Raw genomic sequence first — 281,557 nt, 5'->3', positions numbered from 1 at the left:
CCTGTAGATACGCTGTTGGCCATCCTAGAGTCATTCTCACGTGGAGGCAGCATTCAGACACAGGCATAGTAGGAAGGCCTCCCTCATCCTCAGACTGTTCTGAACCCAAATCAGGCTCTGTCACCACCAGTCCCACGGTAGATGTGGACCCCATTATCCCCTGATTTCTCTGATGCGGATGGGTCCTGCCTCTGTCACTGCACAGGAAAAGGCATTAGTCACCACTCTCATTAATTTTGTGCGGCAGGTGCTTAAAATTGAGGTCTCCACGGGGGTGCCTGATGTGGTGCCCGTCCCCTTGGGTATGCACAAGCTGGCTCGAGCTGCTACGGTTTTTCCTTACCCCGGATATTTTGGCAAATTTGTCATTACCTCTTTGAGGAGGCACTTCTGAAGAAGTGGACCTCTCCTCCTGTGGTGGATACAGATGGATATGTTGGCCACGGACCAAATGGGCCAAGCTTCTGCGACAAGCCTTGACTTCAAGCCAGATGCTTCAAGCGTATGTGGCCAGTTGGTCCAGGGACTAAAATACTCCTATGACGCGTCTCTCCACATTTTCTTTTGGATGTGGTGCTACGACGGGTCTTTTGCCTCAAGTGTTGGTCAGCTGTTTGGGGATTTGCTGGATGATATTATCAAGAATCTTATAGGTGGCATGAGTACCTAGCTCCCTCAAACTAAGAAGGAAAAGGAACCGTTCCCCTGGGTCCTCGTCTAAGTGCTCCAAGCCACTTCAAGTCCCCATGGGCGTTGCCAAGCAACCGTGGCCCCAGAATCCCTCCAAGCCCATGGATAAGTCCTACTCAGCATGAAGACTTGTCCCCACCCATTTCCAGGGTGGGGGGGAGGGGGTGTCACCTATGTTGGTTTCTGGGCCCGTGGACTTCCCTCATTCCCAACAAGTGGGTCTGCAAAACCATTCTCTTGGGCTACGAAATAGAATTTCACTCCTTTCTGCCAGACAAGTTTTTTTTCCCTCCAATCTGCTGCTCTCGTCTGCGGGCTCTGTATGGGGCCATGTAGGATCTGCTCCTCCGAAAAAGTGACTGTCCCAGTGCCCACATCAAAGTGGTTCTGGGGATTTTACTTCAACCTGTTCACAGTTACCACGACAGACAGGGTTCACCCAATCCTGAACCTCAAGGCCCTAAATGCCTTCATGTGTGGTCACAAGTTTAAAATGTAATCCATTCACTCAGTGGTGGCCTCCCTTCATCAGGGAGATTTCCTTTCATCCATAGACATCAAGGATGCTTACCTGCACATTCCCATCTGTAAGGGAGATCAGCACTTCCTACACTTTGATATCAGGAACAGGCATTTGTCAATTTGTAGCGCTGCCCTTCAGCCTGGCATCTGCTCCCCTGCTATTTACTAAGGTCTTGGCCGCAATCCTGGCCTTGTTGAGGGACTGCTGTGGTTGATTACATTGGCGAGTTGCTTCTGCGGGCTGTGACTTGCTTGTCGCTGCTGTACAGTGTAGAGATCACCATGCGTTCCCTAAAGGACTTCAGGTCAATACTGAACCTCAGGAAGTCTGTGTTGACCCCATCCAAGCGCTTGGAGATTCTGGGGATGATACTCGATTCAGAGCAGGCCAAGGTGTTCCTCCCATCAGACAAACTCTTGAAGCTCCAGTCAGCTGTCCAGCAGCTCTTGGTTTACAGGTGGCCCTCCCTGCATTTTTGCATGCAGGTTTTAGGCCTTATATTGGCTACCTTCAAAGCAGTTCCATATGTCCAGTTCTATATGAGAACACAGTAGAAGGAAATCTTATCCAAATGGAACAGGTTCCGCTTCCTTGGATAATTGGAAGCTTCCATTTTCTTGGACATTTGGATTCACCTGGATCGATCGACAAGGGCCTTCTTTCCCATTTGCTGGATTGTGGTCAACATGGGTTCCAGCATGTCGAGCTGGGAAGGAGTCCTGGGATCAAACTTGGCTCAGAGTCACTGGACTCCCTAGGAAGCTCAACTGCCCATCAATGTCCTGGAGCTTTGGGCGATCAGGTTGCTGCTGACACTTTGAACAGATTGCCTAAAGGGTCTGCCGATCAGGATCCAGTCAGGCAATGCCACCACTGTGGTGTATGTCAATCATCAGAGAGGCACAAGAAGTGTCTCTCATTCTGCGCTGGACAGAAAGGTTTGTTCCAGCTCTGTACGCCATAAACATTACAGGTGTCAAAAATTAGCAAGCAGGATCATCTCGGCTATCAGAGCTATCAGAACTGTATCAGGGCGGCTGGAGGTGTTCCATTAGCTCTGCCTTTGCTATTGAACGCCTGACGTGGATCTTCTGGTGTTTCGCCTCAACCAGAAGGTTCCAAGATTCGTGGCTAGATTGTTGGATCCTCTGGCGGACACGACAGATGCGCTTGTGGTTGAATCCAAAGAACAAAGGTATACCACTCAGGCAAACAATCCAGATCAACCCACAACAGGTGCAGGCTGTGGCTAGCCACCACACACGATGCAATAGGAAGAAGGGTCAGCCACACACCGGAGGATAGATGAATATAATGTGTATTTATTGATCCATAGGACACAAAACACCAGGGCATGAATACAGGACCTGTTAACGCATTTCACACAATCTCGTGCTTAATCATAAACATGTTATGATTAAGCAGGAGATCATGTGAAACGCATTAACAGGTCCTGTATTCATGTCCTGGTGTTTTGTGTGTCCTATGGATCAATAAATACACACAATATTCATCTATCCTCCGGTGTGTGGCTGACCCTTTTTCCAGATGCGCTTGTGATGCCGTGAACGCAATACAATCTCATCGACTCCTTTCCCTCCCTCCAACTGATTTTTTGTCTGTTGCGCAGGATAGAAGCTGAAAGGATCCCAGTCATCCTGGTGGCTCTGGATTGGCCTCGCCATCCTTAGTATGCCAGTGTGGTGCGGTTGGTAGCAGACGCTCCCTGGCGACGGCCTCTTTGAGATGATCTTCTGTCCTAGGGACCGGTGTTCCATCCTGCTTTACCGTCGCTGGCTTTGATAGCGTGGCAACTGAAAGCCAGGTTCTGTAAGACAGGGGGTTGTCTGGATTGGTGGTTCCGACTATGTTCACGGCTCAGAGGTCTACTTCCCGGAAGATTTATCATCGCACCTGAAGAGCTTATATCATTTGGTGCAAAGCCTTGGGGTTCCATCCTAGATCTAATTTCAGTGGCTCGGGTGTTGACCTTCCTTTAACTTGACGTGGATCAAAAGCTGGCTTTGAGCACAATCAAGGGTCTCTGCTCTGGCTGTTCTTTCATCTTCCCTTGGCCATGCACTCCTTGGTTTGCACTTTCATACAGAGGGTTTTTTCATGTAGTTCCCCCTGTGCGTTCCCTGTTGCCACCATGGGACTTGAATTTGATGCTCTTCAGAAACCTCCCTTTGTGAGCATTTGCTATATCCCCTTACTTTTGTTTTCAGAGAAAGTTGCCTTCCTGGTCGCTATCACTTTGGCTCAAAGGTTGTCGAAGTTGGTGGCTTTGAACTGTGAGCCAGCTTACCTGGCTTTACACAAGGTCAAGGTGGTGCTTCTGCCCCTTCCTTTCTGCCTAAGGTGGTGTTGGATTTTCACTTCAATGAGAACACTGTGCTTCCTTCTCTGTGTCCTCTGCCATTGCACCCTAAGGAGGTGACTCTGCACTCCCTGGACATGGTTTGCGTGATTCGCATGTATCTTTCTGTGACAGTGGCTTTTCAAAGGTCCAATTCTCTCTTTGTGCTCACAGATGATATGAAGAAAAGACTTGGCGGTTTCTTCTGCCACTATTTCCAGTTGGATTTGACAGATGATTGTACAGACGTATGGCATTAAGGGGCGGGAACCTTTCTTCACTGTTACGACCTGGTCATCTATGCACACGTTTACTAATTTCTATAAAGTTAATGTGTTGGCATTTTCCAATTCTAGTTACGGCCCCAAAGTTTTGCAGGCGGCTGTTAAGGATTCTTGAGCACCCCTTGGGGTGCTGTGGAGTGCTTGCATGTTGCCCTGGGCTTTTTCCCCATTAGTTGGTTTGCCCACCCCTCATTATGGCAGTGTTTTGGGACATCCTTTTGGTCATGGATAAAGAAGAAGAAGCTGTGTCTGTCAATGAATGTAAGAGAAAACTGAATTTTTTGTTACTCACTGTAAAATTCCTTTCTCTGAGTTAATTGAAGGACAAAGCATCCACCCCTCTATGGAGCCTTTTCCTTTTACACTGCTTGTGACTGACTGGAGACCTATAGCAGGAGGGTGTTTTATGCCCAGAGATGACTGCCCATAGGAAGTGCTGAGTTTTTTTCTGCCTAGTGTCCTACTCCTGTAGGTGGGGCTTTAAAACCCTGTTTGGTCATGGATAAAGAAGAAGCTGTGTTTTTTAATGAACTCAAAGAAAGGTATTTTACGATGAGTAACAAAAAGTCCCGTTTTGATGTTACATTTGGGTCCGACGTGTTTCAATTTCTAAAGAATCTTCATCAGGGAGAGATAGGTGGTCAGTCAGTCTGTAATATAGATACAAATATCAAAGGCATGTATATAAATATGCATAACAACAATACTTGTACCTAGATCATAATAACAACTTACAGTTTCAACTACAAAAGTATAGATAATCAGCCCCGAACAAAAACTGTAGTATCCATAGACTGCCAGAGACCCACACAGCGGACGCATAAAGGGGACACAAGAAACACCAGGAATCCTCCCTGCTACCATGAATACCTATAGCGCAAAAATTCAAACATCAAACTGGAACTGATATTAACCACTTGCCTACCAGGCACTTATACCCCCTTATTTACCAGGCCAATTTTCAGCTTTCAGCACTGCCGCACTTTGATTGACAATTGCACGGTCATGCAACATTGTACCCATATCAAATTTTGATCATTTTTTTCTCACAAATAGAGCTTTCTTTTGGTGGTATTTAATCGCCACTGGGCGCTTTACTTTTTGCGCTATAAATAAAAAAGTGCAAAAATGTAAAAAAAAAAAAAAAAAGTTTCTTTGTTTCTATTATAAAATTTTTGAAACAGACATTTTTTCTCCTTCACTGATGTGCGTTGATGAGGCAGCACTGATGGGCACTGATAGGCGGCACTGATGGGCACTGATAGGCAGTACTAATGAGGTGGCACGGATAGGCGGCACTGATAGGCAGCACTAATGAGGTGTCACGGATAGGCGGCACTAATATGCAGCACTGATAGGCGGCACTGATAGGTGACACTGATGATGGGTACTGATAGACGGCACTGACTGGCATCACTGCTGGGCACTGACTGGCGGCACTGACTGGCACAACCCCTGGGCACTGACTGGTGGCACTGACTGGCAGCACTGCTGGGCTGCACTGGTGGGTGGCACTGGTGGGCAGCACTGGTGGGTGGGCACAGGTGGGTGGCACTGGTGGGCACAGGTGGGTGGGCACAGGTGGGTGGCACTGCTGGGCACATGTAGGTGGCACTTCTGGGCACAGGTAGGTGGCACTGCAGAGTGGCACAGGTGGGTGCACTGCTGGGCACAGGTGGGTGATCTGCTGGGCACAGGTGGGCGGAGCTAGTGGGCGCACTGCTGGGCACAGGTGGGCGGAACTTGCGGGTGGCACTGCTGGGCACCGATCATCAGGGCACTGATCATCAGTGCCCTGATGATCGGTGCCGATCCCCGCTCTGACAACTGCCGGTTCTCGGCAGTACTTTCATCACGATCTGACAGCGTGAGGAAAGTGCAGCCGAGAACCGGCACTTGCATTTCCCTCTGATCAGCGTGTCATTGGACACCGCTGATCAGGTGGTAAAAGGCCGCTGTGATTGGCCTTTTACCACATCACGTGATCAGCTGTGTCCGTAGGACACAGCGATCACGGAGATCGCCGGGTGCGCGCCCCCTGGGGCGCGCAGGAGAGCGCGTTCTGGGGGGACGTCATATGACGTCCACTCAGAACTGGCCGGCCGCAGTGAAGCCGTCATTCGGCTATCTGCGGTCGGCAGGTAGTTAATAATGAAAATATATATATCTTAGAAGTCATACCCCCATCTATAAAATGGGGAAGACTAAAAAGAAAAGAACACTGAAGCTTTACCTGGTGCAACCAGGGCTTTTTTTTCAGCAGGAATTGCAGTTCTGGCACCTCCAGCACTGAAAGTATGTAATTGCAAGGAGTGCTGGGTTGTGCTGGAGAGTCTATTGATGCTGGCTGCTGGGGGATCTATTACTGTTGAGGGGATCTCTTGATGAGGGAAGAGTCTATTGCTGCTGAAGGGTTATTTGTTGCTGGGAGGGATCTGCTGTTGGAGGGGTCTGTTGTTGCTGGCTGCCAAGATATTCATTGTTGCTGGCTGGGGTCTACTGTTGCTGGAGTGGGTCTATTGTTGCTGGGGGTACTTTTGTTGCTGGCAGCAGAGGATCTTTTTATACTGCTTTCTGTTTTATTTAGTAAATTCTATACAAATGACTTAGTACCACAAAATGATGCTTGGTTCTGTATTCACTAAAAAGGGGTGGTACTGGTAGGTGGGTAGGCAGTGGGACCAAAGCATGGTGCTTGTAGGTGGGTAGGGGGTGGAGACCAGGGGTGACTCGGAAAGGGGGAGTTCCTGCACCTATTCTCTGAGAAAAAAAGCCCTGGGTGCAACAATTAGTTTTCATGGTGAAAAAGCAGACAATCAAACACCAAGGGAACTACAAAAAGTAACAACATACAATAATAAATCTCTTGGTGAGACAGAATAATTCTCCAGCCAAAAAAGGGGCAAAGAAAGAGGCAACTATTTCAAAGCCACAAAAAGACTTGTGGGTCTTTCTCCTGATTCCCTGTGGTTGGCAGTATCCTAACTGCTTAAATTTCCTAAATCTGAGAAAATAGAATGGAATAGAATGCAATCCCTCCTTCCTGTTAGTCACGTAGAGGGCGTGCATAGACTGGCTGTGTGGGATTACAGGATGTTTTCGGATCTGCTGACATATAATGGTAGCTGTGTTGTTTATTTCTGTATTTGGTATCTCCCACTGTTCCTCCCTTTTATTTCAGTGCTAGCTGGTTCAAGCCTAGATAGATTTCCCCTCAACGTGTTCCCTCAATTAGTCTTAAAGCATATCTATTGTACAGGACACCGGGAGTTTGTCCTGGATGGTAGATATACTTCCCCGATATTTGTGGTGTGGTCTCTTTAAGGGAGACCATTGCAGCGACTACCAGGACTTTGGTCCCAAGAGGGTTAAATCCCAGGTGAGGGAGGCTTAAATGTCAGCAGAGGGAAATTGGATGGTGTGTCAGGGAAGTGGAGAGAGGGAGAGACTTATGCAGGCCATAGATGGGGAGAAAAACGGCAGATTTTTCTTTTAAAAAACGAAAATTCGGTCGTTCAAGCGGCCGACGTTACCATCAATGGTAAAAAAAAATCGGCCGATTTTCATCCCTTCTACAGCCGGCAAAAAGTGTCCCTGCAGAGAGCTCCGCTATTTCTGACAGTTCTCTGACAGTTCCTTCACATTTACAGCGGTTGAAACATTGTATCTATTTGTTTCCATTTAGGATACAGATGTTTTTACTCGGAAACAAATAGATACATTGTTGCAACCGCTGTAAATGTGAAGGAACTGTCAGAGAACTGTCAGAAATAGCGGAGCTCTCTGCAGAGACACTTTGTGCTGGACTGGAATTCTTCTTATTTTCATCCTACTTCTTCTTCTTCTTCTTCATCCTCATCCTCTTCTTCTTCATCCTCATCCTCTTCTTCTTCTTCTTCTTCATCATCCTCATCCTCTTCTTCTTCTTCTTCATCCTCATCCTCTTCTTCTTCATCCTCATCCTCTTCTTCTTCATCCTCATCTTCTTCATCCTCATCCTCTTCTTCTTCTTCATCCTCATCCTCCTCCTCCTCTTCTTCTTCTTCCTCATCCTCATCCTCTTCTTCTTCATCCTCATCCTCATCATCCTCATCCTCCTCCATCATCCTCATCCTCCTCCTCCTCTTCTTCTTCTTCTTCTTCTTCTTCCTCATCCTCTTCTTCTTCATCATCCTCATCCTCTTCTTCATCCTCATCCTCCTTCTCTTCTTCTTCTTCTTCTTCCTCATCCTCTTCTTCATCCTCATCCTCTTCTTCTTCTTCTACATCCTCATCCTCTTCTTCTTCATCATCCTCATCCTCTTCTTCTTCTTCTTCTTCCTCATCCTCTTCTTCTTCATCCTCATCCTCTTCTTCTTCATCCTCATCCTCCTCTTCTTCATCCTCATCTTCTTCTTCTTCTTCTTCATCCTCATCCTCTTCCTCTTCTTCTTCTTCATCCTCATCCTCTTCTTCTTTTTCCTCCTCTTCTTCATCCTCTTCCTCTTCTTCTTTTTCTTCTTTATGTCTTCCTCTTGCAGGTCACTGCTCATGCGCAGATTTTTTATCGGCAAAAAATCGGGCGATTTGCCCACTAATTGCCGCGAAACTCGGCCGATTTTTTTCCAACTTTACAGAAAAAAAAAAAACGGCCAAAATACAGAAAAACGGCCGACCAAATAGCCCACTAACGATCCGAAAATCGGCCGATTTTATTTTCGGACAAAAAATCGGCCGATTTTCGACCCATCTATGGCCTGCATTACAGGCTGTGAGGCAAGTGGAAGCTCTCGGACAAACTGAGACACGGGCTGTAGATCCCCCAATGTGGCCTGCGTGGCACCCTTGTTATGGAGGAGCCTAACCCCCCCCCCCCCCCGTATGGGACTGAAGATTGTGGTGAGCTTTTAATTTAGCTTCTGAAACCAGCTTCTGGGACTGTTTATAGACTTTTGCTGAAGTAAGCTGTATTTTGTTTTTCATGAACCAAATAAATGAACTGTTTTTGCTTTCACCAAACTGGCTGGCAGTCATTCCCGAGCTACCCCATATCACACTATGGTCAAAGTTTAAAATCTTATATTAATTTCCACATTGTATTCCAATTACTTCTAATGTACTCTTATTAATCCTGATGGTGTTGAAGCTTGAAAACTTACTTTGTGAAGATCCTCACACATTTACCTCACTGAATTCCATAACATGTATTCACTGTACACTGTGAGGAGGCACTTATGTGTCACACATTTCACAGAGCCTGCCTTCTAAACTACAGAGGTGCTGAGAGAAGGAGTTTCAGAAGGTGGAGTCAGTACTGGAATCACTACTTACAGATAGCAAGGTACCATGGGATATATAGTCCTTAGAAATGGAAGGTAAAGAGCCGAGGAGAAGCTGCAATCCAAGACATTGTGGAAAGAGATGACCAGCAGACAGGCAGCAATTGCAAAATGAAAGAAGATTTTTCAAGTTATCTTATATAGGCTTGTCAAATATAACTATTGTTTGCATTGTTATTACAATGCTGATGTTATAAAATAACGTGTATGCTGTGACTATAGATTTTGTGATATTAAGAACGCTTCCACACCTTCATTGGTCGTGCCCTGTCATGCTTCTTAGACTCCGCGCTCCCATCAGCAGACCTGGGACCTGCAAGGTGGGTGCCACTGGTAGAAGTGAGAGAGATCAGAGGACTCCACACGGAGCTAACATTGGCAAGGAATTGAGAAATCATCCCTGCACAGGCTAAACATTTCTTTTTTTGGGAGAGGCTGGGTTCAAGTAACTGGTCTTGCCCAGGACGCACAATAGTCTTACACCGGCCCTGGAGACAGGCTTCAGTTCACCTTGAAGACCACCCCTTTATGAAACATATTTCATTCCAAATGTTTTATTCAGACACACCACAAGTAAATAAGTTACACTTTACATTTCACTAAATTCAGTTTTGCCAAAAATACTGTTTTAAAATAAGACTTGTTATTTTTTATTATTATTATACAGGATTTATATAGCGCCAACAGTTTACGCAGCACTTTTCAACATAAAGACAGACAGTACAATTAGAATACAAATGTATACAGGAGGATTCAGAGGGCCCTGCTTGTTAGAGCTTACTATCTAAGAGTGAAATCATGCAAACCTCTAACTCACATTTAAGTTTTGTGGTCTTAGGGATGGATTCAACCTTCTAAGAAAACGTGAAGTCAAATAAAATCCTTGCTTTCACTAAATCACTCTGAATAGGATAAAGTGTTTAGGATACATTTCAAGTGCCTGTTGCTCGGATCTGTTACAAATACCGCAGGTAATCCTCTGCTTTCTTAAGCTATTGAAAGGATGTTAAGTTCAAGTTCACAATGTTTATGTGTTTAAGCAGAGCAGACAAAAGTTACTCTCATAAAACCACACTTAACAAAGGTGTAAAGTAGACGCAGGAGAATTTACAATTCCTAATTGCTTGTAAAACACAGAATTTCTTCACTTGTTTTTAAAATAAATGTGAGTTAGTGATTTACTGGAGACCTGAGACATATTTGTGAACAAAAGTGAAAAAAGACCAAAGAAGAAAAACTGTGTAGCTAGCGCTAGAAAACCGAAGGAAAGGGACATGAAGGTGACAGGAAGACTGCAGGAAAAGTATGTGGAGGGGACAGCAAAACTGAACCAAATGGACATGATGGTGACAGGAAGACTGCAGGAAAAGTATGTGGAGGGGACAGCAAAACTCAACCAAACGGACTTGGAGGGGACAGCAAAACTGAACCAAACGGACTTGGAGGGGACAGCAAAACTGAACCAAACGGACTTGGAGGGGACAGCAAAACTGAACCAAACGGACTTGGAGGGGACAGGAAAACTGAAGCAAAAGGACATGATGGTGACAGGAAGACTGCAGGAAAAGTATGTGGAGGGGACAGCAAAACTGAACCAAATGGACATGATGGTGACAGGAAGACTGCAGGAAAAGTATGTGGAGGGGACAGCAAAACTCAACCAAACGGACTTGGAGGGGACAGGAAAACTGAACCAAAAGGACATGATGGTGACAGGAAGACTGCAGGAAAAGTATGTGGAGGGGACAGCAAAACTCAACCAAACGGACTTGGAGGGGACAGGAAAACTGAACCAAAAGGACATGATGGTGACAGGAAGACTGCAGGAAAAGTATGTGGAGGGGACAGCAAAGCTGAACTAAAAGGACACGGAGGGGACAGGAAAACTGGACCAAAGGGTCATGGAGGTGATAGGGAAACTGCAGGAAAAGACTGGAGGTGACAGGAAAACTGAACCAAAGTGACACAAAGGTGGCAGGAAAACTGGAAAAACGGGAAATGACAGGAAAACTGGAGCAATGGGAAATGGAGGTGACAGAAAAATGGGAGCAAAAGAACATAGAAGTGATAGGAAAACTGAAGCAAAGAGAGATGGAGGTCAGGGGAAATCTACAGCAAAAGGATATGAGGTAATGGTTAAACTGGAACAAAGGGATATCGTGATGATGAGAAATGTTCAACAAAAGGATAAGGGGGTGACAGGAAAATTGGACCATATTGACATGAAGATGACAGGAAGACTTTAGCAAAAATATATGGAGGTGATAGGAAAACTGTAGGAAAAACACGTGGAGGTGACAGGAAAACTAGACCAAAGGGACATGGAGGTGACAAAAATGGGAGAAAAATAACATAGAAGTGATAGAACTGAACCAAAGTGACATGGAGGTGACCAACTGGACCAAAAGGTCATGGAGATGGCAGGAAATCTGGAGAAAAGGGACATGGAGGTGAAAGGAAAACTGGAGCAAAAGCTCATGGAGATGAGAGAAAAACTGGAGCAAAAGGGATATAGAGGTGAAAGGAACACTGGAGCAAGCAGACATGGAGGTGGCACAAAATCAAAGCAATATCTGAATGCCAGAATCCTATTTACAGTAACATTCACATACTGTAGCTAAGTCACAAAGCCGTGTAGCCATTGTGTGCCAGGGTACAGATATACAGTGAACATGTCCAGAATAGCAACAGATTCTTCAACAAGACACTGTTCTGACCTTGACTATTACTGACATGGCTTGTATGACTTCTCATTCTTGGAGTCTTAGAGCCAATTCACACATTTGCGGTGCAGATTGAAGCTCAGGTTTCACAGCTAATTGATACAGTGGTTGCTCACAGGTTCATGTCAGGTTTACATCAGGTTCAGGACAGGATTAATTTAGGATTGTATCCTGTTCACACATACGCGGTTTAGAAACGGCTTCCATAGAAGTCAATAGCCTGTAATCCGCATCTGAACCTGAAGGCACTGCTCAGAAATTGGACATGACTCTTTTTCAAATCGCACTGAATCCTCACTGCCAGTGCACCAGACATATGTGACCAGGCACCATAGGAAGTTATGTTTTTTTTACATGTCATGCAGACTGGATGTGGTTCATATATGTGAACTGGCACTTAGCCTGGGAGGTGTGGGACACTGCATGTAATTTGCACAGGAATCACACCACATTCCTGTGTGAATAACATGAAAATGTCTGTACGGTGCGATTTGATCCATACATTTTGTATGGCTTAAATCTCATCCTATCCATACCAAAAAGGTGCAGGACCCTTTTTTAAATCGGCACCTGAATCGCATGAGTGTTCTCACCAATTGCGTTTTGCAGTCTATTTCGTAGAGTTATTAACTAATTTATTTTTATAGCGCTGTCAATTTATGCAGTGTTTGAGATATATATTGTATATTCACATCAGTCCCTAACCCTCAAGGGGCTTACAATCTAAAGTCCCTAACTCACATTCATACATACACGCACACATACTAGAGCCAATTTAGACAGGACCCAATTAACATACCAGCATGTCTTTGGAGTGTGGGAGGAAACCCACGCAGGCACAGGGAGAATATACAAACTTCAGGCAGATGGTGCTGTGGTTGGGATTCGAACCAACGACCCTAGTACTGCCAGGCAGAAGTGCTAACCATTTAGCCACTGTTTATCATAGACACCCACACCAGACCGCTTGAACGTGATGCGATTGCAATGAAGTGTGGGAAACGCACAAGATTCACAGTGTTTCCCGCACCGCATAGGTGTGAACCCGGGCTTTGTGACAACCTGGCTTGTACCCGACCCAGACATATCCTAATAGGCCTCATGCTGACCTCAGGCCTGTTCTGTTTTTCTAATATTTCTAAGCTGTGCCTCTGGTCACTGATCCTGGCCTGCTTTCTGATCACAGTACTTGTCCCCTGTCTTATCCTGCAATACATCATACATTCAGAACTGGCCCGCTTTGACAGTCATATAATTGACCATCTTTCACCTCATATTTGCACTTATTAAGGCTAGGTTCACACATAACTGTATGATGGTGGTTGCGGGTATGGCAGTTGTTCCTGCACCCACGATCACTCACAGCCAATACGCATTCATTCTTAATGGCACCCCTCCACATCTGAAACTGCAGTGGATCTGTGGGTTTGGGAACCGAAGGGGAATTGCATGGTGCAAAAGTACTACATGATTTTCTGGGAGCTGCGGTTTTAAAATTGTGCAGGAACAATTTTCCTTCGTGAATTTCAGGCACAGCAGTCCATTCAAATGGGTTGAAATGAATGGGCTGCCATGCCCGAGCTAATGTGGTCTGCAAAGCAGCATATGTGTGAACCAAGCCTAAATATGATTCCTCTGCCTGCATGTATCTTCTTTCAGGGGAATCAACTAGTGGGAGACACAAACCCCCTGGGGTGACAGATTCAAGGGCTACAGTAAGTAATTTTGCTTTTTTAGATACACTTAACAGTTTTGAGGTCATAACAAACCAACATATGTATATTGATATTTTTTTAACCATCTCTTCTATGGCCCAAAAAGTATATTGATATTTACCAAGCATAAGTGTCTTATTAGTCATTTTACACACTTGACTTGTGTATTTTAATGTGCACGCTTTTTTCATGCCAGTCTTTTTTGTCCTTTTTTCCTATTTCCACTGTCATAAATCCACTGCACCAAACCTATTAAATGTCATAATGAAACAGACCTTATTCACAGTGAAGATTACCTTTCTTTACCAACACCCTGCCATTTAGTTGTTAAAGGACAGAGTTTAGGGCAGCTTTACAATTCTCTATTTTCACCAGCTTGATGTGGTCAGTGATGATGATGGTTAAAAATCAACAGATACCATATTACAATAATGTGATTATAAAAGTCTAGCACTAACCCCTGCAGAAGCTGCTGCCACTGGAAATATATTGGGTCCCCCTTAACTGTTCAAAGACTGTCCGCCCTGTGTCCAGTCCCAGAAGCACAAGGACAATCCCGGGCTCAGATTAGAGGTGTATTTTGAGGATTTATTGCAGATTTTGAATAAATGCAGGTAGGAGGGTTGAGGGTTGCAGGATACTCAAGGCACAAAATCTTAAAGGACAGTTTCCCTGAAAATTCTGTTCCAGCAGTATTATGGCTGTATAGGAGCAGCCCCAAAAATAATGCTGCAGAAAATGAGGACAGCTAGTACATCCGAGACCCTAAGAGAGCAGTCAGTCTTCAAACAACAACCTCTGGCTTCTTTTCCTCAGTGGGCAATTCTGTACCTGGAGCTTCAGGCGAAAGGCACCCATCTCTCCAGTCAAGATTCCTTCAGCAATTTCCCTTAAGTCCAGCTTCCTTTAGGCCCTCCGCTATAAAACCATAGGCATAGCTGCAGTAACATTTCTGGAACACACACATACATATTCCTCCTCCCAGGGGGAAAGGCCCCAGGGGAAGATGGCTCTGATAAGGTCCTCCCAAACATTTATCTTCTCCCCAGCCACACCTTCTGGGTCAGCCTCCCAGGGATTGGCTATGTTCAGATAACTATTCATAACCCAGGGACTGATCCCCCCACTCTATTTCTAGAACATTCTTCCAGAGGCAGGCAGAAGCAATCAACCACCAGGCTTAGGGAAAGCCTGAACAGACCAAAAAGTGATTTGCATCTCAGCTGGGTACAGCAGAGCCATACACTAAATGTATCCAGCTAAGGGCAGGGACATTAGGGCTTGTTCACACTTGACTACATTTATAATTCTTACCAAATGCTCCTATAGCTTTAGTATGGGCGTTACACTAGGCATTAATGAGCTTTAGTATGGGCGATACACAGGCGTTAATGAGCTTTAGTATGGACTTTCCACAGGTGTTAATGAGCTTTAGTATGGGCGTTACAAAGGCGTTAATGAGCTTTAGTATGGGCGTTACACAGGCGTTAATAAGCTTTAGTATGGGCGGTACACTAGGCGTTAATGAGCTTTACTATGGGTGATACACAGGCGTTAATGAGCTTTAGTATGGGCGATACACAGGCGTTAATGAGCTTTAGTATGGGCGATACACAGGCGTTAATGAGCTTTAGTATGGGCGTTACACAGGCGTTAATGAGCTTTAGTAAGGGCGTTGAACAGGCATTAATGAGCTTTAGTATGGGCGGTACACTAGGCGTTAATGAGCTTTAGTATGGGCCTTACACAGGCGTTAATGAGCTTTAGTATGGGCGTTACACGGGCATTAATGAGCTTTAGTATGGGCGATACACAGGCGTTACTGAGCTTTAGTATGGGCGATACATAGGCGTTAATGAGCTTTAGTATGGGCGTTACACAGGCGTTAATGAGCTTTAGTATGGGAGGTACACTAGGCATTAATGAGCTTTAGTATGGGCCTTACACAGGCGTTAATGAGCTTTAGTATGGGCGTTACACGGGCGTTAATGAGCTTTAGTATGGGCGTTACACGGGCATTAATGAGCTTTAGTATGGGCGTTACACAGGCGTTAATGAGCTTTAGTATGGGCCTTACACAGGCGTTAATGTGCTTTAGTATGGGCGGTACACGGGTGTTAATGAGCTTTAGTATGGGCTTTAAACAGGCGTTAATGAGCTTTAGTATGGGCGTTACACAGGCGTTAATGAGCTTTAGTATGGGTGGTACACTAGGCGTTAATGAGCTTTAGTATGGGCATTACACAGGCGTTAATGAGCTTTAGTAAGGGCGTTACTCAGGTGTTAATGAGCTTTAGTATGGGCGTTACACTAGGTGTTAATGAGCTTTAGTATGGGCGTTACACTAGGTGTTAATGAGCTTTAGTATGGGCCTTACACGGGCGTTAATGAGCTTTAGTATGGGCGTTACACGGGCGTTAATGAGCTTTAGTATGGGCGTTACACGGGCGTTAATGAGCTTTAGTATGGGCGTTACACTGGTTTTTTACAAGCATTAAAAATGCTCCCAAATGTGCAGCTTTGAAGCATTTTACAATCATTAAACCCACACCAGAAATGTCTATAATAAACTAGAATGTTATTATTGTGCCACAAACACCTGGCAGCGCGTTTGTGGAGTGTCACCATAGATGTGAATGGTAGGCATTGAAAGGCTTCAAACTCTTCCTGACTTGACATGATGCTTCAATTTTGAAGTGATGTGATGCTAACACTTCATGTTTTGATAATGTGAACAGCACTGTGTGCTGCCCATAGTATCGTTTGCATAGGCATTTGAGGAGTATTATAAATGCCCCTCAAATGCTTGCTTTCAATGCCAGTGTGAGCTAGGTCTAAACAAGCTTGCATACACAAACTAATGCGGCCCAACTATCTGCCATCCTATCCATTTGATAACCAATCAGCTTTAAAAGTAGAGGACAGCCAGCATATGCAAGGGTCTAAAATTACTTTCTCCATGAAGACATCAAAAATATGGAAAAGCAAAACAGAATTTACATCTTGCATTTTGATGAAACGCATTGGAGTCAATAAAGAAATTAAAATCAATATGTTTTTTGTTGGTGTTAAGAGTGCAATTGGCTTTAATTATCCACTCCAGCTGTTTTCATCTAAACCAAAATAATGGCCTCTCATGAAAATGGAACTAAACCCTCCCATCCTTTAGTGCCAAGGAAGCCGTCATCAACCACCTCTTCTGGATATGCAGTTGCCATGGTGCTGCACATGCGAGTCCATATGACACTAGCAATTTGATGACTTCATGGTTTGGTTTAGAGTACAAGCAACTGTGCCAATTATAATTTATAGCATGCCTTAGGGAATGTGATGGTTTTGGGAAAGTTAAATCAATGGGTTAATTTACACTTTATTTGTAAATGTTTTCCCCAGAAAGCTCCCCCAGCTTCCCTTCCACCATCACCACCACCACCACCCCTCTCCCATTTCTGACACACACTGAAAAAGAAAAAAAAATGTAGGGTAGAAATTTTTACCAACAAGTTTCTCTAAGCATCTCAATACGTGTAACAATGGAAATTGAGAATTTAAACACACAAATCAATTTTGCCCAAATCACTCCACTCTTCCCTGAACAAGAGCCACTTTGGCAGCTGAAGGACTTGAAGTGCTCTAGGTCACATATCTGCTTCCAATGTAGATAATCAAAAGATAAAATAGTATCAAAATGAAACCACCTCCAACTGTTTTGGAATGGATGTAGTTGATATTTATATGTGATGGTGGGATATGGAAGTGCTGGCACACAATCCAGATTTCAGGTATTCAGTTTAGCTCTATGTTTTGTTTTTTTTACTATAAAATCCCACCCTGCACTTCTAAATAAATAAAAATAAAGACTAAAATATTAATGACTCCAAATACAAAGATAAGCACATTAAAACATACATTCACATCAAAAACATCCTGGTTTCCAAATGTTAACGTTGCAGTAGTGGAGGGTTTGGTTAAAGATGTGGTATGGCGGCCTTGCTCCTATCAATCAGCTGTAATAGAACAGAACTGATACAACTAAAAGGCTCTGAATTTCATGTTTTGTGTGCACAATCCAGCTATACCTTTAAAAAGTGAACATGTCCATAAAAAACAGAATCCTTACCTTATAGGGGTATACATTTAATTTATGCTTCTGGTTTTGTACATTTTTTGGGGGGTCTTATATATATATATATATATATTTATACACATATATATATATATATATATACACACACAGCATTATATAAAGGAATGTCTTTTCTGCATTAAATACTTGCCCACCTGCTAACAGTCTTCAACTGAAGGCATGCGCAGCTCAGCGTGAATTCCTAGCACACTCCGGCTTTGCCAGAATGACAAACTTTCATGCGCGGAAGGATGTCATTCCTTGACTGGACAACCAAGAGGCCAAAAACCCGGCACCCAGAAGTAGCCAGGGAGAAGGTAACAGTGCCTGGCGAGGGATTTAACCAACATACCACTGTAATGAGGAGGTATTTCCAAGAGTTTGCTTCCCCTTAAACTTTGGACAGCGCTATCTGTTCTATGTGCATGCATGCTAAGGGATATGCATAGGTGTGAATGGGCTCATGTACTTTTCCCTTTTACACTGAACTGCAGAACATAGTTGTGAACCAGTCACATAGGAAAGAATGGGATTTCTACTTGAAATACATTTTATACACCAAAATGGACAAATGTGAAAAGACCCTTAGGGTGAATTTTGCAGAACACAAGGTACAGCCGTACCTCGGTTTACGAATTTAATTCGTTCTGCGGGACTTTTCGTATTGCAAAAAATTTGTAAACCGAAACACGGTTTCCCATAGGAATGCATTAAAAATCAATTAATCTGTTCCCGAGGTCAGAAAACAGTAAAAAAAAAAAAAAAAAAGTCTTTTATGTGTTCAAAACTCTTTATAAAGTGCACTTTAAAAGCATAAATACTGAACAGAGACATGATTAAAAATTAATTTGTAAATGCTTTGAAAACCAATGAATCCGTTCAGGAGGTCAGAAAAAAGTCAAAAAAAGTTTTATCTGTTCAAAACTCTTTATAAAGTGCACTATAAAGGCATAAAGGGACATGATTAAAAATAAATTCATAAATGCATTGAAAACCAATTAATCCATTCTGGAGGTAAAAAAAAAAAGTCTTATCTGTTCAAAACTTTAAAGGCATAGTACTGTACAGGGACATGATTAAAAAAAAAATTTGTAAATGCATTGAAAACCAATTAATCCAGTCGGATTGCGAAAAAAATTTGTAAACCAAGCCATTATTTTCAATGGATTTTCATTCGTAAACCGAAAATTACATTAACCGAGGCGTTCATAAACCGAGGCACGCCTGTAGTTTGGACCTTGTACAAGGTTTACCCATAACTGAAAAGTGTTATAGACTTGGAGACTTGAGTACCAGATGAAAGGATGTTGCTACTTAAAGTAAATAATAGTGGAAATTGTAAGACTATTACACTTTAACCCAAAAACATAGCTTTCCACCCCTCACTTGCCTACTTTTTATATTCGACTTAAGCACACTCTACTCCAGAATGTACCTCACTTTGGCTTTGCTGGCCCTTAATTTCTTCATAACCAATTCAATTCAGTCCTTGTGGACTTGTTAGGACAGGTAATCAGGAGACTGCTGAGCCTCCAACAAACGCATAAGATAAATTAGTAGACACAAAAGAAAATGTGTGTCACTGTTTTCCATGTGTATGTGAGGCCAACTCTCTTTGTACCACCTCATTACTCTTTTCTAAACATAGATGAAGCCAAATACAATTACACATACTCTGTCCTCAGCACTCTGTGGTTAGTATAAAGTGTATAGAAAACCCAGCCACACCTAAAAAACAACAGTACAATATTCATCACAGGACACATAGGTTGAAAATCTTCAGTTGGCTGGAGCATCTGGGTGGTTTTATCGCTGCTGAGTTTGAGGAGGTGTTGCTTTGACATAAGATTGAGGAACATACTGCTTAAGCCTAGGTTCACACTATTGCGGGCCCACGTTTGCTCTTTTGAATGGGCTGCTGTGCCCACGTTTCCCCACAGCAAAAAGGTGCGTGCACCTTCTTAAAAACGCAGCTGCAGGGAAATTGTAAGGTCTTTTTGACCATGCGGCTTCCCTGCAGTTCCTGCACTTGCAAACACACTGCAGGCTGAGATGCGTGGGGGTGCCAACCTCCATTCAGAATGAATAGCAGCTCTACGCGTCTAGTAAGAGCAGTGCAATTTGATGTGGGTGGTTCAGGGTGTGGGAACAGGTGCGACTCTTGCTCCCGCATACAGCCTGCAGGCATGTGTGAACCTAGCCTAAATATCAGTTTCTGGAAAGCACGACAATCACATTACACTACAAACACTATACTCATGTCAGTACCCCATACAGACTGCAACCCCATCCAATGTACTGAAGTCCAGCAAGAACTAAAGTAGAACCTGATTTCATCATTGTTAATGCTGTCAGCCATAAAAGTCTTAACATCTATGCATTTTTATAGACCTTTAGGGCTATTTTTTTTTTTATAGCGCAAAAAATTAAAAACGCACTTCACAAATAGCACCGAAAGCTCTATTTGTGGGGAAAAAAGATGTAAACTTGATTTGGGTGCAGCGCTGCATGACCGCGCAATTGTCAGTTAAAGTAATGCAGCACTATAATGCAAAAAATGGCCTGGTCTGGAAGGGGGATAAATCCTCTGGAGGGCAAGTGTACTCGGAGGATGTTTGACAGGTGGTAAGGAAGAGTTATGTCGCCTCCTCACTCATTTTACCCATAGAAGTCTGCACCACCGTGCCGCAACTACGTGCATTGCACTGGTACGCAGGGAGTTTGCAGTGGTACCCTATTCAGGACTGCCCACTGAATTTGACAGGTGGTTTAATTTAATTTTTGCCACTTTTTGAAATTTTCCACATTTTGTCATGTTACAACCAAAAACGTATATGTATTTTATTGGGATTTTATGTGATAGACCAGTGGTCTCCAAAGCGTGGGCCAGATGTTGCCCTTTCCTTGCTTATATCTGGCCCGTGAGGCATTATTCCTCCCACTGATACCAATGACGGGGCACTATTCCTTCCACTGATACCAATGATGGGGCACTATTCCTTCCACTGATACCAATGATGGGGCACTATTCCCCCCACTGATACCAATGATGGGGCACTATTCCTTCCACTGATACCAATGATGGGGCACTATTCCCCCCACTGATACCAATGACGGGGCACTATTCCTTCCACTGATACCAATGATGGGGCACTATTCCCCCCACTGATACCAATGATGGGGCACTATTCCTTCCACTGACACCAATGACGGGGCACTATTCCTTCCACTGACACCAATGATGGCACACTATTTTTCCCACTGATACCAATGATGGGGCACTATTCCTTCCACTGATACCAATGATGGGGCACTATTCCCCCCACTGATACCAATGATGGGGCACTATTCCTTCCACTGACACCAATGACGGGGCACTATTCCTTCCACTGACACCAATGATGGCACACTATTTTTCCCACTGATGACAATGATGGGGCACTATTCCTTTCACTGACACTAATAACGGGGCACTATTCTTCCCACTCACACCAATGATGGGGCACTATTCTTCCCACTCACACCAATGATGGGGCACTATTCTTCCCACTCACACCAATGACGGGGCACTATTCTTCCCACTCACACCAATGACGGGGCACTATTCTTCCCACTCACACCAATGATGGGGCACTATTCCTTGCACTGACACCAATGATAGTGCACTATTCCTCCCACTGATGGGGCATCATTCCCCCCACTTATACCATTGATGGGGCACCATGTCTTCCACTGATACCAATGATGGAGCACCATTCCTCCCAGTGATACCAATGATGGAGAACCATTCCTCCCAGTGATACCAATGATGGAGCACCATTCCTCCCAGTGATACCAATGATGGGGCATTATTTTTCCCACCAATGATGGGACATTTTATACTCCCATTGACACCTGAGTATTTTCTACTTTCTAATAATTTCCACTGGCCACAGTTTGGCCCCCTCAAAGTCTGAAGGACAGTAAACTGGCCCTTTGTTTAAAACGTTTGGAGATCCCTGTGATAGACCAACACAAAGTGGCACATAATTGTGAAGTGGAAGGAAAATGATAAATGGTTTTCAAACGTTTTAAAAATAAATATCTGAAAAGTGTGGTGTGCATTTGTATTCAGCCCCCTTTACTCTAATACCCCTAACTAAAATCTAGTGGAACCAATTGCCTTCAGAAGTCACCTAATTAGTAGAGTCTATCTGTGTGTAATGTGATCTCAGTATAAATACAGCTGTTCTTTGAAGCCCTCAGAAGTTTGTTAGAGAACATTAGTGAACAAACAGCATCATGAAGGCCAAGGAAGAGAAGTCATGGATAAAGCTGTGGAGAAGTTTAAAGCAGGGTGAGGTTATACAAAAATATCCCAAGCTTTGAACATCTCATGTAGCATTATTCAATCCATCATCTGAAAATGGAAAAAGAGTATGGCACAACTGTAAACCTACCAAGACATGGTCGTCCACCTAAACTGACAGGCCAGGCAAGGAGAGAATTAATCAGAAAAGCAGCCAAGAGGCTCATGGTATCTCTGGAGGAGCTGCAGAGATCCACAGCTCAGGTAGGAGAATCTGTCCACAGGACAACTATTAGTTGTGCACTCCACAAATCTGGCCTTTATGGAAGAGTGGCAAGAAGAAAGCCATTGTTGAAAGAAAGCCATAAGAAGTGCCATTTGTAGTTTGCAAGAAGCCATGTGGGGGACACAGCAAACATGTGGAAGAAGGTGCTCTGGTCAGATGAGACCAAAATTGAACTTTTTAGCCTAAATGGAAAAGCTATGTGTGGCGGAAAACTAACATTGCACATCACCCTGAACACACCATCCCACCGTGAAACATGATGGTTGCAGCATCATGTTGTGGGGATGCTTATCTTCAGCAGGGACAGGGAAGCTGGTCAGAGTTGATGGGAAGATGGATGGAGCCAAATACAGGGCAATCTAAGAAGAAAAGTCTGCAAAAGACTTGGGACTGGGGCGGAGGTTCACCTTCCAGCAGGACAATGACCCTAAACATACAGTTGCGTTCAAAATAATAGCAGTCAGACATCACAACCTGATCAATCACTGTTTTTGGTAGAAATTATATTTCTACATGGCAAATAATTTACTAGCAGGTGTAGTAGAGTAATAGAAATCCAACACACCCAACAGTCATGACATGCATGCTGCTGATTCTGTGTAATTGAATTACTAATTGAAAGGGGCATTTTCAAAATAATAGCAGTGTGGAGTTCTATTAGTGAGGTCATTCATTCTTTGAAAAACAGGTGGCAATTATTGCCCTTATTTAAGGAAGGAAGGCAGCAAATGTTGTACATGCTGGTTACAGTGCATTTCTCTCTGAAATTCTGAGGAAAATGGGTCGTTCCAGGCATTGTTCAGTAGAACAGCGTATCTTGATTAAAAAGTTGATTGGAGAGGGGAAAACATATAAAGAAGTGCAGAAAATGATAGGCTGCTCAGCTAAAATGATTGCAAATGCTTTAAAATGGCAACCAAAACCTGAAAGACGTGGAAGAAAGCGAAAAACTACCATTCGAATGGGTCTAAAATTACCTGTGAGTACTGTTACAATTAGAAGACGCCTATGTTAAGCCAAGCTATCTGCAAGAAGCCCCCGCAAAGTCCCACTGTTGAAAAAAAGACGTGCTGAAGAGGTTACAATTTGCCAAAGAGCACATTGACTGGCCTAAAGAGAAATGGCACAACATTTTGTGGACTGATGAAAGTAAGATTGTTCTTTTTGGGTCTAGTGGCCGGAGACAGTTTGTCAGATGACCCCCAAACACTGAATTCAAGCCACAGTACACTTTGAAGACAGTGAAGCATGGTTGCGCAAGCATCATGATATGGGGATGTTTCTCATACTACAGTGTTGGGCCTATTTATCGCATACCAGGGATCATGGATCAGTTTGAATACATCAGAATACTAGAAGAGGTCATGCTGCCTTATGCTGAAGAGGAAATGCCCTTGAAATGGGTGTTCCAACAAGACAACGACTCCAAACACACCAGTAAACGTGCAACATCTTGGTTCCAGACCAACAAGATTGACATGATGGAGTGGCCAGCCCAATCCCCGGATCTTAATCCAATAGAAAACTTGTGGGGTGACATCATAAATGCAGTTTCTGAGGCAAAACCAAGAAATAGAGAAGAACTGTGGAATGTAGTCCAATCATCCTGGGCTGGAATACCTGTTCACAGGTGGCAGAAGTTGGTTGACTCCATGCAACACAGATGTACAGCAGTTCTCAGAAACAGTGCTTATACAACTAAATATTAATTAAGTGATTCAAAGGAAAGCAAAATCTTCAAACATTTTTCAGTTTATATAGTGAATGTTTGAGTTTGTAAAGAAGAATACAAACACTGCTATTTTTTTGAACAGTCTAATATGCACTATTCTTCCACTTTTTTTTAGAGGAACAACACAAATTTGTTATATTTTTCTTCATGTTTTGATTTGGAACAGAATGTGTAGTGTTCCCAATGCATTTGTGTGTATGGAAATAAAAGCTAATAGAAGGATTTTGCTCTTTATTCACTTTTTTCAACACACTGCTATTATTTTGAACACAACTGTACAGCCAGAGCTACAATGGAATGGTTTAGATCAAAGCATAGTCATGTGTTAGAATGGCCTAGCAAAGTCCAGACCTAAATCCAATTGAGAATCTGTGGCAAGACTTGAAAATTGCTGTTCACAGATGCTCTCCATCCAATCTGACAGAGCTTGAGCTATTTTGCAAAGAAGAATGGGCAAAGATATCACTTTCTAGATGTGCAAAGCTGGTAGAGACATTCCAAAAAAGACTTGCAGCGAAAGGTGGTTCTACAGTGTATTGACTCGGGGGGCTGAATACAAATGCATGCCACACTTTTCAGATATTTATTTGTAAAAATTTTGAACACCATTTATAGTTTTCCTTCCACTTCACAATTATGAGCCATTTTGTGTTGGTCTACCACATAAAATCCCAATAAAATATATTTACGTTTTTGGTAGTAACAAGACAAAATGTGGAAAATTTCAAGGGGTATGAATACTGTTTCAAGGTACAGTACATATGCCGTGGCAAAAATTAAATTAAACCACCTGTCAAATTCAGTGAATAGAGTAGCACTGCAACCTCCCCGCATACGAGTGCAGGCTTTTATGGGTAAAATGAGTGAGGAAGCGACATAACTCTTCCTTACCACCTGTCAGACATCCTCTGAGTAAACTAGCCCTTAACCACTTGCCCTCCAGAGCATTTACCCCCCTTCCTGACCAGGTCATTTTTTGCATTATGGCGCTGCATTACTTTAACTGACAATTGCGCGGTCATGCAAAGCTGCACCCAAATTAAATTTGTCTTTTTCTTCCCATGAATAGAGCGTTCTTTTGGTGGTATTTCTGAAGTGCATTTTTAATTTTTTGTGCTATAAAGAAAAAAAATAGACAGACAATTTTGTAACAAAAAATATTTTTGACTTTTTGCTATTAAACATGTCCAGTAAAAAATGTAAAAAATCAAATTTCATCATAAATTTAAGCCAAAATGTATTCTGCTATGTCTTTTCTGAAAACAAAATTCCAAGACGTGTAAATTAATTGGTTTGCATGAAAGTTATAGCATTAAAAAAAAAATCACAGTATATATACTGCCATTTGTAAATTATTTTTTCTAGTAATGGCAGCGATCAGCGAGGACTGTGGCGGGCATGGACATCCCCAGTGACACCAATACAGTGATCAGTGCTAATAAAAAGCACTGACACTGTACTAATGGCACTGGGCAGGAAGGGGTTAACATGTGGGGCGATCAAAGGGTTAACTGTGTGCCGTTTTACTGTGGGCTGTGTGTGCGCTTTCAACACTCTGCTATGCAGAGCCATGCAAAGTAGTGTGCAGGAGCTGACAGGAGAGAGAACTGTATTGTTTACATACAGTTCTCTCCCTCCGTTAGTAATGCTCGGCGATCACCGGGTGCCAGTGAGTAATCAAAAGCCGGGACCCAGTGATTGACAGCGAGGCCGCGAATAGCGGCGCGGGTAGGGCTCATGCGTGTCCTCTACCCGGAAATGAAAAATATCATATATCACACACATATACACGTGATTTTGCGCACTCCTGCCACCCGGTCGTTTGTTTTGTGCATAATCACGCACTTTGCAAAATCCATTAGTAGTTATGCTCATATGTGTGTATCAGCGCAAAATACTGGCCAGATTTTTCTATTTTAATTTTTTTTACTCAAGAATACACAGCGCTTGTTTACTGTGTGAACAAGCACATTGTAAACAATGGGCTGCATTGTAGATCAGTAAAAAAAATGCTATACTGTGCTTTTTCAAGCTGCAGTGTGCAAGAGGACTAAATGTTGTTTTTTTCTATTTCAATATTTTTATTAAGGAAGTTTTTGTTTTAATAATACAACAAGCTCATGATACGCCCACGCAGGGGCAGAGCAGAACAATAACATACATAAGCAGATACAAGTCAGCAGGATGTATTAGCTAAAAAACGGAATGTCCAATGACATCAAGGAGGGATGGCAAAAAGCCGAACCAAATAGTAGCAGCAGCAATCCATCATATTACCAGAAAAAAACAAAAACAAAGGAAAAACCCATACCGAGAAATATCAACTCAGAACATACGAGAAAGAAAACAAAAAAAAAAACCCAAACTGATAGAAAAAAGAAAATATAAAAACATAGAAAGAAATAAGGAAGAAAGAAAGATTCAGAGAGTAAACATGAAAGAAAAGAAGCCTAGAAAAGTCACAGATCCAGGGCTAGAGCAGGCAACGACTATAAGAGGCCATAGCTAGTAGGAGGCAGGGAATAACGTATCCAAGGTTCCCAAACCTTAAGGAATCTCGGATGAGAATCTTGAAGAACACTAGACATCTGTTCATTGATTAGCATAGCATTCATCCAGGTCTTCACCCCCTGGAAGACAACCGAAGGGGTTCTCCAAGCTTGAGCTATAGCACGTTTGGACGAAATAAATAGGTAGGATGCCAATTTCTGCTGAGACCTAGACAGACCCAAAATTGGACAATGCAGGAGGGCCAACCTTGCATCCCTATGGACCGTAATATGAAATAACGTTTGCAGCAAACCAAAAACCCTAGACCAGAAGCAGATCAATCGCGGGCATGACCACCAAATGTGCAAGATGTCCCCACGTAGACCACAGTTTCGGAAACACCCATCTCCGCCAGTCGGATTAAAGTGAGCAGTCCGAGACGGGACCCAGTACCACCGCAGGAGAACTTTGTAGGCTGCCTCAAGAGTGACGGTATTGAAGGAACATTTCCCCACCATCCCCCAGGCCCTACGCCAATCCTCCGCCGCAATCGTGAAACACAGGTCTTGCTCCCATTGCGAGACATGAGATAGGTGGTGAGGAGGACCTACTGTTAAGAAAGGCATACATTACAAAAATGAGACCAGGGGACCTTGGGGAATGTTGACAGAAGTGTTCAAAGGGGCTTTGCGGTAAGGATGTGTAGAGGTACGATGGAGGGATAGGACCTAGTGGCGCAATTACAAATAACGAAAATATTCCCATGGTGGGACCCCCCCGTGATTCTCGAAGAGACTCCCATGATGAAAACGTACGAGCGCTCAGAAAATCATGTACAATAACAAAGCCATGGGAGGTCCACCAAGAGAAAGAAGGGGGATGTTCTAAGCCTGGTGGAAATAAAGGTTTATTCGTAATTGGCAAAAGAGGTAGAAATGACGAAATCAAATTACCCGAATATTTAACAGAATCCCAGGTTTGTAAACTGTGAAGCATGATAGGGCTCAAATCCAGAGGGCGCAACTTAGGCGGGAGCCAAAGCAATGTAGTTAAGGAAAGCAAAACACAGTAGGGTCATTCCAAGAGTACCCATAATGGGATATCTGTCGTGGCATGAAGCATAGACAACTGGGAAATCTGGGCCGCCAAGTAATATCTAGAAATGTGTGGGACTCCCAAACCTCCTTGTAATCTATGAGTATATAGAGTGGCTCTAGGTACTCTGGGGTGTTTATGAGTCCAAATAAAACTGAGAATCTGGCTTTGCAGTAGACGAAGAAAAAATGCAGGGTCCTGAATAGGGAGAATGCGAAAAAAATACAGGATCTTTGGCAAGATAGTCATCTTGACAGCATGTATCCGGCCAATCCATGATAAAGAAGGAAACTGCCAAGAATGAAGCAGGGAAGTAACAGAGTGCAGTAAGGGGTAATAATTAGACGAAAATAAGGCAGAGTAGGAGGAAGTAAGTGTAACGCCAAGATAAGTCAGGGAATGGGATGCCCAATGGTAGGGAAATTGTGCCTGCAACCGTTCAACCAGGTTGGCAGGGAACGTAATATTCAATGCCATGGTTTTAGACAAATGGATGCTAAGGCCAGATAGTCGAAAAAAGGTCCAATAAGATCTGGGGATTGAAGAGAGTGATGAGAGGATTGGTTAAAACCAAAAGAGCATCATCTGCATAAAAGTTGGCCTTGTATTGAGTGCCGCCATAGGGGACAACAGAAATAGGTGATAGTGGGCTTCCCTGTCTCGTGCCCCTGAAAATAGGGAAAGATGAGGGGAAAAAAACCCTGCATATTTGACAGAGGTTGAGGGAATCGAATATAAAGCCAAGATCCAAGCCAAAAATGCACCACTAAACCCTCATCTAGACAGCGTAAATGTCAAATACTCCCAAGAAAGCTAATCAAATGCTTTATAAATGTCCAGGGATAAAATAAAACCCGGTATCCTGCGGCGATGTAAGATATGAATGAGATGGATGACTTTACGTATGTTATCAACAGCTTGTCGCCCTGGAACAAAGTCAGCCTGATCTCTGTGGATAAGTGAGAGTAGATACTTATTAATTTGGGTGCTTAGAACCTTTCCCAGAATCTTCAAGTCCACATTTAGCAGTGAGATCGGTCTGAACGCTTGCGGTTCAAAGGCATCTTCAGACTTATTAGGGATCATAGTAGTATGTGCCTGAAGAGACTCCAAAGAAAGCCGGGAACCCTAAATATTAATTTTTTTACACTCTAAACCATGAACATACTTATATGTAAAAAGAAAGAGACTTTCTATTCTCCAAGAGAATTTTTTTTTATTCAGACTTTATTTACATACCATGAAATATAAAAAACAGCAATAGTCTAATTTACAGATAGCAAACAGTGACCTTAAAAACAAATCACATTGGCGTTGCACTTTACATGAATTTACAATACAAAAAGTATACAAAAAAAACGGTAAAAATGTAGAATTTGTATAAACATGTAGCACAGAATTCTGCTTGTCTTTGCACAAAGATTTAAGTGGTATGATGTAATAGAATGCACAGAAAGCTCCTCTGTCACACAGTGCCATAAAGGAGGATGTCACAATGGACTACTGAACCAACAATTGACAGATGAAATGATAGCCCCACCCATGAACAGCATTATCTCTTGCCTGTTCTGCTTGGGCTGTGTTTAATTGAAAAAAATGACCCTTTAGACTCAATCAAAAATACAAAAATCTAAAGTAGGAAACTTAAGGAATGGAACTGATGATATGTGTATACATGGATATCATAGTCATCGTTGAGAAGAGTTTTCTTCAAATGTGAATTACAGCAGAAATACAAGACCAATGGGTGTATTGTCACATCAGACAAATAATACTCTTACATTTAGTTTGTTCTCCTTTAATAAATGTATTTAGCAGGTTTGTTGACAGAAACTAAAATTTAGAGGAATAGTAGGTACTATTAGAAACTGGAACAATTAACCACTTTCCCGCCACCCTATAGCAGATATACAGCTACAGGGCAGCAGGGGTGCGCAAAATCACATATATACATGTGATTTTGCATTATGGGGTAGGGGGCCACTATTTGCAGCCTCAGCTGTCAATCAGTGAGGCCTGGCTGGTGATTACTCTCTGGCACTTGGTGATCGCCAAGCATTACCGATGGAGGGAGAGAACTGTATGTAAACAATACAGTTCTCTCTCCTGTCAGCTACTGCACACTGCTTTTTAAGGCTCTGCAGAGCCGTAAAAAGCAGTGTGCTTACAGTTAAAAGCACTAACACAGCGGACAGTAAAACAGCACACAGTTAACCCTTTGCTCGCCCCTTCCTGCCCAGTGCCATTAGTACAGTGTCAGTGCTTTTTATTAGTACTGATCGGTTCCCCCCCAGTGTCAGAATGCCCACCGCAGTCCCGCTATAAATCACTGATCGCTGCCATTACTAGTTAAAAATCCCAGTATATATACCGCTATAACTTTCATGTAAACCGATTGATTTACACGTATTGAGATTTCTTTTTTAACAAAGATGTAGCAGGATACATTTTGGCCAAAAATATATGATGAAATTTGATTTTTACACTTTTTACTGTACATTTTTAATAACAAAAAGTCAACAATATTGTATTTTCTCAAAATTATTTATTTTATTTTTTTTATAGCGCAAAAATCAAATACCACTGAAAGAAAGCTCTATTTAATGGGAAAAAAGGATGTAAATGTAATTTGGGAGCAGCGTTGCATGACCATGCAATTGTCAGCTAAAGTAACGCAGTACCGTAAAGCAAAAAATGGCCTGGTCAGGAAGGGGGGTAAATCCTCTGGAGGGCAAGTGGTTAAAGTAGTGTGCATTCTGTTTTTGTAAATAAGCTATACAGTTAAATATTATCCACAGAACTTTGTACTAATAAAAAGGCCTCTTCAAGAGCCTGATTATATTTGACAATGCAATCTAAGCCAGCGACCCAGAACAAGAATGTAGTAATGGAAGTCATACTCTTGCTTTACATACTTGTTCTTGGTTAATGACTCAGAACAGCATTGCAGCCAGGCAATTAGTGTTTTCAGGAAATGAGAGCTTGGTAGCCTACATATTCTTATCATGATAGGTTTCAATAAAGGATCTGTGGTTGTAAATTCACAATCCACCTGCTTGTGACACACAGGGGTCTAGTTATAAAACATTTGTTGGATGAATGTCACAAGCATTCGTTCAAGCCACATGAGTTTTCCCCATATTTTTTTTCTCAAATACTATGTCTTCCTATGATTGTCAGCTCCATCTCGTGGTCCAAATGCAGTATGTTTTTCTGAAATACCTCAATCAGAAATGCACTTTTTTCCCATAAATATTTGGTAATCACTTGCAATGTGCCTTTTAACTTGCTAGAAATGCTAATGACTAATTAAATATAGAGTCATTTCCCTAGCATAGCCCGTTAGTTCCTTTTATGTCCCCCCTCTTCTGGAAGTGTCTAAATAATACCTATGCTAGACCAGCTCCTCCATCCTCCTTTCACCTCTCTACATAACCATTTATACAGGAGTAGGGAAGAAGCGAAGGGAAATTATAGAGTGTCACTTTAATGACTCTCTGAGTCTGCTTGGGCTTCCAACATCATAATCAAGATAGCAAGGCTTTAGGATGTCTACACAAGGGTGGATTCTACAGGTAAGTATCATACACAATATACATTAAATGCACATACAGGGGGTTATTTATAAAAACTAAAGTGCAAAATCTGGTGCAACTCTACAAAGAAACCAATCAGCTTCCAGGTTTTACTCCCAAAGTTAATTGAACAAGGTGAAGTTTAAAGCTGATTGGCTACCATGCTCAGCTGCAGCAGATCCTGAGTTTTCCAGTTTATGAAATCTACCCTACTGGTTCATGGGAAGATTTTTGCTGAAATGAATGGCCTGGCAACAGGGTCTCACTAAAGGACCACTATGCTGCTGTCAAACAATTGCCTCCCCCAGCTCTTCGCAGCCAATTAAATTCAAACTTTAATTCTCCAAATGTCATATTCCAGTGCACAGATGAATCCAGTTGGTTGCTTTGATTTGTTGGACACAACTATACCATCTGACAGTTTTAACAATTTGACATTTGGTCAATTACTGTTATGAATATACTGGAAAGGACGTCTTCTGTTGGGAAATATCACCTACTACTCTGGGCCCCTTGATTAAATTATCTGTCACACTAAAGCCAGCTGTAGGCTGATTCTGCATCACAGGAGAGCAAAAAGTATATAAGCGCTCATGTGACGCACAACAGAAGTATGGCCAAAAAAAGCTTTGGCCCTACTTCTCTTTTAAATATGGACTCATTTAACAAATGCATTCAAAGTCTCAACCAGCCAAAATATTTATCCTAATATAAAAGATACTTTATTAATACCAATTGGTATCACCCCGACACAGGATGGAATACATACCTGTATCACATTGTGCTTTTTGACGTTTGTATTCCATCTTGTTTCTGAGTGATACCAATTGGTATTACCAAAGTATATTTTGTATTACGATACATAGTTGGCGGGTTCATTCTATAGTCCTTTTGAGTGCATTTGTTATTGGGGTGTCTTTAAAGTGACTATCACAAGGGAAGTAGGATGAATACCATTAATGGTTTCTGCCTAAAAAGACTAGCTACTTGGCTGTGTCTAATGCAGGCCATAGATGGGTCGAAAATCGGCCGATTTTTCGGCCGAAAATAAAATCGGCCGATTTTCGGATCGTTAGTGGGCGATTTGGTCGGCCGTTTTTCGATATTTTGGCCGTTTTTTTTTTTCGGTAAAGTTGGAAAAAAATCGGCCGATTTTGCCGATCGGCCGATTTTCGCGGCAATTAGTGGGCAAATCGGCCGATTTTTTACCGATAAAAAATCTGCGCATGAGCAGTGACCTGCAAGAGGAAGACAAAAAGAAGAAAAAGAAGAAGAGGAAGAAGAGGATGAAGAAGAAGAAGAGGATGAAGAAGAAGAGGATGAGGATGAAGAAGAAGAAGAAGAAGAGGATGAGGATGATGATGAAGAAGAAGAGGATGAGGATGAAGAAGAAGAAGAAGAGGAAGAAGAAGAGGATGAAGAAGAAGAGGATGAGGATGATGATGATGAAGAAGAAGAAGAAGAGGAGGAGGATGAGGATGAGGATGATGAAGAAGAAGAGGATGAGGATGATGAAGAAGAAGAGGATGAGGATGATGAAGAAGAAGAGGATGAGGATGAAGAAGAAGAGGATGAAGATGAAGAAGAGGATGAAGAAGATGAGGATGATGAAGAAGAAGAAGAAGAAGAAGAGGATGAGGAAGAAGAAGGAGGAGGAGGATGAGGAAGAAGAAGAAGAAGAAGAAGAAGAAGAAGAAGGAGGAGGATGAGGATGAAGAAGAAGAGGATGAAGAAGAAGAAGAGGAGGAGGAAGAAGAAGAAGAAGAAGAAGAAGAAGATGAGGATGATGAAGAAGAAGAAGAAGAGGATGAGGAAGAAGAGGAGGAGGAGGAGGATGAAGAAGAAGAAGAGGAGGAGGATGATGAAGAAGAGGATGAGGATGAAGAAGAAGAAGAGGATGAGGATGAAGAAGAAGAAGAGGATGAAGAAGAGGATGAAGAAGAAGAAGAAGAAGAAGAGGATGAGGATGAAGAAGAAGAGGATGAGGATGAAGAAGAAGAAGAAGAGGATGATGATGATGAAGAAGAAGAAGTAGGATGAAAATAAGAAGAATTCGAGTCCAGCAAAAAGTATCTCTGCAGAGAGCTCTGCTATTTCTAACAGTTCTCTGACAGTTCTTTGACATTTACAGCGGTTGAAACATTGTATCTATTTTTTTCCGAATAAAAACATCTGTATCCTAAATGGAAACAAATAGATACAATGTTTCAACCGCTGTAAATGTGAAGGAACTGTCAGAAATAGCGGAGCTCTCTGCAGGGACACTTTTTGCCAGCTGTAGAAGGGATGAAAATCGGCCGATTTTTTTTACCATTGATGGTAACGTCGGCCGCTTGAACGACCGAATTTTCGTTTTTTAAAAGAAAAATCTGCCGTTTTTTCTCCCCATCTATGGCCTGCATTAGGCTCTGTTCACATATGGGCGTTTTGAATCACGGACAGAATCATGGCGATTCAGGAACTTCTTTTGGGCGACAGGCATTGCACGAGGCGGTTTGCCGCAATTGCAGCGGGATTTATCGTGTGACAATTGTGGCAGAGTTGAACTGCGTTTTCAGGTCCCATTAAAATAAATGGCACCTTAACACTAGGTTCCACGATTTGTTATTTCAGCAGAGCGTTTTGAAATCGCAGGCAGAATTGCAAGGATTCTGTCCATGATTCAAAATGTCCTTGAGTGAATGGGACCTTAAAACGGAACAAAATCCAAAGATTTTGGAACTGTTACACTTAAGGCATGTCTTACCTTATGTTAGTATGCTTATATTCACTCCCAACCAACACGTAAAGCCATCAAATGGCTTGTCACAGCTGATCATATATCCAGCACCAAGGCAGCTGCTGATCGAACAGAAACTAAGATGGCAGCTTCCTTAGCTGTAGAGGACAGGAGGGTTTAGTTCTACTTTAAATACTTTAAATCACACATACAGAAAAGGCATACTATATAGAATGGAGAATCTAAGCTGCTCTTTGGTGTAACACCAAGGAGCCCAAAAGGTGTTAAAAATATATACTATGTATGATTTAAGTGTTTTAAAAATTCTGCTTTCAGTTTGTACTCCCTGTGTCTCAGATCAATGACCTTATCAAAGCATACAGGAACTTCAACTTGTGTAGTAGACATTAATTATTCATACGAACATCTAAATGGGCCAAGTTGGAATTTAAATTGGGTGTAAAAAAATAAAAAATGTATTACTGGACTACTAATAACTTTATCAAAAGTGCATTAGGTTAAGTCAAGTGTCACTTCCAATACACACACACACACACACACATATATACATATATTATATACATATATATATATAATACATATATATTATATATACATATATAATACATACATATATATATATATATATATATATATATATATTTATATTATACACACACATTATATATATATATATATATATATATATATATATACAGTCATGGCCGAAATTGTTGGCACCCTTGATATTTCTCCAGGAAATCATGTATTTCTCACGAAACGTATTGCATTAACACATGTTTTGCTATACACATGTTTATTCCCTTTGTGTGTATTGGGACAAAACAAAAAAAGGGAGGAAAGAAAGCAAATTCGACATAATGTCACACAAACCTCCAAAAATGGGCTGGACAAAAGTATTGGCACCCTTTCACAACTGCGGATAAATAAGAATGTTACAAGCATGTGATGCTCCTGTAAACTCACCTGGGGCAAGTAACAGGTGTGGGCAATATAGAAATCACACCTGAAAGCAGATAAAAAGGAGAGACGTTCACTTAACCTTTGCATTGTGTGTCTGTCTGTGCCACACTAAGCATGGACAACAGAAAGAGGAGACGAGAACTGTCTGAGGACCTGAGAACCAAAATTGTGGCAAAATATCAACAATCTCAAGGTTACAAGTCCATCTCCAGAGAACTAGATTTGCCTTTGTCCACAGTGCGCAACATTATCAAGAAGTTTGCAACCCATGGCACTGTAGCTAATCTCCCTGGTCGTGGACGGATGAGGAAAATTGATGAAAGATTGCAACGCAGAATAGTCCGGATGGTGGATAAGCAGCCCCAAACATGTTCCAAAGACATTCAAGCTGTCCTGCAGGCTCAGGGAGCATCAGTGTCAGCGCGAACTATCCGTCGACATTTAAATGAAATGAAACGCTATGGCAGGAGACCCAGGAGGACCCCACTGCTGACACAGAGACATAAAAAAGCAAGACTACAGTTTGCCAAAATGTACTTGAGTAAGCCAAAAGCCTTCTGGGAAAACGTCTTGTGGACAGATGAGACCAAGATAGAGCTTTTCGGTAAAGCACATCATTCTACTGTTTACCGAAAACGGAATGAGGCCTACAAAGAACAAAACACAGTACCTACGGTAAAATATGGTGGAGGTTCAATGATGTTTTGGGGTTGTTTTGCTGCCTCTGGCACTGGGTGCCTTGACTGTGTGCAAGGCATCATGAAATCTGAGGATTACCAAAGGATTTTGGGTCGCACTGTAGGGCCCAGTGTCAGAAAGCTGGGTTTGCGTCCAAGATCCTGGGTCTTCCAGCAGGACAATGACCCCAAACATACGTCAAAAAGCACTCAGAAATGGATGGCAAAGAAGCGCTGGAGAGTTCTGAAGTGGCCAGCAATGAGCCCAGATCTAAATCCCATTGAACACCTGTGGAGAGATCTTAAAATTGCTGTTGGGAAAAGGTGTCCTTCCAATAAGAGAGACCTGGAGCTGTTTGCAAAGGAAGAGTGGTCCAAAATTCCGGGTGAGAGGTGTCAGAAGCTTATTGATGGTTATAGGAAGCGACTGATTTCAGTTATGTTTTCCAAAGGGTGTGCAACCAAATATTAAGTTAAGGGTGCCAATACTTTTGTCCAGCCCATTTTTGGGGTTTTGTGTGACATTATGTCATATTTGCTTTTCTGCCTCTGTTTTATATTTGTTCCAATACATACAAAGGGAATAAACATGTGTATAGCAAAACATGTGTTAATGCAATACCTTTTTTGTGTGAAATACTTGATTTTCAGGAAAAATATCAAGGGTGCCAACAATTTCGGCCATGACTGTATATATATATATATACATACATACACACACACACACACACACACACATACATACACAGCATATACATACATGCACACATTATATATATATACACACACCTATATTACATTATATTTACAGGGTTTGCAAAGCTGAACCTCACATGGAACAAAACACACACAATTCTCCTTCCTGTTGGTTTCATCCATTAGGACTGCTGGCACTAATGTTTCCAGGAACCACAAAGCAAATTCTGATCTCTAATATACAGGCTGTAACCATTGCATTTGACTACTTAACATACTAATGAATGAATTGGGGAAACAGGAAACATACTGATGACAGGTCATACTGATGACAGGTCAGAGGACAGCAAACCCTGCAGACTGTACACACTCCATTTAACTCCGAACATCAAGAGTAACAACACGCCAACATGGTAGTTCTCAAATTAGCACCCAATAATGAGGGTGCTGGGTACAGTGATCAGGACATTTATTACTCAGATCCAACACTACAGACATGTAAGAAAATTCATAAACTGGGTCATTTAGGAGGTGTTAAGTAATCAGGTGGATGGCAGTTTATACACTTTCAGCATCTACAGTGGTAGGCAGCTTTCTGCACCCCAGGTAGAGCATAATGGAAGGTGCTGCGTTCTAGCACAAATAAGTTCCCACCATGTTTTCAGGCACCCGCGACTGTCAAAATACCCCATCAGTGCTTGCATCTGACTGAATGCAGGCTTTCTTCAGGTATTTTCCTGCTCAACGCTCCTCCAACAAAAACTAGATTGAAAAAACAACTTTCTTCAAGCCAGGTGATGCTGACAGGGCCACTCATGGAATACATTTTGACAGATTCAGCAGGGACTGGCTGAAATTCAACCCACGTACGGCCAAACTTTAGTTGTTGCTGCTGCAGAACCCTGGAATCAGGAAAATGCATTTTTACAAAGAGGAAGTAGAAACGCCGCTTCACACGTGCCTCAATATGAGGTGGCTCTCGGCCGCCAGGCCTCTTGTTCGGTTAGACAAAAGTGGTTTTTCATTACCAAGCCTATTATTCCTATTCATATTACTTCTTTGTGATTTAAATCTTCAATAATGCATTGTAAAAAAGTGAGTTAAAAACCATAAACTCACCAAGCCAACCTGTCATGTTGGCTTAACATTTTATCAATAATTTCTAAAATAAAAAGTCCTGGGTGTCTTCTGCCACAAGTATGTGCAGCCTTATGAAAAAAAGTTTTAGAATTTCTGCAGCATATAAATTACCTCACATATAAAAGTGCCCTAAATAACTTTGGTGAACTCAATAACAAATTCTATATTTATTATTCTAACCTGCCCTGACAACAAGGAAAGTAGGTGCTAATGAACATATACAGTATATGTCTAACAAAAACAGGTCCTTGCGGTCATCTGAAAAAAAAAAAAAAAAAAAAAAAAAAAAAAAAAAAATCACAAAAAAATGGCAGTTTTGTATTTATCTGGTTTTGGGCTTCCCTAAGCACCCCTCTTTTGCAGGCTTGTACAGAATGTCTGGAGCACCCTCTCCCCGAGGGTTATGTGGGGTTTCGATCATGCAAGACATCCAAATCCCATGTACTTAAACACTCTTTTGTATTGCCACGTATTCATGTTCTGGATGCACTGGTCACACATCAGCCTTTGTACTGCTTTTGTAACAGTAGGCCTATCGGCCCATTGCCATCTTTTCTTTGTCTCTCATTGCCTCATTGGCAACAGTTACCTTTGACAGCACTGTCTTTTGATGCCTGTTTGCAACTTTGTTATTTTGAAAATTTCAATAAACTCTTTGTAAAAGAAAAACTCACAACACACTTTCAGCTGCCCATTATATTAAATAGAAAATTAGAGGTCATTGTTAAACAGGGGATGGCCTCACTTCTGTGAGTTCCATCAGAGACCAGTTTGAACTGAACTTATTTTTCATGGATATTCTTTGTTTGACAAGAAATGCAATAAAATGTCTCCATTGTTTCATTGCCAGTGTTACATGAAAGGGATTAACAGATAATTCTGGAGACAGAGGAGGTCATATTTAATCTAGAGAAGTACCCACAGCTTCCAAACAAATAGTAAAAGTAGTGGTAAAGTAAAATACTTAAATGTTGTGCTACAATAAGTGGATCTAGAAGTTGTCCCCTATAAGTGGACTTAGACATTTTCCTAAATAGGTGGATCTAGTGTTCAGACTCCAAGAAGTGGATACAGGGCTCAGACACAACAAAGTAGATCTCCATAAAGTAGATCTAAGGTTTTGTCTGCATGACATGAGTCTATGGTTCAGTCTGTAATGAAATGGATCTCCATAAAGTGGCTCTATGGTTCAGTACCCATGAAGCGGACCTAGGGTTTGGTTGCCACAACGTAAAAATAATGTTCCAGGTACTGGACCTGAAAAAAAAAAAATTCCAGTGTTCCAGAAGTTGGTGGTTCACTTCTGTAAGGCGGATCTACAATACAATTCAGCCTCAACGAAGAGGATTTAGGGTCTAATCTCCATAATGTTGAGCATCCATGAAGTGAATGTAAACTTCATGCTCCAGGAAGAAGTTTAAATGTTAAGAGCTGAATGGCTGACCTCTGTGAGGTGGATATAGAATTTAATCCAATTTCTATGGAGAGGATCTAGACATTTATCTGCAAGAAGTGGATGCAGAATGCAATCTCAATCAGGTTCATCCACAACGTGACCTTCAGTACAGCAATCAAGATTAATGGTCTTGATGAAGAAATCCATCTTGAAGAAATGGGTCTATAGTTTTACCCCATTATATGACAAATCAAGTACTCTTCATAAAGTGGATCTAGAAATGGGACTCTCCAATACAATAGGTCTTGATTCACTTCGGCATTTTCAACACAGTATCCAAACACTGCAAAGGATCCTTCAACTCTCCTGCAAACAAAAGAAAACTTTTGTTATTCATTAATGATCAGAAATTACAGACACAAAGCATGGCAACACACCATCTACATGTTAGTGTGTTGCAATGCCATTCAAAATGCACTACGCAGCATACCACAATGCACAGTAATGTGTGTTGTAAATGCTTCCTTGATGTGTTTTGCCTTCCAGAAAAACATGACTTGCATTGTGTCTTTCAACTTGCTAACACATTTGACTACTTCAGGTAGAGTCAATACCCCAGAACACCCCCTCCTTCCTGCCATGTCATAGCCCCCTCCGGGAGTGTCTAATTATGGACTGTGCTGGCCATGCTCTTCCTACTTTCCATTCGTCTCCCTATATAACCTTTTTTGTAGTAGCTGGGGTGAGAAGTGAAGAAGAGTTTTACTTGAGTGACAGCTTTGAATCTTCTGCAGCTGCTAACATCACATCCAAGATGGTGGTGCCCAGATGCAGTCTCAAGGCTTTTGGATGTGTAGATAAGGGAGGCTTCTACAAATAAATACCACACATGAAATATGTTAAATGCACTTTATAGGGAGATTGTTGTTGAAATTAAAATTTTGGTGATAGGCTCTTTAATCCTCTTTCTACTGCCTCTAATACATTTCACCAAAATAACCAACTTCACTGATAAGTCCCAATTATCAACCACATTTCGATAAACTGAAAAATGTTAACTTTACTCATCCCTTTCACCAAATAAGAGGCTCCCAGTTGAAGTCGTTTTCTCCAAAGGGATGAGCCAGATCAAAGCTGAATTTCTAGTATGGACATGTTTGCACAGTTACATTGTTCCAGCTTGGACCAGTGTAAATATGCATGTGTCAAACCTGGCCACTCCCCATGGAAGCTGGAAATCACAATAATAGGCACCACTACTCCAGTGCTTGCCGCTAGGTTTTGGATCCAATGTCGAGCTGCTAATGGAGTTTTTTGCTTGCTCGGCATTGGTGCCATTTAGAGAACAAAAGCATTCTGTGACTTGACGAGGTGGAGAGGTGGGATGGCGATGTTGCGATCTCCACCTTGTCAAATCAGAGAACGCTGCACATTCAATGAGAAAATGCAAAGTGTTCTCTGAATGGTGTCCAAGCTGAGTAAGCAATCTCCTGTGCTCACTTAGCAGCAAGGCAATCACTTGGCATGGGACACAGAAGCTAGTGGCAATCACTGTAGTGGTGCCTACTACAGTGATTTTCAGCCTCCACTGGGATTGGTCAGGTATGACACATGCATATTTACATTGGTTTAAGATGGACCACAGTAAGTATGCAAACATAGCCATACTTGAAATTCAGCTTTTAAAGGAATGCTGATAGATAGCAGGCATGTATAGGAGGACAGACAAAGCAGGCTAGAATTTCTTCTAAAAACATTTAAAAAATGTATAGCATTTAAAAGAACTCTGAAAACATCTGTTTTTGTAAATATGTTAATATAACATGCATCAGACCAATGTAAATGTAAAATGGGACAGGTCCTCTTTAAAATGTCCTCATTTCAGATTTCTATACTTGAGAGGTGCTTATTTACCATTTCACTTAAAGAACTAAATGTACGTCGCTGAGATATAGTGTCCTAATCCTAAAGCATAAGAAAAGACCTCCTAGTACAGAAAACTGTAATTGGAGATTCCTGGAAGTGCTAAACGTAGATGCTTAGGATTCTTAAGTGCTTAGAACTTTCCTAACATCACTTTAAAGAGAAATGAAATGGCTAAACCTTCTTGTGCTATAAAAGTCACTGATACATTTTACACAGGATTAATAAAATCGTTATAGTTTTCCTTTCACTGAAGACACAACAGGTACCATTGTTGGTAATGCAGTAAAATGAGGCCGGAATCCAGCCTGCAGCATCAAGCAAGGTGCAGAATTTCAGCTTGGCAAAAGTTCAGCAATCATGAGTTATTTTACAGTTCATGTCTTCTAAAGTTTACCATTTCAATCATGTGAACACAGATGAGGCAACCAACATTAACCCCAGAAGTAACACTGATTACTGGATGTTGAAACCATCACAGGGTAAGCGTGCAGGCATGGTACTCTATGTATACTGCCATTTATTAAAGAGTGTAGAAAGCCTTACAATGAATTTCTCTTCTTTGCTCCATCTGGATTTGGTAAATACACCATTAAAAGTGTTTGTTATATCTGTTCAATAAGCAAAAAAATATCAGTTGATATTCTTAGACTTTAATTTACATTACAGACCCTTATTTTTGGACTCTCCTGAAGAAGCGGCCTATTTGGCCTGGGAAACGTGTAGAGAAGTTCTTCCATTAAACAGAGTTGGCTTTATGCATACTGCGTTGTACAGCTATAGGCTAACTTAGGCTGGCTATAGATAGATCAGCCAACAGACTCAGCAAAAAAAAAATCGAATGGATTCCCCCATCCACACATTAAAAGGTGGATGGATGGATCCTCCTCGCTGCGCTATTGTATTCTGACAACGAGGTTTCTTCCACAGAATACACTGATCAGTGCTGCAGCTGATTGATTGACTGCATGCACTCATTGAAAGAAAATATACGAACTGTCACATTCAAGTGGAGTCAGGATGGCTGGTGCAGTCTGTCACCTGTAATCTTCTCACAGGCATCACCAGTGCTCTATGACGATCCTGTTCCCAAGCCTCCCTCTCCTCCCTCCCCCTTCTACTCATTTATAATTATAAATGAGAAGAAGAAGAAATTTATATACTCTTCTTCCCGATGTGACCACAGAGAAGGAAAGGAGTGGTGGTGCTGGGAGAAGGGGAGCAGGTGTCCTCTGGTGATTGGAGGTGTGCGATTGCTTCCTCTTCCACTGTGCAGCCTAGCACTCAAGAGGCCACAGACCGGCACCAGTCCGTGGCCAGGGGTTTTGGGAGGTCTGCACTAGAGGACATGTGATGCACAAGCCTTATGAAAAAATGTACTGTTTTATATATACACATACACACACACCTCAAAAAAATTGAACACTTTGAAAACACATCAGATCTCAATGGGGAAAAATATCATGCTGTATATCTATACTGATATGGACTGGGTAATGTGTTCGGAACGTAAGGATGCCCCATCGTTTGAATTCAGTCCCCTGTAGGCTGCTAATTGTCATTTCCATCAAAGACATCCAAAAAATCAAAGTGAAAAATGAGGCAACAGGATAGTCCATTTTGCTGATATTTCATTGCAGCAACTCAAAATGGTACTCAGTAGTTTGTATGGCCCCACGTGCTTGTATGCATACCTGACAATGTTGAGGTATGCTCCTAATGAGACGACGGATGGTGTTCTGGGGTATTTCATCCCAGATCTGGACCAGGGCATCACTGAGCTCCTGGACAGTCTGAGGTGCAACCTGGCAGCGTTGGATGGACCGAAACATGATATCCCAGAGTTGTTCTATTGGCTTTAGGTCAGGAGAGCGTGGGGCCATTCAATGGTATCAATTCCTTCATCCTCCAGGGACTGCCTGCATACTTTCGCCACATAAAGCCGGGCATTGTCGTGCACCAGGAGGAACCCAGGACCCAATGCACCAGTGTAGGGTCCGACAATGGGTCCAAGGATTTCATCCCGATACCTAATGGCAGTCAGGGTGCCATTGTCTAGCCTGTAGAGGTCTCCAGACCATCAATGACCTAACACCTAAACGGTCATGCTGAATGATGTTACAGGCAGCATAACGTTCTCCACAGCTTCTCCAGACCCTTTCACGTCTGTCACATGTGCTCAGGGTGAGCCTGCTTTCATTTGTGAAAAGCACAGGGCGCCAGTGGCAGACCTGCCAATTCTGGTGTTCAATGGCAAATGCCAATCGAGCTCTATGGTGCCGGGCAGTGAACACAGGGCACCCTAAAGGACATCGAGCCCTCAGGCCACCCTCATGAAGTCTGTTTCTGATTGTTTGGTCAGAGACATTCACACCAGGGCTCTGGCAGTGCTCATCCTGTTCACCCTTGCACAAAGGAGCAGATACCGGTCTTGCTGATGAGTTATGGACCTTCTACAGACCTGTCCAGCTCTCTCCTAGAGTAACTAATAAAAAAGCATGAGCAAATGAATGCTGAAACTCCTGCACTGGACGATGAGCTCCACAATGTCAGTAACCCCACATGGAATACTTTTTGGGAATGCAAGCCTTGCTGCCCTCAACGGACAATTGACATTAAATGTTAACCACATCTCAGTAACAACCTGTGCAATACATACATACATACATACAAAAGAAACCAACCAAACAAAGTCAGAAATTAAGCTATGAGAAATAAAATAAAATGAAAAAAAAATTAGATGTATATATATATATATATATATATATATATATATATATATATATATACACACACACACACAGACATGCATACACCATAGTTTGTGGACACTATAACTCCACGCAAACCAGTCAATATACACTTAATGGGCTTTTCTTTTTTACCAAAGACATTTTGGCCAAAATGTATAAAGAAATGTTATTTTCTATTTTTTTTTATTGGATAGGTTTTAAAGTAGAAAGTAAAAAAAGTTTTTTTTTTCAAAAGTTTAGGTCTTCTTTCTTTTATATCGCACAAAAATAAACAAAAACACAGTGGTAATCAAATACCACCAAAACAAAGCTCTATTTGTGTGAAAAATATGATATAAATTTCATATGGGTACCGCATTGAATGACTGCACAATTACCAGTTAAAATAGCGCAGTGCTAAATAGAAAACAATGGCCAAGTCATGAACAGGACCCACAAGTGATTAAAACTCCCACAAAAAAAAAAAAAGCTCTTACTTTTGTGGTGTTTTTTTTAATCTTATTAAAATAAAGTGTGTGAATATTCACTTTAAATATTCAATCATATAAAAAGGCAAATTTCTGTTTACTTTGATTACCAATCATGTGCCGATGCTTTTTACATGATTGGACAACATACGCAAATATTCACACAATTTTTTGAATAAAGATTATTAACTCCTTCAGTAAATCAGTTCAATTATGCTTTCATTGAGCCTAGTTTTTAACATTTATTTGCTTTGTGTTCAGCAAGAAAGCTGGAGAAAAAAAAAATTGAGAAAGGTAACAGTTTTTCTTGCCTGGAATAAACAGAAATAGTATAATATCGGGAGCACAAACCACAAGGATTTACTGGAAGAAGAACATTGGGAAGACTGAGCTCCTTGGAGCGTGTTCAGACCAGAACCACTAAGATTAAGAACAGATACAAGAAAGTATCTTGTATTAAGGGAATGAAACCCTTGAAAAGACTAACCTAAATTTATATGGGTAGATGTCAAATGGTATTAGTGTCTCATGTTCTGTGATTAAATATGATCCTCCAATAAGGTTCATAGTTCATATATACACGTAAATAAAAAACAAAAGTTGTTCACATTCTCAGATTTGTTAAAATATTTTTTAGTACCCCATAATCATCTCCTTTTTTCATTATATGCGATATAATGTTTTGATCCAGCAGAATAAAGTGGAGTCAACACCATTGCTAAACTAAATCTGGCCATACAGGATTAGATTTTCATTTGCGCAAACTTTGAAAATTAATTTGTCAGAACATTCTTTTTTACCATCATTGATGGGCGGTTCACACAGTAATGCAGTCTGTGTTCCTGTAGATTCCCCGGCAATGCAATTTTTCAGCCCATTCATTTGAGTGGGCTGCAAATTGCACCGGAACACAGAAAAAGTAGTGCAAGCACTACTGTTTAAAAATGCACTGCACCAAATCACATGGTACTGCGAACAAACTGAGCAAATGTTTCAAAAACTTAAAAAGGAGAAGTATAACCAAAGTTATTATTTTGGCTATACTGCTCCTATGGATCACAGGAGTGCAGTTCGTCCTGCACTCCTGTGACCTGTTTACAGCAGACAGTGGGCTAAAGTCCGCTGTCGGCTGACATCACTCAGACAATGCAGGCTTGGGAAAGACCGCGACTTTATGGTCAAGATCCAACCAGAAGCCTGGACTGGCAGCTGACTCAGCCTCTGAGCATGCCGCTGGGAGTCTGAGCCAGCCCTTCCCACCCCCTCCACAGCCCAGTGCTACAGTGAGCACTGGAGGGGTATAGCAGAGAACCGGATACTGACAGTCATGGATCTCTGCTCAGAGCAGAGGAGAGAACTAAGCGATCAGCTTCGTTTGATTGCCCAGTTCTTGGGATACAGACAGGGGGGACAGCTGCAGCTGTCATTCAGAGACGTCATACAGACTAAATAGTATTCAAACTGATTACATATTGCTATTTAAATGTCTGTTTCAATCAGGCCAGTAGAGGACGTTCACACTGTACGCATGTAAATGCTAGAAAAAATATTTACATTTGTACAGCGTAAATACAGTCCATAGGCAGGACTATGGATGCAGATTTTAAAAAAAATGTAATTTACTTCATTGCATACTGATAAAAGCACAGCTGTGTGCAAACGCAGTTAATGGGGTCAGACCTTTAGATCAGTCATATCATTAATTCTGTACCTTCACCTTTCTCACCTGATCCTGGGTGCACAGCCAACAAAAACCACGCACAAATCCATAAGAAACAAATTGGCCAGCACACCAAAAAAAAAAAATCTCAAATATTTACTAAAATTCTCTTCGGTGTGCTGACCATTTTTTTTGCTCAGGTTACAGTGGTCTTGTGTCCTGTTCACTCCTCCTGTGTTATATCAAAGAGTCTAATTAATCCTCCCAGTTTGCATCTTAGACTACAAAACACTTCATTTCTATGTTGTGGAGAAGAGAGGGGCATGGATTAAGCAGTTTAGCAAGACAGCTGAGAAGGGCTTATACCCTCTTGCTATTTAAGTACACAAAAGGCACGGTTGTCCCCTCCAAAAGGATATTAGGAGCCGGATTATTTTTCAATCAAAACATACATTGCAGATATGTACAGTATATGTATATACAGTTAGGTCCATATATATTTGGACACACAAACAATTTTAGTTTTTTTTTCAGGTATTTACCAAAACATATTCAAGTTATAGTTATATAATAGATATGGGCTGAAAGTGCACACTCTCAGGTTTAATTTGAGGGTATGTACATCCAAATTGGAGGAAAGGTTTAGGAATTACAGTTCTTAAGAGTAGCCATCACCCTTTTTCAAATTTTGTTATTTCTTCATCAATTAAGCAGGTAAAAGGTCTGGAGTTGATTCTAAGTGTGGTATTTGTATTTGGAATCTATTGCTGTGAACCTACATCATGCGTTCAAAGAAGCTGTTCACGCAAATTAAACAGGCCATTGTAAGGGTTCATGAACACGGGGGTCAGGGAAACTCTTCTGACCGCTGGAAAACGTAGGTTAAAAAACGTCAGTTTAGCTGCGTTTGCATACCGCATTTATGCGCGTTTGCGTTTAGAAGCATTTTTAAAAGATAACCTCAGGAGACCTTCCCAAATGCCCAGAATGCACTGAAAAATAGTAAATAATTTACTATTTCAGAAATTTTGAGAGAAATAGAAAGAGCAGAAGCAGAGAGAGCAGTATGTGTTGATATCACCTGTCTTTTCTAGTTGTATTCACTATGGATCCCATCATGAGCATAATGCGGCACGTTCTACCATTGTTTCCTTTACACGAAATCTGGAGCTGACTGCACTGGTGTACTAGGTCCATTTGAATACATGGAAAACGCTTTGTATGCATTTTTGATGAAGACAAAAGGTTCTGGTTAGCATCTGGATATGGACCTGGCAAAAAACACGTCTAAATGCAAATGCTTGAAAACTCGGTTAACCGCGTTTACAAGTGTTTGGTGTTTGAAAAGCTGGTAAAATCTACTCCTGAATGCAATTTTGGTGCGTTCAAGAAAACAACTGTAAACTCAACTGCCTGTAAACTACTGTAAATGACTGCATGTACATGGACACATAGGAAAACATAAAGGAGAGTTCAGGGGTTACTGAGAAAAACGCTCAACAGCTCCTGAATGTCAGTTTAGCAGCTGCAATGTACATGAGCCCTTAGGCTTCAAAAACAAAACAAATCCATCAGAGAGATAGCAGCAACATTAGTGGTGGACAAATCAACAGTTTGGTACATTCTGAGGAAAGAAGAACGCACTGGTGAGTTCAGCAACATAAAAAGGCATGGACGTCCACAGAAGACAACAGTGGTGGATGATCACAGGATCCTCTCTATGGCAAAGAAAAACTCATTCACAACATCCAGACAAGTGAAGGAAGTGGGCGTATCATTGTCAAAGTCTACAATCAAGAGAAGACTTCACGAGAGCTAATACTGAGGGTTCACCACAAGGTACAAACCATTCATAAGCCTGAAGAATAGAGAAGCCAGATTAGACTTTGCCAAAAAAACATCTAAAAACGCCAGACCAGTTCTGGAAAAGCATTCTTTGGACGGATGAAACGAAGATTAATCTGTACCAGAATGACGGGAAGAAAAAAGCATGGAAAAGGCTTGGAATAGCTCATGATCCAAGCACACAACATCATCTGTAAAACATGGTGGAGGCAGTGTGATGGCATGGGCATGCATGGCTTCCAGTGGCACTGGGTCATTGGTGTTTATTGATGATGTGACAGAAGACCGAAGCAGCCGGATGAATTCTGCAGTGTTTAGAGATGTACTGTCAGCCCAGATTCAGCCAAATGCAGCAAAGTTGATTGGATGGCACTTCACAGTATTTATTTATTACTTATTTCAGGTACTTATATAGCGCTGTCAATTTACGCAGCGCTTTACATATACATATATATATATTGTACATTCACATCAGTCCCTAACCCTCAAGGGGTGTACAATCTAAGGTCCCTAACTCACATTCATACATACACATACTAGGGACAATTTAGACATTAGCCAATAAACCTACCAGCATGTCTTTGGAGTGTGGGAGGAAACCGGAGTATCCGGAGGAAACCCACGCAGGCACAGGGAGAACATGCAAACAGTACAGATGGACAATGATCTAAAAACACACTGAGCATGCATTTCACTTGCTGAAGGCAAAGCTAAAGGCAGAAAGACCCACAAACAAAGAACAACCGAAGAAGGCTGCAGTTAGAGCCTGGCAAAGCATCAGAAAGAAGAAAACCCAGTCTTTGGTAATGTCCATGGGTTCCAGACTTCAGGCAGTCATTGCCAGTAAAGGATTCTCAACAAAATTAAAAATGAACATTTTAATTATGATTATATTCATTTGTCCAATTACACTGAGCCCCTGAAAATAGAGGGACTGTGTATAAAAATGGTTCCTAAAATTTGTACTTGATATTTATGTTCAACCCCTTGAATTAAAGCTGAAAGTCTGAACTTCAAATTTGTTTGGATTGTTTTGTTTTAAACTTATTCTGGTGGCATACACAGCCAAAAGTTTGAAAATTGTGCCTGTGTCCAAATATATATGGAACACACACACATACACACACACTATTTTGCAGAAAGTATTCCCCCCTTTTAAATCATTGGAATCAGCTGTTCCAATCACCTCCATGGCCACAGGTATATAAAATCAAGCACCTAGGCACGCAGACTGCTTCTACAAACATTTGTGAAAGAATGGGTCGCTCTCAGGAGCTCAGTGAATTCAAGCGTGGTGCTGTGATAGGTTGCTACCTGTGCAATAAGTCCATCTGTGAAATTTCCTTGCTACTAAATATCCCACGGTCAGTTAGTGGTATTGTAACAAAGTGGAAGCAACTGGGAACAACAGCAACTCAGCCACAAAGTGGTAGGCCACGTAAAATGACAGAGCTGGGTCAGTGCATGCTGAAGCACACAGTGTGCAGAAGTTGCAAACTGTCTGCAGATTCAATAGCTAAAGACCTCCAAACTTTGTGTGGCCTTCAGATTAACACAACAGTGTGTAGAGAGCTTCATGGAATGGGTTTCCATGGCTGATCAGCTGCATCCAAGACTTACATCACCAAGTGCAATGCAAAGTGTCAGATGCAGTGGTGTAAAGCACGCCGCCACTGGACTCTGGAGCAGTGGAAACGTGTTCTCTGGAGTGACAAATCACGCTTCTCTGTCTGGCAATCCGATGGATGTGTCTGGGTTTGGTGGTTGCCAGGAGAACAGTACTTTCCTGACTGCACTGTGCCAAGTGTAAAGTTTGGTAGAGGGGGGATTATGGTGTGGGGTTGTTTTTCAGGGGTTGGGCTTGGTCCCTTAGTTCCAGTGAAGGGAACTCTTAAGGCATCAGCATAATAAGACATTTTGGACAATTTCATGGTCCCAACTTTGTGGGAACAGTTTGGGGATGGCCCCTTCCTGTTCCAACATGACTGCGCACCAGTGCACACAGCAAGGTCTATAAAGACATGGATGAGCAAGTTTGGGGTGGAGGAACCTGACTGTCTTGATCTCAACCTGACAGGACACCTTTGGGATGAATTAGAGCGGAGACTGCAAGCCAGGCCTTCTCATCTGACATCAGTGCCTGACCTCACAAATACACTTCTGGAAGAATGGTCAAACATTCTCATAGACACACTCCTAAACCTTGTGGACAGCCTTCCCAGAAGAGTTGAAGCTGTTATAGCTGCAAAGGGTGAGCCAACTCCATATTGAACCCTACAGACTACGACTGGGATGACTAATTACTTGTGTGCGTGTAAAGGCAGGCGTCCCATATATATTATATACACACACACACACATATACACATACATACACATACATACACTTTTCATGTGACAACACTGAAGAAATGACACTTGGCTACAATGTAAAGTAGTGAGTGTACAGCTTGTATAACAGTGTAAATTTGCTGTCCCCTCAAAACAACTCAACACATAGACATTAATGTCTATGTGTATGCCCATGTGGGCTTCTATATGTTGTGAGGACTAAAGGAACTTTAAAAGAAAGGATTAAAGAACATGTATATAAGGAACATCACCTAAAATATCCAATCATTTTAGGATAGCCCATAATAAAGATTACAGAAATCTTCAGTATTGGGGACTGGAAACATATAAAGAACATTGGAGAGGGGACAATATGATTAGGGAGTTAAGTAAAAAGGATTCATGGTGGATTTACGAGTTGGGGTCCCTTGTTCCCAATGGGTTGAATGCCGCATTTAATTTGACGTGTTTTTGAGTACTTTTTAGACACACCTGTTATATAAGCCGATAGAATAAAATAATTACAAAAACGTGAGGGGTGTACTCAGTACTTACTTCTGGGAGATTGTGTGTGTGTGTGTGTGTGTGTGTGTGTGTGTGTGTGTGTGTGTGTGTGTGTGTGTGTGTGTGTGTGTGTGTGTGTGTATATATATGTGTATATATATATATATATATATATATATATATATATATACACAGTTGCAAGAAAAAGTATGTGAACCCCTTGGGATTACATGGAGTTTTGCATGAATTGGGCATAAAATGTGCTCTGAACGTCATCTAAGTCACAACAATAGAAGAACACAGTCTGCTGAACATAATACTACACAAACATTAGATGTTGCCATGGTTTAATTGCACATAACATGTAAACATTCACAGTACAGGGAGGAAAAAGTATGTGAGGCCCTAGCTTAATGACTTCTCCCAGAGCTAATTGGAGCCAGGAGTGCGCCAACCTTGACTCCAATCAGTGTGATGATATTGGATGTGTTGCTGACAGCTGTCCTGCCCTTAAAAAACACACACATGTTTTGGGTTTACTGGTTTCAAGAAGCACTGTCTGATGTGAACCATGCCTCGCAGAAAAGAGCTCTCAGAAGTCCTACGATCAAGAATTGTTGACTTGCATGAAGCTGGAAAGGGTTACAAAAGTATCTCCAAAAGCCTTGATGTTCATGTGTCCATGGTAAGACAGACTGTCTACAAATGGAGAAAGTTTAGCACTGTTGCTACTCTCCCTAGACGTGGTCATCCTGTAAAAATGACTGCAAGAGCACACCGCAGAATGCTGCATGAGGTAAAGAAGAATCCCAGAGTGTCAGCTAAAGACCTACAGAAATCTCTGGCACATACTAACATTTTTGTTGACACATCTACAATAAGGAAAACATTAAACAAGAATGGAGTACATGGGAGGACACCACGGAGGAAGCCATTGCTGTCCAAAAAGAATATTGCAGCACGTTTCAAGTTTGCAGAAGAGCACCTGGATGTTCCACAGCACTACTGGCAAAATATACTGTGGACAGATGAAACCAAGATTGAGTTGTTTGGGAAGAACACACAACACTATGTGTGGAGAAAAAAGGCACAGCACACCAACATCAAAACCTCATCCCCACTGTAAAACATGGCGGAGGGAGCATCATGGTTTGGGGCTGCTTTGCTGCTTCAGGGCCTGGACGGATTGTTGTCATTGATGGGAAAATGAATTCCAGAGTTTATCAAGACATTTTGCAGGAAAACGTACGACCATCTGTCTGCCAACTGAAGCTCCGCAGAGGATGGGTGATGCACCAGGACAATGACCCAAAGCATACAAGTAATTCAACAAAACAATGGCTGCAACAGCACAGAATACGCCTTCTGGAGTGGCCCAGTGAGAGTCCTGACCTCAACCCGATTGAAATGCTGTGACATGACCTTAAGAAAGCGATTCACACCAGACATCCCAAGAATATTGCTACACTGAAACAGTTTTGTGAAGAGGAGGGGTCCAAAATGACTCCAGATCATTGTGCAGGTCTGATCTGCAACTACAGGAAACGTTTGGTTGAGGTTATTGCTGCCAAAGGAGGGTCAACCAGTTATTAAGTCCAAAGGTTCACATACTTTTTCCTCCCTGCACTGTGAATGTTTACATGTTATGTGCAATTAAACCATGGCAACATCTAATGTTTGTGTAGTATTATGTTCAGCAGACTGTGTTCTTCTATTGTTGTGACTTAGATGACGTTCAGAGCACATTTTATGCCCAATTCATGCAAAACTCCACGTAATCCCAAGGGGTTCACATACTTTTTCTTGCAACTGTATATATATATATATATATATATATATATATATATAATATATACACACACACACATATAAATATATATATAAATATACATACACACACACATATACACACACGTGGTTTATGAAGTGGGAAGGTACATGGTTGTAGCAAAATCAACAACAGCAAATAACTGGGCATCAAGTGCACTCTCAGGCCTAGCTTACACTTGCAGTTGGGGGGTGATAAAAAACAGGGGGTTGAGACAGTTTTACTGCCTCCTAGGCTTCAAAGATAGCCGTGTAGGGATATACACATGCCGCAATGCATTTAACAAAAATTATCCCCAATGTTGTTCAATGGGCAATCCATGGTGGTGGGGACTTTTAGGGCTGACAGCGGGCAGTGAGGAGGAGACATAATACCTCCTCACCGCCTGTCAAATTCCCTGTGAAACGTGATCCACCATAGATCACTCTTCAGAGGGATAATGCACATGTAAACTAGTCTTCAAAGTCCTAAACACTGCTGTTTACATATAGTTTGTTATTTACGATGTGCCATTAGGTAAGCAGCAGATGTCACTGTTTAAATGGTCTGCCAGGGCATCCTTTCTTGACTTGTTATAAATCTTATGGAAGGAGTTGATTAAGCTTGAAGATTACATCAGTTGATGAAGCCAAATCACCTGTTTATCCTCCAGGCTGCAGGCAGGCTGCTCTTTCTCTGTATGGCATTCTTCAGCTATTCGACAGGCATCAAGCTCTGGTAAATGAGGATGCTGTGAAGTCTGTGTCCCCAGAATCTCTCCATGGATGCTGTGCACACTGCTTGTATGGACGAGACTTGGCTCCTCGCTATCTCTATTCCAAGAGTCTGTTTCTCCTGCTATAGGCTCCGGATGTGGCTCACACACAGGACTGCTATCACTGCCAGGAGCTGTTTGCATAAGGGGCCAAGTTTCTGCAAGCTCTCCACAGGCCGAGTGTGAAGTAGATCCAAAAAATGCTGGGATCACGTCTGCTACAGAATCGGCATTCCTGAAAAATCAAAGATTACCAACAATGACTTTTATACTTGTGTAAGGTTCAAGAGTCTATCACATTACATATCAAACAGCCATCCCAAGGGGTACACTTCAATAAGTAGCACTTTTTGGTAGGTTTAAAATGCAAATGTACATTCCATTCTGCCACAGAAATCCCCTTACATCGTATTTAAACCCAAGAGCAAAAATGTAATATATTGCAGCTTACTAGTCCTCAGCTGTGGTGGCTGCATTAGTTTTCTTTTTTCATGACATTTCCTTCAGCATCACCTGGCAAACATGCTAGTAATACACTTGGGGGTCTATTTATAAATACTTTCTCAAAAGATTCACACAACTTTCACTGGGTGTTTACACATTTCCTAATTTTATCCAATTAAAATAAAAATGTGAGAAGCTTGGGTGAAAAGATAACTTGTTGCCCTGGAGCAACAATGCTTACACACTGAACTGTATCTATAGAGAAGCAGTGTTGTCACCCTAGGGTAGACTATAGATCACCTCCCCCTACCCTTTCTTCCAGAGCAAAGGTGGAGATGTTTTGTAGTATGTGTAGCTGGGAACAATAGTCACTGATAAAAATGCAGCAGAGGCAAACAGTATAGGCAGAGCACAAGATTTCTGGCAGAATCAACAGGTATTCTTATTACTATTAAACAGATAGGGTTTACATACCCTAAAAAAAGTTCAGTTCTCCAAAGATAAGTTTAGAAGGATACCATTATTAAAATCAGGAAAATCTATATTATTAAGGCCCCATTCACATTTTGCGATTTGGGATCTTGGGCAGAATCAATGCAATTTTAGACTCATCTCTTAGATTGTAAGCTCCCAGGATCAGGCCCTCCTAACCCTCTTGTATTGAACTGTATTGTTCTGTATTGTCTCCCGTTATATTGTAAAGAGCTGAGCAAACTGTTGGTGCTATATAAATCCTGTATAATAATCCCTATACATGTGTACATAATGGAATGTAAGCTGTCCTCAATGTCTATGGTCATCTTAGAATGTAAGCTCCAAGGAGCAGGGCCCTCCTATCCCTCTTGTATTGAACTGTATTGTTCTGTATTGTCTCCCGTTATATTGTAAAGCGCTGAGCAAACTGTTGGCGCTATATAAATCCTGTATAATAATAATAACGTGGCAATCGCAGTACAATGCGCTGCGCGTGTTTGGGTGCCTTTATCCTTCAAGGTCAACCCAAACGCAACATAATCACAGCAAACAGCACATTTCAAAATTGCATTAGACTTGTCACCCGAAAATGAGCAGGAGCTTCTCTTCGACCGACAAATGCTCATAGGACAGTCCAATCAAGTGAATGGGCTGCCTTATGAGACCCGTAAAATCGTGCAACAATTACCTTTCAAAATTGCGTTGCGGAAACGCTTGTTCCTGCTCTGCGAAAGTGTGCATGCAGCCTTCATTTATACACCGTAGAAGTTGCACAAAAGTCTGTTTTAAATCAAATTTCTACTTCAGAATATCAAATCAAATATGACCATTATCTTTCCAACAGCTCAAGCCCTGGATATAATAAATGTGCTACAGAGGGTTAGAGTGCATGTCCAGCCAAATATCTATTTTTTATTTATTTAGTTTAGGTTAGAGAAGGGAACCCATATATCTGTTTTTTTGCTTGGGGTTTAGTTTAGATGGGTTAGATCAGTGTTTCTCAACCTTTTTTCAGTCAAGGCACCCTTTAAAGTAATGGACAGTACCGAGGCACCCTTTAAAATTATGGACAGTCTTGAGGCACCCCATTCTAAAATGGGGTACCCCAAGACTGTCCATAATATTATAATGACACACCATTCTAAAATGTGAAAAACTTTTCTAATAGTTTTATATAATGCAGCAACATCCACACATGTAGGACACTCAATGTTAGAGATGATTTATTCTTCCAAAGCAAATCACTTTTGCACACTGGTCCTGACTAGTATTCCATTGTTTCTCTTCCCCTTCAGCTTTTCTCCATTACTGAGCTAATGTGATCCCAGCACGGATGGAGAGGGGCAGGGGAGGAGCAAACTAGGATGCTGTGCAGACAGCTGAGATCCTCCTTACCAACTGATGTCAATGGTTGTCAGGACGCTGGTGGCTAGAAGGTTGTAATGGCACACAATGAAAACCTGTGGCTTTGTGTAACTAAAAGGAAGGCTTGTTCCACCCGCTGGCTTTTATATAAGGTTTGGACAATTTTTAGGCATTTTGCCAAGGCAATTCTGAGGAAACCTCAAGGCACCCTGGTTGAGAAAGGCTGGGTTAGATATATTTATCAAAAATCCCTCCCTCAGTGGAGCCTGTGTCAATTGGGATACACATACTTAATATGCTTGGCTCTAGTAATATTCACAGTGCGGTCTACCAGCCCCACACAGCCTTCAAATATTCAAGCAATGGAAGGTCTAAGAGGCTATTGTCCCACAAACCCTAAAGACAGGCTAGAGGGTGTCTGCAGAGCTCTCCCCCCGGCCCTTAGGGCAGTAATACATCCGCAGACTGCACTTTTGATGTTCTAAAGGGAGAAGGTCAGGAGCACGTTTTAAGTGATATTACTGGTACCTACAAAGTCCTTTTGTGATAGAATTTACATGGGTATGTCCACACTGTTTGGGGCAATGATTCAAACCGTGATCTCTCATTTCCATATACAGTATGTACTTGCTATACAACTACATGCAAGTGTCATTGGAAAAAATATGTAACTTGTAATCAAAGTATTATTCTCCCGTTTGTATCACTTACTTTGTAAAGCGCTCTAGGGGGTTATGGAGCATAGAAATGTTGATGATAATAATAATATAATAAATCTTTACCCATCATAGAGTGTGCTGTGAGACCGAAATACACATCCATGCTCCATGCTGTATGTCTCATCACAACATAGTGATGGAATCAAATGAACGGGACCTAAAAACATATAAATAAGGAGATATCAAAACTGGTGACATACACAAACTAATATCACAGAAATCTCTACTGCGCTATAACTACAGGCTACCAAATAAGCAATTCAGTGTAATGAGCAGTGCTCTATAATTCCAGACTGTCTAATAAGCAGTGCTCTTTAAAGCTGGCCATATACATATAGGTTTTTTTTTCCAATCTACAGATTAATAGATTCTTCCATCCACCCTATACAGAGCGGATGGATGAATCTCCAGCCACAGCTATTGTACTTTGACAGCTGATAAAGCCAACTGGCTGGATACAGCTGCTGCTCAGTGGACAATTTTCTGCCCAGGTCCTTTGATTTTTCAAGTGAAGGATGCCTGCGGGGAGGGTACCGACAGGGACACCCACTGATCAAAATTCCTAAAGTGTATGGCTAGCTTAACACCAGGCTATGTAATAAATGGCAAAATACATTGTAACTACATAATAATTGTGATATAACTCCAGGTATTACAATACATGGTCTATAACTTCAGGATTCGGAATAAACGTGCTCCATAATTCTAGGCTGTGTAATACATAGTGCCCTATAACTCTAGGCTATGTAATACATAGTGCCCTATAAATCCACCCTATGTAATAAAATGTGCTCTATAACTGCAAGCTGTATAATACATGGTGCTCTATAATTCCAGGTAATGTAACAAAAACTCTTGGCCATGTAATAAATGGTGCTCTATAATTCTACCCTATGTAATAAAATGTGCTCTATAATTCCAGGCTATGTAATAAATGATGCTCTATAACTTTAGATTATGTACTACATAGTGCCCTATAATTCCAGGCTATGTAATAAATGATGCTCTGTAATTTTAGATTATGTACTACATAGTGCCCTATAATTTCAGGTTATTTAACCACACCACAGCAGTGCAGGGGGGATGGCCATTTATAAAAGTCCTCCCCGCTTCCCTGCTTGCGTGCGCTCCGTGGGAGCGTGCAGCACTGCGATCCGGACACAGCAAAACACAGATTGTTGTACGGGACCTCTGTGTGAGGTTCCGATCATGTGATCACTGATTGGCCAATCAGTGATCACATGAAGAGTAGTAAGCAAGATGTCACTTCCTGACATCATTGCTTACTAAGTGTGAAATCTGTGAATGATCACAGAGGTCACATGGTACAAGGCTATTCACAACAGCCTTGTACCATGTGACAAGCTGTGACCAATCACAGCTCACACAGTACTTCTAAATGGCTGCAAGAATGCAGCCAGAGAGAAGGAGAAATGATTGCTTTTACAGCCTGTATGGGTGTAAAAGCAATCAGTGTAAAAAAAAAAAAATCTTCATCACCCCACACAAGTAGTACTGCTAGGGTGACGGTATGTAAAAAAAAACCAAAATAAAAAACATAACAAAAACCATAAATATAAAAAAATAAAATAAAAATGTAAAAAAAAATTTTTTAAATGATAAAATTTTGGTTATAAACTAATTTGGGTTATTTTTTTTTTACCAAAAAGATAACTGAATGGACAATATTTATGAAGAAAGATTATTTGCAAAATTTTATAAAAAAAAAAAACTTTTTAACCTCCCTAGCGGTCTGATTATGTCCATATTTCTGTGCTCAAAGCGATACATTTTTTTGCATGGAGATATGTATTTATTTTATTGTAGGCCTGTAATTTTTAGGAATAACTCACTGAAATCTGTCCAAACAAGAGTCTAGTAAACATCCCGGGTAGGATAAAACTTACACCAAGAAATCATAAATTATAATTTAATAAATAATCATAAAATAATAATATAATAATAATAAATTTAATTCAATAATATAATCAAACCAAAAACACTAAAATTTTAAATATAGCGCCAAGTTCGCACATCACTGAGCAAAGTTTCAAAATCGTTTTCAGTGTCTGATGACGAATTTCCCCACGAATCATTATCACTCAATTCTGCAAGTAGTTTAAGTTACTATCGCTGTTCTCTAGTTGGTCTAAAACCGCTTTTGACCTAAAGGGACGCTTTTTGGACGCCATGGACTTTTCTCAGTTTCCAGGCAGAAAGAACAGTAAAAATACAGGCAGGGCACAGGACAAAGCACTAGGGACAAAATGTATGTGAAATGGTTTGATACAGTAATGTTTTACTATGTGATTTCAGTGAATGTCACTTTTTGTCATTTTCAAATTTCCCGCCGTTCCGTCCCCTGAACCCCAGATGACAGATGCCGGCATCCGCCACATTACATTGCCGGGGACACTGCAGGAGGGATATCGCAGGAGCGCAGGACAAGGTTAGTGACCGAGGGATCGCGGAGCAGCGCCGCATGGTAAGCCCGAGTGTAGCTCGGGGTTACTGCTTGTGGTACTGAAACTTTACCCCGAGTTACACTCGGGAATACCGCCAGGGAGGTAGAAAAATTTTTGGGACTTTTTCATTTATATAGCAAAAAAAAAAAAAAAAACCCCAGTGGTGAATAAATACCAACAAAATAAAGTTTTATCTGTCTCCAAAAAATGCTAAAAAATTAATATGGGTACAGTGTTGCATGACCGCGCAATTGTCCTTCACAGTGTGATAGCACTGAAAGCTGGCCTGGACAGAAAGGGGGTAAAAGTGTCCGGACTTGAAGTGGTTAATAAATGATGCTCTATAACAGGGGTCTCCAAACTTACTAAACAAAGGGCCAGTTTACGGTCCTTTAGACTTTAGGGGGGCCATTCTGTGGCCATTGGGAGCTGAAATTGTCCTGGTGTCAGTGGGAGTAAAAAATGCATCTTTGGTATTAGGGGGGAGAAAGAGTACCCCATTGCTGGTGTCAGTGGAAGGAATAGTGTCCTATCGCTGGTGTCAGTTTGAGTGCCTCACTATCGGTGTCAGTGGGAGGTATGGTGCCCTGTTGTTGGTGTCAGTGGGAGAAATAGGGCTTCATTGTCAGTGTCATTGGGCCCTATTGCTGATGTCAGTAGCAGGAATAATGCCCCATTGTTGGTGTCAGTGGGAAGAATAGTGTCTTGTATCAGTGGGAGGAAAGGTGCCTCAAGGGCCGGATAAAGGCAAGCACAGGGCCGCATCCGGCCCCCAGGCTGCAGTTTGGAGACCACTGATCTATAACTTTAGATTATGTACTATATAGTGCCCTATAATTGCAGGCTATGTAATAAATGATGCTCTATAACCACAGACTATGTAATAGGTGGCGCTCTATTTGCAGGCTAAGTAGTACTCTATTATTATTATACAGGATTTATATAGCGCCAACAATTTGCTCAGCGCGTTACAATATAAAGGGAGACAATACAACAACAATACAATTCAATACAAGAGGGATAGAGGGGCCCTGCTACTTGGAGCGTACAATCACCAATAAATATATAAGGAAAGGAAAAGGTTCTAACCTGCTGTTACAGTATCTTATGACGTCTGTGTTGAGTTGTATAATATGCAACATTAATGGAATAGTCAGCTCCTTTGTGTTCTGTATTGCCTCTCAATAGGTTAAACATACTAAGTACACACTTATCACCTACCACAAGCCTGTGCGGGCTCCTGCTGGCAATGACAGCACGTCCTGTGTGTGTGCTCAGTGAGCTGGGGTCTGTCCAGGCATGACAGCTCTGAGCCCGCGTACTGCACTTCCTGAGATCTGCTGGACCCTGTATCACACAAACACAATGAGACACTCATGTGGCATTACATGCTGTACTCTACCCTAGATCAATGTACAGTTGTGTTCAAAATAATAGCAGTCAGACATCACTAACCTGATCAATCACTGTTTTTGGTAGAAATGATATTTCTACATGGCAAATAATTTACTAGCAGGTGTAGTAGAGTAATAGAAATCCAACAGACCCAACAATCATGACATGCATGCTGCTGATTCTGTGTAATTGAATCACTAATTGAAAGGGGCATGTTCAAAATAATAGCAGTGTGGAGTTCTATTAGTGAGGTCATTCATTCTTTGAAAAACAAGTGGCAATTATTGCCCTTATTTAAGGAAGGAAGGCAGCAAATGTTGTACATGCTGGTTACAGTGCATTTCTCTCTGAAATTCTGAGGAAAATGGGTCATTCCAGACATTGTTCAGAAGAACAGCGTACCTTGATTAAAAAGTTGATTGGAGAGGGGAAAACATATAAAGAAGTGCAGAAAATGATAGGCTGCTCGGCTAAAATGATGCTTTAAAGTGGCAACCAAAACCTGAAAGATGTGGAAGAAAGCGAAAAACTACCATTCAAATGGATAGAAGAATAGCCAAAATGGCAAGGACTCAGCCAACAATCAGCTCCGGGAAGATCAAAGAAGGTGTAAAGTTACCTGTGAGTACTGTTACAATTAGAAGACACCTATGTGAAGCCAAGCTATCTGCAAGAAGCCCCCGCAAAGTCCCACTGTTGAAAAAAAAACATGCTGAAGAGGTTACAATTTGCCAAAGAGCACATTGACTGGCCTAAAGAGAAATGGACTGATGAAAGTAAGATTGTTCTTTTTGGGTCTAGTGGCCGCAGACAGTTTGTCAGACGACCCCCAAACACTGAATTCAAGCCACAGTACACTGTGAAGACAGTGAATCATGGTTGCGCAAGCATCATGATATGGGGATGTTTCTCATACTACAGTGTTGGGCCTATTTATCGCATACCAGGGATCATGGATCAGTTTGAATACATCAGAATACTTGAAGAGGTCATGCTACCTTATGCTGAAGAGGAAATCCCCTTGAAATGGGTGCTTCAACAAGACAACGACCCCAAACACACCAGTAAACGTGCAACATCTTGGTTCCAGACCAACAAGATTGACGTTATGGAGTGGCCAGCCCAATCCCCGGATCTTAATCCAATAGAAAACTTGTGGGGTGACATCAAAAATGCAGTTTCTGAAGCAAAACCAAGAAATAGAGAAGAACTGTGGAATGTAGTCCAATCATCCTGGGCTGGAATACCTGTTCACAGGTGCCAGAAGTTGGTTGACTCCATGCAACACAGATGTACAGCAGTTCTCAGAAACAGTGCTTATACAACTAAATATTAATTAAGTGATTCAAAGGAAAGCAAAATCTTCAAACGTTTTTCAGTTTATATAGTGAATGTTTGAGTTTGTAAAGAAGAATACAAAACACTGCTATTTTTTTGAACAGTCTAATATTCACTTTTCTTCCATTTTTTTAGAGGAACAACACAAATTTGATATATTTTTCCTCATGTTTTGATTTGGAATAGAATGTGTAGTGTTCCCAATGCATTTGTGTGTATGGAAATAAAAGCTATTAGAAGGATTTTGAGCTTTATTCACTTTTTTCAACACACTGCTATTATTTTGAACACAACTACACACACACACACTTTGTGCTATTCCTCTTCTAGAGAAAGTGATGTGATGAACCAAAATCACTCCATCTACCTTACCTCTGCAGACCTTACATCCCATGACTTTAGGTGGAAGGGGCAGGGGTACCAGTGGGATAGGAGAGAAAATACCAGAACAATTTATCAGGGGAATAAAAGTACATGGGACAAGTAACCAAGCCTACTTGATTGACTTTTCCCACAGTCAGCGAAGGCAAAAAGTTTTATTCCAAGATTAAAAATGGACAAATCTTTCCTTGATTAATCACATATGTTAACAACTCATTAAAAGTTTTTAGTATGCAGTATATAATACCACAACTGGATGCCTTAGGTCTAATGACTCCTTACAGGAATCTCTGGCTGGATCAGTCTAACCAAAGTAATGTAAACGCAAGAAAAGAAGTACTTATGTTTACTGGAGTGCTGAGGATGATGAGGACTCCATGTCACTCCACAACCAAGACCCAATCAAACAAGGAATTTCCTTTGTTCTTGGAGTACTTCAATACAATACGTATATGTGACATATCAATTTTTACACTATATACAGTAAATACACAATCTTTGCTTTGAAAATAAACATGTACTACATGACAAAGGATTACCAGAGCACGGTGTCTTTTCCAAAGAGAGCACAGCAGTTATTTCTTTTGAGGTACTCTCTGATTGCAATCTTGGATAACGCCATCCAATATAGGAGGAGTTACTCCTGACTGCCGAATACCAGAGGATCCCCAAAGAGTTTCAACAAGGACATGTATTCTTAATTTCTCCTCTTATGACCTAACCCCAACATGTTCTAGAAAAAACATAACTCTGAATACACTCTCGACCTGCTTTTTAGGATATGAATTTATCAGATTGTACTTGTTGTCACCAATATAACTACTATTTACCATAAACACATATGTAAGGACACAAGACTGATGTTTTCTTTTGTTTTTTTTTGTACCAAGTTGTTTTGTTTAACTCTTTTTTTATCTGACATCATTAACTGAAAAGAAAAGAATGCAGATTAAGTAAAACGGGCTGCGGGGACACACCGCGGGACTGAGGGACAGGTAAGTGGCTGTTTTTTTAAAAGTCAGCAGCTACAGTTTTTGTAGCTGCTGGCTTTTATTTTTTGACAGCGTAAGTTGAACTCCGCTTTAAGAAAAATATTTACAAAACTGTCCCATTTAAACAAGACAAAAAAACTAGAATTTTTGATACTCACAGTTTGGCTTTTTCTCCATGAACTGCCTCTTACAATAAATAACGGAGAGGATGAGCAGGGCTAATAGCACAGTTGACAAGGCACTGCATATAACAGCAGCCAGGGCAGTATCTCGAGGGCTGGATGCTGTGGTGGTTATTTTCACAAGATTCACTTTGCTGCCTGAAAAGAATTACAAATAATGTTACAAAAAAATAGTTGCCTCTGCATCCAAATTTTCTGATAAGTGGAACTGATCTTGGTTTTCTATCACGGCTAACTACAACCCATGTACAGGTGAAACTCGAAGAATTAGAATATCGTGCAAAAGTTTATTTATTTCAGTAATGCAACTTAAAAGGTGAAACTAATATATGAGATAGACTCATTACATGCAAAGCAAGATAGTTCAAGCCGTGATTTGTCATAATTGTGATGATTATGGCTTACAGCTCATGAAAACCCCAAATCCACAATCTCAGAAAATTAGAATATTACATGTAATCAATAAAACAAGGATTGTACATAGAACAATATCGGACCTCTGAAAAGTAGAAGCATGCATATGTACTCAGTACTTGGTTGGGCCCCTTTTGCAGCAATTACTGCCTCAATGCGGCGTGGCATGGGAGCTATCAGCCTGTGGCACTGCTGAGGTGTTATGGAAGACAAGGATGCTTCAATAGCAGATTTCAGCTCTTCTGCATTGTTCGGTCTCATGTCTCTCATCTTTCTCTTGGCAATGCCCCATAGATTCTCTATGGGGTTCAGGTCAGGCAAGTTTGCTGGCCAATCAAGCACAGTAATCCCACGGTCATTGAACCAGGTTTTGGTGCTTTTGACAGTGTGGGCAGGTGCCAGGTCCTGCTGAAAAATGAAGTCAGCATCCCCATAAAGCTCTTCTGTGGAAGGAAGCATAAAGTGCTCCAAAATCTCCTGGTAGATGGCTGCGTTGACCCTGGACCTAATGAAGCACAGTGGACCAACACCAGCAGATGACATGGCTCCCCAAATCAACACAGACTGTGGAAAGTTCACACTGGACTTCAAGCATCTTGCAGTGTGTGCCTCTCCATTCTTCCTCCATACTCTGGGTCCTTGGTTTCCAAATGAGATGCAAAAGTTGCTCTCATCAGAAAAAAAGAGGACTTTGGACCACTGAGCAACAGACCAGGTCTGTTTTTCTTTAGCCCAGGTAAGACACTTCTGACGTTGTTTGTTGTTCAGGAGCGGCTTGACAAGAGGAATACGACATTTGAAGCCCATGACCAGGATCCGTCTGTGTGTGGGGGCTCTTGATGCACTGACTCCAGCCTCAGTCCAGTCCATGTGAAAGTCCCCAACACTTTTGAATGGCCTTTTCCTGACAATCCTTTCCAGGCTGCGGTCATCCCTGCTGCTTGTGCACTTTTTTCTTCCACACTTTTCCCTTCCACATATCTTTCTATTAATGTGCTTTGATACAGCACTTTGGGAACATCCAACTTCTTTTGCAATTACCTTTTGAGGCTTTCCCTCCTTATGGAGGGTGTCAATGATGGTTTTCTGTACAACTGTCAGGTCAGCAGTCTTTCCCATGATTGTGATTATAACTGAACCAGACTGAGAGACCATTAAAAGGCTCAGGAACCCTTTGCAGGTGTTATGGATTAATTAGCTGATTAGAGTGGGACACTTTGAGCCTAGAATATTGCACCTTTTCACAATATTCTAATTTTCTGAGATTGTGGATTTGGGGTTTTCATGAGCTGTAAGCCATAATCATCACAATTATGACAAATCACGGCTTGAACTATCTTGCTTTGCATGTAATGACTCTATCTCATATATTAATTTCACCTTTTAAGTTGCATTACTGAAATGAATGAACTTTTGCACGATATTCTAATTTTTCGAGTTTCATCTGTATGTGGGCAAGGAAACATCTCTTCAAAGACTAATGTGCTAGACATGCAGGATGGTTCCCATAGAACTCTACGGTGAACATGTGCTGTCATGCACTTGCAGTGCAACAAAATTGTACAAAACAATGGCATGAACAACTGGAGCCTTACAGAAACTTGTGATTGCACATGACAACCTTAGATCGCTATAAATGGGAGTCCAGATGATGATATATATGATGTGTTTATGTATATCAGAGCAAAGCCATGAAGCTGAGGTCAAGCGGAGCCTCTTTAGTGCATTAGGGACATTATTCCATTCTGCTTATTGTAGAACTTCACTCTCTCAATCAACACGGACTATTTTTTCATCCTTATGCTGCTAGCATTATTATATAGATAGAAAAGTCTATTACAATTACTTATTTTAGGTTTTTGTTGTATTTCTACATTTCTTCAGTTACGTCTTGGTTTCTAAGCCTAAGCAAATGATGTCATACATCCCAGAAGTTTTCAGGAGGGTAGGAGGGGTTTTCTGAACTACACACAGCCTCCTGAGTGCATGTCAGGAGGCACAGGTGCAGAGTGCAGCCTGCTGTCAGCAACCTGTCAAAAGCATATGTCCCTAAATGCAGGTACCACTGGAAATCGTGTGCAGCAGCAGCATATTCCAGCTTGTCATTGATTTTCACAGGCTGCTGACAGCAGGCCGTACACTGCACCTGTGCCACCCTTGCTCCTGAAAAATGCCCATTTCTTTTTGTTGTACAAGCCATGCTGCCCATGTACATGAGTTCTAAAGCGTAACTTCCCTAATACCTAATATCATAAGGTAAGCATACTGCATAGTGGGTGATGTATTGAGGAACTGAAAGAATCTTAGCCAACACCAGACATTGAAATACTGCTTGGTGCAACCCTATACCACTATGTATATACACAAATAATTCACCTTTTACAATAAAATAGATTTAATAGCCACATTTCTAAATATAATATATATCCTTTGCCTATTTCATATTTTTCAAGGTCATCTCCAATACACTTAGAACGGCCTTACAAAATCCATAGAGAATAAAATGTGAGGAAGAGGTTATTTTCTTACACACACACACCACTGTCCCCAAGGAGCTTACAATCTAAGGTCCTTAACTCACATTCCTACATACTAGGGCCAATTTAGAGAGGAGCCAATTAACCTACCAGCATGTCTTTGGAGTGTGGGAGGAAACTAGAATACTTGGAGAAAACCCACACAGGTAAGGGGAAATATGAAAATTTCATGCAGGCAGTGCCGTGGTTGGGATTCTGAACCGATGACCCAAGTTGCTTCTGACTTCATTCATTAAGGAGAAAAGGAAGGAAGGGATGTTTCTTTTTCTCTGTGGGCAGTCAACCTGACCACTTGCAGCAGTCCCAGGCTCTCCAGTGGGACGAGAGAGCCGAAAACAGAGGTCGGAGGGGGTCCCTTCTGAACCCTGTAAAAGTGATCTGCTTTGGTCACTTTTACCTGAAAGCCTGTCGATGTCGAGGAAAAATAATAACAGGATCATGGCTGCCCTGATCTATGTGTAGTAGTTCAGATATGACCTTTAATAACAAATGTGCAAAGAAACTCACAAACGAAAGAAATAACTCACATAAAAGCCACCAGGGTGGCTAAGTAGACCACGGGACACGACACTTCCAGCGCTGCTCACCTCAACTGGATTACACTTCAGATGGAGGAGCCAATACCACCTTTTATGCGAGTCATTTCCTTCCTTTGTGAGTTGATTTGCACATTTGTTATTAAAGGTCATATCTTAACTACTACACCTAGATCAGTGCTGCTGTCCTCTCTTTTTTATTTCCAAACTGATAAGAGGCATGGAGGAGCTCAGCTACTAGGAAAGATTAGAGGAACTGAATGTATTCTCTCTTGAGAAGAGGAGATTAAGAGGGATATAATCAACATGTATAAATACATAAGTGGTTCATATAGTGAACTCGGCGTAGAGTTATTCACCCTGAGGTCATCACAGAGGACAAGGGGGAACTCTTTAGGTCTGGAGGAAAAGAAATGTAATCTCCAAACACGGAAAGGTTTCTTCACAGTGAGAGCTGTGAAAATGTGGAATAGACTCCCCCAAGAGTTGGCTCTGGCCAGCTCAGTGGATTGCTTCAAAAAAGGTCTGGATTGTTTCTTAGATACACAGAATATAACTGGATACTAACATTTATAGGTAAAGTTGATCCAGGGAATATCCAATTGCCTCTCGGGGGATCAGGAAGTAATTTTTGCTGGATCATGCTTTGCTGGGTATTTTGCCTTCCTCCAGATCAACAGTGGGTATAGGATAACTTTTTTTTTTTTAATGGTTGAACTGGATGGACTTTTGTATTTTTTCAGCCAGACTAACTACGTAACTATACAGAGAAGCTTCATTTCTGGCAGCCGGCAGCTATCAGGACTGTAGCCATTTATTTGTATATGGACATACCTGGACTTTTGGGTGATTTACTCGCACTAACTCCTGCATTATTTGTATTGCAAATTGATTGTATATTTCCTCCACTGAGTCTCCTAGCTCCACTACACTGTATTACCAGGACCATGGCTGCAGCTTTTTTTTACCACTTGCTCCCAGGGACATATGTATACATTATCTGGGCTGGAAGTGGTTAAATATAACTACACAAAAAATTAACATATATAAATATTAGGCATTGTTGACTTGTGCTGATTTTGCCCCATGATTAGGGCGCAGCAATGTTTTCTTAAAATACAGGTTTTATATTCAGATCCCTCCTAACTTTATGACATTTCAAAAAGTAGCTACAATACATATCAACATAACTGTTCCAACAATTGTCAGGCCTCACTGTAGGCCCAGGTGTAGGATGCCAGGACTTCTAGAAGAGTACATTACCTTTTCAGTCGACAATTTTCTGCCCGGTTCCTTTGATTTTTGTAAATCGAAGGATACCGATTGGGACAACTCTAAGCAAATTTCAGATGTTTTGTCGGGAATCAGATGAAAGTCAAGCAATGTATGGCCAGCTGAAGGTTCCATGATTGTCCCACCAAGCACTGTGAGAGACATGATCACACATGATGTCTTCAATCACTGTAGATATGATCACACAATCTCTAACATGAGGACACACACAAGCACAAATGCAGTTTCAACTAAGTATTCCCAGATCGGATTCCAAAAGATGCTGACGTTTTTCCCTGGACTACATAATTAACATTATAGAGAGATGCAAACACACAATCTCTAACATGAGCAATGAAAAACATATTTCCAGTCATGGATACAAACTAAACTGCTTATGGTCAAACCACAGTTATCAGAACGAGGGCCAAGAACAGGCTACAAAAATACTCTGCCACCCCACCACAAAGCACCACACCGTGTTCCCATAAACAGTGCACACGTCTCTGCTCTCTGTATTCCATAACTGACTGACCAGAACAAATTCATTAGAGATCCCGTGTCAGAATGCAGAGTAGCGGGAAGAAGGATTCTGAGGTATGAAATAGCAGAATTCAGCTTTGATCGCAGCCACACTTATCAAAGCCAGAAGCAATAATTTGAAAAGCGGTCTGACTAACGTGAAAGATTGTGTTTCTTTGCATAAACTCATTTATCAAGCATTTCTGCCAGTTTTTCCACATGAATTGTGCTCTAAATTGACTTAGTTTTGGTTGAATTAGAAGTAGAACATAACCCTGTCTCACCTTCTGCATGACAAACTTCAGAAAGCAAACACATTAAAGTGAGGGGATCAACGCCCGGCGCCAAGACACCATTCTGCTTTTAAGCAGGACAAAGAATATGCAAATATTCTATACTACACGACATCTTTCTAAACCATAATCAGACCATTTAAGGCACACAGAATTTATGGTTACAGCAACTGAAGCAGATATTGTAGAGGTGAAGAGAGTTTCATCTAAAGATAGATAGATGAGGCCATAGACGTCCCCATTTCAGTTATTCCATTTGTCAATTTGAGAATATAGGTCAGCCTTTCTCAACCTTTTCAACACAGAGGAACCCTTGCAATACCTTTTTGGTCTAAGGAACCCCTGTTAAAATTACTACATCTACAACTCATGATACATTAGTGTGATGGTAAGTGGGAAGAATGCTTCTTACATTTATAGTCAATGGGGAGAATTACCCCCTTACGGATAGCTAAAAAGATCAATGGTGTCAGTGGGAACTTATCTGAGAGGCAGGAATTGCTCATTGCTCAAGGAATCCCTAGCAGTCTCTGGGGGAACCCAAGGGTTCCATGGAAGCCTGGTTGAGAAACTCTGAATTAGTTAATTCAGTCCACATTCTTCACAAATTCTGTTAAGTCGCTTCTAGACTTGTAAAACACAGATGAAAGAACCATTCAAAATGGATTTCAGTTCATTTTCATCTGCTTTTTCAGAAATGTTCCTATAAAATACCTTATTGGCCTCTGACCTGCAAGGCCTCTGCATTCTGGGTCATATACACTATATTGCCAAAAGTATTGGAATGCCTGCCTTTACATACTCATGAACTTTAATGGCATCCCAGTCTTAGTCCTTAGGGTTCCATATTGAGGTGGCCCACCCTTTGCAGCTAGAACAGCTTCAACTCTTCTGGGAAGGCTGTCCACAAGGTTTAGGAGTGAGTCTATGGGAAGGTTTGACCATTCTTCCAAAAGCGCATTTGTGAGGTCAGGCACTGATGTGGGACGAGAAGGCCTGGCTCACAGTCTCTGCTCTAATTCATCCAAAGGTGTTCTATCAGGTTGAGGTCAGGACTCTGTGCAGCCAGTCAAGTTCCTCCACTCCAAACTCGCTCATCCATGTCTTTATGGACCTTGCTTTGTGCACTGGTGAGCAGTCATGTTGGAACAGGACGGGGCCATCCCCAAACTCTTCCCACAAAGTTGGGAGCATGAAATTGTCCAAAATGTCTTGGTATGCTGACGCCATAAGAGTTCTCTTCACTGGAAGTAAGGGGCCAAGCCCAACCCCTGAAAAACAACCCCACACCATAATACCCCCCTCCAAACTTTACACAAGCAGTCAGGAAAGTACCGTTCTCCTGGCAACCACCAAACTCAGACACATCCATCGGATTGCCAGAGAAGTGTAATTCATCACTCCATAGACTATCACGGACAGTACTCAATCACTCCATAGAAGATGTCTTCACTGCTCTAGAGTCCAGTGTTGGCGTGCTTTACACCACTGTATTCAGCGCTTTGCATTGCGCTTGGTGATGGAAGGCTTGGATGCAGCTGCTCGCCCATGGAAACCCCTTCCACGAAGCTCTCTATGCACCGTTGCACAGTACCATGCTTGAATTTACCGAGCTCCTGAGAGCGACCCTTTGTTTCACAAATGTTTGTAGAAGCAGTCTGCATGCCTAGGTGCTTGAATGTATAAATCTGTGGCAATGGAGGTGATTGGAACACCTGAATCCAATGATTTGGAACGGTGTCCAAATACTTCTGGCAATATACTGCATGTGGTATTGCTGCGATTGTCAGGAGCAGAAGAATTTATTTTGGGTTGTTTCTTGGTGGTAAGAAGCGCACAGTGCACAGGAGTCACTAACTGTCTGCACAGTCAATAGCTAAAGACCTCCAAATTTCATGTGGCCTTCAGATTAGCACAACCCCAGTGCATAGAGAGCTTAATGGAATGGGTTTCCATGGCTGAGCAGCTGCATCCAAGCCTTACAACACCAAGTGAAATGCAAAGTGTCGGATGCAGTGGTGTAAAGCAAGCCGCCACTGGACTCTAGGAGCAGTGGAGACGTGTTCTCTGGAGTGATAAATCACACTTCTCTGTCTGGCAATCTGATGGACATGTCTGGGTTTGGTGGTTGCCAGGAGAACTGTACTTGCCTGACTGCATTGTGCCAAGTGTAAATTTTGGTGGAGGGGGAATTATGGTGTGGGGTTGTTTTTCAGGGGTTGGGCTTGGCCCCTTAATCCCAGTGAAGGGAACTCTTAAGGTGTCAGCATACTAAGACATTTTGGACAATTTCATGCTCCCAACTTTGTGGGAACAGTTTGGGGATGACCCCTTCCTGTTCCAACATGACTGCACACCAGTGCAAAAAGCAAGGTCCATAAAGTTTCGAATGGAGGACCTCGACTGGCCTGTCAGAATATTTGCTTGGCCGCACATCCTGTACAGGCAAGCAGATATTCTTACAGGTTTGCAGGAGACCTACTTGGCATCAGCGATCTACTGATCGCTGGTGCAATGCTTTCTAGGCTCCTGTAGACAAAAATAATAAATGCACATTTTTTTACCTGCAAAAAAAATGTGCATTTATTATTTCTGACTAAAAGGTGAACTTATCCTTTAACCAGTACTCAGCGGGACACTGATAGAAGTCACAAGACAGCTCTAACTGCTGATGAGAAAAGGTATTTAGCAGTTTAAATTTACTAAAATAATTGTACTTTCATGTTGTGTGTACTGTGGGAGACCAGATATAGTGTATGCAGAGTCCTGGGTTTAGTAACACTTTAAGTAAACTGTTTAAACTCAGGGTATTCAATGCCCTCCCCCTTTTTTATTTTAGTTTTTTTTTTTAGCTTATGTAGAAGTTTAACTGTAATGTTTAGATATAGAATGGATTGGAGAGGATTTAAAATATGGGGTGGAGATTAGTGTTCCCTTGGCCATGTCCTTTGCCTGTATATGTTGTGCTAAACAGTGTCCTCATTTCATGACGTTTGCAAATGTGAAAATGTGATAAAATCTTTTCCTTCAACTGACTAATATGTATGGAGAAGGCACAGAAACATGCATTTGGTAAAAATGATCCTCATGCAGGTTTTCAGGATGATATATTGAGCCGGCCATGACAGAGTTTACTCTGGTTGGGGGATTCTGTGGCGTTCCCCAACCAGCAGAACCATAGCAGCTCTCCCAAGTCAGTCCATACAAACATCCTAAGGTAGAACAATCTTTGTAGAAGCAATACCAATAACAGTGTGAGCTGGTCTTTGAAAAACAAAACAAGAGGCCATAAAATGAAATACTGAAGATGTGTATGTAACATGCTAAAAGGTTAAGTGTTGTTAAGGGTACCAACTGAGTGAGTGGTTGTAATTTCTTCATGTCATCTAAGTGGAGGAACAAGTGACTCTTTTTTAAGTTGGTCTGTTCTTTCAACAAGCTGTCAACACATAGATGGACCAATCAATCATGTGTGGACAGTTCACAGTACATCACAGTACGTGGAAGAAAAACCAAACACCTTACATAGTTCTAGGAACAACTTGTTTGGTTACTTCTTAAGTGCTTTATGATTTTTTTCTTCTTTAACTCTTTCATCAGCCAATGAATCAGAGACTTGTCAAAAACCATCAGATCCTCAGCTCAGAAAAGTGAAGACTTGACAAACGTCGTATACCCTTAAAATCTGTGTTTTCATCAGTGTCCCCCATATGAAATGGCCACTTTAATGCATTCTCGTTCCCTCACCTCACCTTGTACTTACCTGATCCCCATCAAAATCCAGCACTGGGCATGAGAGCTGTGTCTCTCCTGGCTTGATCCTTCCTCAATGGGCAGATTGATAGCAGAGAGCCATTGGCTCCCGCTCCTGCCAATCAACTCCAGTGACGAGGGAGTGGGGGCTGAAACCCGTTGGTTGTGCCAATGGATGCAGCAGCTGGGCTCGAGAGAGAGCCCAAAAGAGTGCCCCCATGGAAATAGGCTTCCTATTGGGAGCACCAGCAAAAGGGGAGGAGCCAGGAGCACCAGAGTGGACTCGAGAAGAGGAGGATCAATGCTGCTTTCTTCAATTCTATTGCACAGAGTAGGTAAGTATATAGACATGTTTGTTAACAAAAAAAAAAAACACAGTTACAACCACTTTAAGATCAAGAACTCATTTCTGAAGCCTACATTTGTTTCTCAACAGGGTTTCAACTCCTACCAAAACATGCCTGAACTCTGTGTGCAGTCTAAACCCCTACCCACTTTAAGTGCTGGAAACTAAATATCTGAACTGCAGATAGGATTTTGTGTCAGGTACCACTGTTCTCAACCTGATTGTTCCACTCTTTATAAACATTTCCCTTTTCTGCCTCAAATTCCAGTTGGTGTGCAGGGACTGATAAGATTATATAAATAAGCATTTGATCGCTGTCCATTTTAGTTGCAAATGGAACCATTCAACTGCAATAACTGAAGGGAACTGCAACACACATAGGACTGTTCTTCCATCTTTAGAAATCCTTTTGTGCACCTATCAAGTGCACCTCTCATTTGTTGTAACATACAGTGGATATAAAAAGTCTACACACCCCTGTTAAAATGTCAGGTTTCTGTGATGTAAAAAAATTAGACAAAGATAAATCATTTCAGAATGTTTTCCACCTTTAGTGTAACCTATAAACTGGACAACTCAATTGAAAAACAAACTGATATCTTTTTTTTTGGGGGGGGGGGGGGCGGGGAAGGAAACACAAAAGACTAAAATAATGTGGTTGCATAAGTGTGCACACCCTCTTATAACTGGGACTGTAGCTTTGTTCAGAATTAAGCAATCACATTCAAAATCATGTTAAATAGGAGTCAGTACACACCTGCCATAATTTAAAGTGCCTCTGATTAACCCCAAATAAAGTTCAGCTGTTCTAGCAAGTCTTTCCTGACATTTTCTTAGTTGCATCCTACAGCAAAAGCCATGGTCAGCAGAGAGCTTCCAAAGCATCAGAGGGATCTCATTGTTAAAAGTTAACAGTCAGGAGAAGGGTACAAAAGAATTTCTAAGGCATTAGATATACCATGGAACACAGTGAAGACAGTCATCATCAAGTGGAGAAAATGTGGCGCAACAGTGACATTATCAAGAACTGGACGTCCCTCCAAAATTGATGAAAAGACAAGAAGAAGACTGGTCTGGGAGGCTGCCAAGAGGCCTACAGCAACATTAAAGGAGCTGCAGGAATATCTGGCAAGTACTGGCTGTGTGGTACATGTGACAACAATCTCCCATATTCTTCATATATCTGGGCTATGGGGTAGAGTGGTAAGACAGAAGCATTTTCTTACGAAGAAAAACATCCGAGCCTGGGTACATTTTGCAAAAACACATCTGAAGTCTCCCAAAAGCATGTGGGAAAATGTGTTACGGTGTGATGAAACCAAGGTTGAACTTTTTGGCCATACTTCCAAAAGATATGTTTGGCACAAAAACAACACTGCACATCACCAAAATAACACCAAACCCACAGTGAAGCATGGTGGCGGCAGCATCCTACTTTGGGGCTGTTTTTCTTCAGCTGGAACCTTAGTCAAGGTAGAGGGAATTATGAAGAGTTCCAAATATCAGTCAATATTGGCACAAAACCTTCAGGCTTCTGCTAGAAAGCTGAACACGAAGAGGAACTTCATCTTTCAGCATGACAACAACCCAAAGCATACATCCAAATCAACAAAGTAATGGCTTCACCAGAAGAAGATTAAAGTTTTGGAATGGCCCAGCCAGAGCCCAGACCTGAATTCCATCGAAAATCTGTGGGGTGATCTGAAGAGGGCTGTGCACAGGAGATGCCCTCGCGATCTGACAGATTTGGAGTGTTTTTGCAAGAAAGAGTGGACAAAGTATTCCCAAGTCAAGATGTGCCATACTGATAGACTCATACCCACAAAGACTGAGTGCTGGAATCACATCAACAGGTGCTTCAACAAAGTATTAGTTTAGGGGTGTGCACACTTATGCAACCATATTACTTAAGTTTTTTATGTTTATTTCCCTCCACCTAAAAGATTTCAGTATGTTGTTCAACTGAGTTGTACAGTTTATAGGTAAGATTAAAAGGTGGAAAAAAGTTCTAAAATTATTTATCTTTGTCTCATTTTTTTTTACATCACAGCAACCTGACATTTTAATAGGGGTGTGTAGACTTTTTATATCCACTGTAGCTCCCAACTGTCCCTCATTTGGAGGGACTCTCCCTCTTTCAGAGCCAAACCTCCCTCTATTCCTCCTTGACAACTGTCTTTTTGATCTAATGCATATAAAAATGTACTATTTGAAGTATATGTAAATCCTCACCTTGTAAACCAACAAATCCAGTTTAAAATAGAATTGAAAGCAAAACATTTGTGCATAAATATATAAAAACATTACAAGGCCTCATGCACACAGGACATTTTAAAAAAGCTCCTCCTCTTGGCTGCAGCATTTTGGCAGGAAAAAAATGCCTGACTCTTGTCAAAGTGTCTAATGCTTTCTCAAGTGTTTAGGCGCATTTACAGGTGTCAAGTGCTTGGGCGTTAATTCATTTAATTGGCCAGAATAACAATTTATTATAGCCATTGAAATGAATTAATGCTGAAGTACTAAATGCGCCTAGCATTAACAGGCGTTTAGACACGTTTAGAAGGATTTACACTAATGAAGCGTTTTCTGCCAAAACAAAACGCTGCTGCTCCTGGGCGCACTGACCCTGGGTGTTTTTCCTGTTGGTAAACGCTACTGCTACTAAAAGCTTCTAAAAATCTATGTGTACATTTATTTATTTATTTCAGGTACTTATATAGTGCTGTCAATTTACGCAGCACTTTACATATATATTGTACATTCGCATCAGTCCCTAACCCTCAAGGGACGTACAATCTAAGGTCCCTAATTCACATTCATATACAAGGGACAATTTAGACAGGATCCAATTAACCTACCAGCATGTCTTTGGAGTGTTGGAGGAAACCGGAGTACCCGGAGGAAACCCACGCCGGCACAGGGAGAACATGCGAAATCCAGGCAGGAGGTGCTGTGGCTGGGATTTGAACCAACGACCCTAGTACTGCCAGGCGGAAGTGCTAACCATTTAGCCACTGTGCTGCCCAGACATGAACACAAAGGATAACATTGAGGGCCATTTGGAAGCAGTAAAAAGAAAAGCCTGGACACCCCTAAGAGTGGCTCCAAAAATGCAGCCTAAATATCTTCTTTTTTTTTTTACCTTTTTTATAAGTGATCACATACTCTCTGATTTCAGCTTCATAAGATGCATAGAGCTGGTGGAGGAAAAAAGGCAGCTCTCTGGTCTTCCCAGTGAATGGCTGTGCTCAGGATAGGGGGGAGGTTCAACACAAGCATGATCATTGGAGGAGAGCAGGCCGAGTTACAAGCACAGCCAGAAAACTGACCACGATGTGCTCTTATGCCTAGTGTGGTCAGTTTTTAATAGGAAAGCAGAGGTACTGGCAGGAACACCAGGGATTTCACAGAAAGGAAGCAATGCAAAGAGAACAGGATACTTTTTCATCCAAGTACATGGTACAGCAGGAACATATTGCTTTCTGTGATCGTTATGATGTTAGCACATTCCCATTACAGCAGAGCCTGATTGTCTCCTGGTTTGCTTCCTCTTACAGGCTGTATGCTAGCAAAGTACTAACTGCAAAAGAGGTTGTATACTGTCCCACCACCAGGTCCTCAATCTTCCCTCTGTTCAAGAGCTAGGGCTACCTAAAGAATTGTCATGTTCGACACTAGGGATGTCTGATACCTGCTCCCCCACTGTCCACAGGGATGTCTGATACCTGCTCCCCCACTGTCTACAGGGATGTCTGATACCTTCTCCCCCACTGTCCACAGGGATGTCTGATACCTGCTCCCCCACTGTCCACAGGGATGTCTGATACCTGCTCCCCCACTGCTCCCCCACTGTCCACAGGGATGTCTGATACCTGCTCCCCCACTGTCCACAGGGATGTCTGATACCTGCTCCCCCACTGTCCACAGGGATGTCTGATACCTGCTCCCCACTGTCCACAGGGATGTCTGACACCTGCTCCCCCACTGTCCACAGGGATGTCTGATACCTGCTCCCCCACTGTCCACAGGGATGTCTGATACCTGCTCCCCCACTGTCCACAGGGATGTCTGATACCTGCTCCCCACTGTCCACAGGGATGTCTGATACCTGCTCCCCCACTGTCCACAGGGATGTCTGATACCTGCTCCCCCACTGCTCCCCCATTGTCCACAGGGATGTCTGATACCTGCTCCCCCACTGTCCACAGGGATGTCTGATACCTGCTCCCCACTGTCCACAGGGATGTCTGATACCTGCTCCGCCCACTGTCCACAGGGATGTCTGATACCTGCTCCCCCCACTGTCCACAGGGATGTCTGATACCTGCTCCCCACTGTCCACAGGGATGTCTGATACCTGCTCCGCCCACTGTCCACAGGGATGTCTGATACCTGCTCCTCCCACTGTCCACAGGGATGTCTGATACCTGCTCCCCCACTGTCCACAGGGATGTCTGATACCTGCTCCCCCACTGTCCACAGGGATGTCTGATACCTGCTCCCCCCACTGTCCACAGGGGTTCCTTCCTCTAACCATAACGGCACTAACGCTTGTAGTGACATAGTGGCTGGTAAGGAACCGCAGAGGGACCAGTAATCCATCAGACGTGTAGAGGTTATTGCAGGAGAGTGAGGATCAGGGTAACGGGGAGGGATGGGGGGGGGACTTTTATGGGTTGTATAATAATGGACCTCATGGTCCATGCAACTGGGGGAGAATGGAATGGGGTGTCTTTTGTCGATATGGTTTGTTCTGAAAGGAGTCACCTCTTTCATCTCAGCAAGCTGGAAGGTATGCTGTAACCTGGACCTAGGACAGGGCTTAAAATGTCAAGTCCTGAGCTACTAGCCAGGCCTTAGTGTTATTCACCACCAAAAAACACACACAAACAGAGACACCTGTACACACATACACACACATACATACAGAGACACCTGTACACACATACACACACACACACACGAACAGAGACACATGTACAAACTCACAGACATGTACACACACACACACACACACACACACAGAAACATGTACACACGCACACGCACACACACAGGCACGTACAGACATGCATACACACAGATACATGTACATACACAGAAATACACACGCACAGACACATGTACATACATACACACACACGTACAGGTACACACACACAGACATGTACACACACATACATACACACAGACACATGTACAATTGTACATGCATACACAGACACACACAAGTACACGTACCCCCCCCCATAAAACTTTGTTATTCACTCACAGATCCAGGTACTGCACTCCAGGGGGAGGCAGAGAGCACAGCACACACTCCTTCCTTTGCTTTCACTGTGCTCAGCAAGACGGCCCTGGGGGACACACTCTCCCCCCACCATAATTTCCACTCGCCATTGGCAAGCAGGCAAGTGGAAATTTCAAGCCCTGACCTAGGATATAAATGAATGTTGGATCCTGGGTGTGCATTTGTTAAAGCCAAACTCCATGTTCTAGTGAACATTAAATAGCTCATTTGGACCAAGCTTTCCTTCATTAACACATGCCGTGGCGGTCAGTGCTGTAGGAGCCTCAGCTACATTCAGTATACAGCACTGTGTTCTAATAGCGAGAGGAAAACTTCCCGTTCTGCTCCTTGACCAAAAACAAGTCAGGCTATGCACTGCTCAGCCAATCACAGGAAGCAGTGTATTTTATGAATTAACACATGGCTTCATCTGATAGGCTGAGGCGGAGATCATGACATCATCCCTCTGCCATTCAGAAGAAGCCTTACTCATTCGGAAAATAGCTTCCTGTGAATGGCTGAGCAGAGCTTAGCCCGACTCAGTTTTTTTTGTGGGGAGGACAGAAGTCCCTGTTCTGTTGCCAGCTTTCCAGGACCATAGAGATGGTCGGGGACCATGAGGTGGGGGCACCACCGGATCGGATACCAGGTTCCCTGATTGCATGGGAGAGAACGAAGAGGAGCCGGTGGCCAGCAACTATGATGCTGTATCCTACAAAAATATGTATACTAAACATGAGCTTTAAAATAATGCTTGGTGATCCTATCATGAAGAACACTTCCTCTTATAGGGTGACAACACTGTCCTCGTCTTCCAACTGTGCTCCTGTATTGTCACACAGATTTTCAATGAAGATTACAGGTGGGGGTTTCAACATACATTACACAATCAGGGTACAATGTTGTCACAATCAGCAAACCCACCCTGGATATAGGTCATGTAGTCACTGGAGTCCATGCATTTAGACAGGAAGTAGTTGCAAAGAGACTGCAGAGGATCAGCAGCACTGAGCCAAAGGATGAAACAAAGCTAAGAACAGTAATTTATAAAAAGAAATATAAAACAAAAGCACAATTTTGTGTGCATAATAAACTTGCTTAAACTGGGTTTTTCGAATGTGAATTTTCTGGCCTCAGGTGTAAAAATTAAAAGGATCACCCATTTTATACCTTGTACAATAAATAACAATGGAAATGTGATTTGTTACTATGGGCACCAGCTATGAAGTTCCCTCTCTAGGCATCCACAAGGTTCAGTGTTTGTGAGGTGTGCTGTCCACCTGCTGACTTCTAAGAATGACCATCCAATAACTGATGTATAATGCAGCAAAACTGCTTAATCAGTAAATGATACACAATAGGCTGAGATTAGCAGTTGTTGATTCTAGATTAGTGTTTTATAATAAGGTCAGAAGTGGATCAATGGTATGGCAAGCTTACAGACACTAGATAAGGGCTAGCTTTTACAAATATTGATTCTGGATGACGCATACAATATATTTTTATCCCACTCATTGTTTATGATGTTACACAATACAACAGCACCAACTACCTTTCACAGGTTATTAAATTGAACGTTGGTAAAGTTATTTTAGCATGCATGTACACTCACCGACCACTTTATTAGGTACACCTTGCTAGTGCCAAAAAAATATCCCCCACACCATTACACCCCCACCACCAGCCTGAACCTTTGAGACAATGCAGGATGGATTCATGCATTCAAGTTGTTTTTTGAGTTGAGTTACTGTTGCCTTTCTATCATCTCAACCCAGTCTGCCCATTCTCCTCTGACATCAACAAGGCATTTTCATCCACACAACTGCCCCTCACTGGATATTTTCTCTTTTTCAGACCATTCTCTGTAAACCCTAGAGATGGTTGTGCCTGAAAATCCCAGCAGGTCAGCAGTTTTTTAAATACTCAGACCAGCCTGTTCGGCACCAACAACCATGCCACGTTCAAAATCACTTAAATCCCTTTTCTTCCCCATTCTGATGCTCGGTTTGACCTTCAGTAAGTTGTCTTCACCACGTCTACATGCCTAAATGCATTGAGTTGCTGCCATGTGATTGGCTGACTAGCAATTTGTTTTACCAAGCAATTGAACAGGTGTAATAAAGTGGCCGGTGAGTGTATACTGGTCTTTAAAATTATTCTGAACCTTGAAGATCAATTTTAAAGGGACTGAACCTACCCAATGAAATCACATTTAGCCTTTAAAGTGACCCTGTCAGTATTTAAAAAAATGCAGGTCTATAATTTATTTTATAAATAAATGATGCTCTATAACAGGGGTCTCCAAACTTACTAAACAAAGGGCCAGTTTACAGTCCTTAAGACTTTATGGGGGCCGGATTTGGGCCAGTGGGGGTAGAAAAGGTCCCAGGCCCGGCATCAGTGAGGATAAACAATGTCTTAGATATGGTGTTCAGTTGCATAGTGCCTGTGGCAGTAGGAGGAGGAATAGTGCCCAGTCACTGGTGAAACTGGGAGTAATAGTGCCCCATCGTTGGTGTGCATGGAAAAAAATAGGGCCCGGTCATTGGTAAAACCGGGAGAAATAGTGCCCCATCATTAACATCCATGGGAGGAATAGTGCCACAGCATTGGTATTAGTGGGAGGAATAGTGCCCCATCATTAGTGTCAGTGGATGGAATAGTACCCCATCATTGATATTAGCGGGAAGAATAATTCCCTGTCTTGGTGTCAGTTTGGGGAATCATGCCCCACTGTTGGTGTCAGTGTTAGGAATATTGCCTCAAATCAGTGGTAGGAATAGTGCTCCAAGGGCCAGATATAGGATAGCAAAGGGCCACATCTGGCCCTCGAGCTGCAGTTTGGAGACCACTGATTTAAATGCTTACTTGCAGAATTTTTTTCCTTTCCAAAAATATTTTTTATTCACTTGTAATGAGTCTTTGAATGTGTTCACGAAGTATCAATCTCCTAGCTTAGCCCCCTCCCTACTGCTATGATGCCCTCTCTGTGGAGTGTCAGAGCTTTTATTAGAAGTGTACCTGGTGATACTGTCAGGCAGGTCCTTTGTCAGGCACATCCTATTATGGGGTGACAAAATGTCTCCTTCACCCCTTGTAGAGATTACAAGTGGCCATGCCAAAATGCATTGCACAGGCATAATCCATTGTCAATCATAAGTAGGTGATGGGTAGCTCGCGCCCCCTCCTCGCCGACCTCCAGAATCTAAGCAGGAGCGGAGGTGGCATTTACTGGAACAGATTCCCTATTTTTTCCTTTTGCAACAGAAAGCTGACTTCCCCCCCCCCTTTTGCTGCTTGGGCCTCCCTGTGTGCTCCCCTAGTTCCCCACCTCCACCCACTCCTCTCTAGCAGGCTGCTGCAGGGGATCTGGGATGGAGAGTTGGGGACAGAAAAAGGATGAAAAGAAGATGATAAAAAGGTATTTCCTTATTATACACAGAGCTTAGAAAAGCCAAATGTTATTTTTTAGGGTGTACAGCTAAAGTAAATCTTTCCCAAGGCCCCAGCACTGAAGTTAGAAGGGGGAGAATTTGTTAAAAAAAAAAAAAAAGGAAAAATCTGGTAAAATGATAAGAAGAATATAATTCCACTATCAACCTCTTACACAAATCTCAAAGTCTTTTGTATTTTTATTCTCTTCCAGTAAGATATTGTACTTTGTATCGTCTTTTCTGTACTTTAGGCAACCACCCCTACTGCCCTTCTGTAGTTGAACCTCGGGTGTAAATGGATGTGTAGGATCATTTAGAGAAATAAAGAGGGTTACTTTTTTAAAGCGGGCATTAAAACAAAATACACATCTAGTAGCTGTTCCCTAACATCTGTGCAGTAGGATAAGATGTGAAACGGCTTTTGTGCTTGAAACACAAGTTTCCACAAGGATTAAGAGGCAAAGCCGCCAGCTGGGAGTTAGAACAAAGATCACCATCGGAAGGGCACAGGCTCAAATTGCTCTGTTCGGTCTCCAAAATATTCTGCAGAACTATTTCTCTAAGCTGTCACTGTACATGATAAGAGATTCCTAGAAAATCACGAACAGGAGGAGGTGCCATTAAACTATGCAATTGCATTAAGGATGCCTGATGGAGAACTACAACAGCTTTACTATGGTAGAGCTGAAATGCAATTCTTCATGAGAAGAAAGCCGACATACTCATTGGGAATGCAGAGTGAGAACGTGGGGGGCGCAGTTATTAATCCAGCGTATTCAGTCAGGGTGGTCCAGGGAACAAGCTACAGCACAGCCCCAGGTAGGAGATCAGATTGAAACAAGCCTGGCAAACATTAGTCCTGCAGGCTATGCTGGCATTTATTCCGGCGTGCCTTTCCTGGCCTGTGCACTACATACGGCAGATACACTGCACACTCTCCTCCGATAACCAGACTACTACTGTACATACAGGCCTCTGGATTACAAGGAGGTTTGTGTATATCTTACAATGAAACTCTAATTTTAGTAAAATAATTCATTATTACTACTAATACCAATAAAATCCTCATCAACATCCCCACCAGTAGTTCATCTACACATGTTGGAAGGATTTCAACATTTTATTTCAGATCTTCAATAGCTCTGTTCTGTCATTTCTGAGACACACAATGCCAGTAATACTTACTGAAATCTTTCTAAATATGTAGCAATGCACCACCAACAAAAGAAGAGACTTGAGCTTCCATTCACACCTGAGCATTTTTCAGGGGATTTGAAAGACATGCGGTTTTTGTGGTTTGCAAGTAGTTCAGGCAATTGTGTTTTGGGAGAAGACAGTAGGAGAGCAGAGGAAAACTGCTGTTCAGATGCAAAAATTATTGTGTTTTTCACATTTACAGACATTTTCATCAAAGTCTAAGACATGCTGGTAGGTTAATTGGATTCTGTCTAAATTGGCCCTAATATGTGTATGTATGAATGTTAGGGACCTTAGATTGTACGCCCCTTGAGGGTTAGGGACTGATGTGAATATACAATATACAGTACAGTATATGTAAAGCGCTGCGTAAATTGACAGCACTATATAAGTACCTGAAATAAATAATAAATAAGTATGTTGCCAAAAACACTCAACAGAAAAACAAAAAAAAAAACAAAATACAAAACGGGATTTTTGATGTTGAGCATGGTCACATGAAGGGAAACATGCAAAATCCTGTGACAAAATGCTCAGGTGTGAACGGGAGTCGATACTTGTCCTGCTCTCACTCTCCTGCAATGATCTTCACACATCTGATGGATTACTGGTCCCTCTGCAGCACCCTGAAGTCCCTTACCAGCCGCTATGTCACTACAAGCGTTAGTGCCGTTACGGTTAGAGGAAGGAACAGTGGACAGTGGGGGAGCAGGTATCAGACATCCCTGTGGACAGTGGGGGAGCAGGTATCAGACATCCCTGTGGACAGCGGGGGAGCAGGTATCAGACATCCCTGTGGACAGCGGGGGAGCAGGTATCAGACATCCCTGTGGACAGTGGGGGAGCAGGTATCAGACATCCCTGTGGACAGTGTTCAGTGGGGGAGCAGGTATCAGACATCCCTGTGGACAGTGGGGGAGCAGGTATCAGACATCCCTGTGGACAGTGGGGGAGCAGGTATCAGACATCCCTGTGGACAGTGGGGGAGCAGGCATCAGACATCCCTGTGGACAGTGGGGGAGCAGGCATCGGACATCCCTGTGGACAGTGGGGGAGCAGGCATCGGACATCCCTGTGGACAGTGGGGGAGCAGGCATCGGACATCCCTGTGGACAGTGGGGGAGCAGGCATCGGACATCCCCGTGGACAGTGGGGGAGCAGGCATCAGACATCCCCGTGGACAGTGGGGGAGCAGGTATCAGACATCCCCGTGGACAGTGGGGGAGCAGGTATCAGACATCCCCGTGGACAGTGGGGGAGCAGGTATCAGACATCCCCGTGGACAGTGGGGGAGCAGGTATCAGACATCCCCGTGGACAGTGGGGGAGCAGGTATCAGACATCCCCGTGGACAGTGGGGGAGCAGGTATCAGACATCCCCGTGGACAGTGGGGGAGCAGGTATCAGACATCCCTGTGGACAGTGGGGGAGAAGGTATCAGACATCCCCGTGGACAGTGGGGGAGCAGGTATCAGACATCCCCGTGGACAGTGGGGGAGCAGGTATCAGACATCCCTAGTGTCGAACATGACAATTCTTTAGGTAGCCCTAGCTCTTGAACAGAGGGAAGATTGAGGATCTGGTGGTGGGACAGTATACAACCTCTTTTGTAGTTAGTGCTTTGCTAGCATACAGCCTGTAAGAGGAAGCAAACCAGGAGACAATCAGGCTCTGCTGTAATGGAAATGTGCTAACATCCTAACGATCACAGAAAGCAATATGTTCCTGCTGTACCATGTACTTGGATGAAAAAGTATCCTGTTCTCTTTGCATTACTTCCTTTCTGTGAAATCCCTGGTGTTCCTGCCAGTCCCTCTGCTTTCCTATTAAAAACTGACCACACTAGGCAGGAGAGCACAGCATGGTCAGTTTTCTGGTTCTGCTATGAACTCAGCCTGCTCTGCTCCAAAGCCATTCACTGGGAAGACCAGTGTGCTGTTGCTTCTCCTCCTTTGTAAGATCCTTATGCAGCTGAGAACAGAGGGTATGTGACCACCTTTAAAAAAAAGGGAACAAAAAGGTATGTATGTTTTTTTTTATAAGTATACACAAATGTTTTGCCTTTCATTTCTATTTTAAACTGAATGGGTTTTTTGGGGGTTTTCTTGACAAGATGAGGCTTTAACCGTCTCCTGCCCGCAGTATAGGGATATGGCGGACGGATGGGAGCTCTTTTCTTCTGGGAGGACGTCATATGATGTTTTCCTACTTTAGCTGTGCATGAGTGCTTACAGGGGCATGCGCCACGGCGATCAGTGGTGCGCGGTGTCCCTCAGACACAGCGGATCACCTATCTCAGTAAAGAGCCAATGACGTAGGCTCTACCATGTGATCAGCTGTGTCCAATCACAGCTGATCACATGTAAACAGGAAATGCTGGTTATCGTTAGTCGTCTCCTCTCGCTAACAGCATGTGAGGAGGGGAGAGCCGATAAGTGGCATTCCTCAGAAGGGACATTACACTGATAATCAGGGCACCGATCATCAGTGCTCTGGTTATCAGTGCTGCCTTTCAGTGCCCATCATTACCACATATAAGTGCCCACCAGAGCTGCCTTTCAGTACCCATTAGTGATGCCTGTCAATGCCCATCAGTGCCTCCTATCAGGGCCAGTCAGTGCCGCCTAGCAGTGCCACATATCAGTGCTGCCTTTCAGTGGCCATCAATGCTGCCTGTCATTATCTATCACTGCCACCTAATCAGTGCAGTCTATCAGTACCTCCTATCAGGACCAGTCAGTGCCACATATCAGTGCCCATCAGTGCTGCCTATCAGTTCCACATATCAGTGCTGCCTTTCAGTCCATTAGTGATGCATCTCAGTGCCACATATCAGGGCCTCCTCATCAGTGCCACCTATCAGTGCCATCTATCAGTGCAGCCTCATCAGTGCACATCAGTGAAGGAGAAAAATTACTTATTTACAAAATTTTATAACAAACCAAGAAAAACATTTTTTACAAAATGTTTTTTTTAATTTGTTTAGCAAAAAATAAAAAAACCTGTGGTGATTAAATGCCACCAAAAGACAGCTCTGTCTCAAAAAAATTATAAAAATTTAGTTTTGGTACACAGTTGCATGACCGCGCAATTGTCATTGAAAGTGCGACAGCTGTGAAAGCTGAAAATTGGCCTGGGAAGGAAGGGGATAAAAGTGCCCGGTAGGCAAGTGGTTAAATACACTTTAAAACCCTTTTCAGTTTACTTGTTGCTGTCTGAATTCCAAAGCTACAATAGGACATGATAGGAATCCTCTGCCCAGTGAGGGGAATGCCCATATTAGACAGTTGCCACTGGAACAGGTGTCCCCACTAAATGGTTTACCCCAATCTCATGTTCTGGTAACAATTGTAACATTGTGGACTTCCCATCACCTTCGGTCTCAGCCATCATTCATAGGGGTGCACTTATGCATACATCTATGCGAAGGGCCATCTTTGACCACACGGGATGCACAGGTGTTTCATGCATCCTTTGTACACACAGTCCCATTCTTGTCTACTGGGATGCAGTGGCTGCATGGACACAGACACTGGTCCCAATTTGACAGCCGTAAAAATACGTATCCCCAAACCCAGACAATGCGCAGCTAGAAGCTCGGTCATTTTTTTTTGTTCGTTTGTTTACCTGATGCTCCAGTGGAGGTGGCCATAGAGATGGTGCAGGTGGCAACAAAAACACTTTGTTAGTGGTAAGCGATTAGAACAGGGGCAGACTGACCATTTGAAAACTCGAGGGCCCGGGGTCAGTAGGGGGCCCCATGAGATGTCCCTGGTACCTTTTTTCATAGGTTTTTTTTGAGTTTGGGCAAGGACACAGGGGCTCCATGATCCTCTATTGCTAGGGGGCCCCATGAGTTGTCAGTCCGCCCCTGGATTAGAACCTTGGTAATGTTTTTAGTTGTCTGCATTCCCAGTAGGAAGAGTTCTCTTGTCACCAGGACAGGAACTGATGGGAAATCTTTCCAACGTAACCCCAGACAGCAACAAAAACCCAACAGATGTCCTAATGCTTCACCATACAATCCCAAACTAAAACTTGGTGCAATTCCAGCCCAAACTTTGGAAGCTAGATAATATTTTCAGATTGTTTTTTGTTAATGCGATTATAATGCAAGGTCGCCTTTAATTATGAGCAAGCACCAAAAAAGAAAAAACAGAAAGCCACCATTTGCCCTCATACCATGGAGCGGGTTATGAATGCTTGGCAAACACATTGTTTGGCTTTACATTACATTTATGCCTTTTGTAATTAGATAAATACACACAGCTGAACGGGTCACAGAGGCACAATGAACCTCTTTAAAACGTCCTCCCTTTCAACAAAGAATACAGCGATTGTTTCAGACTGCGATGAGGGAAGATCAGACATCCAGTGTAATGTGATTCCTCAAACACAAGATATTGTACAAGCTGAGAAGCTATTCATGAAGAAGGCAGCACAAGAGATAGTCTCATGCACCTCTGATGTGTCGGATGCACAATTGCTCAAGTGGCCAAGAGAGGTTTAGGAGAGAACAAAGCCATTTATTTCCAGTGCTCAGCAACTTGTGCAGAGGAATGCAGACAGGCCTTATTGCCGCTGGACTCCTCTAGTGAAAACAGCACAGCATGTATAAGGGGAAGAGGACTGGAGTGCTATGCTAGAAATCAGGCTTCTTAAGGGAAAAATTCACCTTTACACAAAAAATAATAAATGCACATTTTTTGCAGGTAAAAAAAAGTGCATTTATTATTTTTTGTTTTAGGAGCCTCTAAAACATTGCACCAGCGATCAACAGATCGCTGATGCCATGCCGGTCTCCTGCAGACTCTCAACGTATCTGCTTACTCGTACATCCCGTATGAGCAAGCCGATACTTCTGACAGGAAGAATCAATGAACTACCATAGCGCTCCACAGCGCCGTGGTAGATCATTAAAGATTACAAGCTGACAGCCGCTAAGGCTGTTGGGACCTGTAGTTCATTCATTCACAGAGGACTGTTTTTGAAAAGTGACAGCTGGTGTGGGGAACTTCTCCCCATACTTCTGTCATAGGGAGAGGGGGGCAGCAGTCGGCGGCTAAAGGATCGGGAACATGTTACGTAAAAACAGGTGGAACATGCAACATGTTCCCAAAGGTGAACTTATCCTTTAAATATGAAGGTGAATGACGATTCACAGCAGGTGTATTCTGACTGCAAAATATGCAGCAACATCATTATTTTATAGAAGTGATATTTATCAGAACTGTATTGTGAAAGATCACATACACAAGTCTGTATTATATTGAGGCATTTAACAGAATTTACCTGCTGCACATACATTGTTCCCAGGACCAATGAAAATAGAAGGCCTCATTATTATGAGATTTTACTCATCGATAATCAATAATGCATCAATAATCCTGCAGAATTTGGTGTTTGGATTCCCAAGTGGATGGGGATAGTTGTAGCCGCTGAGCCTATACAAAGCAAGGACAGGCTGACAGTGGCTGCAGCTGCATGCAGGTGTTCAGATCTAATCTGGAATGGAGAAGCTACCTGCTGTTACCTTTATGACCACCCACCTAATATTGAGCAGGTCCCCCTTTTGCCACCAAAAGAGCCCTGACCTGTCAAGTAATGGATACCACTAGACCTCTGAAGGTATGCTGTGGTATCTGGTACCAAGCAGTCTGTAGCAGATCTTTTAAGTCCTGTAAGTTACGAGGTGGGGCCTTCATGAATTGAACTTGTTTTTTCAGAACATCTCACAGATGCTTGATTGGATTGAGATCTAGTAGGGTGTGGTAGGGTGCATTATCCTGGTGAAAGAGGCCACTGCCATCAAGGAATAGTTTTCATGAAGGGGTGTAATTGGTTGGCAACAATGTTTAGGTAGTATGACAAAGTAACATTCACATGAATAGCAGCACTCATGGTTTCCCAGCAGAACATTACCCAAAGCATCATACTGCCTTTACCAGCATGCCTTCTTCCCATAATGCATCTTGGTGCCATCTCTTCCCCAAGGTAATCAATGCACATGCCCCCAGCCATCCATATGATGAAGAAGAAAATGTGAAGAAGGCCACCTTCTTCCATTGCTCTGTGGTCCAGTTCTGATGCTCATGTACCTGTTGTGGACACTTTTGGCTATGGACATGTGTCAGCATGGACATCCCGAGAGGTCAGCAACTACACAGCCTCATACACAACAAACTGCGATGCCCATTTTTTCTGCTTTCAACACATCAACAAGGGACAACATGTTTACTTGCAGACTAATATATCCCACAGACTTTCAGAGATCATTGTAGCGAGATAATCAATGTTATTCACTTAAATTTTCAGTGTTCATAAGAATTGGTTTGCATTTGTATGCGCTCTATAAAGCATAACACCGGTTAAAAATGTTATTTTGTCGTGTGGGGCTGTGCCCGGGACTGCATGGGTTAAGTGCTTGTTTTGTCTAGGGGCTCAGGGTAAAGCTATACTTACCCATTCCGATTCTCCGAAAAGCCATGCTCACCCACATCCAGCAGTGGACTGTTCCTCCCGTCCCTAGCTGGTCTATAGGCATGATGAGGTCAGGAACAGCCCATTCACAAGACCGCAAGCGTACGGGAGGGCAGAAGCATTGAGGACCGTTCTTGCACTTGGAGGGTCGGCGGATTAGGCAAGTATATCTTTACTTTCTGAGCCCCTAGACAAAAACAAGCATTTAACCCATGCACTGTGGGCACAGCCCCACTGTATGGGAAAATAAAAAATTTGCCCAGATTTCTTCTTTAAAGCACATCCTTGCTTGCTCTTTGCCCAATGACCCTCCCAACCTGTAAGGAAAAAATATAAATACTCGGAACCCAATGTTGTGTCACATGATGGTAAAAGGAGCTTTTAAAGAAGTTTTTTTTGGGGGACGGTGTTTTTATGCGGAAAATGCCAAGCTGGACCAAAGTGCTTACATGTTTTGGTGTTGATGTTTGATCAGTGACCTCTACAAATTCACTCAGCCTACAGCAGTGTGCATTTACAATTTGTAAATGTTCCAAAATAGATACCAATGTACTTAGAATTTATTATACCCCTTTATAAGGCGTAGGTCATACCATAGTATTATTTTTGCAAAAAGGGTTGCGGTTGTTCTAAAACATCCACTGTGAATCAATTCTGAATAATAATAAAACAGAGTTCTCTTGAATAAAAAAAAGGAAGAAAGAAATGAAAAGGTTGCTCAATCAGTAGTTACAGTATGTATTTAGAGTGGTCACTTATAAGCACTCAGGAGCTATTGTATGGTGGAATGTGGCACTACACTTCTTTGAGTTACAATTATTAATCATCCTGAGCACACACCCATTAGTTATTCAGCTAACATTCAAGACATTAAATCATTTGTGACACCGAGGGCTGCTGAAAACACCATCCAGATGGGGGACTGATGTGAGTGTTTAGCTTTCCACATATCTCAGCGTGATCAAAGTGCTCCTATATAATACCATACACTCAAGCCATCAGTTACAGAGTATTCATTTCTTATCCCCACATCACATACATGGGAACAGAACCTGTGCAGTACAGGCAGTTACAGGCAGCTTTGCTAGCCTGTCTCCTCACACCAGTGCTCAAGCAAATGTTTACCGAGAACTTAATGATCGGTAACAGAAATGTAATAGAAAAGGTCATTTACACAGTTGTAAACTTTCTGGCATCAAGATCGAATTTCCATGCTGCTGCACCCATTTGTTTGGGGAAGTTGGTGCTTAGAAGATGGCAGCGGCTGTGCATCATACCTTGATCTACTCTCCAGTGCAACATGAATATTTTGCATTTCAGGTTCTTTTTCACCTAGATGTTTTCCTCAATGTTTTACCTCTTTGGAAAAACCTGTTGCTTCCCATGTAACACTTCTGTGCAGCGTCAAAAGGGTGGGCTTTAACGCCAATATTTCTGTGCTGAAAGCGCACACCCAGTACAGAAACCAAGCTGTCAAAGACAGCTCTTGGTCCCCACTAGCCGGTGGGACCGGATTCCAATCAAGTGACAACTGTGACAACCAATCACAATGGTCACATGATCGGTGATCCTTCTTGGCTCCCAGGGCTTCAGAAGGCACATCGAGGCAGGCAGGAAGGGATTAAACAACTATGCTTTCTTTTTCTTTTTTTTTTTTACACTTCCGCAATTGGACTTTGCTTTCTTCCATACTGTGTTGCATCTATAAGTTTGTAGGGCAGCTTTTCCCAACCTTTTTACCACAGAGGAACCCCTAAAAAAATGTTCAGGTCTTGGGGAACCCTTAGTGGAGGTTTACATATTTCAGTTCTGTACAGGTTTTTATTACGAAGATGCAAGCCAGTTTCCAAGTAGTAAAGGTTCAATACTAGCACCTATGGATACCAGCACCTATGGATATACACGCAACCAACATTTAACCTCCCTACTTCCCTAACATTTTAACTGAACCCTAAAAATGAACTATTAACCTGCTTGCTAACATTTAAGGGCTCTTGCACATGGGTGCCCAGAGTTTTCCCCCCGCCCAGGCAGCCCAGGTTCTGCATACAGCTATTGATAGACATGAATAGGAGTACAACATAGGGGTGCATGGAAAAAAAAAACAAAAAAACAAACACACACACCTTTCTCTTTTGCATATCCTCCTATGTTAGACTTGTGTTTAAGTTAGTACCACTGTATACCCAATGCATATTAAAAGACCTTTCCCAGGCCCATCCTGGAGTTGTAGCTACATATCTCAGTAGAAGCCTAGTTCAGACTTTAGGTGGGGGGAAAAAAAGGCTTATTTTTCTTGACTGCAAACATGAGCAGCGATTACCTTATTGTATCAGCCATTCTTTATTTGAAATCGCAGCCAATCAAATACTGATTTTCCAGGTGATCTTTTTCACCATATAAAGCCCAGTTGGGCTTCACAATCTGCTCTGTATATTGGCATCTTTACGGCACTCCTAACTCCCCTTGGCAGGTGTTCAAGTTTTTTTCTTTGGAACCTTCCCTATTTAACTTGCCTGTAATAACGGTTTATATAAGGTGCTCCCTCCTTATCTTATCTTCATTGGCTTTTAGATGAGAATGATTTACAAGAGAAAGAATCCCCAGTTGACAAAGCATATTTTCTTTCCAGATGGGTTCAGAAAATGCTCATATGTTTTTCAACTCAAAAGGTGTTTTTCAACAAAAGGAAAAAGCTAAAGTTGGCCATAAACTAGCAGAATTTCTTTTGAAAGGTTTTGATTTAGGAACGTTTGTTTGATGTTCTGATGTTATTGGGGCCAAATTGACGTTAATTTTTGACCACAGTGATGATAACAATCGAAAGGAGCAGGATGGAAAATTTTTCTTGATTTCTTGACTGAAATAATTCTGAATTAAATTTTAAATGTATGTAATTTTCATTTCGGTAAAGCCCATTTGTTCTAAAATTTAATGTAAAATGCAAAAGAATCCCCCTCTTGCGGTTTCTCTTCCAAACTCCCCTCATTGCACTTCCACCATATTTCATCCACTTGGTACAAAAGAGAATTTATTTAATTTCTCAGGGCTAACTGCCTACCATGAATTAAAAACAGACCCCCTCAGTTTATCCAAACAATCAGGGGACCTAGGTTATCCAAACAATACAGGGGGACTAAGTTTCTGAAAGTATGTTCAACATCATCAGGCTGTCCACTTGATCAGGTTACTGGACAGGTGTAAACACACCACTACCAAGAGCAGGGTATCCCTGGAACAGACTATGTAACAGATAAACTTGCAGGATCTCCCTTGGCTGCGGAATGTTGGCTCAACCTCCATAAGGGATCATCCTATTCTGGGTACCACTTACAGATTTGCTTTTAAGACCTCTCCTATGATCATCAACTCTGGTACAGACTCCCTGATGTCACCGTGTTCGGAAACCTGGACCACTCATCAGGAGTTCCTTGATGCCAGGTTTTGTCTATTTATAACAACAAACATATTCAGATTTCAAGACTACCGGGAAAATGGAAGTTGTAAATCTGTCCTGGCCATCCAGACCAGACCTCTTCTCCCCTGCCGACCTGGCAGTCCTCCCAAATTAGACACTATCTACTTTCTATTTTGCTTCCCCACACCTCTTAGGCACAGTCTCTCCATTGCCTAAACTACATTGATTTCTCCGCTGGAGAATTATATTCCTGCTATCTTTGCCGAGTAGGAGAGAGATTTCGCTGTGCACTTGACCCCCCCCCCCCCCCAAAACAACGCAAGTTTATCATTTTTTTCAGACACAAATCCTCTATCTCATCAAGGCTACAGGAAACAGGTTATACACTACTCGCCAGGTGGTACAGAGTCCAGGTTAGGCTATGTTGCATGTCCCAAAACATTAGACTTACCTGCTGGTTATGCGGCATGGCCAAGGGCATGCTATTCCACATCTTCTGGTCATGTCTGCAGGTCCACCCCTTGTGGAGAGATGTCTGCACTTTAATGCAAGATCTTACCAATCTGTCCCTTAAGCAAGACCCAGCTGCATGTCTTCTACCTCTTAGTTTTCTCTCAATAAAAAATACCTCCTCCCACAGTGTCTCAGTGGATTAGATCAATGAACAATATGTGAATGGAGGAATTCCCTTCTTCCATGAGGAAACAAGAGGCCCGCTTCTACATGATGTGGTTTTATTGGACTCGGTTTACTTTCTCTGAGAAATACATAGTGCTCCTGGTGCCTAGCCCTGTGAAGGTAGGGATGTAGTAGCTCAGAGATGGAGACCATTTGTTGGCCTGCTAACCCTCCCCAATCCACTCCCCCTCCTTTTTCCCTCTTTATTTTTTCCATCCTCCTTTACTCTTTTCTTCTTGTTTTTTCAACAAATATAAAACTTTTTAGTGGGGTATTGGATTCCTTCCTCTACCCACCACATATGCTTTTGCCGGTTTTCAAATTTTCCATTCTCACTCATATAACTCCACTGGTGATCCTCATCTCAGCAGTTTCGCCAGCCTGGCTTTTCATCATCTTTTCTTTTTCTTTTTTTTTTTACTGCTTTTTCTGTGCTATTACTACTTTGGTAAACCATGCTCTGTTCTATGTTTTACCTGATGCTGTGAGACCAGAGATATATATACACACATACATATACACACACACAGTATCTCACAGAAGTGAGTACACCTCTCACATTTTTGTAAATATTTTATAATATCTTTTCATGTGACAACACTGAAGAAGTGGCACTTTGCTACAATGTAAAGTAGTGATTGTACAGCTTGTATAACAGTGTAAATTTGCTGTCCTCTCAAAATAACTCAACACACAGCCATTAATGTCTAAACCACTGGCAAAAAAGTGAGTACACCTCTAAGCCCATAAGAGTGGCTGTCTCCCCTCACTCAGCGTTCTTTTTTTCATCCTCACTCCGGACACCTTGGAAAAAAAAAATGAATATCTCTCTCTCTCTCTCTCTCCTATGGTGTTCCCAGGTTCAGCCTCTCCTGGGTTAGAAGACCCCTTGTTTGGGCTGTAAACCTCCCTGTGCAGTGGGTTCAGCTCGTTGATTATGCCACTCTACAGCAGTTATTTCCGTGGGCCAGTATAAAGTACTGCTGGGAAGGTGGGGTGACTTACTGTGCATAGATTGGCTGGCACTTGTAGTCCCATAACTCAGCATGTCTGTGGGCGGGCAGGCTGGCTGGCTGGCACTATCTATATATTTCTGAATTACTGTTGAAGCCCCCCCCCCCCCACACACACACACACATATACACATTTCCTTGCCGATAAATGGTTGTCATAAAAACAGGAAATGGGGGCAAATCTTGTTAATGGAGCCCCCAAGAACAGTAAAAACAAGGGTCCTAACTCTCCCCACTCCATCTAAAAAAAATCTATTTAGATTGACATACATTTTAAACTGCATTCTTTCTGCATAAGAACAAGTCTAAAAATATTTAAAAACTCTTAATAGAAAAGATAAATATCCAATTGCTAGGTGTCAGTATGTTACTAGATTCTTCCAGTCTCACCCTAGTGGTCTCCGACAAGACTCCCCAAGTGAAAGGGTAAATGTTTAAACCAGTTTCTGTTTAAAAATCTTTTAAAACCAGGCAGTGGATAAAAGGAAGGCTGGAGATTTATTGCCAGCTGGGTAATAATCAACTGCTACTAGTTCTTAGAATTTCTGATCAAAGTCTTAATAAACTTGCTACACTCCATAAGCCTTCAGCACAGGAAGTTCATGCCCCTTACAAGTGTTCACAGGCAAACAAAACACTTGCCAAACCATCTCAGTGTTACAAAAGACTTTGTTAATTTATGGGGGCCCCACAGGCATTAACACTTTCATACGCCACCACAGCACTTCAATAGAACCTACAAATATTTGTCTCTGCCTTTTAGCAGACTTAGGTCCGAGACTGAAATATTATCAGTATGCAATGTCCAGTAAAATATCCACACATCTGCTGGAGATAAGTAATGTTCAATCTTCTCTGTACGTTTTCTTAAAGGCCATTTCATGGCTAACATCTAAGCAGCCAACTACGCAGGAGAGCTAATTTATCAACCTGTTTTAGAGTCAACATGAAGAGGGACAAAAAAAATTGTTGGGCCACCCAAAATTTGCCATTTTGGTTTTGCTAGAGGATGGATAGTTTGCCCACGAGTTCCATCTTTGCCCACCTGCCACAGCTAATAGAAAGGTGTCAACTCTTACCATCCTTTAGGGTGGCTTTAAAAAAGTGTATACAAAATTAAATAAAAAATTAATTTGTTGTAGCACTCCAGTCCCAGCACCTTTAGCCTATGTAAACCCCAGAGTCCCAGGGCTTTTTCAGGTTTTGGACATGCGACAGGTTAACAATTGTGGCTTTGTCAAACTTCATTTGCAGTCAACATAGCCAAACTTGATATTGTTTTTAGATGGCAGATATTACTTTTCATACCATACTTTCAATTATTTACTTTATTTTATATTTAGAAATGAGAGAAGAAAAAAAAAATGGAGACAACTATGAAAAACTGGGCTTGCCACACCTAGAGCTACCAACTGCTTTCTGGATTGACTCCTAGATTGTAAGCTCCAAGGAGCAGGGCCCTCAAATCCCTCTTGTATTGAACTGTATTGTTACTGTATTGTCTCCCATTATACTGTAAAGTGCTGAGCAAACTGTTGGCGCTATATAAATCCTGTATAATAATAATTGTCTCTATTGCTCAAACCCTCCCGCTGTGAATTGCAGTGTCTGGGAGGGGGAACATGTGAGACACGAGTGAAACAAGATTTGGGTCAGTCTGGAAGGTACAGGAAGATTTCTGCTTGTGCACTTCATGTCAAATAGATATGGTACCTGTTTACGTGTCCTTTAGTCATAATATATGTTCCAGAAGGCTTTGTTACCACTACATATCAGCTTAGTGCATTTTATGTGCCACATACTGTAAATGCATACATGAAAGAAAGGTCAACCAGAAACATACCTTTCTATCTAACTATTTACTAATGCTAGCAGCAAGCAGCATAAAGACTGAAATAGTTTATATTGTTTGAGAGAGTTTAGTTCCACCTTAGGAATTGATCATTTAACTTACAAAGAGTATGTGAAAGCTGTAATAAAAAAAAAACAACAGCACTGCGGAACATGTTTCCACCAATATAATTATAATACACTATAAAATTACTCTGGGTGTTGTCATTTTTAATAATTACCTATAGTGGCCAGGCACACAACGTCAGTACCTTTTGAGCAACTTTTATCAAAGACATCAGAAAAAGCAAAAACAGGTGCACTTTATGGCATCTCTGACATCTAACAAGACATATTGAGAAAGACTGCACATGTATCCTACTGCTTTGTGAGAGCTATAATTGAACATCTCAGTGGCTACTGCCATTGTTAGTGTCCTGTCAAATGTTTGATAAGAGCATCAAATGAAGTTGTCAATTACAGAAGCTATTATATAAAAGAAAGCATCTTGGCATGCCAATAAGAATGCATTATTATTGTTCAGGTTTTATATAGTGCCAACAATTTGCGCAGAGCTTTACAACATGACGGCAGATAGTACAGTTACAATACAATAAGAATCAGTGGGCCCTGCTTGCTAGAGCTTACAATCTAAAAGTGAGTGTCAAGTGATACAATAACTGTGGGGGGTGAGCTTTTGGGGAAAATAAGAGTAGTCGTTAGAGGCAGGATACGTTTCTCTGAAAAGAAACGTTTTCAGGGATCATCTAAAAGTGGACAGAGTAGGAAATAGTCAGACAGATTGGGGTAGGTAATTCCATAGGATGGGAGAGACTCAGAGGAAGTCCTGGAGGCATGCATGGGAAGTGGTAACAAAGGAGCTAGAGAGCAGGAGGTCTTGGGAGGAACAAAGAGAACAATTTGGTTGGTATTTTGAGACTAGGATGATGATGTAGCTGGGGGCAGTGTTGTGGATGGCTTTGTAAGCTGTTGCTAGTATTTTGAATTTAAATTGTTGGGTGACTGGCCACCAGTGGAGGGGTAGCAGACACTAAACAGTTGGTAAGGTGTATGAGTCTGGCAGCAGCATTCATGACAGAGTGAAGGGGGAACAGCCTATGAAAAGGTAAGCCAATCAGAAGGGAGTTGCAGTAGTTGAGATGAGAGATAACCAGTGAGTGGATTAGGAGCTTTGTTGTGTAATTGGTTAGGAAGGGGTGTACTTTGGATATGTTGCAGAGGCTGAGGCGGCAAGCTATAGAAAGTGATTGAATTTGGGGCTGAAAGGAGAGTTCAGAGTCCAGGATTACACCTAGCTCCCTGGCATGTGTGGACGAATTAATAGCTGAGTCATTGATCTTGACAGAGAAGTCAGGGGAAGGGGCACGTGGGGGAGGAATTAATAGGAGCTCAGTTTTGGACAGGTTGAGTTTGAGGAAATAGTGTGACATCCAGACTGATATGTCAGTCAGTAAATTAGTGATGCATGAGGAGACTGATGTTGTGAGCAGAGGTGTACAGAGACAGATTTGGTGTCATTAGCGTAGAAATTATATTGAATGTCATGGGAGGCTGACCCAGGGAGGAAGTATAGATCAAGAATAGGAGAGGTCCAAGAACAGAACCTTGAGGGACCCTGATGGAAAAAGGAGGAGGAGAAGAGGAAACAGAATTGTAAATGATGCTGAAGGTGCGGCGGGATAGGTGGGATGAGAACCAACGAAGAGTACAGTCATGGAGACCAAAGAAGTAAAATTTTCTGAGGAGGAGGGGGTGGTCAACCGTAGTAAAGGCAGCTGAAAGGTCAAGAAGTAGAAATACAGAATAGTGTCCATTGGTCTTAGCTGTTAGTAAATTGTTTGTGAGTTTTAGGAGAGCAGATTTTGTGGAGTGTGAGGGCAAAATCCAGATTCAGGATCAAAGAGATTATTCTTAGTAAGGTGGTCACTCAGTCGGTTGTAGACCAGGCCTTCAAGAGGTTTGGAGGAAAAGGGGAGTAAGGAGATAGGAGCATAGGTTGTTAAGAATGGTGGAGTCCAAGGAAAGCTTTTAAGTATGGGCATGACTGGTGCATGTTTTAGAGGGTTGAGCAAGATGCCAAAAGAGAAGGAGAGATTGAAAATGTGAGTTAGAGAGTGTAGGATAGTTCCAGAGGTTGACTGCAGAATTTGAGAGGAAATGGGGTCCTGGGAGCAGTTGGTTAGGTGGGCATTAGATAAACGTTTAGCAACCTTGTCTACAGTAGTAGGGTTGAATAAGGGAAGTATTGAGTGAACCTGTGGTCATGGGGTGTTAGATGGGGGGGATATCTTTAGAATGGAGATTTCATCATGAATTGTATCGATATTATTTTTGAAGTGATTGTCGATCTCCTGGGCAGTGAGTGCATTAGTGAGTGGAGGCAGTGGAGGACAAAGAGCGTTAAAGGTAGAGAAGAGTTGACGGGGACTGGATAAGAAGGTGTTAATGAGAGTGATAAAATAGGTCAGCTTGGCAGTATGAAGGCAAGACTTGTATTTTTGGAGGGCAGATTTCTATTGAAGTCATTGTGAGACTTAGTCTTACGTCACAGACGCTCAAGAGTGCGGCTAAATTTTTTTAAACTTCTGGTGTCATCTGTTTGCCAGGGTTGTAGGGGTCAGGGCCCGGTTTTGTGTGTAGTGAGGGGGGTGAGATCGTATTGTGTGGAGGACAGGGATTTTTTGTAGATAGAAGTGGCTAGATTGGGTCAGGACAAGGATCAGATTTTGTCACAGAGAGGGTCAGCAGCCGAATAGAGGAGAGGAGGTGGAAGAGAGTGAAACTAATAAAGTGGTGATCAGAGAGAGGAAAAAGATTGTTGGAGAAGTTGCACAGAGTTCATAGATAGGAGAATACAAGGTCAAGGGTGCTACCATCGGAGTAGAAGTATGTATCAATTTCTCTAGGTCAAATGAGGAGGTTAAACTAAGACGTTTAAAAGTAGCATGAGTGTTAGTATTAATAGGGATGTTGAAGTCATCAAGGAAAGTTGATACCGATCTGGGGGCCGGTAGATCACAGCAATTCTTAAGGAAATTGGAGTGAGATTCAAATGATGAGAGGGACAGAATGGGAGGAGAGCGAAGAACCTGAAAGAGGCTGCGTGGGGATAGGAGGATTCCAACTCTCTTGTGTCCATTGAGTCTAGGGGAGTAATTCATGCTTCATTCTACCAAGTAATGTGATAGACTATTTGAAGCGTGTTTAAAGAATGCACTACTTTACAATATGGGGAGCTGTACAATGCTTCATCCTCGGGACGTATTTTTCTGTGAACCGCGGCTGCTTCTAGGGAACAGCTGGCCTACAATAATGATTTTTTTGGGGCTACAAGCTTCTGCAAATAGTTCATTCAATGAACATCAGTATAACAGTCCAAGAATTATAAAATTGAAAGTGTGTTCTTCAGTATTTCAGACCTCTCTTCAGTACTGTGATAAATTCACAAAAATACTAATTTTCCTCTTCAAATTATAATAAAGCTGGCACAGGCTACCTGCAGCACACCAATTACTGAACCAAAAGCTCTAGAATACCCTGTCAGTGAGTAGCCGACACAGTGGTACTTTCTCAACTACTGGAGATATGGTGTCTAATAGATGTAAAATTGGCCAAGTTCAAACCCTTTCTCAAACACACAATGCTTGTATAAAAGTGCTGAAGAACACCTTTTTCCAATTTCGAATACAGTTAACTTTTTTAATAACCAAGCCAGGATTCACAACTGGAAGAATATAGAATGACTGTATACTCACAGTGAGGCTCATAGGTAGGTGGGGGATCTCCACAGGGCACACACTCCATATCCTGAAACCCACCAAGCTTTGTCTTTCTATAGTAACTGCAAAACAAAGTGTTCTAATTAACGAAGGTTTCAGGTTCACAAGCTCATTGGTTGTTACAAATGCATTCAAGATTTTAAATTCAACATTCCCTTGATTCTGTGATGTGCAACCACCCTCTTATGCTCCAACTTGTGTAGTAAAGACTGTAGGCTCACAAAGTGGATGGTCATGGAACAAGCTTGGACATACTCACCTGCAGCTTTACAGGTTCATACTTTTAGCCATTCAGAAGTTGAGGATACCAACAGCTAAATCATTGTAGCTGGGAGAAAAGTCAAGTAGGCTTTATTGATTGTGTGAGCTTTAAAACCAAATTATTCAGGTTTGGCTGGACTGTACAGTATCTTTACCTTCTATATTACTAATCAAAATAACACTATGCAATCCATCAAACTAATACTATAAAGGCTAAAAATATCCTTTAGCATATAATTAATAATGTTATTGACATCTATGGCACAAAATGCTCCGGTAGTTAAGTGATACTGAAATGATAACACTGCAGAGCATACTCCCTCAATTAAGAACGACCACCTGTAAAACAGGAGACAACATTCTGCTAGAATAAACAGAAAGTTCTTAGATATATCTGGCCAGGTTTCTGCCATAATGTGATTATTCGGCAGCATATAAAAACAACTGCTGCATTCTTGACAAGATGGCTGGTATGAGTTACCGCTGTCGGCCATGCTGAGTGGAACTTTGGAATTACAACTGAGGTATTTGTGGACCTAAACAAGCAGAGTGGAACAAATACTTTGAAATGCATCATGAACAAAAATCATATGCAGAAAAGCTTATCGAGCGGTGAAAAGAAAAACAAAAACACACACGAAAAAAAACGAAAAAAACACATTGTGTGCAATCCTTTAGCAGGAGCCTGCATGCTACAAATATTGTAATATGAGCACATTAAACGGGCACTAAACAAGTCTTTTGTCATCTATAAAAGTTGGTTTACATAAAACAGTAGGTAAAAAAAAAATCTCGTTCATATTAAATTAATAAAAAGGCTGGAGTTAGCATTTGTGCATGAGGGCTTATATATAAATATGTGGGCTACAGCAACAGAAAACCAACAGGCCCAAACAAACTGCCTGAAATGCCTGCATATCTGAAAATGGCATAATATGAAAAGAAGACCAGGTGGCAGCCTGATACCGAAAAGCCCAAGAAGCACTCACAGACCTAGCAGAGTGTGTCTTGACATGAAGGGGTAGATTTACTAAAACTGGTGCACTCAGAATCTGATGCAGCTGTGCATGGTAGCCAATTAGCTTCTAACTTCAGCCTGTTCAATTAAGCTTTGGCAATAAAACCTGGAAGCTGATTGGTTTCTAGGCAGAGCTGCACCAGAGTTTGCACTCTCCAGCTTTAGTAAATCAACCCCGAAGTGTCTTGTCATGGAAAGGTGGAACACTATCGTTCGGACCATAAGCTTGGATGATGATCTGTCTAAGCCACCAAGAAATGGTGGAGTGTTACAGGAATCATTTTGAATGACAAACAGAGTCAGTCTTTTTTAATAGAAACGGTAGATGTGAGATAGACACAAACAGAACGCACCACATCCAGACAATGACTAATGCACTGCAGCCAGACAGAGACAGAGGAACAAGGTCCTGGCTAAGATGAAAAGCCAAAACCACATTAGGAAAGATGGATGCAGGCTCAATGCCTCAACACCACCCTGCCCTTATGCAAGATGAAAAAAAAAAAAATGGTACTTTACAGGACAAAACCACCATCTCAAGAACTTGTCTCACAGAGGGGGTGGCAACAAGGAAAGCAACCTTCGCAGTAAGAGTGGAAAGGAGAATATCTCTGATAGGTTCAAAACATATAAAGGCTAGAATGGGAAGCTAGTGATCTAGCCCTCTAGTGCAGTGATCTAGCCCTCATTAGTACTCAGGGCCAACTGTTGATTCAGGGCCAACTGCTGAAAAGGTGAGGATTTGCCTCATGGAGTATTTCCTGTGATTAAACTTTCTTTTGTCGCACAAAGCAAAATATGCATTCCATCTGTCATGGTATACCTTGCAGAAAATGGACTTCCTAGCTTTTATTTTATTGTGGGAATAAAAGTGGGAGTCAAAGCCACCACTGCCCTTTAAGACTAGGGTTTCAACAGCCATGCCAGTAATGCCAGTGTCTGTAAAGCAAGATGATAAAACTGGTCTTTGAGAACCTGAAAATCTGGAATAGCACAAGTAGCATCTACCTGCATTCTCATCAAGTTCCGCCACATCCGCCCAAGCCAATTTAGAGCTGAGGATCACCAGAATTTCTTCCATATCAATTCTACAGAACGGACAAGTTAGAAGTATCAGAGGCGCAAAGGCTTTGATTTGAAGTTGAACTAACCCCACTGAGCCACCAGAGCATCCACTGCTTCTGCCATAGTATCCCTGTACCTGGATACAAACCTGTCCTGTTTGTTGTTGAACAACAATTGAAGGTCCACATCTGGCACCCTTACCTGTGACACAAGTTCCTGAACACCTCTGGGTGTAAAGACCACTTTCTTGGGTCCAGGCACTGTAGACTGGGAATGTCTGCTTGCCAACTGTCCACGCTCAAAATGTAAATGACGGAGAAGGTTGGAACATGAAATTCTGCTAAAGACTGTATAATTTCTACTTCTATTGCCTTCACAGGACTACTGGTTCCTTTATTATAGTTGATGCAGGCTACCACTGTGACATTGTCCCACTGGAACCTGACTGGATGACCCTCTAACCAAGATGTCCAGTGTTGTAGGGATAACCAAATTGCTCAGAGCTCCAGACTATTGATTGCGAAACTTGGATTCCTCTGGTGTTTCAGTCTCTTACAATGACCAGGTGTATAGGACTCCACCCCTGCCTGTCAGGCAAGCATCCTATGTGGAGGATTTTCCAGGAAGTTTGAAAGGAATGATTTCTCCAACTCCAGAGGTGGACTCCTGAGTGTCTAGTATAAGATCCAGATACTCCAAGCTCAAGAACTTACTTCTAAAGGTTGAGAATCCAACTGAAACTTTCCAAGGACTGGTCCAAATTGTACTACACTGTCAGCCATACCAACCTGTGCCAAATGGTCTCTGAACACAAAGCTGTTCTGATATCCCACAATGGGATACCCAGGGAGTGTAGCAAGGCTAATACAGGACCATGGTGAACACTCAAGGCACAGAAGATAAGCTGAATTTCAGGGCAAAAAACTGGAAGTGCAAATTATTGCAACGTTCATTTGCTGGACAAAAGGGAACATGCAAGTTTGCACCCTTGATACCCACAAAGGCCAGAAACTCTCCCTGTTGAAGGAAGGCTATGACACACCTGGTGGTTTCCATGCATAATATTTGGATTTGGAGGATGCACCCTTTTGGTTTTGGGACTGTGAAAAAGTGTAATCCCTGAAACTTTTACAGTGTAGGAAATGGGGTGATAACTCCTTGACCTAGAAGGCTAGAAAAGACTATATGGAGATCTGCTAGGCTGTGCTGTGACACAAGCAGGTTGGAAGACATGAAATTAGGAGGGGACTAAGAACAAAACTGTAGCTGGCAGCCCCTGGAAACAAGCTCCTGTACCCAGGCATTTGAGATGGTGTATGTGTCCAAAAAGGATAACAACTGTCCCCCACTTTGCAAACTGGGGCCCCACTTGGTGCTCAAGAGGATTTGCCAGTGGGCTTGGGTTATTTAAAAGGTTTGCAGTTGTACAGGGTACTTAATTTTGGTAGACTTGTGAGGTTGAGGCATGGGAGTGAAACTCTTCTTGGTCTCAGGGGTGGGAGGTAAAAATTCCCTGCTGGAGATCCAAGCTTCTTCTGCTGGGGTAGATGAACCAAAAAAAGTTATCCACACGTTCAGTAACAAGAAAATCACAGTACTTTCACACTGATCTGCTGCAAAAACACAGCAAAAACACATAGGCATATCTACCGTGCTTTTAAAGCGCTTTCTGAGCGTTTTTAAAGAACACTTGACTTAAAAACTGCACCAAAAATACTTCTCAGAGGCACTTTGCAGGCATTTTTGAGGAGCTTTTCAGGCGTTTTTCATTGATTTACACCGCACCAACTCAGTGTGAAAACATACATAGATATACATTCACATACATAGGGAGGCATTTTTCTTGAGCTTTTCAGAAGTTTTTTTTTTTTTTAAACGCAAAAATACTTCAAAAACTCATCAGTGTGAAAGTGGCCCCATAGAGTATATTTGATGAGAGGCATCCACTAACTCGTCCACACAGTAACTTAGGGCTGCTGGCACCAGCTCAAAACATTTCACAAACAGGATCAGTTTGCATGCAATAATGATTGCATGTGCATCATTTGTTAGACATGCATTTCTTTTGAATTTTTTGTTGCTATTCTGTCTCTCAGTGTTACAATACACCTACCATTCGATTTTTAGACTGATCATTTCTTTGTGAGTGGGCAAACATTGAAAACCAGCAGGGGATCAAATATTTATTTCCTTCCCTGTATATGGTATCGCTGCAATTGTCAATAGCTGGAAAATTTATTTTGGGTTGTTCTTTGGTGGTAGGCTATGGTAGTAACAAGAAACACACAGCTAAATGTAAAAAAAGCCCAAATTTGTCCTAAAAAAAACAAGGTATAATTCACCTGGATGTACAAAGTAGTTGTGATGATATGTACAGTTTTACTAACACGTCAAAGTTGCAAGATTGTGCTTAGACATTGTCAGGGATCCTGCAGCGGTAGCCTCTAGCACTCCACAGACCGGAATCCCCCAAGGCGCGGAATCTAAGCTCCGACCTGCTTGTTCACCAGAGCCCCTGATGGTGGGGATGGACTTGGAGCAGGCCGAGACCAGGTCGCGGCCCCTGGGTTCACCCAGCTGTGGTAGAGGCACCGTTGAAGGTGTATAGCGGGTAAGAGTCTGATGTGAGGAGGTAACTGAAGCAGCGTCGGGCAGGCCGGGTTGGTAACAGTGGTGGCGGTGTAGTACAGAATCAGCAGGCAGAGGGATAAACAGGTCACAAGCCGGGTTCGTCAACAGGTCAGAACGTATGGGGTTAAGCAGGAGAATGGTCAGACAAAGCCAGGGATCAGAGCAGGAGACGGACAGCAAATCAGTATCAGGCAGGGTCGGCAACAAACAATCTACTCACAGGAACTCAGGAACACAGATAAGACCATACGGCACTTGAGCATTGCAAGAGCCAGGTTTAAATAGCCTGCCCAACTCCTGACAGGCGCTCCTGGGTCCTAGTGCTTGCCCAGCACCGTCATTTGTGACAGGCGCGCCTGGGTCCTAGTGCCCGCCTGCCTGTACGTTTTGTCAGGATTCTACGCATGTGCAGATTCGATCGCTGTGGCGATCTTCCAATTCCCTGACAGACATTAAGATTTGTTTTACCCTTAGGCATGAAGGGGTTAAAAAGGTACAAGACTAGGTTTTCAATACTCATGAACCAGCTGCTGGGAGCAGGAGAGGTTTAGATGGATGGAGGTGACCAGGTCACAATAAACAGACAGCAAAGACCAACTGATCATAATTCACTTGCAATAAGGAATAGTTGTGGAAATATGTTACTCCACGATGATTGGTGAGAAGAAGAGAGCAGGCATGCACGCTACACTCCGCCTGAAATTACATCAGCTACCAATCCCTCATCACCACTTTCAACAGTAAGGGAAAAAAAGGATAATATTGGCACCCAATAGTCTTAATCATGAGGCAGCTTCCAGTGCTCAACTTACATGACCTGCTCACAAAGTGAGTCTTCAGAGACTGGGTTACACCAGAGGCTGTGCCAAAGCTCTGGACCAAGAAAGTGCTCCTCTGAACTAATGCAGTATACTCAAGTCTGGAAAGAACCACAATACAGAGCCCAGTGCATGAAGGTCACATTCCAGGCTAGCCATGCAACTGACCCATCCAGTGGGGTCTGGGCATGGCCTCCAAAGTTATTCTGGAGGATACCCCAATCTGGATAGCTGTGCACAGAGACTAGCTTCAGCAGCTTCAGTAGGCGATGTTTAATCAAATCATAAATAATACTACTGAATGTAGGAAAAGATGGTTAGCAAAAAAAACTGTTGCGCTTTTTACAGAAAATATGTCCATCCTCATAGGACACTAGCAAAAAAACTGAGGTATGTTGGGAGTAAGAAGGTTATACAGGACCGATCACAGTTTTCTTGTTTGCTAGTGTCCAAATCCTGCTCTGTCAGTGGCAGTATAACCCAATTGTCTCTGAATTCTGTGCCCCAACGTTAATGAGAAAGAGATAAACATTTTATTCTTGGGTTTAGGTCAAGAACAATTGTGTGCCCACTGCAGTAAACCACAGCAACATGATTTTGAGTTCACTGTAGCCAGGCCAGTTACGGATTCATTTTGATTGGTTGCGATGGAATGCTTCCCTTTCCTCAATTGATGCATCATGAAATAGGCCTACTTGTATGGTCCTATTGAAGACTACCTATTCCATATTATGACAAGAAAGAAAGGATAATGTTCGAATATTGACACCTACTGTGTGCATACATTTACCATAATGATTCCCTGTGGCAGTGCAAGACCTGTTCCAAAAGAGGCCCAAACACAATTGTCACAGCTCAAAAGAAGCTGGAGTTAAGAATTCCAAATGAGTTTCTCACATTGAGATTTCCTCCCTCAAATCATTAGAAAAATACTGCGTTTCTCTCAATGGTAACAATTAGTATTTCCATACCAGGCAGAGAATTCATTAAATATGGAAGAACTGCTGCAATGGACCTTTGAAATGAAGGACCTAATGAGCTACAAGTGAGGCTGACTAAGCAGTATTTAATTTGATTGACTTGTCAAAATAAAAGTATTAGATTCAGTACAGAGATATCATCCTGAGCACATTCTGTAGAGAAAGAAACAGACAGGAAGGTCAAGCTCTGGATACACACTAGTCATCTCACATATTATGGTTCATTGTCAACAGCTGAGACACAGCTGAGACACCTCCTAATTAACCCGTATGTCCAAAAGTGCATGTATAGCCTCAGCGGGTCACACCGATGTATACAACTAGAACACAGTTTTTTAAATATAAACTGAACCCAAGTTTGCCTGAAAAACACTTAAAATGAGGTGCCTGAAAGGATCCCTTTATTCTTTCAATCAATCTCTACATCCATGTGGATTGCATCAGGTCTTAGGATCACGCGTTACATGTGGGGGTTTCAACTTCTTCAAAAGGAGATTAAGTCCAACCCATTTTATTCAACTATAAAATGCCAGAGCCTGTACAGTCCGCTGAGACTCTGTCACTTGGCAGCTGAATGGCAGTAGTGGGGCTAAATGCTGAATACCAGCAGATATAAATTACAAAGGTTAATGCAGCTTCCTATTCATTAGCACATCTGCAAAACCAGCAAATCTCTAGACTGACAGAAATAGGTGGACAGGTATACAAATCCTTTGTCAGGTAAACAGCTCCCTTGTATGTATTTCATCTGTGTATTTGTCTGTTTGTTTGGAATTCAGCGTTCATCTCAAATTTGAGAGTATAGGGTCTTGTGTACAAACTGAGCCAAGGAACCAAAGAACACCAAAAGGGACTGATCATAGCAGCCTTTTCTAAACCAGGGTTCCACCAGAGGTTGATGGGGGTTCCTTGAGCAATCAGCAATGTTTGCCGCTCAGATAACTTCCCACCGACACCACTGATCTTTTTAGCTATCTGTAAGGGAGAAATGTTCCTTATGACCAATAATGTAAGGAGTACTCTTTCCAGTGACCATCACACTAATGCAGTGTTTCTCAACTCCAGTCCTCATGGACCCCCAACAGGTCATGTTTTCAGGATTTCCTTCAGATGAAACAGCTGTGGTAATTACTAAGGCAGTGAAACTGATCAAATCACCTGTGCCAAATAATGGAAATCCTGAAAACATGACCTGTTGGGGGTCCATGAGGACTGGAGTTGAGAAACACTGCACTAATGTAAGGTGATCTGTAGATTTAGTTCCTGGTTCTTGAGACCAGAAAGTTATTCCAATAATTCTTCCACCTTAAAAAAGTTAGGAAAGGCCGGATAATATAATAACACTACAAATTGTACTTCAGGCACTATTTAGGCCAGGTCAATTTCCCTTTAACAAAGAATATATAGAGTTTTAGCATTTTAAAACACAGTATACAATTATGTTAAACTATTTTTACCTAAAAACATCATAATATTAAGATACAGTAAAAGGTATATAAACAATAAGGGAACTTCTATGGAACCTACATATATAATATTTACATATGAATGCCATATTTCAGCAGCCCTATAAGACTAAGGAAACGCTCACTGCTGGAATTTTATGCTGGACCCACCAGTAGAAGCACAGAACCTTACAAACAGAAAATATTTTAAGCCTCAGTCATACTACTGAGTCAGTCTTAGTGGAAAGTCAACTTACTCACCCCGGTAAACACTCTCCACACACGGCATTTGCAGCAGATGTACAGTTTGTTTTCTGGTACCGGTTAACAGTGGCACAGTCTAGGCAGGTCTTGCATTTTTGAAAGCCCCAGTCTTCCTTATACCTATTGGGTCTACAAGGCAGACACTGAGCATCCTCTCCATATCCAAAGCCACATTCCTGCAAGAGGAAAATACTTTTTGTGATTTATTGCACCAAACATAAAATAATAGGTATCACACTGATCAGCCATAACGTTAAGATCAATGACAGGTAAAATGAATAACATTGGATTATATCCTGACAATGGCATCTGAAAATGGGTGGAACCTATTAGGCAGGAAGGGAATATGTTGTCCTTTACGTTGAAAGCAGAAAAAAAAAATGAGCAAGAATAAGGACGAAATTGGTTAGACAACTGGGTCAGAGCAACTTCAAAACTGCAGATGTTGTGGGATGTTCCCTGTCACAGTGGTCATACCTGCCAAAAGTGGTCTAGGGAAGGAAAACTGGTGCACCGATGACAAGGTCATAGGTGGCCAGTGCTCACTGATGCACGTGGGGGACAAAGGCTGGTCTGTGTATTCTGATTCAATAAAAGAGCTACTGTAGCTCCAATTGCTGGAACGATTAATTCAGATTCTGATACAAAATGGTGTCAGGACACACAGTGCATCAGTTTGTGTGTATGGGGTTGCGTAGTTACAGACCTGTCAGGGTGCCCATGTTGACTTGTGTCCACAGCCAAAATTGCCCACAATGGACATGTGATCATCAGAACTGCACCACGGTGCAATGGAACATGATGGCCTGATCTGATGAATCACTTTTTTTTTTTACATCATGAGGATGGCCGGATGCATGTGCATTGCTCACCTGGGGAAGAGATGGCACCACATTATGGGAAGAAGGCATGCTGGCGGAGGCAGTGTGATGCTTTGGGCAATATTCTACTGGGAAATCTTGGGTCCTGCTATTCATGTGAATGTTACTTTGACACGTACCACATATCTAAACATTGTTGCTGACCAATTACACACCTTCATGGAAACGGTATTCCCTGATGGCAGTGGTCTCTTTCAGCAGGATAATGCACCATGGACTCCAAATTATTTAATATATTTTTAAAACCTTATTTTTATATAAAACGGTGTTCTGTCTTTTTTTAAGAAATGTTTTCTTTTCTAGATCCACTAAAGGAACTGGTAAAAGTGGACCTTCACTCCCCTAAGACATATAACCTCCACACACTCCCAATCACCTCCACAAACTAAATCACTGACTTTTTTTTTTGCATTGGTTTACAATTTTAAATTCATTTTTCTCTAGCCTCACCTGCAAGGGGAGAATGGCATTTCCCTGCTCCCATAGTCTAATGGGATATCCCCATGACATATCCCAGGAAGCTGAAGGAGTAGGGCACACATTGCTCAGGGAATAGAACTGGCACGCATAAACATTGGCCGGAAGAAGTAGCCAGCTTGTGATCACTCGGGAGAACCAAGCTGGCAGTGCAGGATTTGAGCTGTCACACCTGAGCAGCGGATTGCAGGAGGACAATGCTGGATCCACTGGGCAGGAGAGTATATGAAACCAGCATGCTGCATAAACATTAAGGGGGGCTTTAAAAAAAAAATAACAGCGGAGGAGAAGTGTATCTATAGTAAAAACGTTAAATCCTATTTCCTTGCGGTATTTTAATTATTTCTAGCCAACTGTTATTAAAAGGAGTTTAGCCAAAAGCTATTTTGGCCATACTTCTGTAGGTCACAGGAGCACAGTTCATTCAGCACTCCTATGACCCATTTTCAGGCGATAGGAGGCTTAAGTCCACTTTTGGCTGATGTCACTCAGCTGGTCCAGACGGGAGAGAGAGATCCCAACCATATGGGTGAATTCCACCCATATTTCTCTTTTGATCTCAACGATCTTGAACTTTAGTTTGTAGACTTACTTTGTGAAGATCCCCCACATTTACTTCCTTGAATTCTATGACACACATTCACTATGCCCTGTGAGCACTGCTGTGCCACACATTTCACAGAGCCTGCCTTCTGAACTACAGAGGAATGAGAGGAGGGGTTTCAGGAGGTGGAGTCAGTACAGGAATCACTGCTTGTAGGCAGCAAAGTACCATGGGATATGTAGTCCTTAGAAATGGAAAGTAAACAGAGAAACTGTAAAGCATGCAGGGAATCCAGGAGGTTGTAGAAAGAGATGGCCAGTAGACAGCCAGCACTCACAACATGAAATGATACATTTCAACTAAGCTTATACTGGATTGTCAAAAATAACTATTGTTTGTCTTGTTATTACAATGCTAATGTTCTAAAATTAAAATGTGTGCTGTGACCACAGAACTCCTTTGAAGAGACCCTGTCACCAATTTCAAAAATTGCAGGTAAAAGGCTTTTTTTCTGTAATCACTTTCTGAGTCCCTGAGAGTACATAAAAATACAAATTTAAAAAAATTGGAAATTCTATTTTTTCTACAAATGGCCTTTACTTCCTACCATTTGAGCTAGACCGATACAACATTATGAATGGATGTACTGTATGTGTAGTCTCAGATGTCTTTATTTATTATTGGGATTTAAATAAAAACAAGATCACATTTTACGAGCCATTCATGCAGAAATCTAAAATAAAGAATCCAAGAGTCCACAAGCTTTTTTTTTTCTTTACCAGAACATTATATTTATTTCTCCTGATTAAATGATGCATTGTAAGGTAGAACATAAAAATAAATAAAATAGGATTAACAGGCTTTCCTTACAGCACATTAATAAGTGCAGCTTTTTAATGATCACAGGACCTACTACAAACAAAGAGGCTCGGAGCAGCATGCAACGTGTTTTTCAGGGCTAATAATCTCCCTTTCCCCTATAGGCAACAGCTAGGCATCCACTTTATCTGAGAAAGCGCAGAGCATTTGAATGATAAAAGGTTTTCAAGGGCTCCCACTGCTGCATTATTACTAGCTTACAGCACAGCTCAGTGAGGTATCTGTTGTCTAATAAAGCTGCCTATGTGAATGTACAGGAGCTGTCTGGAGGTTCACACAGTCTTTCCACTTAACAGTCAATACAAACCACACCTTTCTGTGCGCCCTGCCAGAGACCGCTCACGCACAGCAGGCCCCTCGCAGCGTGCGTATCAAGCCGAGGGGGGATACTGTGCTTCGGGACAATGAGATGAATACAGGAGTGTTGTGTCATAAGGGGTAACCCGCTGAAGCCTGGAGCTGGAAGCTCACTAGAACCTTTAAAATACAAGCTTCTTTTTATAGGGGATCTGATGGGGCTGTTTTATGGTAGATCCTAGACTCCATGGAGTGTGTATCTACATGCATACTAAAAAGGTATAAAATTTAAATAAAAAGGTATAAAAAAGGTAAAATTCGAAACATTAATAACATATAAAGCCATTTATAACTCTGCCCCAAATTACATCACCGATCTTGTCTCTAAATATCACCCAAATCCGCTCCTTGCATGACCTCCTGCTCTCTAGCTCCCTTGTCACCTCCTCCCATGCTCGTCTCCAGGACTTCTCCAGAGCTTCCCCCATCCTCTGGAACTCTCTACCCCAATTTATCAGACTATCGCCTACTCTGCTCAATTTTAGGCGATCTCTGAAAACCTATCTCTTCAGGGAAGCCTTTCCTGCCCTCAGCTAATAATGGAATCTTCTACTCCTCCTACCAGTCCATCCCCCACAGTTACTACCTTTTTTACCACTAGCCCCTCCCTCCTAGATTGTAAGCTCCAAGGAGCAGGGCCCTCCTATCCCTCTTGTATTGAACTATATTGTTGCTGTATTGTCTCCCTTTATATTGTAAAGCACTGAGAAAACTATTGGCGCTATATAAATCCTGTATAATAATAAAAAAGGTGGAATACAGTATTTTTAGGAGTATTTAAAAAGTCAACGGTTTCCTTAAAATGTAAAATACACCCATAATAAGCATGTATTACCACTCTGTATAGAGCCGCCTTTCATGCACACAAGCACCTGGAGCCATACGATTATTATGAATATTATTATTTTATTATTATTATACAGTATTTATATACAGTTTACTCAGTGCTGTAAATTATAATGGGAGACAGTACACGAGACAGTACAGTAACAATACATGAGGGGTTTGAGGGCCCTGCTCCTTGGAGCTTACAATCTAGGAGGGAGCGGAGAGTGGTACAGGAGAAAATGGCTCTGGGGGATGGAGTGGTGTGAAGAGCAGAGGAGATCAGCAGTTAGGTGAGGGCAGGGTAGGCTTCTCTAAAGAGATGGGTTTTCAGGGTACGCCTAAAGGTGAGGAGGGAAGGTGACAGTCTGATGGATTGGGGTAGTGAGTTCCAGAGGATGGGGGAAGCCCTGGAGAAGTCCTGGAAACGGGCATGGGAGGAGGAGACCAGAGAACTGGAGAGTAGGAGGTCTTGTGAGAAGCAGAGAGTGTGTTTTGGGTGGTAGATGGATATCAGGTCGGTGATATAGTTTGGGGCAGTGTTATGAACAGCTCTGTACGTCAGTTATTATAATAATACAGGATTTATAGAACACCAACAGATGCTATGTACAGTTGTCCACACAATTCAAAGACTGTGTGCCACCACTTGCCTAAACAATCATGCGTATGGATGTATTATTATTATACAGGATTTTTATAGCGCCAACAGTTTGCTCATTGCTTTACAATATAAAAGGGAGACAATACAGCAACAATACAGTTCAATACAAGAGGGTTAGGAGGGCCCTGCTCCTTGGAGCTTACAATCTAAGAGGGAGGGGCTGGTAGTACAAAAAGGTGATAACTGTGGGGGATGGACTGATATGAGGAAAAGAATATTCCGTTATTCGCTGAAGGCGGGATAGGCTTCCCTGAAGAGATAGGTTTTCAGAGATCACCCAAAAGTGGGCAGAGTAGGCGATAGTCGGATAGATTGGGGTAGAGAGTTCCAGAGGATGGGGGGAGGCTCTGGAGAAGTCCTGTAGACAAGCATGGGAGGAGAAGAGAAGGGAGCTAGAGAGCAGGAGACCATGTGAGGAGCGGAGAGTATGGTTTGGGTGATATTTGGAGACAGGATTGGTGATGCAATTTGGGGCAGAGTTATAAATGGTTTTATATGTTATTATTAATGTTTTGAATTGTATTAATTGGGCAATGGGAAGCCAGTGGGATTGGCAGAGGGGTGGCAGATATGGAACGGTTAGTAAGGTGGATGAGTCTGGCAGCAGCATTCATGATAGACTGAAGAGAGGATAGCCTGCGATGAGGTAGGCCAATGAGGAGGGAGTTACAATAGTCAAGGCAAGAGATACCAAGAGAGTGAATAAGTTGCTTACTGGTTTCAGAGTTTAAGAATGTATGCCCTTGAACGCAGATTGCCTGCCCACTTAAGGGGCATATTTCCTTATGTATACGTGCCTTTACACAAGTATCAACCTATAATTGCGTACAGCCACTGAATTCTCTAAGCAGCTGTATGCAGCACTTGTGGCTCCCAGGCAGGGAAATACACCAGAGTTTTACGTCAGATGGCCCCTGGCACCCAGGTGCATAAGGCCTACAGCCAAAACTTTGGGATCATTAACATTGCCTCAATTTAGAGAAAAATTCTTTTAACCAAACATCAAAACGTAACATAGAATTTTCCATGCCAGGTCCAATTTTTAAATACGACCCCTGATGAAATGCTGAACAGAAAAAAAAAAAAAGGATAAAAAACACTTTTCCTCGTTTACATGGGGAAAGGAACAGAAGGACGTGCTAGCTTAAGTGAGTATTAAAAAACGCCAAATCACTACTCACAACTGTGGTAAGTATATGGGCATCCCTTTCTGTTCCTGTCCTTATTTCCACAGAGCCTTGCTTCACTCTATGGGGAGCTGCCACAATATAGTGCTCATCCTATGGACTCTACGGACTTTTAACTGAGGTTTATTGATATTGCATTTTAATGTTACGGTGCTCATTGTCACCTCTCAATGCCATTTATATTTCGTTGTTCCTCGTTTACATGGGCAGATGTCTCTACTAGCAGATATCTATATGACTTGCGAGCCAAGCTACTAAATAAACACCCTAAAATAAAAATCTGGACAGAATATGTCCTAAATATTACTGGATCGCAAACACCCAACACATAACTACCACTGTGTACATAAATTAATTCACCATAGTGTGTTGCGTTCCTATTAATTAATATCTCTTCAATACTTATAATCCCTTTTATATACCCAAAATTAATAATCATGTATAAACAAATAATGTTATTTGCAAAAATATTTAAATCCGTGTTCGTACCATTAGCCAAAAATTCATATATAATGTTGACTTAATATAAAAAATATATACACGAATAAAAACCTCAATAATTCATAATAATAATAATACGTATCGGTGATTATAAAATAAATTATTGTTAAACCAATTATACACCATTAATAGTAAAAAATATAAAAAAATATATAAATACTCATATATAATTATTTGATATAGTGCAAAAAATAGTGTCCCATTAATCATAAAAATAGTCACTATTTTTATGATTAATGGGACACTATTTTTTGCACTATATCAAATAATTATATATGAGTATTTATATATACTTCTGTGTGTGGAGCCACACACAGAAGCCAGTTGAGAGCTTAACTTTTTTTCCCCTCAATTTTTTATCAAAGTTTTATTTAATATTTTCCAACAGTGAGAGAGACAACATTTAAAAAGCAGACCTGGCTATTCAGGTGCAGGGTCCACTTTCATGTAAATTGCCTTTAAATCTGCACCTTTTTATTTTAATCTGTAATATCTGGTGTTTCTGCATCAATTTTACGGTTTCAGAAACTTTCTGTTGTGGGATGACAACTGTCTCCCAGCAGTGCTTTTGTGTTGTCACGCTGTCTCCTTGACAGAGATTACAAGCAGTCATGCAAAGAAACATTGCACAGGCACAGTTCACCACTGACTCTAATAAAGTTTGGTCCAGAGCATCGACATGCCTATGACACTGGATCAAACGCATGTAGAAAGGAAGCAGCCGAGAAGGCCTGGAGGTGATAAATGGCACCGAGATGCAAAGATACGTGAAAACTTGTAGTTTAAGGAGGAAAATTGCAATTGTTTTGGATACAGAGAGCTTTAGAAAACTAAATGTCATCCAGTTAGGGTTTACATCTACTTTAAAGACAGCTCTTTTTGTAGCTGGAATTGTTTGCTATCTGTATATACAGACAGGAGTCCCATTGTGCAATAACCAATGTTATGTATAGCCTCAAATCCCATATGTGTGTGTCTATGCATACAATCTCAGATGAAACCTCATTTGCCAAATCAGCACATGTGCATTTCTGCAACCTGTCCCAACCAAGAGTTAGATGCTTGGGCATTACCTGAATGGAAAGAACATGCATATCTACAGTCATATGCAGCTCTTGTATGATAGGGGCATTTGGCCTCCCCTTTCAGATGGCTTTTATGTGAAAAATGTATCATTCACCAATCTGAAACTAAGGAGAAGGAAATCTTGGGCAACTTAGTCTGCAAGTAAATTTGCAGAGACATAGCATACACTACATAGCTAAAGGTTATTCATCATATAACCTATATGAGCGAGTTGGACCTAGTTTCCACCCTTCCTAAAGGTTTTTCCACATGGTTTTGGAATGTTTTAGGGAACATTTGCCCATTAAGGGCCCATGAAGTCAAGTAATGATATTAGATGAGAAAACCTGACTCACAAATCAGTGTTTCAATTCATCTCAAAAGGCGTCCATTAGGGTTGAGGTCAGGACTTTGTGTAGGCCACCCAAGTTCCATCACACCAAGCTAGGTCGTTATGGACCTGGTTGGGGAACAGTCATGCTGGGACAAAAAAGGACTTTCTCAAAGCGCTGCCACAAGGTTGAAGATGCTTCTTTCACAAAAGAACTTTTTATTTACATTGTACCTGTCACTGGAAATGCTGGAAACACTTGTGGAAGGAGTTCATTACATGCAATTCTGGAAAAAATGTTCAATGTACCATACTTCAAAAGCAGTACCAGGACTGCAATGCAGAACTGCTCCCCTCCAAATGCATGCTCTAGAATGTCTATACCACCTAATTGCCCATTCTTTGCCCCCTTGCCTAGCTGTCCATGGTTGGCACAGAGTGAGCCCCGCCCATGCATGGCCAATTGCTTGCTTTCTTGTGGCTAGAAAGTAGTTGCACATGCAAGGCTTTTGTTTATGTCAACTGTGAGTGGATAGCATGGAGCAGCATGTTGGAGCACAGTGGGACTGCAGTAACTGTCATAAGGTTGCTGCCTGCTGGCTGCTAGCCACTGCTCTGTAAGCTTGCATGCTGCCAGAGGGGCACCTTCTCCTACTGCTGCGCCTGAGCAGCTGGCCCTTCTGCCCACCCCTTGTCCCCGTCCTGCTTCAGAGAACTCATTTCAGACTAGAATTATTCTTTCTACCTGTGCCTGACAAATTTAACTTTCTGAAACTGCATTGAAGCTATTAGTACATGTAACGGAACCGGACCCAGACTGCACTAGGGTATTTCCGTTATACTCCCGCTTGCCTGTCCAAACACAGATCCACGGACACCACCACTGGCCATACAAGACGAGACAGAACCAGACTTGTATGAAAGACAGGAAATGGACTGCTTTATTTTAACATAGATACAAGATATATACACAGGGCAGGGAAATACACACCCAGACAGGAAACATCAGCAGGCCATCCCATCAGGGAGAAGGGCTGCCTGAAACATTACATCCCATAATAGTTTGCTCCCAAGCAAGGCACACAGTAGAACAATGGGATGCACCACATGGCAGTGAACAATGACCAACCCCTACACCGATACACAAACATTACATCCCATAAGTTTGCTCCCAAGCAAGACACACAAAAGAACAATGGGATGCAGCCGCATGGTAGAGAACAATGAACAACCCCCACACCAATATTAGAACATTTCACCCTGTACCCCTAACAGGCACAGGGTGACTTACACATAATAGGGAGCTGACACAGGGGTCTCCCCACCCCTCAAAAGGGGGCTGTGTTCCATGGGCCTCCCACCCAAAGTCACTCCCGTCACAGTACAGTGTAGATGCAAATAATGCATAGCATATGTTTGTTTCTATATAAAGCTTTATAGTAAAGCACAGATGATTACTTACTAAAATGTACTAAAATGGGACAGTTTGAAAAAATTCACAGTATTGTATCTGACGGCCTTAGGTCAGCAGGAACATGACCTTGAAAATTACTTTAAAATGCTGGCATATATTTTAATAACCATGTATCCAATTAAATATATTGTTTCTAATGAAGCTGTCATTTTAATACAGGATTGAACATTAAATCAAGATAGCTCTCTAGACTAGTAAAAGTCTTAAAATTGGTATGCTGAAGATTAAGATAAAAGAAATTACAAGAAGTTGAACAAACCCCAGAAGCATTTGTTCCTTCTTAAATCTTCTGACAAATTCCTTGGCAGAGTTCCCTGTAGAAGTGAATCTAAGGGACAGCTGCACTGCTTTTACGTTGAGAGCAAAGGGATAGAACTCTACTAATATAAAACGGGTGGAATAAAGCCTATCTTTAAGGAGCTGGCCCACCCTCTACCATGATGTAATATGTAAATGTCAGCGACATTTAAAGTGAAACATCATATTGCATTAGAAACAAAACACGGGTTTCTCAAGCACTTCCACGTTAGACGTATGCATTCTTTTGAATTAAACATAGGCTTATTACATGCATGATTTTGTTTCTACAATCTGGATGGGGCTTAACATGGTAGACAAGGCAGTATTTTTTTCCCCCATATATAGCAACTGTCCATTATTCACTGCGCTTTACCATATTTACATTATTGCTCAACAGAATACAGTCTTCTTTTTTAGGCACTTGATCTTGATCTGGGACTTCTGCCTTTTCTGATGCCACAAGAATTCAGAGTGTGCATTAAAGTTGAACCATCCAGTGACCTCAGCACCTCTATTCTTCTCCCTTCACTCATTGAGGCAGACTGACTGCAAACATAATACCTCCGTGTTTCATGGTTGATCAGGGTTTTGTAGAGCAAATCTCCTTGCAGTGTCATGTCACTACATCATATACAACTATCTGAAGCTCTGCGATGGTGCCTCTTAGGCTGCATTTTAAAGGATAGGTTGACCTTTAATTAGAAAAAATAATAAAATGCACATTTTTTTGCAGGTAAAAAAAAATGTCCATTTACTATTTTCTTATTCTTAGGAGCCTGTAAATCATTGCACCTGTGATCAGCGACTCCTGCAGGCTGTCAGGGTAGCTGTCTGCCTATACCCCCGACACAGGCAGGCAGTTACTTCAGTCCAGGAAGCTCAATGGACTATGAAAGCGCTCACCAGAACCCTTGCAGCTCATTTAGAATTGCAAATTGTGTTTGTGGGCATTCATTCACAAATTTTGACAGCGGGTGCGGGGAGAAGACCCTCAGCCCACAATCACAGGGAGGGAGGGATCGGGAGGAGGCTGCAGAAGCGTGTTCCCAAAGGTGAACTTCTCCTCTAAAATACAAAGCAGACCAATAGTATTATCACAATGATGAAAGAGAAATTTATGGTACTGTCACAATTTATATTTATTTTACACCTAGACATAGTTACATAGTTAGTCTGGCTGAAAAAAGACAAATGTCCATCCAGTTCAACCGTTAAAAAAAAAAATAATTATAATCCTATACCCACAGTTGATCCAGAAGAAGGCAAAAAAACCCCAGCAAAGCACGATCCAATTTGCTCCTGCTGGGGAAAAAAATTCCTTCCTGATCCCCCGAGAGGCAATCGGATATTCCCTGGATCAACCTTACCTATAAATGTTAGTATCCAGTTATATTCTGTGTATATAAGAAAGAACCCAGGCCTTTTTTAAAGCAATCCACTGAGCAGGCCAGAACCAACTCTTGGGGGAGTCTGTTCCACATTTTCACAGCTCTCACTGTGAAGAATCCTTTCCGTGTTTGGAGATTAAATTTATTTTCCTCCAGACGTAAAGAGTGCCCCCTTGTCCTCTGTGATGACCTCAGGGTGAATAACTCTACACCGAGTTCACTATATGAACCACTGATGTATTTATACATGTTGAACATATCCCCCTTAATCTCCTCTTCTCAAGAGAATAAATTCAGTTCCTCTAATCTTTCCTCATAGCTGATCTCCTCCATGCCTCTTATCAGTTTGGTTGCCCTTCTCTGTACTCTCTCCAGTTCCCCAATGTTGTTTTTGTGAATTGGTTCCCAAAACTGAACTGCATATTCCAGATGAGGTCTTACTAATGATTTGTACAGGGGTAATATGATATCTCTCTCTCTGGAGTCTATACCTCTTTTAATACAAAAGAGGATTTTGCTCGCTTTAGCAACCGCACCTTGGCATTGAATGTCATTATTAAGCTTGTGATCTACCAGAAATCCCAGATCCTTCTCCACCATTGATTCCCCCAGTTGTAACCCCCCCTAGTATGTATGATGCATGCATATTCCTAGCTCCCAAGTGCATCACCTTACATTTATCAACATTAAATCTCATTTGCCACATAGTTGCCCAATTAAACAGTGCATTGAAGTCGGCTTGTAAGTTGGAGACATCCTGTGAGGACGTTATTCCACTGCACAGCTTGGCGTCATCTGCAAAGACCTTCATTTTAAAGTGAACCTGTGGTCAGCCATGCAATGTGTACGTGAACCCCCCCTCCCTCCACTATGTGCTCTCCTGTAGACCTCCCCTAAGGCAGTTTCAACCTTTCAACAAGCACACTGAAAAAAAGCACAATAACATTTTTGGATAACAGGAGCAGACTAAATTTAAAATTATATATGACTCCTCTGCCTTGCGGTTTAGATATTGCACCATAAAGTTCCTTTTTCAATGTCCTCATCATACAGACATTTCAGAATTTTGTTTGTAAAAAAATAAAATAAATGGATTTTTGAATGTCCGTTCAATTTGCTAATAGTTAATTGGGTCAAATCGCGACCATTTTCAAAAGGTAGTACCAAAAAATAAAAAATGAAGAAGCAGGATGAAAAATTTTTCTCAAAAGGGACAAAATTCTAACAGTCAATGTGGTTTTGTTCAGGAAATTCCACTCTTTCCAAAAGTGAATGCAAAAAGCAAATTTTGAAGTACTTTCAAAAGACATTTGCCAACTTTGGTATTTATCGAATGCAAGGACAAGATTTTTCATGTGAACATTTGTACAAAAATCTACCAGTGTATGGCCAGCTTAAGAGTCGCTTCACTGATGACAAAGGGGCTGAAATCTAATTGCCACTGCAAGACCATTAAGGTGAGGAGATCCCCAGAAGAGCACTATGGTGATGGATCTAAGAATTGGTGCAGCAAGGCCAGAGATTGTACGACTTTTAACCAACGCAAGCCTCATTATCCCCCGCTAAATATAAAATCCACCGTGTGTGCTGTTTTTTTTTTCCTTCCAACAAACATAAACTAAACTAAATTAGTTTTGGCTGTAGTTCATTTTAACTAGATTTAATAAAAAAGAGTCATTAGACAACCAATTTAATTTCCAGCGAGGTCTTTTTCCCATCCAGTTAAAAAAATGCCAATTTTGTAGCCTCAAACGATGATCTGTTTCCAACTAATTTAAATCACATATCAGTTTCAACAGATGTTTTAGCTTATTGCCAAATCCTGTATCATCAGTAAGCCCCAGTATTCAGTGTTCTGCTCTGAAACCAGGGAGTGCTGAAATCAGTAGGATAACAGAAGAAGGGGCCCTTCGTTCGAAACTGCAAAAAACACTACTGAAAGAATTAACTTAATCTTAAAATTTCTCCCTAGGTTCCACCAGTACATCTACAAATATCTCCCTTGGGTCCACCATTACATCTACAAAATGATATGGATTGGTCTTAAGGCCAAACACCAAGCACAGTCCAAAACAGGCAACGTAAAAAAAAAAAATATTTATGTGTGAATAAAAGAGTAAAAAAAAAAAAAAAAAAAACACATAAAAATGTCTGTGCCTAGAACGGTTTTAGATTTGAGTATTTCTACACCTTAATATCACAATGCCTAAAAGGAGAATTCTGGACAAAATCATCACAGGCGGTTTCCCTGTGGGTGTGGTGCCGATAAAAAAAACAAACAAAAAAACGGTATGGATGGAACACTAGGTGGGGCAGATAAATGATAATGTACTTTTAACATCAATAAATGACAAAATAGACTGGAGTACAATACCTAAAAGTGTCATGGCATGTAACACGGCTTTCACAATGAATGTTACAAAGATCGGTATTATTTTTTGAATTTTAGGAGCAGGGATTAATAATGTCTTCTTTGCAATGCTCTGGGCCAAATCAGGTCATGGTTGTTACATTTAGAGAATACAAATCATTTAAAAAAAAAAAAAAAAAAAAACAACAACAAAAAATTTTTTTAATTTTATTCTAATAAATGATTTATTTTTCACTATACCTTAGAGAGTTCCTTGCCTGGCCCACATTGCTTGCAGGGTCGACAAAATCCATTATTGTCAAAATATTCCTGTTCTTTGCAATCTCCAATTTCAGAAAGTCCTCTGCAAACCTAATGAGACAGAAATTATTGACAAACACAATACAAATAAAATGAAGAAAGAAAACATCACTGCAGTGTTCAGTTCATATGGGATGGGTAACACAGCTTGTAGAGTTGGGCCATCCTTTGAAACCAACAGACTTGGGGCTTTGCATAGGCTAGGTTAGCGAACTAAGCTAGGAAACCTTTACTGAGAGAAAATAAAGGCTGCCATGGTTGACTTATCCTAATCCTGGTTGCCTAGCTGTCATGATGATCCAATGGCTTCAGTCCCATCCTTTTGAGTTACTGTCCAAGCACAAGTTGGCTGAACTCACACCATGCTTGTCTTTAGAAAACTAGCATTTCCAGAAGAAAAGGTAAGTATAGTTTTCCAACACACTGATTACTGGATTCATTTTAAACCCCCGACACATCCTCTAAGCTTGTAAGGGTCTTTTGATGTTGTACATACAGTTCATAACGAAGCAGAGAAACTGACAAAAACCAACTATATCTAGAATGCCATTTGGATGCCATATTCAAAATGGTGCATTCATGCATGACATTCAAATTCAAAACAGAAGATCTGAGCCAACTTGAAATAACATGTGGAGCATTCTGCACTTCATTTACTTTGGGGGAAAAAAGTAAAATATTGAATTAACTTTGTCAGTTTCTTATTATATTCCAGAGAATGAAAACATATTGCCCTTCGTGATTGAAATGTCTAGCCAGGCAACTAGAAAAAAAAAAAAAAAAAAAAAAAAAAAAAGGGGGCTGTGCAAGTTAGGGGAAGGGAAAGAAAACAAAAAAACATGATACCTTCCTTATACAGAAACACATAAAGATCCATAGCTCTGCTCAAGACTGGCCTCTCCTGCACAAGGACAACCTGGGTGCCGGCCAGCACAGTCCATCTCTACTCTTCATTGAAAGTAGGGAAAGAAATCAACCACACTCCAATTCGTGAGCATTTTTAATAATCAGTGTGCTGATTAACACCTTCCATGATGCGCTTCTGCACTTCTGGCTTGCTCACAAGGATATGGGAAGTCCTCCCTATATGTCTCCCCATATCCCTGTGGTTTCTTCAAAATAATGTAAATGTTTAGCCCCAACATCCCACATCATTAAGCGATATTAAAACCAGCTTTGTTTTTGTTTAAAAATAACAAACATCTTATACTTACTGCTATGTACAGTGGTTTTGCAAAGAACAGCCTCGACCCTCCTCTTCTTGAGTCCCCCACGAGCACTCCTGGTCCTTTGCCTCCTGCCTAGTGTCCCCATAGCAAGCAGCTTGCTATGGGGGCACCCGAGAAGGCTCGTTCCTGAGCTGCTGCACTGTGTACCCCCATGAATCATCTGCCCTTACTCAAGATGGGCACTGCCAGAAATGCCAGGGGGTGTTTTTCAAATGTATTTCTCAGCAAAATAAAGCATAGAGACATGGATGGATGAGTGAGTTTGCTTTAGATATTCATAATGAATGAAATAACATTTTTGTTTGTGGTGCTGAGATGCATAGAGTTGCCACCTCATCCCTTTAAAACCGAACGCATATTAATTACACAGGTTCTGAGGCCAATTTAATGCAGATAAGGCACTGAGTTTAATCACCACCTTAATCAGCCACAGAACCTGTGTAATTAATATGTGTTCGGTTTTAAAGGGATGAGGTGGCAACCCTACAGATGCAGTGTAGTTCCACTTTAATTGAAAATAATGAATAGGGAAAATGTGTGCCCCAAACATGCACCAAAAACACACTAGAATGCACATGTCCTTATTTAAGAAGAAGAAGAAAAAAAATGCACCGGAACGCATCTGGAATGCACCAAAAATGCGTGTGCTGGAACACACCTGGACTGCGTTTGTAAACTGGCTTTAAGAGCGCACTGAAATTCTGGCAGGGTTAATAGATATGTTGTGTTATAAAAGTAAACACAGACAGTCAAATGCTCTTAAAGGGACACTCTTCCCTCTTGCTAGAAATATGAAAGCGATCATTGTTGAACTTGTTTGGTAGAGGTGCACTTCACTGGTTACATGCTTGCCCTACATCAATGACTTGCTATGTAATGATGTATGTGTATACTAGACTTTAAATCGAGATAGTTTTAAGACTTCAGCCCACCAAAGAACCCCCCCCCCCCCATAAAAATTAATATTTATACAGATTTCAGATATAGACCTGACCCACACTACATTGGCATGCCTTGGCAAAGGGGTATTTTGAACCTAATAGGGACCAGGGGCCCCTGCTATAGTGTGAATGCATGTGGTTAAAGAGAGCCATGAAAATTCCATCAACTTGCACCAGTTGCCTTTTGTTGATGAAGCTGCTAAAAAGGGGCCTTTGGTGGATTTTTAAAGCACAAATAGAGAAGTACGAAGAAGAAAAGAACAGATCTTCAGACAGTTTTGACAAGTGACACGTTTGAACCATTTTCATGGCAGTTACACATTATCTAGCGTTAGACGGAAAGAATCCTTGGAGCCAGAGTGTCTCAAAAATTACTATCGGGGCCTAAGTTTTAGAAGCCTTTTCCATTTCTACTGTATAAGAAGAAACCATAATATGGTTTTGGGACCACACAGCGTGAATTTGGTGAAAAGTAGGATTCCTATCTAACTGGGAAATCTTCTTTAACCACTTCATATTCAACATGCCTCACCACTAGCTCTGTATGTTTCTGAGATGTAAAACTTTGCCCAGCAACAAGCATTCATTTGTATTTTAAACATAATGCACACAAAAATTAAAAAAAGAAAAATCCAGCCAAGTATTACTGTTTACAATTGTATGAATTTCCAAATACTGCTAATTGTCTTAAATGTATATTATATACTTCTCTTGCACTTAGTTCTACACTACTGTGACCTAGATTCAGCCTTTAGCCCCCTGTTGGCTGACATCACAGAGCTGGTCCAGGCTCTGCAGGGATCCTGTCAATATTGTCAAGATCCCAAGATACTGCACCAGCAGCCGGCTCAGTCGCTAAGTGTGCAGCTGAGAGGCTTAGCCAGCCACTCCAGCCCCCTACACAGCCCAGAACACAAGTGAGAGATGGAGGGGCAGAGCAGAGAGCGGGTAACTGACAATCACCGCTCTCCTCTCAGAGAAGACTGGGAACTGAGTGATCAGCACTCATTAGATTGTTCAGTTATCAGTCTTCGAGCCAGTGGGGGAAAGCTGCAGCATCACACTGATGCTGCATCCACATAGGTGGGTATGTGTGTTTATTATTCTCCAATCTCAAACTTCTTTTTTAAGCACTGTGAGTTGACCAGGCTCTACTGCACTGCACAGTGCTATTAATCTAATGTCTAAATGTTTTCATGCCCTGGGTGCTACTAGGGCTGAAGGTGAGTTTACGGGACAGACCTCAGCAACGTTAATTTCCTTTTAGGAAATAGTGGAGTTATGCAAATAACAAAAAATAAATAAAATTGTGTGTGTAGGGGGTTGAAGGTGAAGTTGATCGTCTTTACTTTTCCCTGGTTTACTCTTGTAGCGCAAGGGGAGGCGAACATCATCCTCCTTTTAGCAGAGTAGTTTTTGAGTAGTTGAAACCTTGTGAAAAGAGGATTCCTGCACTGTGCCACACCTTTTAATGAGATTTGAGCTACTCAGCATTCCCAGGGATCTTGTTGGCAGGAGGATGACATTATTCCATTCTATGGAAGCTGGGATCTTTTTCTGCACTTTTAGGCAGTGTTTAAGAAAGGGGACAGGGTCACAATGAAAAGGTGGACCAACGCAAGCAGTGCCTATAGGACAGGAAGAAATTGTCCAATAATTTCATATGCTGACAAGAAGCATGCTGATAGGAAGATAAAGCAGAGTGACAGATGAGCTCATCATTGTGCTGCTTCTCATTTCACTGTCCAGTAGCAGGCTGGGGTAGGTCCTGGACAACCTGGGCTCAGAGAAATGGGTTAAATGATGCTGGCCATCAGACTGAGGACTTGTAGCGGCAACAAGAAAAAGTACTGCGGAAGAAATCTCTGATATGAAGATGAAAATTACAACAAAAGTTGTAATATTTCACACAAGGTGCACTTACTCTGTGAGGGATTTCCGGCACGAAGAATCGTGATCGGGAACGCGCAAAGGAGATTCCGCAGAAGAATTGACGGTTGTGTGCAGGCGCGCAGGAATGTGCGATCGCACACATGCACGCACAAGGCAAATATTGGCGCCATTTAAGGAGCGCCTCTGCTCAGATTCAGTGCTGACTGGTCTTCAGCTCCCCCATGTCCTGCTTGCTCCTGTATGATTCCTTTGTTGCTGACCCGGCTTGTTCCTGACCCGACTCCGATTGCTCTCCTGCTCCTGGTTCCTGACTTCGGCTCTGCTCCTGACTTTGGCTTCTCCTCTGATCCTGTACTGCGCTGCCCGACTGTTTATGACCCCGGCTATCCTATGACTCTGCTCCAGTCCTGTGTCCTTGCTACCTACCTTGCTCTGCTGCACATCTGGCAATCCACTGAACCTGCCTGGTCTATTTCTACGGTGCCCAAATCAGAGCATACTCTGCCTACCAAGGTCATCATCTGCGAGAGCCGCAAGCAACAACCACCGGCGCTCTTGCCCCCCTGGTCCCTAGACTCCCTCTGTTCCAACCTCAGCGGTGTCAGGGCTAGTGACACAAGTGAGGCCAACCTCGTCAATTCAGTCTCCCATCAGGTACATGACATACTCTTTTTGCCTCCCTCTCTTGGCCCATCAGTTTGCACGTTCTTGAAACCGCAGTAGAGTGCTGCAAGTATTCTCTCTCTTGGATGTCCCTCTACAGGCATATATAAGTCTATGGGGCTCAACTGTGCAGGACTGGCTAGGGAGGGAGGACTTTTCTAAAACAACTTTCTACAGCTGCATTGTGAAAAAAACCAAGAGGGAGTTAAGGCTTTTAGATGGTTATTTAGAGCGCAGCAGAAATGAGACACGGATTGGCAGTGTGCCTGTCAAATGTCTCTCCCCACATTAGCGGTCTATAGACAGCTTCATCACAGACAAAAACGCATAGAGCCAATGCAAATGGCTCTGTGCCTTGTAATCGCTGTGTGCTTGTGTTAACATCCAAGAGCCCTCTCCTTCCTTCTTGCTGCCGATCCTCCTCATTCTTCAGCAACTGGCACTTCTCCTGCCTGGTCCTTTGAATAAAACTGGTGACCACCAAAGAAAGGAAAGAGGAGAGAAGACTAGAAGGGGGGCACAATGATTACCATTAAGCACAGCAAGGGGGCACATAGGTAGCATATTGGGCCTTAAAGGGGCACACTGACCACTAAAGTTATGAAGGAAAACACTACAGACCACCAACAAAAAGGGACACACACTAGTAACAACTAACCACCACCATAAGAGACTGATACACTGCATACACTATGCCTTAAAGTAAACACTTTGGGGGACATTTTAGGGCCTCAATAAATGTGATAAATATTTTTTTGTTATGACATTTTTCCCCTTCTAGATTATATATAAAACAATAGTTATTAAATACAACAAAAGAAAGCTCCATTTGTCTAAAAAATATACAAAATGTATTTGGATAAAAGCGTTGCATGATGGAGTAATTGTCAGTCAAATTGTCACAGCTCTGGAAACTGGAAAAAAGACGGGTGATGAAGAGGTATTACAGGCTAGTACCCAAGTGGGTAATGAATACATCGTTGAATGAATCTGTATGTTTTTTTAAGATCTGTTTGGAGTAATGCTTTAAGTGTATATTTAAATGCAGCTAGCACAAATACCTCAATTTGTCTTGGTATTTGCCACCTATAACACCTTTCACAGCAGAACCAATACTGGCAGAGGGAGGGCTAGGACTTAGAAACAATGAGGGTCTGCTGCAGGGGGTGTGTTCTAGATCAAGCTGTGCTGCTGCAATTGGGGTTGAGGACCTGGCTTTGCAGTCTATCAACACTATACACAATAACAAATCTTTTGATGCATGAAACATTTTGCATTTTTGTATTTCATGTCACGGATTGGAGTTAAAAATGTAACTTTGGTATCTATGCAAAAAATGAATAAGTAAAAATCACTTTAGGGTGTGCTGGCCCTTTAATGGTGTGTAAAAGGTTCACTTTCAGATTCTAAACGAGATGATGGTGCATAAAGCCGGTATAACAGTAACTTGCTGGCTTGTAAGAAAAACCATAACTGAAACAACAAGCCAAAACACAGGATGCTATCTTAACAAATGGAAAGAAAATCCCCAGACACAAATAATAATCTAAAAGACTTAAACTTGACAGTATATTATTAGCTTGAACCACACAAGTTCTGCAGTTTACATGGTATCTGGACTGATTTAAAGAGAAAACACAACATTAAAACGGAGAGACTTTGATGTCATTCGATGTGTTATGCAGAAATACCACAACTATGCGCAGCGTGTTTGAACAAGACGCCATGTGATTACCCCTGGACTGCTGATGAGCAGCATTCTCTGACTTGTGACAGACTATACTGCAAGGGGAAATTCAGCCTTAATCTACACAACGGAATCTGAGACCTGAAGGGATTTCAGCACAGCATGATAGAGTAGCAAACTTCTCCCGGATTACTTACCAGACATGTCAGCAGAAGCCACAGCATCTTTAACAGAAATAGCCCCTTCTTCTGTGGAGTGGTATTGTCCATGGCTTCCGTGCTACACAACGCTGAAAAAGAGACAGAACAGCTCTATGAATATTAAAGGACAATTCCAGCCACACCGCCTAATAGAAAGTATATATACATATATACACACACATATAAATATATATATACACACACACACATATATATATATACACACACATACATACATATATACACACACACACACACACACATATATACACACACACACACACACACACACACATATATATATATACATATACATATATATACACACACCATATATATATATATATATATATATATATATATACATACACACACACACTATATATATATATATACACATACATACATATACACACGCACACACTATATATCTATCTATCTATCTATCTATCTATATACACATATACATACACACACACACACACATATATATACAGGTGAAACTCGAAAAATTAGAATATCGTGCAAAAGTTAATTTATTTCAGTAATGCAACTTAAAAGGTGAAACTAATATATGAGATAGACTCATTACATGCAAAGCAAGATAGTTCAAGCCGTGATTTGTCATAATTGTGATGATTATGGCTTACAGCTCATGAAAACCCCAAATCCACAATCTCAGAAAATTAGAATATTACATGCAATCAATAAAACAAGGATTGTACATAGAACAATATCGAACCTCTGAAAAGTATAAGCATGCATATGTGCTCAGTACTTGGTTTGGGCCCCTTTTGCAGCAATTACTGCCTCAATGCGGTGTGGCATGGAAGCTATCAGCCTGTGGAACTGCTGAGGTGTTATGGAAGACCAGGATGCTTCAATAGCGACCTTCAGCTCTTCTGCATTGTTCGGTCTCATGTCTCTCATCTTTCTCTTGGCAATGCCCCATAGATTCTCTATGGGGTTCAGGTCAGGCGAGTTTGCTGGCCAATCAAGCACAGTAATCCCACAGTCACTGAACCAGGTTTTGGTGATTTTGGCAGTGTGGGCAGGTGCCAAGTCCTGCTGGAAAATGAAGTCAGCATCCCCATAAAGCTCGTCTGGAGGAAGGAAGCATGAAGTGCTCCAAAATCTCCTGGAAGTCGGCTGTGTTGACCCTGGACTTAATGAAGCACAGTGGACCAACACCAGCAGATGACATGGCTCCTCAAATCAACACAGACTGTGGAAAGTTCACACTGGACTTCAAGCATCTTGCAGTGTGTGCCTCTCCATTCTTCCTCCATACTCTGGGTCCTTGGTTTCCAAATGAGATGAAAAAGTTGCTCTCATCAGAAAAGAGGACTTTGGACCACTGAGCAACAGACCAGGTCTGTTTTTCTTTAGCCCAGGTAAGGCGCTTCTGACGTTGTTTGTTGTTCAGGAGCGGCTTGACAAGAGGAATACGACATTTGAAGCTCATGTCCCGGATCTGTCTGTGTGTGGTGGCTCTTGATGCACTGACTCCAGCCTCAGTCCACTCCTTGTGAAAGTCCCCAACACTTTTGAATGGCCTTTTCCTGACAATCCTCTCCAGGCTGCGGTCATCCCTGCTGCTTGTTCACCTTTTTCTTCCACACAACTTTCTATTAATGACTGAGAGACCATTTAAAGGCTCAGAAACCCTTTCAAGGTGTTATGGCTTAATTAGCTAATTAGAGTGGGACACTTTGAACCGAGAATATTGCACCTTTTCACAATATTCTAATTTTCTGAGATTGTGGATTTGGGGTTTTCATGAGCTGTAAGCCATAATCATCACAATTATGACAAATCACAGCTTGAACTATCTTGCTTTGCATGTCATGAGTCTATCTCATATATTAGTTTCACCTTTTAAGTTGCATTATTGAAATAAATGAACTTTTGCACGATATTCTAATTTTTCGAGTTTCACCTGTGTGTATATATATATATATATATATATATATATATATACACACACACACACACACACACACATATATATATATATACATATACACACACACACACACACACACACACACACATATATGTACCTACATACATACACACACACATATGTACACACACACATACATACACACATATGTACACACACACATACATACACACACTCTATATTGCCAAAAGTATTGGGACGCCCCTCCAAATCATTGGACCAGTTATACAGACTACTCCTACAAACATTTATGAAAGAATGGGTCACTCTCAGGAGCTCAGTGAATTCAAGCGTGGTAACGCGATAGGTTGTGCTCTTTGGCATTGACTGACCTAAAGAGAAATGGTGCAACATTTTGTGGACTGATGAAAGTAAGATTGTTCTTTTTGGGTCTAGTGGCCGGAGACAGTTTGTCAGACGACCCCCAAACACTGAATTCAAGCCACAGTACACTGTGAAGACAGTGAAGCATGGTTGTGCAAGCATCATGATATGGAGATGTTTCTCATACTACGGTGTTGGGCCTATTTATCGCATACCAGGGATCATGGATCAGTTTGAATACGTCAGAATACTTGAAGAGGTCATGCTGCCTTATGCTGAAGAGGAAATGCCCTTGAAATGGGTGTTCCAACAAGACGACGACCCAAAACACACCAGTAAACGTGCAACATCTTGGTTCCAGACCAACAAGATTGACATGATGGAGTGGCCAGCCCAATCCCCGGATCTTAATCCAATAGAAAACTTGTGGGGTGACATCAAAAATGCAGTTTCTGAGGCAAAACCAAGAAATAGAGAAGAACTGTGGAATGTAGTCCAATCATCCTGGGCTGGAATACCTGTTCACAGGTGCCAGAAGTTGGTTGACTCCATGCAACACAGATGTACAGCAGTTCTCAGAAACAGTGCTTATACAACTAAATATTAATTAAGTGATTCAAAGGAAAGCAAAATCTTCAAACATTTTGCAGTTTATATAGTGAATGTTTGAGTTTGTAAAGAAGAATACAAAACACTGCTATTTTTTTGAACAGTCTAATATTTTTTCTTTCATTTTTTTTTAGAGGAACAACACAAATTTGATCTATTTTTCTTCATGTTTTGATTTGGAATAGAATGTGTAGTGTTCCCAATGCATTTGTGTGTATGGAAATAAAAGGATTATTAGAAGGATTTTGAGTTTTATTCACTTTTTTCAACACACTGCTATTTTGAACACAACTGTATATATATATATATAAAGTTTTTTTTTTTTTTTTAATTCGCCCCCCCATCAAAATCCTAATGCGTGTAGCTGGGTTATGATATAGGAAGGTCCATGGTTGTAGCAAAATCAACAGCTGTTAACAATTGGACATCAAGCGCATTCCCAGGCCTAGCTAACACTTGCAGTTGTTGGGGGGTAAAAACAGAGTGTTCAGACAGTTTTACCACCTCCAAGGCTTCAAAGACAGGTACAGGTATATACACACGCCGCAATGCGTGCATAAAAAATTATCCCCTATGTTGTGTTTGGTGGGCAGTACATGGTGGTGTGGACTTTTAGAGCTTACAACAAACAGCGAGGAGGAGACATAATACCTCCTCATCGCCTGTCAAATGCACTCTGAAAAGTGATCCACCATTAATCACTCTTCAGAGTGACAATGCACATGCAAACTAGTCCTAAAAGTCCTGTACACCACTGTTTACATATAGATAGTTATTTACTATGTGCCATTCGGTATGCAGCAGATGTTACCATTTACATTGGCTGCCAAGGCATCCTTTCTTGACTTGTTATAAATCTTATTCTCGAAGAATGGTCAAACATTCCAATAGACACACTCCTAAACCTGGTGGACAGCCTTCCCAGAAGAGTTGTTATAGCTGTAAAGGGTTGGAAAACTCATTATTGAACCCTACGGACTAAGACTGGGATGCCAATGAAGTTCATGGCCGTGTAAAGGCAGGTGTCTCAATACTTTTGGCAATATAGTGTATATACACTGCTCAAAAAAATTAAAGGAACACTTTAAAAACACATCAGATCTCAGCGGGGAAAAATCTCATGCTGGATATGTATACTGATATGGACTGGGTAATGTGTTAGGAACATAAGAATGCCCCATCGTTTGATGGAAATGAAAATGACACAGAGCTGAATTCACAGGGCTGAAGGGCCATCGAGGCCGGGAAAGAATGTAATGCAGTGCGATGTGCACTGCATTACGTCCAGTGTAGTACAGAGGAGACATCCAGGGTTTTTTTAGAACTTGGATGTCTCATTAAAGAGAACCTGTCACCAAAAATAATCACAAAATGTCCCCTATGTGATTATTTTTGGTGACAGGTTCTCTTTAATGAGACATCCAAGTTCTAAAAAACCCTGGATGTCTCCTCTGTACTACACTGGACGTAATGCAGTGCACATCGCACTGCATTACATTCTTTCCCGGCCTCGATGGCCGTGAAATCTCTCAATGAGGACCCGGATGTGATGTCACAGGACAAGAAGGGGGGGGGAGAATGTGTCCGCTCTCCCCCCTCCCCTATACCCAATGGCACCCACTGAACTGGTCACAGACTCGCAGATGGGCAAGCAGAGCCCAAGAGACATACTGGGCAGGGGGACGGAGGCTGGCATCATAGTGGGCTGTGTGGAAGCAATCAAAGTCACCCAAATGCTTCCACCTGACAGATGAGCCATGCTGCTTGAAAAATTTGACAAGTCAAAAGGTACAAAATAGAAGAGAAAAAGTACCACAATGAGGTAATGAGCACTAAAGGAACAGGCCTTATAAGTAGTTTAGGACCACATGTGCAGTGACTTGAAAAAGTATTCATACCCCTTGAAATTTTGCACATTTTGAAATGTTACAACCAAAACGAAAAATGTATTTTATTGGGATTTTATGTGATAGACCAACACAAAGTGGCACATAATTTTGAAGTGGAAGGAAAATCATAAATGGTTTTCAAATTTTTTTACAAATAAATATCTGAAAAGCGTGGGTGCATTTGTATTCCACCCCCCAAGTCAATACTTTGTAGGACCACCTTTCACTGAAATTACAGTTGCAAGTTTTTTTGGGGATGTCTCTACCACCTTTGCACATCTAGAGAGTGGAATATTTGCCCATTCTTCTTTGCAAAATAGCTCAAGCTCTCTCAGATTGGATGGAGAGCATCTGTGAACAGCAATTTTCAAGTCTTGCCACAGATTCTCAATTGGATTTAGGTCTGGACTTTGACTGGGCCATTCTAATACATGAATATGCTTTGATCTAAACCATTCCATTGTAGCTTTGGCTGTATGTTTAGGGTCGTTGTCCTGCTGGAAGGTGAACCTCCCCCCAGTCTCAAGTCTTTTGCAGATTCTAACAGGTTTTCTTCTAAGATTGCCCTGTATTTGGCTCCATCCATCTTCCCATCAACTCTGCTTCTCTGTCCCTGCTGAAGAAAATCATCCCCACAACATGATACTGCCACCAGGTTTCACGGTGGGGATGGTGTGTTCAGGGTGATGTGCAGTGATAGTTTTCCACCACACATAGCATTTTGCTGTTAAGCCACAAAGTTCAATATTGATCTCATCTGACCAGAGCACCTTCTTCCGCATGTTTGCTGTGTCCCCACATGGCTTCTCATAAACTGCAAACGCGACTTATGGTTTTCTTTCAACAATGGCTTTCTTCTTGCCACTCTTCCATAAAGGCCAGATTTGTGGAGTGCATGACTAATAGTTGTCCCCTCTATTAGATAGATTCTCCCACCTGAGCTGTGAATCTCTGCAGCTCCTCCAGAGTTACCATGGGCCTCTTGGCTGTTTCTCTGATTAATGCTCTCCTTGCCCGGCCTGTCAGTTTAGATGGACGGCCATGTCTTGGTAGGTGTGCAGATGTGTCATACTAACAAACCCCTGAGGGCTTCACAAAACAGCTGTATTTGTACTGAGATTAAATTACACACAGGTGGACTCTAATTACTAATTAGGGGACTTTTGAAGGCAATTGGTTCAACTAGATTTTAGTTAAAGGGTATCAGCGTAAAAGGGGGCTGAATACAAATGCATGCCACACTTTTCAGATATTTATTTGTAAAAAGATTTTGAAAACCATTTATCATTTTCTTTCCACTTCACAATTATATGCCACTTTGTGTTGGTCTATCACATAAAATACATTTACGTTTTTGGCAGTAACATGACAAAATTTGGAAAATTTAAAAGGGATATGAATACTTTTTCATGGCACTGTGGGGTTGATTTACTAAAACTGGAGAGTGCAAAATCTGGTGCAGGTCTGCAAGGAAACCAATCAGCTTCCAGGTTTTATTGTCAAAGCCTAACTGAACAAGCTGAAGTTAGAAGCTGATTGGCCACCATGCACAGCTGCACCAGATTTCACACTCTCTAGTTTTCATAAATCAACCCCTGTATGTGCTCTTTTTCCAATAAAACATACAAACAGTACGTGGCATCCTAAGTTTCTGTTTAATACTCGTTGAATGAATGATAAGCAACGGGGTGGGTGAGGAGTCCCCAAACGCCCTAATTTCAATAAACAGATCAACAATTTAATTCTAGAAAAGTATTGTTTGTCCTCTCAATCAGGGGATATTTAAACTCAGGGAGGCCAAAGAACAGCCTTACGGCCCTTCCGAACAGGTTAGAGGGCCAAGATAAAGAAAAAAGAAAAGGGGACAAATGGTGAAAAGGGAGAGGAGGAAATATAAAGATATGGAGTGGGTGATGCCAGCGAGTCCCTCCAGCGGCCTATCTTGTGTTCAGGGTAGGTGGTGTTGTTCTGCAGATACTTGATCAAGGGATGCAATGTTTTCTCGAATAGGGGTATTTTATCTTGTGGAATGGCTGAGAGGTGCTGCTCATTCAACATAATCCAAGATAATTTAATTTTCAAAAGCTCTAAAAGGTTATAATGGGGGATTTCCAGGATCTGGCTATAGTGATTCTTGCTGCTGTGAAGAGGAACACTTTTAAGCACTGTGTGGGCCCAGGGGCACTCTCCATGGAGTGGCCAAGCAGTGCCTGTCTGCACGAACTTAGTTAGGTTGGTTCCCATAAGGGAATAGATAAAGTTATAAATACAATCCAAAATCGGCAGACCTTCGGGCAAGTCCATCAGACATCATATGCTGTGCCTGCTTGTCCACATCCTTTGAAACAAAGGGGGGATGCCCCTGGTACCCAAACAAGTCACCCTGACAGGGACCAGACACCACCTCAGCAGCACTTTATAATTGGCTTTGATTAGGAAAGTGTTAATTATTGACGCAGAGGTTCTCTGGGCCAATTTATGCCATTCTGCAATATCATAAGTTCCCCTCATGTCCTGTTCCCACCTGTCCATGTATTGCAATTTGGTGTCACTGAATGACAGAATATTATAGAACTGCGAAATATAACCAGAATGCTTATCAATATTTTTTCACAAGTATTCCACAGGTGTGAACGTGGAAAGATCGGATACATTTTTCATGGAGTGAATATGAGATTTGGGCAGAATGGAAATGTTCTGTGGGCGGCATGTTATTATTTTTCCTGAAAGTAGTGCATAGGCAGGGCACATCTATGATCATAAAAGTCTGCAATACGCAGGAGGCCCTTGTTAGTGCACCATGAAAAATTTTGGGGTGTGAGACCCGGGGTGAAGTTCGAGTTCCCCAGCAGAGGGGCAAGGGGGGTATAAGCTGACCTGAAATTGTGTTTCTGGGTCAGCCCGTCCCACAAGCTAAGGGAAAAAGAAAGCATTGGGGGCCAGTCTCAGACCGGTAGCCATAGTAGGAGGCTGACTGGTCTCGGGAGTAGGATAGATGATTCTAGCTGCATACATAGCATGTTGAGTATGAAATGAGATCAGCGATCCCATTTGAGCGGCCTGGTAATATCTGAGTAGATTGGGAACCCCCATCCCACCCAACGTTCTGGGTAAATACACAGTACTATTATTCACCGGGGGTCTCCTATCCCCCCATACATATGACATAATGTTTTGTTAACAGAAATCAGTAGTATACGGAATAAATACAATAACCTTGGTAGGATATTAATTTTGAGTGAGTGCAGCTTAATCTACCATATTGAAACCATTTAAGGCCTCATTCACACGGGCACCTGTGCACCGTGAATTGGCAGCTTGTATTTGTTTACAGGGTTTTAGCAAAGTAAATGTCATGGAGTTGGGGGGTTTCCTGCCAAGCATAGCTAAAACACACTGATAAAAATCAAAACCTTCAGGCACAATGTTTAGTATGGCAATAGTTCATGGCATGGGTTAATTGTTCCATTCTGCCATTACACGGTCCATAAGCTACAGTGGAGTCTGGAAAAATAAAAAAGTACGTTACAATTTGAAAATCTAGTATGGAAACACAGGGGGCAAGGCATACCCATCCAGACTTCATCCAAGCATTGCATGAGATCACCAGGCCAACCCATTGTGTATAATTCTCTGTTAGCCAGCAACCTGCTTCACCAGCAGCAGGGTTTCTGATCATCCGATTCCACAAAGCAGAGATTCCCAACTTCGCCCATCTGAATTTCTAGGCAGGCAAAGTCATTCTGCATTTCCACTCTCTTATGGGCATTTAGGAAGGTTTATAGGCACCATCTGCCCCCACATTCCTGGAAACACTGCACAAGGTGTAGTGCTATGGGAGAAAGAAGGCATGGCACACACTGACTGGCCACAAACTGCAATGCCCAGGGGTACTCTCAAAGCCCTACTCAACTGTATTGCAAGTGATCATGAGAAGGCAACCAAAACTAATTTGAAGTTTTCTTGTTTTATCTTAACACTAAAAACTCAAGTATGTAATTTTAACTCAAAAAAGTGCCTTTTATTGCCAGCAGCCTCCTCCAAATCTCCAATTTCCTTTTTTCTCCTGCCGTCATTTGACTTCCTGCTAGAGGGTGACTACATTCATTCCCCATGGTTCCAGCATAAGTAGGAATGTAGCCACCCTCACCCTCTCTTGCTCGCTCTTGAGATGGACTGTGGACTATAGGATTTGTAGTGTGCATAGATCAGTGCACATATTCCCAACCAATGTGCACTGCTTGTTCCAAACAAACAGAAGTGATAGCGAAAAGGCGAGGTTCGGGAGCTCATTGTGGATGTTATAAGGAGGCAGGAAAACACAATAAGAAACAATTTAATGAAAAATCGATTACAGGGCCAGTAAGTAGTGGATGTGTATGGATTATTTTTGCATAAATAAGGGTAACATTAAAAGGTGGGAATACACTATTAGAAAATCAACCGATTGGTCATCCAACGACCGAGAGGCGTTCGTTCGTTGGTCGAAATCGTGGCCCACCTTAACCAATCTAAAAAAAATGATCGTCGGGCAATACGTAGTGTTGACGTCTTCTGTACAAGTGGAAGTGATGCAGTGTGCGTGTGACCTTGTAGCCACACCCTTCTGGCCAGAATGAGCGATATACACAATTACCAGCAATGAGTATAATATAGTTTATTACATTACCTATATACATAAAATATAATATGCAGAATTCTGGTTTCATGATCTCATTAGGCCAATCTACTTTTAACATTTGGATTTTTTGTCCGTGCTTACAAAGATTCCTTGGACATAAATATCAGTGTCATCTTCTGTTCCCGCTCATGCGTGATAGCGCTTGATAGATTTTTTTTGTACGCCCGTCATACCACCGCATAGAAAATCTGTCGTTCGTATTCGAAAACTACAAACTTTTTCACAGTTGTTCAACCAGATTTTTTCATTCACAATATCGTTATCAGTTAAAAGATCCTGCTCACCAACGAAGAGAAATTGTTCGATCAGTGGTTCCCCAAAATTTTTCGCACAATTTTCTTATCGTGTGTATGGGGCATTAGTGTCAATTTAAGGCAAGGTTCAGACCCTTGTGCTTTCATTTTCATTAATTTTTAATGTGTTATTCAATGCACATTCATCCACATTTTGCACATCCATTGAATTGTGGTGCTATGCATTTTTATGCTGGCCAATAAACTATTTAGGTTTGCTGCCAGTTGCTGAAAATGTACACAAAACACATCATACATGCATTTTCATGTGTTACCCAAGCTTTTTTTTTTGCAAACTTGTCACAATTTGGGGCAGCCCATTAATTTCAATGGACTTCCTTATGGTTGAAAAATGTGCAACAAAAAAAAAAAAGTGATTTTTAAAATTGTCCCATACAAAAACACATGGTACAGCAGTTTTGGGGGTTGTGCACAAATGCCCCTTGGTAAGATGCGTGGGGTACCAATAACAATTAAAACAATTTTGTACGCTTTAGCGCACAACACTGGCCTGAACGTGCCCTGAAAGAGGGCTAGGCTTTTCCCAAATGGCATCAGCAGCTGATTCCATAATATCTACCTGCTGCCTGTAGTTGCATTTTAAATCAGATTGTATACCAAGAAACAACGGCCACAAAAATCAACACACGGGACTAAAATAAATTGTTCCCAAACAACCCTGGGAAGTGTGAGAACCACATCCTCCCTAGACATAATAAAAACAAAGCGTATATATAAAAGGAGAAAAATCCCAAAACGTTATTGTGGACTAAAATAACCATGAGAGACTGGCTTATTAGTCTTTAATCTATGAGTAGTGATTTCCTTCCAGGAGAATTCTCTCACACATAAAAGAGAGGCCGGCTCACATCTACATATTTAGATAATTGCAAGGTCAGAACTGAAAGGGCCCGGAGTTCAGACTGCTCGGCACAGTGTCAAGACCTGCAGCTGAAAGCATTCTCCTGCTGGCTGGCTCCTGGATAGCTTCAGCCTTTTAACATTTGCTTTATAATGATCACTTTCATCTTACTTCCCCAGGCTATCGCAACAACGGCCATTGACACCGAGCCAGGAGGCTAGGAGAACAGGTATTTCTTTTCAGGCAATGGAGTTCCCCACCCCACCAGAGAAACAAAAAGCCATTAAAAATTTAAAACAAGCTCCCTATCTCTTGCAGACTACAACATATAATCTATAAACTGGATGATAGAGATTTAAAGATATAAAAAACAAAACAAACAAAAAAAAAACCCCCAATAACATTTTTTTTAGCATAAAGACACAAATGGCAAATGATACAAAGATTGGTTGGATTTTGCTGAAATCAGTAAAAATTATATCCGATGCACATTCCAATGTAGCAAAGTTTCCCTAATCATAGGACAGGCAGTGCCAGATTTGTCATTATGCGCAGTAGGCATGTGTCTATAGACATCCACAACCAGCAGTTGAAACTTGCGTCAGAAGGAGCAACTTTTCTAGTGAACCTGCAATTTTTTATCCCAAACAGAAACTTCAAGCCCTGATGAAGGAGAAGTGTTCAAACCCCAGAAACGCGTTGGCTCTTTTACACTGGCCCTGCCTTAGCGGAGCTGTTGCACTCTATAACACATACTCCATTCTGCACTGTAAGATCCTCCTTTCCTCAACCTCTGAACTGCAAGGGTCTAAATGGAGAGGCATCATATCATGATCCAATCTACGCCGTTTGTTTCATTTATTATTCCCGGTTTTCTGACCATTTTACTTTAACCCGAAGGATAGGTTTGTTTCCAAGGACTCCTGTGGCCAAATGGAGTAAAAAAAAAAGTATAAAAAATTGTGTAGACCCTACATACTTAAAGCAATTGTAAAAGGTTTTTTTTTTTTTGGTAAAATAAACATGTCTATACTTACCTGCTGTGTGTAGTGGTTTTGCACAGAGCAGCCTGGATCCTCGTCTTCGCAGGTCCTCCTGTCCTGTCTGTCAGGTGTCCCCACAGCAAGCAGCTTGCTATGGGGGCACCTGCTGCTGTGTGTCCATTTCCACACACAGCCATGGCTTGGCCCCACCCACTCTCTCCTCATTGGCTGACTGGATGCGATTAACATTGGCTCCCGCTTGCTGTCTCAGCCAATGAGGAGGCAGAGAGGCTGTCATTCACATCGCGATGAGGTTAATGTAACTATTAAGGGGGCTGGGGGAGCTGCTGCACACAGAAGGTTTTTTACATTCATGCATAGAATGAAACCTTCAGCCTTTACAACCACTTTAAGGCTAGGTTCACACTAATGCAGTGTGGTACATCGCATGTAATTCGCATAGGAACCGCACATGCGATTTGCGTGCGGTGCAATTTTTGTATGGCTCCAATCGCACCGCATCAAAAAGGTGCAGGACCCTTTTTTGGCCTGCACTAGAATTGGATTGCATGGGTATCCACACCTATGCAATACGATTTAGCACATTGCACTGCATTTTGCGAACCGATTTCGGGGTGTTGTTAACTTAACATGCACACCCACAGCGGTTCGCATGAACAGAGTGCGATTCTGAAAACGCTGCAAATTCCACACCGCATCAGTGTGAACCTTTACAAGCAGCCTAAAGGTGCTTGTAAACTCTTACATATACCCAGTGAAGTAATTGGCCTCAGGTGATACACAGAGATAAAACAAATCCTCCTACATAAGTTGTACCTGTTTATCTGTAGTCTTCCCTGCTCTACATCTGTTCAAAGTACTGAATTTATACAGCTTGTCTGAGCTTCCAGAAAACAGAGTGTGGAGAGCTGAAATTACACTCTGCAGAGTTCAGCAAGAAGAGCTCTGAGAGCTGATTGGAGGGAAAATAGAATTATCCTTGATCAGATTTAGATGTAGATTCTCAGTGTTTTACTATTTTAACCTGCAGATTATGTTTTTTCCCAAAACACCAGTGACCAAAATACAGCATGCAGAAAACGATAAATTTGTATTTGTTATAGAATACTAGAAGTGTTACTCTGGGCCAATGGTGGTAAAAAAAAAAAATTTAATGAAATTTGATAATGGATTATTTCCTTTACTGGTGAATAATCAGCGTCGGTTGACTGTGTAGCATTTTTAAAGCAAACCTGTCTACGATAATGAAAGTATATAAGAGATTCACCCTCTGCACGTGTCCCGTTTACCATTATCATTAAAAGTGAAAGTAAAAGAAAAATCACAAATTTTTGGTTATCCCCAGAAAAAGAGAGGAAATCTTCCAATGGAGACACTAGTTCTGGTGACCTGGGAGTCCCCAAGAGATTCCCTTAGTTTGCAGGGATTCCTCTCACTTCCTGTTTGGGTAATGGGACAGGAAGTGAAGGAAAATCTCCCCGATGGGTCAAAGATGGCAAAAATAACCTTTCAAGGGTTATGACCCTCCATAAATCCTGCTTCAGAATCTACTTCTCGGTGTGCTGGTTGCTGTTAAATGTTCACGTCTGGCATGAACATTGGATTTCCTCACCTACATGGAAATCTGCCATATTCTCACAAGGCACAGAACATGATCTGCATAGACCAATGCTTTACAAACCATACTCACTATAAGTTACTCTTAAGGAAATATTTTCGAACACGATAATTATCTAGACACGTGAAGGCACAGTCATTCCTAAATACAATGACATCATCTCACAGAGCAGAGAAAACTGAATTGGCAGCAATTAACAACATAATTGCAAATGTTTTCAACACCAGTGTTGACATATTGGACTCCAATCAAATATATTTATGGAATTATTTCCAAGAAATTTAATTAACTTCTGATCATGTACATTCATGCCATGTTTAGTATTAACAACATCAGATCATATGTAAATGTGCCTTGCTTTAGGAGCTTCCATGGGTTCCAAGTACTTAGGCATCAAATGTTTATTCATTCTCAAAAACTGGGCTTTCAATAAAAAACGCTAATTGCCTTAATTTATATAAAATGTTGCGGAGATGGAAAGCTGGTTGAAAATATCACAATATTGCCTCTAGTGTATGGCCAACTCTTGTACCTTTATACCTCTTATGCAGGGGTCTCCAAACTTTAGAAACAAAGGGCCGGTTTACTGTCCTTCAGACATTAGGGGGCCGGACTGTGGGGGATAGAATTTGCACTGGCATCAGTGGGAGTAAACAATATCTTTGATATTAGGGGGAAGAATAGTACCCCATTTTTGGTGTCAGTGGTAAGAATTATGCCCCATTGTTGGTTCTAGTGGGAGGAACAGTGTCTCGTATCAGTGGGAGGCCCCAAGGGTCGGATAATGGCAAGCAAAGGGCCGCATCTGGTTTGGAGACCCCTGCTCTTATGGACCAGAGCAATTTACACATTTCTACTATGGGCCTGTTTATTCGGAGACAGCTTTATCATGAATTCTTATAAAAGCAATACATACATTGTTTCTTTGGTGACAAACAAGGCATTTAGTCTGTCTAGTAATATTTATTTTATTTTCAATGTAATCTATAGACAAAAAGAGGAGCCAAGACGTCATGACGTCATGCCGCCGGAGCCACGTGGAAGCCCGGCGGCCATCTTACTTTCTGGATGGTTAGTCCATACTGTATACCTGACGCTTCTTGTTTTTAATACTGAGGAATTTGCAAATTCATTTACATAATAAATTTCATATCTACCTACTACACTATGGGCACTCTTTATGGTCTCCCTTGAGGAACTATTTATTTATAGAGCCCGCTTGATCCAGCCATCCAAAGTATCCAGAGAAGGGAGTTCCTGTAAGCAGGCATCTACACCCATCCATCCCTTAAAGGGACCTCTGGCCAGCTGGATCCTTTTACCTTCCATGAGCTCCTGACAACACCACCCACCTAGAGGGAGGATTATCCTAGACCAAGACCAGATCCATATTCTTAAGGAGACCTCCACTGATTCATTTATTGCGTATATTTATTACGCATCTGGTGAGTGCGTAATTTTACCACACTATTTGGAGCACCACGACTGGATTTTACTGTGATTCCGCACCATTTATCTGCACAGACTATCACCTTTAATTTTACATATCTTGGGCAATTGATTTTATCTATTTATTGATGGACAGACCTTTATAATACTTATTTATTCTATGATATAGGCAAAAAGACGTATTTTATTTAAATTGCTTGTTTTCTATTTTTGACCAGGGTTCATTTGAAAAAAAAAACAAAAAAACAAAAGTTTTACTGTAAATTAAAATTATAAATTTTATTCTATAATTTGTTACACTTAAAATTGCACTAGAATGGTGTTTTGGGTAAAAAGCCTAGCAAGATTATTTGTATTTTTTTTCAATTATGTGTATTTTATGCAACACTGAAAGAAAAAAAACAAAACAAAAAAAACACACCACACAAATTTAAAAAGCACAGGAAGAAAATGTAAATATTAACCACTTGGCCTGCAGAGGATATACCCCCTTCCTGATCAGGCCATTTTTTGTATTATAGCGCTGCGTTTACTTTAACTGACAATTGTGCTGTCATGCAACGCTGCACATAAATTAAATTTATGTAATTTTTTTTCCTCACAAATAGAGCTTTCTTTCAGTGGCATTTGATCACCTCTGTGTTTTTTATTTTTTGCACTATAAACAAAAAAAAAAGACTGACAATTTCGAAAAAAAAAAACAATATTTTTGACTTTTTGCTATAGAAAACATATCCAATAAAAAAAAAAATCTAATTTCTTCATAAATTCAGGCCAAAATGTATTCTGCTACATGTATTTGCTAATCTTTGCTAAAAAAAAACCAATACATGTAAATTAATTGGTATACAAGAAAGTTATAGTCTACAAATGGCAGTATACTGGAATTTTTATTTTTTTATACTAGCAATGGCGGCAACCAGCGACTTATAGCAGGATTGCGGCGGGCATTTTGACACTAAGTGGGAACTGACTAACTGCCACTGACATCCCCAGTGACACTAACATAGTGATCAGTGCTAATAAAAAGCACTGAACTGACACTGTACTAATGGCCCTGGGCAGGAAGGGGTTAACATCTGGGGCGATCAAAGAGTTAACTGTGTGTTGTGTTTTACCTTAGAGACATGCTGCTTTGTATCTCTCTGCTGTGCAGAGAGATAAGCAACAGCATGTCCATGCTGACAGGAGAGAGACTGTGTTGTTTACACAGAGGTGTTTTCCCAGTCAGAGTTACCCGGCGATCGCTGAGTGCCGGGCAGGAATCAACGGCCGGGACCTGGTGATTGACATCCCTAGCCGCCAATAGCGGCGCGTGCCCCCTATCTGGAAATCCAAATCACGTATATAAACACATGATTTTGCGCTGCCCTGCTGCCCTGTAGCAGTACATTTACTATAGGACAGCGGGAAAGTGGTTAAAATGTGTCTCTAAACCTACATCAGTAAAATCAGTCTGTATATGCAGTAAAGCATTCTTGTTATACTCACTGTAGAACCTAAGGGGTTAATCCTCCGCAATGTGTGAAAAGGTGATTTGATCCTGTCTTCTATGATCCTCCCCGTCCTCTACTGTCCCCAATCCATCTGTTGACAGTACAGAGTTCTGGGAGTCACTCTGCACATGCTCAGTTTGGTATGTATTGCTAGAGAGTTTTTTTTTTCTTTGGGAGGGTGCATGAAATCAGCACAGGGCCAATCAGCACTGTCTAGACAGAGGGTCAGGGGTCATGCACAATCAGAGCAGAATAAATACTTCTACAAGCTTTAACCAGTGCTCTGCTGGACACTGATAGAAGTCACAAGACTGCTATACCCTTCTGATGAGAAAACAATTGTCTTTTTTTAATAAAATACTTGTTTTCACTTTATTTTGCCTCTCCTTCATGCTGATCTCCTGCAGCCTCTTTGCATCCTACCTATATACACTCCAGTGATGGCTGCTTGACATTTCTGCAGGTGGGTTTCCGTATGATAACTGTGAACCATGTCTGCAAAAAGTGTTCAAAACAGCCACTTGTAGTCTCCATAGGAAGCCATGTGACAACATAGGAGAGTAACTGGAAACAGGGAGAGCATGGTCACCCTATAACGGGTGTCGGCAACCCGCGGCTCTTTTTCATCTTTGCTGCGGCTCCGGAGCACACTGCCCACCAGGTGGTCGGCAAGCCGCAGATCGCGAGCCACATGCGGCTCTTCTGTGTGCCGGGCGCCCGCTCCCCTCCCTCCTCAAAAATCCGGCCCGCGGAGCGTGGAACATTGGCTGTCAGGATGTAGGTGGGGCAGCCAGGATGTAGGCGGGGCAGAGTGACGAACTCCTCTCTCAGTCCGCCCTGAAGACCAGAACGGCGCGGGAACACAGCGAGAGGAACGCGCGGAGCAAAGGTAAGTGAATTGAGACAATATGGGGGATGAATTACTATGTGGGGGATGAATTACTATATGGGGGATGAATTACTATGTGGGGGATGAATTACTGTGTGGGGGATGAATTACTATGTGGGGGATGAATTACTATGGGGGATGAATTACTATGGGGGATGAATTACTATGTGGGGGATGAATTACTATGGGGGAAGAATTACTATATGGGGGATGAATTACTATGGGGGAAGAATTACTATATGGGGGATGAATTACTATGGGGGAAGAATTACTATATGGGGGATGAATTACTATGGGGGATGAATTACTATATGGGGGATGAATTACTATATGGGGGATGAATTACTATGGGGGAAGAATTACTATATGGGGGATGAATTACTATGGGGGAAGAATTACTATATGGGGGATGAATTACTATATGGGGGATGAATTACTATGGGGGATGAATTACTATGTGGGGGATGAATTACTATGGGGGATGAATTACTATGGGGGATGAATTACTATATGGGGGATGAATTACTATGGGGGATGAATTTTCAGTTTTAAAAATGTGGCTGTCAAAATAAATTTCAATCGTGGTTTTGGCGAGATTTGGCTCAGTTGAAAAAAAAGGTTGCCCACCACTGACCTAAGGCTATGATTGTGATTATGAAGATACACTGTGGCCCTGATTAACCCTTTGCTTACTGGGCCCTTAAACCCCCTTCATGACCAGAGTGCTTTTTGCAATATATGCAGTGTCGGATTTGTTATAAATGTTGCAATGGTTTTGCGGCTCCCAGTCTTTTTTTTCCCTTCGGAAACGGGTCCAAGTGGCTCTTTATGTCTTAAAGGTTGCAGACCCCTGCCCTATAACATGGAGTACCGGTACAAGGACTCTAATGGTAGGATCAGCAAGTATTACAGTATTCTAAGAAAAGCCACAGGTTTAAAAAAATATAAAAAATTTCTGTTGAAATGAGATCAACATTTTAAAGCCCAGCTCCACTTTATTCCCCCCCCCCCCCCAACATTGCTGCTCGAGCCACTGACTTTTCAAAAGTTTTTGTTCATTGGGAGTTGGGCTTTAAGCAGGAGTTCACATGATGTGGTGCGGAAGGAATTCACACTGGTTTCTGTGCGATTCCACACCGCATTATGATCGCACCACGTTCATGCGAACCACTGCGGGTGTGTATGTTAATGACACCCGAAAACGCGGTGCAATGTTTAAAATCAGATCATATGGGTGTGAATACCCGTGCGATCCAATTCTGATGTGGACAAAAAAAAAAAAGGGTCCTGCACTATTTTGGTGCGGATGCAGTGCGATCTGAGCCATACAAAAAGTATGCATAGTATGCACAGCATAGAAATCGCATGTGATTTGCACAGGAATGCGGTGCGGTTCCTGTGTGAATCAAATCCGATGTGCCGATCACATCAGTATAAACCCAGGCTAATGCAGGCCACAGACAGGTCGTTTATCGGCTGAATTTTCGTCCGCGTGAAAAATCGGCCGATAATCACGCCATTAGTGGGGCCAGCCTGTCAGACGTTTTTTCGCAGATCTCTTCATTTATTTTGATCGGTCATGCTGGAAACTCAACGAAAAACGGCAGCTTTTCGTGGACATGGGTGGCAGCAACAGCAACGGGGTCGACCGATTTTTCGTTTATCGGCTGAAAATTCAGCCGATAAACAGCCAGTCTATGGCCTGCCTAAAGCTTATATGAGATTTTAGTGACTGGGTTCACTTTCATGCAGACACATTGCTTATAAAGCCACTTATACAGCAAATGGAATCAGCTGGTTTCAGAAAGCAGCGCCTGGTAATCACAGCTACATAGAAGCTAATTGTATCACACAAGTAATTATATTAAGAGCTCTCGCTGTAATTCATCCGGACAGCTGGCTCACTGTTATCATATCTGCCTTTATAAACTAAACACAAGATTTGCTTGCTGCTGCCAAATCCACCCGAATTTAACCTTCCACGTTTCAATTTGACAAAGCCGCTGTTACAGATAATTAAAGGATACAGCAAGATGTGGAAGCTTGCCATTTGTATGGAATTTTTGCCAAGCCCTATTCCCTTGGTAAGGGCTGGCAAATTCATGGAAAATTCAGAAATTAATCCATCTATTTTTTTCCTAGAGTCCTACAGGTGTGAAAATAGATTGGACTGAGGAATATGCACCAAGCTGCCAAACGCCATTCATGGTAGCATTTTTGTCGGTTTTTATGCGTGGGAGCGTCAAGAACAAAAATGAAATATATTGCAGCTCCCCTTACCAGTCCTTAGATGTGGTGGCTGAAAGTTCACAATGAAGTGGTGGGATGAATTACAAGAAAATATTGCATGAGCCTTTTTGGTGCATTTTGAGGAGTTAGGTGGCCCTTTAAATTGACTGGGCAGCCTAACGGAAAGTTTGTTAAGATGTGGCATTACATGCATGCATCAACACATCACAACTCTGAATCCAGTCCAAAGTTTTCTTTTTGATTCCCTTTATTTTCATGAGGATTTATTTCAGGTACTTATATAGCGCTGTCAATTTACGCAGTGCTTTACATACATATTGTACATTCTCATCAGTCCCTAACCCTCAAGGGGTGTACAATCTAAGGTCCCTAACTCACATTCATACACACACATACTAGGGCCAATTTAGACAGGAGCCAATTAACCTACCAGCATGTCTTTGGAGTGTGGGAGGAAACCGGAGTACCCGGAGGAAACCCACGGCGGCACAGGGAGAACATGCAAACTCCAAGCAGGTGGTGCCATGATTGGGATTTGAACCAATGACCATAGTACTGCCAGGCAGAAGTGCTAACCATTTATCCACTGTGCTGCCAAATAATGCAAATCATGTTCTAGAGGGGCTATGCTCACTGCCTGTATCTATAGAAAAAGCCATGATATAATTGTAACCCAGGCTGTTCTTCTGGTTTGGACCACAAACACATCTTCCTCACTGCATTTCCATTATATGAGGGTGAGTGGGGGTTTTAGTTTACCGAATTTACTGTAGCTCAAATGGAAGATCAGCTTACAGAAAGCCAAGGACACTGCATTTCTGGCATTTTCAGCACTTGCCAAAAATGTCCATAGCCTAAAAAAAAAAAAAATAATAATAATAAAAAAAAATAGAAAACTAATGCAGCCTCAACATCTAAGCAATTGTAATCTGCTATTTTTTTCTTGGGTTTAGATATCCGTTCATTTGTTGATCATGCTCTACATTGGCTTGGAGAGAAGTCGAGTTTCCTGGCATCTGGACCTCACCCATTGTGTGGGACGGGGTGATCACCCAGCAGAGTCTAATAAAGTACTGTTTTGTTGGTGTGTCTTACCATAACCCTCAAGCTCTTTGTTCATTGAGGTCTCCTAACATGGTGAGTTAATGTCCAGTTTGCGGTGGTGGGCACAGCAAGGATTGTGTACACACATGGTTTTCATCTGTAAGAACTTTATTCCCAAGGAGCAAGTGCTTACTCCAAGGGCAGAAAGAGTTTACCAATCCACATGACATACAAGAAAAAAAATCTTTGTATCCTTTCAAGCTGTGATGAAATGAACATGATCCACAGCATGTGGCTACTTTTGTTATTCATGCACATTGTGGATAGTAATGGTATAGGAGCAGTATGGCAGTGTCAGGTTTAATTCATCTAAAATTCCAGAACTAAGGCACAGCAATACACACTTACATATTTCTTCTTGACCCTTGAAAACCAGGGAGGTCAGTTAATGAGCAAATGCTGTGCTCTGTCTGGCCCACACTTCCTGTCCCTTCATGTCTACATTCATTTCTCCATCATATCTATGGGAGAAGCCATGACTGTCAAACACAGGCTGGACTTCAAAACATCTGCCTTTATTTATGCACATGACATGGGCTGATGGGACTAGTAGTTTACTTAAAGCTGAATTCCAGCAATTCAGCTCCTTTGTAAAAAGTGAAAGCACACTATGATTTAAGTCCAACAACGTGCATGATATCTCCCGGAATTATCTCTACTGTTTACATCTGACAAGTGTATAGTGCTCCCTGAAGACGGCTATTGCTGTATTTCCAGGAACCTAATCCTTGTGATCTTGCATCTTCAACAGCAGAGTCGCTGCAGCTTCTATGCATGCCCCTCCCCTACTCTGGCCCAATCACAGAAGCCTTGGTATTATATGAACACATTCACACAAAACAAAGGCTTCTGTGAATTGACAGCAGATGGTATAGCTGCTCTGTGTGCTTCTGAAAACTAAAAATAAATGCAGTGACCACACCTAAGGACTAAAAAGCTGCAATGACTGCAATGAGGTTTAGAAAAGTGTTAAAAGCGTAATTCAGGACGTAAAAAACGTTTTTAGTACATCCCTGCAATACATGCACATTTCACCTTGGTATCCCTTTATAAATGCTAATTGCTATGGTCCTGCATTATTATTAATGACGTCACAGTGCCTGCCACCACTGGAGTGCCATAGAGAGGAGACTGCGGCAGCTGGTATTATATCATGTAGAAAGCCCGGCGGAGTGAAGGGTTCGGTAAGTAAATGTTCTTTTTACTGGTACCCTGGGTATAACTAAGCATCTAATCTCTGCAATGCATGGGGAGCCCCACTGCAGGTATATTTTTTCTTCTCAGCTTTAGAACTCATTTAAACTTGCTGTTGGGGGACATAAAAATGTGTGGTTGAGCCACATAACATGAAAACCTGCATCAAGCAAAACAATGGGGATGTATTTCTGAGTTATCAATAAGGTTCAAGAAGGGTGTGGATAAATCTGCAAGTAATGTGCAAAACCTCTTTAAGATCACGCTGCTGGAATACATTTTCATTATAACAAGGCTTTATTACAGCCCCTTAAAAAGTCTGACTTGATGTATCCTTAATCCAACCTTCAGCTAAATGAGTTACTTATCACAGCTAGTGGTATCATAAAGCCAAAATATCTGGAGGCTGAGCCCTTAGATGTGTCTTTGATATAAATCCCTCTGATCACTTGGATGTAGAGGAAAGCACTGAACTATATTGTATTCCACATCTGTCTTTTGTTCAGTCCGCACTGGACTCAGAACAGTAGCGTTCCAGGTAACCCTTTCAGTGCTGGCCTGGACACTATTATTCATGCTTTCAATGGCATATATCCTAAACCATATCCAATTGCAAGAAGGACTACCATTCTGTATCTATTTACAGTGTCCATGCCAATAAGGGAACAATGATTTTCACATCTCCACAGGCTTACCATAGATGGTTTTTTTTGGCCTGACCCACATATGAGTATAAAATCACTGGCTTGTTTTAAGAAGCCCCATGGATCAGAAAATCCATTCATCTTACCATGAAAAGAAAAACCCTTACGGCTTCTTTCAGATATATGTTATTAAAATAAAAGAGAAGAGAAAGATCACATCAAATCTGCAAGAAATGCTCTGAAATAAAACAGCTGATGGTGAAGATGATGATGATGATATATTTTTAGCTTCAAAGTAGAATTCCAGGAGAAAAAAAAAATTATTAGAACAGTAAAATTTGGATTTTGTCTGCAATACTCCTCTTCAATCTGGAGACATCTACTGCAGTAATTTCTGACACTAGATGCTGCCAGTCTTCTGGATTATATAAATGCCAGCATCATTCAACCCAGAGTCCTGTCATGGACATACCCCTTGGGGGGAGAAGAGGAAAGATTTTATATATTATTGGGATGCCGGACTTTACACGCACATGAACTTTAATGGTGTCCCAGTCTTAGTCCATAGGGTTCAATATTGAGGTGGCCCACCCTTTGCAGCTATAACAGTTTGAACTCATCTGGGAAGGCCGTCCACAAGGTTTAGGAGTGAGTCTATGGGAATATTTGACCATTCTCCCAGAAGTGTATTTGTGAGGTCAGGTACTGATGTTGGACAAGAAGGCCTGGCTCACAGTCTCCGCTCTAATTCATCCCAACGGTGTTCTGTCGGGTTGAGGTCAGGACTCTGTGCAGGACAGTCAAGTTCCTCCACTCCAAACTCACTCATCCATGTCTTTATGGACCTTGCTTTGTGCACTGGTGTGCAGTCATGTTGGAACAGGAAGGAGCCATCCCCAAACTGTTCCCACAAAGCTGGGAGCATGAAATTGTCCAAAATGTCTTGGTATGCTGATGCCTTAAGAGTTCCCTTCACTGGAACTAAAGGGGCCAAGTCCAACCCCTGAAAAACAACCCCCACACCATAATCCCCCCTCCACCAAACCTTACACTTGGCACAATGCAGGCATGTACCATTCTCCTGGCTCCCCGCCAAACCCAGACACGTTCATTAGATTTCCAGAGAAGCGCGATTTGTCACTAAAGAGAACATGTCTAAAACTGCTCTAGAGTCCAGTGACGGAATGCTTTACACCACTGTATCTGTCAGTTTGCATTGTACTTGGCGATGTAAAGCTTGGATGCAGCTGCTCAGTCATGCAAACCCATTCCATGAAGCTCTCACATGGTTGTTGTGCTAATATGAAGGCCACACAAAGTTTGGAGGTCTTTAGCCATTGACTCTGCATACAGTTATTTCAGGTACTTATATAGCGCCATCAATTTACACAGCACTTTACATATTGTACATTCACATCAGTCCCTAACCCTCAAGGGGCGTATAATCAAAAGGTCCCCAATTTACATTCACACATACTAGGGCCAATTTAGACAGGATCCAATTAACCTACCAGCATGTTTTTGGAGGTGGGAAGAAACCGGAGTACCCAGAGGAAACCCACGCATGCCCAGGAAGAACATGCAAACTCCAGGCAGGTGGTGCCATGGCTGGGATTCAAACCAACAACCCTAGTACTGGCAAGCGGAAATGCAGCACTGCTGCTCTCACTTTGGGACTATATGTATTACAGACTTTGCTGCGCACCCAGGCCCATTTTATAGTGGCAACTACTGGAGAAAAAAAAAAAACACAAACACACAAAAATGTATATATACACTGCTCAAAAAAATTATAGGAGCACTTTAGCACTTTTTAATCAGAGTATAGCATCAAGTCAATTAAACTCCTGGGATATTGATCTGGTCAGTTAAGTAGCAGAGGGGGTTGTTAATCAGTTTCAGCTGCTTTGGTGTTAATGAAATTATCAACAGGTTATCAACTAGATGGGCAACAATGAGACGACCCCCAAAACAGGAATTGTTTTACAGGTGGAGGCCACTGATATTTTTTCCCTACTTATCTTTTCTGACTATTTTTCACTAGTTTTACATTTGGCTAGGGTCATTGTCACTACTGATAGCATGAGGTGATACCTGGATCCTACAGAGGTTGCGCAGGCAGTCCTACTCCTCCAGGATAGCACATCAATACATGCCATTGCCAGAAGGTTTGCTGCGTCTCCCAGCACAGTCTCAAGAGAAAGAAGGAGATGCCAGGAGACAGGCAGTTACTCTAGGAGAAGTACACAGTACTGTAGGAGGTCTTTAACCCATCAGCAGGACCGGTATCATCTCCTTTGTGTAAGGAGGAACAGGATGAGCATTGCCAGAGCCCTACAAAATGACCTCCAGCAGGCCACTGCAGGCCATGAGGGTGGCCTGAGAACTTCTAGTGGGCCCTGTGCTCACTGCCCAGCACCATAGAGCTTGATTGGGATTTGCCACTGAACACCAAAATAGGCAGGTCCCGCCACTGGCACCCTGAGCTTTTCACAGATGAGAGCAAGTTCACCCTGCGCACATGTGACAGACATGAAAGGGTCTGGAGAAGCCGTGGAGAATGTTATGCTGCCTTTAACATCATTCAGCATGACCGTTTTGGTGGTGGATCAGTGATGGTCTGGGGAGGCATATCCATGGAGGAACAAACAGACTTCTACAGGCTAGACAATGGCACCCTGACTGCCATTATATATCGGGATGAAATCCTTGGACCCATTGGTGGTGCAGTAGGTCTGGGTTCCTCCTGATGCACAACAACAGTGCCTGGCCTTGTGGTGAGAGTATGCAGGCAGTTCTTGGAGGATGAAGGAATTGATACCATTGAATGGCCCCCACGCTCTCCTGACCTAAATACAATAGAACACCTCTGTAATATCATGTTTCAGTCCATCTGATTCCGCCAGGTTGCACCTCAGACTGTCCAGGAGCTCAGTGATGCCCTGGTCTAGATATGGGAGGAAATACCCCAGGACACCATCCATCTTCTCATTAAGACACATGCCCCCACATTGTCAGGCATGCATACAAGCACGTGGGGGCCATACAAACTACTGAGTACCAATTTTGAGTTGCTGCAATGAAATTTCAGCAAAATGGACTAACCTTCTGCATAATTTTTTCACTTCTGATATTTGGGGTATCTTTGAATTCAGTCCTCTGTAAGCTGATAATTTTAATTTCCATCAAATGATGGGGCATCCTTATGTTCCTAACACATTACCCAGTCCATTATCAGTATCGATATCCAGCATGACATGACATTAAAATCTGATGTGTTTTCAACATACAGTGGGGCAAAAAAGTATTTAGTCAGCCACCAATTGTGCAAGTTCTCCCACTTAAAAAGATGAGAAAGGCCTGTAATTGGCATCATAGGTAGACGTCAGCTATGAGAGACAAAATGAGAAAAAAATCCAGACAATCACACTGGCTGATCTGGAAAGCCATAATTTGCAAATAAATTCTTTCCAAATCAGCCAATGTGATTGTCTGTTTTTTTTTTCTCATTTTGTCTCTCATAGTTGAGGTCTACCTATGATGCCAATTACAGGCCTCTTTCATCTTTTTAAGTGGGAGAACTTGCACAATTGGTGGCTGACTAAATACTTTTTTGCCCCACTGCACGGACATTTCAACTTACATATGTCTTGTGCATCACGTTTATTATGGGATGCACCGATATCGGTGCCAATACAGAGTATATTCACGAGCACTCATGAAAATCCTGCTGATACCTGAAACCGTTGCAGTGCGATCTGCATTAATAAAAAATGTATGGAAGCAAATTGCACCGCAAAGAATAGCATGCAATTTAACAGGAATTCACACAGGAGCAGTGCGGGATAGCTCCCTGCACAGATTCCATGCTGTCACAGGCAGGAAAAGCTAAGGATTTCAAATCCCCCCAGCTTTCTCTCTGTGCAGGGATGACAGTACGGGCTAGATGGCTTTTGATTGGTCAGCACCGCCATGGTGCTGAAAAAACAAAAGCAGTCTAGCCCAGCAATGGGCAAACTATGGCCCGGCGGACCTTTTAATCCGGCCCGCGGAGCGTGATACATTGGCTGTCAGGATGTGTAGGCGGGGCAGCGTGACGAACGTGAGGGGAGCTAGGCTCCTCTCACAGTCCGCCCTGAAGACCGGAACGGCACGGGAACACGGCGAGAGGAACGCGCGGAGCAAAGGTAAGTGAATTGACACAGGGGGGATTTGGCTTACTACTTTGGGGGGAATAGTACTGTGAGGGATGAATTAATATGGGGGATGAATTAATATGGGGAATGAATTACTATATGGGGGATGAATTACTATATGGGGAATGAATTACTATGGGGGATGAATTACTATATGGGGGATTAATTACTATGCTTACTATGGGGGAATATTACTATACTTACTATGGATGACACATACACATCATTCATCTACTCTTGGTCCGGCCCCCGGGTCCAATATATGAACCCATTGCGGCCCTCAAGTCAAAAAGTTTGCCCACCCCTGGTCTAGCCCATACTGTCATTCCTGCAAGGAAAGGAGAGAAAGCCACAGGGATGTTAAATCCCCAGACCTGTCATACTGCCAGGAGTACTTCTGATGACAGTCCCGGATTGATTCTTATTTGAATTCAGTATCCTGTGTCAGAGGACCAGTGTACTGATATCCCATTATGATATAGTTACTAGACTGGATTATACTATATATACAGTATACACAGATCAGCCATAACGTTAATGACCACCCACCAAATATTGAGTAGGTTCCTCTTTTGTTGCCAAAGCAGCCCTGGTCCATCCAGGCATGGACTCCACTAGACTTCTGGAGGTATACTCTGGTATCTGGCCCCAAGCTGTCAGTAGCAGATCCTTCAAGTCCTGCAGGTTGAGAGGTCAAACCTCCATGGATTGGACTTGTTTTTCCAGCACATCCCTCAGATGCTCCATTGGATTGAGATCTGGGGAATTTGTTGGCCAAATTAACCTTAACTTATTAATTAACTGAACTTAAATAAAAATTAAAATGATTACATTAACCTTGAATTCGTTGTGTTCCTCAAACCATTCTTGAACCATTTTTGCAGTATAACAGGGCACATTATACAGCTGAAAGCGGCCACTACCATCACAGAATACGGTTTCCATAAAGGTGTGTACTTGGTCACCAACAATATAAGTAGGCGGTACGTGTCAAGTAACATTAATGTGAAACTCAAGGCTTTGCAGCAGAACTTTGCCCAAAGCATCAAACACCACCTTCACTGGCTTGTCCTCTTCCCATAGTGCATCCTAATATCAGCTCTTTCCCAGGTAAATGATGCACATGCACCCGGCCATATACATTGTTTAAAATAAAAAAATAAATGGGGAAAAAAAACCCTGATTCATCAGACCAGGCCACCTTCTTCCATTGCTCCACTGTCCAGTTCTGATGGTCAAGTGCCCATTGTAGGCAATTTTGGCTGTGGACAGCATGGGTACCCTTACTGGTCTGCGGCTAATCAGCCCCATACACAACAAATTGTGATCCCATTTATCAGCTTTCAACAAATCAACTTCAGGGATAACATGGTTACTTGCTGCCTAATATATTCCACCTACTTTCAGATGCCATTGTAGCAAGCTAATCAATGTTATTAATTTAAATTGTCAGTGCTCATAAAGTTATGACTGATTGGTGTAGAATCATATATTAGAATGAAAAATAAAAAGTTACAGTAGCCAGTTGTCTCTGATTTACAAGTATAGACCTGGAGTTTTGAAGATCTGTCCCTGGTGATGAATAGAACACAAAACAATTACCGTATTTTCCGGCGTATAAGGCGACTGGGTGTATAAGACGACCCCCTAATTTTACAGTTAAAACATAGGTTTTGGCCTATACTCGCTGTATAAGACTACCCCCCACTTCCGAGGCAACACCAGTTTTTTGTTTTTTTTTTAAATAAATTTTTATTGAATGACATTTTTCGAATATAACATACATTGATAAATGGAAGGCCAATCACAACAAGCCTGCTTGGATTGGCTAAGGTTGTAATAGACTGCCTCTCTGACTCTGGCCAATCTGAGCAGGCTTTTTACTAGAATACAGTGTATAAACATACCGTGCATAATGTCCCCATTATTACATTTTAGCCCACTGGATAGTCTTGTAGATTCGGCTACATACAGAATATAAGATCGTATTTACCTTTTGAAGCCACTGGATGTGCTCTATAATACTGTGGCTTCGGCTACAGAACGTCCTTGTGCTGACACTGTATGAACTGCGCTGAGCCAATCACAGCAAGTGGTGTATTCAGAATTCGTATGCATAAAAAGCCTGCTCGGATTGGCTGAGTTAGAGAGGCGGGCTATTCAACCTTTGCCAATCCGAGCAGGCAAGCCGTGATTGGCTCAGTGCAGGACAGTGTCAGCACAGAGAGGTTCTGAAGCCGAAGCTACATAGAGCTTCCAGCGGCACATCCAGCCGAAAATAAAGAAGCTACATCCAGCAGGGTAAATTATTTATTGATTAAATAAATTAATTATTGGCAATCTTTCACTTGGGGATGTTGAAGATGTACCCTCCATATTACCTCAGCTCCGGGGATGGACAGTTTTCCGGCGTATAAGACGAACCCTGATTTTTGGGGGATTTTTTTTTGTATGAAAAGTCGTCTTATACGCCGGAAAATACGATATTTGAAGCTCTGCTAGAATACTACTCACACGAAAAACGTCTAGTAATTAGTCAAGTGACCTTACGCTAGGGTGGCGGCTTCTTCAAGAGGACATATAGATCTTGTGGGGGTTTTTTTTGTTGTTGTTTTATACGCAGTTCTTCAATACGTACATTCTATATGTCTATGTGTACATTGGTATATCCATATTTGCTAATGACAAAGCAGGCTCTACTTCCTGCTGATCCTCTTATCTCACCTTTACGATCTGTAAACAAGAAACTCTGCAGGCATGTCATATTGGGTAAATCTTGCCTAATACCAGACATACATGGATCAAAATTTGAATAGTTCAGCAGGGATCAGTCAAATTTCAATCCATGTATGGTTGTACACAAATCAATCTATAAATAATAAATTAAGAAAAAACTACGCTTCCAAAAGGTGCAGGTGACATCATCATGCCTCATGTCTGTTTAAGCTGGGCACTCAAAATCCTGCAAGAATGTGCTCCAACCTACTACAAGGGCATAAATATCAAGTGTCCCAGGTTACAGGGACAATCCTGTATACTGACCCAGAATTATTTGAGTTACTGCACATGCACAAACTCAATAAGGCATCGATTATGGTGATGGGGGCCACCAAGCATAAATTAGAAGTGGGGTTTGGGTAGGCCAATTTGGTAAGTGGACAAGGCTGCCTGGTCACTGGGCAGACCTTAGGCAGACTATAAGCAGGGCTGACTCTGTCCCAGGGACCAGGACTGAAATTTTGGTAAGCATTCAAGAGTACATTCTTGTGGGATTTTTGAGCATCCAGCTTGCGAATGTCTAAGTAAGCATGAAAGGCCAGCTTTAAACTATGCCCTGCTGCCATTTACATCCAAACTCCTTGAGCGCTTATTCTATAATCACATAAGCTCGCACCTCAATGACAACAACCTCCTCGACCCCCTACAGTCCGACTTCTGTCCCCTACACTCCACTGAAACTTCCTTACTCAAACTCACCCACGACCTGCTAACCGCCAAAGCTAATGGCCACTATTCAGTGCTCCTCCTCCTCGACCTCTCCGCGGCTTTCAACACAGTCGACCACCCCCTCCTCCTCAAAAAACTATACTCCCTTGGCCTCAGAGACTCCGCTCTCTCCTGGCTCTCGTCCTACCTATCACAACGCTCCTTCAGCATTACCTATAACGCTACCACCTCCCCCTCACTCCCCCTCTCTGTTGGGGTCCTTCAAGGCTCTGTCCTTGGGCCCCTTCTCTTCTCCATCTACACCTCCTCCCTTGGCCAACAGATATACTCTCACGGCTTCAACTACCACCTCTATGCCGACGACACGCAAATCTATCTCTCGCCCCCTCGCCTCACCCCTTCAGTCTCCGCCTGAATTACTAGCCTACTGAATGACATATCAGATTGGATGTCGCTCCACTTCCTTAAACTGAACCTCTCCAAAACCGAGCTCCTAGTTTTGTTATTGTATCCCATTGTAATGTACAGAGCTGAGCGAACTGTTGGCGCTAAATAATGTATAATAATAATAATAATAATAATAATAATAATGACCAAGAAGAAATGTTTAGTTTTTTTTTGCAAATTTGTGCTATTTATATGTATTTTTTCTTATGAAGTTTGCTTTTTGATAGGTCTGCTTTCAGGACAAGTAACTCTTAAATAATACATTTTACTACAAATAGCCTATAAATCATCAAGAAGCTGGTTCTCTCTTGGCTGAATGATGTCCTGCCCCATTCATCCCACCCTGTGAGTGCCCAAGCAGTAAGGACCATACACTGCCAACGTCAGACAAGAAGGTGCTGCTCGTTGCATGACCAGCCAGAAGAAGGACCCGGCTCATCGCATGAACAGCCAGAAGAACCTTTCTTGTCACGTCACCAGCCAGAAAAACTTGTTTATTTGTTCGTTGTGTGACCAGTCAGAAGGTCCCTGCTCGTCACGTCGCCAGCCAGGAGAAGGAGCCTGCTCATCACGCCACCAGCCAAGAAAAGGAGCCTGCTCATCACGCCACCAGCCAAGAAAAGGAGCCTGCTCATCACGCCACCAGCCAAGAAAAGGAGCCTGCTCATCACGCCACCAGCCAAGAAAAGGAGCCTGCTCGTCACGCCACCAGCCAAGAAAAGGAGCCTGCTCGTCACGCCACCAGCCAAGAAAAGGAGCCTGCTCGTCACGCCACCAGCCAAGAAAAGGAGCCTGCTCATCAAGTCACCAGCCAGGAGAAGGAGCCTGATCGACATGTCACCAGCCAGGAGAAGGAGCCTGATCGACATGTCACCAGCCAGGAGAAGGAGCCTGATCGACATGTCACCAGCCAGGAGAAGGAGCCTGATCGACATGTCACCAGCCAGGAGAAGGAGCCTGATCGACATGTCACCAGCCAGGAGAAGGAGCCTGATCGACATGTCACCAGCCAGGAGAAGGAGCCTGATCGACATGTCACCAGCCAGGAGAAGGAGCCTGATCGACATGTCACCAGCCAGGAGAAGGAGCCTGATCGACATGTCACCAGCCAGGAGAAGGAGCCTGATCGACATGTCACCAGCCAGGAGAAGGAGCCTGATCGACATGTCACCAGCCAGGAGAAGGAGCCTGATCGACATGTCACCAGCCAGGAGAAGGAGCCTGATCGACATGTCACCAGCCAGGAGAAGGAGCCTGATCGACATGTCACCAGCCAGGAGAAGGAGCCTGATCGACATGTCACCAGCCAGGAGAAGGAGCCTGATCGACATGTCACCAGCCAGGAGAAGGAGCCTGATCGACATGTCACCAGCCAGGAGAAGGAGCCTGATCGACATGTCACCAGCCAGGAGAAGGAGCCTGATCGACATGTCACCAGCCAGGAGAAGGAGCCTGATCGACATGTCACCAGCCAGGAGAAGGAGCCTGATCGACATGTCACCAGCCAGGAGAAGGAGCCTGATCGACATGTCACCAGCCAGGAGAAGGAGCCTGATCGACATGTCACCAGCCAGGAGAAGGAGCCTGATCGACATGTCACCAGCCTGGAGAAGGAGCCTGATCGACATGTCACCAGCCTGGAGAAGGAGCCTGATCGACATGTCACCAGCCTGGAGAAGGAGCCTGATCGACATGTCACCAGCCAGGAGAAGGAGCCTGATAGACATGTCACCAGCCAGGAGAAGGAGCCTGATAGACATGTCACCAGCCAGGAGAAGGAGCCTGATAGACATGTCACCAGCCAGGAGAAGGAGCCTGATAGACATGTCACCAGCCAGGAGAAGGAGCCTGCTCGACATGTTACCAGCCAGGAGAAGGAGCCTGCCTACAACGTAACCAGCCAGAAAAAGGAGCCTACTCATCATGTGACCAGCCAGAAAAAAGGCATGCTCATCAAATGACAAGCCAGATGTAGGCAGTAGATAAGAACTAAAATTTGACTATCCTCATCTGTAAATTGTGCTGGGCCAGTAGAGCACCAAAACACCCAGACAACAAAAATTTCAACAATGGAACCCCTCATATTTTTCTAAGAAAGGCCTTCCTTAAATCACAGCAAAGATGAATAAATCACCAAACTATAAAAAGAGGCTTACACACAGTCGTATCAGAAATTGGGAAGCATAATTTTGCATTTAAAATACTATTTTTTAAGTAATTCTTAGTTAATAAATCTGCAGGTAATTTGTACAATGGAGAAAACTTTCAGAATGAAGTAGTACGTTACTAAGCCAACACCTAATAGGGGTCCATTTATAAAGGACAGTGTGACTTTCACCAAACATTGTCTGCTTGAGAGCCATCCAAGCCTATGTGATTTACATGGCTGTGATTTCACCAAACTTCCTCTGGTGGAGAATCATCCAGGTGCATGTAACTGATTCTCCACCAGAGAATGTTTAGTGAAAGGTCACATTCTCTGCTTTATAAATAGTCTCTATACATTCCAAGAAACAGTTTGAAATTCTGAGATTTCCCTAGAAACCAAATACAACTTTGGGACTATGCTACTGTACATTGCTCACAAAAGTCACCTTTGGCCCCCAAAGTCTGTCTTTTTTTTTTTTTTTTAATTCTTTCCAAGACCTTAAAAACACTTGCAGACTTTCAAGTAGCAGTCAGTTCATCCTGATTCACAGATAAGCAGCCAGAAGTTGTACAGCAGTACAAAACCAGCCATGCAGATTAGTAGACAGAGGCTGATATAGGGGTCCTTATCAGACATCTCCCTCCTGCCACCATAAAGCTTACATCATAGTAAAGATATGTTCCATCAGCCAAGTGCCTGCACTGATTAAAACCCATAGGAGTAGAAGATAGGAAAATATACAGATCATAAACACGATACACTCACACAAACATAGGGGAAAAACGGCGTTTTCTCAGCATACGGTAGTTCACAGTGTACAGCTACCTATTCACCCAATTAGTCATGAACACCATATATTGGGGTAGTGAATATATAGCCACCATAATGTGTGTATTAAAGCCCCACCTTTACTTTAGGTTTGAACAAAGAGGGGAAGGGTTAGCAACCCTGTCAGATTTATATTACCACCTGTGTCCCCGCTGGCAAGATTTTGCCCTTTATTTGTCCTGGTGACACAAAAAGAGGGAAAGTGCAAAATTTTAAATTGTGACTGGAACACCAAGTCCCTGTTTACATCTGTGCGTCGTGAGGGAGACAGGCGCAAAACCGTTTTATTTTATTGTAGGTGCGCTGCCATGCCATTAATTTTTAGGCAGCATTCACACTTAAGCTTTGGTCGTTTTACAGGCTCATTTTTTTGTATGGATGTTTTTGAGTGTCCTAAGGCTCGAGTGTTTTTTAAATTTTAAAATTATTTTTAGCCAATGAAAAGCTAGTTACTAGGGTGACAAAAAAAAGGTTATATGAGGTTTTCATGTTCTCCCATTATAGTCAGTTGGGACCAAAAACACCCAACTTTGCCTCAAAAATAACTTATGTGGCTTTTGATGCGTCAGGCATCCAGCTATTGGCCACCGAGAACTCATACGAACATTTACCATTGAAAATTTATTACAGGTAGTTATATAGCACCATCAATTTACACAGCGCTTTACATATATATTGTACATTTACATCAGTTCTTAACCCTCAAGGGGAGTACAATCTAAAGTCCCCAGGGTGGATAAAAATCGATGATTTAAAAAAAAAAACAACATTTGTTTATTTAAATCGGATTTTTTAAAATTTAAAATGGATTTTTTTTTATTTCAATCAAATTTTTTTAAATTTTTATCAAATGTATTTTAATAAAATGCTTTTGGAATAAAAGGCTATGTAAAAATAGTTTTCTATTTAAGATACATTAATAATTTAATTTAGTTTATTCAGCATGAAATGGAGCTTCGTTATATAGCATGAGGCTGTATATTCTGCAATATTTACATTTTTGGTCAACTCATTCAATGAATCCAAGTTCTGCAAGCTCAGATAACATGCACTGCATTGATGCATTCACACAATTTCACAGTAACCATGAGATAAAACATGAAATAAAAGAATTTGAGTAGTTCACCAGCTATTAACCCATTAACCTAAAATCAGTTCTGATATCAGTTTTACTAACCTGATAGCTTATTATTCTAAAAAGGAAACCTTCATTTGGTTTGCAAATATTAAAGATTCTAACTACCAGCAAGAATGAGTCGGATTCCTTACATTTAAAGAGCACCTGTCATTTTAGATCCATCATGGCAGCGCCTGTTAGTGGGCATCCACTCACCTGCTGCTGCCACGTCCCTCACATGTCACTGCCGCATCACCAGCCGTCCCATTAAAGTGAAAGGGACTGTCGGTGAGTCAGCAGCGGGTCAGAGGAGCCACTGCAGGATGGAGATGACAGTTGTGCTTTAAAAATTATGATTTAAATCAAATCCACCCTGAAAGTCCCTAACTTACATTCATACACATACTAGGGACAATTTAGACAGGATCCAATTAACCTACCAGCATGTCTTTGGAGCATGGGAAGAAACCGGAGTACCCGGAGGAAACCCACACAGGCACAGGGAGAACATGCAAACTCCAGGCAGGTGGTGCTGTGGTTGGGATTCGAACTGATAACCCTAGTACTGCCAGGCGGAAGTGCTAACCATTTATCCACTGTGCTGCCCAATACATGAAGTGGAGCTTTGAGCTATAAATGCTCAGATGTGCGATTCCTCTGCAATGGGAAGACCACCAAATGGGCTGCAGAACACAAGGAACGAAGACCACACATCTATATATACATTGCTGCATTGTATAGATGTGAACCTAGAGTAAGGGCTCACTGACACCAAAAATGGGGTGCGGGAAACCCACTCTCCGTGTTCAAAAAGCGCTGGGTGTGCAATCTGCTGCAAGCGGCACTGTATTACTAATAAATACCCTAAACGCAGATAACAAACGCAGTGCATTTGCCTACACCTGATCGCAGGGTACCGCAGGACCATGTGATCCAGTTGCAGTGCATTTTTAAAAAGTAGTGACTGCACTCATTTTGGTGCGAATCCAAATGAATGGGCTGAAAATTGCATCACACAGGAATCGGCCCTAGTAGAGTGGTAATCTTCCAATAAGGACACCTATTCATGTGACAACAATGTGAAGCCTGGTGCACACTAGTGCGGGCTGTGCGTCAAACGTTTGCGAAGCACGGCAGCCTATTCATTTGAATGGGCTGCTGTGCCCAAAAGCAAATCCGCATGGAAGTAGCATGGTCTTTCAAACACCTGCGATCGTGCTGCAGGATGAGATACGTGGGGGTGAATGAAGGAATGAATGAATGAATGCCCCCTCCCCTGCGTCTCACAAGAGAGACTTGATGTGGCTGTGGGTGATTGTGGGTCCAGGAACTACATTGATTTCCACAGACGCAACCAGCCCGCACCATGCTAGTGTGAACCTAGCCTAACAGGATTTCCCCTCATTTCCTGCTGTGTACACATGGAGAGAAAGTAAAGGGAAATCTCCACAATAGGACACAGATGGCACAATACTTTAATGGGCAAATCCCAACCCATATTTCTTGAGTTTTCCTTTTTCATTTACAATATATCAATACATGTAGAAACCCTACATTAGAATTGCTAGACAAACAACATGATACTAAACTAACACTTTTTTTCACCTGCTGGCTCATAAAATCTAGAAGCCTTCCACTTCTCTATCTACTGTATACACCTCCGTGTCAGAGCATGCACTTGCAACACAGACTCCAAGGAAGGACACATGTACGCTGCCAATGACATGTTATAAACGCATATAAAGACATGGATTGTTTATTAGGGTACATGCACACAGCTGTGAAAACGCCATGCAAAGGGTTTTTTCTTAACGGATCTGAAGGTAGGTATATTATTTTCAATAGGGACAGGTGTGTAAACATGCGCTGCGTTCAGATCCGTAAACAAAAATTGCAATGTCTGTGTGTGAGGACATTTATTTATTATTTATTTATTACAGGTACTTATATAGCGCCGTCAATCACGCAGTGCTTTACATATATATTGTACATTCACATCAGTCCCTAACCCTCAAGGGCGGTACAATCTAAGGTCCCTAACTCATATTCATATACTAAGGCCAATTTTAGACAGGATCCAATTAACCTACCAGCAGGTCTTTGGAGTGTGGGAGGACACCGGAGTACCCGGAGGAAACCCACGCAGGCACAGGGAGAACATGCAAACTCCAGGCAGGTGGTGCTGTGGCTGGGATTCGAACCAACGACCCTAGTACTGCCAGGTGGAAGTGCTAACCATTTCGGCACTGTGCTGCCCATAATTTTATCTCCTAGATTGTAAGCTCCAAGGAGCAGGGCTCTCCTATCCCTCTTGTATTGAACTGTATTGTTGCTCTACTGTCTCCCTTTATATTGTAAAGTGCTGAGCAAACTGTTGGCACTATATAAATCCTGTATAATAATAATAATAATAAGTGTACGGGAGTAAATGCATCAATATCAAAAATCAGGGAAAAAGGAAATGGGAAACGCTGGGGTATCCACACACCATATCTAAAAGTGCAGGTGCCACCAGAATGTCTGGAAGGGTGCTACCTAAACAAAATCTCAAAAACAAAAAAGAGAGGAAGAAATAAAGTCTGCACACCTAAAAGGCTAACCTCAAACAAATTTTATTATGCACCATAGACAGATATATACACCATCAGAGACACGACAATCCTGCATGACAGAGGACCCTACCCCCCCCCCCCCAAGGATTGCAAGAGGGGACCCTCAAGAATGGACCAAGGAGGATGATGGTCCACTGGGACTACCCTAACCCAACCCTCCAACACCTGACCCCAGATACAACCCACCCCACCAACCCTCTCAACCCCCCCACAAGACACCACTCCCCTAGATGGAGGACCCTCCCGTCCCGCCACCCCCCTCCCAAAGGAGAGAGAGGAGCTGAGGGAGATAGTACCAGCCCACTTGCAATCCTTGGGGGGGGGGGGGGTAGGGTCCTCTGTCATGCAGGACTGTCATGTCTCCAATGGTATATGTCTGTCTATGGTGCATAAAAAAATTCATCTGAGGTTAGCCTTTAAGGTGTGCAGCCTTTTTTCTTCCTCTTTTTTGTTTTTAAACACATCAATACACATATCCATAGATGAAAAACTGCATTCTAGGATTGAAAACAGAGCAGGAAGATATAGAACTAGAAGTTTACCTGTTTAAACACATACTGTACATGCCTTTACACCTTTAGGGCTAGTTCACACTGTATGCGTTTCCGTATGCTTTTTTTCTGCATCCGCACAGAAAGTAGGTGATATGGTTGGCAATGTCATAGTTCACATCAGCGCTTGCAGTTCCAGTGCGTTCCGGATGCAGAAAAAAAAAAAAAGTGGAACAGGCTGCATTTTTCCTGCACATAACTGTACTGGAACCAGGGTGGATTTGATTTAAATCACTAGTGAAAAGGCTCGATTTAAATCATCATTTTTAAAGCGCAACTGTCATCTCTGTCCCGCAGCAGCTCCTCCTCTGACCTGCTGCTGACTCACCGACAGTCACCGACAGTCCCATTCACTTTAATGAGTCGGCTGGTGATGCGGCAGTGACACGTGAGGGACGTGGCAGCAGCAGGTGAGTGGATGCCCGCTAACAGGCGCTGCCATGATGGATCTAAGATGACAGGTGCTCTTTAAATGTAAGGAACCCAACTCATTCTTGCTGGTAGTTAGAATCTTTAATATATGCAAACCAAGTGAAGGTTTCCTTTTTAGAATAATAAGCTATCAGGTTAGTAAAACAGCGATATCAGAACTGATTTTAGGCTAATAGGTTAATCACACATAGCTGGAGAACTACTCAAATTCTTTTATTTCATGTTTTATCTCATGGTTACTGTGCAATTGTGTGAATGCATCAATGCAGTGCATGTTATCTCAGCTTGCAGAGCTTGGATTCATTGAATGAGTTCACCAAAAATGTAAATATTGCAGAATCTACAGCCTCATGCTACATAACGAAGCTCCATTTCATGCTGAATAAACTAAATTATTAATGTATTTTAAATAGAAAACTATCTTTACATGAATTTTTACTCCAAAGCATTTTATTAAAAATAAATTTGATAAAAATCTAAAAAATCCAATTTAAATAAAAACAAATATGATTTAAATTTAAAAAAAATCAGATTTAAATAAAAAAAAAAAAAAATCGGATTTTTTTTATTTAAAATAAAAACTAAAAAATAATTAATTTTCATCCACCCTGGTAAAATGTATCAAAAACCCACCAGAATGCACATGTCCCTATTTAAATTGAATAAGGAGGGGGAAAAATGAACAGGAACACATCAAAAACACACCGGAATGCATCATAAACACATTAAAAACGCACCAGAACATGCCAAAAATGAGCATGCAGAAACGCATCTGGACTGCGTTTCTATAGTGTGAACTGGCCCTAAAAACACATTTAAAGGCAAGCATTTTGCTGGTCACATACGCAGGAAGTTTTGTGCCAGAAAAAGCACATCTATATGATCAGTACAATTCATATGACCATGAACATGTAAGCACGGTATAATTCACACCCTGCATTTAGGTGTGTTCAGAGGATATAGATATAGATCTGTGCGTCCAGGGGCAAATTTGATCCTCTGAACACCTCTAAAACACACAAACACAGGCACATTTAAACAAGAGAAAAACAATCTGTGAAGCACAATGTTGATTCTATTTTAACCCTTAGGGCTCATGCAGACAGATGTAAAAAAAAACCAAATGTATGGATCTGAATGCAGTAGTACTGTATGCTATGGGTCCATGCACACAGCTGCACTGCATAAAAATGTGTACAATCAAATTTAAAAAATATATACCCGTGGTCAATAATGTGTACACATGGAAATGTGTAAATCTGAGCTAGAAGGAAAGAAATAGTCTGCAGATCTCTACATTCATGCATCTGAATATATTTACGGAAGCACTTTACTGGCCATTAAATGCATTTTTTTTGTTTTGCATGATGCTTGCTGCCAGCAAACTCCTGCAGAGATAATGGTAAATTAATTATGGTCATGTGCACGAGTCCTAAATACACCAAACGCAGGAGGCGGGTGTGAATCTATCCTTCCAGCAGAGGCCATGTTTAGGGGTTTTCTTCCATCATCAGGCAGAGGAAGCACAATCGTATTTATCAACTGCCAGCCGATTTATTGACAGTCAAATATTTAATATCAAGAAACTGCGGGTACTAAGGTCTAGTTCACATGGATGCACCTAAGTGTTCGCCTGTGTGAGGGCTGTGTTTACGCGCATGAGGATGTGCAGGTGTTCCATGCATCTCTTTGAAGACAGTCCCATTCATGTCAGTTGGGACACAGCAGCTGCACAGACACAGTCACTGCTCCCAAATTGACATCCATGTGGATGCAGGTCCCCGAATAAAGACTGTATCTATTCAGGGACCCGCATTGAGGCAGATGTCAAATTGGGAGAGGTGGCTGTGTCCGTACACCTGTTAATCCCCGAGCTGATAAATATGGCCAAAGCTTGGGTGTAAGGTCAACCCCACTTTATACTAGTATGCGGTGCGGGAAACTAGCAATCAAATTGTGTTGCCCTTGCGGATGTCAGTGGAATGTTAACAACACCCCAAACACAGGTCACAAATGCATTGTGCTTGCCTGCACTGGATCGTATAGTTTAAAACAACCATTTGATCCAATTGCAGTGCGTTTCTAAAAAATGGTGCATGCATCACTATGGTGAAATTTGCGTTCACACTAGTATGCGCTGCGGGAAACTAGCAATCAAATTGTGTTGCCCTTGCGGATGTCAGTGGAATATTAACAACACCCCAAACACAGGTCGCAAATGCATTGCGCTTGCCTGCCCTGGATTGTATGGTACAAAACAACCATGCGATCCGATTGCAATGTGTTTCTAAAAATGGTGCATGCATCACTATGGTAAAATTTGAGCTAATTCAAAATGAATGGTCTCAAACTACACCGTACTAAATCACAAGTGACTTTCACAGGAATGTAGTGCCCTTACTGTGTTATTCATAGTGTGAGTCGAGGCTTAAGTGTGCCAGTGAGAATGAGACCTAAATGAAGGATCAGTAAGAAGGACTCGATTTACACTGCAATTCTCGTGTTCAATGTGTAGTTTGGCATGCATATTTATGGGCATTATTTGATTTTTGTTTGCAAAGTTGCATTTGCACTATTTTCATGTGTGTTCTATTACGTTCATGTGGTGTAAACTAGGCTCTTTGGAATACATTCATTTTTCTTGCACATGCACTCACACTGCATTCAGCCACATCTGGGACACACCAATCCTGATTGAGCATTTTCTGTTGTCACCTGATTTCTGCAAACAACAATGTGTACTAAGCCATGTTTGGCCCTCGTTCTAGGTCGGTGATTGGTAGGATGTATTAAACACCATCACCATCCTCTCAATGGATCTAATCACACACATAGTAAAAAGGAGCATCACTGAGATCTGGGGCCTCTGACATACACAATACAATCTGATCATACAATTAACTTTACATTTACCAAACACTAAGGGGGGAATTCACTAAGCCTGGAGCAGACAGAATTTGGAGCAGCTGTGCATGGTAACCAATCAGCTTCTAACTTCAGCTTGTTCAGTTAAGCTTTGCAAATGAAAGCTAGAAGCTGATTGGTTGCCATCCACAGCTGTTCCAGATTCTGTCTGCTCCAATCTTAGTAAATTCCCTCCATAGTGTTGCTAAATGTAAAGCTGATTGTACGGTCAGATTGTAATGTGTATGCGGGGAGGGGGGGGCCTGGATCTCAGTGATGCTTCCTTACTATATGTGATTGGGTTATCATAGGTTGCTCTAACCCTTATGATGTTTATATCTATTGCCAAAACACACTGGGGGCTATTTACTAAGACTGGAGAGTGCAAAATTTGGTACATAGAAACCAATCAACTTCCAGGTTTAAGGCTAGGTTCCCACCTATGCAGTGTGTTTTGCGGTGTGTGTTGCATTTTTGCACGTGTGTTTGCCGCATCAAAACACACTACATGCTTTTCTGTACCATCTCCATTGAACGTTGCAACGTTTTGCATTTAAAAAAAGTACCTGACCATTTTCAAAAAACGCACTGGGTGCAAGCGTGGAGATGTGAACCCGTCCCAAAGGAACTCATGTTAAATGGACTGCTGTACGTTTCCACAAAACTCTTCGTAAAATGCTTAAAAATGAACCTAGAACCTCCTTTCACATCAAGCTTGACTTTGAAATCATGTGATTTACAGTGAAGTCGCAAAATTTCAAAAGTCGGGGAACCGCCGATTTCGCGTGTGATTTGCAAGACATCTGATACAGATGTCTATGTAAATCGCACCAAAAGTAGTGCATGTACTACTTTTGAAATCAGAACCGCACCGATATGACTGCTCCAACTGCAGACAATAGGGTGCGACTTGGCATGCAGTTTGCAAGTCACAGGGCATGCAAATCACATGCCAAGTCGCATCCAGTGCTAAGCCCTGGTTCACACTGAATGCAACTTTGAAATCGCACTGCTTGACTTGAAGTAACACGATTTCAAAGCTGCAGATCAGTGCGATTTGTACCTCCGATCTCACTGTGGCTTGCAACTTCATTAAACAGAAGTCAATGCAAGTTGCAATGAGATCAGAAAAAAAAGTAGTGCAGGAACGATTTTTGAAATCTTGCTACTTCAAATCAAATTGAGTAAGACAGTGCCATAGAAACACATTAGATGCAACTTCAGGTGTGATTTGTAAATCTCATGTTGCACCTGAAATCGCAGTGATGTGAACCAGGGCTTATACTACATACTTTTTGGTTGAAGATCAATATCATCATTCAGCTGATCTCATGAAAACAATCAATTTGAATTCAAATCATAAACCACAGACCCAACATTCCAACAGTTTAAGATTGTAAGCTCTGATGAGTATGGGCAGCACAGTGGATAAGTGGTTAGCACTTCTGCCTGGCAGTACTAGGGTTGCCAGTTCAAATCCCAACCATGGCATCACCTGCCTGGAGTTTGCATGTTCTCCCTGTGCCTGTGTGGGTTTCCTCCGGGTACTCCGGTTTCCTCCCACACTCCAAAGACATGCTGGTAGGTTGATTGGCTCCTGACTAAACTGGCCCTAGGTATGTGTATGTATGAATGTGAGTTAGGGACCTTAGATTGTACACCCCTTGAGAGTTAGGGACTGACGTGAATGTACAATATATATGTAAAGCGCTGTGTAAATTATATATATATATATATATATATATATATATATATATATATATATATATATATATGCACAGCCATCTGATCCCCTCTGTATTGGAACTGTGCTATCTCCCTTTATATTGAAGTGATGTGCAAACTGTTGATGCTATATAAATCCTGTATAATAATAATAATAATAATAATAAATATTATTAGTCCATTTAGTGAGCTAAATATAACCTACAAATATATATATATATGAACTGTATTGTTCTGTATTGTCTCCCGTTATATTGTAAAGAGCTGAGCAAACTGTTGGCGCTATATAAATCCTGTATAATAATAATAATATATGTATCCGGTATTTGTTGAGAATGTATAGAATATCACTTACACTAATACTGACTGTAGCCTTTGGCTGATTTCACACTGATCTGTAGCAAAAATGTGGTAAAAATGCATACGCTTTTTTGCTGCGTTTTCTGGGTGTCAGACTGCCATCTGGGAAACATAGACATGTGACTCAAAAAAGCACCAAAACCGCAAATGAGCTGCATTTTTGCCATGTTTTCCATTCATTTTAATGGGCAGTTTTGAAAACCGCTAAAGATGCAACATGCGTAACTTTCAAAATGCACCTGCAGTGCAGTGGTGGGAAGAGTCCCATAGGATTTAGGGCCCTTTCACACTGATTCATTTTTTCAGTTAAAGAAGTGGAAAAAATACATCTCTTTAAATCCTATGGAACTCTTCACACTGCTCAGTTGCGTTTTCAGCTGTCTACACACTGCTCTGTTGTGGTAAAAAAAAAAAAAAAAAACGCATAATCTTCTACTTTTCTAACTGAAAAACTGTGAAAGTGGCCCCTAACATGCACCAAGCATGAACCACAAACAAACGGGACTTTTAAAAATGCAACTTACCAGTGTGAAGAGTTCCATAGGATTTAAAGGGATGCATTTTTCTTTACTTTTTTTAACTGAAAAATGAATGTGAAAGGGCCCTTAAAGTGGTAGTAACCCGGATCCTGAACAAAAATCCCCTGCTAGGTAAAAGCATAATGTGCTAGTCTGTATCGCATAACTAGCACATTATGAAGGATTTATCTTGTAACAAAGCCTTCCAGTGCAGCGTGGTCACACCTCCCTGGGGCGTCCTTCCGGGTTCACCAGCTCTGGCCGGCTGACTGGCCGAGCAACAATGACGTCACTCCCGCACGTGCATGTAGAAGTCTCGAGCCACCGCACAGCGCTCTGACGGAATGGAAGGAAGGGTATGCTATTCCTACATAGCGCATGAGCCGGATGTCAGATGGGGCTAATATCTCCTAAACGATGCGCATTTAGGAGATACTAATTTTACCAACAGGTGAGCTTTATTAAGTCCCCGGTCACACTGGATGCGAATTGGCATGCATGCGACTTGCAAATCTCAGGCCAGGTCACACCCTATTGTCCGCAATAACCGCGGTCATATCGGTGCGGTTCCAACTTGGTTAGAACCACACTGATTTCTAAAGTAGTACATGCACGACTTTTGGTGAGATTTGCATAGACATCTGTGTCAGATCGGACCTGAAATCAGCATGTCACCCGGCTTTGAAATCATGTGACTTCACTGTAAGTTGCATGATTTTAAAGTCAGGTGTGATGTGACTGGGGGGGGGGAGGTAAAGAAGAGTTTACTACCACGTTAAAGGGATTGCATTTTTGTTGTAATTTTAGCACAGTAAAATCGCAGAAAAAGTGAAAGCAGCCCAAATGTCAGCACAGTTTTTCAATATAACCTTTTTACCTGTCCAAAAAAATAAAATTATTTATATATATATAATTTTTGTTTTTTATTCTGAATAATACTAATAATCATATATTAATATATGAGAATATATATATATATATATATATATATATATATATATATATATATATATATAATTTTCTCTGTATTATAACAATATGTATTCTGAACAATAAAATATATATTCAGAATAATATATAGTGTGAATAATATGAATAGTAATGATAATATAATATATATTCTGAATCATAATAACAATAATAAAAAATATTCTGAATAATAATAACAATAATAAAAATATTCTGAATAATAATAATAATATATATTCTGAATAATGATGATAATAATAATAATAATGATAATAATAGTAATAATATTAGTGAGCTTTGTTGTCAGTTTCAATAATGGGTAATCAGTTGGCTGCAGCAGAATTTTGTCGATCGTTTCTGATCAATTGATCAAATATCTATGTGTGTGTGTGAGACGAGCGATCATACTATAGATGACGGTTTCAGTAGATGTCTTGCGCAGCCTCCAGTGTTCGTTGTACACACGGGGTATGTGATTTGTACGGTTCTATATTTTAGGTGATGACTAGAGTGTGGTTTGCGATCGCTCCTACTGGGATCATTACATGTATCACCACCATAAAGGAGATCGCACAATCAGATCGCACCAGGTGTGATCGGACGATTCCATTGCAGACACCATACAATAGATCGGATACAATGATCCCCTCCAATATAAGGGGCTCCTCTATATATAACCCCAGTCCGGATGACTGATCGTACGATGACCGCACACACATATGCAATGACTGGCCATGAACGATAGATATATATGTACACACACACTGACCGGTGCGCCCCATTCTACAGGTTGCCGCTCAGTACCCGCACCGGAGGACCGATCCCCGCACACTCATCCTCCACACACATCCGCCCACCTTGTCTATCCGGCGATCCCCGATCCTCCCGCACTAGATCCACGGGGTGACAGCCGCACACAGCCCGCCAGCCATCAGTTCCCGAGCGGCCGCCCGCAGCAGTGAGCACAGAGCCGCCAGAGCAGCAGGACAGCTCAGAGGCTCCGAGACGTCTCCTAGGAGACAGGCCCCGCCCTCCGCACATGCCTCCGCCTTCCTCCCGGTGCTCTGTCATGTGACCAGCTGGTTTCTGGTACGGAGGGGGCGTGTCCGTGTGTGTCCAGGTCTGGGTGGAGGAGGGGGCTGTATATGGATATATAGAGATGTATATAGAGGTATGTTGGCGCAGAGCCGTGTCCTTACCCCGAGGATCTCTATAGTCCGCTGTGTACAGCACGCTGCACTCCGTGTCCAGCCCTGCCTGTGGTTCCTATTCTGCGTGTACCGAGACTGGTGCGGGATCGGACCGTGAGCCCCTCTGTAACCGCTTCCATACCGGGCACTTTTACCCCTTCCTGCCCAGGCCAATGTTCATCTTTCAGCGCTCTCACACTTTGACAATTACACGATCATACAACACTGTACCCAAACTGAAATGTTATCATTTTCTTTACACAACTAGAGCTTTCTGTTGCTATTTAATCACCGCTGGGTTTTAATTATTTTGCTAAATTAACCATTTGCTGCCCACCCTATGGCCGAATGTTATCAGCGTTCTGGGTGGACACCATATGGCATCCTCCAGCACATGCGCAGATCGCACTCCTGCAGAGCCGCGCAGCGGCGCGATCTGTCACCGGCCTTGTACCTCAGACACGGCCGATGACAGATATGAGTATCGGCCCCTGTTGCTGGTACCATGTGACCTGCTGTGACCAATCTCAGCAGGTCACATGACAGTTGTATACAATGGATGGCTTCATTCATGCCAGCCATTGTATACTAGTGTCTAGCTGTGAATGGTCACAGCAGGTCACATGCACATGTCATGTGATTAGCTGTGCCCAAATCACAGCTAAGCACAAAAAAAAAACCCTGCATGAATCGATGTCATTCAGGTAAATGCTTGCTTATAGCAAAGTAATTCTTTGCTATAAGCAAATTGTGTAAAAAAAAAAAAAAAATACTGATCACTTCCTCAAAGTAGTACAATGTTACTATGGTAACATTGTACTACTTTGGTCATAGTGAAATATGAAAAAAAACTTAAAAAAAAGAAAAAAATGTAATAAAAAATAATAAAAAAAAATATATTTTTTTTTTTCATACTGTCACCAGTCAGTGTCGCTGATCACCGCCATGCCAGTTATATGATGACGCTGTACTGTACTGGTGACAGTATGTGAAAAAAAAAATAGTGAAACTAATTTGTTTAATTTTTAAATTTTCCGAAAAATGACAAAAAAATACAACTTCAAAAAACTCGCCATTCCTCTTATGAAGTACGTCGGACTGTCTACTCTGCAAAAAGTGGTCATTTGGGGATATCTGTACTATTCTGACATTCTTGGATCTCAAGAAATTAGATTGGCTATCAGTACTTCAGGATTGATCAATTTTCAGATCTATACCATAGTTTCTGAACTCTATAACTTTCCTACAAACTAAAAAATACATCCTAATTTGGGTTATTTTCACCAAAGACATGTAGCAGAATACATCTTGGCCTAAATTTATGAAGAACAATTATTTATTTGTAAACTTTTATAACAGACTAAGAAAAACGTGTTTTTTTTCAAAATGTTTGGACTTTTTTTGTTAATTTAGCAAAAAATAAAACCCCAGAGGTAATTAAATACCACCAAAAGAAAGCTCTAGTTGTGTGAAGAAAATGATAAAATGTTAGTTTGGGTACAATGTTGTATGACCGCGCAATTGTCATTCAAAGTGTGAGAGCGCTGAAACCTGAAAACTGGCCTTGGCAGGAAGGTGTAAAATTGCCCGGTATTGAATTGGTTAACAAAAAAAGACCGAAAATTGTGAAAAAAAACCCAACACGTTTCTTTGTTTCTGTTATAAAAGTTTGCAACTAAATAATTGTTCTTTATAAATTTAGTCCAAGATGTATTCTGCTACATTTCTTTGGTGAAAAGAACCCAAATCAGTATTTATTATTTAGTCTGTAGGAAAGTTATAGAGTTTACAAACTATGGTATAGATCTGAAAATTGATCAATCCTGAAGTACTGATGGCCAATCTAATTTCTTGAGGTCCAAGAATGTCAGAACAGTACAGATATCCCCCAAATGACCCCTTTCTGCAAAGTAGACAGTCTGACGTATTTCATAAGAGGAATGGCGAGTTTTTTGATGTTGTCATTTTTTTGGGAAAATGAAGTAATTAAAAAATTTTTTACAAATTTTTTTTTTATATACTGTCACCAGTGCAGTACAGTGTCATCATATAACTGGTGTGATGGTGATCAGGGACACTGACTGGTGACAGTACGGAAAAAAAAAATTGATAATTGTTTTTCATCTTTTTTTTATTTTATTCGTTTTATTTTTTATTAAATTTTTTTCTCTTTTGTTTATGATTTTCTTTTCATATTGCACTATGACCAAAGTAGTACAATGTTACCATAGTAACATTGTAGTACTTTGGGGAAGTGATCAGTATTTTTTTTTTTACACAATTTGCTTATATCAAAGAATTTCTTTGCTATAAGCAAGCATTTAACTGAATGAAATGATTCATTCAGGTGTTTTTGTTGTGATTAGCTGTGATTGGTTGTGGCTAATCACATGACACAGATGGCCTGTGCATGTAATCACTGTGACCAATCACAGCTAGTGACACAGCTACACAATGAATGGCATGAAAGGAAGCCATCCATTGTTTACAACTGTCATTTGACCTGCTGTGATTGGTCCCAGCAGGTCACATGGTACTGGAAACAGGCCGGTACACAGATCTGTCATCAGCTGTGTTTGAGGTACACAGCCAGTGACTGATCTCGCCACAGCACAGCCCTGCGGGCATGCGCAAGCTGTGATCCAGGAAGGACATCGTATGACACCCACCCGGATGGACGAAAGGCCAGCCCGGCCTTCATTTTCCTGTTGGCCGGGTGGGAAGTGGTTAACCACTTGCCCTCCAGAGGATTTACCCCCTTTGCTGACTAGGCCAATTTTTTGCGATGCGGCGCTGCATTATTTTAACTGACAATTGTGCAGTCATGCAACGCTGTACATAATTGAAATTTTTGTCATTTTTTCCCCACAAATAAAGCTTTATTTTGGTGGAAGTTGATCTCTTCTGCAGATTTTATTTTTTGCGCTATAAACAAAAAAAGATAATTTTGAAAAACTGAAAAAACCACTTCAATACCCGGCACTTTTACCCCCTTCCTGCCTAGGAAAATTTCAGGTTTCAGCGCTCTCACACTTTGAATGACAAGTACGCGGTCATGCAACACTGTACTCAAACTACATTTTTATCATTTTGTTCACATAACTAGAGCTTTCTTTTGGTGGTATTTAATCACCGCTAGGGTTTTTATTTTTTGCTAAATTAACAAAAAAAGACCAAAAATTAAAAACCATGTTTTTCTTTGTTTCTGTTATAAAAGTTTGCAAATAAATAATTGTTCTTCATAAATTTAGGCCGAGATGTATTCTGCTACATGTCTTTGGTGAAAATAACCCAAATCAGTATTTATTATTTAGTTTGTAGGAAAGTTATAGAGTTCACAAACTATGGGATATATTTGAAAATTGATCAATCCTGAAGTACTGACAGCCAATCTAATTTCTTGAGGTCCAAGAATGTCAGAACAGTACAGAATTCACCCAAATGACCCCTTTTTGCAAAGTAGATAGTCCAACGTATTTCATAAGAGGCATAGCGAGTTTTTTGAAGTTGTAATTTTTTTGTCATAAATTTTTGGAAAATGAAGAAATTAAAAAAAAAATTTCACAAATTGTTTTTTACATACTGGCACCAGTGCAGTACAACATCATCATATAACTGGTGTGGTGGTGATTAGGGACACTGACTGGCGACAGTACGAGAAAAAAAAAGTATCTTTTTTTTTTTTTTAATTGTTTATTTTTTATTAATTTTTTTCTCTTTTTTTAAATTTTTTTTTCATATTACACTTTTCCCAAAGTAGTATAATATTATCATAGTAACATTGTACTACTTTGGGGAAGTGATCAGTGTTTCTTTTTGGGGTTTTTTACACAATTTGATTGCTTATAGCAAAGAATTTCTTTGCTATAAGCAAGCATTTAACTGAAAGAAATCAATTCATTCAAGTTTTTTTGTTGTGATTAGCTGTGATTGGCCACGGCTAATCACATGACACAGATGGGCTGTGATTGGCCCAGCCTGTGCATGTGATCACTGTGACCATTCACAGCTAGACACACTTGTGCACAATGGATGGCATGAAAAGAAGCCATCTATTGTATGCAACTATCATGTGGTCTGCTGTGATTGGTCACAGCAGGTCACATGGTACTGGCAACGGGGCTGTTACACAGATCTGTCATCAGCCGTGTCCGAGGTACACAGCCGGTGACAGATCTCGCCACAGCATGGCCCTGTGGGCACACGCACTGTGTGATCTGGGAAGGACGTCATATGACGCCCTCCCGGAGGCTTATAGTACTTACAGTGAAGGAAATAAGTATTTGATCCCCTGCTGATTTTGAATGTTTGCCCACTCACAAAGAAATGATCAGTCTACAACTGGAATGGTAGGTGTATTGTAACACTGAGAGACAGAATAGCAACAAAAAATTCAAAAGAAATGCATGTCTAACAAATTATGCACTGATTTGCATGTTCATGAGGGAAATAAGTATTTGATCCCCTATCACTCAGTAGGATTTCTGGCTACCAGGTGTCGTTCATACAGGTAACAAGCTGAGATTAGAAGGAGTTTCTTAACCTCCCTAGCGGTATGATTCTTTCCAATTTTTTGTGCTGAAAGCAGTACCATTTTTTTGCATGGAAATATGTAGTTTTTTATTGTAGGCTGTAATTTTTAGGAATAACTCACTGAAATCTGTCCGAACAAGAGTCTATTAAACATTCCGGATATGATAAAATTTGAAACACGAAATCATGAATTATAATTTAATAAATAATCATAAAAAATAATAATATAATAATAATAATACATTTAATTCAATAATATAATCAAACCAAAAACACTGAAATTTGAAATACAGAGGCAAATTCGCACATCGCTGAGCAAAGTCGCAAAATTGTTTTCAGTGTCTGATGACGAATTTCCCCACCAATCATTATCACTCAATTCTGCAAGTGGTTCTGATTTACTATCGCTGTTCTAAAACCGCTTTTGATGTAAAGGGACGGTTTTTGGACGCCATGGACTTTTCTAAGTTTCCAGGCAGAAAGAACATTCATAATGCAGGCAGGGCACAGGACAAAGCACTAGGGACAAAATGTATGTGAAATGCATTGAAATAGCAATCACAGCAAAAATTACATTTTTTAAAAAATTCAGATTTCCCGCCGGTTCCGGCGCCCGTATGTCCCGACGTCACAGGGACCGGAACACAGAAGCCGGATGCCGGCATCGGCCGGAGGAGATGGCCGGGGACACATTGCGGGAGCGAAGGACAAGGTAAGTGCTGCAGGGACCCCCAGAGCAGTGCCGCATGGTAAGCCCCAGTGTAGCTCGGGGTTACCGCTTTTGGTATAGAAATTTTACCCCGAGCTACACTCGGGAACACCGCTAAGGAGGTTAAAGGGAAGTGCTGCTAATCTCATTTTGTTACCTGTATAAAAGACACCTGTCCACAAGCACAATCAAACAATCAGATTCCAAACTCTCCACCATGGCAAAGACTAAAGAGCTGTCCAAGGATGTCAGGGACAAGATTGTAGACCTACACAAGGCTGGACTGGGCTACCAAACTATCGCCAAACAGCTTGGTGAGAAGGTGACAACAGTTGGTGCAATCATTCGCAAATGGAAGAAACACAAAACAACTGTCAGTCTCCCTAGGTCTGGTGCACCATGCAGGATCTCATCTCGTGGAGTGTCAATGATCATGAGAACAGTGAGGAATCATCCCAGAACTACATGTGAGGATCTTGTCAATGATTTCCAGGCAGCTGGGACCACAGTCACCAAGAAAACAATTGGTAACACACTACGCCGACAAGGACTGAAATCCTGCAGTGCCCGCAAGGTCCCACTGCTCAAGAAAGCACATGTCCTGGCCCGTCTTCAGTTTGCCACTGAACATCTGAATGATGTAGAGGAGGATTGGTTGAAAGTGTTGTGGTCAGATGAGACCAAAATCGAGCTCTTTGGCATCAACTCAAGGAGGAGGAGGAATGCTGCCTATGACCCCAAGAACACCATCCCAACTGTCAATCAGTGATGGAAACATTCTGCTTTGGGGGTATTTTTCTGCAGGACAACTGCACCGCATCAAAGGGACGATGGACAGGGCAATGTACCGTCAAATCTTGGGTGAGAACCTTCTTCCCTCAGCCAGGGCATTGAAAATAGGTCGTGGATGAGTGTTCCAGCATGACAATGACCCAAAACACACAGCCAAGGCAACAAAGGAGTGGCTCAAAAAGAAGCATATTAAGGTCCTGGAGTGGCCTAGCCAGTCTCCAGACCTTAATCCAATTGAAAATCTGTGGAGGGAGCTGAAAATTTGCATTCAGAAATGTCAGCCACCAAACTTTAAAGACTTGGAGAGGATCTGCCAAGATTAGTGGGCCAAAATCCCCCCTGAGATGTGTGCAAACCTGGTGGCCAACTACAGGAAACATCTGACCTCTGTGATTGCCAAGAACTGATTTGCCACCAAGTACTAAGTCATGTTTTGTGTTTCCCTCATGAACATGCAAATAAGTGAATAATTTGTTAGACATGCATTTCTTTTGAATTTTGTGTTGCTATTCTGTCTCAGTGTTACAATACATCTACTATTTGATTTTTAGACTGATCATTTCTTTGTGAGTGGGCAAACATTCAAAATCAGCAGGGGATCAAATACTTATTTCCTTCACTGTAAGCTTTAGCAGTAAAACCTGTAAGATGATTGGTTTCTCTGCAGAAGTGCAGGAGATTCTGAGTTAACCGGCTTTAGTAAATAAACCGCAGTATCTCTGAATAATGGAAGATTGATAGCTCTACCACCTCCATTTAGAGATCATGTGTCATTCATAGAAGCCATAGTACAGTTCTATGAATGGCGGATCTGGCTGGAAAGGGCGAGCATAATCAAGCTCTCTTCCTGAGAGCTTCTGACATATCACTGGTTGTGTAAACATAAAATAGTTTTAAACTTAGCCTTTAAAGGGTAAGTTCACCTTTTGGACAAAAATAATAAATGCAGTTTTTTTTGCAGGTAAAAAATATGTGCATTTATTATTTTTGTCTAAAGGAGACTGTAAAGCATTGCACCAGCGATCATTAGATCGCTGATGCCATGCAGGTCTCCTGCAGACCTGTCAGAATATCTGCTAGCCATATGGGATGTACGGTCAAGCAGATATTCTGGCAGGAAGCCTCAATGAACTAACACAGCTCCACAGCACCATGTTAGTTCATTGAAAACTACAAGCCCACTGCTGCTAAGGCTGCTGGGACTTGTTGGCACTCAGTCACAGAACTCTGTGAATGAGTGACGCAGCGGAGCCCCGTAAGGCCACGCTGTTTTCAAATCTAACAGAAACCTCTCTATCTGTCAGAGGGAGGGGGGACGGCAGGCGCTGCTATGGCTATGGGAATATGTTGCATGTTCCACCATAAAAACGAGTGTAACATGTTCCAAAGGTGAACTTATCCTTTAACCCCTTCATGCCGATCGCACGCAAATATGCGGCCTTTCGGCGTCTGGGCCTTGAAGCCGATCGGCCTGCATATTTGCATGCAATTGGAAAATACATTTGTGCTGAGAGCATGCGCCCTGCGCACTCCCAGCACATATGTCCGCGACTCTCAGAAAGGTCCCGATCTCCCCTTTCGATCAGGACCTTTTCCGATCATGTGACCGCAAATCACGGCGGTCACATGACCCTAAAGCCCCGCCTCCCGGCTTCTAAAACTCTTAAGGGGCCGGGAGGCGCCGGCGCCAAGAGGTTAAGTTAAAAAAACGAGTAAATTGTAAAGTTGGACATGCTTATTACATTCTGTACAATCTCCTTTAGATTTTTCTACATCCCTGTATATATAGGGTCTACCATATTGGATACATATTAAATGTATTGTTTAGGCAAGTCAGTGCATGACATAGCTGATGGTAAATCTAAGGCTTCTTGCACACTGGGTGTTGAGGTTACGATCGATGGGGTTCTGACCTTTAGCTGTTGCTGAAGGGCACAGACGCACAGTACAGCCCTGCTGCCAGCAGCCTGCCAAACTCTATGAGAATCTGATAGCTGGACAAGGCTGGGTAGTTCACTCAATGCAGACTGCTTGAATTCAAGGGATTTGTGCCCAGATGCACACTGTCCTAAACGCACATACCGCTAGGTGCACCACCCAGCCCCGTCCACCCGCAACTGCTCTCAGAGTGTTTGACAGGCTGCTGGCAGCGGGGCTGGACATTGGGCCTATAACCTCCAGCTGCAGCTAAACATCAGAGCCCCATGCACCATGGCTCAACACCCAGCATGCAGGAGATCTTCAACAAATTACACAAGCACACTGCAACAAGGACAATCTCTTCTATCCAGTAATTTCATTACGATTGATGATAAAGCCTAAAGACTGTCTGTACAGTCTCTGTTAGATCTACTGTGTAGTGTGTCTGCCTGACTGGTCATAATTTATAATAATTAGTTAGGACTGTTAGGCAACAAATGTTAGATATAAAGAAAGTTTTATTAGGAGGAAGTTAACCGTTTCTATCCGAACTTGGTGTAGAGCTATTCACCCTGAGGTCATCACAGAGGACAAAGGGACTCTCTTTACGTCTGGTGGAAAAGAAATGTAATCTCCAAACACGGAAAGGTTTCTTCACAGTGAGAGCTGTAAAAATGTGGAATAGATTCCCTCAAGAGTTGGTTTTGGCCAGCTCAGTGGATTGCTTCAAAAAAGGCCTGGATTGTTTCTTAGATACACAGAATACAACTGGATACTAACATTTATAGGTAAAGTTGATCCAGGGAATATCTGATCGCCTCTCGGGGGATCAGGAAGGAATTTGTTCCCCTGCAGGAGCAAATTGGATCATGCTTTGCTGTTTTTTTGTTTTGCCTTCCTCTGGATCAACTGTGGGTGTAGGATTATAACTTTTTTTTTTCTATGGTTGAACTGGATGGACTTTTGTCTTTTTTCAGCCAGACTAACTATGTAACTATCATTTTCATCGACTTCACTCTTCACACTTAATCATATGCTTTACAACCCGGTAATGGCTTGCAAACAAACAAACAAACCGAAACTGAAAGTGACAAAATCCTCATCACTTCCGCTTTCTGATGTCGCAGAGTGGGAGGAAAATGGAAGTTCCTCTCACTCTGTCTTGGGCATCTGATCCAACCAGTCACACCATTAGCGGGCTCTTCAATGGGACGGGAGGGCGTGGTAAAGGTGGTAGGATAGCCGCTCTGATCACTTTTACTTTTTAGGGCCAGTACTAAAAAAATGATATCTCAATCATATCTGCAGCTGCAGCGCTGACTGAGATATCACCGCTCCTATCTGAGGACCTATACTGTATAAATGTACAGCGGATGGGAAGTGGTTAAAAAAACAGTTGCTTGGAAATAAAAATTAAAGTGGTTTGCAGACACGATACCTAGTTTCTACTTGTCCTTCACCTTGATCTTCACTAACAAAGATGACAATAAAAAGTCCTCAGATACTTACCTTTTAAGCTGATCATCTCCCCAGTAATATCACCTCTGTACAGGGGCGGACTGACAACTCATGGGGCCCCCGGGCAATAGGGGATCATGGGGCCCCTGTGTCCTTACCCAAACTCAAAAAAGCCTATGAAAAATGTACCAGGGGCATCTCATGGGGCCCCCTACTGACCCCGGGCCCTCGGGCAGTTCCCGAGTTTCCAAATGGTCAGTCCGCCCCTGCCTCTGTATGTCTGTAAGTAGCAATGAGAATGGTGGGAAAACAATAAACAGGGTTTAGGCCAACTTTAAATCTCTTGTAAATGCACAGTATTTGGGATACATTGGAGCTGAATCACTAATAGACTGTGCACTTTGTAACTGCAGTTGATTCCATCCTTAGTAAATAAGGGGAAGCTTCACTTTACAAATAATATCCAATCACATGCAAGGAGAAATAGAAAACAACATTTTTGCTTGCACATGATTTTATGATGGAAGTCAGCAGAGCTTCACCTCATTTACTAAGCTCTGGGGCAAGTGCACTTGAAAAGTGCACAGTCTATTTGCCTTTTGTAAATCAACCCCATTGAATTGGACCTGTGCCCAGACAAGGCAAGCTAAAGTATTTACATTTTCAGAGCAAGCAGTAAAAGTACTTTAAAAAACACGCTCTTCTTCACCTCTGTAACTATAGCCATTGCGGATAAATTCACCTTCAAAGTTCACAGATGCACTGAGATCTTAACTCTTTCTCTAACACAACTTTGGCACCCCACACTAAGTTATCTAATTTAAACAACCAGCAGTTGTAGTAACTAATGCAGCATACAGGGGTCAGAACTAAGAAATGCAGAGCACAGGAGTCAGCAATTTATAAAGTACAGTGCAGGGTTCAGGAGACAGCAACAGATTTCATGGGCCAGCAGTAAGTAATGCAGAGTGCAGGGGTCAGTAGTTTGTAGTACAGAGTTCAGAGGTGAAGAGTAAGGCAGGTTGTAGTAGTAAGTAACACATCATGCAGGAGTCAGGAGTAAGTAATAAAGACTGCAGGAGTAAGTAAAACATAGGTCAGTATTATGTACTGCAGAGGCAGAGGTCAGTTGTAAGTAGCGTAGAGGGCCAGGTCAGGAGTGCATAACACACAATGCAGTAGTCAGGAGTAACTAATGCAGATCTCACCCCTAAAAGTAAAAATACCCTCTTTCCACAGGTTACCCAACTAAGATGAAAGGTTCTTTTACCCCTTGATTCCCCCATTCCTCCTAGGAGCTGTTCTCTTTTTTCAAATTTGTGGCTGCAACAAACATTTTTGGTGTTTAAAGGTAAAGCTCAAAAGTTTGCACACCCTGGTAGAAATCATGACATTTTGGCATTTATTTTGAAAATATGACTGATCATGCCAAAAATTGTCTCTCATTTAAGGATAGTGATCATATGGAGCCATTTATTATCACATAGTTGTTGAGCTCCTTTTTAAATCCTAATGATAACAAAAATCACCCAAATGGCCCTGATAAAAAGCTTACATACGAAGGAATGTTGGGTTTTGGTACAGACACACAAGGTGACACGCACGGGTTAAAATGGCAATTAAAGGTTAATTTCCCACATCTGTGACTTTTTAAATTGCAATTAGTGCCTGTGTATAAAGAGTCAGTGAGTTTGTTAGCTCTCACGTGAATGCACTGAACAGACTAGATAGTGAGCCATGGGGAGCATAAAAGAACTGTCAAAAACCTGAGTAACAAGGTAATGGAACATTATAAAGATGAAAAGGATATGAAAAGATATCCAAAGCCTTGAATTTTCAAGTCAGTACTGTTCAATCAGTTATTAAGAAGTGGAAAGATCTGGAATCTCCATGATACCAAGCCAAGGTCAGGTGGACCAAGAAAGATTGTACCCACGACTGCCAGAAAAGTTGTTCGGGTTACAAAGAAAAACCCACAGGTAACCTCAGGAGAAATACAGACTGCTCTGGAAAAAGATGGTGTGGTTTTTGTAAGGAGCACGACAATACTTGGAACAAAAATAAGCTGCATGGTCGAGTTGCCAGAAAGAAGCTTTTACTATGCCAATGCCACAAAAACCCTGGTTACAATATGCCTGACAACACCTTGTTACGCAGATCTTTTGACAGTTCTTCTCTGTTCCCCATGGTTCAGTATCTAGCCTACTCAGTTCATCCATGTTAGAGCTAATAAACTCATTGACTATTTATACACATACACTAAGTGCAGTTTTAAAAGCCACAGATGTGGGAAATTAACTTTTAATTGCCATTTTAACCTGTGTGTGTCAACTTGTGTGTCCAGGGTCACATGCCTGATGAAGGGGTCCTGCGAGACTCCAAAACATTGCTTTCCTTGTAACTGTGATTACACATTAAAAGCTTCGGACCCATATTGGAGAAACCCTGTGTGCTGGAGATATTTCTATTTCTTGATGTATCATGGTTCCAGCCGTTGGTCGCTACAGCACCCACTATACATACAGTCGTTGTTCAATGCAGGAACGTGTGCGTTGGGAATTTTGCAACTACACCTTGTGTGTCTGTGCCAAGGCCAATCATTCCAGGGTATGTACACTTTTGATCATGGCTATTTGGGTGATTTCTGTCATCATTATGATTTAAAAAGGAGCCAAACAAATATGTGATAATAAATGACTTCATGTAATCACTATCCTTAAATAAAAGACTTTTTTTGGCATGGCCAGTCATATTTTTAATATAAATGCCAACATTTCATGATTTCTGCCAGGGCATGCAAACTTTTGAGAAGAACTGTACTTATTGGTCACCACTAGAGGGTTCTTTTGTGTTAGATAAAAAGTAGGAATATGAGCGCTATCAAGAATGTATTTTAGCGGCTAGAACACAAAAGGTAACCAAACAACACCTTCAATATAACATATGAAGCAGAAAAGTGCATCGCTAAAGTCAAATAAAATGCAAAGTTCCTGTCACTGATAGCGACAATTAAGTATTATAAAGTCCCAAGGATGGCAGAAAGTCCACATGGGGATCAAATACGATCGTGAAGCATAAGCGTGGGGGACTTGATCTGAACTAGTAACACAAAAGTAAATGAATAAATTGCGCACTCACCAGAGGTGCGTAAATAATATGCCTTAGAGATATGCCTGTCTCATCAGGTGTGTGTTTGTATTTGTGAATAAAACTGTTCCTACGGTATCACGCTATGTGGTGTCCCTTATTGTGCTCTCTTCACTGAGAGCCTTCACCTGCAGAAGCTGCACCTTTTAAGGGATCTTCCAACGTGCTATACACATGAGTGTCATACCTGAGACATGACCCGTAGGCATAGAAGATCCTGACCCTACTGATGACCCCGCACACACCTGATGAGACAGGCATATCTCTAAGGCGTATTATTTAAGCACCTCTGGTGAGTGTGCAATTTATTCATTTACTTTTGTGTTACTACTTCGAATCAAGTCCCCCATGCTTATGCTTCACGATCGTATTTGATCCCCATGTGGACTTTCTGTCATCCTTGGGACTTTATAATACTTAATTGTCGCTATCAGTGACAGGAACTTTGCATTTTATTTGACTTTAGCGCTGCACTTTTCTGTTTCATATTTCTTTTTGTGTTGCATGCTAGTCTCATATCGAAAATGAAGAGGTTACTAAAGTTACGATAATTTTTGTACGACAGAAGACAACTTCGGAAGTGATTCTCATGTATTGTATCCTAATGTATTCTTTCATTTCTAAGCATGCATGGTCTTGGTCTCTCGATTTTTTTTTTAACAAATATTGTACTGATTAGACGAAAATTGTTCACGCCGCTATTGTACGAGAAAAATTTTCATGCTTATGCCTTCGGATACTGTCACATGAACTGTCGTTGCCATCTTTTAAAAGCTGTGTACCAACGGTCAGGTTATTGTACAATCCCACCAAAAATGATTTTTGCCATCTGATTTTCTGATCGTGTGTATGGGGCATTGATCTCAATGCTCACAATAGTGTTCTCATAACAAACTTCTTTTTTTTTTTGCATATTCATCCTCCCCAGTATCCTCTGAGACAAACCCTTTCCATGCCAAGAGATAGTGCCACTGGTGCCTTGCAATCAACTGCTTTGCACAACTAAATCCTCCATCTTGGTTCAAGGTATAGTCTTAACCATTATATTTATTATGATTATTTAAACATATATACATATACTGTATTAAACTGTGTTTGTAAAAAAAAAATGTAAACAGTATCAGAAATATATATATATATATATATATATATATATATATATATTTTTTTTTTTTTTACAAATAGGGGATTCACATATTTTTTAGTACATAGCGATGTTTCAGAATAGAATGATGGCAACACTGAGAGTGAAACTTAAAAGCAAGTATTCTGAAAAGCTATCAATATCCTGCAGCTCTTGTGTTTACATGAGACAAGTGCTAGTTTGCATTACCAGTGACCTGTAGATAGCAGATTTCTAAATTAGGTGTGAAGTAATGCCCCATTCTGACAGTTTTCTTTTAAGCCTTACTATTTGCTCTTCTAAATCTTTTTTCCGCTGAAGTGAAATAAATGTTTAGCTTTAATAATAATAATTATCACGCACAGTGAAAAGTTATAGGCACCTTGTTTATAAAGAGTGAAGAGCGGAAGCAAATGTACCACAGGCACCCAGCTATCTTGTATAATAATAATTAGAGCTAGAAAATTATAGATATGTAAAACACATTATAATAACCATCATAAACAATTATCTTTTTTTTTTTTAAATAAAAACCTTTTTTTCTCATCTTTTGTTGCATCTTAGTGCGCTGATCTCCTGCAGCCCCTATTTAAGGATTTCCTGTCTACATGCACAGTAGCAATCTCTGCCTGGCAAATCGCAGTAAGACTCCATTCACAGGGATGTTTAGCCACACTGCAAATCCCAGCAGAAACAATCTACTAATTCCTGTGGTTGGATTTGACAACTGCCTTCATCTGTGAACATGGCACGTAATTGCTGGCTGTGCGGACAGTCATAAATAGTGGTGGCCGCTGACAGCCTGTCATTGCAATAGTGGTGGCCGCTGACAGCCTGTCATTGCAGTGTAGGGGCCCAGCAGCCACAGTTATCTGTATGCAGCTGTCAATCCCAGCCACAGGAATCAGTAGATTTTTTTCTGCTGCAGATAAATAGTCCTGCAGCCTGTCTGTGTAGCGGCCTTTTCCTGATGGTAACTAGTGATGTTAACCCGGTTTGGCCTGAAAGTGCAGGAAACTGTCACATAAAAAGGAGGTTGAAGGCCATATCAGTTGTGGCTGGGGAATTCGCCCCCTCAGCCCCCACGTAACAAAGGGACAGAGATGCTGGGACATCATTGATCTAATATGAACACACTCAACCAACTTTTGTTGAGTTGGCAGGGCCATCCACTGTTAGAATTTCATCTGATTCTTCTGAATCAGCCGAAATTTAAAACAGTATATGGCTAGCTTTAGAGTAGAATAAGGTAGTTTGGACAAACACAATGGCAAATAAATGGATACTTGGCATTTCTATTGCTTGTTTTATTCTTCTCAGATTATGCTATTGTATTCTTGTCTACATTCTGAAAGAGTATAGCTAGCAATACACTGATTGAAATTTGGCAGGCTCAGCAGGGACTTGCCGAATTTCGATCAGTGTGTGGTCTACGCTGCTCAACAGAAGTCAATCAAATTGTAGAAGGGACATGCTTAAAATTTTAATCGATCAGCAGCTGCAGCTAATTAGCTGCAGCCACTGATCAGTGTATTCTGACAGCTGCAGTTGCGGCTGTCAGAATACAATGTCCCCGCAGGGGAAAGAAGTGTGGTGGTGGTGTTGATTCCTACATCCACCTTATTTGTGTGGATGGAGGAATCGGTTCATTTTATTTTTTTCATTCAGCTTGCTGGGGAATAAATTGGGGTCATACCTATAAAGACATGCAGGGAGGACTGAGAGACATGCAGGGAGGACTGAGAGACATGGAGGGAGGACTGAGAGACATGGAGGGAGGACTGAGAGACATGGAGGGAGGACTGAGAGACATGGAGGGAGGACTGAGACACGGAGAGAGGACTCAGAGACAGGCAGGGAGGATTCTGGCAGGTGTAACCCGGGTGCGGCATGCACTCCCCGCACCCCCGTAGCAACGCCACTGCAGATGTCCATCCCGAGCAATAACTGCTCAGCATCCTCACCACTCAACTGCCTCCTACTTGTAACTCCTCAATATACAGCATATTTAAAGAGACCCTGTTGCCAGACCATTAATTTCAACAAAGTACTTCCATAAAAGTTCACTTATTTATTACAAGTATTTATATAGCCTTTTTAATTTACATACTATACGTACACTCAAATCAGTCCCTACACTCAAGTAACTTACAATCTAAGGTCCCTACTTCAAATACAGTACATACACATAAGGGCCAAGTTAGACAGCGTTTAACCTACCAGCATGTCTTTGGTGTACAAGAAAAAACCCACACAAGCACATGGAGAACATGCAAACTCCATGCATATGTCCTGGCTGCGATTTGGAAGAGGGACCCCAGTGCTGCAAGGCATAAGTGCTAACCACTAAGCCGATGTGCTTAAATGTGCATGTAATATATTTTATACATGTTATTTTCTTGTAAAAGCTTTGCTTAACTAGACATACAAAAACCTGAGACCGGTGCCGGATGTGATGAAAGCAGACTCGGTCAAGTGATAGTCTATGGTATTCCCTTATACTCCTTCCTTGGCTGCTACATAAAGAGGTATGTAGGGAAGTGAAGGGAGGAGAAGAGGAGCTGGGCCAACACAGAGTAATTAGACACTTCCAGAAGAGGAGAGGACTATGATATGCAAGGAGGAAAGTAACTGTGCTAGGCAATTGACTAGTCAAATTTCTATCTAAAAGCACATTGCAAATGAATAAAATATACTTTATCAAAACAATAAAACATATCAAGTAAGCCTGTACATTACTTCATTTTTTTCTGTGCTTTTACCTGCAATTTTTAAGTTGGTGACAAAATTGTTATTTTCTCATCTTCTCCATTACCAATCTCCTTGATGCTCATAAGTCATTGCACTTTCCCCATATATAACAACCCTGCCGTCATATAATACCTGTATCCACCATCTGCTCTTTCATCACACAAGTCTGCACCAACCTTACAAGGTCATCTTTTTATCTAAACAGACAGAATTCCTGATATTGGTAAGAAAGAAATGGCTGTAAATGCATTGTCAAAAAGACAGTAAAAACAATGATCACCTGCACAACATCATTCATGCATTTTACAATCTAAAGGCAATTTAAAGGATAATTACAGCTTCAAACAAATTGCACTTACCTCTCCCCTTCCCTAACCTAATGTACCCTTATTCTCCCTAGATGTATACTTACCTCCATATCACAGCAACACCTTAATGCAATGTTCTCATCCTTTTTCCTACATTCTTCTCTGCCTTGACCCTGACTGTACAGTACATCCCCATATACTTCAATGGGGCCATTTCTGAAGGCCATAGAGTGTTGGGAGATCGGCCCTTGGAAATAAATGAAGATCTACTGCTCAGCCTTGGACAACACAGAGAGGATGGAGGTAAGTATGCATCTGTGGAGAGGGAGGGTGGGTCAGGAGTTGGGGAACAAAAAGAGAAATGCTGTTTACGTTTTATATAGACTAACAAATAAAGTCGCTAGAACATTTGGGTCCCCCTATAGTCCTGCACAGCCAGGCAACACGTATCTTCACTCAGGCTTGCATTCAGAGTCAGAGATCAGTCCTTGAAGCTTGGTTGTGTTGGGGGTTTTTTTAGGGGATTTGAACTGGGATAGGGTTAGGGGTGTACAGGATGCCAAAGGGAACTAATGAACTGAGGACAACTTCCTGGAACTATTTACAAGTCTTCACTGTCTCTGTAGGAGATCTAGCCAGCGTCTCTTTAATGTACCACCCCAGATCCTAGATAAACTCCTCTTCTTCACCCAGCAATCTGGAGGTATCCCTGAACAGGGGGTCTGGTGTCTGTTACTTTATTGACAGTGACAGGTAAAATTCAGTTATAATTGTTTTAGTTCTCAAGTAAACGGCCATATTAGATTTATACAGGATCTTGCTGGCAGGTCAAATGTAAACAGTTGTTTGTACTGCGCCTGAACTCATACAGACATATGGAGTTGAGGTGCTTTCCATCGTTCTGAATGAGTGAAGGCTGAAGTCATCATGTTCCTACACTGCCACCATTTCAGTAGTTCATTCTGGGAAAGATTTAGAGTGATTGTAAAGCTTTCTTTAAAAAATCTTTAAAATGTTCTTTATAAAATAACAAACATTGTATACTTACCTGCTCTGTGCAATGGTTTTGCACAGAGCAGCCCCAAACCTCCTGTTTTGCAGTCCCCTGCCAACAGTTCTGGCTCCTCATTTGTTTTGAGTGCCCCCATAGGAAGCTGCTTCCTATGGGGGCGTTCGTGTGCACTCGATCCCGAGCCAATCTATTTGCGTCTATTCAGCCACTCAGCCCAGCTCGGCCCTGTCCCCTACTCTCTGCTCACAAGTTTTGACTGACAACAGCGGGAGCCAAGGTAAGTATTTAGGGGGGGCCTGGGAGGGTGTGTTACTATTACAAGGTTTTTTACCTTAACAACCAGTTTAAATATCAGTACTGTGGCATTAGCAGTGTTGGTACAGGTGCAGAATGAGTCAAGACCTCAGTCAATCAGAGTGACTAAGCCCCTGGTCACACCGATCCAATTTTGAAATTGTGCGACTTCCAGTGAAGTTGTGATATTTCAAAGTCAGACGGTATTCTGACTTGAGATGCGACTTGCAAGACATCTGCAGCTTGCAAGACACAGATGTCTATGCACGTCGCACCTAAAGTAGTGTATGCCAAGTTGGAATCGCACCAATATGACCGCTTTAAGTGTGAACAATAGGGAGCGACTTGCCATGCGATTTGCAACTTGCATGGCAAGTCGCAACCGATGTGACCGGGGTGTAAAGGCCAAGGTCGTTTTACACATGCAATGCTGCCACTGGCTACATATTACTGATGTTTGCATATCAGCCTCTAAATGAATCAGCAGCCAGCAGCACATAGGGTCTATTTACGCGGTATACATGTAAACATTAGTACAAACATTTACATACATACAACACAAAATAAGTCAAAATTGGACTGTGAACACAGTGACACACTTCTGATTTATACAGCTCAACAATACGAGCAGTGGGCCCATAGCTTTCAATATGGATGTGTTCAGATCCATTTAAATTATTAATCCAAACACAGCGTACCATATGTGTGGGTGCATGAGCCCTTGATGTTTAAAGCTTATGCTGTCCTACTAACGGTTAGCCGACAGCTAACTAAAAAAACTGACAGAAGCAGTATTATGTTTCATTCCAAAACTGAATTTACTTCTGTGAACAGTAATGTAAAACTGCAATAAAAGTTACAATATTCTGGTACACGTCTATTACAAATGCATACAATGAACACATTTCTTGCAAACAACTAACTACAAATCACATATATGTATATATATATATATATATATATATATATATATAATGTGTATATATATATATATGTGACTTCAACAAACAATGATTGAACTTACAGGTGTATCAATGGGTGAAAGGAAAAAAATGGAACTGCAGTGGTGGATGGCAAATCTTTATTTTAACAAACATGAGACACTTCTTGTTCTTTATTGAATGCCAAATAGATGGCTCCCTACTGAGCAAAATGATGTGATATACAGAACATGGCTCATTTGCAATGTGTGCGGTGACCTGCATTTTTCAGCACTGGATAAACAGGGATCACCACTAAGGCAAACAGAAAACAATTGTTTTCAATGTGCCCTGTTCACACCACAGTGCTGGTCTGATGTGCGTTGCACTGCAGTGTGGAAACATGCAGCATTCTTTACAGTAAGGAAGGCTTCACCCAAGTTTGTTTTGTGCGGGTTAGCTGTGCTTTCCCTTAGACTTCAATTATGTCCTGTGGCTTTCAGAATGCACACCAAAACCACAGGACTTAATAGAAATCTGTGGGAAAGCTCAGCTAACCCGCACAAAAAACTTGGGGTAGTGTGAAGCCACCCTGAAGAAAAATTTCAAGTAGTGCCTGGTGCTGGCAAACAAATGACTAACACACGGTGTACAGGCCTCAGCTCCCATGTGAATGAGGTCTTTAATATCAAAAGCATTCTAAAGTACAACAAAGTGACAACATCTTCCCTATGTTCTTGGGACAGATCACCTGATGGGCAGAACATATAGGAAAGTGTGGCCATCGGTGTCACGGAGACAGATTGAAAGAAAAGAGGAAAGTACTGTCAGGGACAGAGCAGGACAGTGTTTTAGAAATGTGGACGTAGAGTATATATACTGATCATTTTCCGTATGGGTGAAAGAGTGAACATTAGCTGATGGAACTGTTTTGGAGGCTCTCTACTCCTTTAGACACCAGGCAGAAGAACGTACAATAGATAGGTCCTATAATATAACCTTTTTGTGATATAATAATAATACAATTAAACCCTAAAGTGTCATATGCAATCACAAAAATCCCAATAAAAATTGTCCAAAAAAAAAAAAAAAAAAAGAAAAGTCCAAAGAAAAGTCCAGTGTTCAAAAGGTCCCACTTACATTTAAAATTTAGAATTTCCAGCTCCAAACATGGCCATGTTTGGAGCTGGAAATTCTAAATTTTAAATGTAAGTGGCTATTAAATTTTCCCTATACTTTGAATATGAGTCCTGAGACCTTTCTTGTCTTTCTGAGGACCTTGGAAAAATTTCTTTGAAGAGAGAATGGAAGATCTCTGATCTATAATGCTGATAAGCTGATTATATACATACAGAGGGTAATAGTATTTAATACTATTGGTGCTGGTTTTTGGTGTTTGCACAGTGTTGCAGTGATCACAGAGTGCTCACAGTTTAACTTGTAGTACATATGTGCACTATATAAAATAATTAACTTATTTCTTAAAAGGTTTTGGCACATTTTAAGAGGTTGTGTTTTTGCACGGAGTGATTTTTTTTATATAAAGGTAATGCACTAGAGTATTTATTTTTATTTTTGAGGTTCTTACGGGATGGAATAGGATTCAATCCTTCCTATTGGATGAAAAAGTTTGGAAATCTGGAACCTTTTGAACACTGGATTTTTCTTCTTTTTTTTTTGGACAATTTTTATTGGGATTTTTGTGCTTGCATATGACACTTTAGGGTTTAATTGTATTATTATTATATCACAAAAAGGTTATATTATATGATTATTGCACTAGGGAGAAAGTATGACTTTTTGAGGGGTTTGAAGTAGAGGAGGTTATATATTTATTTGAATAGATAGGTCCTGCTCCTTTGCAGAGTCTCCTAAAACATTTTTTGGTATGTGTTCCATAGCCTCTAAATGCCTGTTTTCAATATATATTACTTCATATTTTTTTACAGTCATGTCATGTGTTTTTTTTTTTAGTTGGTATGTCAAGTTTATTGCATCTGCTTTTTATTACATTGAATTCAGTTTAGGTACGGCGTCCATGCAGGGTCCAGTTGAGGAATGCAAGTAATTCATAGCAGTGATGCTCCTAAAGAAATGAATGTTGTTGATGTGCGTCTGTTTAAATTAAAACCCAAGGGTGCTCTTGCTTGTGTCCTTCTGAAATAATTAAAGCCCAAGGCACAGCTCCTCAGATAATCATGGTAGGATTTGTGCTTGGACAGAAATTATTATATGGATAAGGGGATCATGTCATGACATATGGCCCATTTGTGCATTGCATTGCGTATTCAAATCATTTGTATAACTGGAGTGCAAACAGTTTGCAGTGTAGCTTAAAGAAGAACACAACACTTGAAGCATTGCTGAAAGAAAGACAGAAAGAGAGCTGTCACCAGTATTGCCTGTGGGCTCCCCTCAGCTGGTCTTTTCCCATCACTCACTTACCATGTCTTTCTGTACCAAGTTGACCATTTTGGTACAGGCAGGACTTTAGCTGATCTTTTCTCATTACTGACTTACAATGCCTTTTTCTGCACCATGGAGGTTCTCATCATGGTAGAGACAGGGCTATCCTAAAGCCAGAGCCTTCAGCAAGGAGAACAGTAAGCAACATAGTACTAGCATCACAAAATCTCACAAATCAATAGAAGTGCAAAAAAACCTTTTTTTTTTACCACCCCCAAACGCAAGTGTAAACTAAGCCTACCGTTCCTATAAAAAAACAACACCATGACAAACCCCAATCACTAATCTTCAAACACAGATAAATAAAATAAATAAAATCAATGAACCAATTCATGAAGTTCAGGGTCGCCAAGGTCTTACTTCCTCCCTAGGAAGCCAAGAAATAACTATATGCTGAGCGTCCAAGTTCGTATTCAATCATAAAGTCCTTAAGCTCATAGAAATTCATAAGTCTTTCATTCTTCCAGAGTCTTCACCATGAATATTTATTTATTTTTTACAGTTGCATTTATCCTCATGAATATTTGAGTGCTGAATTCTTATATCACCAAGATGTGATCCTCTTCCTCTTTTCAAAAAGCGTTACTCCTCAAAAAAAAAAAAGACTGCACATCTCTTTTACAATGCAATAAATCCAGGTGTATTACACTCACACAAATGTGCTCAAATAGTGCCAAAACTTCACCATGTGCCACCACCATTAATCTGTAATTATATCTACCTAGAGCAGAATGAAAACTCCTCCTATAAGCTTTAACCAGTGCTCTGCTGAACACTGATAGAAGTCACAAGATTGCTCTATCTGCTGATGAGAAAAGGTATTTAGCAGTTTATATTTACTAAAATACTTGCATTTCCATGTAGTGTGTATTGTGGGGGACCAAATATAGTGAATGCAGGCTCCTGGGTTTAGTAACACTTTAAAGCAACCCTTTTTAGACTTTCAATGTTAAAGTGGTAGTAAACCTTCCCTCAAGAAAAAAGAAAACAAATTCCGCCTGCAAAGTAATATCATAATGTGGTATTATGCATCACATACTAGCACATTATAAAAGATCCCCCTCAAAACGAAGGCCTCCAGCGGTGCGCTGTCACCACTGACAGGGCTTCCATCTTCACCCGGTCTTTGTTCCGGGTCTGCGGGCTCCGGACGTTTGAATGGCGGAGGCACGTGACGTCACTCAGGCACATGCGCACGGGAGTCACGACCATGGCATAGATCTCTGAATGGACGGCATGAGTATGCTGTCCCTTCAGAGCACATGCGTCGGTGATGTCACCAGCTGCTGCTCACTCGAACATCTCCTAGATGGTGCACGTTTAGGAGATATTCATTTTACCTACAGATAAGCTTTAACCCCTTCACGCCTAAGGGTAAAACATATCTAAACGCCTAAGCCCAATTTTGCAACGCTGACATGTGTTAGTAAAACCGTACACATCATCACAACTACTTTGTACATCCAGGTGAATTATACCGCGTTTTTTTTCAGGACAAATTGGGCTTTCATTTGGTGGTAAATGATAATGGATAGCTCCTGATTTTTTTTTTATTATCAAAGGAAAACTGGCCAAAAATAGTAAAAAGAAAATCATTTTTTTTATTTCGCTGTGTGTTTTCTGTTACTACCATAACCTACCACCAAAGAACAACCCAAAATAAAATCTCCAGCTCTTGACGATCGCAGCAATACCATATATGTGTATGTTATTTGTTGTTTGTACCCGTAGTACAACCCAGAAACAATAGTGTTTTTTTTTTTAAATCCTGGCCTTTGACCCTGACCTTTTGACCTTTGACACTGACCTTGACCCAAACGCTAACCCTGGCACTGAACTAGATCAAACCTTGATCTAGGTATTTTTTCTTTATTTTTTAATATTTATCTATTTCTCTTTTTTTTTCTTTTTTTTTTTATACAAACATTTTTTTTCTCTCTATGCCAGAAGTTATAGAGATACAATGTATCTCTCTTCTCCATTCATAGAGAGAGAAAAAAAAAAACAAGGGGGCTGGGCTGCACAGTGGCTGATCACTGTGATAGCCAGTCAGAGGCTACCACAGTGATCATGTGACCCGGAATCGGGAGTCCTGGGTCCCGATCGTTAGAACGGGACCCTGGGCTCTCAGTGACACCGCGGTCTTTGTGCTGGGAGCGCGCAGCGCAGCACAAAGACAGGTAGGTAAATATGTGGCCCCACGGAAAAAAGCCCAGTTCCGTGAGGCCGCATATTTGTGTGACGTCGGCATCAAGGGATTAATATAAGTTGAATGAAAAATATGAATGAAGTCAGCCGAGGTCGCCCCACATCTCCAACAATCAGCAGGGACTGAGGAGTATATTCTATGAAGATGTATAGGGGTGAGATTAATACGGTGCAGAATTTTAAACTGTATCAGTCTGTCCCTGACAGAGACCAGTTGTTGAAAAGAACATTCCCATATACATTATATTGTCAAAAATAGCCTTTACACGCACATGAACTTTAATGCCATCCCAGTCTTAGTCCGTAGGGTTCAATATTGAGTTGGCCCACCCTCTGCAGTTATAACGGCTTCAACTCTTCTGGGAAGGCTGTCCACAAGGTTTAGGAGTGTCTATGGGAATGTTTCACCATTCTTCCAGAAGTGCATTTGTCTCTGCTCTAATTCATCTCAAAGGTGTTCTATCGGGTTGAGGTCAAGACTCTGTGCAGGCCAGTCAAGTTCCTCCTCCCCAAACTCGCTCATCAATGTCTATGCACCTTGCTTTGTGTACTGGTGCACAGTCATGTTGGAACGGGACAGGACCATCCTCAAATTGTTCCCACAAAGTTGGGAGAATGAAATTGTCCAAAATGTTGCCTTAAGAGTTCTCTTCACTAGAACTATGGGGCCAAGCCCAACCCCTGAAAATCAACCCCACACTATAATCCCCCCTCCACCAAACTTTACACTTGGCACAATGCAGTCAGGCAAGTACTCCTGGCAACCACCAAACCCAGACACATCCATCATATTGCCAGACAGAGACTTGATTCATCACTCCAGAGAACACGTCTTCACTGCTCTAGAGTCCAGTGGCGGCGTGCTTTACATCACTGCATCTGACGCTTTGCATTGCACTTGGTGATGTAAGGCTTGGATGCAGCTGCTTGTCTATGGAATCCCATTCCATGAAGCTGTCTACGTACTGTTGTTGTGCTAATCTGAAGGCCACAGTTTGGAGGTTTTTTGCTATTGACTCTGCAGACGGTTGGCGACTCCTGCGCACTGTGCTCTTCAGCATGCGCTGACCTCACTCTGTCATTTTATGTGGCCTACCTCTTCATGGCTGAGTTGCTGTTGTTCCCAGTTGCTTCCACTTTGTTATAATACCACTAACAGTAGACTTTGTAGTAGCAAGGAAATTTCACGGATGGACTTATTGCACAGGTGACAACCTATCACGGTACTACACTTGAATTCACTGAGCTCCTAAGAGAGACTTATTCTTTCACAAATGTTTGTAGATGCAGTCTGCATGCCTAGGCGCTTGATTTTATACACCTGTGACCATGGAGGTGATTGAAACACCTGATTTGGAAGGGTGTCCCAATACTTTTGGCAATATAGTATATCTTTCCAGTCTTCATCGTCCAGTTCTGGGAAATCAACTAGCCAATTAGTTTTAAGAGCCTCAAGTCCCTTATGAACAGAGGGAAGCAATTCCTTATAGATATTAGAGGTTTAACTACCAGACAGCAGAATTTAGCTAGCTGTTCTCAACTAGGATTCTGTGAAATCCTAAGATTCCTCCAGAGGTAGCTAGGGGTTCCTTGAACTGTTGCTGATTTGATTGACCTTCTATTTAATGATGCTTGCATAGTTCCAGGGCCAGCGTTACTGGGCAAAGCCAGCTGCATAACACCGCTTAACTATTCAGTTCTCTGTAAGGATGGCATTCTAACCACCTCTGGAAGGCTTGCTGGTTTCCTACTGACCTTAAATGTAAAGGACACTTTGCCATAACCTCCAAAGAAATGGTTTTCGTAATGATTTCCTGAGAGCTAAAAAATATTTTAGGGGATCCTGTTGGGTAGGAAGGTTGCAAAAAGACTGCACTAAACAGTGTAGGAGCATGATACAATGCAGGTTTGTTGCTTTAGGTTCACACTTGGTTGCAGGTCCGGGAATCGCACTTGTTCCCTCACCCAAAACAACCCACAGCTGAAACACACTGCTCTCGTGAGACACGCATGGCTGCCATTCATTCTGAATGGCACCCACACGCATCTCAGCCTGCAGCACGATTGCGAGTGCAGGAACCCCAAGGAAACCACATGGTCAAATTTTCAAAAAGGTGCATTCATCTTTTTTGTGTGGAAACAACAGCTCCCATGCCCAAGCAAATGCAATAGTGTGAACTGAGCCTTAGTGTAATGGGAAACCAAAATGAATGGCACCTGTGGACAGGTTACAACAAAGGTTGTTTACTGGAATACAGGTTCTTTCTTTCATTGTTTTTGTTTAATGAATACAAGGTCATCTTGTCATTATGTTAATGACTGGTAAGAAGAATAAGATGAATGACTTGTGTTGGCAGAAGTCAAATTGTACATGTTTCCCTTGTTCCAGATTCTGTAAATAGACTGGATCCATGACATCACACAAACAGACCAACGATGGTGATGAAATCTCTGCACTGCATCATTCTACTTCACACATGTTTATACAAATATAGTAAGCAGGAGTATGGAGATAATGCATTCAATCTGCTTGCCTGGGACATCTCAGCAGCCCATTAACTGATTTGATTTTTCCTTAGATTCATAATGAAGTCTTTGCTTATTTGTGTATCTGGATAGTGTGGTTATTTTTCAACGCCGATTTGCAAGAATTATGAAAATGTTGTTTGAAAAACTAAAGTTTGGGAGGCTCTAAACAAATGCTGAACCTTCAAATCAACTTGTTTATAAGCAGGTTTTAAGCAGACCATCTGTTATTTGTGTGTACATGCTGTACCCAGCCAGTGCAGCTAATTGGAAAATGAAATTTAAGTGTGCCTTTATGGCTGGAGGAAATTGTGTTATAGAAGCAGATGCGTGGTTTATCCGCCATCAAGACATTTCCTCTGAGAAGGATTTCAAATTTCCAAACTGATGTCATTTTATTAATTGCATTTTTCAAAAATACATATTGAGCAAACAGTAGCCAGATGCAATACTCCCTTTTTCAAAGTAAATAAGTACAAACTTCATTTATTTTCTATAAGGCCTCATTTACATGGGGGCTGAGGTCTGAACACCATGGATCAGCTGTGTGCAGGGGCGGACTGACCATTTGGAAACTCGGGCACTGCCCGAGGGCCCGGGGTCAGTAGGGGGGCCCTATGAGATGCCCCTGGTACCTTTTTCATAGGCTTTTTTGAGTTTGGGCAAGGACACAGGGGCCCCATGATCCCCTATTGCCCGGGGGCCCCATGAGTTGTAAGTCCGCCCCTGGCTGTGTGGTTATGCGTCCGGAGCTGGCAGGCACTGTGTACAGGCAGCCCATGTAAGTCTATGGGGAAGCAGCGGCTTCATGTTAATTTAACCACTTTCCCGCCACCCTGTAGCAGAAATACTGTTTGTGCAAAATCACGTGTATATATATATATATATATATATATATATATATATATATATATATACACATGATTTTGCATTTCCCCTACCCGTGTCGCCATTGGCGGCTTCAGCTGTTAATCACCAGGTCCTGGCCTGTGATTCCCCGCGGGCACCCCTCGATCGCCGAGTACCACTGATTGGGGAGAGGTCTGTATGTAAAAAATACAGATCTCTCCCCTGTCAGCTCCGACATGCTGCTTTGTATTGCTCTGCATAGCAGAGCAATACAAAGCAGCGTGCTTACACTGTAAAACATACACACAGCACACAGTTGACCCTTTGATCGCCCCAGATGTTAACCCCTTCCTGCCCAATGTTATTAGTAGAGTGTCAGTGCTTTTTTTTAGCACTGATCACTTTATTAGTGTCACTGGGGATGTCAGTGACAGTTTGACAGTTCCCCCCAGTGTCAGAATACCTGACGTAGTTCCTCTATAAGTCGCTGATCGCCACCATTACTAGTATAATAAAAAAATTCCAGTATATATACTGCCATTTGTAGACGCTATAACTTTCACGTAAGCCAATTAATTTACATGTATTGGGATTTTTTTTTAGCAAAGACAAGTAGCAGAAGACATTTTGGCCTATATTTATGCTGAAATTTGAGTTTTTACATTTTTTTACTTGACATGTTTAATAGCAAAACGTCAAAAATATTGTTTTTTTTCTCAAAATTGTTGTATTTTTCTGTTTATTGTGCAAAAAATTAAAAATAAAGAGGCGATCAAATGCCACCGAAAGAAAGCTCCATTTGTGTGGAAAAAGGGAACTAAAGATTATTTGGGTGCAGTGTTGCATAACCATGCAATTGTCAGTTAAAGTAACACAGCACCGTATCACAAAAAATGGCCTGGTCAGGAAGGGGGGCAAATCCTCTGGAGGGCAAGTGGTTAACAGGTGTGAGCATTCAGGGCCGTTCACCTGCACCCGCATGTCTGTCAAATTAGGACAAGTGGCCGTGTCTGTGTTTCCCCATAAACATACATGGGCTGCCTGCGTACAGCACCTAGCAACCTCAACTGCATAAACAAACAGCCATTTCACAGTGTATGGCCTCAGCATCAGTATCCAGGAGGCCTAATTGTGAAGAAAATGATAATGTTATTACAGGTCTAATACTCTGTTCATCTGTTTGCCCCAGTGCATTAAATGTTATCATCCAACACATAAGATGCTTTAGGCTGGACTCAGACCTTAGCAGTACAATACTGCACAGGCGTTAATGCATTATGTTGCACATTAACCTCTTCACGGTGGCCGAACACAAATGTGCGGCCTCGCAGCGTCTGGGCCTAGACACCGAGCGGCCGGACATTTGCCTTCTATAAAAAAAACATGTGCTGAGAGCGCACGCCCTGTGTGCTCCCAGCACGCATGTCCAGTACTCACAGAAAGGTCCCGATCTCCTCTTTCGAACGGGACCTTTACAGATCATGTGACCATCGTGATGGCATGTCACAGCTGTCACATGACCCATGACTCCCAGCTTCTGAAACCCTTAAAGGGCTGGGAGGCGCGGGCGCCAAGGGGTTAACATGCGTTGCAGTAAGACAGCATTCATTTTAAATGACTTTAAATGTGCCACAATGACTTTAAATGTGCCACAATGGACCTTTAATGCATCTGCACCTTTTTTTTTTTTTTTTTGTAACACACTACAAAGCATGGAATGTTGACATGTTTACCTGCCTGGAGTTTGCATGTTCTCCCTGTGCCTGCGTGGGTTTCCTCCAGATACTCTGGTTTCCTCCCACATTCCAAAGACATGTTTGAGGGCTCATTGGCTCCTTTCTAAATTGGCCCTAGTATGTATATGTATGAATGAATGTGAGTTAAGGACCTAAAACTGGTAGCTCCTTGAGGGCAGGGACTTATGTGAATGTATATGTAGCCAGTTGCTGGCTATATCATTATGTCTTTCAGGGACATTTACAGATGAGACTATGGTTAACCCTTTTTACCCCTAGTGCCCAGTTCCGGGGCTGTTACATCACTACCTGCAGAGTGGATCGAGTTCTTCTGACAAGAGAGGATCCTGGGACCTGTAGTCTTATAGCCAATAAATCCTGTATTTCTGAGTGCTGATTGAACTACAACTACCAAAGAGCTGGGGAACCAGAAGGTTGCTTGGAGAACAGATATATTTTACAGCAAAGGAATGGCTCTTGCTCTTGGTGCAGGATTCAGAGCTGAACACAGGAGGACTGACGTTCTCCTCCAGATACATATTGCTGGCTACTACTGTGAGACTCTGCATACCAGTTCAGCACAGCAGTGACTGGGATCGCATCAGCCTCTCTGCATCGGGACTGTCACTGTCCAGTTTTCACACAGACATTTCTGCTGGCTGTGTTGACAGGCTGTCTGGCAGTAATTTTGAACTTTTCTGCGAACTGCCAAGAGCTTGCAAAAGAACCCTGTTCCTAGTAAGCTGTGCTATCCATGCGATTGGTGAGTGGGCAGATACCCAACCTTTTTCTGACAACACTCTAGAAACACTACATGCAGACACCTTTACACCTCAGTTACCAGGAGACCTTTACTTTGAGCATTTACCACAGCCTTTCTGTGATCTTCATTGAATTACCATTACTCACTACTGTATATGGGCCCCACCATTGCTAGCAGAAGAAAACAGCTACCATCACATCAGGAACTTTCAACATCTCAGGACTCAAGTTGCTATGTCTATTTCAAGGGAACTCTTCGCATCTAAGCTATTGTTATTCAAATTAGGGTGTATATATTATTATTATTACTAAGAGTTTATATAGCGCCAAAGGGTTTGCTCAGCGCTGTACAATAGACCCATTTGCTCCAGAGTTTCTAGATATATATATATATATTTTTTTTTTTACAACATTCTTTGCATTCCCTATTGTGATGCCGATGGCCCAGAAGGAGCTGATAAGTCAACAAGCCTTTTCTTCCCCCTCCTGCTGCTGGTGGTCCATTTACATATTTACAAGGTACCATTTGTAACCATATGATCTGTTAACCATTGTTCTTTAGTTATTTCCATTTTATCAGTGTTTTCCTTTTATGCGTTAATTGGAGATAGACCTCCTAAACCTTCATTCTGTGGTCTACACTTTTGAACAAGCCCAATATAGAGGTGTTACTAAAGAATCACGTCTCTTGCATTATTATTTCATAGTGTTGAAATAGGTCTGTACCCAGAGTGTCAGAGGTGTCAGAAGGCTTGCAAAGTCAGAGCAACCACTGGGAATAAGCATTATCAAGCAGCCCCTGAGCCCAGAGGGGGTAGCGTGACATATAATACATATGTAAAGTGCTGCATAAATAATGGAACTAAATATTTATCTTAAATAAATAAATATTTGTATTGTGGTGTACTAATACAGGTACATTGTGGTGCATCGTGGTCTTTACAAACAGCTCAGTGCCGGTTCACATATATGTGGATTGGATGTGGTTTGAACCGCATTCAATTTGCAGGACATGTGAAAAAACATTGTTTCCTATGGTGCCTGTTCACATATGTCCCATGCACTAGCAGTGCATATTCAGTGCAGTTTTAAAAAGAGTCATGTCCAATTTTTGAACCTTCAGGTTCAGGTGCGGATAACAGGATATTGACTTCTATGGAAACCGTTTCTAAGCTGCATATTTGTGAACAAGATAAGATCCTGAGCTAATCCTGTCCTGAACCTGATGTAAATCTGACATGAACCGTTTTACCTTAGTTATACTTTAATGGAACAGCAGAGCACCAACGGATGTAATTCAACACAGTGGTTTGACTGGGCCCTAAGACAGGGATTATACAGATCATTAAGCCTTTCTTCACATTGGTCCGTTATAGTAACATACATTTTACCATACATTACTGCCACACATAGCAATGCCTGTATAGTGGTGCGTTGCAGATCAGTTCATTTTGAATGGAATGCCATTATATCCATAATGTACAACTTCAGTTGCAGTGCATCTCTGCGAGAACTGGAATGATATTTGCATGAAGAGTGGTAAGAGATTCTTTTATCCACCATCCAAGACATATATTTGTGAATTCCCAGAAAACATTAGGTGGTCTTGGATGCTAAGGGCAGTCCAACACCGTATTAGATACCAATTTTGTTCTTTTACCTGGTTTCGATAATTTTGTCCAACCCCTGTGTATATACATCCACCGGCCTCTTTATTATCTCAATTGCTTGGTAACACAAATCAGCCAATCACATGGCAGCAACTCAATGCATTTAGGCATCTAGATATGGTGAAGACAACTTGCTGAAGTTCAAACCGAGCATCGGAATGGGAAAATAAGGAGATTTAGGTGACTTTTGAATGTGGCATGGTTGTTGATGCCAGATAGGCTGGTCTGAGTATTTCAAAAACTGCTCATCTACTAGAATTTTCATGCACAACCATGTCTAGGATTTACAAAGAATGGTCCAAAAAAGAGAAAATGGCACAAAATGTGGACAAAAATGCCTTGTTGATGTCAGAGGTCAGAGGAGAATGGGCAGACTGGTTCGAGATGATAGAAAGACAACAGTAACTCAAATAACCACTCGCTACAATCATGGTATGCAGAATACCATCTCTGATTGCACAACATGTCGAACCCTGAAGGAGATGAGCTACAGCAGCGGAAGACCACACCGGGTGCCACTCCTGTCAGCTAAGAACAGGAAATGGAGGCTACAATTCACACAGGCTCACCAAAATTGGACAATAGAAGACTGGAAAAATGTTGCGTGGTCTGAAGAGTCAATTTCAGCTGCAACATGGTAGGGTCAGAATTTGGCGTAATGGATGAATGGATCCATCCTGCATTGTATCAATGGTTCAGGCTGGTGGTGTAGTGGTGTGGGGTATATTTTCTTGGCACACTTTGGGCCCCTTAGTACCAAATGAGCATTGTTTAAATGCCATGGCCTACCTAATTATTGTTGCTGACCATGTCCACCCCTTAATGACTATAGTATACCCAACATGTGATAGCTACTTCCAACATGATAATGCCCAATGTCACAAAGCTCAAGTCATCTCAAACTGGTTTCTTGAACATGACAATGAGTTCACTGTACTCCAATGGCCTTCACAGTCACCAGATCTCAATCCAATAGAGCACCTTTGGGATGTGGTGAAATGGAAGATTTGCATCATGAATGTGCAGCCAACAAATATGCAGCAATTGTGTGCTGCTATCATGTCAATATGGACCAAAATCTCTGAGGAATGTTTCCAACACCTTGTTGAATCTATGCCACGAAGAATTAAGGCAGTTCTGAAGGCAAAAGTGGGTTTAACCCAGTACTAACGAAGTGTACCTAATAAAATGGCCCGTGAGAATATATATATATATATATATATATATATATATATACACACAGTATATTGCCAAAAGTATTGGGACACCCCTCCAAATCATTGGATTCAGCTGTTCCAATCACCCCCATAGCCACAGGTGTATAAAATCAAGCACCTAGGCATGCAGACTGCTTCTACAAACATTTGTGAATGAATGGGTCGCTTTCAGGAGCTCAGTGAATTCAAGCGTGGTGCCGTGATAGGTTGCCACCTGTGCAATAAGTCCATCTCTGAAACTTCCTTGCTACTAAATATTTCCACGGTCAACTGTTAGCAGTATTATAACAAAGTGGAAACAACTGGGAACAACAGCAACTCAGCCACACAGTAGTAGGCCACGTAAAATGACAGAGTGGGGTCAGTCCATGCTGAAGCTAACACTGCACAGAAGTCACCAACTGTCTGCAGAGTTAATAGCTAAAGACCTACAAACTTTGTGTGGCCTTCAGATTAGCACTACAACTTTGTGTAGAGAGCTTTATGGAATGGGTTTCCATGGCCGAGCAGCTGAATCCAAGCCTTACATCACCAAGTGCAATGCAAAGCTTCGGATGCCGTGGCATAAAGTGGCGAGCAGTGCACAAAGCAAGGCTGTGACTGGCCTGCACAGAGTCCTGACCTTCAATAGAACACCTTTGGGATGAATTAGAGCAGAGACTGTGAGCCAGGCCTTCTCATTCGACATCAGTGCCTGACCTCACAAATGCGCTTTTGGAGAAATGGTCAAACATTCCCATAGACATAGGCAGGCGTCCTAATACTTTTGACAATATAGTGTATATATATACAGTCAGGTCCATAAATATTGGGACATGGACACAATTCTAACATTTTTGGCTCTATACACCAACACAATGGATTTGAAATGAAACGAACAATATGTGCTTTAACTGCAGACTGTCGGCTTTAATTTGAGGGTATTTACATCCAAATCAGGTGAACGGTGTAGGAATTACAACAGTTTGCATTTGTGCCTCCCACTTGTTAAGGGACCAAAAGTAATGGGACAATTGGCTTCTCAGCTGTTCCATGGCCAGGTGTGTGTTGTTCCCTCATTATCCCAATTACAATGAGCAGATAAAAGGTCCAGAGTTCATTTCAAGTGTGCTATTTACATTTGGAATCTGTTGCTGTCAACTCCAAAGATGAGATCCAAAGAGCTGTCACTATCAGTGAAGCAAGCCATCATTAGGCTGAAAAAACAAAACAAAGCCATCAGAGAGATAGCAAAAACATTAGGCGTGGCCAAAACAACTGTTTGGAACATTCTTAAAAAGAAGGAACGCACCGGTGAGCTCAGCAACACCAAAAGACCCGGAAGACCACGGAAAACAACTGTTGTGGATGACAAAATAATTCTTTCCCTGGTGAAGAAAACACCCTTCACAACAGTTGGCCAGATCAAGAACACTCTCCAGGAGGTAGGTGTATGTGTGTCAAAGTCAACAATCAAGAGAAGACTTCACCAGAGTGAATACAGAGGGTTCACCACAAGATGGAAACCATTGGTGAGCCTCAAAAACAGGAAGGCCAGATTAGAGTTTGCCAAATGACATCTAAAAAAGCCTTCACAGTTCTGGAACAACATCCTATGGACAGATGAGAACAAGATCAACTTGTACCAGAGTGATGGGAAGAGAAGAGTATGGAGAAGGAAAGGAACTGCTCATGATCCTAAGCATACCACCTCATCAGTGAAACATGGTGGTGGTAGTGTCATGGCGTGGGCATGTATGGCTGCCAATGGAACTGCTTCTCTTGTATTTATTGATGATGTGACTGTTGACAAAAGCAGCAGGATGAACTGTGAAGTGTTTCGGGCAATATTATCTGCTCATATTCAGCCAAATGCTTCAGAACTCATTGGACGCCGCTTCACAGTGCAGATGGACAATGACCCAAAGCATACTGCAAAAGTAACCAAAGAGTTTTTTAAGGGAAAGAAGTGGAATGTTCTGCAATGGCCAAGTCAATCACCTGACCTGAATCCGATTGAGCATGCATTTCACTTGCTGAAGACAAAACTGAAGGGAAAATGCCCCAAGAACAAGCAGGAACTGAAGACAGTTGCAGTAGAGGCCTGGCAGAGCATCACCAGGGATGAAACCCAGCGTCTGGTGATGTCTATGCGTTCCAGACTTTAGGCTGTAATTGACTGAAAAGGATTTGCAACCAAGTATTAAAAAGTGAAAGTTTGATTTATGATTATTATTCTGTCCCATTACTTTTGGTCCCTTAAAAAGTTGGAGGCACATATGCAAACTGTTGAAATTCCTACACCGTTCACCTGATTTGGATGTAAATACCCTCAAATTAAAGCTGACAGTCTGCAGTTAAAGCCCATCTTGTTAGTTTCATTTCAAATCCATTGTGTTGGTGTATAGAGCCAAAACTGTTAGAATTGTGTCCATGTCCCAATATTTATGGACCTGACTGTATATATATATATATATAAAATCTTTCATCTGTAGACCACCAATCTCCCTACACCCCATGTAAGGAAGATGAACAAAGGCAGATAGTTTTGTAATTCAGCCCCTATGGCTCCCTTTATAGATATGTTAGAAGATTTAGTGTAGTCACCCAGGGATAGGAAGTACTGTGTGATTATAAGGTAAAAATAAAAGACTAAGGACTGGTAAACTGCAACATATTAAATATAGTTTTTAGAGGTTTAGATATACTTTATTTTTACTTGATGACAGATTCCCTTTCGAAAGAGAAGATTTGCCAAGGAAGGGCTTATTGAAAAAAAATATTGTTGCAAATATTATTCAATGTTATTGCAGATTTTGCAGAACAAGGCATGGTAACTGAAAGTATTTAGCTGCAATTACATCATATAATTATAGGGAAAGGGTTATGACTCAACAGAGTTGGCTGAAACGTAATATGTAAATGCACAATAAAACATCTCAGACAATTTCTTATTACAACAATTATCAGTCATAAAAGGGGAGACAGGCTAATGGAGATGATGAGGAGATTTCAGGACTTTCCCTCTACTAGAAAAGTTGATTATGACTGACGCCTAACCTGTTTCCATCAGACAGTGGAATAGATCAGTGAAAATAAAGAGGCCACTCAGACACCTCTCTTCTTCATTCATGTCTGCTGAAGCATCCCTGGTGAAGTGGCTGCTGTTTTGTGATCTTTAGACAAATGTCTCCACTTTACAAAAACATCAGGATGAAGAGGTCAAAGGTTTGCCCTTTGATTGGCAGGGTCAGCAGCATCTCTTCAGGGATTAACTATGTGTCCCTGAAACAAAGCAGGAAAAAATATCCATGCGTCCACACTAGGCTAATTATTGGGGAGGCAGAAAGGGTCCACGTGTTCCTTTATACTCTGAAGTACCAGGGTATTTTCTAGGGCTACAACAGTAAATGTGAGATTGTGGGCAAAACTACTTTTGCATTAAAAAAAGAGTTTTTTGTTGCATACATGTGCAGATATAATCGAGGCCACATTACCATGTAAAGGTATCTCTTCAAAGAGTGGTTCCTAACTCTAGTCATATCAGACCTCTTGACTTCAGTAAAATGAACCTGAAACTGTCTAGTATTTGCCTAGGCAAGGTTGGTGACCTTCTTTGGAAAAATAGAAAATTCTCAGTCAAATACTAATCCCTTATTTTCCTCTCCTCAACTTCTCTGCCCTCACTCCTATCTCATAGGATCCCACTGCCATATATTTGAGGCTTTTCCAGGACATGCGCCCCATAACTAGCATACACATTAAGTAGGGAGGGTTCCTTAAAGCGGAGTTTAACTCAACCTATCAAAAAATAAAAGTCAGTATCTACAAAAACTGTAGCTGCTGACTTTTAAAAAACAGCCACTTACCTGTCCCTCAGTCCCTTGGTGTGTCCCCCGCAGCTCGTTTCACCAGCTGTCCTGTATGTGGAGGCCAGCATCTTTAGTGTGGGCACCCGGCTGTGATAGCTTGCAGCTTCACAGCCGGGTACCCACTGCACATGCGCGAGTAGCGCTGCGCTTCGTGAATGGTCCTGTAGTCTTCTGGGACCTGTCACGTGTCCCAAAAGACTACAGGGAGGGAGGATACCTTCCCCGTCCGATCGCCTAGGCGATCGGACCGGAAGTGGGAGCGGGTACCTGTCAAATTCGGGTACCCGCTCCCCAAAGGTGCCAATCCTTAATGGGAAGCAGGGGAGCAGTCCTTAAAGCGGAACCTCCCCTTTTGGGTGGAGCTCTGCTTTAATGAAATTAGACATATGGAGGACCTTATTACATCAGATAGATGAACCCATGACAAACATTTGAAGTTATTCACTACACAGAAATACAAAGAACTTATGCATGTTGACTCCCATGAATGATTGTAAAATATTCTAGGATGCGTAAATTGACAGCTCTATATACAGTAAGTACCTGTAATAAATAAATAAAATAAGGATGCAATAAATGTGATCAGGTGAGGGGTTGCAATAGAAGAGAGACACCTTTTTTTTCTACCTCCTTTCTTTCTGACGTTCCTATTCTTACTTCATACTTATCTTTTCCTTAGTTTGTATGTTACCCCAACATTTAATATTCCTGATATGTGTTTTTTGTACCATGTACTTGTATTAAAAAGTATCCTGTTTTTTGTATTTCTTCCTTTGTGTGAAATCCTTGGTGATCCTGCCTGTTCCCTTGATTTACTATTGCAAACTGACCACACCAGAGAATGGAAGCACATCCATCCCATTGTTGTTAGTTTTACATTCTATTTGGGAGCACACACAATATTGCTAAAAGTATTAAATGCATTCCAGTCTCCGATCAGCTCCATGGCCAGCCAGCAGAGCTGTCGGCTGCATTCTTGGATTCCCCGGTGGAGAAGAGCCCAAGAAAATCTTGGAAGGCGGCGGGAGGGGGGGCATCCCTTCCTGCTGTTTGTAAAAGCAATTCAGTGGTTAATTAGCCACTAGTATTGTTTTCACATGAAAGCCAACCGCCAGCTGAAAAAAACGATATCAGGTTGATGCCTGTAGCTGCAGGAATCATCCCGGTATAACCACTCAAATTCCAGCTATGTACCAGTACATTGCTGGTTCTTGTTGGGCTACACACTATAGTGTCAAAAGTATTGGGACGCCTGCCTTTACACGCACATGAACTTTAATGCCATCCCAGTCTTAGTCCTTAGGGTCCATATTGAGTTGAAAAAAGAGGGAGAGAACAATGTTCTTGGACAACTTGCCAGCCAGCTTGCTAACAACCGAATTAACCTGTCTAACAGTATGCGTTTATAACAGGGGTTTAGTTAGCACACATTTGCAAATACATACGTAAGCCACAGAGCCACGACACGGCACCCTGATCATCTGTGGTCCTAACTCTAAAATTTGTGAGTCCCCATAGTAGAGGCACATGCATTTAATGGATAGATCAAGGGCAGGTGGACCTGAGGGAGCCACCCCTCTTAAAGGCAAAGGAGCGCACTGGACCCCAGCATGTAGCACAATGGCAACCAGGGTCCTAGTGCACCCACGTACCAAAAAATCAAACATGCATAAAAGTGGCCACCCGCCACTGCTAACTAAACCCCTGTTATAAACGCATACTGTTAGACAGGTTAATTCGGTTGTTAGCAAGCTGGCTGGCAAGTTGTCCAAGAACATTGTTCTCTCCCTCTTTTTTCACTATGTGATGCCTGTTTATGTGTCCTTGCTTCATAAGCCAGTTATAGACTTGGGCGGGTGGCCACTTTTATGCATCCATATTGAGTTGGCCCACCCTTTGCAACTATAAGAGCTTCAACTCTTCTGGGAAGGCTGTCCACAAGGTTTAGAAGTGTGTCTATGTTTGACCATTCTTCCAGAAGCGCATTTGTGAGGTCAGGCACTGATGTCGGACAAGAAGGCCTGGCTCTCAGTTTCTGCTCTAATTCATCCAAAAGGTGTTCTGTTGGGTTGAAGTCAGGGCTCTTTAATTGTATGTGGCCGGCCTAACACTTTGTGGCTGAGTTGCTGTTATTCCCAGTTGCTTCCACTTTGTTATAATAACAGTTGCCCATGGAATATTTAGTAGCAAGGGAATTTAAGTTAACAGTACAAAAATGGCCACTTCCCCAGTCTAATACTGGCCTTCACAGCAAGGAGCACATGGAAGGGCGACACATGTCAAACAATAAAAGAGAAAAATTCCCAGCTCAACTTACCAACCAGCTTGCAAACAAACTGAATTAGCCTGTCTAACAGTATGCGTTAAAAACAGGGATTTAGTTAACAAACACGTGTTTAAGCTGCAGAGCCTCTTCGCGGCACCCTGATATTCTGCAGTTCCTAACTCTAAATTTTGAGAATCCCCATAGTAGAGGCACATATATTTAATGGATAAACTGAGGGCAGGTGAACCTGAGGGAGCCCACCCCTCCTTAAAGGTACAGGAGTGCACTGAACACCCAGCATATAGCACAATGGCAGCCAAGATGTTCAGTGCGCCCCCTCACCAACAAGTAAATTGTAAAAAATGGCCACTGCCCCAGTCTATAACTGGCTTTCACAGGAAGGAACACATGGAAGGCAACCTATCAAGTTACCACACTTGAGCTCAATTCAATTGGCTATGGCCAGTGTCATGGGCTGTAAACATCTTGACAATGTTGCACACAGTGGACACAGGAACATTAAGATCTGTTAATTGATACAGGTGAGTTTAATTACAAATTACGGGAGCATCACAAACTTGGAATTAAATTTTTCTTTCAATTTTGAGAAGGTGCCAATCATTTTGTCCAGTCCACTTCTTGGGTTTTGGGTGGAATATGTCAGATTTGGCTTTTTGTTTCTCCGCTTTTTTGTGTAGTACCAATACAAACAAAAGAAATAAACAAGAGAATTCCTAAACATTTGTAATTGCACCAATATTCTGGGTGAAGTGACGCATTATCTGACAGAAATGCAGGGGTGCCAATATTTTTGGCCATGACTGTATCTCTCTCTACTCTCTCTCTCTCTCTCTCTCTCTCTCTCTCTCTCTCTCTCTCTCCAGTTGCAAGAAAAAGTATGTGAACCCCTTGGGATTACGTGGAGTTTTGCATGAATTGGGCATAAAATGTGCTCTGAACGTCATCTAAGTCACAACAATAGAAGAACACAGTCCGTTGAACATAATACTACACAAACATTAGATGTTGCCATGGTTTAATTGCACATAACATGTAAACATTCACAGTGCAGGGAGGAAAAAGTATACGAGGTCCTAGCTTAATGACTTCTCCCGAAGCTAATTGGAGCCAGGAGTGAGCCAACCTTGACTCCAATCAGTGTGATGATATTGGATGTGTTGCTGACAGCTGTCCTGCCCTTAAAAAACACACACCTGTTTTGGGTTTACTGTTTTTAAGAAGCACTGTCTGATGTGAACCATGCCTCGCAGAAAAGAGCTCTCAGAAGACCTACGATCAAGAATTGTTGACTTGCATGAAGCTGGAAAGGGTTACAAAAGTATCTCCAAAAGCCTTGATGTTCATGTGTCCACGGTAAGACAGACTGTCCACAAATGGAGAAAGTTTAGCACTGTTGCTACTCTCCCTAGGCGTGGTCGTCCTGTAAAAATGACTGCAAGAGCACAGCGCAGAATGCTGCATGAGGTAAAGAAGAATCCCAGAGTGTCAGCTAAAGACCTACAGAAATCTCTGGCACATGCTAACATTTTTGTTGACACATCTACAATAAGGAAAACATTAAACAAGAATGAAGTACATGGGAGGACACCATGAAGGAAGCCATTGCTGTCCAAAAAGAATATTGCAGCACTACTGGCAAAATATACTGTGGACAGATGAAACCAAGATTGAGTTGTTTGGGAAGAACACAAAACACTATGTGTGGAGAAAAAAAAAGGCACAGCACACCAACATCAAAACCTCATCCCCACTGTAAAACATGGCGGAGGGAGCATCATGGTTTGGGGCTGCTTTGCTGCCTCAGGGCCTGGACGGATTGTTGTCATTGATGGGAAAATGAATTCCAGAGTTTATCAAGACATTTTGCAGGAAAACGTACGAACATCTGTCCGCCAACTGAAGCTCCGCAGAGGATGGGTGATGCAACATAACAATGACCCAAAGCATACAAGTAATTCAACAAAACAATGGCTGCAACAGCACAGAATACGCCTTCTGGAGTGGCCCAGTCAGAGTCCTGACCTCAACCCGATTGAAATGCTGTGGCATGACCTTAAGAGAGCGACTCACACCAGACATCCCAAGAATATTGCTACACTGAAACAGTTTTGTGAAGAGGAGTGGTCCAAAATTACTCCAGATTGTTGTGCAGGTCTGATCTGCAACTACAGGAAATGTTTGGTTGAGGTTATTGCTGCCAAAGGAGGGTCAACCAGTTATTAAGTCCAAAGGTTCACATACTTTTTCCTCCCTGCACTTAGATGACGTTCAGAGCACATTTTGTATTTCAATGGTTTTTATTAATTTTAAACAGTATAAAACAGAGGCAACAAAACACACCCACGCAGGGGCTATCAATTGCACCAATAAAAAAGGCATAATAGAGCAGACAACGCTCTAATTCCAATAAGGCAAAATTTATGCCCACGCAGGGGCTATCAATGGCACATAGGTTACAATAACATCAGTAAGACTCTGACTATCGCAACTAAAGACAGTTGTCCACTGTCACATCAAAACAAACAGAAAAGGAGAGAAGAAGAGCAGAGAAGAAAGGGAAAAAAAACAAAAAACAAAAAAAACCAAAGAGCAGGGGTCCACGAGCGCCAATACCAAACTCCATTAGCTCCCCACACTGGCCGGGGGGAGCGTGGGAAAGGCGTATTGCAACCACGGCTCCCATACTTTCAAAAATTTATGTTGAGAGTCGTTGCATATACTCGACATCTGTTCGTTGAGCATCATAGTAGTCATATGATCCCGCACCCCCTGGAAATGTACAAACGGACTCTTCCAGGCCTGAGCAATTGTCCTAGTAGCCGATAAAAACAAATAGGAAGCCAACCGCTGCTGACGAACCAAGAGGCCCGGTATGGGGCAATGAAGCAAAGCATACCGAGCATCCCGGCGTATGGAGAGATGGAACAAAGTGAAAAGGAGGCCAAACACACGAGACCAAAAACGAACCAACCTCGGGCATGACCACCAGATATGCAGTACATCGCCACGACGGCCACAACCCCGAAAACATCGATCACTACAGGCAGGGTTAGCCTGGGCCAGACGAGCCGGAACCCAGTACCAACGGAACAATACCTTGTAGGCTGCTTCCAGCGTGGTCGTATTAAATGAACATTTAGCTATGAGTGACCAGGCCCTACTCCAGTCCTCCGGATCCACAGTCACTCCCAGGTCGCGTTCCCACTGAACAACATATGAAAGAGAAGTGTGAGACGAGCGTCTGTTCAAAGCTGCGTAAAGAAGGGATATAAGGCCCGGGGCGCCCGGGTGCTGCTGGCAAAGCCGTTCAAAGGCAGATTTCTGATATGGGAAAGCAGAAGTGGCTCTCAGCGAAAGTAGCCAGTGCCGCAATTGAAGGTACTGAAAAAATTCCGCTGGGGGAACATCCCGAGACTCCCGAAGGACATTCCAGGCGGGAAAGGACCGAAAAATCAAAAAGTGTTGCACCTGTGAGAAACCATGAGCCACCCACCAAGAAAATGCCCTCGGGCAATCTAGACCCGGTGGGAAAAGAGGGTTGTTAATGATTGGAAGCAAGGGCAAAAAGGGTGACATCAAGCCACTGGAGTAACGTACCGAGTCCCAGACTTGTAGGCCATGGAGCAACATCGGACTCAGCGCCATAGGGCGCAGGGCAGGGGGAAGCCATAGGAGTGTCGACAGTGCAATAGGGGCACAATTAGGTAGTTCCAGCAGGACCCAGAGAGGAACATCGGAGGAAGCGTGCAACATAGACAGCGGGGCAATCTGGCTCGCCTGATAATACTTAGCTACATTGGGTACCCCAAGACCACCCTGGAGTCTATGAGCAAAGAGCGTATTTCTAGAGACTCTGGGGTGTTTATCGGCCCAGATAAAACGCATAAACTTCGCCTGAAGCAACCGAAGAAAGTGAGGGGGAACCCGCACCGGGAGGGTGCGAAAATAATATAACAATTTCGGCAAGATGGTCATTTTCACTGCAGAGCACATTTTATGCCCAATTCATGCAAAACTCCATGTAATCCCAAGGGGTTCACATACTTTTTCTTGCAACTGTATATATTCACACAAATATTTTGCCTTGCATTTCTATTTTAAACTGCATGGATTGTTTTACAAAGTGAGCGGTTCACATATAGTTTAATAACTTTGAAATTACATCATGCAACAGTACTTAGGGTTTCAAAAATTATCTCTAGGCCCCTTTTTCTTTGATTTGGAGAGTTAATGGAATTAACACAAAAGTCGTATATAATATTTTGACTATACTTCAATCTATGTACCAGCATACAAACTGAATTTTGTGATTTTATCTGTCATGTGAATCTTTTATATAAATAAAATACAAACTTACTTTTTTATGATTTGCTGGTATTCTCTAAATGTCAGAGAATAAATGTTAGGCTGTGAAGCCATCACTTTTCTTGCCTGAGCTCCAAGTTCATGACAGAACTCAGCTGCCACATAACATCTGTCATTAATGAAAAAATTAAATGCTCTATTGACAGTTTTTCTTTCTTCATGAAGCCTGAATAGAGTGTCAGTTATTAGCCTTGCGTTCAGGACACGGGTCTTTGGGGCTATACGCCGGCCAAAAATGGAGCAATTTTCTTTCCCACAACCCATGCAACTAGATTCAGTGTTCATGGGGGAATCCCTTCGGCAGATCCATTGGGAGGGATGGGGAGGGGGGAACAGTACCCGCCAAGAGAACAGAGTGAGGACTGCTAGTGGCTATAGCTGCTAACAGTAATCACATACTAAAAATCCGACATGCTAGGCGTACCCAAGTCAATTGTTGAATCGACTTGGGTACAATCAGCATGCCTATAGATGGATTGAATCTTTGCTGGTTCCTGCTGATCCATCTATGGTCGGCTTTAAAGATTGAGTTGGTATTTTGTAATCTGCATGCAAGTGAATAAGAGCATAGCTACCTGTCCCTGAGTGGTGGAGCTGCATTATAACAATTTAATGGAGGGGATTAAGCTTCTTACAAATACCCATGCATGACTTGTTCTGGTCCAACACTTCTACTGGAGCCCCTCAGTCACAGCATAACCACATTGCCCATTTCTTGGTTTTAAATTGGAGCAGCGAGCAGCTTTCAGCTATAGAAAGGGTGGAACAAATAAACAAAATGTGTCATTCTACATATACAAACATAGATTATATTTCAAGCCAGGAAAATACAACTGTCTGAGTTGAGATAACAGAACACCTGTGTGAATCGGATCTTTGGGCCACAGAATTCTCTGCCTTTGTTCATTTCACTTTATTGCAGACACTTCTCAACACAGAGGACAGAGTGAGGCATCCAATTAAGTCATTAGAACTGCCCGCAAGACAATAGGGCAAAACATCAAAGCAATTAACAAAATTGGTCCTTTCTCCTACTAGCACCGTAAGCCTGTAATTATCAAGGACTTTGAGAAAACCACAATTAGCTGGAACTCTACAAATCATGTTTTAGTTCTGGGAGAGCAAAGCTGTTGTTTCAGTAGTTGAGGAATTTTGGAACATAAAATTAAAATAATTAAACTTGAAATGTATTACCATACAGGGCTGATGTGAGTTGTAAAAACACAAAGGAATGTATTTAATAAAGACCAATGTAGAATAACTGAAGGAAGCCAATTACAAATTATTTTTCCATTGTTTTAACTACAATAAATGGACACGGAGGCAAACCCAAATGATTCCAGAAAGACTGTGAAAAAATGTGGCCATATACAGAGTGAAAACAGTCACAGCAGATGTCCATTGAACATGTCAGTTATGTGATTGAAAACGTGTTCTTTTGTTCTCCTCTGTGCAGAGACAAGTCAGGGCCCTGTATTAAAGCAGAACTTCAGCCAAAAGTGGAAGTATCACTTGTTTGCATCCCCCTCCACTGCTACATTTGAAACTTTATGGGGGGAGCGGATACTTGCTTTTGACAGATACCCGCTTCCACTTCCTGTCAGCCTTCTGAGACAACTCACAGGTCCCAAAAGACTGCAGGACCATTCAAAAATGCACTTTGCGCATTCGCAGTAGGAGACTGGCTGTGGAGCCGCAAGGCTTCACTGCTGGTTTCCCTTACTTAAGATGCCAGTGCCTGCACCCAGTCGATTGAAGATTCGGATCAGGTGAGGACATCACTGGACCCCTGGACAGGTAAGTGTCCTTATATTAAAGGTCAGCAGCTAACTTTTAATTTTTTGGGGGGGGGGGAGCCTGAAGCTCCATTTTAAAGTAAAATGAATAAATAAATGCATTTATTGATTTTAAACCACAGATCACGGGTATATGATTTAATGTTAGCAGCTTCTCTTAATAGGACACTTATCTTGGATTATTAGCGCAGGAGGTTCACACCACTCCATTTTAAAGTAGATGTAACCCCAATCAATGGAATCACATACTGTATAAGATTTAAAGTGATAGTAAACTCAGATTTTTTTACTTGTACCTCCAGTGACTATCTCCTAAACGTGCACCATTTAGGAGATATTCACATCACGTCCAGCTGATTCCGTCACTGCACATGCGCAGGGCATTCTGCATTCAGGCCACAATGAGTGTGCCGTCAATGTAGAAAGCATTGTGCTATGATCATGACTTCCATGCGCATGCAAGGGAATTACTTCATCCCACACATGTGGGGCCGGCCATTACACAGCCGGAGAGTACGAAAACGGAAGGAAGACCAGGTGTAGATGGAAACACTTGCAGCAGTGACAATGTGCCACTGGAAGGCTCAATTTTCAAAGGTAAGTTTGTCATAATGTGCAACTGTGCAGTGCACACTAGCACATTATGCCATTAACCTACAGGTGGCCCGGCTATTGTTTTCCCCCATTTCAAAACTCATTTTACATTTTCTTTAAAGATGAAGTTTAGGTATGGACTATTTTGCATATTTACATTGGTCCAGCTTAAAATAATGTAAATATGCATGTTCCATACCTGGCCAACACCTCTGAAGCTGTAGTAGGTACTGCTTACTACAGTGATTGCCATTGACATCTGAGCCCTGTGCTAAGTGGCCTACCCTGCTGCTTAGTGGACACGGGTTCCTTGCTTGGCTCTGATCCCATTGCATTTTCTTAATGAATACAAAGCATGCTCTGTTTAGATTAGAGAGAGATGTGGGCAGGGGCGGACTGACAACTTATGGGTCCTCCGGGCAATAGGGGACAGGGTGGATTTGATTTAAATCAAACTGATTTAAATCACGATTTAAATCACAATTTAAATCACTAGTCAGTAAGGCTTGATTTAAATCCTAGTTTTCTACATAAAGACTAATTCTTGCTGGTATAACTTTAATATGCAAGTAGATAAAGATTTTTAGAATAACTTTTCATATTAGTTTTTTTATCCCCAGTTTAATAGGTTAATCATTCGTATTTGGACAACTTTTCTGTTGTACTTAGGAAGGAGAAAAATAATCATTACCTTAATAATAACAATTTAAATAGATTTATTCAACTGAAACAATAATATTACAGCATATGTTATTTGCTTAAACAAACATTTATGTTTGTTAACTAATTTGGCTAAACAAAATATATATATTTTAAGAAACTTAGACTGTCAGCCCCTTCCTCCTCACACTTAGTTTCACTTTCTTCTTGTGCAGATCTATTCCACTCCAAACAATCAGAAAAATATTGTTTCTATTCTATTCACTGAACTTCTTGAAACTTAGCACTGAAGGGGTTGATTCTGTATTCATAGGTTTGTAGAAGTTAGGATTAAGGTCTTTTTCTTAACTCTGTTCATGTTATAACATTTTCGCTGCAAAGAAGAGGCATGTGATCTCCGCTGAGTCAAATTCAGTTTTGAGAACTGCAAAAGTAAACCAAGCATCTGTGATAATATCATGTAGGCAGAGAAACTGCCCAATAATCTTACAAAAACCTCTGGAAGAGCATGACATTGTGAATGGATTCATGGAATTTATTTACCAAAAAAATTAAACATATACAGCCTTATTCTACATAATTAAAAAACTAATCTTTATTTCATGATGGAATAACCTTTGGATGGTAATATATTTTCCTCAAAAAGCATTTTATTTAAAAAAATCCGATTTAAATAAAAAAAATCAGATTTTTTTGATTTTTTTAAAAAAATCATTGATTTTTATCCACCCTGATAGGGGATCATGGGCCCCTGTGTCCTTGCCCAAACTCAAAAAAGCCTATGAAAAAGGTACCAGGGGCATCTCATGGGGCCCCCTACTGACCCTGGGCCCTCGGGCAGTGCCCGAGTTTCCAAATGGTCAGTCCGCCCCTGGATGTGGGGTGGTGACATTACAATCTCATACCTTCCAAATGTCCCTCATTTGGAACCACTGTCTCTCTTCTCGGTTGTTCCCCATTTTGGATAGATATGTAGGCCTCTAAAATAAATGCAATAGTGTTTTAACCCCTTCACGCCTAAGGGTAAAACAAATCTTAAAGCCTAATCTTAGAGCGGCACACTCCCAGCATAAAGACAGGTACACAATATGAGGCCCCACGGAAAAAAAGCCCAGTTCTGGAAGGCCACATACTTGTGTGACATCGGCGCCAAGGGGTTAAAAAGCTTGTTTAATAGAAACATAGTGCTGAAAAAAAGCACTTTGCGGTTTAGCCAGCCATTATGCTTATTGATTCATTAAGGGCCCCATAACTGGGGGTGCGGCAGGTAGTGTATCCTTTCCTTTGCCTACATACTCTTTACCATCTCAGAATGTTGGGAGGTATGCGATCTCCACAGAATCCAAACAGTTAACGCTTTGCATTCAGTAAGAAAATTTAAAGTGTTCTTTGAATCTGTGCCGAGCCAGCAACCTCCTCTGTTCACAATGCAGCAGGGCAGCTGCTCAACACAAAACCTGGAAACTAGCAGTAATCACTGGTGAAGCGTTGCCTACTACAGTGATTTCTCAATGTAATTATACAAAATAGTCCATAAACATCAGCTTTAACTTTGCAGCTTTCATTAAAATAATGTTTGGTGATGCTACAATATTCATTCTCTTCTTGCTATAGGGTACGAATGCTCTGTCATGCCTCCTAATTCTGCTCCTGTGATGAAACCCTGTGACGTAGGCTTCTGATGAAGACTATAAGTGCCCTTATACCATACTTTATGCCAGGCATGCTTTACTGTTGTCACCATCAGAAGATCAACCTTGAGAATTGCAGCCATCACTGGAATAGACAGGAAGTAGCTCCAAAGAGGCTGAATGAGATCAGTAGAACCAAGATGCAATTACACATTAAAAAAAGGTGAAAAAAAGACTTTTATTTTTAGCAAATGGCACTTCTGTTGTTATATATGATGCTTTAGAAAGCTAAATTTCATTCAGTTAGGGTTTATAACTGTGTTAAATTCCCTTAAAATCTCAACCTACCATCTCTAATCTGAACCATAACACTAATTCAGCAGTAATGTGCAGTTACCTCTTTCTATGTTGGGAGTCTTTCTGCTCAAAAAGCATACAGGTTCTGCCCTGAAGCAACACAGTTCCAAGATCCTGGTGCCAAGACAAACTGATCCACCTGCCTGGCTAGTTTTATATCAGTAATGAATTGACATTTTGTATATTATCCAAGTGATTTTACTGCCTCATAAAAGCAATCATATAACAATTTTACATATACAGATTTTTCAAGAGGAAATAGTTACAACAATGAAGGCTAAATTGTATCTAAATAGAAAAACAAAAAAGTAACACATTGCAATTTACCAATCCTTAAAGCAGTATTAAACCCTAAAGCAAAAATGTACTATATTGCAGTTTATCAATTCTTAGATGTGATAGCTGTATTAGTTTCCTTTTTTAGGCTTTCTTTCTTTTATTTTCATCTGGTGTATTCAAAGCTGCTAATACATTTAACACTCCCCTCCCCCCCAGACTGACTATGCTGCTGCTGTGTACTGGCTCATTCCTTCAAAGCGGTATCATACTAATACAGGAGCCGTGTTACTGGCCAGATCACCAGGTGAAAACAGAGGGGAAAAAGCCAAAGAAAAGAAAACTGAGCTGAAATATAATGCATTTTTGGTTTAATACTGGTTTAAGGGCCAGTTCAGCCCAGAAAGGGGTTCAGGAAAGGTGGCGTTCCACGTGCATTTCCTGCACAGTGTTGGAACTCACTGCCTTTGCGATTTACTGTGGGTGTCAGTGCATTGTTAACAGCACCCAAAACCCAGGTTTCAAATGCAGTGCAGTGCATTTTTTAAAAGTAGCACATGCACTACTTTCTCCACATTCCAGTGCGATTTCAGCTCATTCAAATCACACTGATCCTAGTGTGAACTGGTCCTTATTGTGGTGGTTGTATTAGTTTTGTTTTTCAATATCCTTTAACAGGCCAAGAGGTCCAGTAAAAGTGTCAGTTAGGGGGTTGAGGCAGGGAGGCTTACAACAACCAGCTTTTATTCATTTATGTAAAACCTTTATCCCAAAGGAAAAGTGTTAGCTGGAATGGCTTTAATTTGTTAGTCACTTATGGTAAGTCCAGCTAAATCTACTATCCAACACCATCCAACACCTACCTATCCAGACAGTGCTTCTGTCCAAGGGTAACTCTGTTGTTCCTATATAGATAGAGGAGACACCCTAAGTTAGGTAGTTTATTACTGGACAGGTCACCAGGATGAGAAAAAGGCTTAAAACTAAAAATGAATGTAGCCTCCACATCTAAGGACTGGTAAGATGTGTAGCACTACCCTTGAGGGCCTCTGTGTATTAGGTATCCCTAAGCCTCTCCTCGCACAGCCAAGCAGTAGTTATTTTTCACACAGACTTGCATCCAAAGACAATGACCAGTCCATGGGCTTGATTTTGTTTTATTAGGGGAAATCAACTTGGATAGGGAAATAGAGATTATGGGATGCCAAGCTTGGCTTGAATCAATGGAAGGGGAACACTTCCATCCTATATGCAAAGACAGATCATGGACTTTTCTTTTCCTGAAAGCCATCAGTCATTGTAGATCAGTAGCAGCTGCCCTTTATGAGCAAGGAACTAGCAGCCCCTCAAAGAAAAAATCAGCTTACTTCTCGTAGCTACATGCAGAGATGTCATCTCTCCCCCTGTAGAGCTGCTCTGAGCTCCACAGCCTACAAATACTTCCAGACCTCCTGTCTTCTCAGAATATCTCCTAGGACAAGGATATAGGGTTGAGCCCAGCGCTGTCCCTAGAAAGCTTGCTATGTGTGGCAGTCTTTCCCCTTATAGATCCCAGAGAGTGCTGCTGTACTCACAATGTCCTCTTTGCTCCCTGCTGCTCCAGGTCTCAATTCCATTCATGCCCCACTGCTGAATGTTTCCTCCAGAGTCAGTCCAAGCCCTGCCTGGAGGCTGGCCCCCCCTAGACCTAGGGGAACCCTCCCAGGCACAGACAGTCTCCTCAGCACTCCATCTTCCACCCTACTCACCTGTCAGCCTGACTCCCCCATATTTATGGGCCAGTTCACTACTCTACCAGGGCCTCCAAACCTGGTACTGGCCGGACTCCCATGAACATGCAGATTAGGTCTCCACCCCTTCTTGCTTACCAATTTCTGGAAAGTTCTATGGTCCTCCAGAGTCAGAAGTAGGCGATAGAGCCACAACTTGTTGAGTCATCCAGCCAACCTGCAATAACATGACCACAGTCTCAAACTCACACAATTACCATAAGTCATAACAATGATTTTACCTACAATTCACTACACTAATCTAGTAGCACACTAAAGGGTGCTACAGGTGCAATAAATTACATTTTTGTTTCTGGATTTAGATATGCTCTTGAACACAAAGCCACCCACATTTGTTATTTTAAATTTAGTGTATATATACGATTATTCAGGTGAAGAAACACAGGTATAATTCACCTGAATACACTAAGTAGTTGCTATGTAGAGTTTTACTAACACATGCCAAGGTTGCAAAACTGCATTCAGGCGTTAAGATTTATTTTACCTTCAGGCATTAAGGGGTTACAATTCTAAGAAAGCAAGAAGTTTGTTTTCTCTACATCATCCATAAACCCTGGAGCCCCTCTCCATGTGTTTGTGAGAAACCTAGGTGACACATACACACCAACCACAATCCTGCCAATCAGTGCCTCTTTGAATAGCGCTTTATACCTAGTACAATAGATATATTAGTAGGAGTTCATAAACTTTTTTAACGTCACATTTTCCCCCTGTTTATATTTAGCATGTAAATGGCACAGGGAAAGCCCTTAGGCACAGTCCTGTTCTTGATCTGGCTCAGAAGTCGCCCGGCAATACATCCTGTGATTGCCAGGTGGAAGATTTATTGCTGGGGAATCTGCTTGTAAAGACAGATTATCCTGCCAAAGATTTACAATCCTACTCTGCCTGTTAATTAGAGATCTGAAAACAGCAATACATATTGTGTAACTGGTTACATTTACAGGTGATCCACTTTATAACATTACAGCTTTTGGATTGCATTCAAATGAAATACTGTATGTTCACTTGTAATTTTATAGTAAATGTAAATCTACGGAAGAGGAGCTAGGAGTCAAAGCTGGCTAAGGCTCCAAGACCTGATGGCTTTACAGTCCTGTACTATAAAAAATGTTCTCATCATTTGGTCCCACAATTGGTGATTTACTTTAATTCTCTTCAACAGGGTGAACTGATGGACAGGGATTCCAATAGAGCCTTTATCTGTCTCATTCCCAAACCTAACAAACACCATTGTGATGTCTCTAATTATAGGCCAATCTCATTGATAAACACAGACTTGAAACTTTTGGCGAAAATTTACGCTACCAGATTGAATGGTTTTATCGATAATTATATCCATAAGGACCAGGTCGGGTTTATACCTGAGAGGCAAGCCTCAGATCAAATACGGAGAGCCGTTGATCTTATTACTATTTTGCAGTCTTCATGGGACCGAGGTAGTACAAGGAGAGGTATGCTGCTCTCATTAGATATTCAGAAAGCATTTGACTCCATTTCATGGGAGTACTTATTTCGAATTCTCTTGCGATGGTGCTTTGGACCCAGATTCTTGACTTTCCTTCATGCACTATATAGCAATCCTTTGGCACAAATACTGTTGCGGGGGTATCTCTCAGATCCTATTTCAATTGCATATGGCACCCATCTAGGCTGCCCTCTCCCACCTCTATTATTTGTTATTGCTATAGAAACCCTGGCAGTGGCTATTAGGACACATCCTGAGATCCTGGGTATAGACAGTGGACACAAACAACACAAATTCGCTCTTTTTGCTGATGATATGCTCCATTTTTTTATGTCCCCACATACTTCTCTACCATCTCTTATTGATCTTCTGGTCCAATTTCAAAGCGTTTTTGGTCTGGCTATAAACTGGAAGAAGTCTGAGGCCCTCAACATCAATTTGCAGGGGGATACTGTTCAGAACTTTAAGAACCACTATACCTTTATGTGGCAGACAAACTCTTGTCATATTTAGGAATGATTTAAGCTTACCTCATCTATAGCAACATTATACAAGCCAAATTATTTACATTTGTTGAGGGACGTTGAACAGTGGTCATCTTTTGCATCTCTGTCTTGGATGGGTAGTTAAGATGGTAGTTTTACCTAAAATACTTAATTTTTTTTGTACCCTACCCATAGTTGTTCCAGCAGCTGACCTTCATAGATTCCAGAACAAATGGATTCATTTTATTTGGGGAGCTAGGAGCAATAGATTGCAACATCGAACGTTATATGTGTCATGAGATTCTGGGGGGATTGGGGGTTCCGGATCTTAGAAAATATTATTGGGCAGCTCAGATTACTCAGTTGTCGCAAATTTATGCCACTTTTTATAAACCGGATTGGATAGTGCTGAAAGCTCAGGCTTGTGCTTCCTATTTACCTTTGTGTTCCAATGGTTTTTATTCATTTTAAACAGTTTAACACAGGAGCAACAAATCAAACCCACGCAGGGGCTATCAATTGTACATACAAATGAGAAAAAACAGTGCTCTAACACCTTTCAGGTCTGAGCAATTGTTCTAGTGGTCGACAAAAACAAACAGGAAGCCAACTTCTGCTGATGAGCCAAGAGGCCCGGTGAAGCAAAGCATACTGAGCATCCCGGCATATGGAGAGATGGAACAAGGTGAAAAGGAGGCCAAACACACAAGACCAAAAATGAAACAGTCTCGGGCATGACCACCAGATATGCAATACATCCCCACGATAGGCACAACCCCGAAAGCATCAATCACTGCAGGCAGGGTTTGCCTGGGCCAAACGAGCCAGAACCCAATACCAACAAAATAATACTTTGTATGCTGCCTCCAGCATGGTCGTATTAAATGAACATTTAGCTATAAGCGACCAGGCCTTATTCCAGTCCTCCAGATCCAAGACTGCCCCCAAGTCGCTCTCCCACTGAACAACATATGAAAGAGAAGTATGCGTCGTGCATCTGTTCAAAGCTGCATAAAGAAGGAAAATAAGGCCCGGGGGGCCCGGACGCTGCTGGCAAAGCAGTTCAAAGGCAGATTTCTGGTCCTATTGACCTTTTGATGTGGATCTCCCCTAAAAAAAAGGAGGGTGGTCCTGGGATTTGGCCCATAAACAGACGGTTCTCCATTCTCCTAATTCCCTTGCGGCACCTATATTTGGAAACCCGAAGTTTCCCCCTGCTTTGAGGCCACGCCAATTCCATTGGTGGACAAATAAGGGTTTGTATTGGGTGGACACTTTCTGGGTCATAGGGGGGGTATACCTCGCTTCTCATTTTGTACAACAGCTTGGGATGTCTGCAGCTGAACAATTTCATCTGCAGCAAATCCTACACTTCATTCGCTCCTTACAAAGGAATACCATTGATGGCGCCACGAGAACAACTTTTGAAAGTAGATGTCTACGTGGCAAGGTTCAGAAGGGGGGGCATCTCAAGTCTGTATAAGTTGTTTGTTTCTAACTCGGGTAGACTACTATTTATGCTTGCGTGGGGGAGGGACATGGGTGAGGAGGAGGAGGATTGGAGGGAAAGGTACCTCAGAATACACAGAGGTATCTAATTCTAGAACTATTGTCATAGATGTATCCTGGCCCCTCTTCATTCTGTTTCCGTGGATGTGGACAATTAGGAACGATGTTCCATGTTTGGTGGACGTGCCCTAAGGTTAGAAGGTATTGTATATGAGTTCACTCCCTGATTTTCACGGTGACCATGATTAATTTTATTAAGAACCCTAGAACTGAACTGCTTAATGAACCTGTCATTGGGGCCTCCAGATCCGCTCATTGATGGGCATAACTGCTGGGCAGCACTGATGAGTGGCACTGTTGGGTGTCACTGCTGGGCACTGATGATCAGTGCTGATCTGTTCTTTGACAATTGCCGGTTATCGCCAGTACTGTGACAGCATGAGGAAAGTGCTGCCGATAACCAACAACTGTATTTACTCCGTGATCTGCTGTGTCATTGGACAAAGTTGATCACATGGTAAAAGGCCGCTGTGATTGGCCTTTTACCTCATCATGGAGATCGCCGGGTGCGCTGGGGGACTCGTTCTGGGAGGACGTCATATGACGCCCACCCAGAACTGGACAAGCACGCTGTAGCTGTCATTCCGCTATAGCGCGGTTGGCAAGAGGTTAAATAGAACCTAAATCATTTAAAAAAAATAGATTGTAATTTCCCACGAGCAGGGCCCCACTAATCCTCTTTCATTGAGCTGTATTGTAACTGTGCTCCCTTTATTTTGTAAAGTGCTGCACAAACTGTTGACACTATATAAATCCTGTATAGTAATATTAATAGTATGAAAGGGCATCACCAGTCCCATATGCCTAGAAACACCATAATCCCTATCTGTAGCCTTGTTCTTCACCAGAGTTTTCTTTCAAGCAGGAAGGCTTAGTTAGTCATTTTTCTCCCATGCTTTTAGTGATGTGTCTGCACTGACAGGAGTTTTGTCTTCGCCCTGTGTCTCTGCACCTGTGGATCTATTTGATTGTTTCCCACAAATTAGACAAATGCGGAAATGGCTTGAAGCATGAGCCTGGATGAAGCTCTAAATCCAGAAAATAAAATTAACCAGACAGATCAAAGCAGACGCACACCAACACCAAATGCCTGTAATTGGAGCACTGATCAGTTGCCAAACATCAAAGGGTGTAACGTGAACACAAAACGGTTCCTTGCAGCTAACACCAGATTGGCTATAAGACAAGTTTAGTTCTTTTCTGACTATTTATTTACCAATCTAGAAACATTAAACACTTTCTTTACATTGCTTTTCCTGTATGAGAAGCCGTTTCTTGCAAGGGCCCGGCTGCATCAGATCTTTTCAGAGTTCTACAAACTGAATGCAAGATTATGTTTTGGATTCTTGCCTAGTGCCAGCGGGTTTCACTTAATCCTTTTCATCTCAGGGAGAGACAGATCCCATGACATCATTTACCGCTGTGGGACTAGTTAGAGATATGCACAAAAAAGTAGCCTATGGGGACAGTTCACATAACTTCCAGTGGGTTGGAGATGCATTTGTGTCAGACATGTTTAAAGTGTCAATTTACCTGCAATTTCCTTCTGTCTCAACTTCTGTACTGCCAAGAGACAGCTATGTGATAAGCACAGAACTGGTTGTTAAAAGAATACAAGAAATCTGCATGACTGCCAGAAATTGTCATATCTACATAACACACGAACTTCATTGTGACTGTACAAGTGATCTCTCTGTAGGCCTACATCTGTGTTCAGACATTGACAGTATGTAGTTCCATGCCTCTCATACACTATATTGCCAAAAGTATTGGGACACCCCTCCAAATCATTGTATTTAGGTGTTCCATTCACCTCCATGGCCACAGGTGTATAAAATCAAGCACCCAGGCATGCAGACTGCTTCTACAAACATTTGTAAAAGAATGGGTCGCTCTCAGGGGCTCTCTGAGTGAATTCAAGCGTGGTATCGTGATAGGTTGCCACCTGTGCAATAAGTCCATCCGTGAATATTCCTTGCTACTAAATATTCCACCGGCAACTGGTATTATAATAAAGTGGAAGCAACTGGGAACAATGGCAACTCAGCCATGAAGTGGTAGGCCATGTGAAATGACAGAGTGGGGTCAGCACATGCTGAAGCGCACAGTGTGCAGAAGTCACCAACTCTCTGCAAAGTCAATGCCTAAAGACCAAACTTCGTGTGGCCTTCACATTGGTAAAACAGTGCATAGAGAGCTTCATGGAATGGGTTTCCATGGCTGAGCAGCAGTTTGGGGATGGCCCCTTCCTGTTCTAACATGACTGAGCACCAGTGCACAAATCAAGGTCCATAAAGACATGGATGAGTGAGTTTGGGGTGGAGGAACTTGACTGACCTGAGTCCTGACCTCAACCAAATAGAACACCTTTGAGATGAAGTAGAGCGGAGACTGCGAGCCAGACCTTCTCGTCTGACATCATTACCTGACCTCACAAATGCGCTTCTGAAAGAATGGTCAAACATTCCCATAGACACACTCCTAAACCTTGTGGACACCCTTCCCAGAAGAGTTGAAGCTGTTATAGCTGCAAAGGGTGGGCCAACACAATATTGAACCCTACGGACTAAGACTGGGATGCCATTAAAGGTCATGTGCGTGTAAAGGCAGGTGTCCCAATACTTTTGGCAAGATAGTGTATTTGTATTCACATCCCCCAGATCTCTCACACACTACGAAAAGAGCCAGGAGCATGCTTAAGTTAATTTCTGCCTAGGGTGGCCATTTTTATACCCTCCCCCACTCCTCCCTAGGGTACCCATGCCACCCCATTTTTGCTACCCCACCCTTTGGTTGCTAGGATGCTGGCACAGAAGCTAATGATGATGTGGCTCTGCTGCCATTCCACCCTTTGGTTGCTAGGATGCTGGCACAGCAACCATTGATGCCCAGTCCTGTCAAAGGCATCCTAACAATTAGAAAAGAATTTCATCCATTTTTTAATGCCTTAGTAACTAAGGATAACACAAATGTTAATGCCTGATATTATTATTATTTTTGTATACACACTTTTATTTGTTTACATCTTTCTCAGTGACTGATCACTTTGATAGCTAATCAGAAGCTATCACAGCAATCAGGTGACCAGGAACTGGGAGTCCCGGGTCCTGATCGTTTGTAGGAGAACTTGGGCTCTTGATGAGTGACCAGTCTTTATGCTGGGAGTGTGCCATGCAGCGCACTCTCAGCACAAACACAGGTACACATACATGCAACCTCATGGATAAAGATCCATATCTGCGTACTATTGACAGGAAGGGATTGAAAAATAAATGTCAGCAGCTACAAATACTCTGGCTTCTGACTTTTAAAAATCAGGTACTTACCAGTGCAAAGAGCCCAACGCTGTCCTCCCACAACTGATTCTACTAACCAATGCAAGTGCCCAGTGCCACCATCTTAGATTTGGGAGCTGTCTGTGACTTCCTGATGCATCACAGCCAGCCCACCACTGCGCTTGTCCCTGGAGGTTGCAGGTGGGCCCAAGCTGAAATCATTCTCGCCAAGGCAAGAATGAAGGAAGTGTAAGCAGGTACCTGTCAAAAAAAGTACCTGCTTACCAAAAAAAATGTTCAAATCTCTTTGGGGCAGGGGTGGGGAGGAGCATGGCCAGTACTCCCATTGTACAGATTTCCCTTCCTTTTCTGTCTCAGAGATACAGCAGAAAAAAACAGCAGATCTTTCCAAAGTGAGAGGATAACCCCTTTTAGACAGTTATCACTGGAACAGATTTCTCCACATGAAGATTTCACCTTCCCCTTACCTATCACTGTGATCATTCAAAAAATTGGATTTATCAACAGTATCTATACTGGAGTCAATGGTCACAAGGTGCAATTGTATAGGAATTGCCCAGGCAGGGACACAGAAAATAGTAAAAACTTGACACACTGAGGTTGGTTTACTAAAGGGAAATTTTCTAAAGTTTAGTGAATGAGGTGAAGCTGTGTTGACTTACACCATTCAATTATGTGCAAGCAACAATAATTTTTTTTTACATTTTCCTTGCATGTGACTGTATATTCTTTGCAAAGTGAAATTTCACCATGTTCACTAAGCGCAGTCACAAATTTCCTTGCAAAGTGCAACTGCCGTTGCAAAGTGAATAGCCTTTTTGCTTTTAGTATATCAACCCAATTCTATCCAAAATCTACAAAAAAAAAATGGCTGTACACTTTAAGTAATGTACCACCATTGCTCATGATCTCATAGTATAACTGTGTCCTCTAACAAGGTTGTGTAATATACTGCTGTTTAAAATAATCACATGAAAAGGCGCAGATAGAATGACAACATTTGCAGTGATATGCTGTCTCTTCAGACAGAGGCTTGTTGTCTTCTTTAGGATAAAGAGTAAAATTATGGAAAATTACTCACAGTTTATGCTTCATGAAGCCATTTCATCTGGAACATTGCAATCCTGCTGTATGCATACAAAATATGTGCTTTTCTTAGAAGAAGGTGGGCTCCCTGATCTTCACCCACTCACTGTTTTCATTGGGACATTGCATGTTGTGACAGCATGGTTCCAATACCAGAGGGCCCCGAGCCGGATCTGCATTAATCACCGTCATGACTCTAACACAATGTGTCATTGCAGCCTCTGCTCTTATCTTCTATATACTTTGGGGGAGTAAAAATATCATGTGCCACTAGTTATATTATTCTACTTTGTACTTTACTATACTTTGTTTTAGTGTTTTTCTATTCTTGTATAATAATTGTTCAATAAAGATACTTACTTTTCAGTACTAATGGCACTGGGCATGAATTGGTTGACATTTGGGGTGATCAAAGGGTTAACTGTGTGCTGTTTCACTGTGGGGGCTGTATGTGTTCTTCACTGTACGCCACACACTGCTTTGTATGGCTTTGCTATGCAGAACCATACAAAGCAGTGTTCAGGAGCTGACAGGGGAGAGATCTGTATTATTTACATACACATCTCTCCCCCATCGGAGATACTTGGTGATCTCTGGGTGCCGGCGAGCAGTCACCGGCCGGGACCCAGTGATTACAGCCGAGGCCACAAATGGCAGTGCGGGTAGGACGTGCGTGTAACTACAGTAAAAATGTAACAGCTTACAAGCAGGCTAACCCAGAAGAGACAAACAATATCACAATTTTCTAAAGAATGTACAATGAGCTGTACATGTGCAGCTCAGTTTACAATTATGGCGTGGCGCTTGTATGCTGGGGTGACTGAGCTTCTGCGAATGTATGTATAAGAGCAGGGCTTTTTTATCTCAGAGACTAGGTGCAGGGACTCACCCCTTCTGAGTCACTTTTTCTCTCTGCCTCCTACCCACTTTCAAACACTGTCCCTTGGTTACATCCCTTACCCACCTCTCAGTACTGCCTCCTTTAGAGAATACAGGACCAAAGATCATTTTGTGGTGCTACATAAGTCATATGGAATTTATTAATGGTAACCAAAAAAGCAGTAAAGTAGATCCCCCATCCAGCAGCAGTAGACCCTCCAGCAGCAACGAATCCCTGCAACAATAGACCCCCCGCAGCAACAACAGATCTCCCAGCAGCTAGCACCAACAGACTCTCCAGCATCCAGCAATAATAGAGCCCTCCCTCAACAGTAGATCCTCTCTAGTGACAATAGATTCTCCAGCAGCCAGTATCAATAGACCATCCAGCATTACATACATTCAGTGCTGAAGGAGCCAGAACTTTTTCCTGCTGAAAAAAAGCCCTGTATTAGAGCAACATCATCCCATGCCAGTTAATCAAAATGGCTTTTTTCTGGCACCCAGAAAAAAACTGGGAAGAAGAAGAGGGGACCTCAGGAACTTTGGACCGTTACTGGGGTGGTAAGTATTTGTGGACTTTAGCTACACTTTAATATGTATGGTTCTTGAAGGATACACTACAGCCAAAGCTGAAATTGAATCCTTTTTTGACTAATTCGGTTTTTCATCCATACTGGTTGTAATGCACCAGTCCACGTCCCTTTTGTTGGTAATCTGGTGATTTGTGAACCCCTGCTTGTAGTTAGGGAGTATATTCTAAAACACACCCACTGCAGGCCCCTACCATCACTTTCCTACAGAAATACAGTACTAAGTATTCTTCCTCAGCCACCAATAAGAGCTCTGTGAATTGTTTATGAACTTTGTGACCATTTCGTTATAGTTTCACTCCTTGTGTATCAGGGCACACAAGGTACATCCTAAAAAACAAAAAACAACTTTCTTCAACCCCAACTTCACCTCCACTCTTGCACAAGGCTTCTCTCCTGTACTAAACTGCTTACTCGCAGTGTGCATTAGAAGCTGCAATAAGTCAGATAGAGTACACCTCATTCCTGCTTGGAGGATATCCAAAATGATCTAGCTCTTTCCTCCCCAGCCTGGCATCATAACATATCATTATCTATCAATGCTTACAGTAGCACCTTCCCGCAATGCACTTGAAAAAATACATATACACAATTTTTTTTAAAATGTCTTCTGGCCGGTCCTCTTGGATATAAAGTGCACAATGTGCCTAAACTATTTGCTATAATGCCCTGTACACACGATAAGAAAATAGTCCGAATAATTTTGTGGAACCACTGATCGAACAATTTTCTCTTCGTTGATGAGCAGGATGTTTTAACCGATACAAAGATAAAAGGGCCGCTTTTGCACCACTCATCCTCAATCTAAAGCTTCCCTTTGTGCTACTTCCATTCCACCACTAGATATCCTCAGCCTTCTATGTTGAATGACAGCCTACATCATTTAAAGCCTAACTCTTGTGACTTTAAATAGTTTGCGTGGACCAAGCCTGTCCAAACACACTATCTGAACAAAAGCAAGTTGGGCTGAGCACTGCTCAGCCATTCACAGGAATCCTTGTATTTCATCAATGAATACATGGCTTCCTTTGATTTGCTGAGATGGAGAGGTAGGCAGATAATGTCCCGTAATCCAATTCAGACAATCAGAGCCATGTATTCATTAATAAACAAAAAAATCCAGTTGAACAACAATAAAAAATGTCGTTTCGCATGCGAACGATCGATTTTCTATGCGGTGGTATGACGGCCGTACGAAAAAAATCTATCAAGCGCTGTCACGCATGAGCGGAAATAGATGACTCGGATGTTTATGTCCAAGGAATCTTTATACACATGAATGAAAAATCCAAATATTAAAAGTAGATTGGCCTAAAGAGCTAATGAAGCCAAAATTCTGCATATTATATTTTATGTATCACTATTTATGTATATAGGTAATGTAATAAACTATATTATACTCATTGCTGTTAATTGTTGTGTATTTCGCTTGTGGAAGGGCGTGGCTACAAGGTCACATGCACACTGCATCACTTCGGAAGACGTATTGGACACTAAGTATTGCCCAACGAACGATTTTTTTAGATTGGTTAATGTGGGCCACGATTTCGACCAACGAACGAACACCTCTTGGTCGTCGGATGACCGATCGGTCGATTTTCTAATCGTGTATTCCCACCTTAAGTCTTAACGACTTATAGCAATGAGCTATAAGCTATCTGCATAGCCGTAGCCTCCCTAGCGGTCTGATTATGTCCATATTTCTGTGCTCAAAGCGGTACATTTTTTTGCATGGAAATATGTATTTTTTTTATTGTAGGCCTGTAATTTTTAGGAATAACTCACTGAAATCTGTCCGAATAAGAGTCTAGTAAACATCCCGGGTATGTTAAAATTTGAAACACAAATCATAAATTATAATTTAATAAATAATCATAAAAATAATAATATAATAATAATAAATTTAATGAAATAATATAATCAAACCAAAAACACTGAATTTGAAATATAGCTCCAAGTTCGCACATTACTGAGCAAAGTCGCAGAATCGTTTTCAGTGTCTGATGACGAATTTCTCCATGAATCATTATCACTCAATTCTGCAAGTAGTTCTAATTTACTTCATAAAAAAATAGTGCAGCACTATGAGTATGATGTAGGTCAAAGCAAGACTAAAAGTCAAAATATCTAAACGCACAATAGCACATGTCAGTTAAAACAAGACTAAAAATCAAAATGTCTAAACGCATAATATCACATGCAATAAGTCAAGGAAAGAAAAAAAAAATTATATAAAAATAGTTCCGTGTTTTCTTTAGAGTCTTATAAAGTGCTTTTCTTATAAAACCGTGGTGTTGTTCCAAGTAATATAGGGAGATTGTGCACTCACCAGATGCACAAAAAAATGTGCATTGAACAAAAATCCACAGAAGCTTCCTTCAGGATCTGGTCTGGAATAGGGGAAGTTGTCCTCAAGGCAGAGGCTGCCTCTGAAGAAGTGCGTGCGCACGAAATGCGTCAGTAGGGGCCAAGACGCCGTGACGTTAAGCCGCCGGTGCCACGAGGAGGCCCAGTGGCCATCTTGCTTCTTGGACGGTTAGTCCCATACACATTGCTGCCACACTCTACATCACCCAGTGTGCTGCACACTCTGCATTGATTTTAAGTCTACTATATTTGTTCTTACCATGGTTAATAAATAAATGTTTACATCCATAATTACTACACTATGAGTACGTTCTATACTCCCCCTTGTGGAGTTATTTATTCATAGCTCCTGCTGGATCCAACATCTTCAAGGATTTTGGAGAAGGGAGATCCTACACCCAGGAGACCTACATCCATCCATCCCTTAAGAGGACCTCCAGCCTATTGAATCTTCTTCTTACCACCCTGAGTGTTCCCACCATCACTACCCACCTAGAGGGAGGATTCATTCCAGGTGTCCCTGACCAGACCAATCATCCAGAGGGAGGACAACTTCCCCTATTCCAGACGAGATCCTGAAGGAAGCTTCTGTGGATTTTTGTTCAATGCACATTTTTATTGTGCATCTGGTGAGCGCACAATCCCCCTATATTACTTGGAACAACTCCACGGTTTTATAAGAAAAGCACTTTATAAGACTGTAATGAAAACACGGAACTATTTTTATATAATTTTTTTTTCTTGCCTTGACTTATTGCATGTGATATTATGCGTTTAGACATTTTGATTTTTAGTCTTGTTTTAACTGACATGTGCTATTGTGCGTTTAGATATTTTGACTTTTAGTCTTGCTTTGACCTACATTATACCCATAGCGCTGCACTATTTTTTTATGAAGTTTTATTAGGGTTTTCACTTGGTTACCTTGATTGTCCAGCAGCTTACCTTTCAAGAGCGCTCACTTTTATACCATTTTTTACAGTTCTAATTTACTATTGCTGTTCTCTAGCTGGTCTAAAACCGCTTTTGACCTAAAGGAACGCTTTTTGGATGCCATGGACGTTTCTCAGATTCCAGGCAGAAGGAACGGTAAAAATGCAGACAGGGCACAGGGACAGCACTAGGGACAAAATGTATGTGAAATGGTTTGATACAGTAATGTTTTACTATGAGATTTTAGTGTATTTAGTGAATGTCACTTTTTCACATTTTTAAATTTCCTGCCAGTTCCATCTCCCGTACGTCCTGACATCGCAGGGAACGGAACCCGGAAGACAGATGCTGGCATCGGCTGGAGGACATTGCCGGGGACACTGCAGGAGGGACATCGCGGGAGCGCAGGACAAGGTAAGTGCAGAAGGGATCCCGGAGCAACGCTGCAAAGTATTCCCAAGTGTAGCTCGGGGTTACCGCTTGTGGTGCTGAAACTTTACCCCGCGCTGCACTCGGGAATACCGCCAGGGAGGTTAAATAAGAAGTACAGCCAAAGCTCTTTTGGCTGTACTTCTCCTGTGGATCACAGGAATGCAGTTCATTCTGCACTCCTATGACCCGTTTTCAGCTGACAGTGGGCTGAAGCCTGCTGCCGGCTAACGTCACTCAGCCGGTCCAGGCTGGGGAAAGATCCCGACTTTACAGTCTGGAGCAGCATTTGGCTCAGCCTCTCAGTGATCCGCTGAGAGCCTGAGCCAGCTGCTCTCTCTCCCTCCTCAGCCCAGCACTCCAGTGAGCGCAGGGGGGGGGGGGGGGCAGAGCAGACAGCGGTGACTGGTAGTCAGTGGTGTATTTAAGTTTTGTGCTGCCCTAGGCAACACAAAAATCGTCTGCCCCAACAGACACAGATCAACACTCCCTCCCCCCTTCCCCCTCCCACGGACAGAGCCTGACATTGACCAACAACACCTCTGCCCCCTACTCGGGGGAGCCTTCCACTACCCCCCCCCATAGCGATAGAGGGAAAAACACAAATTTTCAAAGCTCCAGACATCACTGGGAATGAGAGTCAGGCTCTACATACACCGTGTCCCTTCTTTGATCCCTTCTTCTGAGGTGCGGTGCTGTCCTCCCTGAAAAATGCCACCCTAGGCAAGTGCCTTGTTTCCCTTGTAGTATATACACCCCTGCTGGTAGTCTCCGCTCTCTGCTCAGAGTGGCTGTGAGATCTCAGTGGTCAGCAGTTATGTGATCGCTGAGTTCTGTCCCTTAGAGCCAGCGGGGGACAGATGCAGCATCAGACTGATGCTCAAGATCCACAAAGACTCCAACAAAGACTGTTGGCTGTCTACTTTAGAGGGCTGGCAACCTGTCAAGATTCTGGTGCAGAAAAAACTAATAGGCCTCTTGTACAGAGCCGTAGGAGGACTGTACAGCATACATTCAGACATTCATACAGCCGTGTACAGCCAACCTGTAAAAATCAATGACAGGCTGGCTGAAGCCACGGTTGTATGGTTACATATGTAAATCCTATTTTTTACATTATTATTATTATAATACAGGATTTGAAATAATAATAATTAGTGTATGTGCACACTGGGACTTACACACTCTTTCGAATGCAGCCCCTCTGCATTTGGGGCATTGTGTAAGTCATTGTACTCATGTAAACAATGGGATTTGTGGATATACCAATACAACCGCAGCTTCGGTCTGCTTGTCATTGATCTGCAAAGTCCGATTTACCTGTCACTTCCAAGCAGAAAAACACAACCAAATGTACTCTGTACAGCCTTCTTGCAGCTGTGTGCAGAAGCCATAGAGAAAGAATTAAGATTTCAATGCCTATGTTGCAGAATTTGAAAATGAATTTCTCTAAACATACAGAGATAGATGATGGCTTGTTTTAAGTCATTTTACTGCTTGTTTAGAGTGTTTAAATACTTTAGTGTGCATAATCTGGGTACAAGTTCACTTTAAGGGTCTTTCCCTGTGGACCACTCACAGATCTCTTTGTCTTTGGAGAGTTCTTAAAGTGGTTAGTTAATGTATTTCTGGCCTTCCTCTAAAAGTATGTGCAGCTCAAACTCCATGCATCAGATTCCAGAGTTGTGGATGTGGGTAACTAGATATTATTTCATTTGGAACTAGAAAGAAATTCTTGTCTCATGACAAATTACTGGCTACCATTGTCTGGAATGTCAAGCTGGGAAGAAGATAACCATCCATGGTCGTTTCTTTATTATTTTTATCAAGAATGCTGTAATCAAAGAAACTGGTTGAAATAGATAAGACAGTCAGAGATTCCTTTAAATCCTCACATCTTTCTTGCTCAAATTTGGGAGAAATGGAGGACTTTATCAGTGTTGTTTAAGAATCCAATCAGATGTATGTCACATTATGCACTTTACAATGCCTGGTGCAGTCTTAAGCCCCATACACACAGGCTGAATATCAGGTGGTATTGGCCCGTTCAATAGAACCGTCTGACAATCGGTCCTTGTGTACAGCAGCCAGTCTGACGTTTGTCCAGCTTCTGTCAAAACGGCATGACTGAATAAAATCTGCCGATTGGCTTTCGATCACCACTCTCAGCCAATGGCTGAGAGCACTAACTGGTGTGTTCTGGCAGGAGGGCAGTCCCCCTGTCAGAATACAAAAGCACAGCAGGGGAGAACACAAGTGGTGTTACTACAGCGATCTTTTTTTTTTTTTTTCGTTCAGCCCTTTGGGTTGATAGTAGGTAAAAACTGAGATTATAGACATTATCATAGAACATAGACAAATCATAGTTAGATACAGACATAGTACACTAAACTGTATGATCTATATGTACTATATGGCCAAAATATTTGGACCCCTCTCAAAATGATTGAGTTCAGGTGTTTCCAGTGAAGGGTACTTTAAAATACTATAGCATACTAAGACATTTTAGACAATTGTGTGCTTCCATCTTTGTGGCACCAGTTTGGGGAAGGCCTTTTCTGTTTCAGCATGAATGGGCCTCTCTGCTCCAGTTTCATAAAGATATTGTTTGATGAGTTTGGTGTGGAGGAACTTGAGTGGCCTACGCATATTAAACACCTTTGGATATATCACAGCAATCTTCAGGGGGGTTGGGGAGAATAGTCGGACGCAGTGGGCCTCGAAGGAGGAGAAGGATAGGGAGGGGGGGTTTGGGAGGACTTGGAAGGTGCTCTGCGGTGACAGGAGCAGACCAACCCCACTTCCTGGATCACTCCTAACTCAAACGCATTGACTCCTGCTGTTTTCCTCCTGGGTAAATGCATCTCTCCTACCTCCACTCCTAACTCAAACGCATTGACTCCTGTTATATTCAGAACAAATGGTGTATTTATATTTGTGTGTATGTTGACCAGTCCTCACCTCCAGTTGCACCCAGTTTACGACTGTAGCCTGGTTCCTAAGAAACATCCCCCACTATTCATGTGAGCCTTATCAGCTTCTAATTGGGGCGGAGTTGAATGCTCATTTGAGCATCTCCCTATAAATTTAGATCAGCTCATGGGGGAGATCTCTGATGGGGGGCACAGTCTCTGATGGGGGTGCGGCTTCGAAAGAGTGCGAAGCAGTTAAACACAGCAGTTGAACTTAAGCAGCAGGAAGACACAACAACAAGAAACTCTACTGCACGCTGGACAGACTGCAAGCAAACACCCTGGGAAACCTCTCTTACATACCTGAGTCTCACTCGGTTTACGTTTACCTTTATAGAATACACCCGTCTTCTCCTCTTCATATTACTATCCTCTGTTCCCAAATCTCATTTCTTTACCCCTCTGCTCCACCCCAAAACTTGTACATCTCCCCCCTTATTGCTATCATCTCCCTACTACTGCTCTCATCACCCCCCCAAAATGCCTCTTCTACTCCTCCTTCTCATTTTCCTCTCCTCCATTCCCAAAATCCATTCACTATATCCCTCTGCTCCTCCTAAACATTTGTATATTGTGTCCTCACTGCTTCCTTCGCCCCTCTATGGCACCCACCACCTCCTCCTATTATTCCACTCTCCCTCTGACCCGAACACCTCCACTAGGAGTTTCTCACGCTCCTGCACATCCCGCTCCCATGCCACCTTTCTCACCCTTCTCCTCCTCCTAGCCGCGGGGGACATCTCCCCAAATCCTGGCCCTCCACCACCTCCCTCACCCGCACAACACCCTCCCGCCTCCACATCCTACCGCAACCCCCGCAACCTTGTATCTGTCCCCCTGCTCCCTAAAATCTCCCCCCCGTTTTCATGTGCACTCCTGAACTCCCGATCGGTGTGCAACAAGCTTACCGCCATCCACGACCTCTTTGTTTCCCACTCCCTCAACCTCCTAGCGATCACGGAAACCTGGATCCAGCCCACTGACTCTACCTCCCCTGCTGCACTCTCCTATGGAGGTCTCACCTGGACCCACTCACCCAGACCTAACGGTCGTAAAGGTGGTGGGGTTGGTCTGCTCCTGTCACCGCAGAGCACCTTCCGAGTCCTCCCAAACCCCCCCTCCCTATCCTTCTCCTCCTTCGAGGCCCACTGCGTCCGACTATTCTCCCCAACCCCCCTGAAGATTGCTGTGATATATCGGCCTCCTGGATCCATACCCCGCTTTCTGGATGACTTTTCCTCCTGGCTACCCTTCTTCCTCTCCTCTGAGCTACCCACCATCATTCTTGGGGATTTCAACATCCCTGTCAACCTTGACAACCCGGACACAGCCCGTCTCCTCCACTTAACCTCCTCCTTTGCACTTGCACAGTGCATACAATCCACCACCCACTCCGACGGTAATATTCTTGATCTTGTCTTCTCCAACCACTGTGCTCCCCACAACCTCACTAACACCCCCTTCCCTCTCTCTGACCACAACCTGATTACCTTCTCTATCTCCTCGTCCTCCAACGCCTACCCCTCCAAATGTCACACTACTACCAGCCGTAACCTCCGCAACCTTAACCCTGCCCCCCTCCACTCTGCAGCTGATCAACTCCATGACAGCATCCTCCCCCTGTCCTGCCCCGACTTGGCTATGACTGCCTACAACAACGCGCTGTCAGCGGCCCTTGAGTCACTAGCGCCTTTAACCACACGCAACATCAGACCCCGACCGCTCCAGCCCTGGCAGACTGATCACGCCAAAACCCTCAAATGACACAGTCGTGCCCTGGAGCGACTATGGCGCAAAACAAAATCCCAACAAGCCTTCACCCGCTACAAATCTGCCTTCCGCACCTACACCTCCTCCCTCCACGCAGCCAAACAAGCCTACTTCCTGACCCTCATCAAGACCCTCTCCTCCAACCCTCGCCGACTCTTCTCCACCTTCAACTCTCTACTCTCTCCACCCCCACCTCCACCCAGCACCTCACTCACCGCCCTTGAGATTGCCAATCACTTCAAAAACAAGATTGACACAATTCGCAAGGACATTGCCGCAACTCACACGCCCTCTCAACCCGTCCCCTCTCACACAGCTACCCCCTCATCCCCCCTCCCCCTCGACATTACCCGCAGGGACTTCGTCACTCCTCAAACTCCCTCCAACCCCGTTCCCCCTCACTCAGCTACCCCCTCATCACCCCTCTCCCACGGCCCCACCACTGCTCTGACCTCCACTTCCACCCCACCCTACATTCCTCATACCGAAGCTCCCCCAACACTCCACACCTTTGACCTTACTACCATCGAGGAAGTCTCCAAGATCCTCTCTGATGCCCGCCTCACCACCTGCTCCCTCGACCCTATCCCCTCACAATTCCTACGACCTCCCTCCCCCTCCATCCTACGCTCCCTCACCCACATCTTTAATCTCTCCCTCTCCTCCGGCACTTTCCCCTCCCCACTGAAGCATGCACACATCACCCCCATACTTAAAAAGCCCTCCCTGGACCCCAATGACCCGAACAACCTCAGACCCATCTCCCTGCTCCCACTTACATCTAAACTCCTCGAGCGCCTCGTCTACACCCGCCTATGCTCTCACCTCAACGACAACAACCTCCTCGATCCCCTACAGTCTGGCTTCCGTCCCCTACACTCCACCGAAACCGCCTTACTCAAACTCTCCAACGACCTTCTAACCGCCAAAGCTAATGGCCACTATTCAGTGCTCCTACTCCTTGACCTCTCTGCGGCCTTCGACACAGTTGACCACCCCCTCCTCCTCAAAATACTACACTCCCTCGGCCTCAGAGGTTCTGCTCTCTCCTGGCTCTCATCCTACCTGTCACAACGCTCTTTCAGCGTTACCTATAATGCTACCACCTCCCCCTCACTCCCCCTCTCTGTTGGGGTCCCTCAAGGCTCTGTCCTTGGGCCCCTTCTCTTCTCCATCTACACCTCCTCCCGTGGCCAACTCATACACTCTCACGGCTTCAACTACCACCTCTATGCCGACGACACACAAATCTATCTCTCAACCCCCCACCTCACCCCCTCAGTCTCTGCCCGAATCACACACCTACTGAGCGACATATCAGATTGGATGTCGCTCCACTTCCTTAAACTGAATCTCTCCAAAACCGAGCTTCTTGTCTTCCCCCCAGCCCGAACCCCACCCCCCATTGACTTCTCCATTACATCCAACAACGCCAATATCAAACCCGCCCTGCAGGCCAGAGTACTTGGTGTCATTCTGGACTCCAACCTATCCTTCCAGCCCCAAGTCCAATCTTTAACAAACTCGTGCAGACTCCACCTCCGCAACATCGCCAAAATACGCACGTTCCTAACCCCAGAAACCACTAAACAGCTCATCCAATCCCTCATCATATCACAACTCGACTACTGCAACTCCCTCCTCACTGGCCTGCCTCGCTGCTGGTTATCCCCGCTTCAGTCCATCCTGAATACGGCTGCCAGACTCATTCACCTTTCCAAACGCTCCGTTTCCGCCACCCCCCTCTGCCAATCCCTCCACTGGCTTCCGATTGTGCAACGGATCAAATTTAAAATCCTAACACTGACGTACAAAGCTGTCCACCATAATGCCCCGAACTACATCACCGACCTAATATCCAAGTACTGCCCAGCACGCACACTCCGCTCCTCACATGACCTCCTTCTCTCTAGTTCCCTGGTCTCCTCCTCCCATGCCCGCCTCCAGGACTTCTCCAGGGTGTCACCCATCCTCTGGAACTCCCTTCCCCAACCCATCAGATTATCACCTACTCTCCTCTCCTTTAGGCGCACCCTGAAAACCCATCTCTTCAGGGAAGCCTACCCCCTGCTAACTTGACCGACCTCCTGCACTCTTCCTACCACTCCATCCCCCACAGCTATCTCCTCCTGTACCACTATCCTGTCCCTTCTAGATTGTAAGCTCGAAAGAGCAGGGCCCTCGATCCCCTCATGTTTTGCATTGTATTGGTATTGTTCTGTCACATGTTCTGTCCCCCTTTGTAATGTACAGCTATTGGCGCTTTATAAATACTGTATAATAATAATAATAATATACTGGAATTTCGATTACGAGCCAGGTCTTCTCATCTAACATCAGTACCTGACCTGGCACATGCCATTTTGTCTGAAAGGGCAAAATAGTCATATACATGCTTCAAAATCTTGTAAAAAGCCTTCCTATAGTAATGGAGGCTGGTATAGCTTCAAAAGGTGTGTGGTGTGCTGGAGTGGGGGAAGTTGGTCATTCATATAATGCCAATTGGCTTGGAATAGAATTTCCATCAAGCTCATATACTGTAGGTGTAATGGTGACCGGTCCACAAACAGTTGACCATGTAGTTTACATTGGCCAGCCCAAATCCCAAATCAATACATTTTCTTGTACAGTATGCCACAAAGGCTGCTCCATAAGGTACATTTAAAACATTCCTTAATTAAGAACAAAGGTAAACATATGTTACTGTAACTTAATGACTTACAATATAACGTAAATCACAAGCAGTATCCATTACAAAACAAACACCAGTAGAGCAGTTCCAGATGTCCCCAGATCATTAGTTTCTATTTCCCAAGTAGAAAAGCTTTTATATTCGTTGAGTGTGCTAATCTTTGCTTTGCTGACTTTACAGGAGAAGTGTTCCATATCATTCGATCACTGGAAGAAAATGAACCTGATTTAGCTCATAAATATCCTGACAGACATTAAACAAAATAGAGAAGGACATTAGGATCAGTTTGGTGGGTAAGTAAAATTTAGTCTTGTGTGGCACATAAATCTCTTTTACAGACCTACCTTAATGAAATTTCCGACTGTTATTTTATAAAGTACACCTTTCACCGTGGGTCTGGCGTAATAAAATTACATGCACAATATACTTGTGTTACTCAGAGTATCGGGAGTTCATGTTTGAATTTAGCTTACTTCTGAATTTTAGGATAATTACAAAAGAGTTCAGAATTGAACTGCAAAGTCCATTTAAGTGTATGTATAGATCAAACTTCTCTTTTTAGTTTTGGAAAGAATAGGGAAGGATTAAAACCTTTCAGCTTATTTTTTTATGTCTGTGCTGTTAGGGATATTTGCTCCCTCTTCTTGTCCTAGGAACACAACATGTAGGAGAAGGAAATTTCTACAAAGTGGGGTTACCAGAATATGTACCCATTGGAAGGTTTCCTCTCTAATCCTGTTCTGGTGACAATTGTAAAATTTTGTATTTCCACCACTTTCTGTCTTGATGAAAATTGAGACAATTGGAACAAATGGGGGGAGGGGGATCTGTATAGGAGACTCAGAGACAGCAATATACTGTACACAAACATATTTTTGAAGTGGTGGTGATATTCTATTTTATGACCCTGACCTTGAACAATGTCATCTGTTACCTTTACTTCATGCACCCTCTGGGTTCCATCTGGTCTAGCACTGTAAGGATTTGGCACCTCTGAATATTACTTAACCAATGTACACCCAACATTGGTTGGAAACTTTCCCCATTTTAACCAGAGGAGCTGGGGCTATACATACACTTTTGATTGTAAAGGTATTTTTTTAAAAATAGCAAACTTGTCATACTTACCTGCTCTGTGCAATTGTGGTCACCAGGAGTGAGGTGATGGGGCTGATGGGTTGGTGGAAACCGGTATAAGCTCTGCAGTACCTGCTCAAAATGCTGCACACCTGGAGAGGGGAACATTCAAAAGTGTGTCTGTATTACGTATATGTCAAGAGTGTAGGATTTTGGCCATGGATTACCAAGAGTTAACAGTATGCACACAGAGGAGTCTTACTTTTAAATTAGAGCACCACCTTAGTGCTGGTTCACATGTATGCGGACCGCATCCAATGTGAAAAAACATTGCTTCCTATGGTGCCTGTTCACATATGTCCAGTGTACTGGTGGTGTGGATTCAATGCGATTTGAAAAAGAGTCATGTGCGATTTCTGAGCACTGTCCTCATGTTCAGGTGCTGATTACAGACTATTGACTAATATGGGAACTGTTTCTAAAATGCATATATGTGAACAGGATAAAATCCTGAGCTAATCCTCTCCTGAACCTGATGTAAACCTGACATGAACTGGTGAACAACTACTGTATCAATTAGCTGTGAAGCCTGAGCTTCAGTCCGCACTGCACATGTGTGAATCAGCTCTTAATGTTGATTTCACCACAGTCTCTGCCCACCACTGGGGGCACTAGTGAGTGATGACTCCAGGTCCCCACTACTGGGTGTGTTAGGCCCCACTTACACACATAAAAGAGATAAATGTACCTTTTCTTATTGAGTCTAAGAGTCCGTTCACATCTGGGCGTTTTGTATGAAGGGCAGAATCACCGCAATTCCCAAAACGCTGTGCAAAAATGACAACTCGCACCATGTGTGTTCAGGTGCCATTCATTTTCAATGGCACCTAAAATGCAGTGAGGTTTTGTAGTGATAAATCACGCTAAAGTGAATGACGCTACTACCTCTTACCTACTACTTCAATCTATAAAGTAAGCATCATATCAAAGTGCAAAGTGCATCATGTGATCAATAAAATGCATATAAATATAATGTTCGCAGCCTGAGATCGCAGTCGGAGTCGGCTCGGTTATATGATTGACTTCGTTATACTAATATCAGTGGTGATACAATGTAATGTGAGTGTTATTGGCATTTTATATAAAAAAATGTTTAGACGGTTTTACACTATGCAAGATTTTTTTCTTCCTCTTTCAGATGATGTGAGAGAACGTGGAATGCCAGCATAACGGCCATTGCAAGAAATCATTGAACCAGGATAAGCTGCAAATCCTGACTCCCAGAGTCATGTGCGTTATTAGCTGGTTCATACAATTACCAGCATTTTTCACTGGTGAGTGCATTTGATGCATTTGGTGGTGGAGAGCAGTGATTTGGTGGACTAAGAAAGAAAGAATTGAAGACTTGTTAATTGTTCTTTTTTCCTGCACAGGATTTCTTTTTGCTTCACATTTGGACTTTATTTTCTTCTTACACGTAATTCTTTTTTGCATGGGATTGTTTTGTTTTACATTGGGCATTTTGTATTGGATTGGACACTTTATTTATTTTGAGTGATATTTATTAATATTTATCGCATTGTATATTTATATGCTTTTTATTGATCACATGGTGCACATTGCACTTTGATATGATGTTTATGCTATGGACTGAAGTAGTGAGTAAGAAGTGGTCGTAGTGCTATTCACTTTATTTCATATATGTTTTGGTGTGTTCACATCAAATAGGATAGTAGCTACACTTCAGACTATTTAGTATAAAAACTGTGGCACAGTTCTAATTACTTTTCTAATTTTTTCATTAAAATAATACCTTGCTCAAGCACTTCCTGGAATTGCCTGACAACACTGGGGTTGATTTACTAAAGCTGGAGAGTGCAAAATCTGGTGCATCTCTGCATAGAAACCAGGTTCTGGGTTTTCGGCTGCATTCACACTTGAGCGTTTTGTAGTTTGAAGCTCTAAGCTCCAAAAATGCTCAGACTTAAAAAATCAATTGTTCTTTATGGTGCCTGTTCATGCGATCATATGTGAACAGGCACCATAGAGAACAATTTTTTTTTTAAGTTTGAGCATTTTTGGAGCTTCGAGCTTTGAGCTTCAAGCTCTAAAACACTCAAGTGTGAATGCAGCCTTATTGTCAAAGGTTAATGGACAAGCCAGGGGCGGACTGACAACTCATGGAGCCCCCGGGCAATAGGGGATCATGGGGCCCCTGTGTCCTTGCCCAAACTCAAAAAAGCCTATGAAAAAGGTAGCAGGGGCATCTCATGGGGCCCCCTACTGACCCCGGGCCCTCGGGCAGTGCCCGAGTTTCCATATGGTCAGTCCGCCCCTGGGACAAGCTGAATTTAGAAGCTGATAGGCCACCATGCACATCTGTATCAGATTTTGGACTCTCCAGTTTTAGTAAATCAACCCCTCTGAGCTGGTCTTTCAGTTGTGCTCCTGTGTTGTCACCCTCTCCCAAATGGAGTCTAGCAGTGCTATTTTTTATGGACATGGAACAGATGGTCCACTTTTGTCTCCATCAAGAATATGAGTAAATGAGCAAGAATATGAAACATTTTTCAGGATGCACACAGGAATAGGGTACAAATAGGCAGCAGGTTATCCACTGGGATAATATGTAAAAAAAATTATTCAAAAAAGGGACAAATACGTATTTTAGTAAAAAATAACCAATTGCAATGGTTTATGAATGATAAACAGAGTTTCAGTAAACTAAACGTCATTCATTAGAGTTTAGATCTACTTTAACCCTAGTGAAAACTATTGCAACCTGAAGTTTCTTGTGTGCCTTCTGAACCACAACAATACCTGTTATCAGAAGATAAAGGAGAAATCATTTATATTTCTGGTATTATTTGTTTTTTTTATCAGCATTCTTTTAGTAGTATGACTTTTAATGACCAATATTCCTCCTGATCAATAAATTTTGTAAATTGACAATCAAAATAGGAAAGCTTGAACAAGCTTTTATTGAAAGGTAACATTTATTCATGCATGTTTTAAATGATAAAGGCACAAGAAAATGAACCTTCAATTTTATATTACAATCTGTTCATTGTGCATGCAAAACAAACCTCTGCAGCAGGGAACATTAAGTGATGCACCAAGATACTGTACATTGTGTTACGAAACAGTGTAATTAGATAGAGCCAACCAAAGCATGAGTCTAGATAAGTAGAAGTGCCGGTTCACACCATGAATCGCGCAGGACGTTGTGCATTCTTTTGCAGTTCGCCTGCGATCCGGGTGCAGTGCGACTTCAGCCTATTCATATGAATGGCCTGAAATCATGCCAGATCGCAGCAAAAGTAGTGCATGTACTGCATTACAAAACACAGAGCAACCAGATCGCATTGTACATCTGTACCATGCAATTGAAAGCAGGCAAACGCACTGCGTTTGCAACCTGCATTTGTGGTGTCGTTAGCATTGCACTGACATCCACTGCAAATTACAAGTTCCGTGTGTTTTGAATGCAGTATGCAGAAATGTACACAGAATGTGGGTTTCCTGCACCGTGTTCTGCGGTTAGTTGACCCTAAGAGTTATGTTGGCAATGTGACATTTGGACGGAGTAAAGAAACAAGCCATTACAAATAAATTAAAGTTACCAAACCAACAAATGTGGAGTCTATCTTTCTTCCATCCGGTGCTTATGCTCAGTTTGTGCAACAATTTGAGGGTATGGTATATTGAATGATCACAACATAAAATAGGGGGAAAGAAGAAAAAAAAGGGGGGGGGATGTGAGGATATGTCAGAAGGCAGATGTCAGAAGGCAAAAGAAGATAAGGACAATGGGCTCCATTCATGAAGCAATATGTAGGTAAGATCTGCATTAAAATAATTCTTAGCATTTTTCAAAAATGTTATACCGCATGCTCTTGAAGTGATGCAGTATTTTAGTATTGAAAACTAGCAGAATTTTAACACCGACGAGCCACCAACATCCTTAACAAGTGAATAACTGGTTGCTAAGGAGCTGGCATCCGCCACATCATTACCAACCATGATTCATCTACTCTCAAAAGAATTCCTCAGTGTCAGGCGGTATAATTCCTGCTACAGCATGAGTACACCCACAACCACTGCCTCTGCAGTTAAAGGGGGAGCTGTTAGAGGGTATTAAAAACAGAGCTCAATCGCAGGGTCTTTTTGTTATTATTATTATTATTATTATGCAGGATTTATATAGCACCAACAGTTTGCTCAGCGCTTTACAATATAACGGGAGACAATACAGCAACAATACAGTTCAATACAAGAGGGTAGCGAGGGGGACAGAACATGAGACAATACAGTACAATACAATACACGAGGGGTTCGAGGGCCCTGCTCCTTGGACCTTACAATCTAAAAGGGAGGGGCTAGTTGTACAAAAGGTAGTAACTGTGGGGGTGGACTGGTAGGAGGAGTAGAAGATTCCATTATTAGCTGAGGGCAGGAAAGGCTTCCCTGAAGAGATAGGTTTTCAAAGATCTCCTAAAAGTGAGCAGATTAGGCGATAGTCTGATAAATTGGGGTAGAGAGTTCCAGAGGATGTGGGAAGCTCTGGAGAAGTCCTGGAGACAAGCATGGGAGGAGGAGACAAGGAACCTAGAGAGCAGGAGGTCGTGCGAGGAGTGGAGAGTACGATTTGGATGATATTTATATACAAGATCGGTGATGTAATTTGGGGCAGAGTTATAAATGGCTTTATATGTTATTGTTAATGTTTTGAATTTTATTCATTGGGCAATAGGAAGCCAGTAAAGGGATTGGCAGAGAGGGGTGGCAGATATGGAACGGTTAGTAAGGTGGATGAGTCTGGCAGCAGCATTCATGATAGACTGAAGAGGGGATAGCCTTACCGCCCCTCAACCGCTAGTGTGAATCAGCCTTAATACAGAGGGCTGTGGCATGGTTTTCCAGGCTTCTAATGGTCAACACATGCATTAAGGAGGTGACCTTTCACCTCCAAGGTGCCTGTCAAATGCCTCTGAAAAGGAACCCACCATGGACTCCTTTTCAGGAGACAGCTGCATGTGTAAACAAACAAGATATACCTGTGCTCAAATCCCAATGTCTAGTACATGCATTTATCTATCAGGTGCTGAAGGGGTGTGACCACATGTTAACACTAGAAATTCTGGAGGACCCTCTGCACACTGGTTTGTTGTTTTATGGGTCAGTAGCCAGACCTAGACCTGGTAGCTCTCCCCTACTTTGTCTTTTCCCCTATATTGGCATTGTGTCCACAGTAGCATTTGTTGCGCTGGCAGAGCAGAGTAGGACTGGCCATAGAGGGATTGCTTTGACGCAATTGGCCAGTTTAAGCGTGTATTGCAATGTGTGTGAACTAAATCCTTCTAATAGCTTTTATTTCCATGCACACAAATGCATTGGGAACACTACACATTCTATTCCAAATCAAAACATGAAGAAAAATATATCAAATTTGTGTTGTTCCTCTAAAAAAATTGAAGAAAAGTGAATATTAGACTGTTCAAAAAAATAGCAGGGTTTGTATTCTTCTTTACAAACTCAAACATTCACTATATAAACTGAAAAATGTTTGAAGATTTTGCTTTCCTTTGAATCACTTAATTAATATTTAGTTGTATAAGCACTGTTTCTGAGAACTGCTGTACATCTGTGTTGCATGGAGTCAACCAACTTCTGGCACCTGTGACTCACAGGTAACTTTAGACCTTCTTTGATCTTCCTGGAGCTGATTGTTGGCTGAGTCCTTGCCATTTTGGCTATTCTTTTATTCATTCGAACGGTAGTTTTCTGCTTTCTTCCACATCTTTCAGGTTTTGGTTGCCATTTTAAAGCATTTGTGATCATTTTAGCTGAGCAGCCTATCATTTCCTGCACTTCTTTATATGTTTTCCCCTCTGCAATCAACTTTTTAATCAAGGTACGCTGTTCTTCTGAACAATGTCTGGAACGACCCATTTTCCTCAGAATTTCAGAGAGAAATGCACTGTAACAAGCATGTACAACATTTGCTGCCTTCCTTAAATAAGGGCAATAATTGCCACTTGTTTTTCAAAGACTGAATGACCTCACTAATAGAACTCCACACTGCTATTATTTTGAACATGCCCCTTTCAATTAGTGATTCAATTACACAGAATCAGCAGCATGCATGTCATGACTGTTGGGTCTGTTGGATTTCTATTACTCTACTACACCTGCTAGTAAATTATTTGCCATGTAGAAATATCATTTCTACCAAAAACAGTGATTGATCAGGTTAGTGATGTCTGACTGCTATTATTTTGAACACAACTATAGCAGTGTGCAGAGGGTCCTCCAGAATTTCTTGCATGTGTAAACAAGGCCTTAGAAGATTATCTCTCTGTCCATGGGCAGGCTGCAACAGCGTGGAGTCTGGGCTCTGTACTTTTATTTAAATATTTGGAATGTCCGGGAAATGTGCAGGAAGGGAATTCACAGCAAGTCAAAGTAACACAAATATCCCAGCATTCACTCACAACTTCACACTGGTGCATTGCTGTAAGGTGCACTTTCCAGCATGTTAGCATAACACACAATGCCAGGTACAACACCATGCATGTCACCACAAATACTGTAACTGCTGACTTTTAAAAATCAAGTAGTTAACCAGACCCTGGAGTCCAGAACCGTCATCCCACAGCCAGTTCTTCTCACTGCTGCAGGTCCCAGGTTCCACCACCTTGGATTTGGGAGCTGCCTGCAACTTGAGGAATCACTGCTGGCTCCATACTGCACATGCATGGAGCAGTGAGACTGGTCTTGAAGCCTCCTCAGACACCTGACATGTCCCAGAAGGCTGTGGTTGGGGAGGGGGGTGATGTCATTGTCACCTAGGCTAGAATTGAGGAAGTAAGACCAATTATACAAAAAAAAAATCCTCAAAAGTGTTAGAGGCGGGGGTGGGGAGAAGGATAGGTGACACTTTCACTTTTGAGTGAAGTCTGCTTTAAAGTGTATATAAACCTCAATAGTGAACATCTGTTAGTGACTTCCTTTGTTCCTACTAACCTTAAGGCAAAGTTTACACTTGCGCAAGACCTTAAGGCCCTTCTGAAAAGTGATCTGCAGTGGAACACTTTTTAGAGGCGTTAGACAGGCAGTGATATGTTGCCTCCTCAGTGCCTGTTTTAACCCTGTAATGCCTGTGTGACCACAACTGCTTCCATTGCGCATGATTACAGTGCAACCCACTTGCATGGGTCACATTTGGCGCAGCATGTGTGCAAGCCCATCCAGCTGCTTTTGCAGGTTTAAGGGGGCAGTTGGGGAGCCACTCTCCCTTTATCAGGGCTTAATACAGTATAACAGCATGCACTGAGGAGAGACAGGGGGTATGAGCTCCTCTAACAGAAATTAGAGGAATTGCTGCTCCCAGGGGAAGGAGCAATTTGGATGTAATAAAGGTATTGCTTTAGTTTGAAAAAAATAATTAATGATTAACAATACCATTATTTAAATTGTTACTAAACCCAGGACCCTGCATCCACTATATCTGGTCTCCCACAGAACACACAACATGGAAATGCAATTATTTTACTAAGTATAAACTGCCAAAAACCTTTTCTCACGACCAGTATATAGCAGTCTTGTTACTTCTATCAGTGTCCAGCCGAACACTGGTTAAAGCTTGTGGAAGGAGTTTTCATTGTCATCTGATTGTCCTATGAGGCTGCAGAACCCTTGACCCCCCTGTCTGGACAGTGCTTATTGGCCCTGTGCTGATCACATGCACCCTCCCAAAGGAACAAAAAAAAACTCATCAAACTGGAAATGTTCAGAGTGTCTCCTAGGGCTCTGTAGTATCAGCAGATGGATTGGGGACTGTAAGGAAGAGGAGGATCAGAGAAGACAGGAGAAACAGCATTTTTACACAATGTGGAGGATTAACCCCTTTGGTTCCACATTAAGTAGTAGCATGCGTTGCGTTACTGCATATAAAGACGGATTTTACTGTTGTGGGTTTAGTAACACTTTAAGACCTTCATTAAATGTACATAGAGAAGTTAATTTTAGAACAAGAGTTTAGTAGTACTTTAAAAAGTGTATTTATAAAAAATATAATTGCACAACTATTCGTCCATGTTCATGCTGTGCGCATGGAACAGAATTAAATGTTCTCCTTCTATGTCCTCTACCAGTCGAATGTTATTCATTCATGAGAGTGGTTTTGAAAATCCTGCATTATGGCCACTAGATGGAGCTGAGGATTATAGGAACCTTAGCTTGTACGCCCCTTGAGGGTTAGGGACTGATGTGGATGTACAATATATATGTAAAAGAGCTGTGTAAATTGACCACACTATATAAGTACCTGAAATCAATATAGGAAATAAACACTAATTACTTTAGCACCATCTAGTGGACACAATGTGGTATTTTCTGAACCACTCTGTTTTATGAATGAGTAACTATTGGCCTGTAGAGGAAATAGAAGAAGAACATTTAACTTTGCTCCATTCTCACAGAACAAATGTAGAAGCAGTTTTGCTGGATGAATAGCTATGCAACTTTTTTTTTTTTTAAACAAGTACACTCATAAGTGTCTTCTATAAATTTGATGTATAATTCACAGGCAAATAAGCTGTGACTGTCACATTCACCACTTTACTATATAAATACGTTTATATCCCTCCTCATTTAGCAGGCCTTGCTGCAATACTGCTGGTTTCAGCTCTCCAATACCAAAACCCAATACATCTTTGTAAGGAAAGAGGGTTCCCTTCCTATAGAGGTGAAGAGCTTACATTTTACTGGCATAAGACATCTGCTGCCACCTAGTGGAAATCAGCCAAACTACAAAAGAGGCACATTTCAAAATCACACAACATCCAGAGTTCTGTTACCACTTTACAGTCTTTAAGATGTCCAATCTTCCTCCAACAAGAGGCAGACAATTTTCTAGTTTTGGAGAGACTGGGGAAGGGTTAGAACCTCTGTGAGAAATTGATGTGTACCTATTGAGCAATTAAACAGCCCACATTCTTATCAGAGCATTAGCACAATAAAGCTGTCCATACACTGACTGACATTCAGCTGGTTCAGCAGGGACCAGCCAATAATAAATCAGTGTGTATTACTGTCCTGACCAGGGGCGGACTGACCATTTGGAAACTAGGGCACTGCCCGAGGGCCTGGGGTCAGTAGGGGGCCCCATGAGATGCCCCAGGTACCCTTTTCATAGGCTTTTTTGAGTTTGGGAAAGGACACAGGGGCCCCTTGATCCCAAATTGATAATTTGATCGACTTCTGTCTAGAGGGTCATGTTGGAAAATGTTTTTGATCAGCGGCAGCAATGGATCAGTGTATTCTGACAGCCACAAGTGCCAATGTCAGAATAGAATGCCCCGGAAGGGGGGGATTACTGCATCCATCTCATTTGTGTGGATGGAGGAATGTTAAGGCAGAAGGTGTTCACATGGGAAATGTGATGCATTGAGATATGTGAATACTTTTTGTTTTAGGAAGGCCTTACTATGCTAATGCATTGATTTAATTGGAGGACTTATTGATTGTTTTAATCTCTTCTCACCATTTATTTATTTATTTCAGGTACTTATATAGCGCCGTCAATTTATACAGCGCTTTACATATATACAGTTGCAAGAAAAAGTATGTGAACCCCTTGGGATTACGTGGAGTTTTGCATGAATTGGGCATAAAATGTGCTCTGAACGTCATCTAAGTCACAACAATAGAAGAACACAGTCTGCTGAACATAATACTACACAAACATTAGATGTTGCCATGGTTTAATTGCACATAACATGTAAACATTCACAGTGCAGGGAGGAAAACGTATGTGAACCTTTGGACTTAATAACTGGTTGACCCTCCTTTGGCAGCAATGACCTCAACCAAACGTTTCCTGTAGTTGCAGATCAGACCTGCACAACGATCTGGAGTCATTTTGGACCACTCCTCTTCACAAAACTGTTTCAGTGTAGCAATATTCTTGGGATGTCTGGTGTGAATCGCTCTGTTAAGGTCATGCCACAGCAGTTCAATCGGGTTGAGGTCAGGATTCTGACTGGGTCACTCCAGAAGGCGTATTCTGTGCTGTTGCAGCCATTGTTTTGTTGAATTACTTGTCTGCTTTGGGTCATTGTCCTGTTGCATCACCCATCCTCTGCGGAGCTTCAGTTGGCGGACAGATGGTCGTACGTTTTCCTGCAAAATGTCTTGATAAACTCTGGAATTCATTTTCCCATCAATGACAACAATCCGTCCAGGCCCTGAGGCAGCAAAGCAGCCCCAAACCATGATGCTCCCTCCGCCATGTTTTACAGTGGGGATGAGGTTTTGATGTTGGTGTGCTGTGCCTTTTTTTCTCCACACATAGTGTTGAGTGTTCTTCCCAAACAACTCAATCTTGGTTTCATCTGTCCACAGTATATTTTGCCAGTAGTGCTGTGGAACATCCAGGTGCTCTTTTGCAAACTTCAAACGTGCTGCAATATTCTTTTTGGACAGCAATGGCTTCCTCCGTGGTGTCCTCCCATGTACTCCATTCTTGTTTAATGTTTTCCTTATTGTAGATGTGTCAACAAAAATGTTAGCATGTGCCAGAGATTTCTGTAAGTCTTGAGCTGACACTCTGGGATTCTTCTTTACCTCATGCAGCATTCTGCGCTGTGCTCTTGCAGTCATTTTTACAGGACGACCACGCCTAGGGAGAGTAGCAACAGTGCTAAACTTTCTCCATTTGTAGACAGTCTGTCTTACCATGGACACATGAACATCAAGGCTTTTGGAGATACTTTTGTAACCCTTTCCAGCTTCATGCAAGTCAAGAATTCTTGATCGTAGGTCTTCTGAGAGCTCTTTTCTGTGAGGCATGGTTCACATCAGACAGTGCTTCTTGAAACCAGTAAACCCAAAACAGGTGTGTGTTTTTTAAGGGCAGGACAGCTGTCAGCAACACATCCAATATCATCACACTGATTGGAGTCAAGGTTGGCTCACTCCTGGCTCCAATTAGCTCTGGGAGAAGTCATTAAGCTAGGACCTCACATACTTTTTCCTCCCTGCACTGTGAATGTTTACATGTTATGTGCAATTAAACCATGGCAACATCTAATGTTTGTGTAGTATTATGTTCAGCAGACTGTGTTCTTCTATTGTTGTGGCTTAGATGACGTTCAGAGCACATTTTATGCCCAATTCATGCAAAACTCCACGTAATCCCAAGGGGTTCACATACTTTTTCTTGCAACTGTATATTGTACATTCACATCAGTACAATCCCTCAAGGGGCATACAATCTAAGGTCCCTAACTCACATTCATTCATACACATACTAAGGTCAATTTAGACATAACCTGTTTGGTTATACTGTTCACTTGGTCCCAAGTCCTACTTCATAGAACCTGTTATTTCCATACACTGCACTGATGATGGCCAAATAGCCTGAAACAGCTATGAAAACAGGTGCAGGGAGCTCCCAGTGATGTGTCCCCTGCTATTGGCATCCTAGGGGTGCCAGAAAAAAACACCTGGGGCAGTTGCACACCATTGACTTTTTCACTGGGACTTGGTCATGTCACTTTATGCTTTTCCTGCACACCCTCTTCAGTGGGCCTGTTGGCCAGCTTAGAACAATTGTTATATAGGTGGAAAGGCTTGCTGTGTCTACTGCACATAGCACACTCTTTAATTTCCCTATTTATTCACAGGCACTTATACTGCACCTGTGTGTCAGGGGGAAGGGTCTGTAGCCTTCAGGTCTTTTCCCTCTCCCCATCCAAAGAAGGGGGCTGTCTGTTTGGGAGAGCCCTCACCAAGTACTTGGAGGAGCATCTTTGACAAGTCCCTAAGGAGCGGGATCCACCTGGCTTCGCCTTGAGTAGACCATGGAGTACCTTGCCCCTGTCAGCCCTTTGACCCAGAGAATTCAGGCTTCGGGACCCTTCCTCTTTAGAAGTTTGGCCATTTCTGTACCCTAGCACACGTTTTTGTGTGCTGTGATTTCATGATTTACTTTTTTCGTTCTCAGGGGTTTGAATATGCCCTGTACCACAGAGTTGTAGTTTTGTATGTAGTTTTGAATAAACAGCTCTATGTTATTAGGCTATATTTGCATTTTACACCAGCAGTCCTGGATGTGCAACTGGCCAAAAGGGGAAAAAAGCAGTTATTTACATGACTCAACCCAATTCCCTGAATTAAGAATAATCCTCTTATTTTTGGGATGTGTGATGGAATGAGTCTCAGAAGGCCTTATGATATACCTATTGGAAACATTTCCACTCCCTTCCTATCCTGGTGGTACTTTTTGGCTGGAGTTCAGACAGTTTTGTTGAGGAAAAAAAAAATATTTTGTAAGGATTTCCAAGCCTATAAGCAGATCCTTACCTATTGTATAGGGGAACAATTTTCTGTTTTACAATGCCATTTCCAATACATTCATGAATGGGACAGTCTGTCTGCATTTCATGCACCTGGGAAAATATCACTGTGGTAATGAGAAGAGCGTTAGAATCAACATCTCTTTTTCGTAAAGGATCAGCCTTAGAGAGTAGCTAGATAAAAACAAAAGTCCTGCAGGGGATGTCTTCTATTTGGTATCTAGCTGTGGTCTTCTAGGAAAAAGCAGCAAGCAAGAATAAAAAGATATAATTGTATTTTGTAACTAATTAAACTGCTGAGGTTCATTAAAAATAATGTCTTGTCATCTATAGGTGTCATTACATCACAGCATTACTCCATTATAATATTGTCCTTACCTGACTGGATTTTACAAGGCAATAGATCAAAACGGTAATTTGATTAGATTTGATACCAATCCAATTGTTCCATATAAAGTTTTTTCTCAAAGCTTTTTATTGTTGGCATTACAGCTCTGCTAATACTATAATCGTTATTATTTGTTATTTAAATGTATAAATTATCTTTTTTTTTTCCTTCTTCAGCAATAAAAAATAAATATGACAGAAGCACACCATCAATTCTGGGGAGATATATATTGCTGGGGAATTAACCTAATTTTTATTTGGAAGCTTACTTTTGAATATAAAAGAGTTGGACAATAAATTATGTATTGACTCCACTTTTTCTGGTTTCATAAATTGCAAAAATAGTATAGTCAACTCCACCTAGATTACTCAATTTTCTTTAAGGGTTGTACTACGTTTAAAGTAGAACTAAAGGCGAAACTTTTTTTTCCTGTTTTGGATAGAGAACAGGAGGCCTGTAATCCCTGACAGTTTTATTTTTGCCATCTGTGTCCCATTGGGGAGATTTCCCTTTACATCCTGCCCTATAGCCAGAACAAGGCGTGACGGGAAATGCGTCCAAAGTGAGGGAATCTCTGCTTGTAACCAGAGCTATTGTCCCCACTGGAAAACTTCCCCTCTATTCCTATTCTGGTGACATTTTTTTTTCTTTCACTCTCAGAGTTAAAGTGATTGTAAAAGCTTTTTTGAAAAAAAATGTAAATAACAAACAGGTTTATACTTATCTGCTCTGTGCAATAATATTTCACAGAGCAGCTCCGAACCTCCTCTTCTGGGGTCCTTCTTCTTCTCTTTCTGATCTGCCACCATACATAGCCACCATTTGCCACCATAAGAAGCTGCTTCCTATGGTGGCACAACTGTGGGCTTGCTCCATAGACACACACAGCACGGTTTGGCACACTTGCACATGGGTAGAACATTTTAGGACACATTTAACCCCTTGATCGCCCCCCCCTGTTAACCCCTTCACTGCCCTGTCACCAGTGTCATTAGTACAGTATACATTTTTTTTGCTGATCACTGTACTAGTGTCGCCTTCAGATAGCATTATCGTCAGTTAGCTTCCATCCCAGATAGCATTAGATTGCCCATTGTTACACCAGTCATCACATTTAACTCCTTAATTGCCAGGAATACGCTCACATACACAATAAACCTCCATTGCTGGCATAGTGTCTGAACGGATCAATATCTTTGATCAGATCAACACTATACCAGCGTTTACATTAAAGTAGTGTCCCCAAAAATTCAGCATTAGTGGGATCACCCTATGCTTACCTCTCACATATTAAAACATCTATAAACACTTTTGGTAAAAATTTGTTATCCTCTGTGTGTGTTTCCTCTCTGCCAGTAATCTCCATGTATTTCTCCTTTAATGTCGTGACGTCAGAGCGCCTCCCCTACGCGTTATGCCATCGGGTCACGTGGCTTCATCTGGGGGATTCAATAGGATGACACAACGCTCATTGCCTACGTTAACCCTTGGTATACAGGCCCCACAAATCAGAGTCAGAAAGAAGTCCACAGTGACGTGTACCTGTGCAGCATACAACAGAATACAGTATGTGAGTGCAATAATATTTGAATCAAAAATAAATGTTTTAAAAAGGATAAAGCACTATTTGATTTCTCTGGTTGCATGTCACATACACATGGAGTAATAAGGAGAGGAAAAGCAGGATTTGGAGAGACCCCCTGGAGGAAAGAGGGAGATATCCACCTATGCATCCTGATTCAGCTTTACAGTGGTTTGGAGGACAGCGAGACCCTCAGTGGAAAAATTACACCACTACACCCATCTATCCATCCATCCATCTGATATACAGATACAGTCTGAAAAATACCCATGAGTCCATATATAGGACGCAAGTTGTTTTTACCTGACTTAACTGTTTGGTCAAAACTTTAAGGTGAGCACATAAAGGAGAAGAATTATTGGATATTTCAACACCATCACTAAGTGGACTTATGTGCATTTAATTCTATTAAGTTTTTTCCAAGTTTGCAATTTTATTATGAATTTTTTGATTGTCACTTTTGAATAAGAATTTAAATTTTCTGTCACTTTAAGCACTCTATATAGTCTAAGGATTAATATTTTCATTAATAATTTATTATCAGTATAATCATTTATAATTTATATTAAGATTATTATTTTCACATATCATAATTGGGAATAGTACTGGAGCGTGACACAACTTTATATAATATATCTATTAGAGTAACACATTAAAATGAGTATGTGGAGGGTGTAAGCTAACCACAAAAACATTGTTTATTGGAATAATAATTTATATAATTTTTTTAAAATACACCATAGTATCTCACAAGTACTATAAATATTTATTACATATTTGCACAGGGTTTCGAAAGATGTTAGGTAGTCGCATTTTGAGAGACCCTACAATCTTGTTAAATTCAAGTTAACCACTTCAAGTCCGGACACTTTTACCCCCTTCCTGTCCAGGCCAATTTTCAGCTTTCAGCACTGTCACACTATGAATGACAATTGCGCGGTCATGCAACACTACCCATATGAAGTTTTTTGCATTTTTTGAGACAGATAAAACTTTATTTTGGTGGTATTTATTCACCACTGGGATTTTTATTTTTTGCTATATAAATGAAAAAATCCAAACATTTTGAAAAAAAGTGTTTTTCTTACAAAATATTGCAAATAAATAATCTTTCTTCATAAATCTTGGCCAAAATTTATTCAGTCATCTTTTTAGTAAAAAAAAAATAACCCAAATTAGTTTATAACTAAAAATTATATTTTTTTTATTTTTTTTTTTACATTTTTAGTTTATTTTTTTATATTATTATTTATGTTTTTTTTTCTTTTTAACATACTGTCACTCTAGCAGTACAGTGTCACCATAGTGACACTGTACTACTTGTGGTGGGTGATGAAGATTTATTTATTTTTTTTACACTGATTACTTTTACACCCATAAAGGCTGTAAAAGCAATCATTTCTCTTTCTCTCTGGCTGCATTCTTACAGCCACTGAGAAATACCGTGCGAGCTGTGATTGGTCACAGCTTGTCACATGGTACAAGGCTGTTATGAATAGCCTTGTACCATGTGCCCTTTGTGATCATTCACAGATTTCACTAGCAGTAAGCAATGATGTCAGAAGTGACATCTTGCTTACTACTATTCATGTGATTGCTGATTGGCCGGCATCCCACCCCTGCACTGTTCCCATTCGGCCGTTTATATACATGGGCCGAACGGGAAGTGGTTAAAAAAAAACTAAAAAAACCCATAAAAAATAAAAAGTACAAGTACAAAAAAAAAATGAAAAATGTTAAAAACCAAAAACAGTTGTAGTTTTTTTTTTGCTGTTGTCATTGTTGTTACTGTTCTACTGTTACAATTTTACTGTTTTATTGTTAATCATTGCTGTTTTCTTTGCAGGAATGCCATTCAGCTGCAGCACTGACCTGTTTATTCTGACAGCAACAGGAACTTGCTTTTAGAATATACATAAGTAGGTGTGTGCAGCGCTGTTGGATGAGATTTTTCATCCGCAGTTAAAAAAGAGCATATATGCCGAAGCATGGGGGCCTGAGGTGGCCAGTGGGTGGATGGCCCCTATGCTTTGGCATATATATTTTATAACATTTTTGGGCACATATTTCAATAAAAAAATTGTTTTATTGAGTTACTGTGTTATTGTTAACTACTGCTGTTTTCTTTGCAGGAATGCCATTCAGCTGCAGCACCAACCTGTTTATTTTGACAGCAACAGGGTCTTCCTCTCAGAATATACATAAGTAGGTGAGTGCAGTGCTGTTGGATGAGATTTTTCATCCGCAGTTAAAAAAGAGCATATATGCCGAAGCAGGGGGGCCTGGGGTGGCCAGTGGGTGGATGGCCCTATGCTTCGGTATATATTTTAAAAACATTTTTTGGGCAGAGATTTCTTCATCCACATCGACCGATGTGTATAGAGGAATCTGTTAGGTTCTTTTTTTTCGTTCAGCCCACGGAACTGGGTGGATGCAGGGCAGTATATTCTAATGGTGGGCATACCACACACTTTTTCTGGCAGAGATTTCTTCTCTTTTTTTCATTCAACTCACAGGCTGCATAAAAAAAAAGAACATAGCATATATACCAAACAAGGACCAGCGACATACTGGTAAATCACTGGACTAATTAGCTGCAGGATTGTCCCCCCCCTCCTTCCACGGCCTTCTCAGCAGTCCCGTGCAATCAAGGGAACCTGAGAATGTAGACGGTGTTTCTGCCAGCTGACCATAGAGCTGATTGGAGACTGGAATGGTGCCAAACTTCTCTATAGTCTCTATAGTCTAAGAAATCGGAAGCTACGAGTATTTCATAACTTCAGTTTCGAAGGATATAAACATTTGTAAACTGGGAGACATCTGATCACACCAATCTTGGTTTGATTAGATAATATAAGGGCAGAGGAAATATCTAGAGTCTGGTAGATCCCAGATTTCTAAAAAAAGAATATATGACAATGCCTATTGAAGTTCCAGGGGATATTGTTGTAAAAGCATTAAAAGTGATAAAAAAAATGAAAGGGACTGTGTAAAAATAATAAAAAAATTCAAAATAACAAAAATAAAAAAGCACCCTTACCCCACCCCTTCCCATGCGCGCGCACCTGCGTTCTCAAGCTTTGCCCCCATGCAAGTATGTAAACAGCAGCTGCACTATGCATATGAGGTATCGCCGTGAATGTCAGATCAGGGACAGTAATGCTAGCACTAGACTTCCTCTGTAAATCTAAAATGGTAGCTTGTAAAGGCTTTTAAAGAGTTGCCTATGGATATTAAAAATGTATGCAGTTTGTTGCCATTGCACAGAGCATGCACAGTTTTAAAGCATGTCATGTTTGGTATCTATTTCCTCTACATACCATCATCTTTTATATTTTACCAAATAATTGGCTAATATACTGTATTGTGTTTTTGTACATTAAAAGTAAATAAAAGTGTATTTTTTAAAAAACAAATTGTGTTTGAAAAATCGCTGCATGAGTATTATGTAACATAAAAAATTGCAGCACCCACCATATTATTCACTAGGGTGTCTGCTTTAAAAAAATATATAATGTTAAGGGGTTTAAAGTAATTTCCTAGCAAAAAATACTGATTTTTTTCATGTGAACAAAAAGTGTCAGAAAAGGTGGTTAGAAGAGTGAGTGATGTGTGTAAACTTCTAATGCTGAGCATGAAATGCCCCCACCCACTAAAATGACCCCTTTTTGGAAAGTAGACACCCCAAACTATTTGCATGTTGAGTCAATAGAAGAATTTATTTTTTTACCACAAGTTTTTGGAAAATGACAAGAAAATAAATACATTTTGTTTTTACACAAAATTGTCACTTAAATGATTTATTGCTCACACATGCCATGGGTATAAGTGGAATTACACCCCAATATGCATTCTGCTACTTCTCCTGAGTATGGGGGTACCACATTTGAGAGACGTTTTGGCAGTCTAGCTAAGTACAGGACCCGAAATCCAATAAGCACCTTCTGGCTTTTAAAGGGCTTTATTTCCTCATTACATTTCCTGACTACCAGTCACAGTTTCGGAGGCCCTGAAATGCGAGGATAGCACCAACCCCTCCCCCCCCCCCATGACCCCTTTTTGGAAAATAGACACCCCAAGGAATTTGATAAGAAGCATGGTGAGTATTTTATTCTCTCGTTGTTACCACAAGTTTTTGGAAAATGAAGAAAGAAAACAAAAACATATTTTTTCTTTTCTTTTTTATATATTTCAAAACCTTGTGAGAAAAAATTAGATCTGCAAAATACTCACCATGCCTCTTTTTAAATTCCTTAGGGTGTCTACTTTCCAAAAAGGGGTCATTTGGGGGGTTTGATGCCATCCTGACATTTCAGGGCCTCTGAAACTGTGATAGGTAGTGAGGAAGTGAAATGAGGAAGTTACGCACCTTCAGGCTTTAAAAGTGCTCATTGGATTTCAGACTCCTGTATGTGGCTAGGCTCCCAAAAAGTCTCACACATGTGGTATCCCCATACTCAGTAGAAGTAGGAGAATGTATTTCAGGGTGTAATTCCACATATACCCATGGCTTGTGCGAGAAATATATCATTTAAATTACAACTTTGTGTAAAAATAAATAAATGTATGTAATTTTCCAAAAACTTGTGGGAAAAAAAATAATCTTCCATGGACTCAATATGCCTCTCAGCAGATAGCTTAGGGTGTCTACTTTCTGAAAAGGGGTCATTTGGGGGTGTTTGTACTGTCCTGGTATTTTAGCACCTCAAGAAATGTGATAGGCAGTCAGAAAGTAAAAGCTGTGTAAAAAAAGGCCTGGTCAGGAAGGAGGGTAAATCCTCAGGAGGGCAAGTGGTTAATGCACTAAGCAGGTTGAAAACTTTAGGCAAAAAGGTGTCAGAAGTTAGCAGAATCACTTGCTGGCATAGAGCAACTCCTCTCTGGGCTGCAGTAACTAATGACAATGTTGGTAGATGTTTCTGTAAGATGGTAGGCCAATGGTTAAGCACTTGCCCTCCAGAGGATTTACCCCTCTTCCTGACCAGGTCATTTTTTTGCATTATGGAGCTGCGTTATTGTAACTGACAATTGACCAATCATACAACACTGCACCCAAATGAAATGTATGTCTTTATTTCCCTATGAATAGAGCTTTCTTTTGGTAGTATTTGATCGCCTGTGCGGGCTTTATTTTTTGGCGCTATAAAAAAAAAAAGACTGACAATTTTGAGAAAAAAAAACAATATTTTTTACTTTCTGCTATAAAACATATCTAGTAAAAAATTTTAAAAAATCAAATTTCATCATAAATTTACGCCAAAATGTATTCTGCTATGATTTTGCTAAAAGAAAACCCAGTACGTGTAAATTAATTGGTTTGCGTGAAAATTTTAGCATTTACAAATGGATGTATATATCCTGGGATTTTTTATTTTATTTTTACTAGTAATGGCGGCGATCAGCGACTTATAGCGGGACTGCGGCGGGCATTCTGACACTGGGGGGGGGGAACTGACTTGGTGTCACTGACATCTCCAGTGACACCAACACAGTGATCAGTGCTATAAAAAGCACTGACACTGTACTAATGGCACTGGGCAGGAAGGGGTTAACATGTGGGGCGATCAAAGGGTTAACTGTGTGCTGTTTTACTGTGTGCTGTGTGTAAGTGCTTCACTGTAACCACACTGCAATGCATGGCTCTGCTATGCAAAGCCATGCATAGCAGTGTGCAGGAGCTGACAGGGGAGATATCTGTATTGTTTACTTACACTTCTATCCCTCTGTCGATAATCTTCCTCGATCACCGGGTGCCGGCGTGACAGCCAAGGCCACAAATAGCGGCTTGCATGCCCCCCTACCTGCAAAATGCAAAACATATCTCTCTCTCTCCCCCTCTCTCTCTCCTTCTTCATTTATATACTGTACCTCCACCCACATGCCAGCACTTCAGGGAAAAATGCAGTCCCCCAATTAGCAACATTCTACCAAAGTCCTGCAGTTCAGCGTATAAGATCCATAAAGCTTTTAGCAGAGTGTGTGTGCCACTGAGTTGCAGTCCAGACATGATCTCCTATTCCCTAACAAACACAAGGAAGAACGAAAGGGTGTGGGCATTATCACGCAATTGTCAGGGCAGGGCTGTGGAACGGACAGGTAGGCCTAGTGGCAGGGTAACGCACTGGCTGACGACAACCACCACCAACAGACCGAAGTCCCTCAGGGCGCGGAGTCTAAGTCCCAGGATGCCCTTCACCAGGGCCCCTGATGGTGGGGATGGACTTGACGCAGCCAGGAACCAGGTCGCGGCCCCCGAGACACCCCAGCTGCGGTAATGGCCGCCGCCAATGGCGTGTAGCTGGTGAGAATGACAATAGCGTAGTCAGGCAAGCCGGGTCGACAACAACGGGACAAAACGGTACAGAACAGTAGACAGAGAATCACAGGTCACGGGCCGGGTTCAGCAACGGAAGGTCAGATCGAAGGAAAACACAGAGAATGGTCTTAGTCACAAGCCGAGTCAGATACCAGAAGAGTCACGAGCGTATACACAGAGCTGTAGCACATGGAATAACATAACCTCTGGGAAAAGGTAGGACCTTGAAAGCAATACACAAAACAACATAGATCGATAAGAAAGATCCTTTAGAAATACTGGCATCTTTTATAGATTGACCCCACCCTTAGTCCCCATATTTCAGAGACCCCCATGAACACATATCGCTGAGCTAAATCCATCAGCAACCACTTAGTGCACAGTGCGTTCTGGGGGAATGCGAGAAAAGATCCTTGCAAAAACCTAGGAACATTTAAATGTGGAGGTCACCCTATTGCCAATATATTAACACCCACAAAGATAATATTTTACCTAACGGTCAGGGATACAAATCCCAGCACTTCGATAATTGCAAAACTGAAGGAGTTGTGTACCTTCTAACATGTGAATGTGGGGGCTTCTATGTGGGGAAAACTAAACTTGAATTTTGGAAAAGGGCCTACCGAAATATTGCCAGTATGAAAACAGCTAATCCCGATTTACCATTGGGACGTCATGTTAAACATATACATGGGGGCAAATTTTCAAAGATTCGTTTTCTTATTCTGGACCAAATGGATTATATGTCTCCAAGCCACTTCTACCCCTGGACTGAATGTTAGTTAGTTTTAAACCATTCTAGGATGGCCTTGTTTCAGGGGGGTGCGAGAAATAGTCTGGAAAACAATCTGAACAATAAATTCTATTGCTCACTTACAGTATATAGGCATCCTTTACCTGTAGGGTTATTCTTTGTTAGTTTTACCATTAGATCCTCTAATCTCTATTGAGATATGTTTTCTGCATGTTTCTTGTTCTCACATTGGTTTTTAACTTGATATATCTAGCCTGATAATGTTGGCTATGCTTGCCTCCCTCTTATTTCTCTTTTTGTTGGCGTTTGTAATCTATATACTGGCTTTGTATTTGTGGCTGTACAAATTAGATGACTCCTTTGATGTATTACCATATGCCATTACTCTGTTTTTGCTGCCAGGTGTCACCGGTGTGCCCCTGCTGCCACGGTTTTCTCCACCCGGCCAGGGAAATTCCTCCAGCTGGCCCTGTTTTGCACAGCAGCATGTGGAGGGACGGGTAGTGCCGTTCTGGCCCCTCCTTTCCAGTCCTCCCCAAAGGGTGGTCCACTTCCACCCTCTGGCCATCCAGGCCGTGCTGATGTACATGCGCCCCTTTTGGGCTGCCCAGCTGTCCCTTGGCAACCCGGCCCGAGCATGCGCAGTATGTTCTCCCACTGCGCGTGCACCAGCGTTGGGCGCCATATGTCCCTCATCACTAACAGTTCAGTGCATATCCATTTGCCTACTTGCATGGACAGGGTAATTTTCTCCTCCCCATGGACGCAATGTTTTTTACAAACCAGGTGAGACTTTTTATAAAGACAACTTTACCATACCATATTCATGCTATTTTGTTTATTTGAACCTATTCTGTGATTATTTTTTACTTCTTATTTTTTATTTTTTGTTAGCATATTTTATTGTGTGAGACTCTGATCTCTGTTTATAGTAGTTCATCATTTATTTTCTCACGCATCCTGGTATTGATCTGCGCTTTCCCAATTTTTCTCTTATGCTTTCAAGATGATTCTCCCTTGATTATTATTATTAAATAACATTGGCATTGACTTCTGTATGTTACTATTTTTTAACATTCTATCACGGCAGTGCAATAGGATAAATTTAAGTTAAGATATATACATATATTTTTCTTTTTTTTTTTTAACTCTTCTTCCCTCTGTGTTCATATTATTTAAAAATATAATTTTTGTTTTTTGAGGTAGTGATTGTGGCGTGATTTGCCATTTGCAATCTTGGGCCTTTTCGTGGTGGCATCAACAGATAGTATTTAAGGCAATTTTACTCTTTGGTGGCTTCACTAAACTCTATTTATATTCTGGATGGTATGTAACAAATATATATAATGTACAGATTGTAATAATTTTTGTATGGAATTTAGTATTTTTTATTTATTGTTATACTTTGTACCCATATACTTTTTTGGGGGGGAATATCTATTTACGTCAGTGAGTTGCACAACACTGCCACCTTGTGTCTCTTTGAACATCCTACAGTCTGAATAATAGCAGGGTGTTACATTAAGTAAAAGGAAGCCTATAACAGCCAATTACTTCCTATATTTTCTAGCCAAAAAGTAAACACATATCCGATTAGCTCGTATAGGCGACACCCAAATTTGCTACTAGTTTTAATACAAAAGGCCCTCGTAATGTGCAAAACTGATATGCATTCACCTGCGTTTACCTGGGTTTTGATTCCGGAACCTTCACTCCCTTGGCCTCCATGACTCTGCTCTTTTGTGGTTCTCCTTTTACCTATCTCAGTGCCCTTTCAGAGTCAACACCAACTCCTCCACTTCTCTTCCTCTTTCTGTTGGGGTACCCCAGGGCTCCGTCCTTGGGCCCCTCCTTTTCTCTCTCTACACCTCCTTCCTGGGCCAATTTATAACCTCCCATAGTTTCCAATACCACTTCTAAGCTGACGACACCCAGATCTATCTCTCCACTCCCCAGCTTACCCCCTCGGCCTCCTCACATATCACAAATCTATTGAGTGACATATCAATATGGATGTCACACCCCCTCCTCAAACGTAATCTTTCTAAAACCAAGCTTGTAATATTTCCTCCTCCCCGATCCCCCACTCATGACTTTACCATCAAGATCAACAGTACAACCATTGGTCCCTCCCCACATGACAGGGTGCTAGATGTAATCCTAGACTCCGACCTCTCCTTCGGGCCCCACATCCAATCACTGGCTAAATCCTGCCACTTCAACATTTCCAGAATTCGCCCCTTTCTGACTAATGACACCACAAAACAACTTAGCCACGCCTTGACTTCCTGAAGACGCCGCCGGGCGAAACATACGTAGAAGAGTGATTCCATCACTTCCAGGCTCAATGACCTCATGTCCGGCTTAGCGAGAGCGAGGCTTGGAATGCACGGCTATGTCGGCCATTTTTTTTTAACACAAATTCTATACAAACTGGTGCCGGTGTATAGGGCACCTCAGCATGTGTATTACCATTTTTACATGTATCATGTCTTAATCAATAAATGCTGCACTTAGAACCTTTATAAACTTTTGATTTATTTGACTTGCTTTTAATCATCTCCTCAATACCAAGGAAAGCCTGATACAAGTCTACCTAAGATTGATCTGTTTGAAACCATATGTTATGCATCTGGGCTTACTATCTGTGATGTTCTGATGACTCGGAGGAATATCCTAGGAAAGCAATAAGTGGATCTTCCTGCATACAATGCGTTATTGACCACCTTAACCGGGGTCAAATAAATTTGGTGATTGAGCAATTCACTTATTTCCTCTGCATGGGGTGAAGGCACACAAAATACTGGTCCAGAGCATTGTGGTTTGAAAGGACTGTCACTACAATATTTAATTCACATTCACTTACTTGTGTTTATTAAGAATAAGCATTATCACTCATGTCTATGTATTATGAAATGTTTATGGTTTGTTTAGTTGTATAGCGCCTACCTATTTATGATTACACATGGTTAAGTGGTTTACACACTCTTTTTAAGGGCAGCTGTAGGCTCACATTGGTGGTAAAGTGTGGGCTCAATACTATAGTATAGCACAATAACACTAGGCGCCATAATAATATATAACACACATGTTCACCCCTTGGTTATATCCCACCTAATTACTGCGACTCCCTCCTCACTGGCCTACCTTTACACAGGCTATCCCTCCTTAAATCCATTATGAATACTGCTGCTAGACTTATACATTTACCAACCAATCAATGACTGTTGCCCCTCTCTGCCAATCCCTTCACTGGCTCCTACTAGCCCAACGTATAAAATTAAAAATACTAACCACAATATACAAAGCCATCCACAACACTGCCCCTAGCTACATCACCAACTTCATCTGCAGATATTGTCCAAATTGTCTGCTTCGCTCTTCTCAAGACATCCTGCTCTCTAGCTCCCTTGTCATTTCCTCCCATGCTCGCCTTCAAGACTTCCCCAGAACCTCTCCCATCCTCTAGAACTCCCTACTCCAATATGTCCGGTCAGCCCCCACCTTGTCTGCCTTTAGGCTATCTTTGAAAACACAAATTTGGGGAAGCCACCTCCACCTAAGAACTGTACTTGAGTCACCTCTATCAGATCATCCCCTGCAGCTATCACCTTTTGTACCACCTCCCCCTCCCTTTAGATTGTAAGCTCCATGAGCAGGGCCCTACTATTCTTTCTGTATTGAACTGTACTGTAATTGTACTGTCCTCCTTTCTATTGTACAGTGCTGCACAAAATGTTGGTGCTATATAAATCCTGTATAATAATAATGCAGGTGTACCTGAGATTTTATGTGCATTTAATATTATTTTATAATATTCCATTGAAAGGATTTACGTACACGTGGCACCATGTAGTCATCTTACCATTGTGTTACATCTCATCTGTGGTACAGAAATTCACCTCATGGACTCCTCAGTCTTCTCTTTTATACCTTAATGATTTCATGTCCAGCACTGAAGCACTGCAGAGCACCAAACCCTCTCTGTGGATCATACTGTTGGGCTCTCAGTTTTTCTCCGCCTTTGTTTTCCCACCCCAGCTAGAGCCAAATGTAGCGGTGGGAGAACAGCTAGGGGACATGTGGTATGGACAGCAGAGACAGTGAGAGGCAAATTCCTAATGTGCATATACCTGAGTGCTAGGTGAAGCATTTTTATTGTGAGTAGTACGTATGAAGGCCTTAAAGTGTTTTAAGGTTTTACACTATGGTGGTTCCCCTCTATTGTGCGGCATGAGTACATACAGTAAGGAACAGAAGTATGTGAACACCCAGCGATTTTGCAAGTTCTCCCACTTAGAAATCATAGAAGGGTCTGAAATTCACAATCTAGGTGCATTCCCACTCTGAGAGACAGAACTAAAAAAAAAATTCAGGAAATCACATTGTATGATTTTTAAAGAATTTATTTGTCTTGCACTGCTGAACATAAGTATTTGAACACCTAAGAAACAGCAAGAATTCTGGCTCTCAAAGACCTGTTATTGTGCCTTTAAAAAGTCCACCTCTACTCCACTCATTTATCTAACTTAGTAGCACCTGTCTGAGCTCTTTAAAGACACCTGTCCACCCCACAGTCAGTCAGATGCCAACTACTACCATGGGCAAGACTAAAGAGCTGTCAAAAGACACCAGAGACATAATTGTGGACCTCCACAAGGCTGAAAAGGGCTACGGGGCACTTGCCAAGCAGCTTGGTGAAAATAGATCAACTGTTGGAGCAATTGTTAGAAAATGGAAGAGGCTAAAGATGACTGTCAGTCTCCCTTGGACTGGGGCTCCATGCAAGATCTCACCTCGTGGGGTATCACTGATGATAAGAAAGGTGAGGAATCAGCCCAGAACTACAAGGGAGGAGCTGGTCAATGACATGAAGAGAGCTGGGACCACAGTTTCAATGGTCACTGTCGGTAGAACACTATGCCGTCATGGTTTCAAATCATGCATTGCACGGAAGGTTCCCCTGCTCAAGTCATCACATGTCCAGGCCCGTCTGACGTTTGCCAATGACCATCTGGATGATCCAGAGGAGGCATGGGAGAAAGTCATGTGGTCAGATGAGACCAAAGTAGAACTTTTTGGTCTAAACTTCACTCGTCGTGTTTGGAGGAAAAAGGATGAGTTGCATCTCAAGAACACCATCCCTACTGTGAAGCATGGGGGTGGTAACATCATGCTTTGGGGGTGCTTTTCTGCGAAGGGGACAGGATGACTGCACTGTATTAAGGAGAGGATGAATGAGGCCATTTATTGTGAGATTTTGAGCAACATCCTCCTTCCCTCAGTCAGAGCATTGAAGATGGGTCATGGCTCGGTCTTCCAACATGACAACGACCCGAAGCACACAGCCAGGATAACCAAGGAGTGGCTCCGTAAGAAGCATATCAAGGTTCTGGAGTGGCCTAGCCAGTCTCCAGACCTAAATCCAATAGAACATCTTTGGAGGGAGCTGAAACTCTGTGTTGCTCAGCGACAGCCCTGAAACCTGACAGATGTAGAGGAGATCTGTGTGGAGGAGTGGGCCAAAATCCCTGTTGCAGTGTGTGCAAACTTGGTCAAGAACTACAGGAAACGTTTGACCTCTGTAATTGCAAACAAAGGCTTCTGTACCAAATATTAACACTGATTTTCTCAGGTGTTCAAATAATGTTCAGCAGTGCAAGACAAATAAAGTCTTTAAAAATCATACAATGTGATTTCCTGAATTTGTTTTTAAATTCTGTCTCTCAGAGTGGGAATGCACCTACAATGTGAATTTCAGACCCTTCCATGATTTCTAGGTGGGAGAACTTGCAAAATCGCAGGGTGTTCAAATACTTCTGTTCCCCACTGTATGACTGGAATGGTATTATGAGGAGAGGAAAGAACTCTACCCTGGAAAGTGGATGGGGGAAAGCAGAAGTTGTGGAAAAGACCCTGCATACAAAATTGCAGGTGGTCATATCCATCTGGTGAGTTCTCTGTGTTGGTGGTGGAGGATCACTGGAATTCAAGCACTAAGAACACACTATTTTTTTAAGGTTTTCCACTGAAGCACTTTTATGTAACTAATTGCATGGACACTTTATTGAACCCACAAGTTTGGAAATTGTGACAAGAGATATATTTATGATGTGGATATTTTAACTTGTTCATACACTATGTAGCACTACCCCCTTAGGAGTCATAGGAGATTTGGGTCCCCTATAGTCCTGCACAGCCAGGCAACACGCATCTTGACATAGACTTGCTTTTTTATTTAGGGGGTTTGAACTGGGATAGGGTTAGGGGTGTACAGGATGCCCAAGGAAACTGATGAACTGAGGACAACTTTCTGGAACTCCAGGAGAACGTCAGGCTGTTAACTGGAAGTGCAAGTGCCACCATTTTGGAAGAGGGATTTCTGCATACATTTGACAGAAAACACTGTATAGTGAGTTTTTAACCCTGTAGTGTCCAAGGAGGACACATTTTAATGTGAGTTGAACTAGATTGTTTTAATAAAGGCTGTTTTTAGTGGAAATACTACACTATATTGAGCATTTTTTTCACATGGATATTATTATTATTATACAGGATTTATATAGCGCCCACAGTTTGCTCAGCGCTTTACAATATAATGGGAGACAATACAGCAACAATACAGTTCAATACAAGAGGGACAGGAGGGCCCTGCTCCTCGGAGCTTACAATCTAGGAGGGAGGGGATGGAGCGATCTTATATGGAGCGATCTGGATCTGCTTAAAAGTGCTGGCTAGCGGTGGGGAAGATCTGAGTGCTATTATATCCTCCCGGGTTAAAGTGAAAAGCGCAGTTTGACTTGACATTACGGGTCAAACTTGGAGGTGAGCGCAATAGAGTGTTGGGGGTGGAAGAGCAGTAAGGGGTGACACAGGAGCACCATACACGTTTATGCAGTAGTGTGTTTACACTGGTCCACTTGAAGTACAGTGAATTTAAAGGGACGGTTCACCACTTTTGAGACTATATCCAGATGACACTTGCTGGTGTATTTGGATCAAGATATACAGGAGGTGTACCACACAGGTCCACATGATGGTAATTAGGATTTAAAGCGACAGATCACTATTAAGGATTATTTCTTTTGTATTTGTGTGCGCTATATATTTATGGCACTGGTTATGTGCAGTTTCTGTGGGTACTTATATGTATGCATTGGAAGACATCTTTATTTATTTATATATTGTTGCGCTGCATTTCTTCATTTCATTTACTTGTTTTACATGTGGGAACACATTATATGCTAGCTACACAATTTTTTTTAGGAGGTTTATTGCGCTGAAGGTCTTCTGTATATGTATCAATTGTTTTATTGTGTAGAAAGAAAAAAATAATCACACACATGCCTCAAAATTATTTTAATTTATTATTCCAACCTTCTGGCTTTAAGAAGCAGTTAAAAAAAGAAAAAAGAAAGAAAACTGCAGTCATTTGCAGCTGTTTTTACTAGGGATGCACCGAAATTTTGGCCACCAAAACATATCTGCCGAAAATAGTCATTATCATCTTGGATAACGCCCTGGAGGAGGGGCGAAACACGCCAACATATTTCCGGTTCCGGTGGATGCATAGTGAAGTCACGTCCGATGAGTGGATCGCACGCTGGTTTGTGGAACTCCAGAGTGACTTTCTGCCTTCATTAAGGGGAGATTGTAATCTTGTATTACCTACTGCCCGTCCACTTTTACAAAGGAGGATTTCATATGGATTTGAGCCTTATTATGAGTCTTTAAGCGTGAATATAATGTTTATCATGTGAGTGCATTAAGGGCAGCATTTTTTAGAATAAAGAGTTTTATACAGTATTGCACTATTTGTGTTCTTTGTTTTTCATTGCCATCTAATCATGGGAATTGTTTTTGGAGGATATCAAGTGCAGATGTATCTGGGGAGGATACAACCCATCTTTAAAGCTTGTTTGACTCTTGTGTGGGAAGGGTGCAGTCACCTTACATAGTAAAGGTGATCTTACACTTTAAGGTTGGCTCAGTGAGGCAGTCCATACATCAGTAATTTTTTGGGGTACTACCAGCAGGTTGAACAAAAAAAATTACTTGATTCAAACATCCACATAATTAACACTGCTGTCACGTACCTGATTGGAGACTGAAATGACGAGGTCGGCCTCACTTGTGTCACTAGCCCTGTCCCCACTGGAAGTGAAACAGAGGGTGTCTAGGGACCAGGGGGACAAGAGTGCCAGCAGATGTTGTTTGCAGCTCTTGCAGCTGGAGACTTTGGAAGACTGATGAACCTCTGATTCAGGAACAGTAGTGATATGCAGAGCTGGTATGGTAGGTTGCCAGGTGTGCACCAGAGCAAGGCAGGAAGCTGGGAAAGGGAGACAGGAGCAATGTCATAGGAATAGCCAGGGTCATCAACAGGCAGACAGCGAGGTACCAAATCATAAGCAAGCCAAAGTCAGGAGCAGAGCCAAAGTCAGGAACAAGTATCAAGCAGGAGAGTAATCAGAGTCAGGTCAGGAACAAGCCGGGTCAGCAACAAGGAAATCATACAGGAACGAGCATGAAATGGGGAACAGCTGAAAACCAGTCAGCACAGGCATCTTTTAAATAGTCCGTCTGGTGCCAATCTTCACCGTGCGTGTACACGTGTGTGTGCGCAATCGAGCATTTCTTTGAGCATGCGCACTTCTATTTGCCAATCGTCTCACCGGGATTCCCTTACAACTGCCCTGCTAACCAACTGTACTCTGCCCTACGGATTCCTGTTTCTGTACACTGTCCTGTTGCCCTCCCATCCCCTGTCCCCCTGACATTTTTTTACTGCACCCTCACATCAGACTGGCCCTGAGCACTACCCTCTTGAGATCCGCTGGTTTTGGGTCCCCCCTTTACTTCCTGCACAGTCAGGCAACATGTATTTTGCAGACACAAGAAACAGTCCATGGGCTTGGGTTTTTAGTTATTAGGGAATTTAACTTGGATAGGGTAAAGGAGTTATGGGATTGAAGAATAACTAATGAGGACAATTTCCCAAAAAAAAGGCAGATGTTTGACTGTGCTCCAGTCAGTTAAGTGACACTTACAGAACCTCTGAGTTCCTAAGTGAACAAAATACCAGTCCACCTGGCTATGGTATCTGATCCCAGGACAAGGGATTTGGTAAGCTATGAACTGTCCCCTGAAAACTTGCCAAGAACTTGCATCTAGCAGACTTCTCCCTTATAGGCCCCAGGGGGCTTGAGGTACTCACGCTGTCTTGTTTTGCAGCTCTGGAGAGAGCTGCTTTCAGGCCTTCTGCTGGGCTGGTTCCTCTCCAGACTATGCAGGCTTTCCTTCCCCAGTGGACTGCAGAGCAGTAGAGCTCCCTCGTTCAACTTTCCTCTCTTCTCTAACCTCTAGCCTGGAGGCAGAAACCCCCTTCTCTGATGCCCCCCCCCAGGCAATGCAGTAGCACTCCTCAGCACTCCATCTTCCACCCGAGTCGCCTGCAGGCCAGGCTCTGTTATATTTATAGGTTGGTCTGCCACACTGCCAGGTCCCTCTGCCTGGGATTGGTCAGGCTCCCATAAATATGCAGATCATCCCCTCCTCACCTCCGCCTACTGACTTCTAGAAGCATCTCCAAGCTTCTAGAGCAGGGGGAGGAACCAGAGGACTGACCTGTAGAGCCCTCCAGCCGGTCCTGAAGTAACCCTCTCTCTAAACACAGGCTTCTAGCAAGCCTCTAACCGCACTCAATAAACTATGTATACTAGAAGGCACTACACATTTTTAATATTCAAAACAAACTTGCCCATCCATTCATGTCTCCATGGTTTATTTTGCTGAGAAATCACTGCACAAAATACCCCCCTAGAACTCCTGGAATCCGCCTGCCCTTAACTCAGGCATGCAGGTAGGAGGGTGTGCTAAGATGGGATAGCTCCTCCTCACCTGAAGACTCATGGTACGTATGACATCATTTGCTCAGGCATGGGAATCAAGACATAACTGAAGAAATGCTAAAAAAAATGTAAAACAAATAAATATTATATACTTTCCGAACAATGTGTTAATACTAGCAGCATAAGGATTAAAAATATTCAGTGTATTGAGAGAGTTCTGCTTTAACTAGGAAACAGTTCTGATGACATTCACCTCTTCAGACTCTCAGCCATCTCAGCAGGGCTTGGGTAAGCTAAATTTGAGAAAAAGTATTGTGGTGTACATTTACAAAACCAATGACTTTGGTGCCTAACAAGGGTTCAGTGGTTCCACCCAGAGTAGTGTCGGCTTGGATTGTCAAAACAATACAGCTGAAACATTTGTCTGTGGGTCTTCCTCCTCCAACAAAAATTTGTGCTCATTCAATGAGGGGATAGCAGCCTCACGAGCTTCTTTTTGAAAACAGAGGCAAAACTGTATGCAAGGCAGCCAGCAGGGGTATGCCAAATGTGTTCACGTACCACTACAAACCTGATTTGATGTCAGGCCCTTTGGAAGATATCCCTCAAAAAAGGCATTTTGAAATAAAGTGAACCCTTAAGCTTAGAAATTTGCAATTACCACTGCTGATTTGTCTATAAAATTAGGCCATGTCTTTGAGAGTAGGTCATCAATGACAATTCATGTATTTGTATCCTAAACTATCATTAATAATTCCACATAAAACCACTGAGTGGCAGTATAGCACCCTGAAATAAGACAGACATTCTATATGTGAACAGATATTGTACATTGCACATTTGGCAGTCTATCCATAGCCAGTGACATGATGGCAACGTTTGTTTAGTGAGTCTGCTGAAGAAATAATCCAAATCTCTACAGACTCTAAGATTCTCTTGTCTGTGGTGTTGATTTCTGCAGTTTTTTATGCCATGTACACTAAACCACTGATAAAATATTACTCGAAAAGCATTTATACCATGCAACAATCCCATTCTAGGTATGTCCTGCTGAAAAATACCTTGACATAAAATACAGAATTAAAGTAGAACTCCAGCCCAATTTGTTTTAGATGTCTAACAAGCTGGTCCCTATAATGTCACTGAACAAATATGGTCCATATATGGTCAATGATGTCACCTCAGATACCCCACCCCTTTGTTATTATTATTATTATTATACAGTATTTATAAAGCGCCAATAGTTCACTCAGCGCTGTACATTACAAAGGGGGACAGAACATGTGACAGAACAATACCAATACAATGCAAAACATGAGGGGATCGAGGGCCCTGCTCTTTCGAGCTTACAATCTAGAAGGGATGGGATAGTGGTACAGGAGGAGATAGCTGTGGGGGATGGAGTGGTAGGAAGAGTGGAGGAGGTCAGCAAGTTAGCAGGGGGTGGGGTAGGCTTCCCTGAAGAGATGGGTTTTCAGGGTGCGCCTAAAGGAGAGGAGAGTAGGTGATAATCTGATGGGTTGGGGCAGGGAGTTCCAGAGGATGGGTGACACCCTGGAGAAGTCCTGGAGGCGGGCATGGGAGGAGGAGACCAGGGAGCTAGAGAGAAGGAGGTCTTGTGAGGAGCGGAGTGTGCGTGCTGGGTGGTACTTGGATATTAGGTCAGTGATGTAGTTCGGGGCAGTATGGTGGACAGCTTTGTACGTCAGTGTTAGGATTTTAAATTTGATCCGTTGCGCAATCGGAAGCCAGTGGAGGGATTGGCAGAGGGGGGTGGCGGAAACGGAGCGTTTGGAAAGGTGAATGAGTCTGGCAGCCGTATTCAGGATCGACTGAAGCGGGGATAGCCAGCGGCGAGGCAGGCCAGTGAGGAGGGAGTTGCAGTAGTCGAGTCGTGATATGATGAGGGAGTGGATGAGCTGTTTAGTGGTTTCTGGGGTTAGGAACGTGCGGATTTTGGCGATGTTGCGGAGGTGGAGTCTGCACGAGTTTGTTAAAGATTGGACTTGGGGCTGGAAGGATAGGTTGGAGTCCAGAATGACACCAAGTACTCTGGCCTGCAGAGCGGGTTTGATATTGGCGTTGTTGGATGTGATGTAGAAGTCAATGGGGGGTGGGGTTCGGGCTGGGGGGAAGACAAGGAGCTCGGTTTTGGAGAGATTCAGTTTAAGGAAGTGGAGCGACATCCATTCTGATATGTCGCTCAGTAGGTGTGTGATTTGGGCAGAGACCGAGGGGGTGAGGTGGGGGGTTGAGAGATAGATTTGTGTGTCGTCGGCATAGAGGTGGTAGTTGAAGCCGTGAGAGTGTATGAGTTGGCCAAGGGAGGAGGTGTAGATGGAGAAGAGAAGGGGCCCAAGGACAGAGCCTTGAGGGACCCCAACAGAGAGGGGGAGTGAGGGGGAGGTGGTAGCATTATAGGTAACGCTGAAAGAGCGTTGTGACAGGTAGGATGAGAGCCAGGAGAGAGCAGAATCTCTGAGGCCGAGGGAGTGTAGTATTTTGAGGAGGAGGGGGTGGTCAACTGTGTCGAAGGCCGCAGAGAGGTCAAGGAGTAGGAGCACTGAATAGTGGCCATTAGCTTTGGCGGTTAGAAGGTCGTTGGAGAGTTTGAGTAAGGCGGTTTCGGTGGAGTGTAGGGGGCGGAAGCCAGACTGTAGGGGATCGAGGAGGTTGTTGTCGTTGAGGTGAGAGCATAGGCGGGTGTAGACGAGGCGCTCGAGGAGTTTAGATGTAAGTGGGAGCAGGGAGATGGGTCTGAGGTTGTTCGGGTCATTGGGGTCCAGGGAGGGCTTTTTAAGTATGGGGGTGATGTGTGCATGCTTCAGTGGGGAGGGGAAAGTGCCGGAGGAGAGGGAGAGATTAAAGATGTGGGTGAGGGAGCGTAGGATGGAGGGGGAGGGAGGTCGTAGGAATTGTGAGGGGATAGGGTCGAGGGGGCAGGTGGTGAGGCGGGCATCAGAGAGGATCTTGGAGACTTCCTCGATGGTAGTAAGGTCAAAGGTGCGGAGTGTTGGGGGAGCTTCAGTATGAGGAATGTAGGGTGGGGTGGGAGAGGAGGTCAGAGCAGTGGTGAGGCCGTGGGAGAGGGGTGAAGAGGGGGTAGCTAAGTGAGGGGGAAGGGGGTTGGAGGGAGTTTGAGCAGCGACGAAGTCCCTGCGGGTAATGTCGAGGGGGAGGGGGGATGATGGGGTAGCTGTGTGAGAGGGGACGGGTTGAGAGGGCGTGTGAGTTGCGGCAATGTCCTTGCGAATTGTGTCAATCTTGTTTTTGAAGTGATTGGCAATCTCAAGGGCGGTGAGTGAGGTGCTGGGTGGAGGTGGGGGTGGAGAGAGTAGAGAGTTGTTAGTTACTCTGTGGCAGTGGTAACCGGGAGCTGTCATTCAGCGGGAGTGAAGGGATTGTATGTGTTGGTAGGTGGCAGGTTTTTTTCTTTCAGCAGGTCGACGGGTATAGTTCATTGTTATTGATGTGGATCTGCATGACAGTATTGATGGTAAATTTACATTGTTGCACTTTTTTTTTTTTAACCACTTCAATACCGGGCACTTTTACCCCTCTTTCTGCCCAGGCCAATTTTCAGCTTTCAGGGCTCTCACACTTTGAATGACAATTACTCAGTCATGCAACACTGTACCCAAATTAAATTTGTATTTCTTTGAGACAGAGGTTTCTTTTGGTGGTATTTACTCACCACTGGGTTTTTCATTCTTTGTGATAGAAGCGAAAAAATACTGGAGATTTTGAAGAAAAAAAATGTTTTTCTTAAGTATCTATTATAAAATGTTTCAACTAAGCAATTTTTCTTGATACATTTTGGCCAAAATTTATACTGCTACATTTATTTAGTAAAAATAACCCAAATCAGTGTATATTTTAGTTTGTGTGAAAGTTATAGAGCCTACAAGTTATGGTATGTATCATTGAAAATTAATCAAACCTGATGTAATGACTGCCTCTCATTTCTTGAGGCCCTAAAATGCCAGGACAGTACAAATACCCCCCAAATGACCCCTATTTGGAAAGTAGACAGTCCAAGGTATTTAGTAAGAGGCATGGTGAGATTTTTAAAAAGTTGTATTTTTTTCCCCACAATTTATAGGCATACTTGCAATTACACCCAAAAATACATTCTGCTACTCCTCCTGAGTATGGAGATACCACATGTGTGAGAAGTTTTCACAGCCTAGCCACATAGAGAGGCCCAAAATCCAAGGAGCACCCTCAGGCTTCTAACAAACCGTATGAACATACCAAGAATTAAACCCCCAAATAAATTCTACGAGTATGGCAATACCATTTGTGTAAGACTTTTTCACAGCCTAGCTCAACAAAGAGCAAACAAAAGATTACCTATGGTTTTAGTAGAGCAGTTGTCCGCAGTGGATAGCTTTGGTGCAGGAAGCAGGCAGAGAAGTGGTTAACAACAGCCAAATGAATTGTCCAGGCAGTAGGCAGGGATATGGTCCATAAGCAAGCTAGTGTCAGTACAGGCAGCAGGCTGACATCCAGGCAGCAGGCAGAGATATGGGCAGCACAGCCAAAGTATTGGTCCAGGCAGGAACATGGTCCAAAAATAGTTCTGGTCATTACAGGTTTCTCTACTCAAAACACTAGGTGGACCGTCACACCTGTGTTATCTTGAATCCCACTACAACAGTAGCAGTAGCAAATAATCAGTCCAAGCGGCAGGCGAAATACAAAGTCGATAACAGGCTGAGGTCAGAGGAAATCAGGAGGGAGGAGCCTGACCGTAGCGGTGTGGAGAGCGTGATGTGAGCGCTCTCCGTAAACCAGTCATCACACCTCGCTATGTGCCCAGAGATGCTGCCAAACAAACCCAGGGAGCCTTACCTGTGAGTACGGTGGGGAGCCGG

General features: G+C 42.0%; 1 protein-coding gene across 1 annotated transcript; it reads right to left on the bottom strand.

The window, feature by feature from the left end:
• Nucleotides 1–38,098: 38,098 nt before the first annotated feature.
• TNFRSF19 (TNF receptor superfamily member 19) lies at nucleotides 38,099–173,626 on the bottom strand. Its single transcript, XM_089685806.1, has 10 exons — nucleotides 173,471–173,626; nucleotides 128,084–128,175; nucleotides 121,414–121,524; nucleotides 107,927–108,105; nucleotides 99,424–99,509; nucleotides 62,612–62,773; nucleotides 59,569–59,694; nucleotides 55,946–56,039; nucleotides 52,764–53,115; nucleotides 38,099–39,182 (listed from the first exon to the last, which is right to left on the bottom strand). Exons 2-10 carry the CDS (start codon nucleotides 128,153–128,155, stop codon nucleotides 39,174–39,176), a joined length of 1,191 nt encoding a protein of 396 aa, XP_089541932.1. The 5' UTR covers nucleotides 128,156–128,175; nucleotides 173,471–173,626; the 3' UTR covers nucleotides 38,099–39,173.
• Between the last annotated feature and the right edge of the window lie 107,931 nt (nucleotides 173,627–281,557).

This window comes from Staurois parvus, unplaced genomic scaffold, assembly GCF_062004578.1.
Source record: "Staurois parvus isolate SC_StPar_1 unplaced genomic scaffold, SC_StPar_1.0 ptg000387l, whole genome shotgun sequence".
Lineage (NCBI taxonomy): Eukaryota > Metazoa > Chordata > Amphibia > Anura > Ranidae > Staurois > Staurois parvus.
This window is presented reverse-complemented; position numbering and strand designations above follow the sequence as displayed.

What these genes read in the sequence shown, in the direction of transcription:
- TNFRSF19 (XM_089685806.1), bottom strand. Translation starts at nt 128,155, where the DNA reads ATGGACAATACCACTCCACAGAAGAAGGGGCTATTTCTGTTAAAGATG. An exon ending in CAGGCAAGGAACTCTCTAAG is followed by an intron (nt 108,106 to 121,413) that starts GTATAGTGAAAA and finishes TTCCTCTTGCAG; the next exon opens with GAATGTGGCTTTGGATATGG. An exon ending in CATGGAGAAAAAGCCAAACT is followed by an intron (nt 59,695 to 62,611) that starts GTGAGTATCAAA and finishes TGTGTGATACAG; the next exon opens with GGTCCAGCAGATCTCAGGAA.